The following is a 284523-nucleotide window of genomic DNA, read 5'->3' on the forward strand; positions in this document are numbered from 1 at the left end:
TACAAGCCAATGCTGAGGGGATAAAGGCTAGGATTGGTTCTGAGAGGGTGCGGAGGTTAGGATTGGTTCTAAGAGGGCGCGGAGGTTGTTTGAAAAGGGGCGGGAGTTGCTCTGGCAACGGGGAGTGTCCGGGCAAGATAAGGGGGTGGGGAAAAGGCGGTTCCCTCCGGCAAGCCTCCCCTAACGGTGGTGTTTTGGGTGAGGAAATGGGGCCTGCTTCCGGCCTCACTTTCCCAGGCCTGGGGGGCTGTGGAGGGCGCTGTCGCCCGTGCCCACCACCCTCCCCAGGGGCTGATCAGGTCCCCCAGCCCAGGCCCGCCAAGTCGAAGCACGTAATCAGTATCCCGCAGTACTGTGGCCATTTGAAAATGTCTTGTTCTCCCAGCTACATCATGAGCTCCTTCAGAGTTGAAATGGATTCGCCTACACTGCAAAGAAGGCTGAGCAGTAGGCACTTTCCAGAGGGGTCCTGGGGCTTGGTTTTCTCTCTTTGTTAACGGAGTAATCTGTGCCCTCCTAGTTAGTAAGACAGGAGGGAGAGATCACCAGTTGGGTTTCCTGAAGCCCAGGCTGGGGGCTGGGTTTTGTTTTTGTTCTTGTCGGATGCTAAAGATTGGGACTTTGGTTTCAAGGGCACGAGGTCTTCCCCAGGGTGCAGGACTTCCGGAACTAAAACCGGGAGAGCTCTGGGAAAACCGGGGCAAAATGGCCACCCTTCCCAGTGAAAGGCTCCGGGGAGGGGAGAGAAGCCTTAAACGGGGTGGGAGTGGGGTGGGGTGGGATGAAGAGGGGGGAGCAGGAAGCCCAAGGTGGCTGGGGATGAAGGGGGCATCCCCCCGAGAAGCCCAGCTCTCCTCTGGGGTGAGTTACATTTTCCTGCCCACCCCACCCTTCCCTGCTTTGAACCATTCCTCAGAACCCAGTTTCCAGCTCTGGTCTCCCACTTCCATGACTGTTCTCCCCGTGGTTTCTTTAAAATGCAAAACTCGCAGGGAATCCAAGACCCAGGTGTGGGGCTGAGCTGTCCCCATGTTCTAGATGCCTAAACCAGCAGCCTGCTTCCTACAAACGAAAGCATGTCCCCCAAATCCCAGCTGTTCCGGTTGGCTGATGCTGTCATTATGCAAAATACCGGAAATGCATTGGCCTCTGTAACGGGGGTCTATTAGGTTACAAATTTACAGTTCTGAGGCCACAAAAGTGCACAAACTAAGGCATCAACACAAAGATACCTTCCCTGAAGAAAGGCCGATGGCATCCAGAACACCTCTGTCAGCTGGCAAGGCACATGGCTGGTGTCTGCTGGTCCCGGGCATTTCAAAATGGTGCTCTCCAAAATGTCTCTGGGTCTTTTTTAGCTTTGCTGGGGCAAACACTGAGACTCCTCTCTCAGCTTAGCATCTCCAAACGTCTTTCTGTCCATATCTCCGAGCATCACCTTTCAACGGCTATCTCCAAAAGTCTCTCTCAGCTGTTCTTGGGGTGTATGGTCCTTTCTTAGCTTCTCCGGACAAACTCTGGGCTAGCATCTCAAAGCACCAGCAAGTGTCTCTACAGACATCTCTCTCAGCTGCTCTCTGTGTGAGCTCCCTTTAAAGGACCCCAGTAAACTAATCAAGACCCACCCTGAATGGGCGGGGTCAAATCTCCATGCAAACATTCAATCAAGAGGTTCCTCCCTAATCAACAGGCCAATCAGTCTGCCCCCACAAGATTGCATTAAAGAATTTGGCTTATCTGGGGGACATAATATATCCAAACTGGCACCCCAACTGAGGTCGAAACTGGCTGAGATGGTCCCTTCCTTTCCCGGTCTTTTAACTGCTCTCCGGGCATCGGGCTGCTGGAAGAGCTTGTAGCTGGTGGTGACAAGAAGGGGACGTCCTGATGGGTGGGGCAGGGCTGTTTTGCTAGTTTCAAGGGCTGGGGTTGTGTTAATTTCCTGGAGATGCCCTAACAAGCTTCCTCAAACTGGGGTGGGGTGGGGTGGGGGGGCTGCTCTCACAGTTCCAGGCCCAGGAGCTGTCGGCAGGGCCACGCTCCGTCCTCAGGCTCTGGGAGAGAACTTTCTCTGCCTCTTCCGGCTCTTGGTATTTGCTGGCCATCCCTTGCCCCTCACCCGGTAAAACTAAGAGACTTGCCCCTTCTTGAGGGAAGTGTCCTCTGCTCCATGACCCCTCCCCTGGGCGTCTCAGCCCCCAGTGCTCACAGCTAGTGTACGGGCTCAGGGCTAGGGACGAAAGGTCTCAAGCAGGAGCCATCTACACCCAGGCCAGGAGGCCCAGCCCTGGGTCCAGCCTGGGGGTGCAGGGGTTCAGGCTGCAGCAATGCTTTGGGGGACCCAGAGCCCCCGGATTAGAAGGTTCTAAGGAGGCTCCCTTTGGCCAGCCCTGCCTGGACAGGCGACAGGACCTTCCTCTTGGAATGAGGAGCTTGGGGACAGCAAAACCAGAAATGAGACTGGACTCTGAAGGAAGGAAAGGTGGGTGAGAGGAGCACAGGCGTGGAGGGGGCGGCATAAAGATGGAAGCCCGTGGGGGGCTCACTGGTCTCCTCCAGGGCTGGGTGTGCTCCCATCCCCAGACAGCCCGGGCTGACCCCAGAGCCCTTCCTCAGAGGTGGGGGACGGTCACTGGCTGGGGTCTGGCCGACAGCACTCCCTTGTGCTGATGGGGTTTCTGCGTGGACCTCCTGGATCTTTGTCTCCGACATGCTCAGTGGGCTTGCCTCTCCCTCCGAGGGCAGGGACCCCCGTGGGCCACTCCCACCCAGCCTTCACTGGAAAACCTGGGGGGAAATGAGGTACTTGGGGAGGGGAGGCCCCAGCCCTCAGCACGGGACATGCTGCCCTCACATGGGGACATGCTCAGTGGTGTCCGGAGCATCACAGGCAGACCTCCGGGCGGTCAGGGGCTCCCCAGTTGATGAAGGGGCAGAAGGAGGCTCAGAGAGGGCAGGTGACCAGCCCAGAGCCACACAGCTGGGAGGGAGGGGGCTGCCCTGCGGGCCTCGCTCCACACTCTGGCCGCTTTGCCCCACGGGGTCACTCCCAGACCCACCAGTTGTGATTCCCCCATCCTCAGAGAAAGGGAGGGGTCTGTGCGTCCCGAGTGACAGACAGGGAAACTGAGACCCACGGGGGAACTAGATCTCACGGAGGTCACAGGGAGCGTGTGATCCAAGGCAGGTGTGGAATCAGGGCTCTGAAGGCCCCCAGCTGGGCCCCCTCTGCCCCGGGACCCCAGCTGCCCCCATGGCCCTGAACTCACTGTCCAGTTTGGGGACAGCAAAACCAGAAATGAGACTGGACTCTGAAGGAAGGAAAGGTGAGTGAGAGGAGCACAGGCGTGGAGGGGGCGGCATAAAGATGGAAGCCCGTGGGGGGCTCACTGGTCTCCTCCAGGGCTGGGTGTGCTCCCATCCCCAGACAGCCCGGGCTGACATGTCACACAGCACGGTCAGGGGCCGGCAGCCGGGCAGGTAGATGGTGTGCCAGCCACTCGGGGGTGGCCGCTGGTCAGCAGCTGCCGAGATGGCTGCCCCCACGTCCCCTGCCTCCCCTGGAGGACCAGCCGGGAGTGAGCCATCCTGCCTCCAGGGGCCAGGAGGGCCAGCCGGGAGTGAGCCATCCTGCCTCCAGGGGCCAGTTCCGTGCTCTCCCCTGGGTGCTGGTCGGTGTGGCAGACGGGGCTGGGATGGGCACAGAGTCCCGGGTCCCCATTCCTGCTTCCCAGGGAGGCTGCTGACCCCTCGGAGCGCCTGACCCTTGGCTGCTAGGTGGGGTTAACAACTGCGCCAACCTCGTGGTCCCCACAAGTGAGATGTTTAGTTCAGCTCCTGACACTGACAGGTGCAACACGTTCCAGGCCCTTCCACGGCACCCTGCACACAGCCCCTGGACCCTGCTCCCTACGGACAAGGAGCCTGAGGCCTGGGGGGTTTACAGGCCTGCCCTGGGGGCCACAGTGAGGGGAGGGCGAGCAGAGGCAGAAGATGGTGCGGTGGGCTCTCTTCCCCTGTTAGGCTGCCTCGCCTGGGGGCCTCTGCCTTTATCCGCAAATGATGATAATTACAGGATCTGCTAAGGACAGGGCTGGGGCTCGGCACACAGGGAGGGGGCAATGAAGCAGCACCCCACTTTACAGGGCTGGGGGGCTGCCCTCCCTCAGGCCCCCATTTTCCATTCCTCACTGGATTTCATTCCTTTCTTTTAGACAGTCACTCTCCTGGGTCAGCTCAGAGGCACCAACAGGAGGCCCGAGATGATCTCCAAGGCCACCCCCTTCCACCACGCCCCATGGGGCTCCCCCAGAAAACCCTGCCCATGGAGGGAGCCCCCCACTCCCAGGGAAGAGGTGCCTGCCCAGCCCCGCCTCCATTTGTCCAGCTACGGCCAGACAACCCCATGAGACCCACATGAGCAGGATGGGAGGGGTTGCTGAAGAAGTTTTCCCAAATAGTGTTCCCTGACTTGTCCAAATTCCCAGATTTCTTAGGGTCAGTGTGGGTCATGGGCCACGGGCATGCATCTTACACGGTGACCCTTTACCAAGGTTCCTAGCCAGCATTCTCCAGAGAAACAGAAACAATAGGATATGGATATGGGTAAGCATATAAGGATATAAATTAAGAGATTTATCATAGAGAATGCCTCACCTGACCATGGGGCTGGTGCGGGTTGCTGGTGCTGAGTTCCGACTTGGCGGGCCGGGGCCAGGGGACCTGGCCAGCCCCTGGGGAGGGTAGTGGGCACGGGCAGTATTACCCTCCACAGCCCCCCGGGCCTGAGAAAGTGGAGCCGGCCACAGGCCCCATCTCCCTCACCCAAAATACAACCGTTAAGGGAAGCTTGCCAGAGAAAACCGCCCCCCGCCCCCCTTATCTTGCCCGCACACTCCCCGTTGCCAGAGCAACTCCCGCCCTTTTCAAATGACCTCCGCGCCCTCTCAGAACCAATCCTAGCCTTTATCCCCTCAGCATTGCCATGTAAGGACCCCACACCCCTACACCAACCCCGCCCTCTGTACCACCCTATATAACTTGTGCTCACCCCTGAATAAACGCTTTGGTTCTACTACCCTGAAAAGAGAGTGTCTCACGTCCCTCTCTCGCCGCCCTCCACACCTTGCACGCCTCCGCTGGGGACTCGGCCAAGTCCCCCGCCTCGCCCTCGCCTCCGGGAAGAGCCCCCGCCGCCGGTACCCCTCAAGCAACGCCGACCGCAGAGGGTTCCGTGGGTGCCCGCCCCTAGCTGCGACCGCAGGCTGGCAAGTTCAAACTTCTGGGGCAGATAGACTGCAAGCTGGAAACTCTGACAAAGGTGAGGCTGATGGCGTGCTTTGTCTAAATTCCCCAAGAGAAGCTGGATCTCTGGAAATTCCAACAAGAACCAGTGCTGAAGTTGAGGAGAAGTTCTTCTGAGCTCTGGAACCCTCCATTCTGGCTTTGAAGACCTCCAACTGATCGGATGAGGAAATGCCCCACATTGCTGGGGACAATCTCCTTTGTTGATTGTAGATGCAATTAACTGCTCATAGATGCAAATCACATCCACGAAATGCCTTCACAGTAACCAGCAACCCAGGGGTTGACCAAACAACTGGACACCATTACCTAGCTGAGTTGACACATGAAATTAACCATCCCACCATGCAATGGGTGGAATTTGGATGCTTTCTGTAGCAGTCAGGAAACTGCTTCTGTGGGATCTAGCATGACTGCGAGAGTTGGGGGGTAGAGAGGAATGCTCTTCTCTGGTCTGCAAGTTTCCTGCAACAGTGTGTGGAGTTTCAGTTTCTGATCCCAATGGCACCCCAAAGGGAGAGAAGTGGGAGATGAAGGTGTGATCTGGGGACGTAGGAGCCAGGTGCCAGTCCAGTGTCAGGAGGTATTTAAAATATTTGCAGTATTCAAGAGAATTTGGTTTGGTGCAAAGGTGTGAAACTCTGGATTTTAGAGCAGTGCCTTTCTACCTGTGGGGAGATGAGCACACACCACGCAGGAAGGGCCTGGGGTTCAGCAGTTTATCCTCATCTCTTGTGACAGAGCTAACCCAGAAGCCAGCTCTCACCTTAGATTGAACCAGGTAAGACAGAAGCAGCACCTCTAGGTCCCCAGCCCCAGCCCCAGGAGATGCAGGTGGCAGGTCTGTGTCCCCCAACCCCTCCCTCCAGCAGCCTCTATCCAAATGTGGGAGTGCTTCTGTTCTTAGAAACATCAATGGAAGGATTTTAATTGTGACCCCAAACCTGGCAAAACTGTTGAGAATCCAAACTGCATCTAATATCATTTCAATGTCCATAGAGCATGTGATCCTGAGAGTAAATGGTATTTAGGGTTACAGGGAAAATACAGTTACATTTCTTGAGAAACAAGTGAATGGAGATCTGGTGAAGGGATGGACGCGAAACCTGGGGACAAGGCTTGGTGGTGCCTTCTTGCAGCCATGACTCCCAGACAGAGGAGCGGGCTGCTCGGAGCCCACAGTCATGCCCGCAGCGTCCTGCCCAAAACCCCTGGGCGTTGGGGACCCTGTTACTAAATGCTTGCTTTTTAGCGGTAAGTACCTTTCAAAGCAAGGATGACTTGGAAATAAATCTGAAGGGTGTAAAAACTCAAAGACACTGTATTAATATTTCAGTGTTTAGAAATCTGAGAAAAATATGGTATTTCAAGTCTTTGCAATATTAAAGAGAATCTGGCCTATTGGAGTGACAGCAGCATAAATCCAATGGAGAATGGGCAATGGAGTAATTGATTTCAATTAGTGATTTTATGTGAAACAACTTGCTGAGTTGTTATAAACAATCAGAACTTTTAAGTGACCTCTGAGCTTATCACATTGTGAATTCAAATGTCTAAATCTCTAATAATTAGTTCACACTTGGAAGATTTTTTTAAAGTTGAGCAATTAAAGTACCAAGGAAGACTCTGAGTACGTTAAATTTATAAATGCAATTAAAATGTTCAACAGTATTTAATTAACTAAGTTAGGGAAGAACCAGAATTATTCACAGGTCCTTTATAGATAGTTATTAAATTTTGCTAGATTTCAAGATACAATCATAAGATTTATGGGCCCAACTTTTTAAATTAAGGCATTAATTTTATAGCATTTTCTTTAATAAACAGAAATAATTAAATTTGGATTAATTTTGAAAAACAAAGGGAGAGCCAAAGAGCCTTTAATGCCCCCAGAAAGATAAAAGCAAAAACAAAGCAAGGCCTGGCATTAGCTCACGTGTGTGCAGGGAAGCTTCCAGCTGCTGTGCCTTTGGGGCTGTCCCTAAACCCACCCCCTCGGGTGGACGAGAGGCTCAGAGGAGGACAGGCTCGTTTGGGGCACAGCGGGTTGTGGCGGAGCTGGGGCTCCACCTCGGCTCTGGGGGTCCCCACCTCCACCCCTCTGTCCCCCTCAACCCAAGCCACTCCCGCCCCAGAGCTCAGATCTCCAGCCTCTAGGTGGTGGCCTGAGGAGCGGGTGCCAAGCTCTGTGCTAGGACTGGTGACGCCCTGCAGGAGAAAGTGGACCAGGCCTGCTCTGTGGTGGGGTTGACAGCCAGTGTGGACTTGACAGCCAGTGTGGATGTAAATGCCTGACAGCAACGGCTCAAAGGTGAGGAGGACAGTGAGCTTAGGGTTCTGCCCTGGGGCTCCCCTGTGAAGAGATGAGATGTCCCAGAAGGAGAAGGGTGGGCAGTTAGAGATGTTTACTAAAACTCCTAAATAACAGCTTTAAACAGATTCAAGTCATACAAAATATAACCGACCACAAGGAATTGACTAGAAATCAAGAAAAGATAGATCTCGAGAAACTCCAAAAACCATCTCTCCCCCAAATATTTGCATACTAAATAACTGTCTTCTAAATGACACACAGGACACAGAGGAAACCAAAAGGGATATTAGAAAGAATTTTGAAGTGCATGAAAACGAAAACACAAATCGGAATTTGTGGGGTGCCCCTAAAGTAGTACATAGGCATAAAACTATAGCACTAAATGTCTGTATTAGTATAAAAGAAAAATCTCAAATCAGTGACCTCAGCTTCCACCTTAAGAAACAGAGGAAAAAAGAAAAAGAAAATTAAACCCAAATTAAGGGAAAAAAAAAAGGAATAATAATGAAAGAAGCAGAAATCAATGAAATAGAAATAAAAAAAATAATACAGAAAACCAAGAAGACCAAAACCTGGTTCTTGGAAAAGATCAATAAAATCAATAAACCTTTAGCCAGATTGACACAAAGGGGAGGGGGGAGAGGGAGAATGAATATTAACAGATATTAAGAGTAATGTAAAGGGATCTTGTGAATTGTGAACAACCTTTTGCCTATAAATCCAATAACATAGATTAAATGGACAATTCCCTTGAACTTCCAAATTCACTCAAGAAATAGACAACCTGAAAAACCCTATGTGTATACAAGAAATAGAAATTGTAGTTAAAACTTTCCCACAAAGAAAACTCCAGGCTCAGATGGCTTCAATGTTGAAGTCCATTGAGCATTTAAGGAAAAAGTACCACCATTCATCCTAAGCACTTTCAGAAAATAAAAAAGGTGGTACTTCTTCCCAATTTGTTTCATGAGGAGAGCATCTCTCAGACACAAAAGTAGCCAAAAATCATTATGAAAGGAAAAGAAAACAAAACTACAAGCCAATATCACTCAAGATGACCCAAATAATTGGAGAGATATACCTTGTTCAGGAGCCAGAAGATGCAATATTGAGATTCTAGTTCTCCACAGATTGAGCTACAGATGCCACACAATTAAAATCAAATCCTAGCAGGCTTAATAGTCAATGGGGCAAAGAAGAAATCACTAGGAAAATTTGGAAATATCTTGAAGAAAGTGAAATTAAGAACATGACATAACAAAACTGATGGGATGCAGCAAAGGCAGTGCTGAGAGTGAAATTTATAGCTCTAAAAGCTTACATTAAGAAAGAAGAAAGAGCTCAAATCAGAGATCTAGGAAAATTTGGAAATATCTTGAAGAAAGTGAAATTAAGAACATGACATAACAAAACTGATGGGATGCAGCAAAGGCAGTGCTGAGAGTGAAATTTATAGCTCTAAAAGCTTACATTAATGAAGAAAGAGCTCAAATCAGAGATCTAGCCTCACAACTAGAGGGTCTTGAACAAGAAGAGCAAATGAAGGAAATAACAAGGATTAGAGCAAAGATAGATGAAATGGGGAACAATAAAACAATAGACAGAATCAATGCAACCAAAAGTTGTTTTTTTGAAAAGATCAGTAAAATTGGCAAACCTTTAGCTAGACTGACAAAGAAAAATAAAGAGGGAACAAAAATAACTAAAATCAGAAATGAAAAGGGGGTGCATTACCACTGACCCCAGCTTCACTGGTGAATTTTACCAAACCTTCCAGGAAGAATGCACACCAATTCTGTTCAAATTCTTCCAAACAGTTGAAGAGAAGGGAAGACCCCTTAATTCATTCTATGAGGCCAACATCACCCTCATACCAAAGCCAGATAGAGATAACACAAGAATAGAAAAACTACAGACCAATACCCTTATGAATACCAATGCAAAAATCCTCACAAAATACTAGCAAACTGAATCCAACAGTGCATTAAAAGAATTATACACCATGTTCCAGTGGGATTTATCCCAGATTTGCAACGGTGGCTCAGGATAAGAAAATCGATCCATGTTATATACCACCTTGATACAATGAAGGATAAAAGCCACATGAACATCCCAGTTGATACAGAAAGGCCTTTGACAAAACCCAGCACCCTTTCTTGATAAAAACACCTAGAAGCTAGGAATAGAAGGAAACTTCCTCAACATGATGAAGGGCACCCATGTAAAACCCCTGAGATCTGGAACAAGACAAAGATGCCCACTGTCACAACTGTTAATAGACATTGTACTGAAAGTTCTAGGCAGAGCAATTCAGCAAGAAAAAGAAATAAAAGGTATCCATATTGGTAAGGAAGAATAAAACCATCCCTATTTGCAGATGATGTGATCTTATATCTAGAAAATTCTGAAAAATCCACAACAAATCTACAGAGATAATAAATTCAGCAAAGTGGTGGGGAACAAGATCAGCCTGAAAAATCAGTAGTGTTTCTACAGACTAGAAATGAACAATCTGAAGAGGAAATTAAAAAAAGAGTTTCAATTGGCAGAGCAAACTAAACAAATCATATACGCAGGAATAAACTTAACCAAGGATGTAAAGGATTTATACAGGGAAAACTACAAAACATTGCGAAAAGAAATCAAAGGAGACCTAAATAAATCAAAGGACATTCCATGCTCATGGATTGGAAGACTAAATACTGTTAAAATGTCAGTTCTACCCAGAGCAATGTACAGATTCAAGCAATCCCAATCAAAATTTCAACAGCCTTTTTTTTTTTTTGTAGAAATAGAAAAGCCAATCATCAAATTTACATGGAAGGGCAAGGGGCCCCAAATAGCCAAAACTCACTTGTAAAAGAAAAATGAAGTTGGAGGACTCAGTTCCCAATTTTAAAATTTATTACAAAACTAAAATGGTCAAAATAACATGGTACTGACACAAGAGTAGCTATTTAGATCAATGGAATTGAATTGAGAGTTCAGAATACACCCTCACATCCATGGTCAGTTGATTTTAGACAGGGATATCAAGAGTTCCTGTGCCAGCTAAGTCCCAACACCCAGAGGCAACAGCCTCTTCAAGAACGTCAACCAGATGTGTCCCCTTTTCCCGTAATGTCAACACCCCTTTTCAACATGAACAGGTTAGGGTGGTCACTGCCTAGACATCCCTGAAGATCGGGAAAGTGATTAAATTAAGGAAGGGATAGAAGCAGATAAAATGGAATTTAACAAGGGATTATGAATACTGAATCTCTATATGATTTTCTTTTCCTTAGTTGCTAGGGTATTGGAATAGCAAGAAGGAAAGAACTGACATGGTGGAACTGTAACCCATAGCATTCTTTGAAATTTGCTCTATAACTACCTGTTAAATTGTAATTTGAAAGTTATCTCCTTATTGTATACAGTGTATATATAACTATTTTTGGAAATTTCCTGTATAACTCCTTGTTAAATCATACTTTGAAAGCTATTACCTTTATGCATATATGTTGTATTTCACAATAAGGAAATAACTGAAACTGTGGAACCCATAACATTCTTTGAAATTTGCTCTGTAACGACTTGTTAAATTGCACTTGGAAAGTTATTACTTCTATGTATATATGTTATATTCCACAATTAAAAATACGGTAAAAAAAAGAATTAAGGAGGACCTCTACCTCATATCACATACAAAAAATTAACTCAAAATGGATCAAAGACCTAAATATAAGAACCAGGACTATAAAGCTTCTAGAAGAAAGCCTAAGGAAGCTGCAGTTTGCTAAAGCTGCCAAAATGCAATATACCAGAAATGGATTGGCTCTTTCAACGTGGATTTCTCAGGTTGCAAATTTACAGTTCTGAGGCCATGAAAAATGTCCAAATTAAGGCATCGAGAGGAAGATACCTTCTCTGAGGAAAGGCCAATGGCATCCGGGGTTCCTCTGTCACCTGGGAAGGCATGTGACCTTTTCTCCCAGTATTAGCTTCTGGATTCAGTTGCTTTCTCCAACTGTCTCAGCTCCTATGGGTCCTTGCTTGCATCTTCTGGAAGTAAACTCTGGATTACATATCTTAGTTTCTCTCTCTTAGCTTCTCTGAGCTCTCTCTTTCCATGAGCTCTCTTAAAGGACTCCAGTAAAAGATCAAGACCTACCTTGACTTGGGTGGGTCACATGTCCATAGAAACAACCTAATCAAAAAGTCTCACCCATTACAGGTCAGCCCCCACAAGATTGGATTAAGAGAACATGGTTTTATTGGGGTACTGCGGGTGACTGAGCTTGTACCTCGACTTACCAGGCCTGGGCCAGGGGACCTGATATCACCCCCTGGAGAGGGTAGTGGGTACGGGCGTTTAGTGCCCTCTGCAGCCCCCCCGAGCCTGGGAAGCGAGGTCGAGGCAGCTCCCTTTTCCTCACCCAAAATGCCACTGGCAGGGGAGGCTTGCCGGAGGGAACCGCCTTTCTCCCAACCGCCCTTACCCCATTTCCTTATCTTGCCCGCACACTCCCCTGTGCCAAGGCAACTCCTGCCACCGCCAGCGCGCATGCACCGTGGCCAGAACCACTCCCGCCCGCTGCAACGGCTCCTGCGTCCTCTCAGAACCAATCCTAGCCCCTCTCCCTTCAGTATTGCCATTTAAGGCTACTTCACCTCCTTTCCAGTCCTGCCCTTCTTACCAGCCTATATAACCTGTGATCACCCCTGAATAAAGCCTCTTTGGCGCATACTCCTACTGAATGAAGAGTGTCTTGTCCTTATCGCCGCCCTCCACACCTTGTACGCCTCCCGCCGAGGACCTGGCCAAGTCCTCCGCCTCGCCCTCGCCTCCGGGAAAGAGCCCCCACCGCCGGTACCCTTTAAGCAGCCCCGAGAGCTTAGGGCTCAGCTACCGGCCGCCACTCCCCCCCAGAAGCAGTAACCGCGGCCGCAACTGGTGCCCCGTGTGAGGGACGTCTCCACACAACAGTTCGGCAGGTCGCCCGCTCGCCCGGACGCCTCTCCAGCTTCCCGTTTCCTCGCCTGCAAGGTAAGGGCCGCCTCTCCTTCGCCGCTTCCGGAGCCGTGTGAGGTTCACCGCTCCGAAGCCGCTCCTCCCTCCCCCCACGCTCTCTTCGTCCTCTTGTATGCGCACTTCTATGACCCCCGTTCCTCCTAACGCTCTCCCTCTTCCCCTCCATTACTTTGCCGTGGTTCTTTGTGTCTTTGTCTCCGCATTTGGCGCCGTGTGCCTCTTTGCAACCGCCCCCCCCCGACTGCTCCCGTTGCCAAAGGGCACTGCTTTCCGCTCTCGCCGTCTCCTTCGGCCTCGCGGCCACGGTCTATCTCATTCTCTCTGCTCGGTAAACAACTCCCCCTCCTCTCCCCTCAGCTATGGGTAATCGTCTATCTACATGCCAGGCACCTCAAGTTCGTGCTCTAGCGGGTCTCCTAGACACGCATCGCTGTAAAGTGTCTGTCCGGCAGCTGCAGGTATACTGGGACCTCCTGCTGCCCTTTAACCCATGGCTCACCACTTGCCATCTTTGGGACCCTGTTATTTATGATCGTCTTATTGATCGAGTCACCAACGCCATGGAACATGAGAGCAAGCGCTTCCCTCCCGGCTTGCTCCCCACCTTGATAACCATCCGCTCCTGCCTTCAAGGCTCCCTCCCCCCTGATCGAGGCCCCGTTAAATCCAAGGAGGCCCTATCAACCCAGCCAACAGATTCAGATAGCGATACTAATTCAAATCATGACTCGGACACGGAGTCCTTAGTCGAGCAGATTAACAACGCGCTCGAGGTAACTCCCAAAAAGCAAAATAACACTGCGCCACGCCAAGATGGCGAACTTCCTCCTTCTTCTTCCATTGAGGGGAGGAAGTGCTCCGGCGATGACGTCAGCCCTAAGCTGGGCCGGAAACCGCATACGCTTTACCCCGCCCTTCCACAGGGCGGAGCTAGTCCACCATCTTGTGCCTTGGACCCCGCCCTTTCACAGGGCGGGGCTGATCCACCATCTTGTGTCTTAGCCACGCCCACCGCGCCGCCGTCTTGCGACGCTTGGGGCCTCCCACTCCCGCCTCCCCCTCCGGCGAGCTCCCCCTCAGAGCCGCTACCGGCAGCTGCCGCCGCTCCTCCCACCCTGCCGACTAACAACCCCTGGCTGCCTTCTACACCTCAAGGCAACCCTTGGGTCAACGCTCCCCCTACCCCCACTCCCGCGCCAAGCCCTCTGCAAGCGCGTCCTCCTTTCTCTCGTGCTTTTCGCTGCTTTCCTCTTAACCTTGCCCCCACCCCACAGAAACCGTATGACTGGTATCCCATTGACTCAGATACTATCAAGCAGCTTCGCAGGGCCGTCAAGGAGGACGGGTTAGGTAGCCCATACGCTTCCCAAATACTGCAGGATCTCGGCATGGACTATTGCATCCCCCAAGACTGGGCCTCGCTTGCCCGTTCCATTCTTAACCCCGGTCAGTTTGTTGACTGGCGTGCTCACTTCCAGGCGGAAGCAGCTAAGCAAAGTGAGCAAGACGCAGCCATTGGAGTCTATCATCCCCCCGAAGCCTATCTAGGCACGGGAGCGTTTCTAAATGCGTCTGCTTATATTAATGCACCTGCCACCTTTTGGCCTATCCTTTGGGGAATCGCCTTACGAGCATTTGCCAACTGCTCTGCCTGTCGGCCTAATAAATTCACCAAGCTCTTCCAGGAGCCGAGTAAGCCTTTCGCCACCTTTGTCTCCAGAGTCGAAGAAACCTGCGCTCGAAAGGTAAGTGATCCCCAGGCCCAATATTACATGTGCCCATCCTCAAATCCTGGAAAATCGTACTGTAATTCCCCCAACGAGTACTACTGTGCATACTGGGGGTGTGAAACATTAGCCACTAATTGGAAGCCTCCTGTTCCTAATCATTACCTTACCTTAAAATGGACCCCTACAGGGTGCAAACTCCCTACAGTTAACTGGCTCGGCCAAGAAAGTGAGGGATCCTGCACACATCTTAATCTTACAGTGCAGCTCCCCACTAATCCCTCCTGGTTACTCGGTCAAACTTGGGGCTTCAGAATCTATGAAAAAGAAGTCGACCCAGGATCACTTATTCTCATAAAAAAAGAGGCTGCAAACCAACCAGGCCAAAATACTGCATTAAAAACACCCTCTGGCATCGGTCCCAACCAAGTCATTAACCCCCTTTTTCCACAGCTCTCCAGCCGCACCTCAGATGCAAACAACGCATCGCCTACCCCACCACCCCAACCTTTTCTACCCCCCTCTCATTACTCCTCTCCCCTATTCAGCCTTATCCAAGCAACCTTCACCTCACTAAATGTCTCCTACCCCAATCTTACCTCCTCTTGTTGGCTTTGCCTCTCCACCTCTTCCTCACTGTACGAGCCCGTTGCCTCCAACCTCTCCTTTTCAGAAAGCACAGAAGACAGCCCCTCGGAATGCAATTGGAATACCTCTGCCGTCCCCCTGACCTTTCATTCAGTCTCCTATACGGGAAAGTGCGTCCGCCCTCGCTCCAGTAACTCTCCCGACCTCACTGCCTGTGCTAGCTACTCATCTCCCAGCAGCTCGGCAAAATTTCTCATTCCTCATAACTCCTCCCAATGGCTCTGCTCCTCTACAGGACTTACCCCCTGTCTCAGCACGAATATCATCAGTGAATATAAAGAAACTTGCCTCCTAATTGTCCTTATCCCTAGGGTCTTATACCACAGCGAAGAAGACTTCTTCCTCCGTCTGGAAAGAACTGCAGCTCCTGCCCTTCTGCAAAAGCGAGAGCCCATCACCGCCCTCACAATTGCCTCCCCCCTAGGTCTTGCAGGCGCTGGCACCGGAATCGCTGCACTAGCCAGTCAAGGCTCCGCCCTAACTCACCTCAGGGCGGCTGTTGACGAGGACATTCGTCACTTACAAAACGCTATTTACCATCTAAAAAATTCTGTCAATTCCCTCTCTGAGGTAGTGCTCCAAAACCGCCGAGGTCTTGACCTTCTCCTCCTCAAAGAAGGAGGCCTCTGCGCCGCCCTAGGAGAAGAGTGCTGTGTATATGCCAATTCCACAGGTCTCGTCGAGGACAGCCTGAAAAGGGTCCGAGAGGGACTGGAAAAGCGTAAAAGAGATCGTGAAGCCACCAGTTATTGGTCCAGTTTTTTCACTCCCATCCTCCCATACATCCTTCCTTTTCTTGGCCCCCTATTAATAATTATTCTAGCTCTCATCTTAGGACCCTGCCTCATCCGCAAAATTGTCCAGCTTGTAAGGAAACAAACGGATGCCATTTTTTCCTCGTTCGTGCAAATCCAGTATCAGCGACTCGCCACCTCTGACGCCCCCCACTCCAAGATGACAGCCAACCCTCTGCGACCTCAACGCCACCAGTCAACCCGCCGACCGCAAGGCCCTTCTCAATCACCTGAACATCGCTCTCGCCTCGAGTTCCAGCTTCTCTGAACCCCTGAACTTTAAACCCCTCACCTTCGCCCAGCCCGCTGCAGCGAAGCCGTTGTCGAGCGCCCGGGCACCACACCAACACTGAGCTCCAGCCTCGCTGAGCCACCGTCAACCCCTTTTTCTCTTCCCTGACCTCCCCCTTCCCTCACCCTTAGCGGGCCTCTCCGGTAAAGCCTCTTCCTCTAATTAGAAAAGAAAGGGGAATTGCGGGTGACTGAGCTTGTACCTCGACTTACCAGGCCTGGGCCAGGGGACCTGATATCACCCCCTGGGGAGGGTAGTGGGTACGGGCGTTTAGTGCCCTCTGCAGCCCCCCCGAGCCTGGGAAGCGAGGTCGAGGCAGCTCCCTTTTCCTCACCCAAAATGCCACTGGCAGGGGAGGCTTGCCGGAGGGAACCGCCTTTCTCCCAACCGCCCTTACCCCATTTCCTTATCTTGCCCGCACACTCCCCTGTGCCAAGGCAACTCCTGCCACCGCCAGCGCGCATGCACCGTGGCCAGAACCACTCCCGCCCGCTGCAACGGCTCCTGCGTCCTCTCAGAACCAATCCTAGCCCCTCTCCCTTCAGTATTGCCATTTAAGGCTACTTCACCTCCTTTCCAGCCCTGCCCTTCTTACCAGCCTATATAACCTGTAATCACCCCTGAATAAAGCCTCTTTGGCGCATACTCCTACTGGATGAAGAGTGTCTTGTCCTTATCGCCGCCCTCCACACCTTGTACGCCTCCCGCCGAGGACCTGGCCAAGTCCTCCGCCTCGCCCTCGCCTCCGGGAAAGAGCCCCCGCCGCCGGTACCCTTTAAGCAGCCCCGAGAGCTGAGGGCTCAGCTACCGGCCGCCACTCCCCCCCAGAAGCAGTAACCGCGGCCGCAGGGTACATCATAGATTCAAACCAGCACAGAAGCATCTGCAGGACCTTGTATTAGGCAATGGTTTCTTAGGTTTTACACCAAAAACATGAACAATGAAAGAAAAAATAGAAAACTGAGACTTAATTAAAATTAAAAACTGTTGTGCACCACACGACTTCCTCATGAAAGTAAACAGACAACTTTACAGAATGGGAGAAAATATTTGGAAACCACGTATTTGATAAAGGTTTAATATCCAGAATACATAAGAAACCCTGCAACTCAACAACTAAAAGCAAACAACCCAATTGAAAAATGGACAAAAGACTTGAATAGACATTTCTCCAGAGAAGATATACAAATGGCCAATTAGCACATGAAAAGATGATCAGCATCATTAGCCATTAGGGAAATGCAAATTAAAACCACAATGAGATACTATTTCACACCCACTAGAATGGTACTAACAAAAAAAAAAAGAAAAGAAAAGAAAAGAAAAAAATAACAAGTGAAGATGTGGAGAAATAACACTGGTTCATTTTTGGTGGGATTGTAAAGTGGTGCAGCCGCTGTGGAAGAGAATTTGGCAGTTTCTCAGAAAGTTTAGAATCGAATTACCATATGACCCAGCAATCCCATTTCTAAGTATATACCTGTGCTGCTTTGGATGTATTATGTCCCCCAATCACCATGTTCTTTGATGCAGTCTCGTGAGGGCAGACGTATTAGTGTTGATTAGGTTGGAATCCTTTGATCGAGTGTTTCCATGGAGATGTGACTCAATCAACTGTGGGCAAGAACTTTGGTTGGATAATTTCCATGGAGGTGTTACCCCACCCATTCAGGGTGAGTCTTAATGAAATCACTAGAGCCCTATAAAAGTGTTTGCAGGCAGAAGGAGGTGCTGCAGCCAAAAGAGACACTTTGTAGAATGCACAGGAGCTGGGAGTGGAGCTGGAACACAACCTGGTATGAGCAGACATCAGCCACGTGCCTTCCCATCTAACAGAGGTTTTCCGGACACCAACGGGCATCCTTTAGCTAAGGTATCCTATTGTTGACGCCTTAGTTTGGACACTTTTATGGCCTTAAGACTGTAACTCTGTAACCAAATAAACCCCCTTTATAAAAGCCAATCCATTTCTGGTATTTTGCATAGCAGCAGCATTAGCAAACCAGAACAATACCCAAACGAATTGAAAGCAAGGACTCAATTAAATATTTTCAAATACATCAAATATCAGCAGATATTTGTCCACCACTATCCACAGTGGCATTATTCATAAAGATGGAATCAACCCAAGTGTCCATCCACAGATGAATGGAGAAGCACGCAATGGAATATTATTGATCGCAAAAAGGAATGAAGTTCTGATACATGCAACAACATGGATGAACCCTGAAGACACCATATTGAGTGAAATAAGCCAGACACAAAAGGACAAATATTGCATGGTTTCTCTTATATGAAATACTTAGAATAAGCAAATTCATAGACAGAAAGCAGAAGAGTGGCTATTAGGGGTGGGGGGAAGAAGGAATGGGGTGCTATTGCTTAAAGGCTATGAGTTTCTGTTTGAGATTTTGAAAATGTTCTGGAAACAGATAGTGGTAAAAATTACATAGTGCTGTAGATGTACCTAATTTCACAGAAATGTTTACTTAAAAGTGGTTAAAATAATTTTTATATTATGTTTATTTTACTATAATAAAAAAGTTAAAGAAAGACAAGTGTAAAAAATAAAATTAAAAACAAGCAATAGTTCTAACACTGGACCGCTGGGATTCTGATGTATGTGGATGTCATATAAATGGCAAGTATTTTACAAAGAAGAAGGGGGGAAATGAAGGTATACTGATGCACCACTGATATATTTTACTGAATGAACTCACCATGAACTTGAAGAGGACTGTGAAAAGTAAAGATGTAGATTGTGATCCCTAGAAAAGCTAATGAGAAAATAACTCAAGTGTGTACTTAAAAAAGTCAACAGAAGAATAAAAATGATATGCTGAAAATGTTTTATAAAATTGAAAAGCTTATCCTAATGTATGGAGCAAAATGCAAAAGCCCTAGAATAGCCAAAATAATTTGCAAAGGAAGAAGAAAGTTGAGGATTTATACCATCCAATTTCAAAACTTATTTAAAGCTATTGTGTGCTATCAGTATAGGGAGAGAAATATACATCGATAGAACAGTATAGAAATTTTGATATAAATCATCATACTCATGACCAGTTGATTTTCAACAAAAGTGCCAAAGCAGATTATTGTGCAAAGAATGTTCTATCCAACAACTGGGTATTAGGAAAATTGGAAAGTGGACACAAGTGAATGTAGAGCTGCCCTCACTATACACAAAAATTAACTCAAGATGGTTCCTGTTGGGTCTAAAGGTATGAAATGAAACTATAAAACAAATAGAAGAAAGCATAAGAGAAAATTTTTGTGACTTGAGTTAAGCAAAAATTTCTTAGATATGATGGCAAGACTATAAAACAAAAGAAAAGGTAAGATTGGACTATATCAAAATTTATAAATTCTGCTCTTCAATAAACACTGGCAAGGAAATGAAAAGATAAGCCACAGGCTGGGAGAAAATGCTGCAAATCATGTCTGCAAATGTCCTGTTTCCAGAATATCTGAAGCACTCGTAAAACTCGATAATAAGACAGACCAGTTTTTAAAAAAATGGACCAAAGATTTGAATGCACATTTCTTAAAAGATAAGTAGAGAGCAAGCACAAGAAAAGGTGTCGACTTTGTTAGTCGCTGGGGAAATGCACACGAGTACCACATGGCAGCATCAGTTCACACCCAGTTCTCCGGCTATAATCAGAAGTTAAGAGAATAGCATGTATTACCAGTGAAACTAGAACCCTCAACCATGGTGTATGGGAATGTAAAATGGTACTGACACTTAAAAGACATTTTGGCAGATTCTTAAACTGTTAAAATACACTTATTTACCAAGCAAACCCACTCCCATGTATCTGCCCGTGGGAAATGAAAATGCACGCCCACAACATAACTGCATGCAGATATTTGTATAGTGTCATTTGCACAGCCCCAAACCAAATGTCCATCCACTGCCAAATGGGTAATTAATCCCATTCAACCACGCAAAGCAATAAATCATTGATATATTCTGCAACATGGATGGACTCGAGAAACGTGCTACGTGAGAGAAGGCAGACTACCTTTTGCAAGTTTCCATTTACATGAAATTTCCAGAAAAGAACAGTCTGTAACAGACAGCAAGCAGAACAGGGCAGGCCTCAGGCAGGGGTGAGAGTGAAGGAAAACAGGCGTTTGCTTGCTGATCCCTGACTTAGGACCTCAGAAACTTCCTTGGCCAAAAGCACCCTCTGATTCCCACTGCCCACCCGGGTCGTGAAGGAAAAACCAGCAGACGGGGAGACCGGAAGCCCCGGAGCCCCGCTGAACTTGACCAGTGATTAAAGAAACGCAAATGAAAATGAGATCCCGTCTGTGCCTGCCAAGTGAGCAAATATCTTTATTGATAATATGTACTGCTGGCAAGGGTCTAGCAAAAGAGTGACCCCCCCAATTGCTGGTGGGGGTAAGAGGCTGGAATTGGGGGATCAGCACAAAGCTCTGAGGGTCGCTGCAGACGGGGAATGGGGTGGACGCTCCACCTGAGGCCTGAGGATTTTGACCAACATCCCCGTATTTCCAGTGGGTGTGGAACGGTGCTAATGGGGAGAGCTGGCGCTGCCCCGGGCCTCCGCTAGGTGGGCCGCAGCTTCATCTCTGACATCTTGTAGCTGTAGTTGTGGCCTTTCCCCGAATACCAGTTGATACCATTTGCAGAACTCCCGTGGGAGCCCCCCAGGTAGCGACCGTTCAGGTTGGACCAGTGGCAGCTCTTGTACCACCAGGCGCCTGTGTACGACTCAGCACAGTTTGAAGAAGATTCGTCGTTGTCCTGGTCCTTAGTGGAGAACTTGGTGTTGTTGTGAACAGACAGAGAATCACCTGTGGAGGAGGAACCGGCCGATTCACACACAGGGCTAGCACAGTCCTCCGGCCAGGGCGGCCGCGTCCAGGTGGATGTGCCGTGCACTGCACAAGCCAAGGGGCACCGTTCGCATGACACGGTGGCCTTGGCCTCCCCTAGACTGGCTCCCACTTGCTTCCCTAAAATTCTAGCTGCCTGTCGGGTCAGGGCTCCATGTAGCGCAACCTGGGAATTCAGATCCTACAGAAACACGCAATTCAGCATCCCTGCCAATTTTCCATCCATGAGGGTAGTAAATAGTAATAGCACGATCGGGCTTTTCACATGGATCACATAATGTGCATGATTGCAATTAGATGGAGGCAGCGTTATCTTAATTTTACCTATGAAGAAACGGCTGCTCGAGAGGCAAAGAAGAGGCAGAGGTGGGCATCTGAGCTGGTTCCCTCCAGCCCCAGCCCCACCCAGGCCCGGGCTGGGGGCACAGACACCCACCTGCGCTGCCATCCACGAAGGTGCCCAGCACCAGCTTGTACTTCTCCTCCTCGCTCTCCACCTTGAACGAGGTCCACTTGGCGAAGTGCCGGGTGTCCTGGAAGTCCACGAGGTCCACGCGGAGCTCGCTGGTGCCTGTGGGAGGAAGAGTTACGGGCCCACTGAGGGCTCCTTCTGCCCCAGGCGTGGGAGGGGGGGGGCTGGCTGGGCGATGGGGGTAGGATGTTGGGGCCCCTTCCTCGTTCACGGAGCTGCTCCTTCGTTATCTAAGTGCAGCGGGAAGTCTATTTCCTTCTGGTCCCTCTGCCGCCCCTGAAGTTCCCCTGCTTGTGTTGACTTCATGGACGTTTTGAAATGTATATCCTCCTGCACGGGTTGTGAAGACACTAACAGCCCAAGTGAGAAGCTGCCCTGTGGTGTCCTTCATCTGGAACCATCTGCGTGGACTAGATGGGGTGGCGGGAATTGGGAAGGGGGGGCTGGGGAGGGGGCAGAGGGCCCATGAAGCTGACCCCCTGGGGCTGGTGAGCCAGACGGAGAGGACTGTCCCCAGCCCAGGATCACCCCACTTTCCCTGCTTGGGGTGGACCTCGGAGGGGCAGGTGAGGGGTGGGGGGCATGGGGTATGGGCAGGAGTAGGGGCAGGGTTTTCTCTGGTCCTGAGATCCCCCCGAGACAAGGAGAAATTGGGGGAGCAAAAGTGGGGTTCAGACAAAGCTCCAGCAGCCTCTTTGTCTCTTCCTACTCTAGGATTTGGAGGCGCCAGTGGCTTTACCCCCCTAATCCCATGCTCCCCAATGCTGAGCACCATCCCAGGGATCCCCAGTTTCAAGGTTCTCTCTTGTCAGGGTCTAAGTGCCTGAGGGTCAAGGGGCTGTGGGGCTTGTGTTCTGACGGCCCAGGCAGGGGGTTTCAGGGCAGGGGCTCAGGGCCTGAGAGCTCACGGCCAGCGGCCTCGGCTCACCCTGGGCGGTCAGGGCATGGAGGTTGTCGTTGCCCAGCCAGAACTCTCCCAGCTGACTGCCAAAGCCCTGCTTGTACGCGGCCCAGTCCTGGTAGAAGTCCACGGAGCCGTCGATCCTTCGCTGGAAAACCTGGGGGGACGCAAGGGGCTTGGGGAGGGGAGACCCCGGCCTTCAGCACGGGATGTGCCGCCCTCATGTGGAGACCCACTCGGTAGTGCCCAGAGCATCACAGGCAGACCTCTGGACGGTCAGGGGCTCCCCAGTTTATGAAGGGGCAGAAGGAGGCTCAGAGAGGGCAGGCGACCAGCCCAGAGCCACACAGCTGGGAGGGAGGGAGCTGTCCTCGCGGGCCTCACTCCACACTCTGGCTGCTTTGCCCCACGGGGTCACCCCCAGACCGAGCAGTTGTGATTCCCCCATCCTCAGAGAAAGGGAGGGGTCTGTGCATCCCGAGTGACAGACGGGGAAACTGAGACCCACGGGGGAAAGAGAGCTCACGGAGGTCACAGGGAGCGTGTGATCCGAGGCAGGTGTGGAATCAGGGCTCTGAAGACCCCCAGGTGGGCCCCTCTACCCCGGGACCCCAGCCGCCCCCACGGCCCTGAACTCACGGTCCACCCCCCGCCGTCGGTGTGCATGTCACACAGCACGGTCAGGGGCCGGCAGTCGGACAGGTAGATGGTGTGCCAGCCGCTCAGGGAGTGGCCCCTGGTCAGCAGCTCCTTGCAGTTGCGGGGGCCTGGGGACAGAACCCCAGAAAAGGATGTGGACAGGGAGCCTGGGCAGGGCAGGGGCCGGGGAGGAGGAGCAGGGGTGCAGCGTCGGCACAGCGGGGAGAGCTCTGAGGCCTGGGACAGAGACGGGGCCCCCCAGGGGACCCCAGCTGTGCATGGGAGTGGGCTGGGCTTGAGCACCCCCACCTTCCAGAGCCGCTGCCTCCTCGCCTCCCCAGCACCTGGCCTCCAGGGTCCCTGGCACTTCTAAAGGCCACTCTAGTGTCCACCCAAGGTCTGTCCTGTATCTTTGGCTGACAGTTGGAGGAAGAATTTGGGGTGGCCCGTGTACCCCTGAATTGCAGGGCAGTGTGCCAGCCACTGGGCTCCAGGCCGGGGGCCCTGGGGTGTGCAGGGGAGACCAAGGGGTGACACTCACCCGTGTCGCAGCTCTCAGGCTTCCATGATTCTCCTGATGTTGGGGACAGAAGGAAAACCCTCATTACAAGTTGGGAACCTGAGCCTTTGTCCCTCACATGGAGTACAGGCTGGAGATCTGGAGCTGGGAGGAAACTAGTCCCCCCTCCAGAAAAGCTGGCACCGGCCTCGGGGCTTCCTGGGATCCCAGGCGAGGCAGAGCTCCTGGGGCACTGCTGATGGGGACATTTCGAGGGACATTGGCTCTAGAATCCCTCTAAGCCCTGAAGTCTCCCGAAGAGCTTGCTGCTGTGTCTGAACAGGGTAACGAGGCAGGGAGATTCTGGGTTTGGGCACCCCACGGGTATCCTATCCATTTGGACCCAGTGTGTGGCTCGGTCTCGGAGTTTTGCAGGTGCAGACATTGTTCTCTAGTGACACTAAAGCCAACTCCTAGCAGGGTGAGGACAAAGATGAGCAACTCAGGTGAGTGCATTTTCTACTGCACATTTCTCTAGTTTTTCCAGATACCCTACAAGGAAATATTACAGAAGCGTGCTATTATCAAGCGGAGGATTTGCGCCTCTTCTGTGGGTGTGCTTGTGGGTGACCCCTGCCCCCTCTGGCTGACCCTGACTCCAGTGATGGCCATGGGGTCACAGCCAGGAGGGGACAGGACAGGTGGGCAGGGCTGGGACAGGCCTGGGGGTGAGCAGGGGGTCCCGCCCACCTGCCCAGACCACACCCACGGGCTGGCTGGGATCCGAGAACCCTCATCCAGACCCTGGTGGCTGAGGGGCCCCAGGGAAGGGGGCAGCTCTCACCTCTTTCTCCAGGCACCCCCTTCTCTCCTCGGTCACCTAGAGAAAGAACGGGGAGAAGGTGGCTCCTGACTCAGGCCCGTCCCTCCCAAACCTGCCCGCGGCTGAGCAGGGGCTCCGGGAGGAGGCAGGTGAGTAGGGTGCAGACACCCAGGCTCTGGGGGCCCGGGGCTTACCTTTGAGTCCGGGAGGTCCTGCCAGCCCAGGAAAACCAGGGTAGCCTCGGTCTCCTGCAAACACACATGTAGCGACAATCCCAGACCCATCACTCAAATCCTGGGCCCAGGGGGTGCCAGTCCGGCTCTCCCTCTTCTGCCCCCACATACGCCCTCTGCTTCCGTGAGATCCTGGCCTCCTGGACGCCATGAGCTCGGCAGGAGATCTGCCGCCTCCTAGCCCAGTGATCTCTTACCATGGCTCTACCCGGACCCAGGCCCTGCCGTTACATGCCCCACGGTCTGCTTAGGCAACAGGATCTAGAACAGGGTGCACGATCTCAGGGACCTCATCCTCAGTCCCCGCAAGGGCAGGGAGCCTCTCCGTGCAGGGGTCCTGGGAGAGGAGGAGCCAGCGCTGAGCCGTCCTGAGTCCCTGGCTCCCCAGAGTCAGGGGGCAACTATGCAGCCCACCACGCAGGTCTGACTCACAGGGGGGCCCCCCAAACTGGCATTAGGAAATACACAGGGACAGATGGCTGTCCAGCTCCTGGGGTCCATCCCAGGCCTGCAGTGGAGACAGGTGGCTCAGGGTTGGGAGAGGCAGCCCCCCACTCTGGGGAGGTGGCAGGGACATCCACTCATTCTGCCCGTCCCTGGGCGGCTGGGGCACAGGGCATGGGGCCTGGCCTGGCCTGGGGCAGCCCAACCCCACCCTCTGGTAGAAATCATCCAAGGATTTTCGGATCCTGACTCACTTCTGCTCCTCCCAGGGAAAGAGCTTCCTCCCCAGTGTCCCCCAAGAAGGGCACAGGGGGCAGAAAGTCCCCTCTGGGGTCCACAATGGTGAGTGGGGCACACCCAGCGCCCCCAGTGTCCCTGAGCCGATCCCTCTTAGAATGTGTGATTCATAACTTGCGGAAGTTGCTGGCCTCTTTGACCCTCAGTTTCCTCTTCTGAGGAAGGCAGAGGGGCAAGCTGTAGCCCCAGTTTTCAGGTGAGAACACAGAGGTCCTTAGCTCTTAGGAGTCTTGCCGGGAGCCGTGGAGACCTGGGAGAGAGCCAGGTCCAGCACCCAGTCTCCCAGGCACCCACCCCGAATGTGAGTGAGCTCGGGGAGCAGCTGAGGGACCAGCTCCCTCCGGAGGCATTCCAGAAGTCGGCTGCCGAGCCTGGCTCCAGGGGCCAAGGCCAAAGCCAAGTGGAGAACCACAGTCAGGCAGTGCCCAACGCAGGATCTGCCTGCAGGAGAGCGAGACCCAGCGCCCCCTGGACCCCGCGCTGCCCACCCCCGGCCTCCCGCAGAGCACGTACCTTTGTCTCCACTGGCCCCTGCCTCTCCCTTGGGTCCTGGGGCCCCCGGCAGCCCCGGGCAGCCACGGAGAATGGAGAGCTTGTCGGAGCCCTCCAGGCCCAGCAGCTTCACCTCTGCAGAGAAACCCAGAGGGGCCGGTCAGGGGAAGCTGTCGTCCATCAGGGACCAGAATAGCTTCAGGTGCTTCCCACCTTGGCTCGACTCACCTGGGCAGGTGTCAGCTGCCAGGGCCTTGATGCACAGGAAGGCAAGGAGCAGGCTGGCGGGTCCCATGGTGGGGTGGCTCCTTGGGCTCCGTCTGCTCCGAGCTTTCCTGCAGAGGAAGCACCTCACTTTTATAGGGCTGCAGAACCTGCCACAACCTCTGGCTCTGTTTCCCATTTCCCATGGGGACAGCCACTTCCTCCCCTCTGGCTTAGTGCCACAAATGGAGGCGGGGATAGTCTCAGAACGTGTTTTTTCCGCAGCCCCACCATGCTTCCTAATTAATTGGCTTCAGTTTCCCTTCAGCAGGGACATTGTCTTCTGGCTAAGGCACCTCTGCGGGGACAGGCCTGCCCTCTGGGTCTTTAGGGAAAGGCCAGGCCCATTCTCTCAGTGAGGCTACTGGGTCCAGATAGCACCGGAGGCCTCGTTGGGATGGGGAGTTTGCAGAACCCAGTCACTGACATCACACCCGCTTCTCACGGTGTCATTCAGTTGCATGTCATCCACTGGGGGTCTATAGAAGTTTAGAAACTTCCCCTGGGGCTCGAGAAGCTTACAGGGGGTGGTGAGAGAAGAGCAATGTTCTATTGGCAACAAGTTCTCTCAGCTTTCATTTATCTGAAAGTATCATTATTTCACCTTCATTTTTGAATTATGTTTTTGCCAGATAGGAATTCTAGTTTAAGAAGTGTTTGTCTCTCAACACTTCTAAAATTTTCTTTCTTGCTTTCTGCCTCTAGTGTCTGTGATGAGAAGTCATCAGCCATTCTTATTTTTCACCCTTTCATTTCACTGGCCACTTTAAGATTTTTCCATTACCTTTGGTCTTTAGTGGTTGATCATTATACTCCTTGGTATGGTTTTCTTTGAACTAGCCTGCATGGGTTTCACCGAGGTTCTTGGATATGGAGGTTAATCAAAATTTTAAAATTTTGGCTAATATTTCCTCAACTGCTTTTATGCTCCACTCTCTCTCTTTCCCCTTGGGTTCCAATTGCACTCTCCGGTCTGTTTCATACCTTCTCACCAGTGACTGAGGCTCTGTTCACCTTTCTACACACATTTTTATTTTATTTCTATAGTCCACTTTGGTTAATATCTCTCAACCTGCCCTCAAATACACTAATCCATTATTTGCATTGTTCGTCTAATGAGATCTTGGTTTCAGGTACTAATTATTAATTATAATTAATTAATTATTTTTAATATTTCCATTTGGTTCATTTTTAGAATGTCCATATCTGTTTTGAGACTTTCCATTTCTTTTTTAATTTTTACAAACTCCCTCCTCCCTCTTCTCAGATCCACTGGTAACCTGTAATCTACTTTGTATCTCCGGGTATTTGCTATTTCTAGCCATCTCTTAAAGTGATGCCATATGCTATCTGTCCTTTGCGTATTTCACTGAGCTTAACATTTCCAGGTTTCGTCCATGTCACAGCATGTCTCATAACTTCATTCTTTCTTATGGCTGAATAATATTCCATTATGTATATGAACAATATTTTGTTTATCCATTCATCTGTTGATGGATACTTGGGTTATTTCCACCTTTTGGCTATTGTGAATATGCCGCTATAAACATTGGGGTACAAGTATCTGTTTAAGACCTCGCTTTCATTATCTTTGCGTGTATACCTAGACGTCAAATTTCCGGGTCAAACTGTAATTCTTTATTTGACTATTGTGTTCTATGGTGCCTGAACCATTTTATATTCCCACCAACAACGCACTAGTGTTCTGATCGCTCTAGATCCTCTCCAATACTTGCTATTTTCCTTTTCTTAAATAATAGCCATCCTTGTGGGTGTGAAGTAGTATCTCATGGTCTTGATTCACATTTCCCTAATGGCCGATGCTGTTGAATACCCTTTCATATGGTTCTTTTGTCTCTATTCTTTGGAGAAATATCTGTTCAAGACCTTTGGCCATTTTAAAATTGTTTTGTTCTTGTCTTTTTGTTGTTGCATTGTGAAAATTCTTTATATATTCTGGATATTAAGCCCTTATCTGATATATGGTTTGCAACTATTTTCTCCCCTTCTATGGGTTATCTTTTCTCTTTTTTGATAATTTCCCTTGATGCAAATGTATTACATTTATCTAGTGTTTCTTTTGTTGTTTGTGACTTTGAAATCGTATCTAAGAATTCATTGCCAAATCTCAGGTCATGTAGCTTTTCCCCTATGTTATCTTCCAAGACTTTTTTTAGTTTTAGCTCTTATATTTAGGTTCTTGATCTATATTAAGTTGATTTTTTGTATAGGGTGTGAGAAAGGGGTCTAGCTTCATTCTTTTGCATGTGAAGATCCAGCATTCTAAACACCATTTGTTAAAGAGACTATTCTTTCCCCACTGTGTGTGTTTAACCCCTTGTTGAACATCAATTGACCATAGATGTGTGGGTTTATAACTGGGCTTTCAATTATTTTCCATTAGTCTATTTGTCTATCTTTATACCAGTACCATAGTGTCTTGATTACTGTACCTTGTAGTATCATTTGAAATTGTAAGTATATGTTGGCTCTTCAGGAACCCTTGCAGTTCCATATGAATTTGAGGATGAGTTTTTCTACATCTCCAAAAAAGGCTACTGGGATTTTGGTAGGGATTGCATTGAATTTGCTATTGCTTTGGGTAATCCATGAAAACGGAATGCTTTGCCATTTATTTAGGTCTTCTTTAATTTCATTCAGCAGTGTTTTATAGTTTTCAGTGCACAAGTCTTTATATGCTTGTTTAAATGTATTCCTGGCTATTTTATTTTTTAGACACTGTTATAAATGGAATTGTTTCCTTAATTTCCTCTTTGGATAGTTCTTTGCTACTGTATAGGAACCCAATTGATTTTTGCATGTTGATTTTGTACCCTGACAATTTGCTCCAATAGTTTTCTTGTGGATTCTTTTGATTTTCTATATAAAGTTCATGCTTGTGCAAATAGAGATAGTTTTACTTCTCCCTTTCCAATCTGGATACTTTTTATTTCTTTTTCATGCCTAATTGCTCTGGCTAGATCTTCTAGTTTAATATATAATAGCAGTGGTTAAAGCACGCCATCCTTGTCTTGTTCCTGATCTTAGGGGGAAAACTATCAGTCTCTCACCATTGAGTTGATGTTAGCTGTGGATTTTTCATAAACGGTCTTTATCATGTTGAGAAAGTTCCATTAAATTCCTACTTTTCTGAATTTTTTTTGTCAAGAAAGGATGCTGGATTTTGTCTAATATCTTTTCTATGTCTATTGAGATAATCATATTTCTGTTTACATAGTATATTGCATTGGTTGATTTTTGTAGGTTGAACCACCTTTACATTCCCACTTGGTCATAGTGTATAATCTTTTTAATATGCTGTTGGATACAGCTTACTAGTATTTTGTTAAGGAGTTTTGCATCTCTACTCATAATGGAAATTATTCTGTATTTTCTTTTCTTGTAATGTCTTTACTGGGTTTTGGTATTCATGTAATTAGGAAGTGTTCTCTTCTCTTGAATTATTTCTAAGCATTTGAGAAGGATTGGTGTTAATTCTTCTTTAAATGTTTGGTAGAATTCAGCAGTGAAGCCATCCAACCCTGGACTTCTCTTTGGCGTGATGTTTTAGATTATTGATTCAGTCCTTTGTACCTGTTATAGGCTGGTTGAGGTTTTCTATTTCTTCATGAGTCAATTTAGGCAATTTGTGCATTTCTAGGAATTTTTTCATTTCATCTAGATTATCTAATTTGTTGGCATATAATTTTTCATAATATTCTCTTATAATCCTTTTTGTTTATGTTAAGTCAGTAGTGGTATCACATTTTTTATCTAATTTTATTTACTTGTGCTTATTCTTTTTCCTTTGTCATCTAACTAAAGGCTTGCCAATTTTGTTGTTTGTTTGCCCCCAGTGGGCCAACTCTTTGTTTTGTTTTTTCTCTTCATTGTTTTTCTATTCTGTATTTGATTTCTCTCCCCTCTAATCTTAATTATTTCCTTTCCTCTGCTAACTTTGGGTTTAATTTGCTCTTCTTTTTCTAGTTCCTCGAGATGTGTAGTTAGGCTATTAATTTGAGACCTTTCTTCTTTTTTAATACAGGCATCCAAAGCTGTAAGTTTCCCTCTGAGCAATGCCTGCATTGCGTCCCATAAATTTTGGTAGGTTGTGTATTTGTTTTCATTTGTCTCTGGGTATTTTCTAATTTCTATTTTCTTCTTTAACCCATTGGTTTTTTTGAGAGTGTTTACAATTGTCACATAATTGTAAAGTTTCCCATTTTCCTTGCTATTGATTCCCAGCTTCCCATCCCACTGTTACCAGAAAAGTTACTTTGTATGTTTTCAATATTTTTAAATTTGCGATAACGTGGCCTTTTGCCATAACATGTGGTCTCTCCTGGAGAATGATACATGTGAACTAGAGAATGTATATTCTTCTGTTTTGGGGTGAAGGGTTCTACATATGTCTATTAGATCTAATTGGTTTATATTGTTGTTCAGGTCCCCTATTTCCTAGTTGATCTTCTATCTAGATGTTCCCTCGAGAACTGAAAGCGGTGTACTGAAATCTCCAGCTCTTATTTTAGAACTATTTTTCTCTCACTTCTGTCATGTTTACCTCACATATTTTGGCCCCTTGTTGTTAAATCCATATATGCTTGTAATTGTTACATTTCCTTATTGAATTGACTCTTTTATCAATGTGTAACGTCCTTCTTTATCTCTTGTTACAGTTTTTTGACTTAAAGTCTATTTTGTCTGATATTAATATAGCTACTCTGGCTCTCTTTTGGTTTCTATTTGAATGAAATATTTTTTTTCCACCCTTTCACTTATAAACTATTGTAGCTACTGATCTAAGATGGGTCACTTGTAAACAGCATATCGTTGGGTCATGTTTCTTTGTCCATTCTGCCAATCTCTGCCTTTCAATTGGATAGTTTATCACATTTAGATTTAAAGTAATATCAGATAAGGTAAGATTTCCTTCCACCATTTGGATAATTGCTTTTTGTAAATTTTATGCATTTTTTTTGTCCCTCCAACCTTCCACTGCTAACTTCCTCTTTGTTTAGATGATCTTCTATAAATTAGCCATTTTGAATCACTTCTTGCCTTTTCCATGCATATTTTGATATTTTCTTTATTGTTACCATGGAAATGACATTTAATATCCTAAATTGGTTACAATTTCCTTTGCGTTGATTCCAGTTTGACTTCAATAGCTGATACATGCTCTGTTCCTATATCCCTCTCCACTCTCCCTCCCTTTTATGTGGTCTTATCACAAATTACAACTCCCTGCATTGTTTTCTCAGCGTCAAAGTCTTATGCTTGCTGTTTATGCATTTGAGTTGTAAGTCATATAAATTAAAAACATTAAAAATGAAAAATGCCATAGTACTGGTGTGAGAAACAAGCAGTATTCCTAAAAAGGAATAAATGCTCACCCGACTGTGGAGAAGAAAAGAATTTATTCACGATCTTGCAAGAACGGGCACACAACCAAAATGTGGGGGTTGGTGCCCAGAAAAATAGACCCAGCAGTATTTATTCCCTATGCCTAACCGCAAGTCCCTCCCCTGTTTCTCCATTGGCTGGATACTTCAGAGGTTACATTCTATTCGACAAGCCTAACTAGCCCGCCCAAATTTGAAACATGCAGCCCGCCCAAATTGGAAACATTTGAAAAACAGTCTCCTGTGCAAACTTGGAAAGTTTGAAACAAGTCTCCACCCCTCTTTCCTTTGTTCATGAGCTGCAGAGCCAGTCTGAGCTAGTTTGGTAACAACTTATGAAGCAGTTTAAGGAAACTCTACCCCGAGTCTCCACCTTGCAAGGACAGTAGATGGTGGGCGGATAAGCAGGGGGACTGACTGTGGATAGTGGGCGGATAAGCAGGGGGACTGACTGCGGATTACAGTTTGTCTTTTTAACCTTTTGCCAATTCCTTAACTGCCCCCACCCTGTGTGAAAGCTAAACTTAATCTAATTCTCACACTGGCATCTATATTTACCCATACTGTTACCCACACTGGAGATCTTTATTCCTTTATGCAGCCTTGAGTTACTGTTAAAATTTCTATTTCTTTACCCATTTTATCTTTACTTTTATGTACCTCAACATATGTATACTAATTATTTTAATTTATTTGAAAATTAAAATATCCAAGGCGCATGCTCATTTGTTTAGATGCCTTTATTTCTCTGATTTTAGGCCATACTTTCCTTCTTCTTTGCAGGTCTAGCAAATTTTAATTCTATACTGATTATAGGCCATGCTCCTTTACACCTGCTGGACCACCGAAGTAGCCTTCAGGAGCCCAGGGAAGGCTGGTGTGGGCTTGAATGCTCAATGTTCACCTCCACTGGGAGCAACCAAGAGCGCGGCCGTGCCTCCTCCACTCCCACATCCCCTGGGCTTCACCCTGGCCTGAGTCGGGTGGGATCAAAGCACATGATGGTGCCCTGCCGAGGCTGCTTGGGTTCAGCTGGAAATGGGGCTCTTTTTAGCCCGCCATGGTGACCACCTTTCCCCACTTTCCAGAGCATGTGACACTCCATTCTCCAGGCTTCAAAAAGGCCTCTTCTTCTGAGCATTCAGAGCAGTCCTTCAGCAGACAGACAGACATCACAAAGGTGTGCCTGAGGAATTCAAAGCCTCCTCCTCACATCTTCCCCAGCTTTGGTCCTCTGTCGAAGGCGAGCGTACACCTCTTCCAGGCAGCCCACCTGGCCTGCCCCGGCCCACCCTCAGCCGCAGCTTTGGAGCCACGGTCTCAGCACTGACTTGCCCATCTCTGCGTGGGTCCCTGGAGTCTTCATGGGATCTCGGTCTCTGGATTACCCAAGTCACTGGGGGAAGCAGCCAGGTCCTTCTTTCCCTGTTCCTGCTCGGAAGCCCACAGGGGCCGCACGTCCAGCTGTCGCTCGCCAAGCAGGGATTGGTCAGTGATTCCTGCCAGGGACATGGCACCCCGCGTTGTCCTGAATTCACTTAGCCACACACATGAGTCCACCGATGCGGCTGGAGCTGGAACACGGCACGGCCACGTGATGTGCTTGTGGAGGCCGGGCACAAAGGGCTCCCCATGCCTGGGCCCACCTGACCCCACAGCCTGGGGTGGCACCAACTGTCTGCTTTACAGACGGGAAAACCAGGCAGTGCACGGCTCGCTCCTGACCTGTGTGCACACCTGCGGGGTTAGGAAATGCACCCGAGGCCTCATGGTCACCGAGGAGCTGATACGCCCTCCAAATGCTACGGCAGCAGGCCTAAGATGGCGCTGGGGTCCTGCAGCGAACCAGCTGGTGTGAAAAAGAGGGGCTCCTGTCTTGTTGGCAGATCGTCTCCCTTGCTCGCTTCGGTGAAGTTGCTGCGTGGGGTGGCCCGGGTGACACGGTAGTGAGGGCAGCCTCCACCGGAGAGAGCCTGAACCCTGCCCTCAACCCCAGAAGTAGATCCTTCCCAGACGAGTCCCCGGAGAAGACCCCTGGCCGACATATGGGTTTCTGCTTCATGAGAGACCCCGAAGCAGAGGACTTGGCTGAGCTGTGTCCAGCTCCCTGACCCACAGAAACTGTGAGATAATGCACGGATATTGTTCAGGAGCAACTTGTTTTGCAGTAATAAATATTAATACAAACACTAAGAAATAGTGTTCTTATTTAGCCCATCTCCTATAATTAGGAAGATTCTTTTAAATGGTCCTAACTTATAAAGAGCTCTCAGTCTAGTGGTTTCTCATTCTAAAGTAAATTTGAGAATGTCCCTGTGCTGGTTTGTATATATTATGTCCCCCAGAAAAAGCCATATTCTTTGGTGCAATCTTGTGGGGGCAGACTGATTATGTTGAATAGGGTGGAACCTGTTCATATCTCCATGGAGGTGTGGCCACGTTCATTCAGCAGGGGCCTTGATTAATTCACTAGAGTCTTATATAAGCTCAGACAGAAGGAGCTCACAGCCAGCTGGAGCTGACAGACATTTTGAAGACGGCCGTTGGAAGCTGATGCAGACATTTTGGAGAACACCATTTTGAAATGCAACCTGGGAGCAAGCAGTCACCAGCCATGTGACTTCCCAGCTAACAGTTTTTTGGATGCCAGTGGCCTTTCTCTAGTGAAGGTACCCTTTGTTGATGGGCATTTTATGGCCTTAAGACTGTAACTGTGTGACCAAGTAAACCCCCTTATAAAAGCCTATCCATTTCTGGTATTTTGCATAACAGGCAGCATTAGCAAACTAGAACTGTCCCCAAGGGTAGCAAGACTCCTGCACTGTTGAACACATCCTTTCCCAACATTTGCGTGGAAATTGGACTTCTCCCAAATTCATGTGATAGCCTTTTGTTAATTTGGAACAGCAAAAAATCCCAGGATGTTTTGTGTCACACACATGATTTCTGCAGAAGTGTTTACTTCTTGGAGATTACTGGAAAATGATATTTTCCTGGACTTGACACAAAAGCAGGCCCTGATGTCAAAAGCGGCTACAGGGTCATCACAACCCACCTTATGTGGGGCAAAGGCAGCTCTGCAAGTGCTGTGCGGCGTGGGCCGGGTGACCAAGGAGGAGAAGGATGGAGCCCCAGTTCCTGTTGGCACCTGCCAACCCCTTTCCCCGCAGAGCCGGGCCGAGGGGTGGGTCCTTCTAGGCAAATGGGTCCCCAGAGACCTGGCCACACTGGGGTCTCTGGCCGTCCCCCAGAGCCTGTTGGTCCAGGGCCAGTCCATTGACGGAGCAGCCTCACCACGCACCTGTGGGCAGGTGTGCTGGGTGTCCGGGGGCTGCCAGGGTGCTGGGACACATGGGGAAGACGGTCCCTGGAGACTTAGGGCAATCCTGCTGACTCACCCCCCTGCCCCGTTGCTCGGGGGGAACCGGGACGGAAGTCCACCACTGGTGCCACCATCCTTGTGTGAGACTGAGATTAAGTTTAGCTTTCACACAGGACAGGTGTGCCTGGGGGGATGGGGCAGTTCAGGAATTGGCAGAAGGTAAAAAAGATAAACTGTAATCCACAGTCAGTCCCCTTGTTTATCTGCCCACTATCCACGGTCAGTCCCCCTGTTTATCCGCCCACTATACACAGTCGGTCCTCCTGTTTATCCGCCCACTATACACAGTTGGTCCCCCTGTTTATCCGCCCACTATCTACTATCCTTGCAGGGTGGAGCCTCGGAATAGAGGTTCCCAAAATAGCCTCATAACTTTTTACCAAACTAGCCCAGACTGGCTCTAAAGAGGCCTGGGCATACCCATTATAGTCAGGGGTGGGGATTTGTTCCAACAGTTCCTAATGTTGCAAATTTGCATGGGAAACATATTTCAAATGTTTCCAATTTGGGCGGGCTGCATGTTTCAAATTTGCACCGGCTAGTTAGGCTTGTGGAATAGAATGTAACCTCTGGAGTATCAGCCACTGGAGAAACAGGGGAGGGACTTGTGGTTAGGCGTAGGGAATAAATACTGCTGGGTCTATTGTTCTGGGCACCAAGTCGCCACATTTTGGTTGGGCGCCCGTTCTTGCAAGACCGTGAATAAATTCTTTTCTTCTGCATAATCGGGTGAGCGTTTATTCCTTTTAGGGATAGTGCTTGTTTCTCACACTTGGGGCCCACAGTGCGGCCGTGTGGCCTGTGCCCTGCAGCTCTTCCGGTCTTGGATTCTGCTTCTCCCATGCTGAGTGTTTCCGTGCTGCCATCCCTGAGGACCTGTCACTTCCAGGGAGTCATGTCCTGTTCATCTGAGGCAGCTGCCCTCCCCTTTGGGTTTGACTCTTGGATTTTCCTCTCTTCTGTCAAGATTTTCTTTGTTTGTGCTACTGTTTGGATCAAGGTGGACAGTCCCCTTTTTACTTTGCTGAAAATGTTTTATTAGAAATACTGAAATCATATTGCAAGATCCAAATACAATATAAGTGTGATATATATTATTTATGTGTGTATAGAATATATATAACATTATGCACACATACATACGTGTGACTTTGTCCAGCGTGACCTCTGACCTCTACTTGGCAGTTCGTGGCATTTGATTTCTTGGCTGCTCTTGGCTCAGCCTCGCTTTGTGCTCTGAGGGTGATGGGGGCAGCGGGCCCATCTGGGGTGGGTGGGACAGGCATGGCTGCTGTTGCCTCTGTGTATCTGAGGAGCCGCCCAGCAGGCCAGGGGTCCAGGGGGTCCCAAGTGTGGCCATCGTGGAATCTTGGGGGCCAGCGGGAGGCCTTAAGCAAGCAGGCTGGGCCATCCCCACCCCCCCACCCCAGGTCGTCTGGTGGAGGTGCTCTGGGTGTGGACACAGAATCAGTACTTTCAGGAGGCGCCACGGCCGAGTCTCATGGGCAGCCAGGTCAGGAATCCCTGGTGCTCAGACTCAGCCGCGTCACGAGCAGACATTCCCAAAGGCCCCAGTGGCAGCAACGCTGTTCCAGCACCACATGCAAATGCTCTCGGGGCAAAGCCGAGACCCGCCATCCCCTCACTTTCCAGCCCTAGGACTGGACTGTCCCCTCCTACAACCCCAGGGGTGGCATTCGGTGGGACGCTGTGGGTCTCCTTGGGCAGTGTGTTGATTAGGAGATGAGGTGTCTCCCCCCAGTCAGGCTGGGACCCCCAAAAGAGGCAGCACAGGCTCCAGCTTCAGGGAAGCTCCAGATTCAGCAAACCACCACCCCACCCACAGCCCTGCCTTTGCGGAGCCTTCCTTCTCGTCCCTCTTCCCCTTCTCCACCTCCCACCCCCAAAATGCAGGTGTAATCCTGCCTTCTGGGGTAGCTGACGTGACATGGGTGCTTTCTTTCCCTAGGAAAGCCCCAGGTGGCCTTTGTCAAGCATACCCAGCCCAGCTTAGGCCCGCTCTGGATGGGGGACCAGGTCCGTGCCCCACGGTCACGAGTCCCAGGTTTACAGACAGGCAGGTGGGGACTGGATGCTGGGGGAGCCTGAGCCCGGGTGCCTGACACAGCTATCCTCGTGCCATCCCTTTCCCACCACAGCTGTGCCTCTCTACACACGTGTGCACATGCACGTGTGCCTGTGGGGAGCTGTAGGGGCTCCTCCCAACAGCTCTCATCCTCTTGCTTCTTACACCCTTTTCCAGCACCTTCTGTCCACTTCACCATCAAAACACCCCAGATTTGACCCGTGCCCACCGTGGCCCCTGCCGCCATCTCCTCTGGTCTGGACGAGGGCCGGCCCTGCTCGCTGCCCTCCCCGCTCCCCCTTTCCCTCCCACTTGAGCAATTGTCAGTCAGGTAGGGTCGCGGCTGCTCCAACCTCGCTGCCCCCTTCACAGACAGAAGCCGATGTCCCAGCCACGGTCCTGGGCTGCTGCGGCCCCCTCCTGCTTCCCTCACTGCTGGGCACAGCCCTGCCCCCGAGCTGGCGCCCCGCTGTCCCCTCTGCCTTTGGGGGGCAGCAGGTCCATCTTTTATTTCCTGCAGGTCTCCCCGCAACAGGCACCTTCTTTGGGGTCCTGGTCTCCACACCCAAATATCAACAACCCCCCACACGTACCACACACACACATGCACACAGGTGTGCACACGCAAAAGCCACACACTCACATGTGTGTGCACAGATGCACTCGTGTTTTACTTCCCCCACCCAGCTGCACACTTCACCTCGGCCTCACCCCTCCCGACAGCCCTTAAACCTCGTGTGAGCCCCACTCAATGGGGGCCTCTCCAGACGCTCCCCAGTGCCTGGCGCAGCGGTCAGCAGATTGGTGTTGGACGATGAATGGGTGCAGGGCTGGGGCTGGAGCTCCTTGGGGATGGGGTGGGGGGCGGTCAGGGCAGGGAAGACAGACTGGGGAATATACCCTCCTTGTGCTGGTTTGAAGCTATTATGGACACCACAAGAGCCAAGATCTTTCAACCCAATCTTGTTGGGTGGGACTTTTTGATTGAGTGTTTCCATGGAGATGTGACTCACCCAACCTTGGGTGAGATCTTTGATTAGATTATTTTCATGGAGGTGGGTCTTGATTAGTTCACTGGAGTCCTTAAGAGAGCTTAAGAGCTGACACAGACACTGATGCTTAAAGACACTTGGAGATGCAGACAGAAGGATGTTTGAAGATGCTAAGAGATGAAGTCCAGAGTTTGCCTCAGAAAAGCTAAGAGAGGACCCCCAGATGCTTAGAGAGAAATGCCCTGGGAGAACAAGCAAGGATGCACAGGAGCTGAGGGAGAGAAGCTAAGAGAGACAGAAGCCCAGAGACATTTTGGAGAAAGCCATTTTGAAACCAGAACCCGGGAGCAAAGGACCAGCAGACGCCAGCTACATGCCTTCCCAGCTGACAGAGGTGTTCCGGACGCCATCAGCCTTTCTTCAGTGACAGTGTCCTCTTGTTAATGCCTCAGTTTGGACACTTTTCTGGCCTCAGAACTGTACATTTGTGATCTAATAAATCCCCTTTATAAAAGCCAATCCATTTCTGGTACTTTGCGTAACGGCAGCTCGAGCAAACCAGAACAACCCCCAGGAATCCCTCCCCAGGGGAAGCATCTCAGAGCTGACACCCCTCACTGTCCTCCATCTTTTCTCCACCCCCAACCTCTCTCCCGGCCCCCTGAGAAGAGTGGGGACTCTACCCTCGAGATGGGTGTTGGACCAGCTCTTCCAGGCCTGGCCATCCCTTGGCCACCAGCCTGCCAGGGGCTGAGAGATCTGTGGCTTCCAGCCCTTTAGGCCCAGCCAGGCAGGTGGCCCAAGGGAGACAAGTGCCCCACACGCCGTCTGCATTGGGGTGGAGGCAGCTGCTCTATGCAGTTGGGAGGGGGCTCAGCTCTTAGGGGCTGAAGGCCCTGACAGACATGGAGACAGGGGAGGGGGGACTGTCACTGGGACCCAGGAGCCCCTGGTTTACAGGGACAGAGCCCCTGCACCCACCCCAAGCTGCCGTGCATTTAACGCCCCTCTTTGTTCCCAGTCTCTCGGCCACTCCCAGGATGTGCCTGGAAGACAAGGCACTCACCAAGGGTTATCTGACCAAAGGACAGAGTAAGGGGACGGCAGTGGTGTCGCTCCCAGTGCAGTGAGCCTGGGCCAATTCCAGCCCGAGACAGTGACCAATGGCCTGATTTCTCTCTGCTGGGACAGATGTTTCCCTCATCCAGCAAGGACTAGAGCCCCCTGAGGGTGCAAAAGCCAGGACCCAGCCCCGGGAGGGGCGTCCACTCAGAATCCCACCTGAGGCCACCCGGGCGCCCCGAGCCGTGGATGCCTTACTGTGCAGCCGAGCCCGGGCCCCTCCTTGAAGGCTGTCTTGTCTCTGCGCACTTCTCTAGAAGGCCCCGTGGGGGGTGACAAGGTGATGGGGAGCCCCGTGTTCAGACTAGGAAGGCTATGCAGAGAAGTGAGGGGGGCTCCATCTGGCCCCACCCCTCAGGACTCTACCCAGAGGCCCCCCAGCCCCGGCCTCTGCTCTCAGTCGTGTCCCCCGTCCCTGAGCCTCGGGTCCTTTCCAGCCCTGGAGGACAGGCTCTGTGTACCTGCCTCCCGGAGCCTCCCACGGACCAAATGAGGAGGGCACGGGAGGCGGCTTTGTAACCGCAGGGCACTGGGCAGAGGGGAGGGCTCACCCTGGAACTGGAGGGTGGGGGTCACCTTGCCCCTGGGAGCTCCCTGCAGACAGGGTCGTCAGTGTGTCCAGTCCGGCCCAGCCTTTCTTGACCTGTCCTGGAGCGAGACCTGGGAGCAGGGGCCTGCCGGGTGGGGGGCTTCTCACCTGGGTGGGGGCGCTGGTCATGACTGAATGTGAGCCAAAGATGCCCCTCTAGCCCTCCAGGTGCCCGCCTCCCCTGACGCTGCCCCGACTGCATAACCCACCAGGACTGCTGCTAAAAATTGTTAAATTTGTCACTAGGAACTACTTGGCCCAGGTGGGCGGCCAGGTAGAGAGGTGACCCCTAAGGATGTGTGCGAGCCTGGCCCCAGGAATGGGCTTCTGCCTCTGCCCGTCTGTTTCACTGCCTTCTGGGCCCCTCCTGCCCACACCACGGGGCCTGCGTTGGGAGGGCAGCCCTTGGCTTCAGCCCGCACTGCCCGCCATGGGTTCCAGGGCCGCCGGTTCTGGGGAGTCCCTGGCTGCCACCGGCTCAAAAGACTGGGCGGGTGGCTCCTTCTGCAGGCTCGTCCCCACCAGGTTCAGTGCCAGGCACCCCACTGCCCTCTGTGCCTCTCCCTCTCCTGGGTTTACTGCAGCCACCTTCCAACCTGCCCGGAGTCGATGCCACCCCCTTGGCATCAACTCCCAAGGTGTCCTGTCCAATTCTCAGGATGCACCGGGCGCTAACTCAAGGCATTTGGACGTGCCCGTCACACCTTTGAATTGACCTCAGTGTAAGGCAGAGCTTTAACTGGCCCCTGCCCCTCACAGCAGCCTCGATTTTCTCTCATGTGCTGATACTGAGCGGTCCCTGCAGAGACTCTCCCGGCGGCTCTCTCGCAGCCTCCATCCTCCCAGGCCTTCCCAGCTCCCACGCCGGCCTGGGCAAGGCTGCTGGCTTCCAGTTTGTTGTAAAGTAGCGTCCACTCTCGGGTACCAACTCTCTCTAATTCAGGGTAATCTAGGTGGGGCCCTCAAGCCTGAGCCCGCGTCCCAGCCCCCTGGAGGCCTTGTCATAGCAAGGGGCCCCTCCCTCAAAGGGCCTAAGTCACCGGGTCCTGGAGTGGAGCCTGGAATTTGCATTTCTAACAAGGTGAGGCTGCTGCCCCTGCCCCCGGAGACCCCACTTGGAGAACCACTGGTCTAAGTTATGCTGCAGTCACCAACCGCCCCACATACAAGTGGCTTCAAACAAGAAGGTGTTTCTCGCTCGTGCTGCACGGTCAGCGCAGGCTGGCAGGGGTCCCTCCCGCAGCGGCGATGGGCGCCCCGTGGAATGTGGCTGGCTGGTACCTGAGAGGCAGCCACTCCTGCAGCCTGGAGAGAGCCCCGTGGGCCCTGCCAGCCGCCCTGCTTGGCTCCTGGAAGCCGGAGCTGGAGGGCTTTGGGGGACAGCACGCCCCGGGGTCCTGGCTGCCCAGAGTGAGAGGTGAGGCTGCAGGCGCAAAGCCGGGAGTTGGTTTAACTCACCCGGGGAAGCCACATGGGCTGGTGCTGGCCTCGCTCTCACACCATCCCAAGGGACTAGCTGCACCATGGCCAGGCCCATCTTTTTTCTCCGCAAGGAAAGGGCCTTTGAGGGTGACCATGGGCTTTCCTTCCCCCCTTCTGCTGTACCCAGTGTGTGAGCGTCCGGCATGCTGGGACTCTGCTCACACATTGGTTTAGCGCAGAGGAAGGGCCTGGCCACACCCAAGAAGGTATCGCAATCACGTTTGTTTAAGGTGGAAACAATAAACTTGATTTATTAAAAAAAACTATGACAGTCATTCCTTTGTTACACAGGTTTAAAATATTTTAAAATACCCTTTCTTCCCCCCCTGGGCAGTTACAGTTAAAATCAATGACATGTGTACTGGGTTTTTAGGAAATGCACAAAGTGTCATTCGGCATTCTATTTTAAAGGGCCTGATATCCTAGAATCTTTATCATAGGTTTCTGTTTATTGTTTTTGTTTTTATTTTTTCAACATTTGTCCAGTTTTATATATTAGGAGAAAAAAATAAAATTCCACCAAAAGAATTTCTGCAAATATAAGAAGTAATTTTATTGCAATACACTGTAGCTAAGGCAGTCTGGGGAGAACGGGACAAGTTTTGAACTTCAAAACAAATTACAACGACTTCGACGGGGCCGACAGGGGGAGCAGATGACAGAGTAAAGACCAGTGAGGCGTGGCGGAAACTGTAACCAAATCACATGACCTAGACCGGCTCCTCGGGCGCCGCGCGGCCGCCACGGCTCTCCTTCCCAGGAGATGGACACACACGGGGCTGGACACGGCCGGTGTTCTGCGCTCGAAGGAATCTCAGACTTTTCTTTGGCAAGTGCAAGACTTGCTTCGTTCAGACCTTCAGGGAAGGGTGGCGATGGTTCACTCCCGGGGGGCCCAGCGGTGGTTTCTGAAGCCGGGACCGCCGTCTGAGGAGGGCGCGGTGGGCAGAGGACAGCACCAAAGTGGCGCAGGCCCGACGTGCTTTCCCAGCTCGGAAGGAGGTGACTTTTCACAGTGAGGGAGCGCGTTTCCTCGCAGGCCCCCGGGGTCCTCCGGCCCTCGGAAGGCGCCCCCCGCCCAGGGACCGAGGAGAAGGCAGCTGTGCCGGGCACTGAGCTCCAGGGCTGCTGGAACCCGAGCCCTGGGACATTTGCAGATGGAAATCCAAATTGTTTAGGTGGGCAGGAAGAGCTCCCGGCAGCCCCGGGAGGCTCGGAGTTGGTTGCACACGTCTGTCTGCCGGGGCTGCGTTGACGGCAGCCCAGCTGAGACCACCCAGGGGACAGCTCGACAGTCTCAATTCAGTTCTTGGAACAAACGAAAAATTAGCACCACAAACACTCGGCAACGGAGCACAATCTGCTTGCACACCAGACACAACCCAGGAAGTCTGCTCACTTGGCGTGTGTGCCCTTGAGCCGAGGCGGCACCACCCCGTACCCCATGATCGGGGGCAGCCAGATCCCCGAGCACCACCTGGCCGGTGGCTCCCGCACACCGCGACGGGGAAGGGGCCGTGCACCCATCTCAGCGACCTTGGCAAAAACTCAGGGTGGAGGCAAAGGCCACCAGGATGGAATGGGCTGGGAGAATGAGGAAGGCCAGGTTTCCCCAGTGCGGCCTTCGAGAGGTCTTACAACAGATAGCACCACGAGAGGAGTGTAAAAAGAAGCACCAATTTTCATTGAATTATCATCTATAGAAATGTGGTTTCCCTGCCCCGGGCATCCTCCCATCAGCCTCTGCAGGAAGAAAGGTGGGAAAAGGAAGCAATTAAAATTAATTTAAGCCTGCATTTTCATCTAAGTGTGGGGAGGAAAGGCAAAGTATAAATTTGGTGGGGATTTTTTTTTCTCCCCATTAAAAAAAAAAAAAAAAAATTCCAGAGCAAATCAAAACTTGTCCGAGAAGGCTCGCAGGCAGCTGCTTTTTCAACGGCAGCCTGAATCTTGCTGCCCCGGGGTGGGGTGGGGAGGTAGGGGGTGTTTCCAAATTATTGCACGTTCTTGATCAGGGTGGGGGTGGGGTCCCCGTCTCTGAAGGGAACCGGACTGCGGTGCCGAACGCACACCTTCCACCATGCGCCCCGGGAGCCTGGGACTGAAAGTCAAGGACACTGAACATTTACAACACTACAATACAAATATTTACTTAAAACTCACGAAAACATAAGCACCTGTGACCCCTCAGGAAGGCACATGTGGGGTGACATTTGGCTCCACATGGATCGCGTGGAGGGCTGTTAAAAACGGAGGCTCTGGCTGCGGCGGGATGACCTTTGCAAGGCCCGCCTGGAACGCTCTTTGAAGGTCAGGGGAAACACATATCTTCAAGTTGAATTAAAAGAGCAAGGATGTCCAAATACTGCAGCCTCCCCTGCGAGCGGTCCCCGAGGGCAGCGGGTCGAGCTCGGCGGTAGGGAGCACGGCCTGTGGCATGCGGGGCGGCCGGGCCCGAGGAGGTGGCACGGGGGCTCCCTGAGCGCGGCCCCCCGAGGCTGGGATGCGTCTAGGTCATGTGATTTGGCTCCGGTCGGGGGACACGGCTCTCTCCCGTTGCTCTCCCGCGTTTGGGGTCCGGGCCGGGGGCGCCGGGCGCAGCTGAAGTCGGGCGAGAGGGGCGGGAACCTTCACGGTCGGGGTTGGGATGTGCACGCCGCTCGCGAGCGCGGCCTGAGGTTACGCGTTGCTCACCGGCCGCTCCGTTGCCTCTAGCCCATGAAGCAGGCCGGCCCCACTTCAAACCCAAATTTTTGTGACGCTTCACCGAAGTCATTGAACATGATGTCCACGATGGGCACCTGCTCCACTTTGGGGGTGTCGATCTCGAGGACGGTCTTCTGATAGCCTTTCTTGGTCTAGGGGTGAGAGGGGGGAGAGATGGACGCTGGTGAGGGCAGTGGGCTCTGGGGTCGGCCGGTCACCAAAGGGGTCGTGTCCTGCTTTCATGCACCTGGGTTTCTGCCCACAGTGTGACCTCTGGAGTGGCCAGGGGTTTGGGAGGAGGGGCTGAGGGGCACTGGGGCCCGGCTCCCTTCCCTCCCATCTCCTCTGGCTTGACCACGGTGGGGTCTGGCTACAGAATGAGCAGGGCCTGGTACAGAAAGAAAATATGGGGCCCCTCGTTCAAACACCACGGAGAATTACAAGGGCATCTGACCAAGAGCGAGTCCCTTCTGGGGACCCCTGCTCAGCCAAACACCCTGCCCTTGGCATCCACCCGTAGCCTGGAACCCACCCAGGGGTAAGAGGACGCCACATTCACACGCAGGAAGTAGAGGGAACCTGCAAAACCACCCGGTCCAGGGACAACTGGGTAAACTGAGGCACAGAGAGAGACAGTGCCAACAGAGCGAGATGGTCAGGGCCGACCCTCCCAAGAGCATCTGTTCAATCCCCACAGACACCCCACGTCACCCTTGGCACAAGCCCCAGGTATGGAGCAGGAACTCGGCCGAGCCCTCCCCTCTGTCTGCTAGGCCACGACCCCAAGAACGGAGGGAGTGAAGGTGAAAGTGAGTGCTGGTCTGGAACGGCCCCCAGACCCACTCAGAGCATCCAGGACACCTGTCAGTGAGGCCAATTCGACCCTGCCTTAACCGTCAACATCCCTTAAGACGAAGGCCCCTCACCCACTGCCCACCTGTCCCAAGTGGCAGCTCACTGCAGCCTCTGAAGGACACCAGAGCTGGACCTCCTGCGGGCTCTGCCCCGGGCAGGTCTCCCCCCACACCCAGCTCAGCCCACTGCAGAAGCTGCCCAAGGGGAAAGCACAGAGGGGCCAGCCAGGGGACCCCTGCAGGGACAGTGTCACCTGGAGAAGCAGCCCAGCAGAGAGGGGTCACCAGCCCAGACCCCAGGACCAGAGCCCCCGACATCCAGCCCTGACCAGTGACGGGGCCGTGGGACAACGGCTCAACCACTCGGGGCCCCACCCCCCACACTCAGGACAGGGTGGATGGCGGGGTGTCCCTCTGGGAGGGAGGGCTGTGTGGACTCCCCGAGACAGCCTCATCGGGCCCCTGGAACCGTGCACAGCAGGGAGAAGACTCATGGGTGTGACCTGTCGGGAAGACACCTGCACTCTGGGGAAGCTGCTAGCAAGAGGTCCCAGGAGGCCAGTCCCCCGGTCCTTGCCCCCAGGTGGCCCCCGCACCATCCTGGACTCTGTCTGCGTGGCCGGTGGGAATTGGCAGACACCGGGCCGCGGCACTTCCGAGCTGAGGTTATAAAAGGCCCCGCTGCTTCGTTCTGGGCTCGCCTGGATCATGCACCCTGACCCCGTCGGGGGCAGCCCCAGGGAGAGGCCCACGTGGCGGGGGAACGGAGCTGCCCTCCAGCAGACCCCACCCCCCAGCAAACTCACAGGCAGCCCCGGGCCAGAACCACCCGGCTGGACGCTCCCGGGCTCCTGACCCTCAGGGACCGAGTGAGGGAAGAAGGGCTTGTGGTTTTGAGCTGCTTCGTTTTGAGGGGGTTTGTTACACAGCAATACAAAACCAATACACTCAGTCTTCTCAACTGTCCGCTGGGCAGACCAGCTTCCTAGAGGTGAGAATGGAACGAAACCTTATCTGCCAAGCACTCGTGGCCCTGCCACTTGGTGCACCTGGAGAGCAAGGCCTGAGGGGCTGGCTGAGGTCTCATAAGGGTTTCCTGACTTCCCCTCTGCATTCCCACTCACCTCCTACACCTCGGCCCCAGCCTTGATAAGAAACACTCCCCCCCTCACTGGGGTGGGGTCAGGATGCAGACACGTTAAAGCTGGAATCTGGACTTCAGGGCCAATGTGGATTCTCGAGGGCGTGCGTTAACACTGCACAGCTCTGACTCGTCCCAGGGCTTTCGATCTGATCGGTCTGGGGTGCGGTTCAGAATCTGCATTTTTACTGGGCTCTTCGGACAATTCTGATAGGTGTGGCTCGCTGGCCATCCTGGGTCCCTTTGGGAGGGTGGCCAAGGGGGGCTGGGACTCCCAGCCCATGGCACCATGGACGCCAGTGGCCCCAGGCTGTGTAGACTCTCAGGGGACACCAACACCTGTGGCTGACCTGGCCAAGCAAACGCCAGTGCCTGGGGCCTCAGGTCCACCTAATGGGGTGCCACTCTCTATTTCCATCACACCCCTGGGGCTGCTGGGCAGGCAGGGGTGGGCAGTGGGGTGGGCAGTGGGGACTGGACCACGTCCCTGGAGCCTGGGGGCCCCAGGCCTTGTGACCCTTGGGACAGACAACCCCCTTGCCCGTCCCTCACCCAGGCCAGTGAGGAGGGCCCCGGGAATGCTCTGCCCTTCAACTCAGTCTCTCTTGGCCTCAGCCCTCTCACCTGGCCCGACCTACAGTCCAGCAGGGCATCACCTGCGAGGGGCCGACCAGGCCTTGATGGGCCGCTGGAAGGCAAGGCCATCCTGGAAGCCCTGGGAGCTGGGCTACAGGCAGCCTGAAGCCCACCCCAGCCAGAGAGCCGAGCGGCACGGCCCCTTCCTCCACCCCCTGGAGGGCAGGCCGGCAGGCTTCCTGGAGGCAGCATCTCTCTCCTTCCCCACCCAGGGGAGGGACCGTGCTGGCAGGTGACCACATCTGGACTCACATACAGGGTCCCGCCGCCCGAATTATCAGAGCACCTGGAGAGGGGCGCATTTAAAGCCAAGCAAGCCCGCCTGCTGCTCCCCGCCCCTGCCCCCGCCCTTCCACAGGCATAAATCACCATCACTGGGAGTAAAGGCCCCCTGGGCGCACACAAAGCTGCACCGACAACAGGATTTACGGGGCGTGGACTCGCGGGCCCTCCTGCCAGGTTATTTGTGCCTCTCCACAGGGCTGTGGCCGCACATCCAAATGTCACCTGCGATTTCTTTGGCCGTTATCTCGACCTGAATCAAGCCAGGCTCTGGGGGCCGAGGCCTCTACAGGGGCCCCATGATGGAATGGAGGGACGTGACTTTTCAAAAACCACGGCTCAACTTTCCAGGGGCTCACGGTGGGCAGAGAGCATGTGGCTCCCTCAGATGCCCCCGCTCCCCATCCCCGTGCTATGGCGAGAACTGGGGGGTCCCGTCCACCAGAGTCCCCTTTCCAGCTGCCCACGGAGAAGGTTGTGCCCCTCAGCTGGGCTCGTCTCCCCACCTTTCCGAGGAGAGCATCTCTTCTTTCTGGAAGAAAAATGCTCGGGGAAAGGAGCTGCCGCCTCTTAGTGCCCTGCTTGGCTGTTCCAGTGACTGTGTCTGGAGATGCCCGAGGGGTCGTCACACTCAGAAACAACTGCTACAGGATGAGCCGAGAGACAGAAGCACTCGGTTCTCTCTCCAGCAGCCTTGCGGAAAGGGAGGGAACCAGACCATGCGATTTTCTCCTAGAGGAGGGCGTGGCTTGGGATGCGACTGCATTTGGATGTCAGCTACGGGGTCCTGGGTCCCTGGGTCATGGCACCTGTTTGTGAGCCGCGTCGGCTCCTTTGACTACATGGTAGAGACTGGGGAGCAGGTGGCAGGTGAAGTTGCTCACATTTCTTCAGACCTTTGACTGTTTTTGTTTCAAAGAGCGATGCCCCACCGGGGGCAAAAATTTTCAGCTGTCACATCTGGGCAAGGGGTGACACTGGCATCTGGTGAGTAGAGACCACAGGTGCTGCAGAACATCTTACAATGCCCAACACGGCCCCATGGCATGGAATTATGCAGCCCCAAATGCCAACAGAGCCGAGGACGGAAAACCCTGGTATAGACCCAGGTTTCCTCTGCATGGCTTAGAGCAGCACTAAGAAGGATGGGTGGGAACTACAGGCAAGAAGATTTTAGCTCAGTTAGTGGAAGACCTTCCTAACACTGGGACAGCAACCATGACCTGGGCTGCCTTGGAGGTAGTGAGCTCCCTGTCAGTGGAGGCAATCGAGCTGCAGCTATCTCAGGAAGGCGCTGTGGTGGGAAGAATGCTGGAGTATGATTTGGGAGACTCAGCTCCAGCTCACCATGCCCTAAAGGACTGTAGGCAAGTCCTGGTACCCTGTAGGTTTCGGGTCCCACCTCTGTAGAGTGAAGAGCCACCTCAGCGGTTCTGGCCCGGAAGTGGGGGTGGAGGCTGGAGATGCTGAATGCCCTGAAGTGCCTGACTGTCCTGCACAAACCTCAGGCTGCCCTGCCCCAGGTGCTGACAGCACCTCCACTTCAGCAGGAGAAACTGGGCAAGGGGTAGGAGGATTCTTTGTGGAATTAAGGAGGATTCGAGCTGGGACTCCCATTCTGGGATGCAGGCAGAACCAGGAAGCTTCCTTGCTGGAACCTTCTCGAACCTTCCAGTTTTGCTGTTGGAATGAGAGGGTTGGGTGCTTCTAGAGGAAGAGGAGTGTGGGAAAAACTGGATCTTCCCAGGGAGTTCTCGGGGTGGTGAGGGGTCCGTGGGCCCTTCCGTGATCAGTGCTCCTTCCTCTCTTCCAGAAAACCAGTCTGCTTCCTTCTACCAGATGACACGCCCCGGGTCAAGTCGAGGGTTCCCCTTTTTGCCCTGGCAGCCAGGAAGCTCACAGCCAAACTCCAGGCTCTGTGCCCAGGCCCCCTGCTCCTTGCTTTCTCCTTCACTGCTTTACGCCTGGGCACCCACACTATCTAAAACAGGAACGGGGACTGTGGATTCAGCTGGGGCTTTTGGGGCATTGAGCACAGCTCCTAGCTCTTTTTATGTCTAATTTAATGTGCTTCTTGAACAACCCTGTGATGAAGTTGACTTGCCAGGGGGAGGCAGAGATGGGGTATTTGCACTCTCTGCAGAGCAGGAGAAGAGAGTGGGTCAGACGGGTGAGGTCCCCTCAGGTTCATGGAGACCCTTCCCCAGAGAAAACGATCCCTTTGCTAGTAAATGGGACATGCTCCCATGCATTCCACGGTTGGATTGGAAAGAACGACCTCAGCCAACCCCAGAGGGCAGCAACAGGGAGGAGAGGCCCCGGCGGACGCTCTTGCCCCCTTGCCACGTGCTTGCCCTTTAACCCTCGAAGTGGGACACGATGTACTTTTTGTTGGGGCTCTAGAGGGAATCTGGGCCTGCCCGGGCCGAGTCTGCACTCAGTCCTAAGCCGCCTGCCGCTGTCCCCACCTGTGACGCCATCCCATAAGCCCTGGGCCTGGACCCCACGGCCCCGGAACCCCTCGGCGGACGCCAGGGGAGAGCCCTCAGTTTCCAAGCCCACCTCTGCAAGACGGAGAGGACCGTCGGCGGGGAAAGTGGACGCAGCCACAGCAGGCAGGGAGGACACAGCCCGCAGCCGGGATGGGCGAGCGCTCACTCCGTGCACTCGGGGTGGCCCGGAGCTCATAGACGCCTTTCCTGGGCCTCAGGCCATGCTGTGCTGCGCTTCTGACAAAGTCACCATCTCTGTTCCGATAGTTGGGTGTCAGCCACAAGAGGCCTGGACTGGGGTCTCTGACTCAGGGTCACTCGATGGATATGTGACCCTGAAATCCATGGGAGGGGGAGGACACGGCGAGGAAGAGCCTGGCTGAGCTTCGAGAGGCCCACCACGGGGCCCCCAGCCACAGCGCACCCGAGGAAGGCACCACGCAGAGCCCCCGAACCTGGGGGTGGGGCAGACGGAAGGTGGTGCCAGGGTCAACGTGAAGGGGACACATGAGCCCGTCCCAGGCAGGAGCTGGCCTGGGGGATTTGACAGCACCACTTGCGCCCTCGCAGAAGAGAGTGGGGTCTGACATCGGGTGCCACAGCGAGGCCCACAGTCCAAGCCTCCCAGCCAGCCCTACCCACAGCTGCTCAAAAGGCCATAGGGGGGACCCTGGGCCCTGCTGCACAGCTGCATCCTCAACACCTCCCGGGGCCGTGCAGACGGAGCCCCTCAGTGTGGTCCCGGGCAGCAGAACCCTGGCAGGGGACTCGAGCCTCACTCTGGTAGACACAGACCTGCAGGCTGGGGTTCGAACGCCAAGTCCAGCTCAGACTTGCTGAGTGGCCTTGAGCAAGCCTGTCCCTCTCTGGGCCTCTCCCTGCTCACAGCGGAGGTGGGGAGGGTGGGAAATGACCCGTGAGCAAGACCTAACGTGGGCCTGGGGCTCTCCTGAGAGCTGACTGGCAGCCACTGTGCCCCAGCGCTAACAGTCTACGAAGCGTTCCTCAAAGCCTTCCGGACGCTCCCTGAGAACACCTAAGGACAGGGACTCTGAGCTCCAAACTGGACTAGCAACCCATGGGTCTTCGGTTCTACGCTCCATGACACACCGAGGGAGGGGGCAAGGGACCCAGGCCCCCGGCTTCTCACGTCAGGCCTCAGATCTCCTTTCCCAGCCTGTGGCATGGACGGCTGCTTCTGGAAGCTCGGCCAGGCTTGGGGGTTCCAGGCCTTTGGCAGTGGCCGGGCTACTTGGGTTAGGCACACCCTGGGACCAGCCAGCCGGCAGGGCCCTCGTCATCCCCCCAGCTCGTCGTAGCCCAGGAACGGGCATGCAGCAGGCGCCTAATAAAGTGTGGTGGGTGAATGACAGAACCGAGGGGGGCACTGACGAGTGGCCCCGCCCCCCGCCTGGGGCCCACGGACACTCACAGCACAGCCGTCCACCAGGGCGCGGATGTAGGGGTTGTTGTCGTAGGACATTTCCTCGTCGTTGGAGCCCAGGAAGCGGATGGCCTTGTCGTAGCTGCCCGTGGCGGCGTCCTGCCAGGCCACCGACTGGTAGCAGTTGTAGGTGACGTTCTGATGGGCAGAGGCGCTCAGCAGCCGCAGGAAGGTCATCTGGACCACGCCCACCGGGTTGGCATCGGCGTCCACGTAGGAGAGCTGCAGGGCGGGGACAGGAGGGTGGGGGCTCAGCTTGGCACGGAGGACGGGGGACACGCCGTGCCAACAGCATCCCCTGCCCGCATCGCCCTGGGCTGCACAAGGATGAGCCATCCCCGAGCTCCTCTGGAGCATGAGCCCCACCAAGGCCCTGCCTGGAAACGCTCTGCCCTGGTTCCCAGAGGCCAGTGCCACCAGCTGTGGCAGCTCTTAGGAACCATCTCCTGCAGGGACTAGAACGACCCACCCATTCCCCTGCGCCTGGCTGGCTCCCACTCATCCTCCCCAGGCCTCGGCTGCTGGGTCACCTCTTCCAGGAAGCCCATCTTGACCCCTAGCCCCACCAGAGTTAGGTGCTCCTGCACCAGAGGCCCTGCCCCACGGGTGCTGCGACCCTTTGCCTTGTTTGTGCATCTGTCTCCCCTTCAAGATTCTAAGCCCCCAAAGGGCAGGCAGGGTGCCTCTCTGTGGGCTACAGGGCCCCCAGCTCCTGCTGCTGTCCCTGGAGAAGTGCTGCCCACTCCCAAAGATGCAGGCTGGGGTCTCCTGGAGTAGGGGCCTGCCTAAGGCTGCCCCTGACCTCTCCCCTTGGCTCCCTCCGCCCCCTCCTGCTGGGCTGCACTTCCTTCTGCCCCTCGGGCAGCTCAGAGCTCTCCCTTTGGCCTCGGCCTTTCTGCAGCCTGCAGCGTGGCCCACCCTGCTGGGAGGCGCCAACCCCTGCTCGTTCTTTGGGTCACAGCCCAGGAGAGCCCCATATAGGAGACCCAGTCCTGAGAGCCAGCTTGGGCCCCCTTTCTGCCCCCAGCTCTCCCCGAGTGCCCTGCACCAGTTCTGGCCTCCCTGCGGTGTCGAAGGTGCCCGCGGCCTGGCGTGTGGCCTTCCACGGCCTACCCCAGCCCTGCTCCTTCACTGTATATTGGTAAATGCCAAGCCACCTGCCAGGCACCAAAATGTACCAGGCCCTGCAGACCGGGGGCAGAAGGCTTCAGGGGGTGGCGCAAGGGCTGGGGCAACCAGGGTGCACTCCAGGAGGACAGGGGTGGGGCTCAAAGCCACCCCACGGTGAGACTGCATCTGGCACGGCCAATCAGAAAAGGCCTTTGCCCTCCTTTTCCTGCAGAAGTGGGGTCCTGGGGGGTGGCAGAGGGGGCGCCCCACCTGCCTGGTGTGGCCCACTGCTGGGCGGGGGCAGCACGGGCACCCAGGCCTGATGACGTGTGCTCAGGACGGGACATTAGAGGAGGCCGATGTACCAGTTACCCAGCAAGTTCAAGGTGGAAAGCTGCATATTTAAAACCCTTCAGCTCCACCAGGTGCCAGGGCCGGGACAGGGAGCCCAGACAAATGAATTTCAATTTCTGCATCTCTTTTGCAAATGCAAGCTTTCTGCAAAGGTTGACAGGGGCTGGGATGTGGATGGTTCCTCAGTTCCCTAGAAGCCCCTATCTGTGGGAAAGGCCACGCTGCTCACAGACAAGAGCTCCGTGGCATCCGGAAATAAACCAGATGGATGTCTGTCAGGGCCTGGCATGGCAGGTCCCATCCCTCACCAGCTGCCCCCACCACCCTTGATCTGCTGCTGACCCTGCACCCGCCCCACCCCGAAACAACGGCCCCATGCAGAGAGGACTCAAACCAGCATTGGCTCGAGAGGACGTCGGGGTGGACATGTCTTACGACCCACTTTTTCTAGACAATCAGTGAGCCTGGGGATCCTGCTCGGCCCCACCCAGGCAGTGAGGACACACTGTGGCCCCAAAGCTTTCCGGCAAACTCCACGCCCCTGGACGCAGCAACGGCAAACCTCACGGGTGGACCCTGAGGAGGAAAACTGAGTACTGACCGCAAGTCCAGGTGCCGCCAGGAGCTCCTTCGGAGAGGAAAGGTGACCGACTCACAAAGGCCACATGCCCGGGGGAGGCCAGCAGGGTGCCCCACACAGAAGGACCTGAGCCCTGAGCACTGACCGGGCCCGGCTGGGCCCCCTGAATCCCGGAGGGAGCCCCTGCTCTCCCGGTGGGCACCCTCCTCACAGGCTGGCTGGGCAGCCCGGCCCAGGTAGAGCATCTGTGTCTCTGAGAAGAGGACATGGCTCACCTCTTCTACCACCAAGGCTGTTCCGAGAGCTAGAAGCCACGCGGCGGTGAGTTCCCAAAGACAAGCCGGTGTTTTCCCCAGACCAGCCCTGCACCTCCACCCTTTGCCAAGTGTTGGCCAAAATGGGCCGAAAGGAGGTGGGCTCGTGGAACCACTAGCTGAAATGGGTGTCAGAGCTGTCCACTCAGAGCGAGGCTCTGGAGGGTGGCTGGCGCTCCCTGGGGACGGAGAGTGTCATGTGCAGGGAGGCAGCAGGACCCAGCACAGACGGCAGCCATGAAGACTGCCCAGTGGCCCCGGCTCCCCCGGCAGGGGCCGCGTCACCCCCTTGGCTGCTCCTTCCCCAGCTGGTCCCCTGTGCCCACCCAGCTCGGGCCTCCCCAGTCTCTGAGTGTGCATCCACATCAGGTCCTTCTGTGTGTGCCGGAAGAGAGCACAGAAGAGGTGGAGAGGAGGAAAACCAGAGGAGGAGGAGGACACGTGCTCCCGCGAGTCACGGCAAGGAGGGAGAACAGAAAACCTCCAAAACCGTGGCCCGGGTGGGCCAGGCCTGAGGAGGGCTGGAGAGGAGCTGATGGGACTTGGAAGTCCACGACAACAAGGGCAGGAGAGGTTAATAATTAGCACCGAAGGGCTTCAAGCTTGAGGGCGAGGGCCGTCAGGGGTGCGGACAGCCCACAGGCTGGCGGCAAGCTGCTGCTATTTGAAATCTTGGGGGAAACCTGGGCAGTCTCGGGCATGTGACCCCCGAGCCCAGGCAGGGGGGCAGGCAGTCGGGACTGGGGTTGGGGTGAGGATGGGCGGCTGATGGTGAGCTCACGTCATGGACCCACCAGCCGCTCCTGGGTGAGCAAGAAGCTTCTTGCAGGGCCATCGGCAGGGGGGGGGACACCCAGGTCTGAGAAGGAGTGGGGAGGGCGCCTGGGCTCTGAGGGGCCCACTCTGGGCACTTGGACCTTTACATGGCTGGGAGGAGATGCGGAACCTCGTGCGTCATTCTAGAAAGGGTCCAACTCAAACTCCTGAGGTGCCCGAGGGATGTGCTCTGGGGCCCGGAAGCAGCCACTGGCCTCACACAGATAAACCCACCAGCTCTCAGTCTCCGGACTGGCCAGAAAAGAGCACTCTAGGTTCTTTGGGGGGATGCTGATTTCTTTTCTTTGTCAATTTTGGATTATCAAAGCCCCACTCTCCTGCGAGTGAAAACATGGCCTGGCGCAGCCGGGTGGGTGGCGAGTGGGAACTCTGAAAGGGATCCCTTCCCGAGGAGGGGGGCAGGAGCAGCACGGAGGAGGTGGGCGCAGATGCTGTCGGCCCTGGAACGGGCTCCGTGAGCTTTAAGTGGTCCAGGACCCGCCCACTGGGACTTGGCAAAATGAAGCCCTCCCACGCCGGGTGTCTTGGATTTCAGTTTCCAGGTGGAGGCCGGCTGGCACGGCGCCCACTCCCAGCTGCGGCCTGGGCTCCCCAAATGCCAAGCGTGTGTCCCAGATCCAAAAGGGAAACCACCCGCCTCCTCCCAGGCTGAAATTAACTCGAGGGGGCAGCAGGGACGGGGAGGGAAGGCCTCGGCGCCCGTCCTGAGCCCCGCTGTCACGTGGCGTGAAGGGTCGGCTGGCCGGGCAGGAGCAGGTGCAGTGCACGGCGGCGGGCGCCATGCAGAGCTGTGAGCCAGGCCGTGCCGCAAGCAGGCAGCACCGGGTGGCCGGGCCGGCGGCCACTTACCAGGGAGCCCCGCTTGTACTGACTATACCAGGTGGAGGGCTGCTCTTTGGGCCAGCGGGCCATTTTACTCTGTAAGATACGAGACGGGGCGGGTTTAAAGCCACAACCGCCACGGAGAGAGAGGCCACCTTACCAGTTTACCACGCTTGAACTCACTGAACCAGGAACCCGGGTTTTCTTTGGGCCAAGAAGTGATTCTGGCCTAAACGTCGAGCGGGCAGGTGGAGAGGGAGAGAAACAGAAAAAATGAAAGGGTTAATTCCCCGCCTCCGCCAATGGCGCTCCCGCGTCCTGCGTCCACTCGGCCTCCGCCATTGCCCACGTGCCTGCCGGAAGATTCCTTCGGCCGTCGCCACCACCGCCCGCGGGAACCTGGGCCTCTGGGCCGAGGCCGTGATGACGACAGCGGGGGTGACAGCAGCTAGTATGGCCCAGGTGCCCGAGCGGGGTCTCCTCCTGCGTTTTATCAATTTTTGGTACCCAGCGTCCGATACAGTGCTCGGCACATGGCACGTTCTCAAAAAATGCTTGCTGGTTCCCGAATGGGCATGTGAGTGGGTTCCCACTGACAGGATGATGGTGACAATGACAATGACAACTGGCATTTACAGATGGGCCCCGGGACGTGCCGTGTTCCAAGTCTGATCATCACAGCCTTGGGGACTGGGTGGGCAGGAACCCACTGGGGCCACTGGACTGCTGTGGCATGGCCGTTTTGCAGGGAGCAATTTTGGGGGACGGAGGACCTGTGGCCAGGTGGGTCCCCAGCAAACTACCAAGCCGGCCTCTGGTTGACAGGACAGCTGAGCACAGTCACCGCTTCACCAGGGAAGAGGCACCTGCACCGTCAATGGCAGAGGCCTTCCCACTTGGGACTTGGTCTCTGCAAAGGCTGAGGCAGCAGGCGCCCGGGACAGGCCTCAATAAATGCTGTGGAACGGGACGGATGGGCGGCCCCTTCCCAGGAGGGAATGGACCTTCCTCAGGAGAAGGGACCACCTGCCAGGCTGCACAGGTGCACACACCTGGCGCCAACTGCGAGCCCCGGGGCCAGGCTCCCCTCTGTCCATGGGGACCCTGCTTGGGACCCAACCCCAAGAGGGCTAGGAAAGGGGGGCCCACTAGGTAATGGGGTGTCTAGTCTGCTTCCTGCCCTATTCAGAAGTCCCAGAGCTCTTGCACTTCGCTTCCAAATCTGCAAGCTGTCAAAAGCTGTGCTCAGGCGGCCGAGGGGTGCAGACGAGCCCACTTTCACCCCCAGCCGCGGCTGCCCATGGCCACTTCCTCGCCAGTCCCCAGAGTGGAGAGCGCAGGGAGCAGGGCCTCTCAGCAACCCCGAGCCTGCAGGGCCAGGGGCTCGGCCAGCCACCCCCAGGAAAGCCCTGTGCCCCCAGGAACACTGCCATGCCGCCCTCCAGCAGAGAGGCCATCTGCAGAAGACAGACAGCGAGGAAAGGGCTGCGACAGAATCTCTGTCTAAACGAGTCTCATTCAGGGCCGCCGGCCAGATTGAAAGGATTGCCGGGATGGAGAGGCCCTTCTATTCTAGTTTTCTTTTTTCTTCGCAGTAAGTGTGTTTCTATGGATGCAGGTGATCAAAGACTAAGGATTTCAGATTGGCGGAGGGCATGAAACAGGGGCCCCCTGGTCTTCCCAGTGTCCCAGCTCTGCTTGCGGGGGACGGACCCTCGGATCCCCGGGGGCTGGAGCTTCCCCCACTGGAGTGTGATTTAGGGGCACTGGGTGGGTGGCCCAAGGAGGGCTGAATGGCTCTGCCCGAGGCACAAACTGTTTCCTGGTGCTGAAGCCACTGGAGAGGCTGCTGAGGAATGTTCTGGCAGGTCCTGAACCTGCCTGGCAAATGCCAGGAAGCAACAGCCTTCATCTGGGGGCCTGTGACAGGACTGGCTGCTGAGAGGGCCGTTCCAGCTCAGGGGAGTCGGGGGACAGCAGTCAGGGACCTGGGGTTCAGGCGTCTCCAGGAGACCCCATTGTCCTCGCAGGCCCTGGGCCCACAGCTCCTTCCACTCCCTCTGCATTTTGATTCAAGAGCTGAATAAATTCTGGGCTTCTGAACCTTTATGGGCTGAGTTTTCAAGCCTTGTCTCCTCTGAGGCAAGCTCTGCTACCGAGGTACGGATGAGGAAGGTAGTGCCTGGAAGGACAGCGGCTGCTGAGGCCACGGTGGGGGCTCCCGGGCCCCTGAACCCGCTCCTCGAGGGAACCTGGGGAAACCCTCCCATTCCCTGGAATTCACTGGTGTCCGGATGCTTAGGAGTGAAAAGCTGCTCTCAGCCTGGAACGCTCTATCCTGTGAGAGACTGGGGGCTGGGCCAGGGCTCGGGGACCCTCCCAGGTCAGGCTGCTGGGCCCAGTGGGACGAGCCGGGGCCTGTCCACGGTGCCCATCTCTGCGTTCTGCACGGGATGGCCAGCCCCGCAAGGCCCGATCAGGCGGCTCTGGATTCAATGGAAGCACACACAGGGTCCCTGCTGGGGGGCGGGGGGGCGCCCCAGCCAGGCCGGCTGCCCCCTCCCCCCGTCACACGCCAGACGTGCTGGGATAATGGAGATGAGTTTCACACTCGCCCACCACACACACTCATGCACGCCTACATGACATGCGTGTACATGCACGCTTATCCGCACACACCCTCCCACACCCCACAGCCATCCCACACAGCCAGCGTCTCACCTGACCACACACCTCCAGCCCCACACGTGCACAAAAACTTCCACCACGGAAGCGAGGCCTTTGAAAAGCCACAGACATGACTATCAAAGTGACATTCTGCAAAATCTCACTGACACAGAATCTACTAGCAAAACCCTTTACTAAACAGACTTGAAAACAGTACACTGAACTCAGAGGAGGCAGCAGCAAAATCCCAAAGAAATAAACTGACGCTAGGACTTCAGGCAAAATGGCCTCCTCCAGAAGATGTCATTGGGGATCCCTTTATGCTCGCCCCCACTTTCTAAAATGGCCTCAGGTCACACGAGCTACTGAGTCATTTTAGAAAGATTTTACTGACTGACGGTTTAAATCGAAACACTTCAGGGGCAGCGTGTGGGAAACACAGTCCTGAGACGGCCTCCCCTAGCCTCTCACTCAACCCACATTACTGTCAAAAATGTCCCCTTTTAACCTCATATGGTCTCCCTCGGGAAGACGACCTCAATTAGGAAACTGACTCGTTCTGATTTTCACTCTTAAAGCCTCTGAGGCCTCGGCCTGGACCCAGGCGAGCCGGGAACTTACCCCCTCGGACTTCTTGTCGGGGAAGACACACGTGGAGCCACCGGCCGTGAAGTTGCAGTAGACTTTGAAGGAGTCCCCGGAGCAGCCCTGGTTGGGATCCACCCAGTATTCGCCTGGATTTCCAAGACGGGGGGAAGGAGATGATTCATGGGGCTGACCTCTGGAAGGTTCCAGATGCCCAGGCTGCTCTCACACAGCAGTCAGAACGGGCCGCCAGCTCCCTCTCTAAGCCCACTCGGCAGGTGAACTCACTGCCCTCCCTGCTACGTGGGACCCGACTCCCAGGGGTGTGAATCTCCCTGGCAATGCAGGATATGACTCCCGGGGATGAATCTGGACCCGGCATTGTGGGATTGAGAACATCTTCTTGACCAAAAGGGGGATGCAAAAGGAAACAAAATAAAGCTTCAGCGGCTGAGAGATTCCAAATGGACTTGAGAGGTCACTCTGGCGGGCATTCCTATACACTATATAGATAACCCTTGTTAGGTTTTAGTGTATTGGAATAGCTAGAAGGAAATACCTGAAACTGTTGAACTGTAGCCCAGTAGCCTTGACTCTTGAAGATGACACCTATGTAGCTTACACTGAGTGACCGTGCGATTGTGAAAACCCTGTGGCTCACACTCCCTCTATCTAGTATATGGACAGATAGCAAAATGTGGACAAAAATTAAACGAAAAATAGGGTGGGATGGGGGAATGGTATATTTTAGGTGTTCTTTTTTACTTTAATTTTTATTCTTCACTTTATTTTTTTGGAGCAATGAAAATGTTTAGAAATTGAGTGTGACGATGAATGGACAACTATATAATGGTACTGTGAATGACTGTATGTACACTGTGGATGATTGCAGGGTTTGTGAATATAGCGCAATAAAACTGAATTTTAAAAAATGTGTGGCCAGCTCACGCTGCCATCAGGGGCCTCTCTGTCTATCGCATCCTGTTTTTCCTGCCAGGCCCACAAATGCACGTGAACAATGCGCTCTCCGAGAACACAGCGGGTGTGTGAAGCACATCACACATGTTCCGATGAACACAGAGGTGCTGTCCATGTGATGGGTGGACAGAAATGCAGAGAACGTTTTGGCATAAACTCTGACACTCACAGATGTACGATCAGAGTCTCCTGGAATCGCGGCCAGCCTAAAATCTTGCAGGAGAATTAAGAAACTTTCATACTTCCCAGAGGGGAGGCAAGAAGCCAAAACGATGTTATTTTTCACTAGGTAGGCAGTGCTTGGTGTCATGGACGTAAGAATAAGAACGGTTTGTGTTTTTATGACATTCTGGAGCTTGAAGCTTGCTTTCCGGAGTACTCACCTAACATTAGTAACAACACCTGTGACGACAGCCACAGCAGCTAACACTTACTTTAAGCATGTTTGTGCCAGGCTGTGCCGGTTTGTATATATTATGTCCCCCAGAAAAAGCCATATTCTTTGATGCAATCTTGTGTGGCAGACATATAAGAGTTGATTAGGTTGGAATTTTTGATTGAGTGTTCCCATGGAGATACGACTCAATCAGCTGGGTGAGTTCTTGATTGGATAATCTCCATGGAGGTGTTACCCCTCCCGTTCAGAGTGTGTCTTAATTGAACTGGGACCATATAAAACAGCTGACAAACAGAAGGAACTCAGAGCTGCAGCAGAGACAAACATTTTGAAGACGGCTGTTGAAAGCAGACTTGCTCTGGAGAAGCTAAGAGAGGACAAACGCCCCAAGAGCAACATTTTAGAGAAAGCCATTTTGAAATGCAGCCTGGAGGAAGCAGACACAAGCCACGTGCCTTCCCAGCTAACACAGGTTTTCCGGACACCATTGGCCATCCTCCAGTGAAGGTACCCGATTGCTGATGCCTTACCTTGGACACTTTTATGGCCTTAAGACTGTAACTTTGTAACCAAATAAATCCCCTTTATAAAAGCCAGTCCATTCCTGGTATTTTGCATAACAGCAGCGTTAGCAAACTGGAACACAGGCCAAAGGTGCTTTCTGCATTGTCTTGTTAAACTCTGTTCTCTAAGAAGGAGATCATTTTACTCCCACCTTGTTTATCAGGGACAAGCAGCTGAGGGCAAAGCCGGTCGCCCAGCTGGAAGTGGCTAAGCAGACTTGGGTGCAGATCGGCCCCACCTCAAAGCCTTCCTCTCACTACCTTGATGACCCCCAGAGATTAAGAAGGGGGAGAGCTTTATGCACCCCCAGTCCCCAGACGGGGACCCCCCACATCCCTCCCACCACAGCCCGCTGCCCGGCCTGGGCCCTCGGGGGCAGCCCCGCCCGCCCCTACCGTCCGGGAAGTCGGGGTGGCAGAGCTGCAGGTCCTTGCAGGTGCGGGCGGGGTTCTGCTGCGTGCCCAGGGGCCGCTTCATCTGCTCAATCTCCAGTTTGAGCGAGTTGAGCGAGCCAAAGATCTCCTCCATGCCATCAGCGTAGTCCACGTAGTTCTCGCCGTTCCCATCGTCAAGCAGCTGGCTGGCGTCGATGTTCCGCCGCGTTCTGGAAGCCTGGATCGGCAGGGGCTGGATGACCTCGCCCGGGGGGCCCTGGAGGGTCGGGGAGAGGGGAGCGGTGGGTGGGGGGAGACGAGGGCGGCCCCGAGGCCCAGGGACAGCGAGGGCTGCACCTGCAGGGGCCCCCTGGGCTCCGTCTGTTTCAGCGCCACTTTCCTCCCTGCTTGCTGTCTCTGGAACGTGCCGCGCCTGCCGTCCCTGCTGCCAAGTTCTGCCCACACTGAGAGCCCCCCTCCTCCTACCCGCGACCCCTGTGGCCTCGAGGCGCCGTGCCCCGACACCGGCCTGGCCCTCCTGCCCACCAGGACCTTGCCCTCCGGAGCCAGCCGCCAGCGGCACCCCCCTCATGCACGTCCCATCTGCAGTGGGATGGAAAGCTGGGCCTCGGGGCTGGGGCCGGGCCTCCTCCCTCGTGCCTCCCGCAGCCCAGGGCTGAGCACACGCCGGCCCGTTCTCGCCGGGCAGGGAGCCCCCACCACACAGGGGCTGTGTCAGGGCCATCAGGGAGGGCTCCGGGAGGGGGCCGGACCCCAGCCCAGCGTGCCACCCCTCTCCTGAGTCATCAGAGGCTACTTACAGGTGGGCCGGGGGGTCCCGGGTGGCCTGCCTCCCCCTTCGGGCCGGTTGGACCCTGAGGAGGGAAAGGAGAAGGAGCTCCTGGTTATGAGGCCAGACAACGTCACAGGCACCTTCAGCCCCAGGACTGCGTCCGGAAGCCTCCGTGGAGGGGACGACACTCACACCGTGACGAGGACAGGGTGGGACATGCCGGGAGGAGGGTGCTGTGGCTCCTGTTCCCACCCCCAGCCCCTTCCCAAGGCCTGAATGCCTCGGTCTGAGGACAAGCCCAGGGGGAACGTGCTCAGGGACAGTTCTGAAAGTGGGAACACCTGCGAGAGCTCAGGCCACTGTGCATGAGGCTGGACAGTTTCCGCGGCAGCCCGCATGGCCACCCCACCCTCCCTGGCGGCCCCTCCGAGGCAGCGTGGGGGCAGATCCAGGGGTGTGCCACTTACCGAGGAGCCCTTAGCACCTTTGGGACCGGGAGGGCCCTGCAGAGCGAAGCAGAGGGTGAGTGGGTGGATGGGCCCTGCCTGCCCCCTCGGTTCTGCTCGGGCCAGTCTGCTCCCAGCCCCTCCTCACGCCCGGCCCTCCACCCCAGGAACCTGGGCCCACACCTGCCTCATGGGGGCAGGGCGAGGAGGCCCGCGGACAGGTGCTGCTCACCCCACAGGCAGGCAGGGGCTCCCAGCTGCCCCAGGTCACCCTCCCTGGTGGCCCCTCCGAGGGCTCACGAGCCCGAAAGCTGCTGATTTAGGGAGAGCAGGGGGTGCCTGGCTGCAGAAGGCTCTGCCCAAATGTGCTCTCCAGCCCTGTCCCACAGCACACGGCAGGGACAGCCACCAACTGGCTCGAGGCCACCTTGGGCCCTGGCCCCAGTGGGGCACAGAGGTTGACGGGTCCAGGGAAGGAGGGACCCTAGATGTGAGGAGGTTTCTGCAGTCCCGGGTCCCACAGCACTATGGAGGCAGGGGGGCCCCAGGCGGGGATGCCTCGAAGAGGGTCTCCCCAGCTCCTTGTGTCTGGGCTGGGAGCTGCCACTAGTCCTCTCACCTTCCCCCACGGATGGCCACGTCTCCTAAGACGTCTAGAGATACAGCCTTTCCCTGCCTGTCTGCCCCCCGCAACCTGTGCCCAGGAACCCCACTTCCTTGCGTTCATCATTTAAAAGCCTGATTTGGGGTTAATTAGCAAGTGGACCCTGGGGACCCCAGTCTTGAGGTCACCACGGGGTCCCCAGGCCCGGTGCCTCTCAGGGCTGTCCTGCCACCCTCCGGCCATCCCCAGAGGCCAACACCCAGGCCCAGCCCTGCCTCCTGCCTCCCCCAGAACACCCCCAGATACACACCGGCAAGCCAGGGGGCCCTGGGGGGCCGATCGGGCCGGAGGGACCAGTGATACCCTGCAAAGGAGCAGAAAGGGGGCAGAAGATGAATGCGAGGAATCAGTGGAGCCTCTCGCTCGCCCTCCCGGCCCCTTCCTGGTGGCTCTTCCTAAGTCCCAGCTGTTCTCCCATCGGGCCTCCCTGCTGTCCCGGCCGGGCTGGAGGGACCCCCCAGCGTCTCCAGGACCCGGAGGCCCCACTGAGGACAGCAGTGCTGGGAAACAGAGGGGCTCTTGCCCCACCATCTGTCCCCATCCACAGCCCACCGGGCTGCCTCACCCTGTCCCCTGTTCAAGGTACCAGTCCCTGCACCGCGAGCCCCTGGGGGACTGGGGGGGCACCGGGGTTCCCCTAGTGTTTAAGCTGTGAGCAGCGGCAGTGGGAGGCTGAGAGCCACGTTTCACTCTGAGAGCAACTGCCTTCTCCTTTACCCCGATCGTGCAGGAGCTGGGCTGTCTGATCATTTTAAGAATCCCACAAATTCTCAAGACCACATCGTAACCCTGACCGTGCTCCCCATCGGCCATACTGCCGAGACCACCCCGGGGTGGGGACAAGTGCAGGGATGGAGGAGGCAGAGGGGCGCTTGCTTCCGGCACAGAAGACCCGGGACATCTCCGATTCTCTCGGCTGCAGGATGCCCTGCGCTGGGTTCCTCTCACCTGGGAGTGCTCCCTGGCCTGGGGACACCAGGCAGCAGGAGGGGTCCAGGCCATGGGAGAACGATCTCCTCTTTTGGCATCACCCCCCAACCTGCATGGGACCCAACGTGGGGGGTGCCTTCGTCCCCAGCCTGCCCCCCACCCTGCGGCTCTCGTCCTCTCCCCTCTGGCTCAGCCCACGTGTGGGAGCCCAGGGCTCCCTCCGGTTTTGCAGGAACCATCCCGGCCTGCTCGGGAAGTGGTAGCTCCCAAGACGGGGATGTGCAGACGTGGCCCTCCACCGTGGGGTGGACAGAGGAGCGTGCGCAGCCACCGTCCCCTCTCTGCTTCTGGGTGGACCTCAGCCCCTCCCTGGCCACAGAATCCTCCTCAGCCCCACGCCCTCCTAGCACCACCAAGGGGATTGCGGCTACAGACAGGGGAGACGGCTCTGACTCGGGCGTCCTGGCTGCAAGTCCAATGCCCAGCAGTGCTGGCAGGGAAGTCGGGGCAAGGTGAAGGGACACCTGGGCCAAGTGGGAGCAAGGACGCGAGCGGCCAACCCGCCCTGCCCCACACCTCCAGCCAGCACGGCTGAGATGCACCGGTGGCCTCCTGGGCAATCTACCGGGTCGGGGGGCTCGCGTGGTGGTGGGAGACGGGGTGAAGTAATCCTGACAGGGGACACCCCGCTCTGCAACCCTGTGGCACGGAGGACTGAGCTCCCACCGGCACGCGGAAGGTGCTCTGCCCCAGCTCCCCATCTGCCAAGTCACATGGCTGGTATCCATGGATACCACGGGCATCCTTCCGGGCTCTGAGGTGCCCGGCGCCTCTGGGAGTGAGAGCTCAGGGCTCCAGGGCTCTTCCTTCCATCCCGCAAGGGGCTTCTGGGGGACACCACCTCACGCACCTGCTCTCCCTTGGGGCCCGACGAGCCCTGTGGGCCGGGCAGTCCGCGGTCACCCTTTTCACCCTGCTCGCCGGGCGGCCCGATGAGTCCAATCAAGCCGGGGTGGCCCTGTTGGGGACAAAGGCACGGAGGGGCGTCTGTCAGGGGAACGGCCTGTGTCCAGCCACAGGGGTCGGTGGAGACAAGGGGCACAGCCGCGCCCCTGGAAAGCACGGGGCCACAGTTGACATCTCACGAAAGGGAAGCTCACTCCTGGCCCGGCCGGGTGACGGAGACTTTATCGTCCGTCCCCCTTGGGTAAAAAGTGGCCCTAAAGGAGCAGATGGGGGGGAACAGAGACCACAACGATAAAAGCAGCTTTTCCAGAGTGATAATTTTGACGTTTATCTTTTAACGTACATGCACTTCCCAATTTTTCTGTGGTAAACACGTGAGCTCTGTCATAGGAACAAACACTTCATCTCCTGGCAGGGAATCATAAACACGACCATTATTTTTTATGGGCTGTAAAAAGAAAAATCCTCTACATGTGCTTATATGTGTTCATTTGCTTTATATGAGCCCGTGGAAAGTGCCGGAAGGATTCCTCCATCTGTCATCGCTTTGGGGATTCGGGGTGGGTGGTGGTAATGAACGTTGCATGAGAAAAGAGAGAGCCGCTCCTTGCCTTCTTTCTACAATGGTTTGGCGTGTATGTTTTACGTGTGTAAATAAATCAAAGTAGAAAGACATCACCATCGATTAAAAAATAAAACAAAAGGTCGCTGCACTGCTGCCCAGCTCCGCCTGCCCTTCCTCCAGGCAGCAGCTGAGGCCCGGGGCCCAGGGCGGGCATCCATCCCCGGCACCCTACCCACCCGTCCGCCGGAACCTCTGCCCCTCGAAGGGCCCTGCCCTCTTCCCACGTTGCTCAGGGACCCTCACGGCCGGGTGGGGTCCCCAAAGCAGCACTGCGAGCATTTGCTTCCATTTCAATGTCTGCCGGGGAGCTCCTTGCTCCCTGCAGCAGGCCCTCAAGGATGCAGGGCGGCGGGCGCTCTCTCGAGGTTGACCCCGAGCACGAGAGGCGCACCTGGAAAACCCCCCGCTTACCTTTTCACCTTTGGGACCAGAATCTCCTTTGAGGCCGGGGAGTCCTGGGGGACCCTGTGGGAGAATGTGGGGTTCAGGCTCCTCACCCCTGGGATTTCGGCAGCCGAGCCGCCCCTCCCCTGCTGCCCCGAGGCTGCGCGCCACTCACCATGGGGCCGGGGGGACCGTCCGGGCCGGGGGCTCCTGGCAGACCCTGTTCACCCTGAAACACAGCCGGCCCCGCGTGAGCCCTGAGGCCCGTCCCACCCCCGAGGCCCTCCGCGTGGCAGCCCCTCCGCCCGCGGCCCTCCTTCCTCCGCTCACCACGGGGCCGGGGATCCCGCGCAGGCCGTCGGGCCCAGGCTTCCCGGGGGCCCCCTGGGGGCCGATGGGGCCAGTCTTCCCAGGAGGGCCTTCCAAGCCGGCTTCTCCCTGCCGGGTGGTGAGGAAGGACAGGTGGGGTCCAGGGGCTGGCACCGCTGCTCAGAAGCCCAGGGAGACCCCTCAGAGAGCTGGGGCGGCCGAGGATCCCCACCCCTCGAGGCCACTGCCGCAGCTGGGCCCAACAGCTTATGGCCTCAGCCACCAGCTCTGCAGTGGCCCGTGGCACAATTTGGCCGTCACAGGGGACAGGGCAGTCACAGTGGACAGGGCTCAGGGTGGTCAGCAGGGACACAGTGGTCACAGCAAACGGGGGACGGGTGGTCAGAGCGGATGGGGGATGGGGCAGTCGCAGAAGACATGGGGGACAGAGTCAGATGGACACAGAAGCAGAGTGAACACAGGGGACGGGGTGGTCAGCGGTCCCAGTGAATGGGGGACGGGCGGTCAGAGTGGACACCAGGGACAGGGCGGTGAGGGTGAGACATAGTGGTCTCAGCTGCCATTGGGAACATGCCCATCACAGCGGACGGAGCTTCTGTGTGGTGTCAGCACTGTGGCCTGAGCAGGTGAGGGGCTGGAGGATGTCCATGGCCATCTTGTTACTCGCACGGGGTCTCCAGGAGGGAGCTTATGGTCCCACCAGGACCCGCTGCCCCCACCCCAGGAGGGCTCCATGTGGGCCCTGGGTGCCAGGCTCCGTGTGATGCAGGCAGTGGCCCCTTCCCCCTCAGCCCCATGAGCCTGGCGCTGGGACCCCCTCCCTTCTGGGGCGAGAGGCTGCGGTGCAGCCACCCAAGCACCAGCCCGAGCTCCCCCAGCCGTCTGCGGCCAACCCGGGTCCTGTGGACTCCAGGGCCCACGGAGCTGCCCCCTCAGGACAAAGGGACCTGACATCGGGAAGCAGGACGTGGTGCCCCGGGGCCCACCAGGGTTCACGCCTGATGCCCCTGCCCTCTGCCAGGCCTCCCCCTGCCCTCCTCCCCGCTCTCTTCCGGGGCGTCTGCCCTGGGCCCCCCGCCCTCTTATCGCTGCACACACTTCCCCTCCCGCCCCACCCAGCGTCCCGCCTGCACCTCCCACCTGCAAGGTCTCGACACTGTCCTGGCCTGGCCCCAAAACACGTTACCTTGGCTCCTTTCTCTCCCTGTCGGCCCTCAGGGCCTGCGGGACCAGGGGGGCCCTGGAACAAACAAGAGAGGGGCACGTGGAGGGGCACGCAGGGCACAGGCCCGGGAGCCAGGCGCTCGGCGTGTGGAGAGAGACGGGGGTGGGGTGGGGGCAGCGGGGCGAGCCCTGGCCCCCGGCCAACAGGCACGCAGGCCCCAGAGGACCCCAACAGCCCCCTTCTGGATAAGGCGTCCGTCTGGTCAACCCGGGAGCCCAATCTCCCTGGCTCCACAGCCGGTTTATGTGGCAGCAGCCGATGGCTGGGTCGTTCCGTGTGCAAAGAAACGCGTTTCAGATCAGCTCTGACTTTGCAGGGAGCTCTGACGTGCGGGAAAAGGAGCTGTGCAGGTTTGGGGGTGTTTTTCTCCCCAGCGGATACTGCTGAGGGCATCAGCCGTTGGCTACTGTCAGGGATGCCGGAGCCTGAGATGCCAGAATTAGAGAGGGCGGCGGGAAGCTGAGCAAGGAGGCTCCAGGCAGGAGCAGGTGCCTCATCCGAGCTGCCCAGAGCACTCAGGGTGGGCAGAGGGTGGTGGGGGCACAGACAGGACGGCGAGTTTATTTACCCTTTTTCCCGGAGGCCCAGAGGGCCCCGGCTCTCCAGTGGGGCCCGGGGATCCCTGCAGAGAGAGAACGGGGGGCAGTTAGGAGTTGGGGTCGTGAGGGGAAGACAGGCAGGCCCAACGAGGCGCAGTCACCTTCTGACTGATTTTCCCCTTGCCCAGCCCCGCCCGGAGGTGCCCCTGCCTTCTCGTGGAGCTGGCACGGAAAGCCACTGGGAATTCTCTACCATGGCCGACTCCGCGGCATTTTGGAGAAACTTCCCCATCTGCCGAGTGTGGACTGGCTGGCGGGAGTTCCCAGCATCCCCTTCCTCCAGAGAGGATCCAGTGGTCCAGCAGGACCCAGGCCAGGAAGTGGGGGAGCAGGAGCCTGTCTCCAGGGAATCTGCCCCACAGCCTGTGTCCTCCACCCTTTCTTTGCATTGCTGCTCACGGAGTCAGCGACTTAAGCTTTTGCAAGTGGGTGCATCATTGCCCGACAGCAGTTTGCCAAGACAGGCGGGTGCCAGGGTGAGGAGGGCAGCGGGGGGTTGCTGGGCATGTCTGAGCGAGTCCTAGCCACACTCGAAGCGGTGCTTAAAAACTCAGTGGCATAAGCCACGTGTCCCGACGAATCGGCATCTCGCTTGGGGTGGAAGGGGGATGAGCCCCGTCTAGCCAGGCCCTGGCCCTCAGGGCAGAGACACAGGTGAGCCCCAGAGGTTCTGGCTGGGTCTGGGGCTGGGCCCGGAGTCCCTGGAGCAGTACCGGGAACTACTGGTGGGACCTGCATGCACAGTTCTCCTTTTGTGCAGAGGGGCTCCAGCTTCCAAGCGACCCTCAGAGGGAGCCCACAACCCGTCACAGTTAAGAATCAATGTCGTGAGGCAACGGGTTTGGGGGTTCTGCTCTGAAATGAGCGAAGCAGGCTGCAAAGCCCCAGGAGCACACAGGGGATGGGCCTCCTCGGGTTGGAAACCCGAGGGTGCAGCCGAGATGGACTCACCGTCTGCCCAGGTTCGCCGTCATCACCTTTGTCACCGGGCGGGCCATCCTGACCCTGTGGGGACAAACACAGGTCACCAGCTGCCTCCTGGGCAGCACCCTGAGCTCACCCACTGACACCCAATGCACCCGCAGTCCCTTCCAGAACATCCACGTCCCTCCCAGCGCTGGGCACACAGTTTGCTCAGATACGGAAAAAGCATTTTGTTCACTGACGCATCAAAATGTGGACACCTCTCAAGAGAGGGCTGTGCCTCAAGGGGGAGCACCGTGAGGCTCATCGCAAAGAAACAACCAGAAAGACAAAAAGAATGGGGCTGGCAGAGGCAGGGGAACGGCTGGGGTGGGCGTCCGGGGATCTCGCCGCCTTGGACACCTACCGCAGGGCCGGGCTCTCCGGGGGGACCAGGATCTCCAGGAAAACCGACGGGGCCCTGGCAGGACAGACAGACACACAAGGTCATCAGCCAGTGATCTGGACCGCAAGCCACCAGCCTGTCGCTGCACCCAGACAAACTTCCTGCCACCCTCCAGCTGCTAGAACGTTCTCCCAATCATCTACGGTGCACTGCACCGCCTGGCAACCCCTTCAACGAGTGTGACTTGTCTGAGCCCCATAATAAGCCACGAGCTGGCGAGGTGGGGGCTGGCAGTTTCCTTTCCAGAGTCACATGGGGTCAGGCTCCCCGCCCACCATCCATGCCTGGGGGCCTTTCAACGGCTAGAACCTGCTGCTCAGAAGCCCCCGGAAGGCCCAGCCTGGAGCCCCAGGGCAGCACATCTCGGACAGCTGCCCAGACTGCAGAGAGGAGACGTCCTCCCCAGGCGGCAGCCCAGAGCTTTCTCCAGTCTTTCAAACCTCTGGACTTTGGAGAGTTATCCCAGGACACACACTGCTCGTGAAGCTTTTCCCCAGGCAGAGGAAGCCACTGATGGACGGGGATGACCGAGAAGGCAGGCCCCCCGCCCCCAGACTCGGGGACCCCCGAGCATCCAAGGGCCACTCACCGGGCTGCCTTTGGGGCCGTCATCTCCAGGAGGGCCTTTGGGTCCAGGGGGTCCGGCAGCACCAGAGGGGCCTGACTCACCCTTCTCTCCCCTCTCTCCTTTGGGTCCCTGTGGGGGAAGGCGAGTCCCCATGTTCTCTGGAACCCGCACGGCAGATCCCCCGAGCAGGCCGGTTCCCATCACATCTCACCCGGCCCATCAGCCTGTGGCCGGCGGGCACTCACCTGGGGCCTGGTGCCCTCAGTGCCACGCGGCCGGCCCAGGAGTCCCACTGCCCTCTTACGGCCAGGACTCGGCTCCTTACAGGAGGGGCCAACTCCTGAATTCCACGGTGGGCAGCGCGGACCCAAGGGGCTGGGGGACCTGGGCCCACCCCCATGTCTGGTGGTTCTTGGGAAGACGGAACAGCTAGACCCCCCAGGACCTGAGACCACCCAGAAACCCTCCCTCAGGATGGCCTCGGAATGAGAGCTCATCCGACAAACAAGCGTTCCTTCCCATCTCCCAGCAGGTGGATGCAGACTTGAAACTCGGCGCTGTCGCTGTATCAGGATGGCAAACAGAAAAGCAATTCTCTGCCATCGGGAATGACCTGCTGCTATTCACAGCAGAAAAATCTAAAAATTCACATGGCTCCTGGGGGTCCCCACCGTCAGTGGGATGAGAAGTCCTGACCCCAGGCTGCTGCCCCAGCCACTGGCTCCAGTTGGAGTCCGGCCTCAGGGGTGCAGATGGTGACAACGACTCCCTCACGTGTGTGACAGCAGACGGCGAGCGGCCATCAGGCACCGGTCCTGGTGCAGAGTGCCCTCTGACCACGCCACATCTGAACAAGCGCGTGTGCACACACACACGAGCTCACTCCCTCCATCACACTCTTGCACTTTTCACAGGGATTCCACGAAGGGCCAGAGCCGCCCCTGCCCCGGGGCCCACTCACTCACCAGAGGACCCCCCTCTCCCGGAAGGCCAGGTTCGCCGGCTTCCCCAGGCTCGCCCTAAGGAGCAAAGACAACACGGGAGAGATGGGGATAGAATCTTCCGGGAAACGAAGCCACACAGAGGAGGCCAGGACGGGGCGCAGAGAGGGGACACTGCCGAGCATGAATAACTTCATTCATTCATTCGTGTCTGCAATGGTCTCATCAGGAAAATGAGCACTGAGGGAAGATTTCCTTCAGGGGAGCGGCCTACAGTAGGAAAGAAACCTCTGGAAACAGCGTACAGAGAATGCCAGGGACTAGAGACACATCCATTCCCCGCCCCAGGTTAGCCAAAGGAAATAATTTAAGTGCTTTTCACGTCTCAGGAACTCACGAGCTGCGCAGCGGGGTCAGGTTCAGCAGCATTCCACCCACCACGCACACACCAGCACACGCCCGCACATGCCAGCACACGCCCGCACACGCCCGCACACGCCTGCACACGCCAGCACACGCCTGCACACAGGCCCTTCCTGCTACTTTAGTCATCCCAAAGGCCCAGAGCTAGGAGAAGCCGAGAACGTGTGTGGAATGGAGAGGGTGTGTGCAGCAGCTGCAGCACTTCCAGGAGAGATTCTCTCTCTCAGAGCTGTGTCTCGGAGAAGGAGGCAGGGTCTCTGCTGAGGGATGTACCATTTGGAAATTCTGCAAAAGGCTGTCACGGATAAACCTGCCAGGGCCCCCAGTTCCACTGCACGAGTCTTTTTCCCTAAATTTCAAAACAACCCTGAAGTCCCCGAGTACATCTCTGCAAACACGCCTCGACACACACGCCCCCCCCAGCCCCCCAACGCGGCCTCGGCTGGGGCGCCCTAACCGGCTACGAGCTTCACCTTCTCGCCCACGGCGCCAGGATTTCCGATGCCTCCCGGGGGGCCTTGGGGCCCGTCAGCACCTGGGGCTCCGGAGGGTCCTCGGGGGCCAGGGGGACCGGGAGGGCCCTAGGAAAGGGGGGAGACACTGAGCACGGGCCATGCTGGCATGCCCCCCAAAACACCAGCATGCCCCCCAAAACATGTCAGCCAGGCCAGCATGCCCCAAAACACTCACCATTTGGCCGACATCTCCCGTCTCGCCCTTCTCCCCAGGAGGCCCCGGCAAGCCCTGGGGGGAGAGGAATTGGGTCAGAACCGCTGCAGGCAGGCCGGGCCGGCCAGTCAAACCCATGCCCCCCTCTCCCTGTTTCCGCCAGCCTCACATGGAACCCCCAAAAGCTGCCAGAATGCACCTGCAGGTGAGCAGCTGAACGTGAAGACGTCCCTGACCCAGACTCTCAGAACATGGCCCAAAGAAGTAACGAGAGAAGCAGGAAAGACACACAGGGACCGGCGCTTACTGCCTGCTCCATACCACAGTGAACCCTAATGAGCCAGCAGCAGGGCAGAGGCTGAGTAACTCTCTCAGGAAAACGCTGGAATGTCAGGGTCACAATTAAAAGTCAGGCTTTCAAGAGTAAATAAAAAGCCATGTGTTCCAAGAATATCGAACGATCTCTAACCAAACCCACGGCGCACTATGCAATGGGGAAAGCTGGCACAGAGCCTTCTGTACATACAGCAGGATTCAGATTTTGCAAAAGCCAAATAAAACCACGTAAATGCATATGTATAGGTTTGTATGTACATGGGAAAGGCCCGGAGAAGAAAAGTGCCCAAATGTTCTAGCTGGTTGTTTCTAAGTGGCCCAGTTAGCAGTGATTTTTCTTTCCTTTCTTACAGTTTTTTAATACTTTCCCAATCTTGTACAGTGAGTGTGGAAATAAATGTCACTGATTAAAAGAAGCAAATATGGCATATGCAGAGTCATCGGGATTTGCAGCACCTCCAATTTGGGGCCCTCCGCCCCCACTCTAGCAGGCCCATCCTTAAAAAGACAGGCAGGTTCCAAAATGAGCCGAGAGATCACTCTGGTGGGCACTCTTACGCACACTTTAGACAACCTTTTTTAGGTGCTAAAGAATTGGGGTAGCTGGTGGTGGATACCTGAAACTATTAAACTACAACCCAGAACCCATGAATCTCGAAGACAGTTGTATAAAAATGTAGCTTATGAGGGGTGACAGTGGGATTGGGAATGCCATAAGGACCAAACTCCACTTTGTCTTGTTTATGGATCGATGTCTAGAAAAGTAGGGGAAGCAAACAAACAGACAAAGGTACCTAGTGTTCTTTTTTACTTCAATTGCTCTTTTTCACTCTAATTATTATTCTTGTTATTTTTGTGTGTGTGCTAATGAAGGTGTCAGGGATTGATTTAGGTGATGAATGTACAACTATGTAATGGTACTGTAAACAATCGAAAGTACAATTTGTTTTGTATGACTGCGTGGTATGTGAATATATCTCAATAAAATGAAGATTAAAAAAAAAAAAAAAAAAAAAAAAAAAAAAAAGACAGGCAGGGGGGGCAGGGGTGCAGCAATGAGGCAGGCCCCCTAGGAGGTGGACACTGGCCACTCGGAAAACTGGGCAGTTACCTGCAGCCCCACCGGCCCAGGGGGCCCGGGAAAACCTCTTGGACCTTCGTCACCCTTCTGCCCGAAAAGGCCCTGCTGGCCTCGAGGACCGGGCTCGCCGTCAGCCCCCTGCAGGGAGAGAGTTGAGCCGCGGGTGAGGACGTGTGCTCCGGGAAACAGCAGCGGGGGTCGGGGGCGGGTCTCTCTGGGTCAGGAAGTCGGGGTACTCACGGCAGGGCCTGGCTGTCCGATGGGGCCTTGAGGACCCGTGGGCCCGGGGGGACCCTGTGGGGAAGAAGACAGAGACGTGCGGTTGCTTCCGGAAATACAGCGAGGCCGGGGAGGGGGGCAGGGCAGGTCCGAGCAGGGGCTGGTCAGCCGGGGGCCGCTGTGCTAGGGTTTGGGTTCAGCCCCCACACATGACAGCATCCATCGGACACACAGATGCACTAGCAGAACAGGTACCAGAAGTCTGTGAGGCTCCCCGTTCGACCCGCGTGTTGTTTCAGGGGATGTGGCAGCTGCCACCAATGTGCCCACTAGAGCCTCTGTACATCCTCCAAGCTCCCACCATTCCCTGGTGGGGTGTCACTGTCCCCCTTCCAAAAAGGAGGGTCCAGAGGCTCCAAGGCTTCAGAGTTGGGTCCAAACTCCAAAGCCCACTTGCCTGGTGCTGTGACACCCTGTGTGCCACCCTCGAGAACATCCCCCTGTTGGGAAGAGGCCACACAGAGGGAGGGGCACAAGGACAGGGTGGAGCTCACTCTTCTCCCAGAGCCTGACCAGGGCGGGAGGGGACAGCTCCGGTGGCTGGCCCTGCTGGACCATAAGCACCGGCTAGAATAAGAGCGGTGGGTGCAAGGGGTCACCGGGCAGCAGCCAAGCAGACATTTCACAGCCGGGGGGAAGGAGCTGGTGGCCAAGTGGGCACTGGCAGGGACAGATCCCCAAATGAGGGACAGTTAACAGTCATCAGGGGCCTGGTGCTGCCCTGTCAGGATGGTCTTCTATGCTCAGCATCGGAGGACACCGAGCACGTCTGTACAACCGAAAAGCTCTGGGACATAAATGTTCACGTTGCTTTATTTCCCGTAAATGTTTTCTGCTCGCTTTTTCACTCCAGGAGCTTCTCTCACATACACGCACACGCAGACATGGATATAGACATGGGGTGTTTTAACAGGAGAGAAAAGCCGATCAGCCGTGTCCTCTGCATGTCAGCAATGCTCACACATCACTCTGAGCTGTGACTTCTTCCGAGGGCACCCCCAGACCTGACGGCCATCCCCACTCACCTGAGGAGTGCCTTACCTGTTCGCCCTTGTCCCCCTTACTCCCCTTCTGTCCTGGCTCTCCGATCTCTCCCTAGGGGAAGACAGCGGGGGGTCCCCTTAGACAGCCTGATAACCATTTGGACAACCATTGGTCATCGGCTCCTCATGGGTAATTTTTCTTGGAGATCAGGAATCATTCCCTCGCCAGGTGCCTCCGTAACTTTGCCAAGAAGAAACGCTCTCATATATTAATTTGACTTTCTTTTTAATACAAGGGCTGAAAGGGACAATGTCTCGATCTTATGCTATGCAGAATTTTCATAGACTTAAATGTGGGAAAAACCCATACTGAAAACGTTTCCTATTTTTCAAACTGGAGTGCACGCATGGCAGCGTAATAGCCGGCAACGCAGCCACTGCGTTTCCAAAGAGATTATTACAACAAGCTCCAGGCTTGACGGGCACAGGGCCTCCCTCCACCTGACTGAGCAGGTGTCCCCCAGGCAGAGGGGACAGCCCGAGAGAGTCTCACCAGAGAGTTCTCGTAAACGGAAAGTCAAACCAAGGGGCTGAATTTCACCGTCTTCACTAGATGAAGTATAAAACATGGAGCAAAACCTCACTCAGCCGGACTCCATGGGGTCAGAGTCTGGAACAACTTGGGGTGGGGGGAAGGGAGTGTTTTCCTTCGTTTCGGCCACTGAGGCAAATGTCTTGGGCAACCTCAAGATGACACTCGGGAAACCGGTCTCTAAGTTCCGTCCGGTGTGTTAGAGGTCTCATTTATCACCCTAAAGCTGGGCTGCAGGGTGGGCCCGGGCGCCTGTGTCGGCTGAGCCCCTGCACCCGTCTCCTTCTCTGCGCTCGCCTTACCTTGTCGCCATCTTCTCCAGGGGGGCCCACGGGACCAGCCGGGCCGGGGAGCCCCACGGGACCCTGGAGACCATCCCGGCCGGCTGGGCCTTGCGGACCTTTCTCACCCTACAGGGGACAAAGACGCCGGGTCAAACACAGCTCCATCCTTTGAACATCCCGCCGCCAGCTCATCGCCCCAGAGAGGCGCCCGCAGAAAGGAAGTGGGGGAGTTGGGGGAGGCACAGCCCCCACAGTGGTGAGGCATCTTAGACAGGGACACCGAGGGCTGACCTACAGCCAGGCCCCGGGCCACACACCTCCCAAGCATTATTGCATTTATCTGCATTCACTCCGTGAAGCGCTCCCCTCTGACAGAGGGAGAAAGCAAGGCACAATGGGTGAGCAGGAAGCCAGGATCCAAACCCAGCCCCAAATCCCTGAGTCTGTGGGCAGAGCCATCACGGAGCACTGAGGCCAGTGAAGGGAGGGTCTGAGTGCTCCAGCCTCAGCCAACAGCTCCCTTAGTCCTCCAGTTCTCTGCAAATGCATCACACACAGGCACACATGTGCATGTTCACACACATTCTCACACACATGGATGCACACACTCACAGCTGCCCAGTCACATGCACACAAGCACACGTATGCACACAAACACATGCACACTTGATGTACACACAAGCACACACAGTTACACACACTCTCTTTCCTTTCCCCGTAACTTTGATCCATTTTCCTCATAATTGCTCCTTCACTTTGCTCAGTTTTGCAGCCACCCTCTCACTCCTGAAAGCAGCTTGGGTTTCCTCATGGGAGTCAGGAATCCCTCGCTTCCAACAGTTCCAGAGGGAGGGGGTGGGCGTGCTGGGGAGGGGGGAATGGAAGAGAAAACAGGCAACGGGGTCTGGGTCTAAAAGTGGTCTGTGCACGTCCCCCAGGGGAGGAAGACGCGGTCTGGGTTCCTACCATGTCCTCCCCTTTCCTTCCTGCACGAGGCTCTCTACCCTCGGACCTTCCGACTGACATGACTTCCTGCCCTCGTTCAGCCCGTGGAGATGCCAAGGCTGAGTCCGGGGCCTGGTGGAGCTGCCCTGTCCCACAGTCCTGTCTGGTCCAGGGTTCTGGGAGATGCCTGGCGTCCCCTTGACCTTTTCTCCTCTGGAGCCATTCAGGGGCGTGGCAGGCGTTTAACTGGATAGTGCAACTCTTGCTAGGCTTCTGCTTCAATATTTACTTTCTTGCAACCATGAACCAAACCGCTTCCAGCAGATTCTGTGTATGCTTTCTATGCACAGGTGGCTTGACAGGTAGCCGTTTTCTAGGACATAATTCAGCAGGATCAAAGTCCTGGGTGCCTCACTGGACAAGAATAGATGCCGTCAAAATTGCCTTCTCATCTCCCTGATACCACACTGAATGTCTCTCAATAGCACAGGTGTCCCCGAAGTGGTTCCGGTGGGGAGTTCTCGCCTGAGGAAAGCAACCAGGCCGTTCTTTCTCCCACAAACCGCCGAGAGCAAGTGCACGCGGAGAACAGTACCTCCCTGACACACATCCACCTGCACACGCATCCTAACACCATCGGAGACGTTCACGTTGGTGCCAATCCCCCTGGGATGCAGATCCCCTCCTGACATTCTGAATTCAGAAGGGAAAGCTCAGCTCAGGTCTGTCCCCACGGCTGTTTAATGCAGGGACAGGCAGAGGCTGCAACATGCTGTAGGGTGAAATCAAGTGTGGGCTGGGAGGAACCACTTCAGGATAGTAAACGGTGTTTTCTGTGTTATTCAGGGAAAGAAGCTTGGAAGAGGGGCTGGCATCCTGCTTCCCAGGAAGTGTTGAAGGCAGATGGGGGGGTCCATGCACCTCCTCCATGGAGGCCAGTTTCCAGCAGGTTTAAGACTCGCTCCTCCCACACCTGGAGATTTCACAATGTCTGCAAAATCTGGGGCTCACCGAGAGACCGGGACATCATGGGGTGCAGGAGGAAGTCTCTCTTCTTTCTATGGTACATCCCTCCCAGCCCTTCCCAGCTTGGTCACTGTTTTCCACACCTGCCCAAGAGGGGAGCACCCTGTTCCAAACACGCACCTCTCTCACAGAGACAAGCCAGGGGCCTGGGAGACATCAACCTGGCAAGTGCCGGGTTTGCCCACACGCATGGCGACACCTGGCCCCTGGGGCTGGGACTGGGCCAAGGCCACCAAGGACCGAGGGCTTGCAGCACCCCGTCTGCACCTGCTTCAATCCGCAGACTCACAGAAAGAACGTGGCAAATGCTGGGGAACCTCCCCTTTCCCCTTGCACCCCAGTCCTGAAGCCTTGGAACAGATACACTTTCCTCAAACGATGACCCCAATCTTTAAAGCCCTCCCTGCCTCTCCCCATGACCCACCCCTGCACCTGGGGGAACACTGCAGCCAGAGACCTGGCTTCAGAAGGGGAGGGGGCTCCCGCCTGGCACCCCAGAATCCGAGACGGTACTTACGGGGGCGCCTTTCTCTCCAGCAGGCCCTGGAGGCCCCTGGGGCCCGGGTCGCCCCGGAATTCCGATGGGCCCTGCAGCTCCAGCTGGACCTCGCTCCCCTGGAGACCCCTGGGTGGGGACAAGAAAATGGTTTGTCTCAAAGGCTCACAAATGGGATGGGTTCCTAAGGCACCCCTGGATCGGGCCACTCGCCTGCTCACTCTGGAGCCCGCATGGGCTCCCTGGGACCCTGTGTAGCAGCCACACATCCTGTAGCCCAGCATTTGGGGCTCTGCCATCTGTACCCCATCCCGTAATTCCAAGCACATGCCTGCCACTCCTGGGTGTGTGAGAACCCGTTTTCCTTCCTCGCCTGCCTTCCATGACCCCTTTGCCTTCCAGGAGCCCGGCACCTGCCAGCAGAGTGCTCACCCCACCCCGCCCCTCCTCGCTGCCGTGTTTCGGGGAGGCCCCGGCCCAGAGGCAGGAGGGTTTGCCTGGGCCTCACACTGCTTGCTGGGTCCCAGGTTGCCCCGCTGGCCCTCCGCCCCTTTGTTGGACTGTGGGGGTCTCTACTTCCATCCGACACCCCTGTCACCATCTCTCCCAAAGGCCCTGTGACCTGTTGGGGGAGTGTGGGGTTTTGGGGGGCAGGGTGCACACGCCATCGTGCATCTGAGTGGGGGCCAGTGGCCATTCTGAAGGCGCAGAGAGGAGGAAAGCAGACCTCACATTTCTATCAAGAGTCGACAAGAGCAGGGTGCGTGGGCTGTGGCCTGAGGGACAGCGCCACCTCACGTGGCTCCCAGCCACTCGACGGCCTGGGGACACCGACTCTTCAGCCCTCGCATCGGTGAATCGATACGTCAACAGGAGCCTTGAGCTCCCAGACGGCTGCAAGAATCCCCCAGCCACCAGCTCTGGGCAGAGGCCCCCACGTGTGCCCCCACCCCCGAATCCGCTGGGCTTCCTGCCATCCCCGCTTCCTCGTACAAGATGCCCCTGGGCTCTCCGTCGTCCCGGCTGCCATCTGGACCCACCCTCTACATCCTTCTCAGACCCTGTCCTCCCCTCCGGGTCTTTCACCGACGCACGATGGGACAGGGCAGCCCTGCACCAGCTCCTGGCCCACAGGGATGCCTCATCTTACCCACGGAGCAGGCTGGGGGGCAAGGATGGGGTAAGAGGCTCTGTGCCGAGTCGGCACCACTCACCGCGGGTCCTGGCGGGCCGGGGGGGCCCTCGCTGCCTTTCAGTCCAAGAGCTCCCTGCAAGGCAACGAGGAAGCTGTCACGGGCACCGCGGGGAGGGCCCACCCCAGGCCCCTGCCCTGGCTGACCGCTCGCCCCACCCGGTCCTCACTCACCACTGGGCCGGGAAGCCCTCGATCCCCGGGGAAGCCACGTAATCCCGGAGGGCCATCTTTCCCAGGGATGCCAGCAGGGCCTGGGTCACCCTGAAAACAGAGCCACTGGTGAGCCTTCCCCAGAGTCAGAGACCGCAGACCTATCTCGCCGAGCCGGAGAGGAAACGGCCCTTGGACCAGGGCCGCCAGGAGCCAGGATGGGGCTTTTGGTTCAAGAGCCACCCGGCTGGGGCTGGATCAGGGCCTGCATTTTGGAATCTTGACAGGACCCACTGAAGGCTCCACACACTCGAGTCCAGGCTCACTCCCGGGAGACATGTCCCTCACCAGCTGGCTGTGCACGTGCAGCCGCGGAGCGGACCCCACGGGGCTCCAGGGACCACCTCCTCCCCACAGGTCCTTGGGAACCACCGAGGGCTGAATGGGAGCTGAGGGTCAGGTGGCAGCAGAATTGCCCAAGCTGAGCTTCCCAGCCCAATGCCTACCTTTTTTTAATGTATTTGAGGCTCCTTCTAAGACTTTGCTTAGAAAAAGGAATTTTTGGTTAAAAACAAACTGTCAGAAGCATTGCCCTAACGGGTCTCACAGCTCAGGATGCTTATTTCAAGTGTGAAACCAAACTGTCTGAAAGAATGAGCCACTGTAGGTCTTACAGCTTCCCTGCCTGCATTAAAGTACTGACATTTTCTGGAATTTTCTTTGGCATCCAGCGTGAGACCAGAGGGTTCTATCTGAGTCAGCAGGTCAAATGCCCGTGACCTCCTCATGATAAAGAATAACTCTGAGTCTTTTTTCATCCTTTGTCCAAGGGGACACACACACACACTTTTGGAGGGTATTGGAGCACCACGGAGCACAGCAGGGGGAAGGGGGATGTGTAACATAAAAGGCTGTGTAGCCTATATTTTCCCATGTCCCTTGCTAAAAAAGGAAGGGCTGCTTACTTTCATGCTAATACATAGGAAGTCATGACTGCCCAACTTGGGGTGCCCAGACTGGAGAGGAGGAGGCTTCCTGAGGTGCATAAAGGAGGCACATTTAGAGCAGGCACCAAAAAGTAGGCTTTTTTAAAAAATAATTTATTTTTTAATGTCTTCTGGTGCGGAATTTTTAAAATTCACTTCCTGCTGAATTCCTTCTACACCTAATGAATGGAAGGATGGCTTGTCCATCTCAGGGGCAGCAGCTGGAGAAGAGCTCAACTCAGCCCCGGAGAAGAGGGGCCGTGGCCCGTTTTGAACCCTGGATACCTGTACTGTCCCCACCCCTGCAGCAGGTCAGCTCAAGCCCTCTTCAAACCAAGCAGAAGTGGAGTCGAATCTACATTTTTTGGAGTGAATGGGCACCAGGAGCATTTGTTTGAGAAATTACCCATTTTCAGAAAATAGCAAGAAGTAAAACAGAGCCTAAGTGTGAAACGATTCCTCAGGAAAAATCTGCCTCAATGAGGAGGATCTGAGCAACTCACCTTCGTCCCTTCTTTTCCTGTCAGGCCCGGGAGCCCCTGCTCGCCAGGGGGACCCGGTGGCCCGGGGTGGCCGCGCTCGCCCATCGGGCCAGTTTCCCCTGTGGGACCCTATGGGAAAGAAAGTCAGTCGCAGGACAAACCCCCAAGGGACATGCAAGCGAGCAAACCTTCTAAAGCTGAGATCAGCCCTGGCTGCAGAGGCCAAGCCTGTTCCACGACACCCAAGCCTCCAATTTCCCTTGCACATCTTCTCCTTCCAGCAAAAATCCGGAAAGGAAAAAGAAAGCCAAGTGGCTCAATCCTGGTGACCAGCCCCACCGACTGATAGAGCAGATGTTGCGACCAGCCCCAGCGCCTGACCCCCTGCTGTGGCCCGGCCTCCATCCTTGCCCCATGCAGGGATCTTTAGCGGGGCAGGGCAAGGCGCATACATCTCGTGGACACAATCGGAAAGTGGTGTGGTGAAGTATCGCCGAATCAGCCAAAAGAAAGGCTGCTGGTGTGGAGAAAGGGCTTAGTTTGGTCAGTTCTGTGGCCGTGGTGGCCAACATCTTATTTGCTGCTACATCAGGTCGCACTAGGTGTGACGCTTCTGCGATACCCGTACACCTGCCTCCCGCTCTGCTGCTCTGAGCCATCAGTGTGGCTCTGAGACACCCCTTCCTGTTGACCTGCCAGCGGCCAGAGTAGGAGGCCTGGGGGCCCTGACAAGACTGAGGGGAAGAGAATTAGGCTGCTGCTGCCACCAATGAGAAGGAAAGAGGGACACAGCTGGCCTCCACGCAGGGCAGAAGCCAAACTCCTGGGCCCGGCCCTGGACTAGCCCCAGCTGCCTGCGAGCCTGGAGCCGCCATCTTTGTTCTACCACTGGTCCCCGTGCAACATGCAACAGCTTGTGGCTTCCTTCCTCTCAGCAGGTTTCCCACAGAACAGAGGCCAGTCCTCTAGGGAAGGCAGGCACCGTATGTGACTTGGGATTCTCTAATAGCACGGGAGACCCGCACCCCGAGCTGGGATCCTCTCTGATGTGTGGTTGGGTGATCCCAGATCACCCACGAAACCCAGGACACTGGATCTCACCTGAGGGCCGACCACACCTGGGGGGCCTGGAGGGCCAGTCTTGCCTTGGAAACCCTGTGAAGAGACGGGGACCAGGTGAGACGGCCACTGCAGCCCACACCCCCACCGCCAGCACCACCGCCATCCTTAGGAGCCTTGCACCCCAGCAAGTGCGAAGGGCCTATTTGTCTCGTCTTATTTCCACATTAACTTCATGAAGGTCAAGAAGAAAGACAAGCTAGTTGCACTGCCTGCTTTCCCACTGCCACGTTTTTGTGCTCAGAAATATGTTTTAAATCCTGTTCATCTTTATCATGGATTGAGTGCAGTTTCTCAGCTGCTGGAAACCAGGCTCAGGAACCGCCTCGGTGCAGTTTCTCATCAGTAGCTTGTGGGGATTTTCCTGCTTTTCTCCCGCGATGCCTGTGCCGCAAGGCTGGTGACAGCACACGTGTGCTCCTCCACGTTTATTTAAATTACAGGGCGAGGAATCGCTGCTTTCATAATCCAGCAGCTCAAAAGTATTATTAACTCAAGTCGGCAAAAATACCTCATTTTTGCTCTGCAGGCTCATGCATATGTGACAATCTGGCTTAACTTTGGATAATTTTGCCACGTTTTCTGTACTCTCCTTTGAAGAGGAGTGTGAAGGTAAGGAGACACAAGGTCAGTTTCTGGGCATGGAGCACAGATCACGGCATGAGCTGCCGAGATGCCACCTGCACTCACGGCATTGGCTGCGAGGTGCAGCTGCCACTCACCCTGGGGCTGTTAGCAGGGGACTCAGAGTCTAGGAGGGGAATTTCTTGCTTTAAGACCACAGCTAGAATTGGAGGATGAGCTGAGCCCGACTGCCAGCATGCAAGCATGAAGATCTCACACCAGATACTGGACCCCGTAAACCCACAGCAGATTCAGCCTCTGCAAATTTTAGGAGTCGTCTCCTCTCTCGGCCCAGCTGAGTCGCAAGCAATGGGCTAAACCGGTCATCTGGAAACAGTGTTCTCTGCAAGCAGCGTGTACAGGGTCAGGGACAAGGGGCAGTGGATGGGCACGGGCTGCTCTCACTCAGCGGACAGCGCAGAAGTGCCCCAGGAGAGGCAGGAGCCTAAGTTAGGTTCTGCTAATGTCACCACTAACAAACAGGGACAAAGATCTCCCCATATGGGGCTCTGCGTCGGGGACCACCCAGGATTGTCGGGGATGGAATCTGTCTTTAGCCCTTTGCTGAGAAATTGCCTTTTGGCTCACATTCAGGAGAAATAATGATTGCTTGTATTTTCATCTTCAAAAGAAAGCACAAAGTCAACACTCCAGGCAACAGCTTCCCCATGAACGGGTCTCAAGTGGCCTGGGAAGGAGACGCTATGTCCCAGGTGGGGCTCAGGAAGGGGCGTCCAGCAGAATCCCCGCAGCACCTGCTCTAAGACAGCAGGGAGTGAGGGGCTGGGTGGAAGGTAGCTGGAAAGTGCTCATATTTCTCCCCGAACAAAGACAAGCAGCCGAATTATTTTACCAGCCGCTTTCCATAAGTCAGAGGAAAAAAAAAGTGCACAATATGCAGAACCTGCTATCTTGTCTCCTTGGAAAGGCGTTAAGAGAAAAATATGCAAAGCTCAGAAGTGTTTACATTTTTCTCTATAAACAAAGGAGCAAAGTAATCTCCATTTGCCAGACACCATGCAGCCAAACATCACAGAAAAATGATTAAAACGGTGTATTGCCACGAACCAAAGTGACACAAAAAGGATTTTTTTAAAGTAGGCACCAAGAATATATTAAGCCTGGCATTTAAAAACCTGTCTCCTGAGGGTCCCTGCGTTTACCTTGAGAGTCTTTCAAAGACTCAACACACCTCAAGGAACTGGATAAGGAACTGGACAAGGTGGGCACACAGAAAAGGGGTGCGTCCCCACTGTTTGGAGCCAAAGATCTCAGGTGTGCCCGCACCTCCCGGGGCATGCCTCTGTGAACGTGGTGTGAAGCTAGACCAAATCCCGGATGAATCGGATAAATGTATTTTCCCCAACTGGAAAATGCTGGCATCTCTAAAGTTTAGAAGACGTGGCTGAAATATACATTTCTAAAGGTCAGGGCAAGGTTGGTCATGAACATTGATTCTAAAGACACCAACCATGAGCAAAGCTGAGCACCAAAGAGAGGCCAAATTCCCACATGATGATCACCTGTCTCCTTTACTCTAAAAGGCGATGTTGAGGTCCCCACCATCACCCACAGCCACAACCACCTGGAGAAACATGGTGGGGGGTTGGTGAAAGGCCTAGCTCCCTCTTTCTTGAAATTTTTCAACCAGGAGTGGCTGAAGGACATAGCTGAACATGTAGAACCTTTCCAGCTACTTTTACAATCAAAATACACGTCGTTCAAGCTAGGTTGCACTCTTAAATATTCTGGAGGAAAAATTAAAAAACAAGGCTGGAGAGAAAAGGTCACAGTATGTTGGTGACATTTTGTTTTGAGTCTTGATGAGTTTGAACATGACTTTGACCAAACTAGCTAAGAGCTGCAGGCTGTTCTCGCACGCCAGGCCTGACCCCAACTCAACAGAGAACGGCCTGGTCCTCTGGAGCCTTCGCCAGGAGGAGTCTCCTGGTCTGTGCCAGCCGGGCAGTGGGAGAAGCGGTGGGGAGACGCAGGCCAGCTCCCCAGCCCACTCCAGGCACTCACAGTCTCGCCTCTCTGTCCAGGGTGTCCTGGGAGCCCATCCTTGCCTGGGGGACCCTGAAGAAAGGAGACATGTTTCATTCAGTTCCGAGAAGGACACACCTTCAGGACCTAATGCCACCTAGGCAACAGGGTTTACCGTTTCACGTCAAAGGCCGCCCCCACGGGGCTCCACGCTGGAGCTAAAACTCAGTGCCACCTCGGAGCCCCCCCACCTGCAGGGCATGGCCCCACCTCCACGGGGCAGGTCTCCTTTAGCCCCGCCTCCTCTCTGCACCATCTCCTTCAGCCCCTCCCCTCCCCTTCAGCCCCACCCCCTCTCCATCTCCTTTAGCCCCACCTACCTGTTTCCTTTAGCCCCATCCTCCTCACCATCTCCATTAGCCCCTCCCCTCCCCTTCAGCCCCACCCCCTCTCCATCTCCTTTAGCTCCACCCATGTTTCCTTTAGCCCCACCCTCCTCACCATCTCTATTAGCCCCTCCCCTCCCCTTCAGCCCCACCCACATTTCCTTTAGCCTCACCCTCCTCACCATGTCCATTAGCCCCTCCCTCCACTTCAGCCCCACCCTCCTCACCATCTCTATTAACCCCTTCCCTCCCCTTTAGCCCGGCCTCTACATCTTTAGCCCCACCCACATGTTTCTTTCAGCCCCACCCTCCTCACCATCTCCATTAGCCCCGCCCCTCCCCATTAGTCCCACCCCTCTCCATCTCCTTTAGCTCCGCCCCTCCCTGCACCATCTCCTTCAGCCCTCAGAGGTACACTGTGTTGTCTTCCTCCTCTCCCAGGAGGAAACTCAAAGGCAGATAATTAATTCAACTCCCCAAGATCCAGCCAGGAGGCTGCACAGTGAGGATCTGAACCCAAATCTGCCTAATTCAGATGTCAAACTCCTTCCCATTTTGCCCCACTAGGCGACACCCATGGTTAGGCAGCTTTTCTTTTTGGCGGGGTAGTAGGAGAAACAGCCATATATCAGACCCTCCTAGGAAATCATGACAGTCAAAATGACAAAGGGACCATGCTTCCCCAAGGGGGCCCTCCCCACCGCAGGGCGCCGCCCCCCGGCACCCTCAGCCCAGGCTGTGTCCCTCCTCCGCGACCACCCAGAACGCCGCGCTGAGCCCCCTTCCTCCCACGGCCCATGGAGCTCCCAGAAAGACAAGTCTCGGAAAAACTGAGATCACAGGAGCCGAACCAACCGGCAAGAAAAAACGACTTACAGGGGGGCCTTTGGGTCCAGGGAATCCCGTGGGTCCTTGAGGTCCGTTGGGTCCCTGGGAACAGAGCAGGGCCAGGTTGACGAGGGGGTCCTCTCCCAGCCGCTGCCCACTGCTGAGGACGCGGAGGCACTGGCCCTCGGGTGCGGGCCCTGCTCTTCCTGCTCCCACAGGCCTGTATCCACCGGGTTCCACTCCCCCCTCCCAGGGAGGCCAAGGAGGCCGGGTCACAGTCCCCGGGGACGAGGACCCAGCTTCCTATCGTTACAGCCTCCTCCAGAGCCCTGAGGGCAAGAGGTCCTCCCAGAGCAGAGGACGACTGGCCCTTCCTTTGGATCTTTAGGCAACCACTTTCTCTTCAGCACGGCCAAAGCCACAGCCCCGCCTCCCCAGCCCACCCCGGGAGACCCTGACATCAGGGGGCCCTCTGCTTGAGACGCTCACCCGTTCACCTGGAGGGCCGGCCGGGCCATCACCTCCAGAGTTGCCCTTGGGAGAAAGAGAGAAAAGATCATGCCAGTGACTTTCTGATAAAAAGACTGGCCCACGACAGCGTCAAAATTTCAGTGTGGAACTCCCAGGGCTGTAAATCTCCCTGGCAATGCAGAATATGACTCCCAGGGATGAATGTGGACCCGACATCATGGGACTGAGAGTATCTTCTTGACCAAAAGGGCGATGCAAAATGAGATGAAATAGTTTCAGTGGCTGAGAGATTTCAAACGGAGTCCAGAGGTCACTCTGGTGGACATTCTTATGCACTATATAGATAACACAGCTTAGGTTTCAATGTATTGGAATAGCTAGAAGTAAATACCTGAAACTACCAAACTCCAACCCAGCAGTCTGGACTCCTAAAGATGATTATATAATAATGTAGATTACAAGGAGTGACAGTGTGATTGTGAAGACCTTGCGGATCACACCCCCTTTATCTAGTGTATGGATGAGTAGAAAAATGGGGATAAAAACTAAAGGACAAATGGGGTGGGATGGGGGGGATCATTTGGGTGTTCTTTTTCCACTTTTATTTTTTATTCTTGTTCTGGTTCTTTCTGATGTAAGGAAAATGTTCAGAGATAGATTGTGGTGATGAACACATAACTATGTTATCATACTGTGGACAGTGGATTGTATACCATGGATGATTGTATGGTGTGTGAATGTATTTCAATAAAACTGAATTTAATTAAAAAAAAAAAGAAAAAAAAAAAAAGATGCTGGGCAGGATACTTGGGATGGTTAATGATATTTATCAACTTGGTTGGTGCAAACACTGTCCTAGGTGTTACTGTGGTGGTATTTTGTAGAAGTGATTAGCATCTAAATCAGCTGATTTTTAAGTAGAGGCGATTTACCCTAAGCAATGTGGGTGGGCTTCATTTGATCAGTTGTAGACTTAACAAGCAAACAAACAAACAAACAAAAAACCTGATGGCTCCAAAATATGCTATCTACCCCTCTCTGAGATCTTTGAGATTCCACTCTACTGGCCTTCCCTATGGATTTCAGTCTCAAGGCTTCAACATTAATACTTTACTGGAATTTTCAGGCTTCCTGCCTGCCCTATAAATTTTAGACTTGTGAGTGCCTACAATCATGTGAGCAAATTCCTTAAATTAAATCTCTTAACAGGACATACATACTTCAGAATGGTTTTGTTTCTCTGTAGAACCCTGACTAATATAGCACTTTTTCTACAGAAGACATTATAAACAGAGTTATTTAAATTTGAAAGGAATCTGAAATTCTGATGGATGGTAGTAATACATCAGCATTCATTTTTTGATTTTGATGATTGAATTGTGGTTATGTAAGAGCGTCTGGTAAACTCGTATTAATTATTCAAGATATTCTTGAAGTTCTTTCAGCTTTTCTCTCAGTGAAAGATTGTTTCAAATTAAGAAGTTGTAAAAATTAGAAGGTTTTATATCAATATTGGATATGCATACTCCATATCTATGGTAGACCAATCTAAAAATATAAGCTTCAAGACATATTACTAGAAATATACATTAGATCAAGCATGGAAGTTGGAAGCAAATTCTTACCTTGGGGTAAACTGAAATTTGTCTATGTGAACTGTAGTTTCATGGAAAATAATTGTTAAGTTTATCCAATCAGATGAAAAACCACAGTGAGCTTATTCTATGGTATAACAACACAGCTCTTATTTCTTTCTACCTCTAAAGATAACAAAATGTAAAAAGCATATAAAAAAATAAGTACATGTGGAGGCATTTTTGAAGCAAGTTACCGGATATGTTAACACTAAAGACTCTTTAGAAATAAATAACGATCATTTGTATGTGACCAAAAAAAAAAAAAAAAAATTTCAGCGTGGAACCCCACACGCGTGCAGCTTCCGGAGATTGCCCTGATTCTCGGTCAGGGGCAGAGAGCACTGATCAGTGGCCCCCAAAGAGTGCCCGCCTCCTCCGTCTTCCCATGGCAATCTGACAATGAACTGAGGGCAACAGGGTGAGGCACTTCTGGGAGCAGAGCCTCCCAGTGCAGGATAAATGTGGCCCTCTGGCCAGGAAATACATCACAAACTCACGAGAAGACAGAACGTGGGCATCTGTTGTAACGCCCGCCCTGACCCGAGACAACGGCTGTTCCGTAAAGCTATGGGTTCTCGGTGGGTGAGCTGATGGGGGGAAGCCCGATGCCACCGGGAACATTCTGCTTGGCTGAGAGGACGGGCCCATCCTCTCCCTCAGCCAAGCAGAAGGTCCTTCCCGTGAGCGGGAATGTAGTTAGAATTACATCCAGGCAGACCCAGAGAGCCCCGCTGGCCGAGGTTTGTGCTTCTGGATTCGCCATCCGCGGCCTCGGCTTCCACATTCTCAAAAGGAAGTGTGTGTGTGAGGCGGGCTCGGGTTCTCACCCGTGACAGAAGGAACATCCTTGAGGTGCTGTCTGACAGAGATCTCTGCAGCTCTCAAACCCCTTTCCAAAAAAGAAATAAGGCCTCCCCACCAGAACGGGGCGACTTCCTGGGCATGAGGGGGATTTTCCCAAAGCTCGGCAAGGCCTGGCCTCCCAGGGCCACGGAGGGGCCTCCCCATACCACTGTCCTGGATGGAGCCACGTCCGAAAGCGACACCCTCAGCTACTCGAGGAGGGGAGGGGCTGCTTCTCAAACACCCCAACAACTCCCTTCTTTTTTTTTCTTAAGGGTAAAAGACCGTGGGGTCACCCCAGGTGCTCGGTGTCTCGGTCTCACTGCAGCTCTGACTCGGTGATGCCCCCCTTCGCGCCAGCCGCCACAGAGGGGTCCGGAAACCTACCTTGGGACCCGGCTTCCCAGTGATGCCCCGTGGGCCTCTTTCACCCCGCGGGCCCTGGGCAGACAAGACAGAAGGAAGGTCAGCCTCGAAGTCTCCAGACCCATGGAGACCACCTCCCCCGCCCACGGGGCCAGGTGCTTCAAACACCGTTTCTGCGATATGGCCCTCGGGCCCGAAGTTCAGTTACCGTGGGGCCTCGCTGCCCTCGTGGTCCGGGCTTTCCAGGCGTCCCCTAGAAGCAGAGAAGAGGGGGTCGGTCAGTCACTCCCGAAACGCAGGTTCTGGCCTGGCTGGCACCGTCTCCTGGGCTGACGGGGGGCTGCCTCCTCCCACCGCCCATTGCCTTACCGAGGTTTAAGGCAGGTTCATCAGAAAATTCACTGCACCCTCAATACACAGAGCTTAGGGTTCCTGCACAAGTGCTGCTGAAATCCAATCTTCTCCTGCCAGCTGACGGAGTGTGGTTTACTATCATCTGGTTTTCTTTCTTCAAAGCCGCTACACCCCCACCCCACCATCCCTCTCTCTTCTCAGCACGGGGGCAATCATTATTGTAAGGATGAGAAGAAAGTGAACCCTTTCATACATAATTTATTTGTGCTGCAGTTAAGCATATTAGCCATTAAATTTTCAACATCCTCTGCGGACAAGTGAGCTTGCAATTTAATATATGTCGTATATCCAAGAGTCATTTCCTTCTCTTCTAATAGAATTTAGACTTCCTTTTCTCCTTTTCTGTTGTTGTTGGTTTGCATTTTCCAAACCACAGGAAAAAAACTGCAATACATTTTTGTTTTTCTGAAGCAAAGACATAACAGCTGGAAAATACAGTTTTCCTACCGCACGTGGAGGCAACGAGCTGAATGTGGGTCCCGTACCTCCAAACCTTCTCGATCCGTTTTCCTGGATTTTGTTCCAGTTTCCAATGATAAAGCGCAAGATAGAGTCACATTGTTTGAGGGCACCATGATAAGCTTCCTCTCACCACCATTCATTCATTTGCTGCCAGATCCAAAACTGCTTCTAGCAGCTCCCATTTTAAAGAGAATTTAATAAAACCATTTATAATGATGAGCTGATTGGGGTGTTTTTTAGTAATGCCCTCTGCTTCCAGTTCTTTAACTATATGGCAGGAGCCTTTAGCTTCGAATAAATATTTGCATACGTAAATTAATGGACCATCTGCTTCACCCGGGTCAAGACTGCAGGTGCGGACTGGCCACAGCTTTGGGTGTGAAACCACAACCCCCCACCAAACAAGTTCCACCCGTGGCACCCGAGTGCTCACCGTGCAGCACGGACGCCTTTTGGTGATAAAGGAACCAGGCACAGCTCCAAGGCCTTGGAGGGAAGCAAAGTAAGAGTCTCGGCCACAGAGGAGGCCTCCTGTGGGTCAGTTTTCTTGATCAAGTAACTGAAACCAAGGAGTTTTGGGGTGACTGAGGCTTTTGAACAGAATGTTCCCCCCAATCCGAAGTCTGTGACCTTGAAGAACTGCGAGTGAGCACCTTGCCCTCCTGTCAAGGCAGAGGCACCCTCAGAAATGGCCTTGCCGATTCTCTCTGCTCCGGCCGAGAAGCCAAATGCACAGGTAGGAGAAGCCTCCAGATTCCTGGCAGCTGTTTCAGGGTTAGCCCTTCCCAACCCAGGATCCCCCGAGGCCTGGCCCTGGCCCAGGGCACAGCCACTGACATCCAGCCCTTGGCTCCTGACTGTGTCTCCTCCTTCGGCCAGAGCCAGCCTTCTGCAGGACTTTGAGGAAAACTGCTCACCTTCGTCTGCTTTCCAGGTCTAACCAGCAGGTGACAGTTCCCAGAACCAAGCTACCACCTGCGAGCTAGCATCAGCAGTGTTACGGGGTGAACTGTGTTTCCCCAAAAGTCACGTTCAAACCCTGGTCCTGTGAACGAGATCCCATCTGGAAACAGGGTCTCTGTAGGTACACCCGTCAAGATGGGGCCAAACTGGATCCGGGTGTGTCCACGTCTATGGAACTGGGGGCCCTACACGAGGGGGGACACACACCCAGCCAGCCAGAGGGCCAACAGCCATGAGACAGCACAGAGGTTCAGTTATGCAAAAGCCCAGCAATGCCACGGGCTGCCGGCCACCACCCGGAACCCAACAGGGTTCAGAGTTCAGGGGTCAGAGGAGTGCAGCCCTGCTGACACCTCGATTCAGACTCTGGTCTCCAGAATCAGGAGACAAGAAATTCCTGTTGATCTGAGTGGCCCAGTTAGGGAGGTGGAGACAGTCACATCATCGGTTAAACCTATCATCCCAGCATCCAGAAGCATCCATCTGGCCAGAGTATCCAAAAAGAGACCTCTCTGGAGGAGCCCAAACCCCCAGCTGGCTCTCCGTCCACCTCCCCCTGCCTCTTCCACCCGTCCCCCAGGCTGGGACCAGAGCTACTTTTGAAACTCACCCCCATCACTGCCTGGCCCAAACCCCACTGTGGACCCACTGCCTGGGATGGAGAACTGACCCTGACGTGGTGACAGGCCTCGGCCGTGCTCTGCCGCCCGGTTGCTTCCTGAGCATTCGCTGTTTAAATGAACAGACGGCCTCAAAGCTGAACCCCAGTTACTGCGACTCACACAGCCAGGAAGCAGAACGAGGACACCCCACGGCAACAGAACTTGGGGGGCCACTTTGGTTCACTGCGGGTTCAGAACTGAATGTGCAATTCCGGGTGCAAGAGGGTATGGCCCTCAGCAAGGGGCAGCCTGGCCCAGCCCGACTCAAAGGACCCAGAGGTACCCACTTTCTTTGTGGTTCCCCAAACTTGGTGTAGAACAATAACACTGTCAAGAAAATCGCCCCCGTGTTTTAAATCACTTTCTGCAGCAGTGACTCAACAGAAGGTTTATGCGGGTGAGAACGACACCCGGTTTCCTAAACAGGAGACTGTGAGTAATTCTCACGGGGGAAGACGAAGACAGCCGGGGGCTCCATCTCCCGACGTGTTAACCCACAGCAGCGTGAGCGCAGAAGAAAGTGGATGCCCTCGCGTTCTCACCCAAAGTCCGTGTTGGGACTTGCACCACAAGCACAAAGCAACCGTGGATGCAATTTCCTTGAACCAGCCCAGACGTCCTCCTGCCCTGACTAGAAGAGCGGCTGAGATGAGCTTGATGGGTAGTTTGGGGCACCAGGCACCTGTGAGGGGCCTTGAAAAGTCTCGGCTGGGCCCGAGCTTGTGATTCACCTCCAGCCTTTGTCCATCGCTCTGAAGAAGGTGCCACGGGGACCTGGACACGCAAGTCACTCGGTGCAGACCAGGAGGCCTGGCTGGGCAGCGTCTCTCTCCATCCCCTCCATCTTCAACCCCTAGCCCCGTGGGGCCCCCCTGGGGTCAGTCGAGCAGGAGCAACTGGACACGTGCGTTCGGCACTGGCCGTGGGCGTGAAACTTCTGTTTCTTCTTGTCATTCTCTTATCCCTTCTCTGTTGTTCCCTCCAAAAGTCAATAATTTCCATCTGATGATGACTTTTTACATGTGGTCAAAGCCTCACCCAAGAGACAAGACTTCACCGTGCTTCAGAGGATCAGCTTTCAATCCCGTGCACTCAACCACAAAACACCAAGCTGGGACCCCATCGCCACAGCCACCCTGCTTTTGGTTCCCCCTGCTTATGGCTTGTCTCAACACAGTGGTCTCCTCGCTCAGACATTTCCCAACACCCCTCTCCTCCCTCAGAGCAGAAGCAAGGGTCCCCAGGGGGGCCACATGGTGGTCAGGATCTGGCCTGTTACCTCTGCCCCTTGCCTCCCAGGCCACCCTGCAGTGCCCACAGCCTCACCCCCAGCCCCCTCAGCTCTCTGCCACCTCGTCCCTGTGGCCATCCCTGGGCACGCTTCCTCCCCACCCTGAGGCCCCTCCTCTGCTCCTGCTTTCCTTTTCATCACAGCATAAACCACTGGCTGATACACTGTCAGTTTGACTTCTTGATCTGCTCACCGTCCCTGCTTCTAGAAGGTGAGCTCCACCTGGCTTGGAGGAGCAGAGTAGATCCATAAATGGTTTGTTTCCACATGAATGAATGAATGTATGAATGAATGCAGTGATATGATTCAGCGAACAACCCCATAACTCAGTTTGAAAAGGGTCGTGTGAGACAGCAGGGGTCAGCATTGTCGTGGGGTCACTGGAAACCGTCAGGGCACGATGTGGGATGGTCAGACGTGTCGGGAGAAAAGCCCCTCTGGATTGCTCAGAGTCCCAGGAACGCCAACCAAAGGGCACTGTGAGGACATTTGTCACCAGCCTTGGGCCAGCAGCTCCAGAGAGCTCTGCAGGGATCTGGAGACCCAAAGCCCTCTCCTTCCCTCCCTGCGGGCTGCGTTTACCCCCCGGGAGAGTGAAGGTGCAACAGACACTTCCTCCCCTCCCCGGGGCAGATGGGCAGATGTGCTGCAAGCTTAGAGCCTCCTGATTTCAGGGTTCCTCTCCCCGCATGTGCAGGCAGCACCCACCCCCCTCCCACCGCTGTGTGGGGAAAGGGACATAGGGGAGCCGGCGCCAGCTGGGGGCAGTGTCCTCGGTCTCTGCACTGGGCACTGTGGGGGTCCCTCGACACACGCAGGCAGGTCACCCCAGACCCTGCCCCATTATAGACAGTGCTGTGGTCCTTTCTTCCTGGGGTTCCCAGGGCCTCGGAGGTGGGGAGGCTGAGGCGCTGCAAGGGGCAGACGGTCAGGGGCACGGAGAGGCGAGCAGGCTCCGGCTGCTCCAGAGGCTCCCGACAGGAGAGACTGGGACCCTGTCCGGGAAAGGGTTCTGTGGTCCAGCCAGCAGCCACATGCTGAGTGTGGGTCCCCTGTGCTCTCCGGGACAGCCCCACCGCAGGCCGCTGTGAGAGGTTCTGCAGTCCCCAGCCCAGAGGGGCGGCGGGTCTTTGTCACCCTAGAATTTCTGAAGCCCCCACGGCCCTGTACTGCTTTGCACCAATGGACCCCATGAATATTCATGAAAACAACCTTTCTCTGAAAGACAGGAAACAGGCTGCCTCTGGAAGGAAGAACTTTCTAGCATTGGAATATATGTGAGCATATGCATATGTATACACATATACCAAAGCTAGAGCATCTGGGTGGACCGGACAGGCCAAATACCTTAAAACCCAAGGTGACAAGGAAAATCACGCTTCATTAGAATTTTCTAGAGATCTGCATGTCTCTAGAACAGGGCTCCGGGGGGTCGTTCATCCGAGCCACGTCCCCTGAGCGGGGCAGGACCCTGGAGAGCCCCATCCCACGAGAGCCAGCTGCTTGAGGGTCCAGGACACACACCTGGAAGGTGGTGGGCGGCTCATCTGGGCTGGTTCCTGGGCTGGACAGAGAACGCGGTTTCCAGCCAAGCTTGGCTGCACGGCCAGCACCACCCCCGGCCGTAGCCAGCGCAGTGAGCCAAGTGGAGGTGGAGGGGAATGGCATTAGTTTTGCTTTGCACAGAGGCCGCCACTCGGTTTGGGGCCGCAGCACATCCGGGACCTCTGGGCTTCACTGATGAGACCCTACAGAGGGCTGCCAGGCTGACGCCGGGGTCTCCAAACAGGAGGGACAGCCGGGACCCTCCCTTACTCTGCAGATGGCTCCCTTTTCCCTCTGCGGCCCCTGCCCTCCTCGGCACTGATGCTGTCGAGATGCGTGCAGCACGGGGGCCGGGTTTCCAGCTTGTGACTTTGGCACCAGACATTCATTTACAGAGCCATGGGCTGGCTGGACATCTTCCTCCTGCTTTCCTCAGTGCACAGAGACTCTGTGTAATAACATCAGCACGGCACAGCCCCTGGGCCCATAGGGGGCTGAGGACAGGAGCTGAGCAGGTGCAGGCTGGAGTCCGTCGGAGCACGTACAAGAGCCGGGCTTCCCGAGGACTGGGGTCCCTGGGGCACCCACAGACCAGCCTCTCTGTCCCCTCACGCTGGGGCCAACGTGACCCTCTCCACCGTATTTTCCCAAGGGCACTGTCACACGATCTCATGAATGAGAGCCCAGGGCGGCCCCCTGGGCCAGGAGGGATGCGAGAAGGTGGGGGAAGAGCCCAGCTCTCCCCGCCAGCACCGGAGAAACCAGTGCATCGCGCCTTGCTTGCAGGAAGCTCGGTTTTCCCTTCTCGGCAAGCTTCTCTCCTGCTGCCCCTTCCCGTCTCATCCCTCCCAGCCTGGCACGTGGGGCTCAGTGTGAAAGGCCAGGGGCTAGAGGTCAGCCGCTCTGTGAGTAGTTTGGGTGGCAAAGTGGGTGAGAAACAAACAGGCCCTCACCTTGAGAGCCTGCACCCTAAATCCCAAGGCAGCAGAACCGCCCCACACAGACCCGGCTGCCCTTACCCTGCCGCCCTTCTCTCCATTGGCACCGGGAAATCCAGGAAATCCAATAGAGCCCTGAAAGAGAGTTAATTCAGAAAGGAGCATGAGGGCTGGGCCAGAAGGACTAGTTACGCTGCAGGTGCCAACTGGAGGAAGGTGGTGTTATGGTTAATGCTTCCGACACGGACTCCAACCAGCTGCTCACTCACCCCTCCACCCAACCACCCACCCACACATCCTGCACTTTTCCACCCAACCACTCATCCAACCATCCATCCATCCCTCCATCCATCTACCCATCCATCCACCCATCCATCCCTCGATTCATCCATCTACCCATCCATCCATCCATCCATCCCTCCATCCATCCATCTACCCATCCATCCACCCATCCATCCCTCCATCCATCCATCTACCCATCCATCCACCCATCCATCCCTCAATTCATCCATCTACCCATCCATCCACCCATCCATCCCTCAATTCATCCATCTACCCATCCATCCATCCATCCCTCCATCCATCCATCTACCCATCCATCCATCCATCCATCCCTCCATCCATCCATCTACCCATCCATCCCTCAATTCATCCATCCATCCATCCATCCCTCCATCCATCCATCTACCCATCCATCCACCCATCCATCCCTCCATCCATCCATCTACCCATCCATCCACCCATCCATCCCTCAATTCATCCATCTACCCATCCAACCATCCATCCATCCCTCCATCCATCCATCTACCCATCCATCCATCCATCCCTCCATCCATCCACCCACACATCTCCCACTTTTCCACCCAACCACCCATCCACCCTTCCATCCATCCACCCACCCAAACATCCCCCACTTTTCCACCCATCCACCCACCCATCCATCCACCCATCCATCTACTCATCCATCCTTCAGGCCATCAATCCATCCATCCCTCCATCCATCCACCCACCTACAAATCTCCTACTTTGCCACTCAACCACCCATCCAACCATCCATTCATCCATCCATCCATGCACCCACACAACTACCTGCCCACTTACCCACCACTCATCCATCCATACAACCATTCACCTATCCATCCATCCACACACCCATCCACACATCTACCTACTCATTCTTCTGCCCAGTCATCAGCTCACCCACCCTTGCATCCATCCATCCATCCATTCATCCACACAACCAACACCCACCCATCCATCCATCCATCCACCCATCCATCTCTCCATCCATCCACCCATCCACACACCCATCCATCCATCCATCTATCCCTCCATCCAACCATTCACCCACCCACTCATCCATCCACTCACCCACTGGCCCATCCAACAAATATTTTCTGAGCATCTTATAAACTCCAAATTAGAATACCCAAACTGTGTTGAGCAGGCTTCCCCCTCACCCTTGCTCTCCACCCTCCTCTCCCACACACCTGTCTGTATAACACGAGTACTGTGGAAGAAAAGAAACACAGGCCCTGAGGATCTGGCAGGAGAAGAGTATGTGTGTCACATTTGTGACATTTTGTTTCCTGTTTCTTGGGGCCGTGTTTTGTTATCTTCCCAGGATGCCAGGAAGTAAAGCACAGCCCCTTGCAAAGTCAGCAACAGATGCAAATCACTGCATCTCCTCTAGCGGCTACTTAATTCTAGCTTTCTACAAGGTGCACACAGACCGAAGATGAACTTGAGGACTTCCACTGGGCAAATAACCAGACACCTGCTGTGTGTGAGAAGGAGGAGCCTGGGAAGCTCCCTGCACGTGCTCACATCGCCCCACCTGCCCCCCAGTCTCGGCTGTCTTCTGTCCTCAGGCCTAACAGGAGCGTGTCCTGAAGTCCGTGAAAAGTTTACAAAGTCCCAGGTCCTGCCTTTCCCATGGGGCTGAGCTTGCTGAATCCACTCAGATGCCAATCAAGCCATCCAGGCAGGAGACGGTGATGTGGACACCTGGGGCACCGGTGGTACTGGAGCCAGGCTCGGCACTTAGCCACCGTCCAAGGGACGTGCTTGCAGGAGAAACCCTTGCCTCTGCCTTTCCAAAAAACTGACCGAACTACGTTTCTTTGGACCCCCTCATCTCTCCCAAATTTCTTCTCTGCCCTCCTCTGATCTGCTCCGTGGGCGTGGATCGAAAGAGGGAAAATACGCCTATCCACGCCCTGTTCACCCGCCATCTGGCTGGCGAGGCGGGGGCCAGTGGCTACGTCAGTGATGCCGTTCGGTCGCCACAAAAGGGCTGTTGTACAGCGGGTGCCTCTCCTGCAGGCTGGGCAGGTGTCCCACACTGGGCAGGGTACAGTGTGGCTGTTCCCATATTTCCTTAGCCAGAACGGAAGTACCCGGAGGTACACTACAGGTACACAGGGATGGGCACAGACACAAAGCTAGAAGGAGAGACCCCGTCTTGTTAATTACGTCTCCAGGGCAGGGAATCGAGAAATGTGGGACTTAAGAAGAAAGCAACATTTTTAGTGACTTCCGGAGCCTTAAGGAGCCATCTGACTTTAAAGCAGGACCTGACCTCATGCAGGAAAGGTTTCTGTCTTTCATTTCTTGAGTCCTGAGCGTGGGCAAACCTGTGGGGAGAGCCACTGAGAGGCCGGCAGGCCCCGGGGAGCCCAGGTGCCCTCGCTGCCTGCAGCACCCTTCTCTGAAAGACTCAACCGGCCATCCCAGAGCTGCCTTCTGATGCACTAAACTAGTGCCAGGGGCTGTGAATGAAGGACTCGTGAGCCGCAGTGACTGCTGTTCTGGAGGGCGGGCGGGGATGCGTGGAACACCCAACAGCACCTGCCTTGGAGCCTAACACGCTGCAACTCACCTTCGGTCCTTGTCTTCCCGGGTAGCCTGGCAATCCGGGGACTCCAAGTTTGCCCTGGGGGAAAACAAGAGCCGTGTTCCACGGAGAGCTCAGGGGCCCTTCTCGATCCACTTTCTCGGAGCAGAGAGAAAGCCACGAGCTGCGGTGGGGAGTGCAGGGGCTGCAGTTTCCAAAGGCCGCGGTCACCCTGGGAAAGCCCCTGCCTGCCCTCCCGGGCAGGGCCTGTGCACACTCACGAGTAACTGGGCACCCGATCACCCACACACCAAGCTGAACGCAAAGGGCCCACGAGGAGAAGGCAATGCCTTTTCTGAAGCAAAGTGGTCGAAGGCCAACACGCCCAATAGAGTATTCTCGATCTAGGGGATAAGAGTTCTAGCCCTGCGGCAAGACGAGAGGGAAGTTTGGGCCACTTCTGGTGCCCTGCCTGTGCCAGGCCTGGGGTAAGCACATGGAGATGGAGCCCGGGGGCCGCCAGGCCGGGCAACCCCCTGCAGCTGGGAACGACAGGCATGAGGATAGCTGCGGACTGAGGGCTCGACGTCTCGGGCCACCGTTCACGTCGACCCACGGCACCTCCGCAGCCACTGGAGAGTGCACTGTCATCACCCCCAGCACAGGTTGGAAACTTGACAAGAACGGGGTCGCCCGCATGAGAAATGATGCATGGGTGATGTGGCTCCCAAGGGCAAGCTCCTGGCAACCTGGGGAAGGGGCTCCTCCCAGGGCAAGAAAAGCCTCGACCCACTGGGTGGGGCAGCCAGAGTCCACGGGTGGAGCAGGAGAGCCCGGCCTCGTGCCGGAATGACACATCCAGCTCAGGACAGCCTTGGCCGGGCCGCCACACAGCCCGCCCCCGAGGCCGTGCGGAGGGATCCGCTGAGGCTTTACGGGGCTCAGCTCCCTCTCGGGGGTGGTCTGGCTTCCCGCACTCCAGAATCACTCACCTTCTCCCCAGGTGGGCCCAGTGGCCCAGGGTCGCCGTTCGGGCCCCCGCGACCCTTAGGGCCCTCGGGGCCGTCTTCTCCTCTGGGGCCAGGTGGTCCAATCTCCCCCTGCAGGCCAGAAAAGAGGAGGTAACCTCCAGCCCCCACCGCCGGACTCCCACCATCGTTCTGGAGCACGGGCCCGGATCCCGGGCGTCCGTCCCAGGAGCGACTTGGCAGCACGGCAGGCTCCACTTTGTTCGAGCAGAGGAAGCCCCCGTCGTGTCACGACAATGGAGACGGGTGTGCGGGCGATTAGAGGGCCCTCCGCACGGACGCTGGCCTGCTGTTTTCTCAAGGCCACACACTCCTGCCTCCCTGTTACCTTCTCTCCATCAAGGGCCTCTTGGCTAAAATAACTTTGGTGAACACAATAGCTCTCAAATGCTACTTCCCAGAATAGAGCAGAACAACCATGCATCCGGGGAGCTGCTTTCCTTTTCTGAAACCCTGGTAGGGACTGACGTGGATCACGGTTCCTAAATTGGGCAGTTATCCGGGCATAACTGGCCCATGGGAGGCCCTTGGATGTCAACAAAGAGATGTAAGGGGCTTAAGTATTGCCTCGTCCAACTCCCCCAAATTACAGATGCAGGGGCCTCAGCCCAGATGAGGAAGAGGGATGTGCAAGGCTATGGGCAGTGCCACGGCCGAGCCTCTTGGCGCCCATGTTGGTGCTCTCTGCTTGCCGCTGGATGGGCCCTCCGCTGACGATGCTTCTGAGTGCAGCCGCAGAGCAGCCGTGCAGCCCCACTCCCAAAATGGGCACGGTGCGGATAAAGAAAAGGCCAATGACTTCCTTGTTCCTGAGCTCCGAGTTCTCTGTGGGTCGGGTTCTCTGTCCCTAAGCAGCAAAATAATCCTCCACATCCGGGAACCGGGCTACACTCTCTGGAGAACTCCAGATTGATGACACCAGTTCCCTGGGCTCAGGAAGTGTCCTGGCTGCTCGGTCCCCGCCTCGCCCAGGTCTGATGGGAGCTCTGCTGATGCAGGCTGGCTGAAGTCCGGGGTTCTTCTGTGCAGTCTTTTTCAAAACTAAACCCTCATAACTTGGAGCCCAAATATGTGCATTGAGTTGCCAGAGAGGGGGGATAAAAGTGACTTCCTCAGGTCGAGCTGAGAGGCCCCCTTAGATGTGGGGTTGAGGATCCGTCCCCCATGGAGAAAGTTTGAGCGTGGCTGTCTTTTGCAGCATCATAACTGGGACGTCATCGGTGTGAAATGAGACGCAGGCTGTGAGTGCCGTTCGCCTGTCCGGCTGGGTGGAAGCACCGAGTGCGGAGTGCACTCTCCTCCCAGCAGCTGCGAAAAAGCCCCAGCAGACCCCGCTTTGCAGGACAGTTCCGGCAGCCGGTGACAACCTGCCTCGGCCGACAGACATCCATCCAGGTGTGTGCACGCAACTGCCCCACGCCCGGCCGCCAGGACCCACACGCGCCTCGTTTTCTTTCAGCTGGTTCCTATGCCCTCTGGAGTTGTTACGGGAGCTCCACAGCACGCAGCCTGTGGCAACGGGGCCACCCTGCACTTCACGCAGGGCCCACTAACCGGAAAATTCCCTCAGCGTCTTGTGCATCAGCCTCTCCTTGTTTCTATGAAAGCACAGCCAGTGGCTTTCTGCTGGGTGCCTGCCATGTCAGCCGGCCCTGCCTCTCCCAGCACCGACGGGCTTTCCGGAGCGGAGATAAATTATTCACCAAAAAACAAGCCGGGTAGTTGCAGTTTCTCATGAGAGCCCAGCGTGAGACCACAGAGCACAGGGACTGTTTGGGGTCCTAGGAAGATCTGAGGAGACGTTTCGGGGACCAAGACGTTCTAAGGGCCCAGCAGAGGCCCCCAGACCCTCGTCCAGGGGCTGGGGTGGCTGCAGCACCCCTGGTTAGACTACGTCATCTGCAGCCTCTTCCTCTCTCTTCCCAGGCCCCCCTTCTCCATATTCTTGAGTCAAATGAACTGCTGTGCAATGCAGGGGTTCAGCCAGGTAAAAGTCCCCCCAACCCACCATGTGGGGAGAGGAAGCAGGGCAGGGGAGCTGTCCGGACCCCAGAGGGCTGGCACCAGGGGGCGGCCGCCCAGCCCCAAGGGGGAAACATCTCTGTCCCCCACCCCAGGAGCCTCTGCCCAGGTGTCGCCCCGTCTGAGAAGCTGCCCTGGGGCCCAGGCTGCCCCCACCCTGGCACAGACCTGCAGGGCTGGGCACCCCGCTTTTCCCCAGCCCTGACTCCCAAACACCCAACACTCACCCGGTCTCCCTTGATGCCCATGTCCCCCTTGAATCCGGGAAAGCCGTCTTCACCCTGGTAACGGACGAGAGACGGCCTCAGTGTAGAAGGGACCCGCCTCCAGGCCTCCGCCAACCACTGTCTTATTGGACACCCCAGGCCGCGACACAAACACGCAGCCGCCGACTGGGAGGGTGCCCGGTGGCCCGTCCCTGGAGGCCGACCCTCGCCTTCAGGGACACGGCGTCTTGCAGTCCCGGCTGGGTGTGCCCCTTCCCTGGGGGCCTGCAGCCCGGGCCTCTGCCGGGCACAGGAGCGGTCACTCGACACCTGCTTCTCCAAGCAGCTCTGCTCGCCCACTCACCCCTGAGTCCCAGTAACAGCGGGATGGGTACAAATTTGAGGAGGGGGAGCTGGGTGAAAAATGCCCCCCCAAAGGACACTGAACTGCCACTGCCGGCATCACTGAACTCTGAGAAAGGAAGGGTCACTGGCCAGGACCTGTTTTGGAAACCAGCGATTCTGCCGGAGCCACCGCACTGAGGTTGAGCTTAACGGTTTTAGCCACACATGCGTGTTTCCCAGGGAGCCCAGATAGGGGTGCTGTCTGTGAATTTGGGGGACTTACATGGCAGTCTGCTGCCTACTCAAGCCCCAGCCTGGTCCCAGTGGGCATGGCCTCAGGGCACCGTTCCTGAGTCCGGGGCAGGTGGACGGGGCTGCCCAGAAGCTGCCCCACGTGGGGGCTACAGGTTTTGCCTGTTCTAGAGCTTCCAAAGCACTGGTGCTGTTAGCTCCTCCTTCCTCAGGGGCAGCCCACGGAGCCCAGGGTGGGAAGGATGCCACAGCACGATGCCAAGGCACGCAGCTTTGGGGTCGGGCCCTTCTGACACAGCGGGGGCACTCGATGCAGCGCCTGGATGCAGGCCAACAGATCCCACAGGAAAGGACCCCGAGTCACGTCCTCCAGGGACGCCAAGCGGAGCCCCGGCCTGGGCGCCCTCCAGCAAGAGCAGGTGGCAGCTATGCCCACGCCAGCCTGCACGCCCCTGAATCGCTGGGGAATGGTGCGGCCTGTCCTTCACAGGGATTTGAAGGGCCTCATGGAAAACATCTCTCAAAATGGCTCCATTCAAACGGCAGGGAAGACAAGCAATGGAACGGGTAATGCAGCTGAGCCAGGAGCGAGCCTGGAGCCCGGCTCTGGGCTTCCTTCCACCAGAGCGGAACGAGAGACGGGGCCGGCCACACAGTTGAAGCTGCTCAGGGGGTCACGGCTTCTGGGGGCATCGGATTTCTGCCTCTGAATTTTAGCTTCTTATAACCGGAATGTTCCAGGTAGCTCCCGACCCGCATCCCCTGGCCTTGCCAAATACACAGTTCCCTGAACCATCGCCATGTACTAACGAACGTGGAAAGCCACACCACCGGGCGGCCGTGCATGATGCCACCGGAGTGCTGGAGCGTGGCACCCTCTGCCCTTGGAGCCACAGGGCCATGAGCGGGCGCCTCTCCCCGCTCCGATAGCTGCACGTGTGTGAGTTCTGCAGCATGAAGCCTACCTAGGGTGGAGAATCGAATGCTAAATGATAGCAGCATGAGCTGGCCCACGGGGCGCCTGCCTAGAGGGCCGTGCAGGTGTGTGGCGGAAGCTTCCGGCTGCCTGAGCAGGTGCGCGAGGGCTGCACTGCGTCGGAAGCCAGGGCCCTCACCCCATCCAGGGAATGCCCAGCCCCAGGCCCGCTCAGACCCCGCGCTTCCCCAGCCCATCCTCCTCCGCTTGTTTCCGTCCTGTCGCAAACACTCTCGCGTGGAGTGGGCCTCACCCTGCAGAAGCAGCCCCCAAGCAGCCCAGTTTCTTGAAGACCCGTCGTCAAAGGAGCCCCACGGCTGGGCCCAGCTGTGGGCTGGCCCGAGGCTGCCCCGCTGACCGGAACGGACACTCACCTTCTCGCCCTTTGTGCCCTTCAAACCGCGGATGCCATCGGCCCCCTAGAGAGACAGGGAAGGGAGAAGCAAGCAGTTACAAATCCAGGCCCCCGGAGCTGACAAGGAAGAGGCCTAAGCCCCACGATCCAGGAAAAGGGACAGCTGAGCCCCCTCCCTTCCCCAACAAAGTCCGCTCCCTTCACTGACCCCCAGATCTGCCCTCCCAAGGCCCCGGGCCCACCCTCAGCACACTCCTCCTGGGTGGTCCTCCCCCACTCCCCCCCACCCATGTCCTGCACCCTCTAGAAGCCTTCCATCTCCGAGCAGTTCCAGGGCACGGGCTGTGGGACTGGGTCACACCCTGGCCTCCCCCAGAGCTCCAGGCAATGTCCCCGCCTTCTGTGTGCCTCAGTTTCCTCATCTGGAAACTTGCTGGAGCTAGCAACGGCCCATTCCTTGTTACAACTGGTGGAGGGGGACGTCTGGAAAGCCCTTGGGACAGTGTCCGGCACACAGCAGGTGCTCGAAAAATGGCAGCTAGGCACCGTCTGACTATCTTAATTTTTTTTTGGTGGTTTAAAGCTGTACGTACCCCAGAAAAGCATGTTCTTAAAGCTAATCCATTCCTGTGGGTGTGAACCCATTGTAAGTCGGGTCTTTTGGTGAGTAGCACCTTAAGTTAAGATGTGATCCATCTCATTCAGGAGTCCTTTATAAGAGGATGAAATTAAGAGAAAGAGAGAGAGAGAAAACCACAGAAATAGAGGAGGCCAGTGGAGCCGGAGGCTGGAAGCAATGAAACCCAGAAGAGAAGGAGAGACCAGCAGACACCGCCCTGTGCCCGGCCACATGGCCAAGGAGCCGAGGGTCGCCAGAAGCTGGTCATCAGGGAGAAAGCATCGCCTGATGGTGCTAGATTTGGACATTTTCATGGCCTCAGAACTGTAAGCTTGCAAACTAATAAATTCCCATTGCTAAAAGCCAAGCCATTTCTGGCATATTGCATTTCACAGTTTTAGCAAACTAAAACATTTTTGTTAGTAATAACGCTAAATAATGTATTATTATTGCTAATAGCACTGATTCTTAATAACAGGTATCACCACGGTGTTCGATTCAGGGCCTATCACTACATGTCCCTGCTCAGCAATGGGCACTTGAAGGCAGGGGCTATGCCGGCTTCCCCCCGACAGGCTCCCTGCGCCGAGCTCCCCCCGGGGGATGCAGGTGGGGCTGTGCAATGGCGTTTAAGCGGCTGCATGCTGGCTGTCATGCCCTGCGCCTCCCCTCCAAGTGAGCAGTTGGGGAGGGCAGGTGGGCAGGGGGAGGAAACGAGGGCAGAGGAGGGGGAATGAGGACGGGGGAGGGCAGAGGGGAGGGCGTGTGGCCAGCGGAGGGTGCCCAGGTTCGCTGAACCCCCGCTCACAGGGGGCTCCTGCATGGGGGGATGGCGAGGCTGGGCTGCACCTCTCCCGCCGCTGTGTCCAGCGCTGCCCTGTCGGTGTCCAGGCCGTTACCTCCCAGGGACACCCACCACTCCTGGATTCCCGGCACGGGCCTCGGAGTGGGGGCCTGGGGGCAGCAGGGGCACAGGTGGGCACGAGGACCCTGGGCAGCAAGGCCTGGAATTTGGCCTGGCCTTAAACACCCATGCAGCAGCCACTGGGGCCACCCGTCTCCTGAATCCTCCAGGGATACAGATATGGCTAGAAACGGCGCAGATGAGGGGCCCGACTTCCCCAGCCGCCCTCTCAGGCTGGCCGCCAACCGAGCCGACGATGCACGTCCGACAACGTACGTGGAACCAAAAGGGATGGAGTCTGGCCCGGCCTCTGATGCACAGTTGGAGCTTAAAGGACCCGTGGCCAGGAGACTCTGTGAGGTGAGAAGGGCCTGGCTAAGCAGCCCAGCTCCCCTCCTCCGTGCCCCACTGGACACCTCTGAGGGCACAGAGAACACGGGTGGCTGCTTCGGCCGACACAGGCTGGGCCCAGGCCCCAGCCACTCCCCACTGGAGCACGGTTCAGAACCCACAATGCAGGGACTACACAAAGGAGGCGTTTTCCGGAGTCTAGGCCCTTTCCTTTTTTAGGGTGCTTTTGTGTCTCCTCAATAACTGTCCACTCTAGATCCCACTTGTTACCTCTGACGCTCCTAGAGAGTGGGAAACGGGAGTCACCGGAGACGGCCGGCCGGGATTTAAGCTCCTAAACGACGGCTGGTCTTAAACAGAAGAGGTGGGCTGGGTGGAGCACCCACTCCCCTCTGTGACTCCAGGGAGACACAGGGTGGGGGGAAGGGGAGCGTTCCTTCTCGGCAGCCTTGAACCTGCCATCAGGGTCCCCGGTGCCAGCTCTCCTCCTTCCGCTGAGGGGGCCTGGGCCCCCCGAGCCCCCTGCCACCCAGGCCTGAAGCGAGGGTCCCCCAGAGGACACAGGAACAGGACCGAAAGAGCACAGCAGCCCCCAAACAGAGCAGGGCTTCTCAGTCGCCGCTTGTTGCCCTTTGGGCCTGGAAAATTCCCTGTTGGGTGGGGTGGGGCCTCGGGGTGCGTTGTAGGGTGTCACGCAGAATCCCTGGTTCCTGCCCACCGATGCCAGCAGCGCCACCCAGTCACGGTGTCTCTGGACATTGTCAAATGTCACCCGTGGGGAGGGGGCGCCGAATCATCCCCAGGTGAGAACCACCAGGCTGCAGCATTTATTAAGCCCCTGGAGTGGCCAGGACTTGGGGCCCGAGCAGAGGGGGAACGTGGGGAAACAGCAGGCTGGCGAGGGACACAGGCTGGCCTCCCAGGAAGTTCATTTTTGGGCTCTTCTGCCGGCCTCCTCAGAGCTGGGGGCCACGAGAGGGTGGATTTGATTTTGCTGATGGTCAAATCCAAACAGATGACACTGGTCCCACCCCTACCACTACTCCCACCTGGGGCCTGCAGCGGTGCTGGAAGTGACCCTCAAGGCTCAAATGCACAGGAGCTGGAGAATCTCTCTCCACTGAATATGCTTTTAAATCTTGGTCTTCCTTCCACCCTCTGCTTCCAAGTCTAACTGGAGCCGCTGTGTCAGGAATGCATTTTAATCACATAGATGAGGTAAGTGCATTCCTCATAAACATGTGAGAGCAAACACCTTTCTGGTTCTCAGAAGTGCCTTGTGCAATCAGCCATGGACGGCAGCTGGGAGGCTGCAGAGCCTGTTGCTAAGCCATGAGAATTCGTAAAATAAACACGCATGGAGCTCCCATAATCAGCATTTCTGCTAAAGTATTACCCTGCTAAAACTTGCTAGGCGGCTGGTGAAAGTGTATGTTGGGGAGAAACCCCACCCACCCCTCCCGGGTCCAGGAAGCCTCCCGTTAGGGGCTCTCGCACCCAGGAGGCCCAGGTTCCTGGGGAAGGACGGTCGGGGCCCCTCGGGGCTGAGGATGGCGGCTCCACCAGCAACACCTAAGTCTGGGTTCGAGCCCTGCCTGCCCCATTGGTTTTAGGAAAATTTGGGGCAAGTCCCCAAACATTCCGGTCTCGGGTCTTCAGCACCACACCCAACCCAGGCTGGCAGCACGCTGGATGCAGCCAAGTGCAAACCCCCCGAGACCGCAAAGGTGGGGGAGGCGCCTCGATGTCTATCCACCTCCTTCAAGCCAAGCTGTAATTCCTTAAATCAGGTTAAAATCACAGTGGACGGGAAACCTGGAGCTCAAAGGCACTGCCGAGCCATGTCGCTGTTCTTGGAGAAGGAAGTGCACGTTCCCACGTGCCTTCCTGACCGCACAACCCCTACACACGCGTGTGCAAGCACTTCCTGAGAGCAGCCACCTCCAGGCTGACGGCCCAGCTCGCAGCAAATGCAGCGAGCGCTGAGGAAACATGCGAGCCCGGGTTTTCGGGTACTGCACTGAGCTCTGCGCCCCGCCGAACAGGGTTCCGGGAGCCTTTAAAATGGCAACAACACGACTGTGAGTAAACGGACACCTTCCCGGAACAGCATCTGTTAACTCCGGTCTGCCCAGAGGCCCTCCATGGGCACAGGCTCGTTTTCTCTCTGAACGTGGAAACGGCCCAGGAGAAACGCTTCCAAGCCTCCCTGGGACGAGCTCCCTGCGCCTCGCTGTGCCCGCTCCCCGCAGCCCGCGTGAGACCTGGTAGATGGCAGGAGGCCGGGCCAACGGTGGGTGAGAGCCGCCTGCGGCTAGAGGGGTGCCCTGTGTCCTCGCAGAAGCCATCCTCGAGCTGCCCGCCCCGTCCGCCCCAGCGGGAGACACCCCTCGGGGCCCTGCCTGGCCGCCCCCTGCCCTGCTCAGCCCCCGTCCCGGACCCGACCCCGCGCACACGGGGAGACGGCCAGGCGGCCCAGCTGGGACCGGAGGGAGGTTCTACCCCTGCAACCAGCCACGCCATGTCCCGCGACCCTGGCGACCTCCCGGAAGACCTGGTGCTGCCACAGGGTCTTTCTCACCTTGACTCCTCGGGGACCCGGGTAGCCGATCGGACCCTGGGGGCCAGGAGGACCCTAAAACCAAAGAGGAGAGGCCGTTAGCGCCGCTTCAGTGGGCAGGGCAGCTCTGCCGGCTCCCCGGCTGGGTTTTTCCTGTAAGCAGAGCAGACACCCAGGTCAGACCCTCAGGAGGGGCTCCCCAAGGAGGCAGGGCCAGGCCTGCAGACCTGGACACGCTGGACGCGAAAGGAGGAGGCGGCGGGTGCAGGAGCCGATGCAGACCATGAGGGAGACGGCTGAGGTCACTCGCAACCTCGGGTCCACTCCAGCACTGCAGGCCTCCCGGGGGTGGGGGTGTAAGAGGGTGAAGGGGGGCTCTGGGTGCGGTGAAAGGGCTGCACGGCTCCAGCCTGGGATCTCGGGTGGGACAGAGAGCTTCTGGCTGGGAGAAGGGGACGAGGGCCGGTGCATCTGGGGAAGGGGTGGCCTTAGATGGCCAAAGGGCCTTGCTATCATCTGGAGCCCGCTGGACCCTGCCGCCCCACTGTCCATCCCCGGTCCAGGAGCCCTGGGTGGTGAACGGCCCCCTCTCAGCACCCTTTCCTCGTAGCCTGTGAATCAGCGCCAATCAGCTCCTTGTGTCCGGACCTGTTTGGCCGTTCCCTGCAAGAGGCACACTGTGTGCCATGAAGGGGCCCAGCTGGAGCTCGGGGGACCCCGGGGAGTGAACGGACGCCTTCGTTCAAGGTGAAACACCTGCTCTCGGGATGGCTGCCTGGCACCATGGGCTCCAGACCCGAGCAGCCGGCTGGCACAGGGCTCTGAACCCCAAAGCCCCGGGTGGCCCCGAGTGCTGCCCACGTCTGACAGCCTGGGAATGCTGGTCCCGGCGCAGATGCTCCAGGCTCCATACAACATGGCCACAGGCAGCACCGGCACCGCGGGCCTCTCCTGCAGAGTGGGAGCTGCTCATCCGAGCCCCCCCAAATGGCTTGGGCGGGCTGCCTGGGTCGGGGGCCAGAGAGGACACTAAGACCCCACCAGGACCTCCAGGTGGCACAGGACGGTCTCCCGTGCCCTCCCCTCCCGAGCCCGCCTGCCACGCGGCAACCTACTCTCCTTACAGAGCGCGGATGCCACCCCCTCCCTCGTTTCCTCTGTCCCATAGATGGGGACAGGGCCTAGCACTGTGTCTAGGGGTGTCGGAAAACCCCAGGTTTATCCTCCTCGCTGTGTCTGCTGCCTGCGGAGGGGAGAGGGTGGGCCCAGAAGGCAGGCAGGTGTGGGGAGGTGTGAGGGCCAGGCCCACCCTCTCCCCTGGCAGGAATTAAGTGGGGGCCTCGCTCCTGCTTCTGGAAGGTGCATCGTCTGAGCAGCCCGGCCTTAGTTCACAGCCCGAGACGATGGGATGCCCGTCCCGGAGCAGGTGACCAGCGGGCACCGGGGTCCCTGAAGGAAGCAGCTGAGGGACAGAGGGTTTAAGGGCACTCCCTGCAGCGTCCCCCACACTGCCGTCTCTCCTTCCCTCCTGTCCTTCCACAGGGTGTGGAAAGTCAGGGCGGAGAGAAGGCTGTGGTCCCACAGAGAGGAGATGCCTTGCCGGGCTCACGGTGCTGGGGACGGAGGTTCTCCCTGGTTCGGGGGTGACCGCCCTCACCCTCCTTTGTACCAGTGTCTCCCTGCACCCCACCCCTTCCCGGGCCCAGCAACTCCACCGGCCCTTTCCCCTCTGGCCCAGAAACTGCACGCTCATCCAGTTTGTGGCCGAGATCAGGCTGACCGCCAGGACACTGCAGAACACTGATGACACCAAACTGGCCACGCACAAAAGAGCCAGGTGGTGGGGGCACTGCGGACGGCACAGGCCCAGGGAGCGTGCAGGTGGGGGCGGGGCCTCTGCGCACCAGGTGAGCAGGGCCCTGCCGGCCCCCCGGGCTGGGTGCCCTGAACGGAGGCCCGGGGAAGGGCCGAGGCTGTCCTCAGCTCATCTGGCCTGTCCCTTCCAACTCAGGGAGTCCCAGACCAGAAGGAGCCAGAGCCCAGAGCCACTCTGCAGGAAATGCCGGGGGGCTGCGGGAGCCCGAGGACCCACCTGGCCTCCTTTCTCTCCCGGAGGGCCTTCTTTGCCGGGGTGCCCCTGTCACAGAAGAGAAGGTTCTCGTTAGCTAGGCGCCATGTCAGAAAGCAGCCCTCCCACACGCTTCCCCCCTCAGGGGCATCCTGCAGATGGGATCGTAGCAACCGACATCCCAACTCGCCCAGGAGTGGGAGAGCGCGGGACCCCACCACAGCCGGGTGCCATCTGTAAAATGGGAACAGCTCCCATGGCCCTGCCCAGCTGGGACCAAGTCCCCCCCCGGCCTCTAGTGCAGGCTCTGCAGGCAGAAAGCAGGCCTGAGCCCCACACAGCCTCACTCCAGACCACCTGCAAGCTGCCCCCTGAAGAACAAGTCCTGGGCTAACAGTCCTGGGCCGTCTGCAAACCGCAGACTCTCCGATGGTCAGGGGAGAACCGGGCAGAAGGACCGGGCCAGGGCGCAGGTGAGTCAGTCACTCAGCTGAGGGGTCCCAGCCCATGCAGGTGTCAGGGCAGGTGCCTCAAACTATGTCCCCGCGGGGGCTCCACCGGCCCTGCAGATGCAGAGGGGAGCTGAGAGGCAGCTGCACCCTGGAAGCTGGGGCCCAGCTGAAATGGTCCCCTCGGTCACTGCCCCATCCACCTGCACCAGACTGAGCTCAGAATGCGACTTCCCTGACTTCCCAACCCAGGCCGGGCGCTAGGCTCTAAGACCTGAGTTCAAGATCAGGGAGCCAGAAGTCAACGAAGCACAGTTCCACGCCACAAGCTCCAGGAAGAAGGCGCTGTGAGGTGCGGTGAGGGTGCTGGCAGGGCAGGGTCTGGAGGCCCCGGTTCTCCCCATGGTAACACCCTGCCCTGCTGTGTGACCTTGGATAAGGCACCCACCCTCTCTGGGCCTCCACAGCCTCATGTGTAAAATGAGGGGTCTGGACACTCTTGCAGCCTGGGAGACCCACAAGTCCTAAAGATCCGGGACACTACTTCTAGACCACGCAGTGTTACGGAGACCCAAGTCTCAGCTCCTTGAACAAATGATCTGTATGCTGGGTTTGAGGCCTCTGCAAGACCGAAATTGGGGCTCACAGCGCCAGTGCCTCAGGTCTGGCAAAGTGGCGCAGCTGGCCGCCAACAGTGCCAGGAGGAGGCGGCCCGCTTCGGGGTGACCAGGATGGGAGCGGGGCCTGCTACCACTTCTGCCACCCCGTGGTGCTTGGGGGACTTTAGGGCCACATCCATCAACCACAGGCATCCTTCTGTGGAGGGTGGGGAGTGGGGACATGGGGTGGCCCGTGGGTGGTCAAGCCCCAGGGTCCAGAGTGACACACCCAGGGGCAGACCCCACATCGGGGCCCCTCGGGAAAGCGAGCGGCCTCTCCACACGTCCATTTCCTCGCTTATGGGTGGAGATAATAATACACCTGCGGCTGAGCTGCTAAAGGGATTAAAGAGACTGTCTATAAAGCACCCAGCACACCAGCCACTGCCAGCAATTTCCATTACCATCACTGCTAGGTGAACTGAGTCCATGTGGCTAGAGGACAAAGGTTTTCAGGTGTATTTCTAGAACAAGGGTGATTGTGTATGTGTGTGTATGTGCGCCTGTGTGTCAGCTGGGGGGACAGGTATAAAAGACAAAACCCACTTATTAAAAATTTTTAAACAGAAACAGACTGAAAGGGGGGAAACCAAGATGCTCAGAGTGAGCGAGGCTGCGGGATGGAAGGCTGAGTGGTTTTCCTTTCTTTCCACTCGTTTGCATTTTCCAATATTGCATAATGTGTGTTACTTTTGTAATAATGGGAAAATAATAAAACTTAAATTTTTTGTATTTGATCTTTTTCTGATTAAAAAAGTAATATATGTTCATTGTAGACAATTAGGCAAGTGGAAAAGAAAATTAAAATCCTTCCTAACCTCACCACCCAGAGGCAAGCGGTGCTAAGAGTGTGAGTTAGTCCTTCCTAGCGACTTTCTTGCAATAAAGGATTGGCATCAGGTGATATTTTTTTAATTTCATATTATATTGTGGGCATCTTCTCCTACCACTGAATAGTCACTGAAATTTGAATTTTGCCAGCTCCGTACCGTTCCGCTGGATCCTAATTCACTGACCCACGTCCCTCGGTGGATAATCGAGGATGGTTTAACAGTGCATTAAGTACCGGGGCTTTTTTGAAACAGCCCACACTCCTTGATGAGTTTTAAATCTATCTTTCTTTCTGTAACCAAAACCAAAACAAACTAAAACAAGAAAGAAAGAAAAAAGGAAGAAAAACAAACACAAACTCTCTCTGTGAGGTTTATCGACCTTAAAGGTTGTAATGGAGAATGTTTCTAAATCCATTTTTTTTTCCAAATTCGCACAGGACGACTGGGTCGTATCTTTAGGGCCATCGTGTTCGTCTTTCCCCCTCACCTCCTGCCTAAGCGCCTTCAGTTTTCAGGAGCTCGCACAGCCACAGCTAACAGGATCAGCCATAATTTTGTATTTTAAACCTTAAATAAACGTTGGTTGCAAAAAGAGGAATTTCGAGTCTCGAGGGGCAGCCTCCACGCGCAGGGGGCAGGTGGTGATTTTAAAGGCTTCTCTGTCCCCGCAGGAGCCGGGGAGGCTGGCGGCCCTTCAGGGACCCTAACTCCACGGAGGCTCTACGTGGGGAGGGGCTGCGGGCCAGCGGGCACCCCTGGGCGCCTTCAACATTAAATGAGTGGGAATAAAATGACTGCCAGGCTGTGGCCAATCCCGGAGCGTGGCTCGCCTTTGGGGACATCTCAGAACATTGATCACTTAGCATCCCACCTCCCACAGGGCGGTTCACCCCGAGGACCCGCCAGCTGCTGATTCCCATAAAGAAGTGGCAACTTGTGTGTTCATCAACATCTGAAAGACTTGCCACGAAAATGGAAATCAGTTGCATGTAAAACAGCCACCAATTAGTTGTCAACGTATTTAACATTCTTATTTAGTTTTCCAGGGAGCTATTAGAACAATGAAATACACTATCTTAAACAATTAATTCAGCTAATCTTGTTTTCTGAAAGAGGTTCTCTATTCAGCATCCATTAAATCTTCTAAAAAAATAGAAAATAAAAAATTCCCGGCAGCAACCTACACACAGAATGTGAGTGCGGACGTTTTCCCTCCCCCTCCCCTCTCCCATCCTCCCTCCCTCACTCTCTCCCTCTCTCCCTCTCTCTCCCTCTCTCTCCCTCCCTCTCTCCCTCTCTCTCCCTCCCTCTCTCTCTCTCTCTCTCTCTCTCTCTCTCTCTCTCTCTCTCTCTCCCTCTCTCTCCTGCACAGGGCTTGGCCGCAGATTGGATTTGCTGCTAACGCGCTAATTTGGCTGCACAGCTGCTGCTCACACACTGCAAAGGCATTTGCTAATCACTCTCAGTTCTCAGCATCCCAACAGTAAACACCCCTTCCCTTCCCTCCCAACCTGGGGACACAGGCCGTCCCCTGGGGCCCAGCAGACCCCCTGTTTGTAGTTAAAAAATGCAAGACCTGGCTCCAGTAATTAACCAGCACACACCAAGAAACACTGACCCTTGGACTGAAACATGTTATGAAAAGCGTGTCCAAAATCCAACAGTTGCTGAGCAATCTGATGCGTGCAAAGACGTCTTCACTGGCAAAGTCGGGAGAGTAAGGGGAGGGGGGCACCCATTGCTGTCCCCACGCGAGGGAGGTGGCCGCTTGGCTCTGCAGCCGTCCCTGGGAGCAAACTGAGTGCGGGGACGGGCGAGGCGGGCAGGGGTACTCACCGGGGGTCCGTCGGCACCAGGCATCCCGGGGAGCCCTGGCTTCCCCAGAGGACCCTAGGACGAACGAGAGATTCATCAGGGTCACCCGGGGTCCTCCCTTCCAGCCTCTCCCCAGGCGTGGCCAGCCCGACTGCCCCGAGGCCACTTTGCAGCACTTCCGCCCAGGCCTGCGCCCCAGCTGTCTGCAGCGCCCTCAGGATCTTCCCACAAGGGGGGTGCGATTTGCTCCCCTCCCTCCCACCCGGGGCCCCCCTCTGCCCCTTGTCGGAATCTCATCTGCATTTTCCTCATGTCCTCCCAGACCAAGGCCCCCGGGGTCTGTCCTAAGCCCCTCCGGGCGCCTGGCAGAGCCCATGAGCCGTGGCCTTGAACAGAAGGGGCCCCTGCGGGAGGCAGGACCCCCCAAGCCCCAGCTCTCAGAGGGGGTCCCGGAACAGCAGAGACCATCTCCCAGGAGCTCCCCTGAAACACTCCCCAGGACATTCTTCGGCTAGGGCCTGGCAATCTGTTTTTAACCAACTCTCCAGAGGATTCTGATCTGCTGAGAACCAGCCCCTTAGAAGTTGTGTCCCTGGCCCCTGCCAAGGTGCTTTGCATGAACGACCAGTGCCTGGGGCGAAACCTCCAGCTCCAGAAGGCTGGGGCTCAGTGGTGTTGAGGGACCAGGCAGGTGCTGAACACAGATTTAGGGTTGCAAAACAAAAGGAGAAAAAACACCAGAATCAAAGAAAACACTCAGTTAAATTAGAATTTCAGATAAACATCCAGTGGTTCAAATGGAACTGGGTGTTCTGCTTGTTTTTTTTTTTTTTTTGGCTAAATCTGGCAACCCTATACATATCCAGTGAATGAACGAATGAGCGAATGAATGAATTTTTGAGTACACAATGTAAAGATCCAAATAGGCTCCTCCACCTCTTAGCTTGGGGAGCCATCTGGACAGGGGCTCCTCAGGTGGGGGTGACAGAGCCCCTCGCGGCTGGACATGGAGGGGGGCAGGATGAAAGACCCCTGGTGGGCAGCCCCTCTGCCCTGGCACAGGCCACCTACCTTCTCTCCTGGAGGCCCGATGGCGCCCTGGGGGCCTGGAAGACCCTGTGAGGGGAGAGAGGGGCAGGCAGCTCAGGGTGCTGACTCCCCAGAACCCGCTCCCCGTCCTCCTCTGACGCTCCCTCATCCCCACAGATTACTGGGGCATGAGCCGCAAGCGCCCTGGGGGCAGAGCTCCCTGGGGCTCCCCTCCAGGCCTGGGGCCAGAGCGGCAGGGTGCCCATGGGCCTCCTCCCCCAGGCTCACTTACCTGGGCACCGGGACTGCCCTGCTGCCCTGGGGGGCCGGGTTCGCCTTGGGGACCCTACAGGAAGTCAAAGCAAAGGCATGTGGGCGGCTCCGGAGGGCTTGGGGGTCTTGTTCTTTCTCCCCCATCCCGACCTCTCACTCGCTTATCTGCTCGACACTGCCCAAAGCAAGCACCAGGGCACGGCGCTCAGGAGCCCGAAACAGGAGATGACAGTGGGGACCAGCCGGGAGCAGAACTCGGGCTCGGGTCCCCCAAGGCCCCTGACGTCCACGTGGATATAATGAGCACCAGTATGGCTCTTGCAAATACACCCCAGGCCTCCATCCATGAAGGCACGTGTGAAGGATGAAAGGAACTCTCCAGAGAATATTTTAATTGGTGAAACTTCCCAAGGGAGCCTGTCATGCCGAAGTCTCCCAGGCACCCATAAAGTAGACGTGGGCGTCCCCAAGACCCGTTTCCTGTACATCGCCAGTGTTGCACAGAGAGGACACGACTTCCCTCCGCGCTTGCCCGGGGCCATCTGTGGATCGAGCAAATGCTGGGCTCGAGGCCTGCAGCGTGGGTGGCTGTCCCCTGGAAGGGTGTACCCCAGCGGCGGGGGCAAGGGGGCTGGCATCTGCGTCCCCCTTCACTCGCCCCCAAGCCTGGGTGGGCTGTGCCATACCATGGGGCCCAAGACTTACCACATTTCCTTTCGGGCCCGTTTGTCCATCCATACCCGTCACACCCTGGATGAGATTTTAAAAAGAAAAAAAAAAAGGCTGAATGCAGAAGAATTAACAGCACTCAAAAGGAAAATCTCACTCAGCGTGGCTCTGACCCCAGCCCAAAATGTATCAGATGATAGCACACCCTTTGGAAGGGGCAAGGCTGAATCCTAAATCCCACCCTGAGGACCCATTTATCAGCCCACGGAAACCCTCGGTTATGGATAAACAGCTCCATGGCCCCAAACATCATCTGGGGGCTGAGTCCCATGAAAGGAGGGTCAGAGCAGCTGGGAGAGGCCCTGGGAGAGAGCAGGGCAGAGCCCAGCCGGACCCAACAACTTCTGTCTCCAACCAGACCTTTCCCAGAAACTGCTGGAAATTCTTCCAAGCAGGGAGGAAACACATCCTGAGTTACCACATGTTGTGTGCTGGGAAAGGACACAGCCGACGACGCAAAAGGGGAAAAAGTGGTCAAGCCAGCTGGAGCCATTTCTTTGCTTAGCACTTAAGAGGTCTGCAAACACCTCCTGTTTGCACAGGAAGACTTGTGCAGGCGTCAGCTCAGAAGATGTGCCTGAAGGCCCAAATGGACCACCAGCAGAGGCCCAGTCTCCGGGGCCTTGATGGGAGGAGACATGCAGAGATCCCAGGACTTACGGGAGGCCCAGGAGGCCCTGGGGGCCCCTTCGGTCCAAGTAGCCCACGCGGCCCCTGTGGGAGGAAAGAGGGATGAAGATTCCAAGTCAGCGGGAGCCTTGTCCTGCCTCCCCTCTCTGCAAGCAAACCCTGCAGTCCCTCAGCCCCTGCTGGTGACTCAGGCCCCAGGTCTCCCAGGGTGCACAGCCGACACCCCTCGCTGTCCTGCTTCATCTCCTGGGCCCAGCCCACCTCTCCACCAGGATGCCAGGGACCAGGAGGGACCTGGGCAGGGGTCTAGAGGCATCCTCGGGGAAAGGAGCCTTTCAAGTCGGCAGACTCCCTTTCCTCTTTGCTCAGGGCTGCTGAGCAAGAGCGTCCTCCCAGAGCCAAGCCACACAATTAGATTCTGCTGCGTGGGGCGCTTTTGTCCGGCTGCTCGTTACCGGCTCTCTCTCAGTCCCTCTCTGTGAGGGTATTTCTGGTATCGGAGAGGCCGGGGCTGCAGGGAAGAGTGGGCCAGCTGAGAGGAGGCCTTGACATCCAAGCACATTCAGACAGAGGAAGGCAGAAGGAAGCTCAGATCTTTTCTGGGGTGGCCACGATGGACATGAGCTCTGTTACCCCTGCCTGGGTGCAGCCCCAGGCTCCAGTGTCGTCCAGGATGGGTTTCGAGAGAGAAGGTGAGACAGCAGAGCCGTCACCTGCCTTGGGAAGGAGGGTCCCCCACCTTGCTCACACCCACGCTGCCAGCCCTGCATTTACCACCTTTCACCGAGACAACTGGGTTTCAAGTGCCTTAATTTTAATAGAACCTTTTCAGATTCAGTAGAAGAAAAATCTTTCCCACATGTATTGTCACTTAAACGTTTCCTTCATTATTTTAATGTCTAATGGTATAAATGGTTTTTAGAAGTTAATAACCCAGGAGGTATTGCGCAGACATACGTTAGAGACAGAGCTGGGGTGATGCCTTCTCTCCATGGCAATCAGACATCTAGGGTATAATTTAGCCCCAAATGAATCTGGAAATGTCGACCCCAGCTCTCCGCTATGCAGGGCTGGCAGTACTTCTCATCAGGTACCATTGCCAAAAACTTACTGCCTTGCTGACATTGGTAACCAGAGAGAGAAATTTTAACGGCAACAGTATGTGAAAAGTAATTAATTTCCCTTTTATTGCTGAGAAATTTTGCTTCAGCCTTGAAAATAACTCAGCCTAAGGGATAGGGTTCTTCGACGTCCAAATGAGCGGCAAGTCTGCAGGGCTCCACCTCTGGCTGTGTGGCCAGTGCAACCGAACCTGCCCGAGTCAGCCCCTTCAGCTGAGCCTGAAGCCCCTGCGTGACTGCAGCCCGGACTCACCACAGTGCACCTGGAACCCCCGCAATGCACCTGGACACCCCCTAGGATGCACCTGGACAACATCCCCCAAATTGTAAGTGGACATCCCCACAGTGCACCTGGGCACCATCACAATTCACCTGGACACCCCCCATGGTGCACACAGGCAACCCCCATAATGCACACAGACACCCCCCCTCCGCCATGATGCACCTGGACACACCCCACGGTGCAACTAGACACTCAACACAATTAACCTGGACACACCATTTGATGCACTGGACTCGCCCACCCAAAGCACCCGGACACCCCCATGCTGCACCCAGACACTGCAGCAGTGTACCTGGCACCCCCATAATGCACATGGACACCCCCCATGGTGCACGTGGACACCACCCATAATGCACGTGGACAAACCCCCATGGTGCATGTGGACACCCTCCCATGGTGCATCTGGACAACCCCCATGGTGCACTGGACACCCCCATGATGTACATGGACAGCATCCATGGTGCACCTGGACAACCCCATGAAGCACTTGGGCACCCCCCATAATGCATGTGGACAAACCCTATGGTACATGTGGACAATCCCCACGATGCAACTGGATACCCATAGCGATGTATGTGAACAACCCCCATGATGCATCTGGACAACTCCCATGATGCACCTGGACAACCCCCATGATGCACCTGGACACCCATCATGATGCATGTGAACAACCCCCATGATGCATATGGACAACCCCCATGGTACACCTGGACACCTCCATGATGCACTGGGGACCCCCAATAATGCATGTGGACAAACCCCATGAGCATGTGGACAACCCCCATGATGCACCTGGACAGCCCCCATGATGCACCTGGACAGCTCCCACGGGCCTATCTCTGTTCTTGAGGCTGTGCCATAACTGTAATCTATCCCAAGTTGATCTAGAGCATGCTCCCGAGCAAGCCCCTTCTGGGGGCTGTGGCCCTACCGAGGAAAGCCTCAGCTGGCCAGTGGACTTACCGGCTCCCCAGGCAGCCCCCTGGGCCCGACTTCTCCATCATCACCCTGCATGGGAGAAAAGAGGCAGGACTTCAGGGCCAGGCTGGACAGATGGGGCACCCTCCGAGACTACTGTTCCTGTGATGACATGAGTGCAGCCAACAGAGGAGAAGGGACCCAGGCTGAGGTTGCATCAGCACAGTCCAGATTCACTGTACTCATCTGGCCAGAAAAGCCCGAATATCTTCACTCCTAGGACCCCACTAGCTGCGTGGATGCTGCAGGTGAACAGTGAGCCCAGGGCTCGGAGGCACCTAGCTCAGGAGCTCACAAACCACAGGTACAGGGAAGGAAAAGCAGGGCAAAAATAATGTAATTTAAAGCATTTGGTTGCCTTGGTAAACTGCAGACCTGGGGTGGGCAGGAGATGGGGGTCTACCCCCAGGGAGACAAACATCTCTGCAAGGGTCCTAAGCACAGCTGGACCAGAGCAAACCAAGGTGAGCCTCCTCCTTCCGGCTCTGCAGGTACGTGGCTCCACGGGAGGTCCCGGCGCAGGACGGGCAACCTAGCTCCTCTCGGCTGAGGCACTGTTCTGGCCTCCTCCTTTCCCCACACACTCACACAGACATACCTGCCTGTGTACATGCTCACACATGCACTCACACTTGTGTGCACACACACATATATGCAAACAGGCACACACTCATGCCTGTATGTGTACACGCTCACACATGCACATGCTCACTTGTGTGCATGCATCCACACACATTCACAGGTACACAACCACACAGGCATGCGTACACACTCATCTGCACATGCTCACACACATGCTGCATGCTAACACACGTGTGCATATGTACTCCTGTGTGTGCACACATACATGTTTACACTCACATGTGCGCACACACATGGCTGCTCACATGTGGGTACATACACACATGTGCATACACACTCACATATGCACGTTCACACTCATACACTAACACACACTTCCTCTGATTCTAGAAGCAGAGAATTTGGAGGTACATCTAGAAAACCCCCTCTCTCCCTCCTCAGCTTACAGGTGGCAGTGCTGAGGCCCAGGCGGCTGGCCGGGACAGAAACGCTGTGAGAGCCTGGCCTCCCAGTGCCCTGCAGATCCTCCATCTCAACCCTTTTCCCTAAAATACCCCTCAACACCCCCAAAATTGTCTGAGTCATGAGGGAGGGCAGGGGTGGGGCTGAAAATCCTCAGCAACACGCCTTCTGGGCACAGCGTGTGCTCAGTGAAAAGATGTTCGGCTTTAACCTCCAGCACGCGCAAGCGGCACTTCCGTGCGCTCCAGCGTGAGCGGCCAGCCTCCGGCAGATGTGGGCGACAGCTCCACTCCCGCCTCGCTCTTTCCAGACCGTCACACGTCACAGGTAATTTGCCCCTCTCCACCTCCAGAGCCAGCGACAGTCACACTGTCCTCCCACCGCCTTCCTCTGCCCCCAGGCCCTGGAGCACCGTCACTCCGGCTCGCCGCCTCCATCCGACCTCAATTGGGTGAGGTCTGCAGCAACGCACGCTCATTAACCGCTCTGAAATCTTCCCCTCGGCAGGACCCGGGGCCCCTGTCTCCCACAGTTACATGTGTCCTTTCCAAGACCCGTGACAGCCACTGCTGAATTTGGCCCGCTAGCAGCAAGGAGAACGTAAATGCTGTTCGTTTGCAGTTTGCTTTCATCTCCAAGTTCTGCGCAGCCCGGCTCTCTGCATCGATGGCTGTGCTCGCTGAGAATCACCTGTCCCTCTTCCCAGCCCCCCGCAGCTCCCAGGCGTGGAGGTGAGGCACCCCATCACACAGCCACTTGGCATTTCATCTTCAATTTTCCTGCCCAAACTCACTGAGGGACGGGGCAGGCCTACGTAGCCAGGGATAGAACGGGCTACGTACCCTTTCTCCGTCATCTCCTGGAGGTCCTGGCGGGCCGGAGGGACCAGGATCGCCCTAGAAAGTCAAGGTCAGTGTTAGCCACCCCAAATCATACTCACACACCCCATTTAGCCTTTCTCTGATTCTGAAACTGAAAACTATAACTCCTCTAAAGATGTTTCTGGCTTTGGACAGGGTCCCTTTGGAGACCGTGTACCCTGGGGTGTCCTGGTGGTGGCCTCCTATCTGATGGAACATGGACATCCTATAGGCAGGGGATGTGCAGGGCTGGGCGTCCGGCAGGGCTGGGCAGGGGAGCACTGCGAGGTGGACACCCTGAGGACGTAGAGGCGGCGCCTCGGCTGCACGCTCCCTGAGCTCCCCACGTGAAGCAGGGGCGTATCGCAGCCTTCAGGCAGAGCTCCCACCTGGGCTGACCCCCATGAGGGTCAGGGCCACGTCCCCTCACGACCCCAGCAGCTTCAAGGCCCTGCAGGCAGGGGATGACCAACACACAGGAGCCGACTCGGCCGAGCTCGAGCAGTTAATGCATGGATTTTGGAGAATCTACACAGAGCTTCGGCTAAATTGCAACATCCCTTTTCTCAATGTATCATGAAACATAGCATATAACCCTCATGGACAGCATTGGTAAACCCATGTGTGTGTGCACACACTCAGGCCTGTATGTCCACAATACACCAATACATAAACGGTAAGTTGTCCACATCAAAGACTACGGATGAGGAGGCGACATCTGATGAGCTGCAAGGAGGTGCCGCACTGACCCCACTTTAGATGGGGTGATGGGTCACACGGGCCGCGAGGTGCGGCAAACGGGGGCTGCCCTGAGGAGCCGTCCTGGCGGAACGCCGGGGCACAGCAGAGCTCGCTCTTGGAAGCAGCCCAGGAACTCGTCCTCAGAACGCCACGGTGACTAAAGGCAGCCCTGTCTCCCATCCGACCCGAGCTGGGTAGACCCGGCCTGGCCCTCCACCACATCCAGAGAAGGGGCCCTGAGTTACTCTTGGGTGTTTCCCACACTCCGAGCCCACCCACCAAGGGGCTGGTCCAACATGGCGCCAGGGGCCCCTTTTTGCTGCGCAACTCAAGGGGTCTTCCCGGGATGGATTTCCAGCAGTTTTAAGGAGGAGACGGCCTCCCCTTTGGGGCTGCCTCCCGGAGCTGCCTGCTCCCCAGCCTCTGTCCCTAAAGGCACCTGGTTCACCCCAACCTCCCGTGATCACCATTTTAACTGCAGCCTTCAAAATGTCATCTGGACTTCCTCAAGATTGGCAAGAAATCCATAAAACAGACACCCACTCTCCAAAAGGAAGGGGTCGTTCCTCTCTCTTCTTGTGCCCCGCAGGTGAGAGGGCCCCCTGGCTCCTTCGTTTCCACCCCCTCCTCCCATGAGGTCCGTTTTAGCGACCACTCTGGACTCGAGGGGACCCACCCCCACCCCCGTTCCAAGGTTCTAAGGTTCTGGAAGGCCTGTCCATGAAATATCGCTACTGCGCCACATCCTTCCAGACCTTCGTTCCGGTAACTCCGGAGGGAGACACTTACCCTGTGGCCCTTCTCGCCCGGCAAGCCAGCCAAGCCATCGAAACCGCGGTCACCCTGCAAGGGGGACAAAGGACCAGTTCAGAGGCCACCTGCACACACGGACATGGCACTGCCACCCTCTGCAGGCCATACTGCACGTGGCACCTGTGTGCCTGGGGGCCTCGGGAACCCTGCAGCCCAGACCACGGCCCCCACCACTCATTTCACCGCTGTCACCTGTAATCCCAGCCCCTCCTTCCCCGGACTCCAGCACAGGCAGGCAGAGGGAGGGGTGGCTTTTGTCACAGAGCCACAGGTACGTCAGGGAATAAGACCCCACGTGGGCTCGCTGGCTTCTCCCCATCGGAGGCCAGTGTCACGCGCACAGTGCCACACCCATTTGGCAAATGGACCGCGGGCATCCTGGCCCCTCCTTCTGCCACCCCAGGAGCTCAGCTGCAAACGGTGTGCAGCAAAGCCAAGGGGAAGCTATTTTAGGCTTCTGTTACTTTGTCGGTGAAAAAGGCCCATGACTCTATTGAAGCAGATTCAAGGATTCCAGAGAACTTTCTTCTCCTTCCTCTATCGCCCCATGTCACGAAGACCAGAGCCGCTCATTAGCTGGGGCTCCTAGGGAACTGTTGGGGTTTATCCACGCCAGTTACTAGACAGCCTGTCACAGTGGACGGCTGGCGTCTCGTCGTGCCCCATCCTCCACGGCCCTCTCCAACAGCTGCTGCTGTCCCCATGGTGGCCCCTCAGTGGAGAGGGTCCCTGTCCCTCTACTCCTGGCAGGGCCTTGGACAAAGGCTTCCAGGAGCTAAGAAGGACAGACCAAGCATGGAGGAGAAGTTTCCCACCAAACTTGAGGGCAGAGGGACCGACACAGGGAACCAGAGCAGCTGGGGGGCAACGAGGTCTGATTTTGTTCACACCCAAACGTGAGCTCCGGCACTCACCCATCAACGCGTATTCACTCCCTACCACGCCCCGAAACCCAGACACTCCAGAGCTGGACAAGAAGACCCCAACCCCACGGCTCTCCTTGCGAGTTGCCTGGCAACATTAAGGCCAGGGCATCCCCACGTCAGTCTCTGGTTGTGTGCAAGTGACTTTTCAGCTGCACACACACAGATGGCTTTCAATAGTTGGGATTCCATTCCCCCACGCTTGCCACCCATTTGCAAAAAGCAGACTTCATCCTTAAGAAAACCACCTGTGACTCTCATGTTTGGTCATGAACGTGACCTGTCCAATGCCTGGCTTCAGCTCACTTCCAGAGTGACACACGTGGACGCAAATTGCCCCAGCCCCGAGGTTCTACCCCCAGGTGGGCGCAAGCATTGCAGCCCCTCCCGGTCATCCTAACCGTGATAGTGACCACGGGACCCGGCTCCCAGGGTGGGGAGGGACAGTCCTACCTTGGGGCCAGTTTGCCCGGGCATTCCTCTTGCACCATCACTCCCAGCTCGTCCCTGCAACGGAAGAAGAATTGTCAGTGCAAATAAGTAGCCGGTCCACCAAGACTTCCACGTGGTGGTGGGGAGCGACACCGAAGACGTGCCCGCCGTGGGCCACGGCCCCGTGGTCTGACGTGTCCAGGGGACCTGGATCTGGGAGCCCAGAGGCTGCTCGATGACTCACACCAGAGGAATTTGAACACGGGGCCTTGCCTGCCTGAGCTGCCAGATGGAGATAATGCCACCTGCCCTGCCTGTGAGTCTGAGAAGATAATATGATTCGACAGGTGAGACTATGCTGGCAGAAAAAGCGGTTGAGGAGCCACGGCCACCTGGAGGACCGTGAGTTCATGACCGTGAGATGAGGCTGCTGGCATGCCACCGCAGCATGTTTCCTTCTGCAGAGTGGGGAGCCCCAGGGGAAGAGGAAGCAAGTATTTAGTCAGTCTCTCTGCCTAAGGGAGACATTGAGGCCCAGAAGGGAGATGCGTCTCACTGAGACCACGCAGCCACTTGGGGGCAGGAGGCAGGCTCTGCTCTGCAAGGTCCCCTCACCGCCTGTGGTCCCTCCCATGGCTATTACTTCCAGCTGTGGAAACAGCCGAGGACAACCCGTGGTCTCCATCCAACCGACTTTGAGGCTGAAGGACAGGCCTGGACCTTCCAGGATCCACCACGAAGGCCTCACCCAGGTGGGGCGACCACTTGGCCAGTCTTCATTAGATTCAGCCAGAGCTTGACACACTAACGAGGAACAGCAGCCAAACGCATCTGAGACCAGATCAAAGAGGGGCCGGCCGAGCACAAGGCTCCGCTGTGCGCTTCTCTCCTTTCTGTTCCCACCTGCCCACGTCTGGGCCCTCTGGCACGCGCTGTCGAACGAGGCCCATCAACCCACGCTCACCGCCGAGCAGAAAGCACATCGGACAAGGAGAGCGTTTGGTCTCTCAAAGTACAACAAAGACAGTGAAAGGCAGCCCCACACAACAGCAGGGAAGAAAGAGGAGATGGTCAAAATGGAGAACAGGGATGTGGTCTGGGCTTGCTCTGGTTGAAGTTTAACGAGGAGCCGCTGAGGATGAAAAGTACTTTCAGAAAAGATGTGTGCACCGCACAGCTCTGGAGGGCCAGTCAGGGAGCCCCTCTGCTCAAAGACCTGACAATCCTCAGAAATCAAGGGGACTTCATCCCCCAAAATGTCATGATGTCTTAGCATGAACTAGCCCTGCAGAATTGGAAGCTAGCTTCTACAGCCCTGTCGGGATTCGCTTCTTGTAGGCAGCTCTAGCAGAGAACTACAGAGACTGCTCCGATGGCTCCATGGGCTGGCCGCCCAACTAGGACCCTCGCACCGGCTGCCCAGCTCCGGGCCGCGCACCTGCCACCATCGTCTCTCTGTGAACCTCCGGTATGCACGCACAACTCCTTAAAACGCATGCAAACTCACAACCTTGATGCAACCTCACTCTATAACTGATCACATCACCAGCCACTGCTCTTAGCGTTACCTCTTCTCTCCGTGGTTTTTACCTTCTGGGTCCTCAACAGATAAAACAGATTATTTCTAATGAAAGCTGATAAGACGTGTTTTCAGTGACACACAAGAAAACCTTCATGAACTGAAACTTGTTTCAGGATCTGATCTCTGATATGTCTCCCAGTCATCTACCCAAAAACCGCAGGAATTCCGAGTTGGGGTCCCTTTTAGAATCTTCTAGCCCACCTCTCCACCTCATGCCTGGATCCCCACCCCCACCCCCCGCAGATCCTGGAATGATCTTTAAATCTAACTCTCCGAGATGGGAGGATCTGTAACCAGAAGGGAATTACTTGTTTTGTCTATTCTGAAACTAAAGCAGGAAGAGATAGCTTAGACTGGCAAAAGGCCTTCTGAAGGCTTGTTTGTACCTAAACAAATACAACACGGCCACGTTTTCTTTTCATTCACTGGAAACATTCACAAGTTGAAAAAGGTCCCTGTTTAGAGCCCGCTGTGGTTACCCAGGACTTCCCTGCTTGCTTGGGTGGTGGTGACTATTTTATAAGCGCACGGTGTATTGCAGTGGCCACGGTCACACGGAAACAAATGCATTCCATCCGCTGGAAGCTCATTCCAAACCCAAAATCCTGGGTGGTCAGGAAAACCCTGAGCAGCTGCCTGGCCGCTGCCCCCAAGTGAGGCCGCCCCAGAGAAACAAGCCGACCGATGAGTTGTCTTCTCAACTTGCTCCCAGGGGGCCTGGGAAATTGCTTTAAATTAAAAATGTGTATTAAACTAACTTAACCCGCTGAGGTCAGAGACCTTGGAGACAGGCGTGCTGCGCTGTGGGACTGCAGGTGGCCTTGGGTCGGACGTGCCCCTCGTGCAGGGGGGAGGCCCAGGCTTTCGGCAGGGGCCCGGCCTGTACGGGGCTGCCAGACGGCTGGCGTGGAGAGTGGCTTCACTCGTTGCCCCCCTCCTCCCGCACACACGCCCACAAGCCGGGGACACTCACCCTCCTTCCAGGCTTTCCCGTGGGGCCAGGCGGGCCCTGCACACCTCGGGGACCCTGCCAGGAATCAGAGGAGAAAGGTCAGTGGGGTGTCCGTCTCTTTCAGAGGAAAAAGCCAAGCCTGCCCTTTGCCGGTCCCCATGGCCGAGGCTCACGGTCCCAGTGTCCAGCAGCGGCCGGGGACCCAGGGCCGAGGAGAGCTGGAAACAGAAGCGTAGGCCAGCTTCTCCCTGCTGCAGCAGGACTACTTCTGACCCAAGTCCAGCGTCACCTAGAGCCACAGCGGTTTTCACTCATTTCCTTAAAGAAGCGCAGCCAAAAGGGCCTGGCTGTCCCAGGATCAGCACCCCAAGGCCGCGGCGTGGGCGCCCACCTACCTGAGGTCCCAAGTCTCCAGGCTCGCCCTTCAAACCGCCGCTCCCAGGAGGGCCCTGCGGAAACACGTCCTGGATTAACGTTCGCTCAGGTGACAGGGGCCGGGAGGTGACAGGGACGGCGCAGGGCAGGACACGGTTGGGAGCTGCCACTCTGCCTGCAAGGACCGGCCTTCCTGGCCTGAGCACACCCAGAGGGAAGGACGGAGACTTCCCAGAGGGCACATGCAGCAACGCTGGATCTCTTTCTGATCAGGACCTAAACTCCAAATGGCGATGCTCGCAGGAGCCGTTCGCAGAAGCCAAGCAGCTCACGGCTGCCTCTCTCCGGGGTGAACATGGCCATGACCCATTACAGCCTCGTGTGTGTCCTGTGGGCCCATTTCAAGGGAAGATCCCCCAGAAGATGGGGGGCCTGGGGCAGGACTGAGCAGAGAACTGCGGCCAACGGTGAAGTCTGCTCCCTCCTGGTCCACGAGGGCGAGCAGCCGGGGGGGCCACCGCACCACTTAAATCCATCTCCCTGCACGTTGCGAGGGCACCTCCACTCCCAGTGACCCCGTAAGCCTAGATGGGGCACAGGCCACACCCATCTCGTGCAGTAAGGAGCCCAGGTGAGAGCAAAGGATTCAAGCAAAGGCAGGGGGACGCTTCTGTGGAGGGCTGAGAAGATGGGACCCCAGATTTAGGTCCCGCGTTGACGCCCTCTTCATCTTTGGGAAACACGAGGACTGGGACCCTGGGAGTCTTGGGGCATGAAGCGAGACAGTAGCCAGCGCATGCATGGCTGGCGCTGCCCTGTGGGACCGGAACCTTCCTTCTCGCACCTCCCCAGCTCCCTGGGCCACACCCTCCCCCGCTGAGGGGTCAGCGATGCTCAATATTGGCTGTTGACAGCATAAAGTGCCTTCCCCCCCGGGGTGAGCTCGCCCCCGCCGCCTCTCCTCTCTCGGCCCTGGACGCCCCTGTGATCCCACGGCACAGGTGCCCACCCAGGCAGGGAAGCCGCCACCCCCAGAGAGACCGAAGACGGGGCCTGTTCCGGCTGCCCACCCACGGCCCAGGGCCACCTGTGTTCACACAGCCGCTCCACAGCCCACTGCTCTCCACGGGGGACGCAGATGTGCCAACAACTTACCATGGGGCCGGGCCGCCCCGTCAGACCCATCGGGCCGGCCGGTCCCCTCAGCGCCAACTGCAAGAGGAAAGGACACGAGCTGAGAAACGGCCCTCGGCAGCCGTGCCCGGGTTTGTGAGCCACGGCCAGGAGGGAAGGGGCCGGCCGTTAGGGAGAGGCCGGGAGCGCCGGGACTCCAGACACCCACCAGCTGTGCTGGGGCTGCCGGCAACAAGCACGTGTGAGAGGAGAAGGCAGAAGTGGAGCCCATGACAGTGCCAGGTACCCCCTTTGGAGACGGGCCCTCCATCCACGTGGGAGCTTGGCGCCTCTAGCCAGTCCTCCCTCCTTTCTCCCCAAGTTTCACCCACATGGGGACAGGGCGCTGCTCTCAGGCCGTCACCCCTGGGGCTGAGCTGGGGTGCAGAGAGCGCGAGCTCCCACTGAATGATAAAATGGTTTCTTTCCCATGGAAGGTGCTTCAAGCACTCACTGCAACTGGGGAGGTATTTGGGGGAGTAGCGGAGCCTTCTAGGGGACACGGGGCCCATGGAAGAGGCAGCTGCCCACGGAGCAGCCCCAACACCTGCCAGGGCGGCCAGGCTGCAGGGAGCACGTCCCACCCTGCTCAGCCTTCCTCCTCCCAGCCCACCTGGGCCCACCCAGGGGACACCTCCCACCGGCCAATGCACGGGTTCAACCGACTGAACTACAGAACCGCCTGCTTCAAATGTGCAGCTTCCTCTCCCCCAGGCAATGCCATTTTAATTTTGAAAGATTTTTGCGCTATCAAATACTCTTATGAGCACCTCTCCCACTTGGCTTCAATTAAAACCCACCGGCCAGAAGGCCACCCCGGCAGGCCCAAGCCAACAAATGCCATCGCGGGCAGCGGGCCCTGTCGGGCACCAGCTTGCCTCATCTGGGCAATTTGCTACATGGCAACAACTCGCTACTCAAACTGTCTGTGGTCACCCATGCACTCGGATCATTTACATCCACCGCGGGCTGCGAGCCACAGAAACGTCACGCAGACATGAGCTTCTCTGGCGTCTTCTTTCTCCATCACCAGAAGCTGGCAGAGGGCCCAGCGTGGAGAAGGTTGGCAAAGAACAGGAGGTGGGCCTGTGGGGTCCGCTGGGGCTGGTGGGGCCCAGAGGACCCCTCGAGGTTCTCGCTGATGCTTCATGTGGGAACTTGGGACCCCTGAGAAACCTGCCCATGCGTGCCCAGTCTCCTGACCTCCAGGACACACAGCACACTCCCCGGGGTGAGACGAGCCACCTGTGCTCCATGCTGGGCTCTGAGCTGCACCCCCTACTCACTCCGTGACCCCCGCCCGCCCCGGGGCCCGGACCCACTCACCCGGGCCTGCTGCAGAATGGCCTGGGCTTGCGACTCCTGGGCCGAGACCATAGGGCCTTTGGAGCCAGCATCGCCACCCCCTCCGAACCGGAACTGTGGGTGTAAGACATGGGGTCACCAAGGGAGCACCAATGTGGGCACCAGTGCCGGCAGACCCCGTGGGGGACAGCGGAGCCGGCCGTGCAGGGTCTGGTTCGGTCGCTTCTAGCCCCCTCCCTGCAAACGCCACCCCTCTCTGCCAGCTCAAGGCTGCCCCACACACCTGCCAACCTCAGCCCTGGGGACACAGAGGGACATCCCCCTCCCCTGCATCCAGGAAGCCCTTCCTGCTAACCCCAGCACCCCACCCTGAGGCTCCGCTGTCCCCAGTTACCAGGAGGCAGAGGAAAGGCCCAGTGATAATGACTGAGTTCAGAGGCTGGGACAAGCTCCCCTAGCTCCACCCCAGGCAGCACGGGGTCACGGGAAAGCACGGACATCCCGCAGAAGGCCAGGCTGCCCTTCCCTTCACCCTCGGCAATGTCCCACAGAGCATGAGACCTCGAGCCAGAGGTGCCGAGCTGGTGGCAGCCCCGGGTCAGCCTGGCTCGCCTGTTTCTAGAACTGCTTACTAAGAGCAGGGGCCGTCTGAGGGCAGCCTGAGTCCAGCCCAGTGTAAAATAAAGCCCGGGGCTGCCATGGAGTAACACGTCTCTCCAGTGACCCCAGGGAAAAGCCCGAGAGCCAAATGCCTGCCCCATCGCCTTCAAGTCACTCAAGAGGGTGCAGCTCTAGGTGAACCACAAAGAGGTCTGGGAAGTGCCACTCCCCAGCGTGGCCCTGTGAGCGAAGCATGGTCCACTCGGGGTCTTGGGGGCAGGGAGTGGGCAGGAGTGGAGGGTGAGGGGCTCACTGGACAGGCAGCTCCGGGCCCCTTGGCCCTCCTCCCGTGCTCACTGCTGCCTGCGGAGCTCCCCCTGCCTGGCACCTTCACCACCCCAAACAGTTGTCCTCAAGGGCCTCTCTCTGGGGCCACGGTGCCTGCTCTTTGGGGACAGCACTGCCTCTGTTAAACAGGAACAAACGGGGTCACCTGCCCTTCCCTCCAGTCTTGCTTCAGCACCCCCAGAACCCCACTGCTGAGCAGACCCAGTGCCCACAGCAGCCAAGGGCACCGAGGCCAACACCTGCTGGACCCAGAGGAGCCTCCAGCTGCACCGTACACCAGGGGCCCCCGGGAGCGAGAGGACAGGGCGGGCAGAAGCAGTCCTCACGCTCCACACACACTGGCCTTCGCCTTGACACGTGGCTTAGGCTGAAATACCATTGCTGGTGCAGAAGAGGATCACAGACACAGAAAGTTCTGGAACAAAGCCCCCATGTGGCTGGATAGGGGGCCAGATGGCCACTGAGGGAGCTGCCACCTCTGCCTGTTGGTTCTGACACCTGCCAACGTCCACCAGCTGGTACTTTAGGGTCCTGGCCCTGCCTACATCACATGGTGTGTAGAAACGCCAGCCCGTGCTGAAGAGCCCATTCTCTGTGCTTCCCAATCACAGGGGCCCCGGGCGTAGCGTGAGCCAAGTCCAAGAGATGAGGCCCAGAGCGTGAGGCACGTTTCTGCTCAACAAGCCAGCACCATGGACCGCCCTGTCAGAAGGCTGAGCACTCCCCATCTTCTGCAGTAAGTGCACCCCCACCCCCGGACCACAGTGCACCCTTCCTCCTCTCCCTGGACCCAGGAAACATCTCTCTGAAGCAAGTCGGCCCCGGCTGGGGTTGGTCTGGGGCTGAGGAGAGATGGAGCCAAAGAGCCAGGGACCTGCTCTCCAGGGACCCACCTGCCCAGCCGCCCACCCTCCCCAAACACAGATACTCACTGGTAACATGAGCATGGTCCCAGGGGGGCCGGGCAGGCCATCTGCTCCAGGGAGGCCCGGGCGTCCAGGGGGGCCCTGTGGACGAAGAAGGCGAAGAGTGTCCCATCAGAGGGGTCTGTGCTGGAGGAGAGCGAAGGCCAGAAGACGCGGCCACCAGATATGAGCCCACATCCTGGGCACACAGAGAGCCAGGCCAGCTCCCATGGCAGGGAATCTTCCAGAGACCTTGCCCCAAGACGGAAGGGCACGCTGGGGCTGCAGAGCAGGGAAGGCTGTAGGGTGTGCAGACGGAAGGCTGGCCGAAGCGTCCATTTGCTCAGACACGCAGAACAACAGAGGACCCCGTGCGGGGACACAAACTCAGCTCAAGCTGCTTCAAGAACCCGTCTGCACGACACCGCCAGCTGTGCCTCCAGAGCTCCAGCTCATCGAGTCACCAACGCACACGGACGTCGGCGGGACCAGGGCCACCGATGAACATCAGGCCTTTCAGGACCACGTGGCCATAAAGCCAGTAAGAAGGTTTATTTTCCAAAAAACGTTCTAGCACTCAGCTTTTTTGCAAATTCAGGCAGCCTCCCAACTGGCTTGAGGTAGACGGATGAGGTTTTGCAGATAGAAACTCACCTCCCTTCTTCCCACTGGCCATGCTCCCCCAGCTGACGGGTGTGGGTGGGGACGAGGACAGTAACACCAGGTCGCGACGCGCCCAGCATGGAAACCCGAGGCGGATGTCCAGTTCCCAGCCGGGAAGGCCAAGGACCTGGAAGGCTCTTCTGGACCGTCCAGAAGGTGGGGGCGCGTCCGGGCCTGAGCTGGAACGTGACTCCCATGTCTTTTGTTTTGTAATTTTTTTTTATTAAGGAGTAATCCATGTTCTTATAAAACACTCTATAACACAGATTTCTATAAAGCGAAAAAGTGAAAACCCCTCTCTCCTCCCCAGAAGTAACCAGGGCTCAATTCTGTATAAGCAAAGAAAGAGCTGGACGCTCATACACCGACCCCCTAATAGGTAGCAGGCTGGTTCCCCCACGGGGGCGTGTGGCTGGGGAGGCGGATTCCTTCTGTTTCAACAGGCTCGTCCTGCACACAGGATCCTGCCATCTCCTTTCTCTCTTCACAGCAAACCCCGGACCCCTGGGTGCAGTTCCTCCCCAATCCTGGTAAAAGCTGTAGCTTCCCACGCAGGATGGGCTCGTCCGCCACTCAGCCTGCCTCTGCTGGCCCTCGGGTGCTCCCCAGTGGCGGCTGGCCCAGTCCCCAGGCACGCTTCTCTCAGGGAGGCCCCTAGGAGCGGACGCTGGGTCAAAGTCTGGCAGCTTTTTATTGCCAAAGGAGACTGCCAATCACCCTCGCTGGCCATTCTGGGACAAACATTCAGAAGACTAAAATCCTGTTTAAAAAACGAAAAATCCAAACATGCTTTGCCCCCCAGGTTTCCCCTTGGAAATCCAAGGCCGACAGCTGTTCACAGCCAGGCCTCCTGCCTCAGAGTTGGTCCCGGACCAAACCCACAGTTTAAAACTGGGGGTGCCCGTGTCTCCCAAGGAAGAGTGTGTGTGCACGTGCCTGCGCTCCTTTTCACACGGCCTGCTGCGTGGACAAGGGCACTACGGCCCCTGTGGTGGATTTTCAAAGACCCTCGCGTCTTAGCCTTCCTCCCCCCTGCTCTAAGCCGTGCTGCTGAATGCTCAACTTCAGGGGCTGTGACAGCACTGCGCTCTCAGGGCGGAAGGCTTTGCACAACTCAAACAATCCCCAAGCGTGAGATCTCAAGTATGGCCTGCAAGAGACCATTGTGGAGAATAAAGGAAATCATGCCTCCTCGTCACTCATGAACCTTCTGCTCGCCTCAGAACTGCAGATAGAAGGTGGGGTCCTGCTCCCCAAGAACCCTCCAAACTAGAGCCTGCATGCCCAAAGTTTACAAACGGGATCGCGAGCCCTACGTAGCCACTAACCTGAGCCTGTGGTCACGATCGCTCGCAAAAGCTGGCAGCAAACCTGGGCCAAAGCACCATGGTTTATCAACGTGAGGACTGTCCCTGAGCGGGAAGGTGAGGCCACAGCTCAAAGCCACCTTCCCGTGTTTCACACACTTCACGCTGTCTGTGTGGCCAGTGCCAACCGTGGTGCCACACCAACCTCACCGGGTTCCATCGCGGGGTAAAAGGGAAACAAAGACTGTCTCCCAGCCTGGCCTCGCAGGAGAACACACTCTTTTCTGCACAGCTGGATCAGCTGGCCCCAAATCTAGGCTCATACCGGGTCAAGGTTCTTTTTAAAGCACTAGCTTAAAAGGCTCTCTGTGTTATACCTGTACCAGGTAAAAATACAGCCCTCCAAGTCCAAATGAAGAAATCACTGCTTTTCAACAGTGGGTCTTTCCCGGGGACGTGGAGGGCCTCCCTTGCACAGCCGTGAGGGTCAGAGGGTCAGATCCCTGCCTTGGGGTCATCCGCCATGGCCACAGGTGCCACACTAAGGCCGAGCTGGAGGGCGCTCAGCCCAGTGTTGGGGAAATGGGGGGTGGGGGGGGTCCCTGCCATTTTGGCGCCAGGATTTAGGCCCAGCACTGACCGGGAGCCTGAGTGTTTGCTCCCAATCACAACTGCAGGGGCAGTGGGGGTAGGGGGGCTTTGAAGACCAGGAGCCTTCACGTGGAGAGGTTTTGGCTTTTGCTCAGACCAGAAACATGAGAGAGGGGCGCAGTCAATCCCTGGGGATCCTCAAAATGTGTGAGATCTTTTCCCTTGTAGGTTCAGCCCCTGGGGTAAGAACAGCTTAGAAATGGCACAGGGGTCAGGGGCTATGCCTGTGGCCAGGCCCAGGACCCTGGAGTGACACTGGTGACGCTGCCCCAGGACCCCCTTCCCACACCACTAACCTCGGACCCTGGGAGCAGGCAGGGAGAGCCCCAAGGGCACTGGAAGGGGGAGAGAATTTGAGGGGCTGCCATCACTTGCCTGAGCCCCTCTCTACTTTCAGCCTGTGTCCCCTCTCAGGAGGAGAATCCCCCAAGTTTGCTTCTGAGCATGGAAAGGGTCCTTCTGACCCCCAGGAGACTCAAGGGGAACACTCAGGAGGCTCCAACTCATGCCGCCATGACTCAGAGAGGAAAGGCTGGGTCCACCCAGGCACCGGCTCCACCGCAACCAGGGGAGGGGGTCCCCACCTTCTAGAAGGTTTCCCTGCCACTGCAGACAACAGCCAGGCCATGGCAACACCTGGCTGGGCAGAAGGCCAGGTGCAAAGTCCCTGAAAGGGGCTGAAGGGCAGTCCCCGGAGAGAAAAGCCCGTGCCCCAGAACCTGCAAAGGTGGCCTCGGTGGCAAGAAGAAGTGAAGGCCCCGAGAGGAGAGCCCCCCGGGTTACCTGGGTGGGCCTCAGCCCAACAGCAGGGGTCCCTCACAGAGACGGAGGAGAAGGCTGTGACGGCCGCGTGATGCAGCCTGAGCCCAGGAAGCCGGGAACTCCTGGAGCCATCATAAGCAGCGATGGGCAGAGGGTCCTCCCCTAGAGCCACCAGAGAGAGGGCAGCCCTGCCACCACCCCAACTTCAGACCCCAGGACCCCAGGACGATGAGAGAATAAATATCCATGGTTGTCTGATACAAACTAATTATAATATGAAAAGTCATAGACATAAAATATGGAATATAGACTACCAGGATGTAGAATGCAGCTACAGAATGGGGAGCAGTTGCTGAACATGGGCAGAATGGTTAACAGGGGTGAACTTGAACATGGAAATGGACCGAGGTGACAGCAGCACGCGACTGTGAGAATAACGAACGGTGCTGAATGGTGAGTGAGTGTGGTGGGAAGGGAAAGTTTAGACTCACATGTGTCAGCAGAAGGAAAGCTGGAGGTTAAAACATGGGAACGTATGACACAGTGACTCTTGTGGTGGACAATGTCCGTGATTAACTGTATAAATACAAAAAACTTCTTTCATCAACTAGAGCAAATGTAAGACACTATTGCAAGGAGTTAATAGAGAGATAAACGGAAAAATGTACCTGTTGCAAACTGAACTAGAATTAATAGTACTATTTCAATACCCTTTCATCAATAATAACAAATGTACTATACCCATAGTGTGAGTCAATAATGGGGGGGGACAAAGGGTATGAGAGGGTTTGGGTTTTCTTGTTTATTTTTATTTCTTTTCTGGAGTAATGAAAATGTTCTAAAATTGATCCTGGGGGTGTTTGCACAACTATGTGACGACACTGTGAGCCAGTGATTGTACACTTCAGATGGTTTATGTGGTGTGTGAATATGTCTCAATAAAACTGCATTACAAAAAAAAAAAGAGGCAGAATCAAAATATAAACATCTGTGGTTTTAAGCCTCCCAGTTCAAGGTAGCTGGTTACAGCAGCCCTGGGGTGTTTAAGACAACATCCAGCCAGCCAGCCCCCAGCTGGTATCTGCCAGGGAACCACCCTGAGCCAGACACCCTTCCAGGGCCCAAGGCCAGCCCTCAGCAAAGACGGGCCACCAGGAACCCAGGACAGAGGGCCTCTCCGGGCAGGTGCCAGGTGTGCCCGGCGGCCCTGCCTGGGCAGGAAAAGGTGCCCTGACAGCGGCTCACTCGGCCACTTTTCCTTCCCAACAGCAGGTGCCAGCAACCAGGTCTGACGGCACAGATGTGAGCAGGACCCTAACCTGTCATTTCACCAGCTGGTCCTTTCCATGAGAGCTCCTACAGATGTTCTCTCTCCCTCCCCCCTCTCCATAAACCGGGCCTGGTTTTCTTTTTTATACTATAATTTATACATGTGAATGAGAATCCCATTCAGCAAATAGTCCCCCCTGGGAGAAATGCATTAACCTCAGCGAGGCACCCCGGCCGCAGGCCTTCCCGACAGCCTTCGGGGCTTGGATGATTCCCACCGAGAGCCTCCAGGGGACCGAACCTCGGGGCTCGAGGTCAGCATGACTGGAAACCCCAGAAGTCATGCAAGACCAGGCGCTGAAAGCAGGGGCTCACACACCCAGGGCCACCCCTCACCCCGACACCAAGGCTGGTTTAAAATCAGAAAATATGTGCGTGTGCAAGCCTCCCTGTGCCACTTTGCCAGGCCGCCCTGAACACTTAGGAGCACACAGAGGGGCTGTGCCCACACGCCCTGTCCCCAGGAGCCTGAGAGGCAGAAAAACCAGCAGCTCCGGCCTTGCCCGCCTGGCTAAGCCCCACGCAGCTGCTCAAAGGCGCTCACAGGCTTTTCTCTAAGCCGATTCCTTCCGGGCCACGAGGCAGCAGTGCCCCCACCATGGACCCCTCCTCTCTGATAGCGTCTGTCCTTCCCCGGGTCCTGGGGGTCAACCCGGACTGGCCAGGAGGGAAGTGGTGACTCAGTGAGGGGCTGTGCCAAGGCTGGGTCTGGGGACAGCGCAGTCTCTACAGAGCATGCTTTCCAGTATCTCAGGGCACACTTACAAACCCCCATGGACTAAAAGTGGGGGTGTGGAGTCCTGGCCAGACGGGAGACCGAGCCGGGGGGAGCCGGGCGCTGTCGTTACTGCCAGGCTGCACCTGCACAGCGTGGACAGTGACCATGGGGCCTCCGTTCGACTCCCTCCCTACAAGAATTAAATACGAGGGGGCAGAGACACCCCTATGCCAAGCACCTGCGAAGCCTGGGGGGCGGGGCTTCCATTCTCGCCTGAAGGGTCTCGGAAGGGAGCTTGTGCCCTGCACCCTGAGGCCCCCCGAGTGCGACCCTGCCATCAGGGAGGCAGAGCAGAGGCCTCGATCCAGCCAATCGCAGCCCCAAGAAAACCAACTCTTGCTTTAACCAAAAACAATGAACACCCCACATGTGGAAAACCAGGGCAGAATCTCTCTCGAGGGTAACAGATGGCAGAGGCCGGGACAGCGCCTGGCACTCCTGGAAGGCAATTAGAAGGTAAAGTCGCTGACTTCTTCCTAGTGAGAACCTGCAAGTACCCAGTGGCTGCTGCGTTTCCTGCACATCCCGGCCACAGCACCTGCAGCCCCAGCGCCATCAAACCCACTGCCCGGAAGCAGGTGCGCCGGGGGCCCGAGGCTTCACAGAGAGGAGCCAGGGCACGGGGGACTAGCCTTCAGGGGCCTCTGATCACCTCCCCCCCACCCCGGTTTCCACCCCCTTGTATTTCACCCACAAACGTATTTCACCCACAAACATTTCTGAGCAGCAGCTCTGGATGGGGTGAAAACCTGGAGCAGCAGAGCCAGTCCCCGCCTTCCAGGAGCTTCCAGCAAGGCCAGGGCAGGTCGCATCAGCCAGCAGCCCCGGAGCGCCAGGAAGGCAGGGGGCTTGACCTTTAACCTCTAGGACCCCTACCCCTCCCCGCACCTGGTGAAGAGCAGGGCTCTGCTTGAGCAAACGCCGCTCGGCGTCCCACATGCCACGACCCGGCCCTGCCATCTCTGATCAGGAAAGTGGCCAAATGCCTCTAGATTTTAGCTCCAGTGAAGTCTGTCGACAATGCCCCTGGAAGCCCCGAAGGGCCGGGCTTTACCTTCTAATTGACTCCCAGGAGTGCCAGGTGCCGAGCACAGGTGCCAGCCCTTGTGAAACTACTGCCCGGGTGGGACTGGGCAGCTCCCTAGGGGCACCCGGCTCTCTCGCCTTTGGTTTTCTTCTGAGCCTCAAGGTAAGACTTGGGTGCCCACCTCCCCCCACGCCTTAGCACCAGGAGATCTGGGCTCGACCCAGGCTCTGCTCCTGCCTCCCCACGTGGCCTTCACCAAGCCGCGGCTCAGCTCTGGGCCTGCCCATCTGTGTAGCAGGGACACCGGACAGGTGACAGCTCAGGCCCGGGCTTCCCACGGGCCAGACCCTGTGGTCTCTTCCTCGTTCCACTCCCGCAAGTCCCCACACTCCCCTTCTTCCCAGCTGCGCCTGGGCCCATCTTCTCTGTGGTCCTCAAACCCTCAGGCCTGTCTTGCTCTGGGGCAGCATCAGGGTTGGGAAGGGGCCGGAGCCATTGCCCCCCTTGTACAGACACAGGACCAGAGCAAGCAGGCAGGGGCTGGTGCAGGGAGGGGACACATGGAGGGAAGCCAGGGACTCCCACTAGGAGGGGACAGGTGGCCCGGACAGGGGCAGGGCTGGTGCAGCCCAGGGTGGGATAGAAAAGGCAGGGGACCTGCCCGGATCAGCCAGTGCCAAGCCCTGTTTAAGGACGGGCAAGTGGGGCTTGACAGGGCATCCCGCAGGTGGGCGGCTGTGCAGGGTTCTGCTCCGCAGCCAGTGCTCTCTGATAGCTAATTAGGGGGCACGGAGGCCAGTGAGACCCGGGCGTGGGGCGGACACTGAGCCACGAGCACAGGCAACTCCCCGGACGAGGCTGGAGCTGGGCCCAGAGGGGAGGGCAGCACTCGCAGAACCAGCTTGCTCCCCATTAGGGAGGGCCCCGGGGCAAGGCCCTCAGGCTTCCCCCATCCCCAGAGGATGGCAGGTCTAGGAAGAGGGGGTTCTCTGCTGACCTCTCCCCTGGCCCCTGCACTCACGGACCCTGAGTCGGGTTCAGCCCAGAGATAGGGACCACCCCTGGGGACCCCAGTGGGGAGAAAGATCCCCCGGTTCACAGCCCTTCACAGCCCTGGTGCCAGAACACTGCCCAGGAAACGTCTGTGTGGTGGATGGATGGACAGAAGACGGACAACTGAGCACCAGCAAAGTTGACAGATGTCAAGTGATAGCTGGAGCCCTGGACCTGGCCCTGTCCTGTAGCTAAGAGAGAAAATGCTGCCCCTTCAGCTTTTGTTGACATATGGACCTGGCCATGCTCCTGGGCTCATCTGACGCCTGCTCTGGGGTGGGGGACTTGGCTGTCCCCCCTTCTGACACACGCCTGAAGGGAAAGGGTCTCCAGAGAGAGCTGAGGTAGGGACTGCAGCCCCATCCCCTGCTGAATTCAAGTCATGGGGGCCCCAGGTGGGCCGGGAGCTGCAGGCCTGGTCCTCTACATGGCTACCTTTCTGGAATTTTGGCCATGGGGCAGAGGCAGGTCATGGCACACTGCCGAGCCCGAGAGGCAAGGGAAAGTGGGCTGTGAAGAGGCCATCCAAGCCCCCCGCCTCCCACCACCTCCCCTGCCACACAAGGGGGCCCCCAAAGCCCTTCGCCATTGAGAAGCAACATGGTGGAGGGTGTCACGTCGTGGCCCAGGCTGACCAGGACAAACAGAGGTCACCCAGCCTTCAAGGACAGCGAGACCCCTCCTCACCCACATCCTGTTTGGCTGAAAGGCCCAGCCCGGCTCTCCCTCCTCTGGCCTTCCATAGAAGGCTGGGGCTGCTTCTGCCTCCCTCCGCGACCCGCTTGCCCTGCTTCTTCCATGAGAACTTGCCTCTCAGGGAGGCCAGGAACCCTGAGGGCTGAGGCCATGACTTGCTCTCCAGGAACTCTGCCTGCCTCCCCGGGCCACAGGTACCCCTCACCGCCTGCGCCCGAACTCCAGACCACCGCCGGACAGACACCAAACCCAACCCCCAGGCCGTCGCCCGGCAGGTCGATGTGACACTGAAGGGCACCTTTCCTCGTGACTGGAGCCTCTGTGCCCACCCAGCCACCCTCACCCTTCGGGGCCCACGCGGTGTGCTGGGAGGGGGCATAAACGGCCACTGGGATGCACACACACTCCTTGTCCCTCCCACCCACAATTTAGCCACCAAGTTACTGGCTCTGAATCCACTGCACCCAGGTCCACATTCATCAGAGCAGCCGGAAGAACGGAAGCAGGCAAAGGCAGCCCCCGCCGGCAGGACGAGACCCCTGAGGCTGCGGGGCCGCGGTGCCCTGGGCTCGGGATGAATGTGTGCCCGTTGGTGCCGCCTCGCCTCATCCAGCACACCTGGGGACCCAGTGTCCCCCGCGCCCACCCAAGGCTGTCCAGCGAGGAGGGGAGGGGACGAGTGGGGACCGAGGCCCGGACGGACGCCCTGCCACATGGCTGGACGTGAAGACACGTGGAAAGCACTCGCCACTTTTGGCCAGCTGTTCCTGCTGTCGTGGTTTGTGACACTGACACTGGGCCAGGGGGCCGCTGCCGAGCCTGCCCTGTCCTCGGTGGAGTCGCGGCCCAGCGGCCTCTGACCACCCGGCCGGCACATCCTTCCAGGTCCCGTCTGCCCCACAGGGCACCGAGCAGAGCTCCACAAGCCCCCGCGGCAGGGATGGGCACCCTGAGGGGCTGAGCCAGATGCAATGGGGCACAAGGGCAGGTCCACATCCCAGAAGAGCAGTCCCAGAGCAGAAGGACACACAGCACAGAGAACACACTGACATACCCGAGAGTGAGGACACACGGACATGTTCAGCAAAGAGAACACAGACACACTCAGTAGGGAGGACACATGGACATACCCAGCAGACAACACAGGGATACACCTAGCATGGAGGACACACAGACAAGCCCAGCAGGGAGGACACACAGACACACCCCCGGCACCTGGGTCTCGGGGAGCTGAGACATGCCTTACCCTCTCTCCGGGGTCCCCGGCTTGGCCAGTGGGACCCATGGTCCCTGGAGGTCCTGGAAGACCCTGGAGATGAAGACAGAATCAGGACGGAGCTGGAGCTGCAGGCGCCATGCGCCATCCCGCCGCCGCCAGCGAGACAAGGGTCGAGGCCCGGGAAGCGCTGGGTGCAACCCCCTGCTCCACACCAGGAGCTGTCAGGGCTGCCACCCAGCCCCCCGGGAGCGGCACTGCCCACCCCAAGTTCTGGGGAAATGAAACCCGGTACTCACGGCAGGGCCTTCGGGGCCGGGCGGTCCCTCCAAGAGCATGCCCTGAAAGAGGAAGACGGACACCCTGAGCCAGGAGCAGGGCCGGGCTGCCTGCCTCCCGGTGGGGCCCTGTCCCCCTCCAGCCCCGGCCCACCCGCCCACCTCCCAGCGGGGCCCTGTCCTTCTCCAGCCCCGGCCCACCCACTTCCCCCCTGGGGCCCTGGGGCCCAGGCAGCGCAGGGCATCCGGGATCAGAGGCCCAGAGTCACGGCAGCCCCACTGCCCCTCAGCAGTCAGGGAAGGGTCTGGAAGGGAGATACCAGGGGCCACGATGGCCGCCCTCCTGGCATGTCCAGGCACGAGGACGAGCCCCACCAGTGCACCAGGATTCCCTCAGGAGCAGTTTCAAGAAAAGCACTTTAAGCACCAGGAGGAGAGAAAGGGCACCCAGACCCCCAGGCCCCTTCTCTAGGCCCCTGACAGCCGAGGGTGGACGCCCAGAGAGGCCGCTGGGTGAGGGTGACCGTGGCCCAGGGAGGGGCTGCCCCCGGGATCCAGGGAGGAACGGGAAGCAGCTCCTGGGCCGAGGCCCCTGCTGGGCTCCTGCCCCCGGCCTGGGGTGCTGCCTGGACGGGCCGCACGGGGTCTTCCAGTCTAGCCTCCCCTGCCAGGGAAGCGCCTCTCCCACATGCACCGGCCCGAGGCGGGGAGAAGTCCTAGCGAGGTGACCTGGGGTGCCCACCACACCTGCCTCCGTCCTCCCCAGCCCGCCTCTGGCCCTCGCCTCCCCAGGCCTCCAGACCCCGTCCTCACTGTGCCCCCAAATGGGGACAGTCCCGCCAGCGGTATCTGGCTGGGTGAGCCCCAGAGAAAGGCAGTGTGGGCACGGATGGGAGGTGCGGGCTCTGGCTCCCTCCGTTCCCGGAGCCCCCTCCCACCCTGGGCTCTTTTCCCATCGGCCCTGTCCTGGCGATACCAGGCTCACACAGCCCTGCAGCTCTCGTCTGGGCCCAGCACCCACTCCAGGGCCTTCCAGGGAAAGAAACGGTCTCCCCATGTGCCAGTTTGGATGTATTATGTCCCCCAAAATGCCATCATCTGTGATACAATTTTGTGGGACAGACGTATTAGTGTTGATTAGACTGGAATCCTTTGATTGGATAATTTCCATAGAGACATTACTCCGCCCATTCAGGGTGGGTGTTAATTGGATAACTGGAGTCACATAAAGGAATTCACAGACAGAAGAAACAGAGCAGCTGTGAGTGACTACTGAAGAGGATCTGCAGCTACGACAGAACAAAACGCCCCAAGAGCAACATTTTGGAGAACGCCATTTTGAAACACAACCTGGGAGCAAGCAGACGCCAGCCACGTGCCTTCCCAGCTAACAGAGGTTTTCCGGACACCATTGGCCATCCTCCAGTGAAGGTACCCAATTGCTGATGCCTTACCTTGGACACTTTATGGCCTTAAGACTGTAACTGTGCAACCAAATAAACCCCCTTTATAAAAACCAGCCCATTTCTGGTGTTCTGCACTCCGGCAGCATTAGCAAACCAGAACACCAGCCCCTGAGAAAACAACTGCGGAGGCTTCCGGAGGGCCCTGGGACCGTGCTCTTGTCTGGCCCCACTAGGCAGGCTCTGTCTCCATCCTCCACTGATTGGCCACAGGCCTGTGCAGTAGAATAAAAATGAGATGCAACAAGACCCTTCTCCCCTGTCATCCTCATGACTGCTGGGACAGCGAGAGGGTGGGGAGCTGCCCCCGGGCCTCCCACACACCCGGAGCAAAGAAAGACACCAACGCGCTCCCTGGGGATGCCACGCCACAGGCCAAAGTCTGCTGGTCAGCAGTGTGGCTCCTGGTGTGAGTCTCGGCTGGCTTCTCGGAGCGAGGGCCCCGGCCCAGCCAGGGACATGGTGGCCGCCAGCAAGGCGTGGGGCCGAGGGGGGTCAACACCCCAGCCAAGGGCTTCAGAGTCCCCCGACAGAGCCAGGGCTCGCCCAGTGGCTGCAGAGATGCATGCTCTGTTTATACAACATACATGCAGAGAAATATCTGTGCATGCGATGTGCAAAGAGAGTTCATCCAAACGGCTTCCCGAATCCCCACTTTCCTGTTTGCTTTTCTGACACAGGCAGCTGCAAACGCTCAGGAATCGAGCTGGATTAAATGAGAACCACTGGCCATCACAGGGTCCACGGGACTGCAGCCGTTCTTCCCAAACACACAGCGTTCTCAGGGAGTCGGGGCGATGCTGGGCTGGGGTCTCACGGGACGGCCACCACGGAACATTCCGGGTTGGCTCAGGAGGGAAGCTGGACACAGCTGGTGAGCGAGGTGGGGGGCGGCATTCACATCCCGGGCACAGCCGCCGCCCGGCCCCTGCCCCCGACAAGCGCCTCCACCGGCTTCCATCCCGGGTACTTAACTGAGGGCCGCAGCCCGCGCGAGGTGTGCCGGCCCCGCTCTCCCCCACGAGCACTGCCAGCCGCGAAGTTCACCCGGGCGGGCGAGAGGAGCGACAAGCCAAGTGTCTCGAACGTCGCTGAACTTAAGGCAGCTCTTTGTGGAGGCCCATCCGCCACACACCACAGAGACAAGGATCTGGAATCGCAGTGGTTGGCTGCAGGGTTCCGGTGGGCGGGGGACAGGTGACGTCAGCCACCAAATCCAGGGGCGCACTGGTCCCCGAGGATTCTCCCTGCACCTGTCAGGCTGGTGAACCTGCCTCCTCCGGCTCAGCAGGTCCCTGCCCTTCTAAGGTGCCCCTAAGGTTGCCGACAAATGACAATGGGCTCTGCATCAGTGGGGAAGGGGCCCCCGGGTCCCCAGTGCACTCTCAGGACGTGGCCGTCTGTTCACGCAAAGCGAAGACTTTGGGGACATCTGGCACCGCTCCAGGTTGAGGGAGTCCAACTGTTTCCACGATCTGTCCAGGGGGCCTGGTGGAGGCCCCACAGACACTCTGAGCGGCCGGGGGCTGGGAGGGTGTGCACGGGCCAGAGGGGGAAGCCCCCGATGACACCCAGACGGCTCCTTCGTTCTCCAGGGAAGATGAAGTCGATATTCCGGAGACATGATGTTTTTGTTGGGCCACCTCGATTAACTTGGCCCTCCGTCTCACCCACCAGCACTGCCCCCGTCCCCGGTGCCCACTGCCCTCAGATGCCACATCTGTGTGGAAACCAGCCATCGCCCGGCGGTGTGAGAAAACGTGCCGTGTCCCAGCCGGCAGGAGGGACACCCAGCCCCAGGCCCCCACGGCCTCAGTGCCTGCCCTGGCCTCGGGCCCCACTGTCCTCCCCGAAGCGATGGAGACACCAAGAAAGGAACCCCATGTCAAGAGCACGTCCACCCAGGGTCTGGAACACTCTGTCACCTGGGGAGCAGCGGCACTAAGTCCTAACAGCCCAGCGTGATGGCACAGGATAGCCGCAGAGAGGCAGTGTCTGGTTTTGTCCTCGCCGCCGCCACAGGAACACGGCCATCAGCTGCGTTCTTCCAGGACAGGCTTGCCTGAGTGCGGCCGTGTGGGAGCCTTCCCTGGGGTCCCCCCTTTCCCTGCGATTTGCCCAGCTTTGTGACTTACACATGGACAGGCCTTTCCCTTTGCACCCCTTTCACCTGGGCCCCCCAAAACCACAGCTCCCATCAAGCTCTGTCTTCTTTGGGGAGAGGGCTCTCAGTCGGAGAAAAGGTGCTCTCTCTGCCTGGTGGTGCCGGCCAGCGAGGGCCCCATCCTGGGAACACGACCGAGTGCAGAGTGTAGGACCATCAAGAGGGGGTGCTAGCAGGGCAGCACTGAGAGCTTGGACCCAGCTTCAGCCACAGGGCTGGGGAGATGACGCCAGGCTCAGGGCGCCTGGCAGCGCGGGCCGTGCAGGCAGAGCACGAAGAGAACCTACAGCCTTTCCGGGTGCCCGGGACGGCATCCTCAGGCCAGGAAATGGGCCAGCCAACCCGGTGGGCTCTGCTGAGCCTCTGCCCTGGCACGTTCCACCCCAGGCCCCCTGGGGGGCCTGCTAGGAACCATGATGCCTGCCCCGGGCACAGAGGTCCCGGCCTTCTGAGAACAAACAGACGAGGAGGGAGACCCTCCACACAGGACCTTCCCCGTCCCTCTGAGGGCACAGAGGGGCACCCTCCAGCCCCGGAACCACGAGGCCAGAGGGCCCCTGGGAGCCCGAGTTGTACCCTGGGGTCAGCCATCAGGGACCAAGCCTGGCCTCCTTCCCGGCCGGCCGCGGCTGCAAGGACGCTCGGGGAAGCTGGCCCCTGCCCTCTGGAGCTGGGAAGACGTGGTGGGTGGACTTTGGTGCTGGTTCCTCCCACTCCCCACCGTCCACAGTGGGTCCCAGCCCAGCTGACCTGGGTGACCCCACGCCCCCTCACCCAGGCAGCTGCAAGGCCAGGGGTGGACACCAGTGCTGCCGACCAGGTACGGGCCAGGAGGGCAGACGACCCTCCGCACAGGGTCCCACCCCCGACACCCAGACCACGGGCGCCCATGCCACCCCACTGCACCTGGGCCTAGAGACGTGGCGTTTTTTCTAACACACCCACCATCCTGTGACCTGACATAGCTGAGCTTTACTCAGCTGTGATGCCAGCAGTGTGCTGTTTCGTCTCACGCCCTTGACAGGCTTTCATAAACGTTTTCCACATTTCAACGTTTTCCCCAAATTTGCTCCACATGGCTACCGGACAGGCAGAAGAGCCAACCGCCCCCTCCTGCTGCAGGACGGCTCGGTGTTTCCAGAGCTCAGTGCTAAACTGGTCATTCACGTATGCAAATCCTCTTTGACCCTCCTCACAGGGACTCTACCTCCTGGAAAGTTCTGCTGTCCTTGGGCGAGGTAAAATCCACAGGGAAATGCACGCATCTTAAATGCACACTGCACAGCATTCCGATGAACACGTGTCCCTTGTACCCTTCAGGCTATTTCCACCCCCCGAGGGGCTTTTAAAACGTCTCAGAAATGAGTTGTGTGTGCAATTCATGAGGTTATGGGGTCTGTCACGGCGGCCCAGGGAGTGGAGGTGCAGGGACCCCCAGATCAGGCCCCGCGACCCACCACGGCCTCCGAACAACCAGCCCCCCCAGGGTCGGAGAGGAGACGGGCAAGGGTCCTTACTGGTTCGACGATGGCTGGTTCTCCCTTCTGACCCTTCTCGCCCCGTGGCCCTCCAACCTGGGTTCGTCCGTGGCAGACGGAGGGAGAACGGGAGAAAAAGAAAAGAGAAAGTACAGGTTACACACCATCCACGTTGCTTAGAAAAGCTAGGGGGCTCGGAACGCAGGGAGGTCAGGCCTGGGTCACTCCAGTCTCCACGGAATGAACGGAAAGTCTGGGAGGCCCACGCCGGGGTGAGGGTGACCGTGGCAGCATCATACTCACAGCCCAAGCACCTGAGGCCCCTTAAACTATCAGGTTTGCCAGCACAGAGATGCGACCCCCACGATGCCCCCGAGCCAGGAGGGCGGCCCCTCACCCCTTCATAGATGGTGTCCTGGTTCGCCGGCATCCCCGGTCCCACCTCGGACGGCGAGGCGGTGGCATCGAAGTAGGGGTCGTAGTAGTTGTCGTCGAGGTTCCGGAGGGTCTCTTCAGTGAACTCCCCTTCGAAGTCATCCTTCCCATCCTCTGGATTCGGGGCTGGCTGAGGAGGGGGAGGAGGGCACGGTGGGGGTCACCTGGGAGCCAGGCCACGCCGCGTCCCCCGAGCACATCTGGCCAACAACACCAAGGGGTGAGGACAGAGGCAGCTGCCCTCCTGGGGCTCATGCCCGGCAACCCCAGGGCTTCGAGGACGGGGCCCCCCAAGCTGCAGAGCTCCTGCGGCCTGCGCAGCCCGGTCCAGCCGGATGGGAGACACGGGGGCCCCGGCAGCCTCTTTGCACATCTTCTCCCTCCCACGATGGGGAAATCGTCACCCCGGACTTGCCCCAGCCCCAAGGCCAGCTAGGAAAGAGCTTGACAACACTGAGCAAAAGGCAGCAGGTCCGTGTCCAGACTGCAAGCAACAGAGGCTCTTGGCAGCATCTGGAACAAGCCGAGCAAAGGGCTTGGGGACGAGGGGGCCGCCAGGGACACCCAAGAGTGAGAAGCAGAGCAAGGAGATGAGCTCAGGCGTCCCGGCCACCAGCCTGGGCCTGCTCCCCTTTCCCCTGGGACCAAAGCCCCCCTGGAAGGACGGAAATTACGTCGGAGGAGTTGGAGGTGAGGACGGTGCTGGTGGGAACTTCGGCCCCCGCCCCGGGGTCGGTGGGCTGGTCGGGGTTCTCCACGCCCTCCCCGTAGCCGATGTCCTCGTAGGGGGCCTGCGTGTAGTAGTCCTCGCTGGGCAGGTAATCGTAGTCGCCGAGGCCGGGGTCGAGCTCCTTGCCGGGCCCCTCGCTGGCCTCAGGCACAGTCGGGGCTTGCGTGGGGGGCAGGGTCGGCTCCTGGGGTCGGGGCAGAGGGAGGAGGGTTGAGAGGGCGGCCGGCGGGGTGGGCTCCCAGGCCCTGTGCGCCCCTGTGTCCGGTTCAAACCTCTCAGTGGCCTGAGCACACGCGGGAAAACGTCGAGCTGCCCACTGACCACCCAGACAGACGGACGGGGTCAGTGGGAAGGAGGCAGCCAGGCTGGGGCGCGTCCCCCAGCAGGGCCCCTGTGCCCCCTCGCAGGCCACGGCCCGGCCTGCTGCAGGGCCTCAGCCACAGCCCCGTAAAAAGACCGTCGGCCACAGGGTTGGGTGCGTGTCCCTGGAAGGGTACACACTCGCACACACACATGCTCATTCACACACACTCAAACACACCCACACACCCACAAAATTCCCATCCACACTACAGGCACATATGCAAATACACAGTACAGTCACTGCACACTCAGCCCCATGCTCCACACCCCCCTACTCACACACGTTCACACTCAGTAACACACCTGTGCAGAAGCACATGCACATAGTCCTCTCACTCATGCATGCACACACTGCTACACCTGCACACACAGGCACACAGCCAAGCTCACGTGCACACTCACACACACACACTCACAAATCTCACAGATTATACACACACATTCAAAAACACAATAGGCTCATTGCACACTCAGTCACATACTGAAAACGTTCTCCCACTCATACACACACTCTCACATACATAGTCAAACACACACGTATACACACCCACATACATGCAGACATGTACACAACCACACACCCAAGCACACATGCACACACAAACACACTTGCATGCATAAAACTCACAGACCATGCACACACACTCACCCGCTCACCGACACACACGCTCCGTGCTACAGCAACATGACAGCTGCCTGCAGGCCGCAGCCACGGCCCCACACAACCACCGCTGCACCCGCTCGTGACACGCTCGCTGCATCGGGGGCTGGCCAGGCCGCACCCTCCAGGGCCTCTGCCCCAGGGTCCAGGGGAGGAGACGGCACAGCAGGGAGGAGCGGACCTCAGGGATAAAGGCTCCGACTGCACCGTCACCCCACAGTGGGGCCATTAAGCTCCCACTTGCTCTACAACTGCATTTTCACCTGCGGAAACCAAGGCCCGAAAGGGTCATGGGGCTGCTAAGGGGCAGGACCGAGAGCAGGTCCACACCCCATGAGGGGCCACACTGGCAGAGGGCCACGGGCCACAGCACCAAGGGGTCACAGCAGCAGGAGTCATGGTGTCAGGGGCACACCGTCGGGTCATGCCAGCAGAGGTCATGGGTCACACCGTCAGGGGTCATGCCGGCAGAGGTCATGGGTCACACTGTCAGGGGTTGCACCATCAGGTGTCGCACCATCAGAGGTCATGGGTCACACCATCAGGGGTCATGCTCGCAGAGGTCATGGGTCACACCATCAGGGGTCATGCTGGCAGAGGTCATGGGTCACACCATCGGGGGTCATGCCGGCAGAGGTCATGGGTCACACTGTCAGGGGTCGCACCATCAGGTGTTGCACCGTCAGAGGTCATGGGTCACACCGTCAGGGGTCATGCCGGCAGAGGTCATGGGTCACACTGTCAGGGGTTGCACCATCAGGTGTCGCACCATCAGAGGTCATGGGTCACACCGTTAGGGGTCATGCTCGCAGAGGTCATGGGTCACACCGTCAGGGGTCATGCTGGCAGAGGTCATGGGTCACACCATCGGGGGTCATGCCGGCAGAGGTCATGGGTCACACTGTCAGGGGTCGCACCATCAGGTGTTGCACCGTCAGAGGTCATGGGTCACACCGTCAGGGGTCATGCCGGCAGAGGTCATGGGTCACACCGTCAGGGGTCATGCTGGCAGAGGTCATGGGTCACACCATCGGGGGTCATGCCGGCAGAGGTCATGGGTCACACTGTCAGGGGTCGCACCATCAGGTGTTGCACCGTCAGAGGTCATGGGTCACACCGTCAGGGGTCATGCCGGCAGAGGTCATGGGTCACACCGTCAGGGGTCATGCTCGCAGAGGTCATGGGTCACACTGTCAGGGGTCATGCTGGCAGAGGTCATGGGTCACACCATCGGGGGTCATGCCGGCAGAGGTCATGGGTCACACTGTCAGGGGTCGCACCATCAGGTGTTGCACCGGCAGAGGTCATGGGTCACACTGTCAGGGGTCACGCATCAGGGTCATGTAGGCAGAGGTCATGAAGTCACAGCATCATGGTGGGAGCTCCCAGCCCAACACTCGTAAAAGCACGCTGCCTGAGCGGCCATCGGCCAGCTCACTTCCCTGGCAGAGCCTCCACTGACCACCTTCGCCAAACAACCACGTCTGCACCCACCAGCCCAGCTTCTTGCGCTCTGGTCCCTGCCGCTGCCCCGACCCCCACGCACAGGAACCCACCCTGCCCTCCCCGGGGTCGGCCCTGACCTCAGGGATCTCCGTGGTTTCTCTAGCAGCTTCCACTGGCTTCGGGGTGGGGGTGGGCCCTTTGTCCTGGCCATCGGGGTCTTCGTAGTAGGGGTATTCGTAGTAATAGGGCTCTCCTTCGCCCTCTCCTATCGGGTACTGCAAGGACACGCGGCCACGAGTCAGGAGAGAGATCCCGTACAGGCGCACTCGCCCCACCTCTTCACCGCTGGGTCCAGCCCAGCAGGAGTGGACACTGCCGCAGAGCGCCCAGCTCCAGGCACGAGCCCGCCCATCGGGCCCAGGGGCTCCTCCTTCTCTCCCTCATGAGAAGCCTGAGGAAGAAATGGGGGACCCCAGGTCCCCTCGAGCAGAAGCCAATGCGAGCTGAGTCCTGTAAGTTCCAGACATTCTGACCCTTTAGAACCCAAGGGCCAGGACAGCCAACCGAACGCTGGGCTCTGCGGGGTGACACGGCGGTCAGTGGGGGCCTCCCCAACCTTCAGCCCCAAATTACGAAGCCCGGGGACCCCACAGGGAGGGACTGCAGGATGTCAGAGCAGAAGGCCTCAGCCTGAGAGCCATTTCTATAGCAGGAGCTGGGGGCTGGGAGGCCAGGAGGGCTCGGCTGCAAGAAGGCAGCTGGGGACCCCATCCTCGCCCCGCCTCGGGGTCTGGGCCCCAGGCCCCCAACCCAGCAGCTTCAGGAGGGTCTGCTATTCTGTCCTGACTGGAAGTGAAAGAGAGAGGCCCAGAGGAGAAATAAGTGGCAAGAGTTAGCACCATTGCAAAGAAACAAGATTCAGATTTGAACGGGTGGCAGGCAGGCGTCATTGGGAAGTGGTGGGAAAAACTGCAAATAAATTAAATGTGGGCGCTGCCAGAAGTGGGGAGCCTGGACGAGAATCCCAACCCACGGACCGTGGCAGGTCACAGGGAGGAGGACTGAGGCTCCAGGCATGGCCTGGAAAGTTCTCAGGACACGGCTGCTCTTAGAGAGCGGCCGCCACTGTGGGGTGTCAAGGAGCGGACCATCTCACAGTGAGCCTCCTCTGGGATGTGGGGGCCACAGGGAGCAAATCTGACATTTCTCCTCAAAAATATCCTGCCCAGCTCATAAGCCAGAGAGTAAGGATGACACTGGCTTTATTCTTTGAGGAACCTTTTGGAAAGGTTAGAGAGCCTCTTGTGACTCAACCACTTTGGGAAGCAAAGAATTGTTTGGTAAGGGTGACTCGGACACCCCACAATTCACCTCCTGTGTCAGTTCATATCCCTGCCCGGTGGACTTATTTAAAACGGGGGCCCAGGGCTGGCCCGCCCCTCCCCCGCCTGGCCCACCCTTCCTCCCCACCTGGCCTGCCCCACCCCCAAGGACGCCCACCCACGGCCCCACCAGGCCCCCACCAGAAATGACTCACATATTCGTCGAGGTTGGGGTCCTGAGACTGGGGCTTGTCGGGAACTGCCGTGTCGCAGTCAGGGCTGTAATGCTCGCAGTAGTCGTAAGCCGCCCGGTGGTCTGAGACGAAGAGCAGCTGCTGGATGTCACCCTGAGAAAGGACAGAAGCCCATGAACAAGCAGGCCCAGCAGGGGCTCGTGTGGGGACCCAGGAGACACAGTCTGGCAACACCAAGGCAGAGAGCAGCCCAGGCCAAACCGTGAGGGGGGCTCGTCTCAGCACCTGGCTTCCCCCCCAGGAGCTGCCACCACTGAGAACCACTCGAGGCAGCCTGAGCTGCCCATCTACCCACACGTGAAACTATCTACCCACCCAGCCACCCACCCATCCATTCACCCATCCATCCATCCATCCATCCATCCATCCATCCATCCATCCACCCATCCATCCACCCACCCAGCCATCAAACCACCCATCAAACCACCCACCCACCCATCCATGCATTTACGTACCCATGCATCCATCCACCCATCCACCCATCCATCCATCCATCCACCCATCCATCCACCTACCCAGCCATCAAACCACCCATCAAACCACCCACCCACCCACCCACCCATGCATTTACGTACCCATGCATCCATCCACCCATCCATCCATCCATCCATCCAACCATCCCACCCATCCATCCACCCATCCATCCACCCATCCATCCACCTACCCAGCCATCAAACCACCCATCCATGCATTTACGTACCCATGCATCCATCCATCCATCCACTCATCAAACATCTGTTGAGCACCTGCCAGCTGCCAGGCCCAGAGCTCAGAACTTTTGTCTACTGTGAGTGAGGGATGAAGCCTGTTAACTCATCCACCCTAAATTCTGAGTCTTAGAGGCATGCTGCCTCCTCCCCACTCCCGAAGGATTTTATTTTTAAAGAGATTGCAATGCTTCACTCCTCAAAAAGTTGAGCAAAGAATTATCATATGATCCGGAAATTCCACTGCCAGGTATCTACCCAGAAGAACTGAAAGCAGAGACTCAGACAGACACTTGGCTACGCATGTCCATGGCAGCTTTCTTTCCGGAGGCCCAAGGTGGAAACAACCCAAACACCCAACGGTCGAACAGATAAACTAAGTGTGCTCTACCCAGCCAAGGGGACATCACTCAGACGTGAGAAGGAATGACGTGTGATGCCCGCTACAGCGCGGATGCCAACAACATGGCGCTTTGGGGAAGGGGCCGGGTGCGAAAGGCACCCGCTGGAGGGTTCCATTTATAGGAAACAGGCAAATGCACAGAGAAGGAAGGCAGTTGATGGTTGTCCAGGGCGTAGGGTGGGGGGGTCACTGCTGAGTGGGGACGGTGTTTCCTTTGGGGGTGAAGGAAAGTTCTGGAACCTGACCGAGGTGGTGGTGGCACAGCACTGTGGTGAACTAAACGCCACTGAGCTGTCGGCTTTAAAATGGTTCATTTTATGTTTTGGGAATTTCACCTCCTTTAAAAGGAGAGAGAGACGATGCTTACATCACCTAAAGGGGTCCCCAGGGGCAGGATTTGGGGTGCCCGAGATTTCCCCGCCCCTCAAGATGTCCCCAGTGTTACATTAAGGACGGCTCTGGGGGGCTTTGGGGCCTCCAAGCACCTGCAAATCGGTGCCCGTGGGACAGCATCCTTCAGGGTCCTTCTCAGTGTGGCACCCCAGGGTGGAGGGGAGCAGAGCGGCTCACAGTGTGCCCCTTGCCTGCAGCCCGATGGTGAGGGTGGGCAGTGAGGAGGGGGTGGCTCTTAGCAACCGAAAAGCCTTTCCCTGGGAGCTGACAAGGAGCCCGGCTACCACAGGCCCACCCCGAGGCGGGGCCCCACTAACAGGCTCCAGCCCGTAAACACCTGACCTGGCCTCGCGCCTGGTCATCTTCCCATCGAGAAAAGCCCTCCACGGGGCGCAGTGGTGGGTTCAGATCACGCTCTCTTTGGGACACCAGGTTCCACAGAGCCTCACCAGGACCCGTCCCTTCTGCCCCATCGTCCGTGTTGGGTAAAAGGGTCGGGAGAAAAGAGGAAGGGGGTTTGCTCAGGCCCAGCCAGGCTCTCCCTGCATGGACAGGTGAGTTTGTGTCCTGGAACTGAACCAAAGCAGTTCCTTCCACGGGAGAGAAGGCTCTGGATGTGCAACCGGGAGAGCCCACCGAGTGAGCGGCTCTGGCCTGAGAAAGGGCCCAGGAGCCCCGGACAAGGGTGCTCTAGGGCCTCACACACAGCACGGGTCGAGCTCTTGAGCAAGAGCGAGGCCAGCACGGCGTGACGTGGCAAGGAAGGGGAGGCAGTGGGGCCGCACATGGTGCAGAACCTTCCATCACCGTGGGCACCTCTGAGGGAGGGGGGAGGGTGGGACGCTCCCCATCCCAGGACAGCTCCAGGCCACCAGATCGGCTCCTGTGGGGAGGTTGAAGCTGTACGGACCCCAGAAAAGGGTGTGCTTAAAGTTAATCCATTCCTGTGAGTATGGACCCATTGTAAAGAGGATCTTTTGGTGAGCAGGATCTTAAAATGTGACTCGCCTCATTCAGAGTGGGTCTTCACCCCCTTACTGGAGTCCTTTATAAGAGAATGAAATCCAAGCCCCGGAAGCAAGAAGCTGGAAGCAATGAAATCCAGAAGAGAAGGGAGAGCCCAGCAGACGCCGCCCTCCTGGCCATGTGGCAGAGGAGCCCAGGATCGCTGGCAGCCAGTCGTCAGGGAGAAAGCATCGCCTGATGATGCTTTAATTTGGACACTTCTCAGCATCAAAACTGTAAGTTTGTAAGCTAATAAATCCCCACTGTTAAAACCCAACCCATTTTATGGCACCTGCTTTTGGCAGGTTAGGAAACCAACACAGGTACCCAACAGGGTGGCCCACCAGCATCCCCCAACATCAAGGGGGCCACAGAATATTTTGGGAGTTCTAGAACATATTTGCATCCAACAGGCTCCTGTAAGCTGAACTGATCTGCACGACCAGAGAAGGGGCCTCTGACTGTTACCTGGGGCCCCAGACCCCGGGCATTTGCCCCTTGCAAGGTGGCACCCCCAAAATCCTACACAGACCCTCTACAGATCCCCATCAGCCAAACTGGGTCTCCAGCCCACCCCGGCTGACAGCTGACCCTCTCGGTGCCCCGTGTGCACTGCTCCTGGAGGCTGAAGGCTCGGCTGCATCAGAGAGGAAAAGGGCGTTTATTCCATTTAACGCCATAACAGAACGATGAAAGGACTGCCGGCAGGAAGACGGGGCCCAGAAATGCTACCTGGCAAAGACAAAGAGGGCCTTCGCCAGCACCCCCCAGGCCGAGCCGACCTCTGGGCCCCTGACGGACGAGCGCCAGCTGAACGACAGAGCGATGTCTTCTCACCGGGGAGGACTAAGGTCTACGGTGATTCCCACACGTCGGCACTGGGCAGCCCCACGCTGCCTCTGAGTCAAGCTCATCATCCCCGTCCCACAGCCAAGGGCTTGACCACCGCCCTGGCCCAAACACCACACACCCACCGGGCTCCGGGCGGGCGCAGGGGCCATTGGAGGATCTGCCCACCTGTGGGGATGACACCTGGACAGTGATGCCAGGGCACGGGCAGCACAGAACCGTACAGAATGGCACTCTCTGGCCAGAGCCACTGCACACGTGCATCACTTTCCCGGAATGCATTATGGGTGATCGTACAGAACGGGCCCCGAGTCCACCGTGACACCCTCATCCAGGCCGCCAGGGGCCGGGGGCTGGACACAGGCTGCGTCCGGAGGCCAGCACATTCTTCAGGGTCCACCCTGACCTTCACTGCACCCTGGGGCCAGGGGCACCACCCTGGCAACGCTGAGGCTGCTCGCCAGGCACCTGGCACCCTAACAGCAGCCTCACCCCCTCCGGGAGGAAGGGACCCTCGACACAGGGCAGACCCTGGCGAATGACCCCGAGGACCACGGGGCTGGGGTGACAGGGGTCAGGGGTCCGTCTGACTGGGTTACTGACAGCCTGGGTGAGAACGGAGCTTTCAAATGGGGAGCAAGGGGAGGGACCCAACGGGGGGCCATGGGGCCAGGGCCAAGGGCTCAGGGGTCTCCCCAGGACACGGCTCCCAGCACCCAGGAGGGGCAGGGGAGGTGGGAAGGTCTCCTTGATCACTCATTCACTCATTCACTCATTCATGTCACAGCGATTTCTGGGCACCTACTAAGCACCACCCACAGTGTCCAGGCAGGGGGTGTGGCTGGACCCAGAGCTGCTGCCGGAAGGGCCCGCGCTGTCCCACACTCTGAGCACACACCGGACGTGCCATGAGCCCACCGAGGCACCCGCCACGCGGGTGTGTGCCCATCTGGCTGCCCCTTCTGGACAGAGCCCTGGGCTGCCCGGCTCCTGTGCCCACCCTGCCGGGGTCGGGCAAAGGGCGGGCCCCACTCCTGGAGGGCAGTGCTGTGATCGGAGCTGGAGCCCTGGGGCGGGCGAGCTTGGCGCAGGGAGCCAGGACCACCTGGGACTCTCCGAACCCCAGGCCACGCAAGGGAGCCGAGCCTGCCTGCCTCTCGTTGGGCACGGGGTCCCAGCCCCTCTCCGTGCCAGGCCTCAGGCGGCACCTGGAAGGCAGACAGGGTCTCAGGGAGGGGCGGATGTGGGTTCCCCACATGCGGTGAGGCTGGAGGGGCACAGAACCCCAAGTCGCTACACTGGGCCCACCGTGGCCCCCGGTGTCTGAGTAGTAGGGGGCCCTGTGGTCTGGGGTTCCGTGACTCCCTCAGCACCCAACGGCCCTCAAGAACTCGAAACCCCACCAGGGTGGGCACAACTCGGCGACACACGGGGACAGGGTCAGCGGGCAGAAGGGGCTTGCGGTCAGTTCGCCCACCCCTACCTGACCCCCGAGGCACAGATCCAAATACGAGGCCCCTCAACTTGGTCTGCAAACCCCGAATGATGAAACGACGAGCTGGATGCTCAGAGCCCCCCCAGGCCCCGAGCAGGCCCTTCTCACCTGGACAGCCGGTCACCTCATTAGACCAACAGGGAGACAGACCTCGAGAAGTCACAGCCCCAATCACAGGCCACAGCGGGTCAGCCCAACGTGGTCCCCGACCGTCCAGCTAAGCCACCGCCGTGTCCTTCTGTCCCCTTACATCAGCAGGAAAACCCCCTCCTGGGAAACAGAAACGCACGCCCTTTCCCCACGCGTGTCTCCTGGGGGTCACACACGGGCACCGCCACCCACGCTCGCTGCCGGGTCTCCTGACCTGGAGGCTGAGGACAGACGGGAACCCACCCTCCCTGCAGGGCCAGGACGGGCATCAAGAGGCAGCTCAGGGCGGCCATGGGAGCCGAGCAGAAGGCAGCAGCCCCAGCCTGCTCAGCCACCCGTACCCCCACAGCCCCCCAGCACCAGCTCCCCCAGGAGCACTGGGTCCTGCTCCCCTATCCCCGCTGCCCTCCTTCCCCTCCTTCCCTGCGCAGCCCCCGCCTGCCGTGGTCTCTTTTGGGCGTCAGAGGCTCCTGCCCTGGCTTCAAACTCTGGGGCAGATGAGAGCTGCACGGCCCGACAGCAGCAGTGACTCAAAACCACACCTGATTCAAATTACACCCAATTCAAATACCACATTTTCTCCTTTCAAATGGCGGCGTGTCGTCTGGACGCACACACTCCAAACACATTTCACGGAGGAAGGGGGGTCGCTGGCACTCGGGGCACCCCTTGACATAACTAGCACGCTGTGTTACAGTTGTCTGCTGAAGGGCCTGCTCCCTGCAAAATGCCCAGCTCCCGGGGCGGGGGTGTCTCCAGCAGGTTCTCCGCACCTCCCAAGTGCCCCCCGAGGTTCCACAAGGTGGCCTGTGCGGCCTCGGGGCGAGTGGGCACAGCTCACGCCCTCACACCCAGATGACCAACAACTGACAGGAGGGTTCCCGCTGACCTCGGGCGCTGGGTCCTCCGGCCACCCCAGCGGCACCCCCAATTGCAGCAGAGAGTGGCCGTGGCCTCGGGTCAAGGGCAGAGCGCATGGTGGACCCTGCTGGCACGACAGCCCCTCCCTTCCCTTTAAATGCCTGCCCTCCGCTGCGAATACCTCAAAAACCATTTCACACTAGAAAATGGGCCATTTGTTCTATGGATGCACCAGGCAGAGGGGCAGTGGTGAAGGGGAAACTGAGGCACAGGTGGACAGCTCTTGCACAGAGGCCTGCGGAAGCGGAATTGGCTCTAGGCCCCAACCTGCATCCAGGGCTCCGTCACTGCACCTGCTACTCCTGCTCACATGGGGGCCACGCACGCAGGGGCACCCACAGAGGCTGCCACCAAGAAGGGGGTGTCTGGGGGACGCCAGGAGGACACGCAAGAGCACAGCATGGCCTCTGCCCGCAAGCTCCAAGATGGCACAGAGACTTCCCCGGCTGCCCAGCTCCTCCACAGCCAGCCCCTGGGCCTGGGGGTGACTGGGGGGCAGGGCAGGGGCTGCAGCGGGGGGCCCGTCGACAGGCGCAGCGGATGCACATGGAGGGGCCCCACCTGCGCCCTCCACGACCCAGCGCTGGGCCTTCTGAGCTGTGACCCTTCCTGGGGCACACTGAGGATACCCCAAAAATGTCTCAGCCCCAGCCACCCCCTTGAATGGGTGGCCCTGTCCCCAGAAGCCTATGAGCAGCCTGGCCTGGACCCTGAAAGAGCCCAACGCCCCAGGCACAAGCAGGGCACACAGGTGTGAGTCTGTGCACATGCACGTGTGAGCATGATTTGTGTGTGCGAGTATGTACATGTCTGTATATGTGTGCACGTTTGCACGTGTGCATGAGTGTGCATGTCTGTGCATGTGTGCACACGTGTGCGTGTGTGTGTGACAGAGAGGGGAGGGAAGGGATAACTGGGGAGGGTGCACCCAAGGAGCCCCGTCCGAGGACACGCGGGAGCAGTGAGGGGGGCTGTCGCCCTGGCCAGCCAGGGAGCCCCAGGGGTTCTGGGGTCACAAGAGGGAAGCGGTGAGCCTGGGTGCTGGGGGGCCGGGGGAACCCGACAGGAGCAGGCCCGGAGGGCTCGCAAGGCTGACCCGCCCGCTGCCCAGGCTCCGTCCACACACCTGCCCACCTCGGGAGGGGCGAGGTCAGGGACACATGTTTAAACCACCCCGGTGCCCCCTCAAAACCCAGCACCGCCCCGTCCCCAGCCCCGAGTTCCACTCCCTGCCTTGCCTTCCCTCTGCTGCACGTCACGGCACCTCAGGGTGGCTGTGTCCTGGGAGCTCCCTGCATCTGGCTGCAGCACCCAGCACCTCTGGGTGCCCCTGCTACCCCGGGCTCTGGGAACCACAGGACGCTGGAGCAGGGGACCCGAGGCCTGCCCCGGCAGGGCTTCCCCTTGGGGACCCCCAGGAGGGAAGGCCTCGCCCTCCCACACCCTCGCACCTCCGCTGTTAGCTATTCCTACGTGGGGGCTCCGCCGAGGAGGCGGTTTAAGGATTTGAAGCCCCTGGCGTAGCACCAGTGCCCGGCTTTCAGGGAAGACCCCGAGGGCAGCGGAGGAAGGCGAGTCACCCAATGCCCCAGACGCCTCCGCCCACATCGGGGCAGCCGACCAGGAGGCGAAGGGGACAGTGCCGGGCCCACCTGAAGAGGCCCCCAGGGCCCAGGTAGCCTCTCCTGCTCTCACTCCCCTTCCCTCCACCCTGCAGCCCCGGATCCGGGAGGCCACATGACTCAAGGCCCAGAGGAAGGCCTGCTCCTCCGCGAAGCCCTCCCTGGTTTCCCCACTCATGGCCCTGACCCAGCAGGTACCCTTCCGTGTGCTCTTGACCTCAGGCTGCTCTGTGTCTAGCCCGAGGCACCCACAGCTTCTCCCACGAGCACGAAGGCTTTGCAAAGGGACCAGGCTGCCCAGTAGGGTCGAAGGCATAAGAGAATGTTCTTAAGGTTTCCAGGACTCTGGGGAGGGCTGGGCAGTGGGGGAGGCTGGCAAAGTCGCCTGCAGCGTCGCTGTCCCTTCCGACACATCCCACCTGGGTGGGCTCCCGGGCAAAGGTGAGGAGGGGCAGCCCGCCCGGCCCCCAGGCTGCAGGGGACACCCCCTTCCCAGCCCAGCATGGCGACACGTGGCCACACATCAGCTTCCTTTGTATGAACCGTCAGCGCCCCTGCAACCCTCGGAACAGTCCTGGGGGTTCCTAACCTCGACCCCACCTGCAGATCGCATGGCGCCTCGTTCACAGCGACTTCTTTCATCTCTTTCTGGGGCTAATAGTCCCAGGCGCTCACACATAAGCACCCCCCGCGCCGTCCAGGGCACCCCCTAGGGCTCCTGGCCCCTTTCAGCTCAAGGCCACGGCGTCGTGTCATGCACAAACCTCCACTTCTAGCTCCCAGTTCCCACCCACAGATCCTACGTGTAAGGGCGGGTACGAGCCACAGCCTCCTGGTGAATCCAGCCTGCGCCTCATTCCATGACCGACCCCCAGGCCGAGCCCATCATCTGGCAACTTCACTTGAAATGCCAAGCCCCAGGCCCCCCGGGCTGTCCCAAACCACCTGCCCAGAGAGGCAGGTGCTGGCTATCCCAGCCCCTCCCTCCCGCCACACAGGCCACAGGCCCGGGCAGCCATCAGCGGTCAGTCTCCTCTCCGAGGACAGGCCGGGTGGCCACCACTCAATCGGCCACTCGACACGGCAGAGCGTATGTCATCCTTGGGGCTCGCAGCTCTTGCTGAGGGGAACAGATCTGCCCTTGCCAATAACGAGACTTTGTCCGGGCTGCGTTTCTGTTGTGAACTGGGAACACTGCAAAATTTTCACTGAAGAGCCGAGGAGTGTCCTTCGGGACCAGGGGACGGTGCAAATGTCGCCGCTGGAGCTCCCAGCCTTGGGTTTCTTTTTCTCTAACCACGTGCCTGGTTCTCCATTTCCTCTCCCCTGCCGCTGAATCCTGCGTTCTCATTTCAGTGTAGTCCCCGGGCCCCTGGGCCAAGCCAGTCACACCTGCCCCGCTCCCCGCACCCTCCTCGTCCAATGCAAACAGGCCCGGGGGCCGCCGGCTGGCACTCTGCTAGGCCTGTGGGTTCCATGGGCCAATTTAAGCCGGCGCACCCCAGGCGTGTAAACGGAGAGAGACAAATCACTCGAGAACAAGCCCTTCTTGTTCGAGGCTGCAGGAGAGGTAGTTGGCAAGAATGCTGCCCAGGGAGCTAAAACAAGAGGCAGACCTCAACTTCCACACCCCACACCCCCACTGCCGTCTGTCTCTCCTTCCCCGGAGCCAGCAGGTGGACAGGGTTGCCCACAGCCCTGGCAGGGCCTGGCAGCCTGCAGGGGCTCAGCCCCGGGGCTCCCCAGCTGGGGGCGGCGGTGACTGGGGGTGGGGGTGCATAAGGCTCTGCACAAAGCACCAGAGATTCAGAAAGGTCCGGGGCCATCTCCACCCAGCGCCGCAGAGCGTTCACCTCGCAGAGGAGACCCGGCGGATCTCCACGATGGACAGGAAGGGCACGGAAGTCAGGACACGGCCACGAGCCATGGCCTGGATGGGCCCGCGGTCCCGGGGGCTCTGCAGGGACGAGGCCCCCGATCTCCCTTCCCAGGCTCCCCTGGGCCCAAATTGAGTCATTTAGCATCTGAACGCTTGCTTTGGTAGTTTTCATCCATGTGTCACACAGATGGAAAACTAAAGCTCCCCACGCTGCAGGGGGTGAAATTATTTTTTTTGTGCTTTTCAGAGTTTCTTGCGTAGTCTGAGAAGGAGGTTAATGATATCAATGCAATGTGAAAGAAACAGGCCCGTGTGTGGTACCCACTGCCCGCCCTCGTCCCCCTGGCTCCTCCGCACCCCGTGGCAAGGACCTGCCCCCCAAACACTCCAGGGCTGCCTGAGTCCCAGGCAAATGCTCACCCATGGCCCTTGACCAGGTGCAGCTTCCGGAACACCTGGGGTGGGTTTGCTGACAAGTGTGCTGTGGTGCGAGGCTGGGAAGTGCCCCACTTGTGTCCCTGCTGCAGGGACAGTGTCGGTGGGGAAGGAGACAGGCACGGCCCAGCCCCATCCAGACGGTGCTGCTGGTGCAGTGACTAAAGAGCCAACCCGGCCAATGAGGAGAGGGGCAGTGCGTGGCCTCGCTCCAGACTGAGGACAGGGCAGGGCCATCCTCATGATGGGGGACAGATGGACGTGCCCACCTCCTCAGAAAGCTCCCTGGGCACACCGTGGACCCCGCAGCCCTTCTGCACTGGTGTCACAGCCCTGGATAGTTCACTGTGGACGTTTGGACAGCCACCAGCTTCCAGCCACAGTGGCAAAGCCCACACTCCAGATTGGTCAGCACTTGAGTCAAAACTGGCTCCCTCTTTCCTTCCATCTGGACATGCAGGAGCAACCCACCTGCCCCGTATCGATTGCGGAGCACAGGGGCATCGTGACCACGGGGGCACGCGCTTTTTGACGGACAAAAGCAGCCCAGGCCCCGGGCACAGGCTCACCAAGGAAGCAGGTCGGGGGGAGGTGTCAACCACAAGGCACTGGATCCTGTCCTAGCAGCCGTGACATCAGCAGCCCATGAATCAAACTCTCTAGGACCCTGCCTGCTCAATTGTAAAGTAAGGACAGTGAGATGCACCTCACAGACATGTCCTGAGAGCTAAACGTGATGACATGTGCAGAACATTTAGCAGTGTGCCTGGCACACCGTGAGGGCCAAGTAACTGCAACCACCACCACCACCATCACCATCACCTCCACCAACAAATCCACCCCCACCATCACTATCATCATCACCATCATCTCCACCCACACATCCACCACCACCATCACCACCATCACCACCACCACCACCATCACTTCCACTGACACACCTATCACCACCATCACCATCAATACCATCACCTCCACCATCACCATCACTGTCTCCACTGACTCATCTACCACCACCACCATCACCTCCACCATCACCATCTCCACCAACACATCCACCACCACCACCATCACCACCAGTGACACATCCATCACCACCATCACAACCATCACCACCATTATCTCCACCAACAAATTCATCCCCACCATTGCCATCATCTCCACCATCACCTCCACCGACACATCCACCATCACCATCAACATCCATCACCTCTACTGCACATCTATCACCACCATCACCACCATCATCTCTACCAACACATCCACCATCACTGTTATCACCGTCATCACCAATACCTCCACTGACACATCACCACCAACATCATCACCTCCACCATCACCATCACTATCTCCACTGACTCATTTACCACCACCGTCACTATCACCTCCACCATCACCACCATCCTCTCCACCAACACATCCACCACCACCATCACCGACACATCCATCACCACCATCACAACCATCACCACCATGTCCACCAACAAATTCACCCCCACCATTGCCGCCATTACCACCATCACCTCCACTGACACATCCACCATCACCATCATCACCGTCACCACCATCACCTCTACTGCACATCTATCACCACCATCACCTCCACCATCACCATCTCCACCGACTCATCTACCACCACCATCACTATCACCTCCACCATCACCACCATCTCTACCAACACATCCACCACCACCATCACCACCATCATGTCCACTGACACATCCACTACCACCATTATCACCATCACCTCCACTGCACATCCACCACCACCATCACCCACCACCACCATCACCTCCACTGACACATCTATCACCACCATCACCACCAACACTATCACCTCCACCATCACCATCACTATCTCCACTGACTCATCTACCACCACGATCACCACCGCTGACACATCCATCACCATCATCACAACCATCACTACCATCATCTCCACCGAAATATCCACCACCACCACCACCATCATCACCACCATCATCTCCACCGACACATCCACCAACATCATCACCAAGATCATGGCTGGGTCCCTAGCCCAGTCACCTCTACTCCAAACTCTTAATCCTGAGCATGAGAGATAGGGTCAGATGACATGGCTAACTCGTGGGAAAAGCCTACACATTCCAGTTCTGCAAAAGTAGCTGCCAACACACAGCCTCCTAGAAGGCATTTAATTGGAAAGAAAGCAGCATAGACCCGGACGTAACTAAATCTGACATGAGGAGTTCTAGGCTCTGATGAGGGTCAGAGTGACCTCAGCACACGAGAGTCCTGGCTGCTATGGACCAAGGCCTTGTAGGTCCCCGGTGAGCTGGACAGATGGCCCGGGGTGGCCTGGCCCCAGCATGCAAGGAAAGCCCAGCAGAGAATGCAGAGAAAATGTTCAAATAAAGGGTGCAAGTGAGAACCGCCCCAGAACCTGGGGAGAGAGGGAGCCAGGAGGACGGGTCTCCTTGAGCCGTGCACATGCAAGAGCTGCAGAGAAGGGGGGCAGACGCCAGGAATCCACGGCGGGGGGCACATGAGACGTGGTGGCAAGGTCAGAAGGTCAGGGTAGCCAGGGCAGAGGGCTGGCTTCCTCAGGAGATGAAGGGGTAGTTTGAGCATGATAGCGATGGGGACAGGCCTCATGGAAGGCTGATACCCAAGCCCTGAGGCCCCATCACCCCTGACCCGAAAATCGGGGTGTCGGCCAGGGGTGTGTCCAGACCTGGGCTCCGAGTGCATTCTGCCCTTTCCTGCTGGAGGCCCCGAGGCCCCCGTCCACAGCACAGGGCCACCAGGGTGCGCGTCCCTCAGGCTGTTTAAAGAACCACCCACAGGAAAAGCGGCCTCGGTGCAGATGGCGCCACCTGATGATGCCTGGGGAAGCAGCAGACTGACCTGCTGGGATTCGCCTCTTCCCAACAGAAGGGAGCGAGCCCCACCCAGGGGCAGAGTCACAGCCCGTGACCCCAGGGGGGTGCAGGCCGCGCGGAGCAGCCCCGGGAGACGCCTGCCCCCGGCTGCCCAGAGCCCGGCCAGTCAGACGCGGGGAAGTGGGTCTGCACCGGCTTTTTCGTGTTCTCAGTCAGCAAGATGCGGAGGAAACGCCACATCCTCCCAGGGCTGTCCCGCCAGCATGTGGGTGACACTCCCCACCCTGGCACGTGCTCACAGGTGCGAGCCCGGACGTCCAGACATCCACCTGCCCCGACACCCAGGTCTGCTCCAGGTGTGCGGGAGAGCCAGGGGCAGGGTGCGTTCTCCCTGCAGCCTCCACACTCAGCCTGGAGCCGGCCTGGCCTGCAAGGTCACCAGAGCACGGGGGCCCCTGGGTGAACCTGCGCCCGCTGAGCCGACTCTTTGTAGGAAATTAAAGGGCTCCCAGGGGACGCAGGCCCAGGAGGTGGCTGACACCCAGGCCAGCAGCTCCAGGGCCTCCCTGCCCACTCCCGCCGTGGTTCACCTTTCAGACAGGGTCTCGGGCCCCTCACGAGGGCAGCGGACATCGCCACACGAGTGGTAAGTTGAGGGCCAGGCCTGGATTGACCAGAGCTCCCAGTAGTCAAGAACGGGAACAAGGCGGCACAGAGACCTGTCATCTTAGCACCTGGGCACCCAGCCCGACTGGGATACAACCCCTGGTGAGGACACCCACATGACATCCTGCTGTCTCCTCACTGTCCCTCTGCAAGCTTCAGGGTGCCATCCTCTGCCGCGTGCCTCTGCTGGATTGGAACCCGAGACAGAAGTGCACCTCCTCCAAAACCACCTGTGCATTTGCCTCACTTGCCAGTCGGCCGCTCGTCCAAGCCAGAGATGCCACATGCAGCCTCTGCCAAGCCAGAGGACTGGGCCCTTTCTGGCATTTTCTGCCCACTACTATGCCCAGCCGTGGCCCCTGCCCTCCCCAACTCAGCCCACTGGGATGTGCAGCAGGGAAGCCTGGATTCAAGCTCCCCCTCCCACAGCCTGACACTGTGCCCATAACTTAGCCTCTAGAAGCTTCCGCTTCCCATCTATAAATCAGGATACAGGCTCTAATGGTGCCCTCCCCTCGGCTCTGGGGACTCGATCTGGACTGCAGCACAGCCACACGGGCTGGGCAGGGGCATGGCCAGCGCTGGGTGCAGCCTGCACAGCTCTGTCAGCTCACCTGGCACAGCGGCTGCTTTGTTCCCAGGAAACATGACCGTCAGGACATCCGAGACAGGGAGGCCTCCAGACCTCGGCCGAGAGCCCTGCTTGGGTGCGTGTGCATGAGCAAGAGGACAGCGGTGTCGGGACTGGCCCAGGCCATGTGTCGCCTTCCAGTGGTGGAATTAAACGTGCTGGCTGGCATTCCCGGCAGAGTGGCGGTTCCAGCTGGGCTGCCTCTAGCACCTGCTGCCAGGGCACTCAGGGCACCGATGCAGCCAGCATCGGCAGCGGGAAACGCACCCCAGGGCCCGGGGAGGGAGCGCTGGACAACAGGCACCACGAATGAGGGGGGCAGAGGCGCTGGGGGCCAGGTGGGTTTTCCTCCCAACTCCCAGGGCCCCACATCCCACCCGTCTCGTGTCTCACAGATGCCCCCCTGGACCCAGAAGGTGAAGTCAGAATTGGCCTGGCCAGCCCTGTGCCTGCCAGCTCTGCAAATTCCTTCCTTTCAGCCCCCGGCCAAGGCAGGGGAAGTCTTCAGGACACTGCGGTCAGTCAGGTTGACAAGGCCGATGGAAGCCGAAGGAAACAGAGTCAACAAAAAAGCAAAAGAGGTGCGTGTCTCAGATCTCGCAAAATGAGGCTCCTTCCCTGTCCCTGATTCCTCTCAGAGGAAGAAACGTTCTCCAGCCTGGAGGCCCCCAAACACCACGGGACGCACGACAGCCTCGGCGTGGGCATGGTTTTGCAGGTCGCGAGTCCCTGGCATGCATTGTCTCATCTCCAAGCTGCTTTGGATTTGCCCTCTCTTCCCTGTGGCCGCTCTCCCCGCTCTCCGGCCCTGCCCTGGCTGCCCCGTTTCTTGTTTGTGGTCCCTCGGACCCTGACTGGACTGAGACCCCTCAGTTTTGCCTTCTTCGTTGCTGTATCCCCCACATCCAGCACAGGAGGCTATGGACAAGGAGTTAAGCAGACAGCTCCTGGGGGGCCTGGAGGCTCCCAGAGGCTGAGCCCGGGAAGGAAGGTACAGACTAGGCCCGGGGGCCTCTGCCTCCCAGCCCAGCTCCCACCCCCGGAGACCTGGACACGGGGCGGCCGTCCCCTCCCCGCCGCGGGGCACGGCCAGGAAAGTGCTCGGCAGCACGGGCCCCACTCCTGCCCCAGGAAAGCCGAACTCCAGGAAAGAACATGTCGGTGGAAAAGTCAGGACGCTGGAAAAAGGCAGTCAGGGATTAGCTCAGCCACCCCGTTTTTTCAAATGGTTAAAATGAGAGCAGATGGACAGAGGACGGGGACTCGGGTTGGAGCCATCACTCCTCCCACCCAGCACCCGGGACTCTGCAGAGAAGCTCAAGTTGAAGGTTGTTTGGTCTTGTTGCCCCTTGAAACACGCAACAGCTTAGAAGCGTACTTGGCTCCCGGCCCAGAACTTGCTGGATCCTCCCACCCTCTGGGGGGGTCTCCGCCTCCCCCACGTCCCTCCTCCTGTCCCCAGCTCCACCGCCCGCCCCCAAAGCAGAGGCCCAGCCTCAGTCCCCCATCCCGGAACGCCCGGCCGTGGGGGGGATGTGCACGGGGTCTTCCCTCGCAGGCATTTCACGTCTGCACGGGGGGCAGAAGCTGGGACTGAGCAGAGGCTCACAGGCTGAGGTCACCTGGAAGGCTCTATCTGGAAAGTTCTAGAACTTCCCAAACCCCAAGGGCCAGAGGGCTCCAATCTCCTTATGGCCCACACAGCCACCCAGGCCAGGGAAGATCAGGCTGCCCTTTTGAGGACCTGCCCCCGTGACCTTGGGGCAGGTAGACAGGGAGAGGCACAGCGCCTACCGTCATGGGCGCTGGTTCTCTGCCCACCGCTCCAGGAGGGAAGGAGCAGAGCAGAAGGATGCAGCTGAAGCCTCCCACACACCTGGGTCTACTCCCGCCTTGCAGCAATCCTGCTGGGTGACCTCGGGCCAGTTACTCGGCCTCTCTGGTGCCGTCATCCTAAGCTGTGACGTTGCAATGCCATTCTGCTCCTCCCGATTGACCACGCAGCATGCAGCAGGCACTTCCTCCCAGGCCAGACCCCAGTGGCCTCCCCAACCCGCCTCTCCCAGCCATGGCAGACAGCCCACCCCCACTCCTCAAGACATTTGTATACACATTTCTGAAAACACAAAGCCACAAAGCCTGAATGGCTCCTTCCCCACTGAGCTTTGGAAGAAAGCAAGATATTTCCCTGCACTGGCTGGCACATACCCTCTTTGCAGCCCCTGCCCCTGGGGGCACACAGCCAGCACCCCCCTTTGGGTGCCAGAGCTCACGTGTTCCAAGACAGGACAAAAGATGCAAGAAAACCGCCGCCCACAGCACCCCAGGCAGCCTCAGCACGCTCCACCTGAGAACGTGCTGGACACAACAAGGAGCCTGGCCGAGTCCCCTGTCAGCAGGATAGACAGATGGATGGCAAAGCAATGCCTGGGCAGAGCCAGTCCGAGCTCCCACCAGCTCCCACCACCCCACCCTGTGGGACAGGACCCAGCTGGGCGTCGCCTGTCTGTTCGGGAACCAGGATGGCCACATGGGACCCCGGACCAGGGGAGAGGGGGAGGGCTCCCCCGGCCCTGTGACCCCTTTCCTTTGGGTTTCTCGGCAGAAAATGAGGGTGCTGACACTGCCACGTGCTCCCTCCTCCCCAGCGTCAGGGTGTCTTCTTTCTAACACCCGGGGGCTTTGCAGAGAGAGCTCAAGTTTATGGGCTGTTTGGCCTCGTTGCCCCTTGAAGTGTGCAACAGCTTAAATGCAGACTTGGCTCCTGTGTGACAAGAGCCGGGGTGAGCAAGGAGCCCAAATGGAGAGCCGTGCCTGTCACAGCCACCTGCGACATCCCCGGCATCGTCTGCCACGGTGGCTTGAGGTGGCCTCCAGCTGGTGGCCTCAGGGGCCCTCAGAGGTGCCGCACCCAGGCCTGATCAGGAGGGCTGCCCGTGTAGTGGGAGCCGCAGACCCCCTCCCACACTCAGCTCCCCTCCTCCCCCAGCGGGCCCCACCCCGTTCCCACGTGCAGGTGGTGTCCTTGACTTGTCCTTTGTGTCCACGTCGGACCACCTGGGCCGCGTCCTACCTTCCCCCTGGCTCGCACCTGGGATTACTATGAGAACAGGAAGCATCTAGAACACGCTGGTGTCGAAGGAGGCAGCTCTTCACGTCACCTGTGCCACAGCTCAGAGGTGGTCCGCTTTACAGGTGGAGGAGTCGAGGCATAGAAACGCTAGAGCAACTGGCCCGAGGCCCCAAATCCAGCTCACAAGGAGCTGAGCGCTCAGCCCGGGGGGGCCGGCACCCCTTTCTCACAGTGAAGCTACCTGTCCCCAATACACTTTGCAGAAGAGGGAGACTCCCAGAACTTCATTCTCACATGCTAAGGGTCCACCACAGGCCTTATTTGACAGCCTCCTGCCCCCCAAGAGACATCGCCCCGCTAGACAGAAGCAGCATAAGCACAAGGAAGGTCTCCTGCTGGGGAGAAGCCCCCTTGGAAGCGGACAACTGTTGGGTCGAGGGCGGATGTGAAGCCGGAGCACACCGCGTCCAGCGTGGAGGGGCCCCGGTCACCGCAGAGATGCACCGACCCAGGGACCCACCTCAGAGCGAGGCCACATGGTGGGAAACTGTCAGGAGTCGTCTGCACCCAAGCACGGCCGAGTGTGTGAGGCATTCCGGAGGGCCCACGGCGGCTTTGGGGAATTCCCTTTGAGGAAATGCCCCCTATCTCTGTCCCTGGGGATCCCAGGGATGAAATCTGAGTGCTGGGCCACCCTCAGAGATGGTCTAGCCTAGTGGGTTTCAAACATGCTTCAGCCACGGAGCCCAGAGTTCGAACGGAATCTTCTGCAAGGCCTAATAACATGAAAGAAAAGGAAACCCAGCAGCGGGTCTGGGCCAGAGGGAGTGTGTTCCACAACACTTTCCAGAAATACAGATTCCAGGGCCCGCGGCAGGCCTGGGGTCCCTGCACCTTAGGATGCAGGGCCTGGGCATCTGAATTTTTAAACATTCCCAGGTGATTCCGATGCCCTCCATACGGGGCACCTGGGTATCAGCAATCAACAGCGGAGGTTCTCAAACTGCCTTTTTTGGCAGTGGAAGGGTGCCTTCCAGCTCCAGCTCAAGCTGAACCCCAATATATCAAGGCGAGAAAGCAGGGCTCTGGAGGTTGAAATGCAGCTCCCTGGGGCCCACATTGCTCAGCCTCCCACTCCCCAATCTCTACAGCATTTCCCGGGAGAGAGAGGCTCCAAGCCAGACCCCATTTGAACACTGCTGAGTTAGAATCCGTCTCAACTAAGCCAACACACGCCTTCCTGAAGCTTCCACCTTCTACACCCTCCCAGCAGGCAGCTGCCCCCTCCCCTTGGATACCGGAAGGCGTCTGGCCTGCACGCTTCTACGAGGCTCCCCAAGGCCCCCCGTCCTCCCCACGCTCATCACTGGAGACACGAGGGGCAGGCTTTGGCTGAACTGTCACAGCCCTCCTCACGTGGCCTGCAGAGGCCACCGGGTCTGGCACCTCCACTGCCACGGGCCCTGCACACCCCTCCTGACGGCAGCAGTGGCTTCTGACAAACCGGCACCACAGCCACATCCGAACACCAGCACGTCCTCGAGGTCGGGGACGGACCTTCAGGGCAGACTCTGCAAACGGGAGCGACCCCTCGCAGGGCACCGGGGACGCACGTCCCCTCCCACTCACCTCAAACACTTCCTCGTCCAGAATCCTGGTGCCGAACACAATGATGCCGTTGACGTCGACGACGGGGTGGCTGCTGCGGTCCAGGAACTTGGTGATCTTCTTTTTGCAATCCAGGACCAAGGTGATGTTTTTCTTGTGGATGCTGAGAGCAATTCTGTGCCACCTGCAAAGACAACAGTCCGGGCAGGTGAAGGGGCAGCTGGTGTCTCCGAATGCCAACACAAGTGACTTCTGCCCCAAATTACTCAAGACGCCAGAGAGAATTCCCGTTTCCTACAGAGACACGGGGGGCACTGTGGCTGACGGCTCAGCCTCCAGACTCAGCAAGCACGGGCTCACGCCCCAGCCATGCTACGTGTCATCGTGGCGGCCGCTCAACCCCTGTAAACCTCCAATTTCTCATCACCGAAATGGGGACAAGTGTCCGAACCCAGTCGGCTAATGGGGAGGCTCAGCAAGAGCGCATGTGGGCTCGCAGGCTCTGACGTCTGCTGCGGGCTCGCCGATGGCGGCTGCCACAGCCGTCGTGGAAGAAGGGAGGAGGCTGCCCATTCTGACACTGGCAAGGCAGTGCCATCCCCACACGTCATCTGGACCCCCAAGGACAGGCGGAGTTCCCATGTGAAAGGCCTTGTACGAGACCCTTAATTAACGAGGAACATAAGGACGGAGTCTGGAAGGCTCCAAGAGCATCACACTTGACCTCAGGAGTGCTAGCCACGGAAGCGGCGGCGTTCACAGTGCCTGTGTTTGGGGACAGCCCAGAAGAGAATTCTGGCAAGCCTCGCCTTTATTTTTTTTATCATTCACATGACACTGACATGCCTATATCCTTAAGAGATGGCTCAAATCCCTTCTGGAACAGGTTGGGTAAAACTAGACAACCTCCTACATCCCTTCTGATACCACAGATCAATATTCAATACACTTGACTACGTTTTACAGAGGAGAGCTGGAGGCCCAGGGAGAAGGGGCTCCCCGAGGCCACAGAGGATGAGGTGAGACGGGAACCCAGCCTCAGGACTCCCAGCCCAGTGCTCTCTGCCTGGTGCTGCTCCCGGGGCTCCTCAGTGCCACTGGCTGCGTGACTTGCCATCGTGACCCACCTCCAGCCAGCGGACCCGCGGCGCCCTGCTCCGTCCCTCGGGTGCGAGGGGGACTGGGCTGCAGACGGTACCCACTTACTTGCCGTCCGACAGGTTGATGCCCCTGAAGAGGGGGTAGTCTTCGGGGCCGGGTTTCCCCGTGTGGTCCTCGTAGAGGAAGACGGGGGAGCGGCCCAGTTCCAGGCCAATCTGCTGTATGCCCTGCTCATTGTAGATGGAGACCAGGAAGGCCTGGCTGCCCTTCTTGGCTTTCACAGTGGTGAGGATGGAGAAGTCCTCGGGAAACGCGGACGCTGGAACAGAGGACAGAGAGAGGAAGGCCGTCAGGAAGCCTCTGGCCAGGCCCAGTGCACGGCTCTGCAGAAAGCAGCCCCAGGACTTGGCAGCGTTGGCATCGCTGTAGATGTGCCCTTGATCAAACTGTCCCTGCAGCCCTTCCCTACCACCACGAGTCCGCGCCTGCTCCTTCAAGGCTCAACCCAAGTGCAAAGCCCTCTAGGAAACCCAATGGGTCCTTCCAACTGGGGACCCTCAACGCCCTCTTTTCAGCTCCTCTCCTCAATTCACCTGTGTATAAATCCCAATTAGAACCTTCTGGAATGTGACTATGCTGTTTTTGAAGAACCTTTGTATCCTCCATAGCATCTAAAGCTGTGCCCAGCAGAGTGTATCTCATTCAAAATCCACTGAAGGGAAAAAGAAGGAAGGAGGGGGGAGGGGAAAGGGGGAGAGGAAAGGGGGGAAGGGGAAGGGGGAGGGGGAAAGGAGGGCTGGCAACAGGCAGGGGCCTTTCCAGAACTGCATTTTGTGACATTTCCTTATCCACATGCAGAAAAGGAAGAAAAAGGAGAAGGAAACCAAAAGACTGCAAAGCAAAATCAAAAATCAAAAAACAAATCCACGTATCGATGGGAGGGAACATCTCTTACAGTGCAGGCCGGAAACTTCCTGAAGTCCTCAGCAGCCAGCCCCAGGCCGGCCCTGCCCATGCACCCGCGCCTGCACCAGGCTGCTCTGGACATCCCAACGTGTCCGCCCTTCGTCCTCAGGAGTGACCAGAAGGCTGTACCCCTCCTCTGTATCGATCCTTGTGCGGAACTCAGCCACTCTCTCACATGTGCAATTTGCAATTCTGCTAAGAGCTGGGGGCTGATGGAGAACGTGCAGCTGATCGATGCGCAGCTGAGTCAGCAGAAATGCTCAGCCCAAGTCAGTGTGCTTCTCAGAACCAGCCACGTGGAGTGGCGTCCCCGAGTGGTGTCAGTAAGAATATACTGACTGAAAGTAAGGGGCCCAGGACTGCCACCCAGCCGCCGTGGGCAAATGCCAGGGGCTGCAGCCCTGGCTCGTGGGCACAAGGAGGAAAACCATCCCTTATCGGATCCTCCCCTGCATTAGATTGCAACAAGGTCGACCAGATGGACACGGAGAGCTGCCATCAGCAGGCACGGAGGATGCGGTCCGTGAGTGCCCCCTGCCGATGGAGCCGCGGCACAGCCGCTCCTACCCACAGCAGGGAGTGCTGCAGGGTGCCATGCTGGGGCAAGGGGACGTCACAGACCACTAGACGGATGGCGTCCTATGACAGCCAACGGGGTGGGGGAGACGACCGCCTGCGCAGCCCTCCCACCCTTGGTAGGAAGCAGCAAGGGGAGAGGTCTCGAGGGTCGAGAGAGGAGCGGGACTGGGGCTGCTTCCGGACACAAACCAATCAGCCGCAAAGGCTGGCATGGGGAGCTGCAGGCGCTGAGGCTGTGGCAGGGGCAGGCTGGGGAACCCATCCCGTGGGGTCCCAAATCCCGCCCGAAGCGTTCTGATCAGGAAAGCCGGAGGCTCCCAGCCGAGGGGTCACCCAGCAGGGTGTGTGGGTCTGTCTGCCGTGCACTATGCCACGGCCCTGGCTCTCCCCCCAAGGGACTGGGCCTCAGAGGGACCTGGCTCAAAGCCCACCGCTGGGGGCAGCTCTGACGGCGGGTGACGGCAGCCAGTGCAGCCATCTCCATCCACGAGGGAGCGACTCGGGCTGCCCTTCCACTAGGGACGGGGGCCATTTGGGAACAGATTTGTTGACGTCGCCATTTGCACACAGCCATCAGCTCCACACTATCCCGTCCAAGGTGGGGACGGGGAGGCAGAGACCATGGCCTCAGTGGACACCCCTATGGCCTACCTACAGGAGGACGCTCCAGCCAGCAAGGCCAGCAGCTCAGGGTGGTCCCAGCTGGCCCCTGCGAGAGAGCGGGCACCAACGGGCTGGGGAGGGGTCCCTGACCTCGAGCGTCTCCGTGGCCACTGTCCACGCCGGGCGGACTGGGGGCTGTGGTCTGAGCGCCTCACTGGCTCCCACTCGCAGGGCCACCGGCCGCCTGTCCCACCCAGGACAACTCTCGCCACCTCCAGTCATCCCGACGTGACAGCCCGCGTGGGACAGCTCACCTTCACCTCTTGCCAGCAGCTCGTTAAAAGGCTGTTTCTCAATTTTTAAGATCTCTATGGTAACAAATTTTCTCAGCTCAGATAACCTAAAAGGATAAATTATGCTTAACATTAATCTAGCTCCTGGCAAAATAACAATGGATTTATTGTCACTTTAGAGACGGTCCGTTCTTGTCACTGGCATGAAGAGGGCACACACTAAATAATCGGCTGTCTGGGCAGTCTGGGGACATGGCTGCCGAACACTTCACATTTTATCTCTCAGAGAGAAGTCACAACTGCGGGGGCGGGGGGGCTTGGCGAGAGGCCCAGTAACTTCCTTACGTTATTTTCTTTTTACTTCGGCTCAGGCCCAAAGGCCCTGGAGCACTTTAAGTATACAGTAGGAGTTTAATAAATGCATTTGCGGTCAGATTGAATCACACTAAGTCAAGGAAACAGGTCCTGGGCAGGAGGCTCAATCATTCGATTTGTTCTTGTGACCAACTGTGACACGTCCCTGCTGCATCCCAGGCACTCTCCGGGCAGCCTCAGAGACAGCGGGGAAGGGGCAGCCATGGGGGGCTCCTCCTGGAGCCCGGGACCCTGCTGAGGCGGAAAAGCCTGGGCACAGAAGAAGGTGCTGGCAAAGGGGTGGGGAGCAGGAAGGGAGGGTACAGACAAGCAGGTTAGCAGAGGGAGGACAGGATGGGCAGGGACCCCAATTCATGGCATAGGAACACAGGAGGAAGCTGGGGTACGGACCCAGAGAAGTGAAGACTCAGGGTGGGCCTGGAGTTCCCCAGCTTCCAGTGTCCTAGGAGACGACCCGGGGGGGGGGGGGGTTGCCGTGCCTGGTAGTCTTCCAAGGGGTCAGTGAGGGTGCCAGAGGGGGTCCCAGGCCACCTACACGTCCTCCAATCTGAGCCTGGAGTTGGACTTGCACCCCCAGGAGCTTTGGGGCAGCACGGGGACCCCAGGAAGCACCTGTCTCTCTGTGTTCAACGGCTGCTTCTGGGGTCTCAGGCGAGTCTCACCTGAACGTGACGTCCCCCCTGCAGGCGGAGGGGTGCTGAATCCCCCAGGCGAGCCAATCCCAGCCCTCCCCAGGCCATTCACCACCCCCAACATCGCAGCTTGGGCTTCTGCTTTGGCCCCGCACCCCGCTTTGACCCTGCCAGCCCCCATGTATCAACACCCCCCACTAAACAGCCATCCGGGGAAAAGCTGCAGCCTCAAGTCCAGATCCCCAGGCAGACTGAGCTCAGAACCCAGATTACTGGGGTCTCAGCAGACTAGAACAATCTCAGGCCTGAATGCAGCAGAGAACACGCACTGCTTAGCTGCAGCTCCTCAGGGGACGAGAGGGGATCCCAGTGCCGAATCCCCAGGTAGGGATGCTGATGTGCCCGTCAAGAGAAGGCTGGGATTTCTGTCTCTCTGCTCATGGCCGTACCCCCAGTGCCCAGGCGGCATGTGCTTCTCAACACGGCTGCTGAATAAATGAAGGTGTGAGGCCGCGGGGGTGGAGGGTGGACGTGAGCTCGGGTCTGGCCTGGCCTGGGAGGAAGGAGACCACGTCCCGGCCAAGGCCCCTGAGTATCTGCTCGGCGTAGGCCACCGGGCACTCAGCAGGGACCCAGAGCCCCCCGGCCTGAGAACAGAGGGGCGGCATCTCCAGGAACTCTCCAGGAGGCCCCTCAGAAAAGGAGCCACCAGGACGGGGCTTCCCTGCAAGCTCAAGAAACCTTCTCAGGCACCTCTGCCCAATGCACGTCACCGCACCCCGGGAAACGGGCAGGTCACCTCTGCCCGCTCCCCCTGTCCGAATGAACCGAGCGAGATGGCTGCTGCCTGCCCAGCTTCGTCCTACAGGAACAGCCCCGGGCACGTCGTGTGGTTCTAGCTGCACGGGCTGAACACGCTTCTCACGAAAACCTGAAATGGACCTCCGAAGCCCACCACTGCAAGGGGTCCCAAGGTCATCAGGGGCAAAAGGCGGGAGAGACGACAAGCTCACTTGGAGTTTTACAAGAGAGAAAGGAACAGAGAAGCCACATCATTCTGACAGCTCTGAGGCCCGTAAAATCAATTGCTATCGATGTAGGAAACGTCCTTTCAATAGTTTTTCCTGACTCAACACTTTGGGACCGCAGAGGGACCCCATAGAAGTGCCTACTTCAATGGCTCCAATGCTACCTCCGGTCTTCCTTGTCATTACTGAGGCAGCCGTTATCGATGGAGCTGTGCTCCTGGACCGAGCTTGTGGCTATCAGGAGACCCTGGAAAAGCAGAGCAACTGTTGGACTGTCTCATCACGTTACTAATTTGAGAGTTTGGGAAGAAATAAACCACTGCTTAAAAAAAGTGCTGTATCTTACTATCCAGGAGTTCATACTAGATTTCCCAACAATTAGTCCCCATCCCCGAGATCCTACAGTGGTTCTCGCCTCAAGAAACTTCAAGGGGGCAGAGGGTGTAAGGACACAAATTCCAGGAAATCTGCTGTGCCACTAACACTGAAGTTCCAGGAAATCTGCTGTGCCACTAACACTGAAGTGGGCGATGGGCAAGATTGGATTAATCGTCAACTGACTGATGAAAGATCACCTCCAATATGAAGTTTGAGTGCGACAACATCATGCACATGTTGCTCAGAGAATGTTCTAGAATAAGGTCAGAGTCCAGGTGGTCTCGGATAGTTGGCCCTCTCAGGCTTTTGCCTCCCAAAAGCCAATTTCTCTAGATCAGGAATTCTCAACCTGGAAACACGGGGCAGAAAAGCAGGCAAACTCTGAGCCAGCACGCAAATGAGCACTCATGCGTGATTCTAGAAGCTGCGTCTTCCAAAAAGGAAACACACTGCTGATGCACAGGAAGATGCAATCCCGTAGTTGGGAGCTGAGGGCAGGTGGGAGCACCAGGGAACCAGGACGGTGACATTCCCAGGCAGGGTGTCTGCAGCACCCCCAGCAAGGTGCCACGCAAAGGCTCTAAGAGACCCCAATCCACGAAGGGGCCTGGGTTGCCTCACCCCGCTTCCGCAGAGCTACGAGGCAGGGACGGAGGGCCCCTGAGTTAGCGTGTCCATCCCAAACAGCATTCTGGAAAAAACTGACACCGTCTCTCTCTCAGATTCCTAAACGTCACACTGGATTTAAAAGAAGGCTGAGGAAACAGTGGGTCAGGCACATGATTATGAGCGAAAGGGTCAGAGGAAGCAAAACACAGGCAGAAAAAGTGTCCTGCAGGGACCCAGTGGGGACGTGGGACTGACAGACACGCAACTGGTCCAAAGGCTGCCCCGTGTCTGTGTTCAATGTTGGAGTCACATGCTGGTCACCAAAAGATGGTGCACGGGCTTCTTCTAATAAAGAAACTTCCCTGCCCAAGGACCCCTAGTCCCTTCTTATCTGAATCAGGAAGAGGAGCTCACTCCAAGCCAAGCCACGAGCCCCCGAGGAAGGGAGACCGGCCATCGATTGCTGGCTTATTTATCTTATTTACACACGTCCAGATAAGCCCAGAGAGTGTAATTGCCTCGGGGAGGGCGGGGTGACAGGGACAACTCGACTGCTGCATCTTAGCAGCGGGCATTGCGTCCCGCCTGCTCTGGGTGTGTAATTAAAAGCAGACATCCAGTGCCTGGCAATCGATTCTCATTAAAAGCCTCTCGCCCCCCTGCAGGGAGCCATAATGTCTGACTCATGTGCTCTCTCTATCATCGGCCTCAGCTAGACGTCTGTCTGGAAGTGCTCCGTCTCCCACATCCCTGACGTCTCTCTGAGCCACGTCACCCGTAAACCACCCATATCGTTTTTGCATTTGGGATCCTGGCTGCCCACCTGAGCTGGGGATGCACCTGCCCGCAGAAGCCACGGGGACAGGTGAGCCCCACATGCCCACATTTGGGGGTGTGCCATGATGGCTGCTGGGAACTGAGTTTGCAGGGTGCTGAGAGCCAATGGGGCTCACAAGAAGGGCTGCCCAGAAAGCCAGGTGTGACTCTCCCACCACCCGGGCGTCCAGCCCTGCTACCCGATGGGGGTGGCAGAGTGGAAACGTGTGCCCCTCCCCACCCCAGGAGGTGACCTGCATCTCTTACCAGGGTATAGCTGCTTGGTGGGCGCACTGAGCTGAGCATCTTTCGTGACCCTGTAGGCAACATCGGGTCCCGTGGAGGAACGCCGTGTTGTGCAGAAACCTGTCGTCTTTGTTATTCCATCAGGCAAACTGGGAAAATCTAGAACCTTCAGGAGATCTGCTGGCTGAGCTGAAATGAGAAATGGGAGGGGTGGGATTAGACACAGAGGAAAGGAGACGCCTGCAGCCCAGGCTCGACCTTCTCGGGGTGACCCCGGAGAGTATAGAAGAGCCAGGAACCCACCCCCCACCACCAAGCCCACCACCACAAGTGTCCGACCCTCAGAAGATGCTGAGGACACAGGGTCATCATACGGCAGAGAAATCCAAATGGAAAGCCCAGCTGCAGCCCACAGTGAGCATCCATGGAACAACCCCCGCTCGCAGCACCTTGGCCTGCTCCCACCGCTGCCCTCTGGCACTCACGCCACCCTTTCTCTCTGAAGCTTCAGCCACTACCCAAGGAGGCCTCCCGGCTCTGCAGTCCGCGGCCTCCCCACCACCCTTCTCACTAGTCACATAAGGGAAAGATGCCCCATAATGGGTCTTAAAAGGCTTAAAATCCCCCTGCGACAGGAACATCTTCACAAAGGGCTGTCTTACGAACTGGGTGTGCTGACAGAAGAGAGAGAAAGGGTTGAAGACGTGTGTGATGCACGCTAAGCAATATCTGGGGCATTTGCACATCCTTAGTCACTGCTAAGGAGAACAAAAGGGAAGCCATCGGCATATTTTATCCCAGGATGGAGTTTAATCATTAGCCCATTAAAATGTAATTTTCCCTTGTTTGTTTACAGCAAATACCCAGTTTCCGTTCCCCACCACCAAGGACCAGGAAGGAGGACCCCACACCCCCTGGAAAGCCCCTGACCCTCCGTCAGGGCTTGGCCCCCAGGGGCTCCTCAGAGGACAGAGGAGACACTGATGCTGACCTCAGGCCCGGGGTTTACCGGAGAGCTCCACAGTTCCCCCAAAACACAAAAGATGGCTTCTGCCCACCAACGGCCCCTCATCACATCCTGAAGGCCCCGGACCTCCAGGCTGTGTTGACCACAAGGTTTGGGACCCACAGGCTGCCCCCAAACTAGTCAGTTTCATGTGGAAAGTTCAGCTCACGCTGCTACAAACAAGTGGCCCCCGGGAGGCCAGCCAGAGAAAATAAACCCGAACTCCACATCTGAGAGAGAGAACAACCTGCTGCTAGGCCCCAGACTGCGGGTTTGGGAACCCAGCCGCCAGCATCTGCCTGCCCACCTGGCTGTGGGTGGGACTGGCCACGCCCAGCCGCGGGAGCAAGGGCACCTGAGCCCCACCTGGCCAGTCAGAGTACACCTCCACCTCCCAGGTGACTGGTTCAGAAATGAGACGTGACCAGGTCAGGCCAATGAAACTCCAGCCTGGGTCCTTTGGGGAAGGAGGCATCCTCAGGCAGGGTGGACATGGACCTGGAGCTCCAGTGGGGCTCGTGTCTCTGAGTGAGGTCGACACAGAGAGAGAGTCCAGGATGGAGAGAGACAGACTCTGGCCACATTGAGCACCTGGATCAAGCTGTGCCTGAAGCAGATAGTCCACAGGAGTAGCAAGTTCACCTTTATGCTGTGCCACTTTCGGTCAGACTTCAGACACTCGCTACTAACCAAGTTAGCGCCCTGGCTGCAGCAGCAGGGTTAACACGGGCTTACCCCTCGGCTCGTTGGCCCTGAGGAAATACCAAGTTTACCGAGCATCTTCCTCCCCAGGTAGATGTCGTTACGTGCCCAGGACTCACTCAAGAGGAAAACCCCACTTTTTTGACAAGGGTGGAAGTGGAAGCAAAAGGACCGCCAAAGCTGGTTTCCCTTTGGCCGGTGCCTGGGGGATCCCGCAGCCAGCCCGCAGCCAGCTGCCCACCTGGGGTGGGGAGCCCAGGCAGCTGGGGCCAGGCTTGAACGACACCTGGCGGGGAGGGAAATCTGGGTGGCTTGTGCCCCACAAAACACGACCCCCACACCACAGTTCTTGGGGTCCAGAGTTTCCTGCTTCAGCAGTGTCATTCCTACAAGTCGGCTTTGCTGCGGGCCTGCTGTCAGTTTAATCAAAGACCGGAAACATAGTGGGGGGGGCCTCACTTCCACATGAAACGGAAACCACTGCAGAGGGCAGCAGACAGGGGCAGCCTGGGGGACTGTCCCCACTGCTGGGGGCCTGCCTCCACCCGCTTATCGAGCTGCTGCCTCGTGTGGTCACTTCAGCCTTCCTGGGGGGCTCTCGGCTCCCACCCAGGTCAGTTCCTCCCGCATCTGTGGCACTTTGAAAGCACTCAGCTCCAGAAACATGCCCCCCAGCCCCCCAGGAAGCCCTCGCTGGACGCTCATCTCCCTGACGTCAGAAGCAATGTCAGCGCAGGTGTCTGAGGAGGCCGGGGTGGCGGAGCCCAGGGCTGGACACAGCCAGCCACTGCTCACCTGCCAGAAGGACCGAGCATCGAGCTCTGGCTCAGCCCCGAGATTCAGTTCCAGGACTGGCGGTGGCCAGGGGAAGGGATCAGGGAGCACGGCTGGGTTTCCTGGATGCACATCGGAACAAGCCTGCGGTGCTCTCCCAGACTCCCGGGCTGGTGAGGCTGTTTTCTCAATTGCTAACGGGGAGAGCTATTTTCCAGGCGCCTTTGGGGACAGGTTTATAGGCTTCTATTGCAAAAAGTGGAAAGGCCACCGGACCTTTCCCAGGCCCAGTGCCACCTGCTCTCCAGCCTGGACTTCCCGTGCCAATGCTAGAAAACTATTTTAGCCTTTTAAATAGGTGTGGAAGGGCCCGGAGGCGTCTGCCAGCACAGGATCGTGTCAGGTTTCTTCCTGCCGACACTGGAGTCTGCCACTTTTACAGTAATTTCTAGAGAATTTGGGGCATTGGTTCCTCTATCCAGATGCAAACTCCACCTGGAAACAGCTCTGGCTTTGGGGACAGACGGATGTGGGTTTGGAACCCAGGGTCACCACCTCCTAAGGAGAAGAAGCTGGCACTTCCCTGCACTCCTCGGGGCAGCACGAGAAGCCGGGAGAGACGGACAGGAAAGCACAGAGCACTCCACGTTTGTCCTCGTCCTCCCTGATGGCTGAGCAGAGACGACACTCACCGCTGGCTCCCTTTGCACACATGTGGGTCCCCCTCGCTCGGTGAAGACAGGAACGACAGACGGTGTGGCCTCTGCACCAGCAAGGGTGTCCATTTAAAGTAACGGCCAAGTGGGCTGTGCCCGTCAGTCCCCGAAAACTGGCATGGTGGAGGCGCCAGGGAACAAGGGCTCTGCCCACGTGACCAGGCCCAGCCGTGACAGCTGCCGTGAGGGGACTAAAGACGACCCAGAGAGCAGCCACCTCCCGCCCACCCTCCTTCCAACGCGGGATCTTGCTCCACAGCGTGGACAGCGGAGGACTGCACTGCCCAGATCCGTTTGTGGGAAGGTTCCGCATGCAAATTAGACAGAGTGTCTCAGGAAATCTGGAATGGGAAGGGAGGTGGCGTGGCCTTCCTGCACGGCCCATGCGGGCACGCGGCTTGTGGAGGCGGCAGGGGCCGCTCCCGGCCCCAGGCCTGCAGACTGGCCTCACGGAGGGGGACCTGGTGGCTTTGAAGCAGCAACCCGAGATGGGGATGGCCGCACCACTGAGCCACTGTGACCTCAGAAGTGGCAGCAGAGTGGGGGAACCTCGTGACCACCAACCCGCCAGCCCTTCCACGGACACGGTGAACACCTCATTCCTTGCATTACATCCCCAGCCACGACACAGCTCGCTCTCTGTTTTGCACACTGAGCCTGCCTGATACGAGAAGTCGCCCATACATGACCCAAGGGGGCAAGTCCCAGCGCAAGGCCACTCCGATTGCAGTCTGCACACGACAGGGAGCCTTCGCCTCATCTCCCGTGAGTCAGATCCCAAGTACAGCCTTACCGCGAGCTCTTCTGCTTAAAGACACCCCAGGAAGGGCCTGGCCACCTCCCGCTGTAGGCCAGAGTTAGGAAAGCTGGACACCGCCTCCTTCCCACCTTCACTATCAGCAGAAATACTGTCGTTAAAGCACCAGCGTCCTCAAGGCCCGTGTTACAGCAGATGCAAGCAGGTGCTACGTTTGCAGACACCTAAAGGAGCAGGGCACGGGAGAGGTCAGCTTTAAGGAAGAAAGGCGGTGACTGAGGAAGAATTTGGAGACGTGTGGTTGGGTTCTGGGTGCCACGAGCACAAAACGCAGCATGAAGACCTTAAAGAGAAATACAAGTGTGACAGTGGAGGTTACACAGAGAAGGGTAGGATGGATGGATGGATGGATGGATGGATGGATGGATGGACAGAGACGATGTGTGGCTGGATGGATGATGGATGATGATGGATGGATGTTTGGCTGGACACATGGATGGAAAAATGGGTGGGTGGACAATGGATGGATGGGTGGATGGGTGAGTGGGTAGGTGGGTAGGGGGTGGATGATGGATGGATGGTTGGATGGATGGGTAGCAATGGATGAATGATGAATGAATAGGTAGATGGATGGAAGGACGATGAGCAGATGGATGGATGAGAGGTGGGTGGACGGATGGATGAGCAAGAGGAGGTGAACGGCTCAAATCAGGAAGTAGAGGCACCAGAGGCAGAATTTACAGTTGACATCTAAGTAGTCAAATTCTCAAAAGCCAAGGGCAAGGTCTCAACTCTCCACGCAAGGGTGACCGTGCCCCCCCCCAAAAGGTGTTTCCACAGTCACCTGTTGGAGTCAATGCCCTATGCCCAGAATTGCTGAGCTCCGTATCCCACCCGGACCCACCCACCTCCTCAGCTCCCAGCCCACAGGTCACCAGCTCCTGAAGAATCCACCCAGAAGCTGGGACAAGGGGGGCTCCGGGGTGTTCACACGTGCACACAGCACCTATGAGCCCAGGTGGAGTGAGACAGCTGCTAGTAACAGGAATTTAAACAGGTTCTGTAAGTAAGCTGGCACCAGAGGCAAGAAAGGGGAGGGCAGTGGCCAGGGCACCTGCCTGCCAGGCTTTAGGGTGGGCCAGGGCTCAGCAGCCCCTCACTTTGGATCGGAACCCTCGGGGGGGTAACACTTCCCAGTCACGATGCAAATGCTATAGAATTCGGCCTGCTCTCAGCACGGGCAGGAGGGAGGGCACGAACGAAGCCTGAGGCCACCGACTCGAGCTACGAAGGATGTGGCGTCAGCATGGCATCTGGAAGCTTCCAGCCCAGTACTGCTGCCGCCATCCTGCCAGCCCCGGGGAATGGAAACGCTCAGGGGGGCCCCGTGCCAAGTGCTGACTTCAGCACCTCCTCCTTCTGCCCCCTCCCTTCCAGCACATGGTGCCATGGAGCGAGGAGAAGGAGGCCGCAGAAGAGAACAGAGGGACTGAGGGCCGGAAAGGAGAGGTGGCCTGCTGGAGACGGGACGCCGAAATGAGCACGGGTGGGACTCGGCCTCCCTGTTTGCCCAGAGCCCAGCCAGCGTGGAGCCAGCGTGCAGCAGGGGCAGCAGGGGCTCAGCCACGTTTGTTGAATGACTGAGTGACCCCACAGCTTTACCTCTGACCGACAGCGGGGATACTCGCAGCCTAGTGCTTCTGTGAATAAAAATCGACGCTGTTCACCTTGGAAAAGCGGCACAGCCTTGGAAAGTGGCACAGTTTTCAGGAAAGCACTGGGCTTAACTCCCACAGCCACGCCATGACACACAAGCAGAGCTGATGCTGCCATCTCCGTCTGCCGGGCACAGAAAGTAATGGCCACGCCTCCTGCAAGAGGCACTGCCAGGGCTTGCACCCCGGGCCCTGACTCTCCAGACACTTTCTTTTTCCCTAAACAAGCCATGCATATTTTTAAATGCTCGCCAATCGGGGAAGACTGCCTGGGAGGTCCCAGATGATATGGTGGGTTATTTCCCTTCGTGGCCCGAAGTGCGAATTAGGAAATTGTGATTGATCAGAACCCGTTTCTTGCCAGCAAATGGCAGCAGGCCTGGGGATTTCACTGGTCACTGGTGACCAGAGTCCCAACAGGGAGGGCTGACCCCTTCCTCAGTCCCACCCCAGCCCTGGGAGGCTCCTCCACTTCATCACCACTGGGAGGGCTGCTCGCAGAGGCTGGTTCACCTACCTGCCAAGTCTCCAGGGTTCTGGGCCCTCCTTCCTCCAGATGAGGACAGATGGGAAGGATGGCTAGGGTGGGGGTCACAGCCTCACCCACACCTTATTAGAGGGTTCAGATGTGCCGACCCGCTCCCAGGCCCGTCCCCGCCCCGTGCTCCCTGCACAGCCCCCGTCGGCACCGTCCTCCCTGCTAAAGGACGGCCATGGCTTTCTTGGAACACATTCACCAAATGTTCAAGAGGCTGCACTCTGGCAGCACGGCCGGGGTGGGTCACGGCTCACAGCCCCAGTCCCCAGCACACCCAGGGGCTGCTCCCCTCGACGGAGACTTGGCACCTCGTTGGGATCCCCAGGCCACGCAGGCGAGAGAGGAAGGCCGTGCTGCTTCCCGCCAGAACTCCAGGCCCATCTTCCCGAGGTCACAGCCCCCAGCGGGCAGCGCCCAGGCCTGCAGACAGGGGCCAGGGCCTGCAAACCTCTCGGCTGCTGGGGCAGAGACAGCGAGACGAACGCGATACAGTGAGCCGGTCGGGGTGTGTGTGGGCAAGAAAGAGACAGACAGAGATGGAGAGAGGGAGGAATTTTTTGCACACTCCAAAATCAACATCATTATCTTCCACAGAAAATTTAAGAGCTCTCTAAATAACCACCAAGGGCTGCGCTGATTTGGAACTGCCAGGACAGAGCTGTTTAATTTTAGTGCCAGAAGGGGTCGTAAATAGCATTGAGGAGAACAGCTTTTATTCCAAGAGAGAACGTGAGATCCAGAAGAGGGAGTGATGACCCCAAGATCGCTGGACTGAGCCACGCTCCGCTTCGAACCCAGGGCCCTGAGGTCCCTGAGCGGGGTAGAGGGGGGGGCCCAGAGGACAGCTCCCCCAGGCCGCAGGACAAGCCCCAGGTTGAAAAGCAAACAGAAGCTGCTCCGCAGGCCGCACTAGAAATTCCTCTTCAGTGACTAAACTATGGGAACAAAGCAACGGGGCAGGGGGTGGAAAACACACTGAGCTGCTCTCCGGGAAGTGGCCTTGCTCCGATGGCCATCCTCGGGACTGCGGACAGCCTCCCGTCCCCCCACCCCGCACCCACCCCAAAATGACTGGTGGGGCAGAAACCTGAGCCCTGGTACCTCTGAACTCAGCCCCATCTCCAGGCTCACCGCCACATGGGGAAAACGAGGTTCCTTGCGTCCCCCCTGTGCTATTTGAATCCATTATGTCCCCCATAAAAGTCTATTCTTTTAATCCAGTCTCGTGGGGACAGGCCTATTGTGGGCGGGATCTTTTGATTAGGCTGTTTCCATGGAGACATGACCCCGCCCATTCAAGGTGGGCCTTAATTAGTTCACTGGAGTCCTTAAGAGAGCTCAGGGAGGGAGAGAGGGCTCAGAGTCGACACAGATGCAGGCAGAAGGACATTTGGAGATGCTAAGCTAAGAGAGAAGCTGAGAGAGACATTCTGGAGAGCAGCTAAGATATTCAATTCAGAGTTTGCCCCAGGAGAAGCAAGGAGGATCCACAGGAGCCAAGGAAAGCTAAGAGAGACAGAAGCCCAGAGACGTTTTGGAGAAAGCCATTTTGAAACCAGAACCCAGGAGCAAAGGACCAGCAGATGCCAGCCACATGCCTTCCCAGCTGACAGAGGTGTTCTGGACACCATCAACCTTTCTTCAGTGAAGGTATCCTCTTGTTGATGCCTTAGTTTGGACACTTCTGTGGCCTGAGAACTGTAAATTTGTAGCCTAACAAATCCCCTTCATAAAAGTCAATCCATTTCTGGAAGTTTGCAATCCGGCGGCTTTGGCAAACAGAATCTCTCCCTAACATGCCGCCATCATCCCACCCACTTCCCACTCTTTGGGGGCTTCATCCACCAACAACCTCCAACTCCGCCATCTGACATCCGAAGCCCACCCCACGCCCACTCCCTCTGCCCCCCGTCGATGTCCTAGGAGGCCCCAGCTCTTCCAGGCTGGTCTGTCTGCTCACCAGTACCAAGATATTACCCAGCTCCATAACGGTCTAGGAGAACAGCGCCCCCTGGGGTTGTGCGGCACAGTCTGTGTGGCCTTCTGCCACCCCTGTTCCCCCAAACCCATGGATCCCCACTTGGCTGTCTCCACCTCTGACCCCCACTCAGGCACAGCAGGCAGCACTGGCTTTGTAGCTGCACAAGGCTGGGTTCGCCCCGGCTCTGCCTTCCAAGGTCAAATGTGCCACCCCAGCCAGCAGGTGGGAAACTCAAAGCACCCCCACGTTCCTCCTGGTGTCCCCACAATCTGCACTGGGAAGCAGTCACGGCAGGGGCTGTCCCGTGATAACTGCCCTCTCCCTGCTCCCTTTTCCCAAGTCCACCAAGTCCTTTTTTCCCTGCAGACGCCAATTTCCTCTGCGGGCAGCACTTCTCTTTGCTCTGGAGAAGTCAGAGGCCACCGTGGGCAGTTCCGCCACCCAGCAACCTGGCAGGAAATGGCAACCCGTCCCTGTGTGCAGGGGTGAACACCAGTTAACGGTGATGCCAGCCAAGGTCCAAACAAGCTCCTAGGGACAGTGGGAGGAGAGCAGGTGGAGGGGGTGGGTCCCTGCGGACACAGGCAGCTCGAGGCCCTGGGGAGCATCAGCTGATACCCCCACCCGAAGCGTCTCAGGCACATACGGGGCTGGAGACAGGTGCCAGGGGCCGGTCGGAGGGCTGGGCACCTGCTGTGCACCTACCTGCCCCGGGATCTGTGCCTGACGACCTCACTTCCCTTGTTCATCAAGGTGGGAGGACAGAGTGGGCACCTGCACTTTGCGGGAGAGGAACCTGGGCTGGGAAAGGCCAGGTGAATTGCCCAAGGTCCCACTGAGATTCCAACAGTTGTCTGGCTGGCTCCAAAGTCTTTGCTCTTTCCTCTACAGCATGAAGCGGAGGAGATACTGGCATTGCCCCTAATCCCCTACCAGACAAACTGCAGCTGCCACTCCTTCACCCTACAGGCACGGCTGCAGGAACACACCGGCGCCATGATGCAGGGGCAAACTGGACGCCAGACATGGGGCCACTTACTCTTCCTGAGACGCCAATGGCCTACAACATCCAAGCTGCAGGGGCTATGGAACATCTCACAACCCCAGCAAACAGAAGAATAACTGGGCAGAAGGTGGCTCTCTTGTCTTACACACTACAACATCCAACCGCTCTTCTGAGCATCAACCAAGAGACACAGTCCTCTTGCTTCTACAAAGTGCAACACTGGATGCTCAGTAAATGCTCTTGGAATGAATGACCCAAAGAAGTCATTCCACATATGGACACATAGATGCATGCAAGAAATGAACAGAAGAAAGGAGAAAAGGATGAATGCGGGACACTGTTATCGAGTTCTGACTTGGCGGGCCTGGGCCAGGGGAACTGATCGGCCCCTAGGAAAGGTAGTGGGGCACGGGTGGTTGCGCCCTCCACGGCCCCCCGGGCCTGAGAAAGTGGAGCCGAATGCAGGCCCCATTTCCTCACCCCAAAGTAAAAACCATTGGGGAGGGCTTGCCGGAGAAAACCGCCCCCTTTACCTTGCCCACCCACTCCCCGTTACCGGAGCAACTCCCGCCCCTTTTCAATCAACCTCCGCGCCCTCTCAGAACCAATCCAAGCCTTTAACCCTTACAGCTACCCCGCCCTCTAAATGCCCGATATAAGCTTGTACTCTCCCCTAATAAACTCTCTTGGTTTCATCACCCTAAAAGAACCGTGTCCCGCCTGTTCCTTTTTCGCCGCCCTCCATACTTGCACGCCTCCCGCCGGGGACCTGGCCAAGTCCCCCGCCTCGCCTTCGCCTCCGGGAAAGAGCCCCCGCCGCCGGTACCCTCGGAGCAATCCTGGGAGCCTAGGATTTAGCAACCGGCCGCCACCCTCCCCCAGACGAATCAACTGCGACCGCAACTGGCGCCCAACGTGGGGCCCCTGGAATTAAAAGTCCTCTCTACGCAGCGGTCCAGTAAAACCACCCGCTCGCCCGGACGCCTCTCCAGCTCCCCTTCTCCTCGCCTGCAAAGTAAGGGCCGCCTCTCCCTCGCCGCCCGCGGAGCTGCCTCTCCCTCGCCGCTCCACGTCTGGGGCCGCCTCTCCCACGCCGCTCGGCGCCCGGGCCGCTCTTCCTTTCCCGCATTAACCTAACTCTTGCCCCCGACTACCTTTCGTCTTCTCTTCCTATATCCCCCCCATTCCTCCTAACACTCTTCCTCCAGTAGCTTTCCCTCTTCCCCTCCATTACTTTGCTGTGGTCCTCTGTGTCTTTGTTTCTTTGTTTAGCGCGGTGTGCCTCTTTGCAACCGCCCCCCCCAAACTGCTCTCGCTACTAGAGGCTCCTGCCTTCTATTCTCGCCGTCTCCTTCGTCCTCACGGCCACGGTTTACCTCATTTTATTTACTCAATAATCAACTCCCCTTCTTTTGTCTTTCTTTTTTTAACTATTTAAAATATATAGTGTGACATATATAAAAATTAAACTTTTGCTTATTCATTCAAGCTACTATTACTATACATACTATCTTATAAATTAGTTTTGGATTAAAAACCAGCTAAAATATTGTGAAATAAGATATGTTTCATTGGTGGGGAAGTGAATATGAAAATGATACAGTTCAATATCTTAGTTTAATGGCTAAGAAGAAATACAGTTTATCAATGGTATATTAATTTTTTCTTACACTAATTTTATCCCTTCAAATTAAATTAGTAACCCATTTATAGTTATGGAAAAAGTACCCTTGGTACTTAACTAACTAGCTTTTCCTAACTGATTTGGATTAAAAACAAAAACTGCTACATCAGAAACATGTTGACATAATCAAAGGAAACAGCTGTTTACAAAAAAGAAGTCATTATAAATAAGTGAATGGAATTCAAATGTAAAGCTATCTTTTGTTTCTCACAGCTAATATCATTCTATCAATATTCGGACTTAACGGAAAATAAAACTCAAACCTCAGTATATCTGTTAAGATCCAATAATAGTTATGTCCACATCAGGAAAGAATAAATAGCAAATTTACAAGTCAGGGTTTTGTTTCTAACTCTACTGTGACAAAAAAAAAAAAAAAAAAAAAATCATTCTTTAGCATAAAAAGGCTCCCTGCTGTCTTTATTATAAATATAAACACAGGAAAGGTTATTTGAGCTGGAGTCCCTACTATGAATTAATTGTAAAGATGTGTGAAATCAACATATATTCACTTACTGATAGGTATTGCCTTAACCAAAAGCTGGCAATCTTTAATTACACAAAGAAATGCTTATTTCTGACATGTATAAACAGAATTTTAATGGACAGGTTTTATAATTTTCCTTCTTCACTCACACATTGGCCAACATTGGCCAGCAATAGATCTCTGCAGTAGCATAAGAACTATTCAAATAATGATAACATGCATATATCCAAGTAACCTGTTCTAAATTCCAAAGCAAAGCAAAAAAAAAAAACAAACATTAGAAAGACTGTCTACTTATCTCTCTCATTAATCTTCTATTAATGTGCCTACTCTCAAATCTCAGAAAAATATTTCATAATTACCAAAATTAACAAAATAATTAGATGATCTGTAGATTTTAAAAAATGACTGATACCATCAATCATACTGCAATTCCCCCTATGAGCACTACTGTACATACTGGGGGTGTGAAACATTAGCCACTAATTGGAAGCCTCCTGTTCCTAATCATTACCTTACCTTAAAGTGGGCCCCTACAGGGTGCAAACTCCCTACAGTTAACTGGCTCGGCCAAGAAAGCGAGGGATCCTGCACACATCTTAATCTTACAGTGCAGCTCCCCACTGATCCTTCCTGGTTACTCGGTCAAACTTGGGGCTTCAGAATCTATGAGAAAGGAGCCGACCGAGGATCACTTATTCTAATAAAAAAGGAGGCTGTAAGCCAACCATGCCAAAATACTGCTTTAAAAACACCCTCTGGCATAGGTCCCAACCAAGTCCTTAACCCCCTTTTTCCACAGCCCTCCAGCCGCACCTCAGCTCCAACCAGCCGCACCTCAGCTACAAGCAGCGCATCACCAACCCCACCACCCCAACCTTTTCTACCCCCCTCTCATTACTCTTCTCCCCTCCTCGGCCTTATCCAAGCGGCCTTCACCTCAGTGAATTCCTCCAACCCCAATCTTACCTCCTCCTGTCGGCTTTGCCTCTCCACCTCTTCCTCCCTGTATGAGCCAGTTGCCTCCAACCTCTCCTTTTCAGAAAATACAGAGGACAGCCCCTCGAAATGCAATTGGAATACCTCTGCCGTCCCCCTAACCTTTCATTCAGTCTCCTTTACAGGAAAGTGCATCCACCCTCGCTCAAGTAACTCTCCCAACCTCACAGCTTGTGCCGACTACTCATCTCCCAGCAGCTCTGCAAAATTTCTTATTCCTCTTAACTCCTCCCAATGGCTCTGCTCCTCTACAGGGCTTACCCCCTGCCTTAACGTGCAAACCCTCAATACAACTAATGAAACTTGCCTCCTAATTGTCCTCATTCCTAGGGTCCTATACCACAGCGAGGAAGACTTCTTCCTCCGCCTGGAAACAACTGCAGCTTCTGCCCCACTGCAAAAGCGAGAGCCCATCACCGTCCTCACGATTGCCTCCCTCCTAGGTCTTGCAGGCGCTGGCACCGGAATCGCTGCATTAGCCAGTCAAGGCTCCGCCCTAACTCACCTCCGTGCAGCTGTTGACGAGGACATTCGTCACCTACAAGACGCTATTTCCCATCTTAAAAATTCTGTCAATTCCCTCTCTGAGGTCGTGCTCCAAAACCGCCGAGGTCTCGACCTTCTCCTCCTCAAAGAAGGAGGCCTTTGCGCCGCCCTAGGAGAAGAGTGCTGTGTATATGCCAATTCCACAGGTCTCGCCGAAGACAGCCTAAAGAAGGTCCGAGAGGGACTGGAACAACGCAAAAGAGACCGTGAAGCCACCAACTATTGGTCCCACATCTTTACCCCCCTCCTCCCATACCTCCTCCCTCTCATCGGCCCCCTACTAATGATTATTCTAGCTCTCACCCTAGGGCCCTGCATTATCCGCAGAATTGTCCAGCTTGCTAAGAACCAAGCCAATGCTGTCTTTTCATCATTTGTGCAAGTCCAGTATCAACAACTTGCCTCCACTGAAGAAGCTGACCCTCCGCAGCGTCGCCACCCTCGTCCATCCCGCAAGCAGCGAGGCCCCTCTCGAACGCCCGGGCGCCACACCAACGTCAAGCTCCAGCCTCTCTAACTACCATCTACCCCTATCCCTTCCCCCACCTCCCCTTTCCCTCATCCCTTGGCGGATCTCTCCGGTAAGCTTCTTCCTCTAATTAGAAAAGAAGGGGGAAATGCGGGACACTGTTATCGAGTTCTGACTTGGCGGGCCTGGGCCAGGGGAACTGATCGGCCCCTAGGAAAGGTAGTGGGGCACGGGTGGTTGCGCCCTCCACGGCCCCCCGGGCCTGAGAAAGTGGAGCCGAATGCAGGCCCCATTTCCTCACCCCAAAGTAAAAACCATTGGGGAGGGCTTGCCGGAGAAAACCGCCCCCTTTACCTTGCCCACCCACTCCCCGTTACCGGAGCAACTCCCGCCCCTTTTCAATCAACCTCCGCGCCCTCTCAGAACCAATCCAAGCCTTTAACCCTTACAGCTACCCCGCCCTCTAAATGCCCGATATAAGCTTGTACTCTCCCCTAATAAACTCTCTTGGTTTCATCACCCTAAAAGAACCGTGTCCCGCCTGTTCCTTTCTCGCCGCCCTCCATACTTGCACGCCTCCCGCCGGGGACCTGGCCAAGTCCCCCGCCTCGCCTTCGCCTCCGGGAAAGAGCCCCCGCCGCCGGTACCCTCGGAGCAATCCTGGGAGCCTAGGATTTAGCAACCGGCGGCCACCCTCCCCCAGACGAATCAACTGCGACCGCAGATGAATGGATGGAAGGAGGGATTAATGGATGGATGAATGGATGGGTGGATAGATGAATGATGGATGGATGGATAGATGGATGGACACGTGGATAGATGGATAGACAGGTGGATGGATGGATGGGTGGATGGGTAGATGGATGGACAGATGGATGGAAGGTTGGATGTATGAACAGATGGACAGACAGATGGATGAGTGGGTGGATGGGAGGAATGAAGGGAGGGAGGGAGGGAGACAGAATGATAGATCATTAACGGAGGAGAGAAGAAAGAAACACTGGATGAATTATTTCATGGATGCCTGGATGGATGGATGGACTCTGATACAAAAATGAACAGGTGAGTGAATGCTATCATCGTAAAAATTTAGTAGATAAACTAATTTCTCAAAGATTGGGGTGCCAACCGTTCCGTCCCTGGGTGGCCTCGCTCTTCCTTCCAAATAGAGGGAGAAGTTGTGTGCGTTGCCGTATGTCTTACCCCCATAGCAAGCAACCCCCTAAGCAGAAGCAGAACTACACTCTGGGGTTAGCCCCTTTGAGGAAGGCCTGCCTGATTGGCCAGCATGACCGAGGGCTGGGTGACTAGTGTCCACAGGCCGTGTCCCAACTCCCAGGCCTGGGGGCTGGACAGGGCTGTGGAGCACCTTGCTTTCCTCTCGTGCCCAGGCCGATGGCTTCCCTTCTTTCCTGGCCAGAAAGCGAAGAGTTCTGAGAAGCTCTGACAGATGGTGTCCCTGGTGGGAGAGCTTATGGGAACATTTCAGCTCGGGGTGGGGGTGGGGGCCACCCTACCTACTAACATGGTATCACCGTGGGAAGGGGCAGCAGGGAATTCTCCCCGTGCCCCCATTCGGCAGCGGAACAGGTCCAAACATTACTTTCCAGGCTGTGGCCGCCATCTTCCATCCCTCATCGAGGCTGACCTAAAGGTTCAGAAACCTGGCACCCCCACATCCCTTTCCGTGCTGTGGCCAATGCCAGCCAGGTACCCTCCACGAGACACGTGTACCTGCCTCCACCCCTCGCCTGAAGGCACCCACAGTCTGCAGGCAAGGCCCAACACCTCCAGATGAAAAGATAACCCTCAACGCACACCCGTTGTTACTTCAAAAGAAGTCAGATTCGACAGAGGGCTGGGATCGCATGGGCAGGGGCGTGTGGGAAGGATCCTGGGAGAGGGGGACTCGGGCCAGGCCTGAAAGGATAGAACAGGAAGACGCGGATGCCAGGCTGGACTGACAGGAGCCGCAATGGGTTCTCTCGAGTCACCAAGGCACACTCTGAGCCCACGGAGTCACCCACCCAGCAGGAGAAGCTCATGCTGGAGCGTGGGGACAACCCCAGGCCAGGGCAGAGCCAGGCCATGCAGAAGAAGCCCGGGCTCCACTGTCCTGACAGCCAAGCATGCTAAGCCCACCTGGAGAATGGGAGGAGGTGCCCCAGCCAAGAGAGGCCGTCCACCCGGCTTCTCACTGCGTCTGCTCGCTGCCTCCCTGCCTCTGCTGGTCACCGCTGCTCTCCTCCCTGCTTTTCTGGATCTCTCGTAGCCTGTCGTTCTCAAAGGATAGCGACCAGAGCCTCATGACGGACAACCTGCCTGCAGCCAACCGCCAAAGATGGCGAGCACCGGAGGAGGGTGGCTGGGCCCTATGCACCCTGCGCTGCCAGCAGCCGCTTACGAACAGAGTCGGCAAGCTGGACGGGGGCCACTGATTAATCTTAGCTACCTCAGAGGTAACTGCTCTTCTTGTTCTGGAGAAAAAGGGTTGGGGGGCCAAGAGTAGCAGCCAAGTTCCCCCCAGGGCTGGGACTGGTGCTGTCCCCACAGGCAGGCTCCACGGTGCACCCACCTGCGTGCTTCCAGAGGGACCCAGGGGGGTGGGACAGCTGCCAGGGTTACGATGGGAGAGGGGCCCTGGAGGGCAGTGCCTGGGTCTTGGATCTCTGCCCCCAGCGCCTGGCCCGGGCCCAACCCACAGCAAGGGCTCGTGAGGAGCAGGGGGCAGGGACGGGCCAGAGAGGACTCTGGCTTCAAGTCAGACTCCTCCTGGGCCAGCTGACCTCACAGGGCTTCTTGCAGAGGACAGGGGCACCAATGACCAGCCCACCCAGGCTTCCACGGGGAGCGTCATTTGGTCACATGCATGCATTCATTCATGCATTCATTCTCTCCTTCATTCAACGTTTATCAGCACCTACTGTGCATTACACACACTAGGAAGGTCCACGCATTTCCAGTTTATCCCTCATGTCATTCCAGAGCCAGAGGAAACCCTGGTTGGACGGATGGGGCATCTCCAGCCTCCTTGTCCCCATGGAGGTACCTGAGCTTTCCACAAATGTAGGTGGAGTCTTCAGGGCTCAGAGCCAAGGAAAAGGCATTTTCTTCATTATGTTGCTGCTTGTGGAACCAGGCAGTAGGATACACCCCACAGCCAACAGCAGTTCCTCCACTCAGAGCCTCAGTTTCCCTGCTGCCAAGGGGGTAACAGCAGGATTCACTTCACTGGGGAAGCCAAGAAGGGCAGCTGAGGTTAACCTCGCTAGTCATGGAGTTATCGTGGCTAGTCAAGGGGGGTCCGAAAGACACCATTTCATCTGCTCAAGGAGAACTAGAAGCACAGACATAAATTGTGATGGGCCTCTGCTTCCGGGTCATTCCAGAGTCCCCAGCACAGCCCAGCACCGGATCAGCAGGAGACGCTCTGGGGACCTCCATGTCCACGGGCCGTGAGCCCCTGGAGAGACGGGGCAGGTCTCATCCGCCATGGGAGAAGTGTGCAAAGCCCAGAGGAGATGCTCAGAAAAGTGAGTGAACATACAAACAAAAGAACCAACAACAGAAATATGTTCTGTGGGTCCAAGATAAATTCCAGTGGGAGAGAGAGTCTTTTGGGAAGACAAGTTTGCAGCATCTCAAGTAGAGTGTGCACATACACAATCTGGCAGGCGGAATCCTCTAGAAATGCCAGTTTGTGTGCAAGGCCATCCAAGGCAGTATCATTTACAAGAGCAAAACCCTGTAAACGAGCTAAATGCCCTCGATCGGGAACAATAGCTGTTATCAATGGAATAAGCTGCGGAGGCTGGGAAAGATGGAGTTGAGCTAGGTGGCCTGATGTTGAAGACGGCCAAGACATATCACTGAGTGAAACCAAATCAACAGAAAATGCATAAAGCATAGCCCCTTGTACGTTAAAATAAACAAAAGACGTTATTATACCGTAAACACATAACACAGATGCAGAAACAGAAGAGTCCATGTTTCTGCCAATCAGAGCTATGGAAAATGATATCTCACTCCATTTCTTTAGCATTTTAATTTCTCTAGGCAATCTTTGGCAGTTTTCACTGTAGAGATATCACACAATTTTTGTTAAATACATCCCTATTTCATGATTTTATGCTCTTGTAACGGTTTTGCAAATCTCAATTTCCAAGTGCCTGTTGCTACTATCTAGAAATATAATTGATATTTGCATACTGACTTTATATCCTGTGACCGTGCTAAACTTATTAGTTGCAGAACCTTTTTGTAAATTCCTTAGAATGTACCACATACATAATCATATGCTATGCAGATAAAGACAGTTTTACTTCTTCCTTTTTCTTGCCTTATTACACAGGCTAGGACCTCCAGGGCAGGGATAAATGGAAACCACGAGGCAGACGTCTTGCCTTGTTCTTGATCTTCTGGGAAATGATTCATTCACCACCAGGTGTGCTGGCAGCCACGGTAATTTTACCATAAAAGGGTAAAGTTCCCTTTTACTCCTAGTTTACTGAGATTTGCTCATCAGATTTTAAGTTCAAAACTGTTATAAATCAACATATAATCCCAATTTTATAAACACAGACATAGAACAAATACTGGAAAATAAATACATCAAAATGTTCACTTAGTAATTTATTTAGCAGCACTTAATAGAAGCTGACATAATAATCATTATGATAGTTTAAACAAATAAGGGATTATGGTTGGTTTTCTTTTCTTTCTTTTAATATTTCTATGCTGTTGATGAATTGATTTTATAATAAAAAAAATTAACAGAATTACAAATGCCTGTGGCTGTCCAGCAGGAAAAGACATTATACGATTAAACAACCATCCTCTTTCCGTGTTTGCCTAACCCTGCTAGGCAGACAGAGTTCTGTTGGTGTTTGTCTTGCTGAAGGGCAATCTTTAGCCGGCCTTGATAAAGCAAAACCCGTTTGTGTTTCCGCAGGAATGTGGCATCTCACGGGCATCTGAGGACTGCAGTGACCCCCCCCGAGCCCTCAGTGAGGCCAGGGCCCAGCTCACCCTCACCCTTGCAGACTGAGCTGTGGACAAGAGGCAAATTTCTCTGTGGCCACCTTGTTCTCCCCCCAGCACTGGCTGTGGCTGCAATTCACCTTTAAATCCACAGTAGAAAAGACAGCTTTTGAAACAGAAAGACATTGACCCCGGGGGATGGTTTTGACACATTAAACGTTTCAAAGCAAACAATCTGAGAGATGGAGTTAAAAGGAATAAACTTGCTGTTACAGAATCAAAGCCTCCGTCTGTCCAATCAACCCCTTCACACCCCACCCTCCGAAACGTGGGGTTCCTCCTTCCGAGTCAGAGAACCACTTTTAGAACACAAGCCACGAACGGATCCTAACCAAATTCTGTCGGTTCCATGTATTCGGTCCTGAAATTATTTTGTTCAGTTATGCGATTCAAGTAGAAGAATGTTGCATCGGGTCAGTGTGACCTTTGGGGGAATATTTTACATGACTTCCCCCACGGCCAGAAGGCATTTTTCAATTACGAGAGCTATGCAAGTTTGCAAAACTCTCTACACTATGACTCAACGCCGGCTACGTGGACACCGAGTGAAGGCGTAACTGTCCGACGACGGTGGGAAGCAGCCCGAAGGACGCAGGACAAACTGGTGGCAGGACTCGGAACAAATTCCAACGTCATGGCTCATGAGTCTACACCGCAAATCCCCGCTGACCTCCCGGGACCCCACACTCGGTGGGCTAGCTTCGTCTTCAGAGCCCAGGGTGGGGCAGTCACAGGCTCTGGGGTTTCACATCGGCAGGCTCCGAACCCTCAGCCAGCCTCTTGGGAGTGGGTGAAAAACAAGGGTGGGTGGATGGCATGAAACGGGGCCCATTTTTACTGCTGGAAAATTCATCCACAAGAACTTATCCTACTGCCCCCAGACTACTCAGGCAGACAGCTCCAGCCAAAGGTACAGGGGCCCTTCCCTTACGACCCCACCTCCATCCCCAGAGCAGGCCACCCTCTCACCCACCGACCTCTGTAGCACCCCCAGGCCCTGACCCCCATCCCCACCCTCACTCACTGCTCCTGCCATGGAGACCCTTCTACATGACCACCCGGGTGGGGAGCAGACCCTGGAACCAGCAGGACCCGATGTCATTGTCTGCTCCTTTGGATCCGACAAGGGACCCAGCAAATACCCCGACTGCCAGAGAAAGGGCGGGCCGGGCAGGGATGGGAATCAGCATCGATGGAATGCCCATCTAGAACATGCCCTATGTTTCCACATGGAAGGAGGGATGCACTGCTCTGCATCCACAGGAGTTACTGTCGTGATTAACAATTCAACTCCCCATGACCACCTGCGCGGTGGGAATGACACGGGGAAACTGGACCCCTGCAGTCCTAAGCCTGAGGCCCTGGAACACAGCACAGGCCCAGGAAATGACCAAATCAGCTCGCAGGCGTTAAGTGACAGCTCCCTGATGCCTCCTGCAGAGCAGAAAGGGGGACGTAACGGGCGTACAGTGGGGTAGCAAGTGCCAGTTCTGTAGCACGGGCTCCACCTGGTTTCAACACCTGAGAAGGCTGCCAGGTAGGTCATGCCATGCTTGCCCACTATCGGTTGGAAGGCAATTCTGCAAGATACAAAGGGCTTAAAAATGTTCCTGTGATTTGACTCAGTGAGTCATCGTCTAGGAATCTTCCCTAAGGAAGTCATCAGAGAGGCAAAAAGGATTTATCAGAAAGATGTCCATCCAAGTGTTATTTAGAACAGAAAACAACTGGAAAGAGCCCAGATCCAACATGAGAGGAAAGAGGTAAATGATAACACCCGCATCCAGTGGAACGTCAGGTCACCAGTGCAGAATTTACAGTTTACAGTGACCTTGGGAAGTGTCTGGGACTCACGGACGAACACGACTCCTTCTACACATGAGCTCAACCACATAAAGGAAAAAAAAAAACGTGAAGGAAATGGAAAAGAAAAAAAAGCATTTAGCTATTTTCCAAATTTTCTATAACGAGCATGCTCTACTTTTGTAGTCAAGGAAAGCTACCAAAGGTATTTGGAAAATTAATAAAATCTCTGAATCTACAACCAAATATCCTACAGCATGTGGACCTTCCTATTTCCAGTCCCACAGATGGAGTTTATCCCCCATTTTACTGCCAAGTGCAACGCTTGCCTTGCTTCTCCCCAGCCGTCCAAAGCCTGGCTCTGCGGAAAGCCCCAGTTTTACTCCCACTTCCCCAGCTACTCCTGTGGTGCCCTTCTCTCGTGGTTCCTAAGCAGTCAGCCCCTCATTATTTTTCTGATTTTACTGCCTACTGCTGTTGCAATCAGATTTATCTTATCGCCTCAGTTCAAGCCAACAAATATACTTGGAGAAGCCAGTTGTGCCAGGAACTGATGCTAAGCATGGCGGAAACTGAAGTGAGTCAGCCTTTGCTTGCCCTCAGGGGTTCTAGTCAACACCCTAATGCAAAGCAATAATAAAACTGGTGTGGCAGCGGGGGCAACCTAGTGCTATGAAGAAGAAAGGATGGATGGGTAGGTGGACGGCTGGATGAATGAGTAGAAGGATGATGGGGAGATGGACGGATGAGTGTATAGATGGATGAGGATGGATGATCAGTAGGTCATGATGGATAAATGATAAATGGATGGGTGGATGGGTGACTGAGTGGATGAATGGATGAGTATGTCGATTGGAGGACTGATGGATGGATGGATGGATGGATAGATGGATAGTAGTTAAGTAGATGAATGGATGGATGAATGGATAGTGGATAGGTATACAATGGTTGGGTGGGTGGGTGGATAAGTAGATGGATGATGGGTAGATGGACAGATGAGTGTATAGATGAATAAAGGATGGATGGATGAGTATGTTGTTGGATAGAGGATGGAAGAATGGATGGAGAGACAGATGAATGGATGGATAGCGGATGGGTCGATGGGTAGATGGGTGGGCAGGTGGATAAGTAGATGGATGATGATGTGCCAGTTTGCATATATTATGCCCCACAGGAAAAGCCACATTCTTTAATGCAATTTTGTAGGGGCAGACATATTAATGTTGATTAAGTTGGAACCTTTGGATTAGGTTGTTTCCATGGAGATGTGACCCACCCAACTGTAGGTGATAACTCTGATTAGATAATTTCCATGGAGGTGTGGCCCCGCCCATTCAGTGTGGGCCTTGATTAGTTCACTGGAGCACTATAAAAGCTCAGACAGAAGAGGCTCACTGCTAGCTGCAGCTGGAGACACATTTTGAAGACGGCCATTGGACGCTGACACTGACATTTTGGAGAATGCCATTTAGAAACACAACCTGGGAGCAAGTGGATGCCAGCCACGTGCCTTCCCAGCTAACAGAGGTTTTCCGGACGCCATTGGCCATCCTCCAGTGAAGGTACCCAATTGCTGATGTCTTACCTTGGACACTTTATGGCCCTAAGACTGTAACTGTGTAATCAAATAAACCCCCTTTATAAAAGCCAATCCATTTCTGGTATTTTGCAAAATAGCAGCATTAGCAAACTAGAACAGATGGTTAGATGGATGGATGAGAGTATGGATAGATGAAGGATGGATGGATCCGTAAGTGGGTGGTGGATAGATGGATAAATGGATGAGTGGATGAATGGATGGGTAAATGAACAGATGAGTATGTTGGATGAAGGACAGATGGAAAGATGGATGGATGGATGGATGGATGATAGATGGACGGTCAGTGGATAGGTGGATGAGTAGATGGGTGGGTGGATGGGTAGATGGTTGGATGAGTGTATGGATTGATGAAGAATGGATGGATGAGTATGTTGTTGGATGGAGGATGGATGGATGGATGGAGAAAGGGGTGAATTGATGGACAGTGGATAGGTGGATGGGTAGATGGGTGAGTGGGCAGATGAGATAGATTGTTGAATGGATGACTGTGGAGTATGGAGGACGGATGAACAAATGGAAAGACAGATGGATGGATGAATTGATGGTGTGGATGACAGGTGGATAAATGGGTGAGTGGACACATGGATGAATGCACGGGTGGATGTAGATGGCAATACTCCTCTGCCAATTTAAACTGAACTAAAGGCACCTGTGCCAGTTTGAATGTATTATGTCCCCCCAAATGCCATTATCTTTGATGTAATCTTGTGTGGGCAGACGTTATCAGTTTTGATTAGATTTCCTTGAGTGTTTCTTTGGAGATGCGCTCCACCCAGCTGTGGGTGATGACTCTGATTGGATATTTCCATGGAGGCGTGGCCCCACCCATTTAGAGTGGGCCTTGATCAGTGGAGTCATATAAATGAGCTGACAAACAGAAGGAACTCAGTGCAGTTGAGAGTGACATTTTGAAGAGGAGCTACAGCCAAGAGGGACACTTTGAAGAAAGCACAGGAGCTGCAGATGAGAGACAGTTTGAAAACAGCCGTTGAAAGCAGACTCTTGCTCTGGAGAAGCTGAGAGAGGACAAATATCCCAAGTGCAACTAAGAATGACATTTTTGAGGAACTGCAGCCTAGAGAGGAACGTCCTGGGAGAAAACCATTTTGAAACCATAACTTTGGAGCAGACACCAGCCACGTACCTTCCCAGCTAACAGAGGTTTTCTGGACCCCATTGGCCATCCTTCAGTGAAGGTACCCGATTGCTGATATGTTACCTTGGACACTTTATGGCCTTAAGACTGTAACCGTGTAAGCAAATGAACCCCCTTTTATAAAAGCCAGTCCATTTCTGGTGTTTTGCATTCTGACAGCATTAGCAAACGAGAATAGCACCCAAGCCTCTTGCCCCTCTGGCTCTCCCGCCACCTCCACTCACACTATGCTCCAGCCACTCCACACCCCTCACTGAAAGGCCAAGGTGAGGCTGCAGAAAGACCTTAGAGCACTCTGTTCCTCTGCAGGAGTCCTCCTGTCTCCTGCTCCCCCTCCTGGTGTACCCTTACTCACCGTCCAGACCGCAGCTTAGACAGTGCTTCCTCCGTGAGACTCCTTAACCCCCCAGAGGGACCAGTGGCCCTCCTCCATGCTTACTCTTAGAGTATTAGATTGAACCACGTGAAATGGATACTATTTGACCATTTTTGGCCCACAAAACAGCAATTTCACATGGTTCACATGTGCCTGTGATTGTCCAATCCCACCAGGCTGTAGGATTGAAAGGCAGGGGCCCCATCCACCCTTTTGTTTCCAGCATCGGGCACCATGAGTGACCAAACGTGCTGGTTCCATCCATCCCTGCCTGATACATAAATGGATGGATGGATGGATGGATGAACTGATGGACGATGGATGGAGCGCAACTCCTTCCCCCACCTCCTCACAGCTATATTCTCCTCTGGTAGGAAGAAAAGTGGCAAACGTTTAGGGGGAAAATTACTGTTCCAGTAGGGAACTTCTGGAAAGGAGGCACAAAGGGCCCCAGGGAAGGAGCAGGGGCTTCAGCCTCTTCTCTAGGACAGAAGAACTTCTGTGGCCCTGAGTCCTCCACCCCACAGCCCCTTCCCCTGGCGCCAGGCAGTCACCACCTCCTCCTCCCCTGGCTGTCAATATCCAGGGTCGCCCAGGTGAGGGAACCTCAAAGCACTGTGTCTGGCCTGGCTTTTCGGGAGGTGAGCTGTCCCCGAGCGGAGACTCAGCTGGCAGGGCAGGCTGAGAAGGTCACCTGTCACTGCAGACTGTGCAAAGGGACGAGCCTCGTGACAGCAGGTGGCTCTGCTGCTGGAAATAAAGACGAGGCCGGCCCCGCTGGAGCCAGCAGCAAGGACGAAGCCAGCAGCCTCGGAAAGACAGCCATGGAGACGGTGCAGGGTCATGGGTGACACGGAGTCCAGGAAGCCGGAGGGTGCTCCAGGGCCACAACCAACACCACCCATCAACGGCGAGTACCAGCACGGCCACCTGAGGCTTTCCCACTGGAAGAAGCATCCTGTCCACGGCCCACCTTCAGCCCTTCCCTCTGACTCCCTGGGGAAGGTCCCAGCACAGAGCTCCTGTTCCCAAAAATCCCCAGAGGACATCTCCGAATCCCCAGGGCCGGCAGAGGACATCGGCAGGATGGGCTGTGCCCAGGAGCCACTCAAGGCATGGGTGCTGCTGACCGTGCAGAAAACACAGAGCGTGTGCGTCCATCACTCCGCTGGGCACAAAACGATGGACAGGGTCTGAGGCCGTCACACGCACCAGGCCAGCTCCCAGACCCCAGGCCTCGGCGGGGCAACCTCCTCCACCCCTCAGCTGCGGGCTCCTCCGGTACAAGGTGAACAGGAGTGCCCGCAGAGCATGGCACCGAACCTCCATTTTCTACCCACCACCGCATGGCCACCTGGAGACACGGCTGCTGCCCTCGAGGCGTCCCAGGGCACTTTGCGAAGAAAGTCAACACATACATCATGAAAGGAGAATACAGTGAATTTAAGAAAGGCTTGGACTCTCACCCCATTGCACAGATGAGGAAGCTGAGTCCAAGGGAGACTACAGAGATGACCCCACACACCCCCAGGGTCAACAGGCTGGCCACACCCCACCCTCCAGGTATCCCGGATGAGGGGAGCCCCCTCCTAGAGAAAGGACAACTCACCTCTCCCCACTGCAGGAGGAGCAGGAGAAGCAAAGGGCCTGGACCCTGACGAGCCTGTGGCGATCTACGGGGGCAGTGTGCAGAGGGCGCTGGGCTGGGACCAGGCTAGACCTATGTGCCCCCAAGGACAAGACCCCCAAGTCCCACCAAGGGCCCCCACGGCACCAAAGCCCAGAGCTGCCCGGGAGGGGATTCTGCCCTGATGGACACCCCCAATTGACCGGAGGCCCGAATCCACTCCCCAGGGCAGCGGGTCATGAGCCCAGCAGCACAACCTGGGAGCCCCAGGAGCCCACTCTGGGCCCAGACACCTGGTTCCGGTTTCCCCGCCCCCACATTGCTCTGGGACTTGAGGTGAGGTGTGTACTGGCCTCAGTTTCCCCACCTGCAAAATGAGTGGGTAAGGGTTGCCAAGGACAATTTCAGTTCTGAAAACGTGCGTGTTCCCGTTTTCAAAAGGCTTTGTACGTCACCAAATGACACATGCACGATCCATCCAGTCTTCTGTCTTGTTTTGTTTTTATCGAGGCCCACCAAGGTTTTAACTGACGGGGCCATTCCAGCCAAAAGCAGCTGCCTGCCAGCAGGGAGGGCTTCCAGGCCCAGACAAGCACCACCCTCCTACCCCCACTTCCTTCTGTCTCTGTCCGCTGTCACCTGCATGCCTTTCTACCTCCCATCCACTCACCTGTGTGCACAAGGCTGGTACATGTGAGAATGAGATTAAGTTTAGCTTTCACGCAGGACAGGTGTGCCTGGCAGGGTGGGGCAGTTCAGGGATGGGCAGAAGGTTAAAAAGACAAACTGTAGTCCATGGTCGGTCCCCCTGTTTATCCACCCACTATCCTTGCAAGGTGGAGACTCAGGGATAGAGGTTCCTAAAATAGCTTCATAGCTTGTTACCAAACTAGCCCTGACTGGCTCTGCAATTAAAGAACAAAGGAAAGAGGCCTGGGCATAACCATTAAAGTCAGGGGTGGAGACTTGTTCCAACCGTGTCAAATGTTTCAAATTCCCAGGGGAAACTTATTGCAAATGTTTCCAATCTGCACAGGCTGCATGTTTCAAATTTGCATGGGCTAGTTAGGCTTGTCCAATAGAATGTAACCTCTGGAGTATCTGCCAATGGAGAAACGGGAGGGACTTGCGGTTAGGCATAGGGAATAAATACTGCTGGGTCTGTTGTTCTGGGCACCAACACCCCACATTTTGGTTGCACGCCCATTCTTGCAAGATTGTGAATAAATTCTTTTCTTCTCCACAATCGGGTGAGCGTTTATTCCTTTTTAGGAGTAGTGCTTGTTTCTCACAGTACACAGTTCAAAAGATGCAAGAGAGAACTGCATCCCCATGTACCCCACTACCCGCTCTAGAGGCAATTACCAGCCCCATTTTTCATGCATCCTGCCACACAACTCATGCTTGTGCAAGCCTAGATTAGTGTGTCTTTCTTTTACTAGAGATGGACTTGTACTCTGAGGACCCTACGTCATGTGGCTTTTCTTTTCTTAATATATCTTGGGGATCAATCCATTTCAGTATGTATAAGGCCTCCTCCTCCTTTTACCTGCTGTATCGTAGTCCATTCTACAGATGCTCCAAAATTTATCCACAAGGCTCCCTCTTCACGGACACCTGGTCACCTCAGTCCATGCTCCCAGAGGGTGCTGCACGGTGCCCTGGACGTGGGCCTCTGCACACACGTGAGTGAACCCCAGGTCAAAGAATGTCCTGGTAGATCCTGCAGTGGAAACACCCCCCATGACCTCTCGCCAACAGTGACTATCCTAAAGGCTTGTCCTTTGCCTACCTGGCCAGGTGAGAAACGCTGTCCCCAGGGCTTTCACCTCATTCCCTCCCTGGGTGATTCTGCATCTTCGCCCAGGTTTAAAAGTTATCTTTATTTTTTTTTTCCTGAAAACCATTCATGTCCTTTGTCCCTTTTTTTGTTTGGTTGCTGGCCTTTCTCACTGAACTTGCAGGAGTCTGTGCTCATTAAAAGCAGATCAGCCGCTTTGCTGCATATATTTTGCAGATGCTTTTCTTACAGTGAGTAGTTGATTTTAGTGTTTTGTTTTCACCAAACAGAAAATCTTGACTTTTATGGAGTCAAATGTTTTATTACTCCTGGGGTTTGGGTCATGCTTAAAAGGGCCTTCTCATCCCGAGATTATAAAACCCGGGCTCCCATGTTTTCTTCTGGTGGTTTTATAGTTTCGTTTTTGAAGTTGAAATCCTTGGTCCATCTGCAATGCAGTCTGGTGCAAGGGCGAGGCGGGGTCCGACAGCGTTTTCCCAGATGGCGTCTTCGTTGTTGCAGCCCCATTTGGTGACTACTCCATCCTCTCCCAGCTGACGCAAAACACTGCCTTTATCAAACCCTAAATTCCTACGGGTGTCATGTTTTAAAAGCCAGGGAGCAACTGCTAGGCACCCACCCCCAGCCAGCTGTCCCCCTGGAGGGGCTCTGCTGCTCCCCCAGCCTCCCCCAGCCGATTGCACCCCCTCGCAGGGCTCCCCTTCCAAGTCCAGGTGCAGCCCAAGGGGTGCTCTAAAGTGGTAGAAGCAGCTCAAGTAATACCAGCCATGAGTATATTTTGGTCAGTGCAAGATTACTTACAATGCTGAAACATCAAAAAACCCCAAATATCTAAAAATAGAGGACACTTTAAATCAATTAGGAATCTACCCATAAGATTTTTACAAGAGGTCCTGAACGCTGCAGGCATGCCTCCAGGGCAACCAGGAAGCTAGAGGAGCCAGCCTCGGCCTCAGTGCTCCCCCGGGGGCCTTGAGCCCTGGGACGCCCAGGGATTTCCAGCTCTGCCTCCGGCCAGTCTCCCTCCCTTCCTTTTCCTCTGTACTCAGACCCAGCGCGGTCTGCTTTTGGAGATTATGGACAATTTTTCCTTTTTGTGTTTTGCAAAAGTCACAATGAAAATGTAACCATTTTCATTAAAAGCAACTATTAAGAAGGAAGAGGAGGAGAAGGCAGAAATGCCGAGGCGAGAGGCTCTGCACCCCCAGACCGTGGCCACCCCGAAGGGCTCACAACCCCCAGCATCCCAGCCTGGGAGCCGCCTCCTCAGCCCAGTGGCTCCCGTCCTCTGAGGTCTGCACCCTGTTCCCTCGGACGCAGGGGGGCACAGGGCCTACCCCCACTCCAGGCACCCATGCGCTGCTCCGTGCATCACCCCCGGTTCTGACCCGCAGCCTCCCACTGGAGAGGTTCAAGAGTCCTGGGGCAGCTAGCACGGTGCCCCCAGCTGGGTGTCGGGAAGGCTCTGGGAGAACCGCACCTGCTAGGCTGGCCACGGCCCGCCTGGGAATGTGAGCTTCGGAGCTTGCTCGGGCATCGGGAAAGCACGTGTGGAAAGAAAGGAGGTGGCGAAGCTGGGAGAGAAACCAGCAGAGTCATCAGAGAAAAGTGTGCCGAGCACTAAACCTGACATATCCTGGAGCCGCTGGCTTGGGGACAACGGGGATGCCACGGCCATTCTGGGGTGCAATTCTGCAGGGCTGCTTATCCTCTGGAGAAATCAGATCAGGAAACATTTTAATAAGTGGCTGGAAAGAGAGCAGGCTGCCCCTCTTCTGAGGACTTTTTTTTTCTTTTGGCCAAGATATTGAGCAGTTTGTGGAGAAATGCCTCCAGCCCTCTGCTTGCATCTGAGCTTCAATTCGGCACAGGGAGGGCTGCATGGTAGAAAGCAAGAGGCAGGCACGGAAGGGTTAAATTGCAAACTCTGGAAAAGCGGGGAGGGTGGCCCTGGGTGTGAAATGGCCAGGGTCGAAGGGCAGAAAGTGGGCACCTGGGCTGGTTTGGATCTATTATGTTGCCCAGAAAAGGCATGTTCTTTAAAGCAATCTTGTGGGGGCAGATTTATTAAGCTTTATTAGGGTGTGACCTTTTGGTTGAATGTTTCCATGGAGATGTGACCCACTCAACTGTGGGTGAGAACTCTGATTAGACTACTTCCATGGAAGTGTGGCCCGGCCCATTCAGGGTGGGTCTTAATTAGATCACTGGAGTCCTTTAAAGACAGCTCACACAGAGAGCAGAGAAGACAAATCACCCCAAGCTGAGAGAGACATTTTGCAGAGAAGCTAAGAGGCAAAACAGATGCTGATGCTTGAAGACGCTTGGAGATTCAGACAGAGTGTAGAGACGCTAAGCTAACAGATGAAGCCCAGAGTTTGCCCTGAGAAGCTAAGAGAGGACTGCCAGATGCTCAGAGAGAAATGCCCTGGGAGAACAAGCAAGGATGCACAGGAGCTGAGGGAGAGAAACTGAGACAGAAGTCCAGCGACATTTTGGAGGAAGCCATTTTGAAACACAACACAGAGCAAAGGACAAGCAGATGCCAGCCACAGGCCTTCTCAGCTGACAGAGGTGTTCTAGACACCATCGGCCTCTCTTCAGTGAAGGTATCCTCTTGTTGATGCCTTAGTTTGGACACGTCTACAGCTTTAGAACTATAAATTTGTAACCTAATAAATACCCTTTATAAGAGCCAATCTATTTCTGGTATTCTGCATAATGGCAGCTTTAGCAAACTGGAGCAGCACCCTTGGGACATCTGGGCCAACCCCACCACCCGCTCGGAAGTCTCGGAGAACAGAAGCAGCACAAGGGAAGGGCTCAGAAATGAGGAAGCAGTTGGACGAAGAGTGGGCAGAAACTGCCAGTATTTATAGTATTCCCAAAGTATGGCTGAAAGCATGAAGGGTTTCTGGAAATTATTTGTAAGAGAAGATGATTGATCCTAGAATCTAAAGGGCCTGGGAAGGTTCATCTAGAAGGATTACAGCTAAGAAGCAGCAGGATGACAGCCAGGGATATTATCAAGAAGATGGAGTTTGGGTGGGTGGGATACTGCAAAGAGGAAGGCATTGGGGTTGCCAAAACCCCCACTCATATCGCAGTGTGCTCCGATTAGCTGTCATGTGCGCAAACCCTCGTAGAAGGAGAGCAACTCTGACCTCACAGGGTTGTCAAATGAACCAACAAGTCAGAGACAATCATCACATCGGTCTCAGCCATTGCCCGTGGGACTGGGGTCTCCAGGATGACGGTGTCATGCCTGCTTATGTACGTGTCTGCACACACACACACACCCTGCCTCAACTGGTGATTGGCCTGGGGGTTCCTGGAAAGATCTGGAATGGTTAGAATTGCTCCATGAATTCGCCGGGTCCATATGAATGGCAGACATGGGAAAAGCCAGTGGCGCCGAGCCCACAGATTCCGATCCAGCAAGCATCGATGGGCAGGCTCCCTGAGTGGGCACCAAGGGAAGGCATTCCTCCACACCTCCCGACCAAATTCCCCGAGGGATGCTGGGCAGATCGTCCACTTCCTCCTTCCTCCAGCAGGGTCAAGGTGTGACCAGCAGGGACCACCCTCCCGGCATCCTCCATCCTCCCTGGAGAAGCCAGCCTCGTGGGTCGGGCTCCCCAGGGCTCCTGCCGTGTGCCCACCCTGCTGTGGAAAGCCAGCTCAGAACACAGCAGCAGTTGGGGCCAGGCAACAGCCTCACAAATGGCAGAGCCCTCTCAGGTGTAACAGACCCGTTTTGAGGAGACCTCCATTGCACCTCGTTTGACTCTCACCACGAAGCTGCGAGGTGGACACCATCCGCTGCATTTCACATGTGAAGAAACCAAAGCATAGCATGAAGATGACTTCCCTGTGGTCTCCCCGTGGGAGTTTTGTCACAGCAGCGACTCAAGGCAAAGCCTGGCTTTCCATACTGTCTAGTGGAGCTGAGTTGCACTACCGCCCCAGACCTCTAGGGGGACCACACTCGCATATTTGGTCTCTGGCCAGACCCAAGACTTAAGTTTGCAGCGTGGGGACCTCACAATGAACCAGGGTCTTGCTTTCCCACGGTTTACTGTGGATTCTGCCTGCCCAGTACCCTCCAAAATAGGACCCAGACCACATATGCAGGACAAGCCCACTCCCTTGTTTAAAACACACTGAAATTTTCTTAAGTTTACCCCTGGCATCTAATAGCATTAGTAGGGGGTTAGGGTGGGTGGGCTACCCAGGTAGTGAAATTTCTGAGAAATTTGGCAATTCCCTAGAACGCACGGATTCATTTTAAGAGAAAACCAAGAGTAAAACTCTTTGGGGCTTGATGCTTGGCAAGCTGAGGACTCTCATTGGCTTCTCAGACACATGACTGGCCTTTTGCAAGTAAGATAAGGGTGAGTTCAGAAATCAAGCCCCGGGGCTCTGCTTCTGGGGTGGGGGTGGGAGGGATTTTTCTCTCCTGATGGTTTAAACACGTGGCTCTGCACAGTCCAGCTTCCCTGACCCAGAAGAGGTGATGGCTCCACTCTACGAGCTTAACTCTTGTAGCATCTGCGGGGTGCCCTCCCCAAACCCAGCCCTGGAGGGGGGCTGCCTAACGCACTCCCTGCCCTTATCTTTTACAACGTCTGGCTCTTGACTCGCTGGCGGAGGTTCCGCGTGTCTCTTTTCTCTGCTCGTCGGCTGACACTAAACAGGCAGCACCTACCTGGCTAGAATCCTCTCCTATCACTCTCGCTTCCCACTAAAATGGAAAACATGACTCAGAGCAGGGCCGCTGGCCCCAAAGCAAACACCCTATCTGTGGCTGAACGCAGGTCTCCAGATCTAATCCCAGAGTTCATCTGCGACAGTCTCAGGAGAACCCTGTGGAGCCCAGGGCTCAGAGCGGGCTTGTAGAGGGGCTGCCAAATGCCAAGAACCAAAAGGCAGGGCCGCCCTGGAACCCAGGCGCTGGCACGCACCACCCACTGGGGCCAGAGAGACAGACGGGAGGAGGGAAGGAGCAGGGACGGAGGGCCGCATCACCCACCTCCTCCTCTTCCCTCCGAGCCCCACTGCCAGGGTGAAGACCCTGCAGAAAAAGAGAAAAGGTGGCCCTGCCTCCGGGGGGACCGAAACCCCAGCTGGCTGTGACGCTGCCTGCTCTCTGGAAACCCGGCTGTGAGCACCGGGGGTGTTCCCAAGGGGCTGGACAAAACCCAACTGCCATAAATCACAGACACTGTTGTAAAGGCTCCAGCTCCACTGCTTCCTAGCTTAGGTTTCGGTGGCCTCTGCTTTCTCACCTGTCAAATGGGGGTGACACCTCTCACCTTGGAAAGATGCAGGAAGAATAAAATAATGTGTGAAAGCTCTTCAGATAAGGTTAAAAGGGGAGGGGAGAGGAAAGAAAGGGAAGAGAACCAGGTTACTGTCCTCTGCACCTCCAGAGAAAACCCTGAGGCGACTACTCATGGCACGTGTCCCTTCCTCTTTAATCCATTTCAGTTATTGGCCTTGGGGAGCCCCCGGACCCCGAGCCGCCTCGGAGCCCAGCTGCCCCCCACCCCCCGGGCCGAGACTGTCCCCTCCGCCAGGCTGCCTGCCACTTCTCTGGGCTCTCAGGGGTGCAGACCTGGCCAGGGGGCAGGAGGGCTACCGGCTCCCACCTACAACCCCCCATATGCCTCCCGGCCCCGCTGACCCATCTCTTGGGCAGAAGCCCCTCCCGAGCGCCTGTGACTCCCGCCCGTCCAGGCAGCTGTTTGTAATCGAAGGGGACGTGGCCCCGGGAAAGGGCAGAGCGAGCGCATCCACATTTGGGGGAAAGGCCCGGAGCTGCAGGGCATGTGAGGACAGGCTGATCCCTGGAGCCCAAAAGCCCAAGTCAGGCCCAGCTTGCATGGCCTCCATCTCACTCCTCCTCCCCCCATGGAAGGTTCCAGACAGCGGCTCTGACGAGACGAGGGAGGGCGTGAAAGGGAAGGAAAGAGGAGTGAAAGGGAAGAAAGCCGGGCTATCTCCTGGGCTGCTTCCGTTTTGTCACTGGCGAGCAAGGAAGCTTCGAGAAGTTCCCAGGCTCCATTTGTCTTGTCCTGGCTTCCTGGCTAGAAGCTCGGCTTTGCCCTCTGGGAGCCACTGTCCCCCCAGGCACTGTCCACCTGAAAGGGGGTGAGCCTCCTGCTGCTGGAGGCGCTGGCAGGTGCCAATTCTGGAAGGACCGAGGATGAGGAGACTTCCACGTCCAAGGAAAGCCTCCGAGGTTGGAGAACTGCTCCCGGAGGTGGCGATTCAAGGCCCGGTGACTCCAGCCCCCTCGGTGGCGGTCGTCTCCCCGGCCACCCCTCACTGGGCACAAAGCCACGCCAGGTCCAGGGCCGTGGGATCGGGACCCCTCCTCATCAGCCCGTGCCTCAGTTTCCTACCTGCACAGTGTCCCCAAGGCTAGTGGCTGGGTCACAGCTGTCCTGAGAGCCCCGGCAAGGACCCCAAGGCCTCCTCTGGGAGACTGGGCCCGCTCCAGGGGGAAGGACTGGATCTCCCACACCGCAGAAGGCTCCACAGCCCCCCATTTACCTGCGAAACGCACCTCGCCCCACGTGGGGCCCCCACTTTCACACCCAGCACAAGACAGGTGCCCACTGCGGGTCTCGTCACACAGAAGTGAGACCCCTGAGAGGGAGAAACCCCCCTGGAGATGCACAAACTAAAATCGCTGGGCGATATCGTGGCTACATTTTGCAAAAGGGCCCTTATCTTTTAGAGACACGGGCTAAAGTGACTACAAGTGGAATGATGTGATGTCAGGGGTGTGCTGTGAAATAATCAAAGTAATCGGGCGCTGGGGAGGGAGTGGGGACACTGGGTAGAAGGAGGACGGACGGCTGACCCCCAGCAGGTTGAAATTCCTAACAGTGACGATGATAAAACCCTCCAGGCCACACCTGAGATAAACACCTTCTGACACTCTGCCCCCACCTCCCACAGTTTCCCTGCTCCCAAAAACACACCTCTGCAGCCTTTGCAGAATGAAGAAGGCTCCCAGCAGCACCCGGGAACGCGTTGGAAACACAATTCCCAGGGCCCCGCGCCAGGCTTCCGGGGGCAGGAACTCTGGGGACAGCCCTGGCCACGGCCCTAATAAGCCGGCCAGAGATTCCAGCACACGGTGGAGTGAGGATCACCGGTCTCCACAAGGAGAAAGCCAGGTCACTCCGGAAAAAGGCCCTCTGGGGAGCTACATAATGGGTCATTCTAGGGCCAGAGGGGTGAGGGGACCCCAAAATCTTCTCCCTTCTTCCTCAGCCCTAAAATCCACACCGTTGGCATCGGGAGCCAGGTTGCTCTCTGCTGTGGGGGCAGGGCTGTCCGGTGCTCGGCCAGGTGCCCAACAGCATCCCCGGTCTCTACCTACCAGGTGCCTGGAGCACCTGCCCGACCCGCTAGCCATGAAACGAAAGGTCTCCAGATGCGGGCAGATGTCCGCTGGGGCAAACTGCCTGGGCAGGCAGAAGGATCCTGAGAACACTGGCCTGGGGGGGCAGCTGCAGAGGTCCCCACCCAGCGGGGCAACCCCACAGGCTCTGCACAGCTCCCCGGCTGGCCCAACCCCTCCTGAAGGTCGTCACCACCGCTCCAGCCAAGGACACTTCACACGGCCGAGATGTCACTGCCGACCAGGCACAGTGACACCATCAACCTAAACGGCCTCAACAACCAGTCCCTGGAGAGCAATCAACTATTAAAATCATGACCTTGTCAAAGGGCTCAATGTCACTCGACCACCCACTGAAAAATGGTGAAAATGACCTGTATTACGTATATTTCACCACCATATACACCACAAATTTAAAAAGAAAAACCCTGTTCCCTGCCTTTGCATCCAGGAACATGCTTCAGCCAGGCTTTCCTAGGGTGGACAATTTCAGGTCTAGAAAATCTGGGAGTCCCCAGTGTCATGCTCTCCTTATTTATGTAAAACACATGGGGGGCACGGACCCAGGTGGCTGTCTGCTTAGCTCCTTTCTCCAAGAAAAAAAAAAAAAGAAAAGAAATGGCCCAGAAAGAGGAAGCTGGAACTACCGTGCAGCATTTCAGATTGTCTTCACGGAAAAAGCAAAAGCAGAAACTAACAGTCGAGACAAATCACAGTACAGTAATTTCAAACACAGATGGAGTCCTGGAAAGATCACGGAAACCCAAGGAAACATCTCCCAGAAAAGGGCCCCTGCAAATGCTGCTTCAGCATTCCCAGGCCAGTCTGACCTCGCCGGGCAAAGGAGACCCCCAAGGTGAGCCCCTCCCTGGAGTGCCATGTCCATCTCACACACTAACAGCCACCCTCTCATCATGCGGGGCTCTTGGGCATGGGTGCCCCCTTGGCTGACGGCTGGGCCGCTGTCCTCCAAAGAAAGAGGCCTTGATGCTTCTCAAGATGGAACTACACAGAAAAGACAAGCCCGCTGGGCCCTCTAGTGCACTTCCTTATGCGTCAAAAACACGGAAGGAAGAAAGCAAGGCTGGAGGCTGCCACGGTCCTCCCCATCATTTGGGGTCACAGATCTCATTCTGAAGCTCAGTGACCCTGGCCTCCGTGGGGACTGTCCCAGAGCAAACAAAAGCCACTGCAAACGCTCACGCCCCTACCTCACCTGGGTTTGCCAACGGGTTCGAGGCAGTTTGCGCTGGCGTATTAGACTATAATGAACACCTCACTCCCTGTGAAAAGGCATGTGCTCAGCTTGCCCACTGCACCAGGAGCTCCAGCAGGCCAGGTTCGCTCACCTGTCGCTCACCTGCGCCCCCTCCATGCCGGGCCCGAGTCTGACTTGAGTTGGAAGCCCACCAATGCTGGCCACCAAAACCACTGTCACCGGGATTTCTTTGCACACTGGTCTCTCCACACTCCCTCGCATGCCCTTGTTAGGAAAGGATGTGCCCTAAAGCCAGGCTCCCTGTCCTGTGAGCTCCCCCTTTGGTTAGCTGCAGACAGAGCGGACGACAACCCCTTCCTGTCCTCCACTTAGGTTAAAACGCTCGCTCTTCTTTCTCCTCGTGGCATCACGATCTGTCCAAAGGCAAGGGCCAGAGATCTTTCGTTTAAACCTCTCCCGCTCCACACACAGTCCATACACAAGCTGTGACACCATCTCAGGGTGTGAGATTCCAAACTGCCAAGGTGCTGGCAGGAAAGGAAGAGACAGAAGGACAATTTTCCCTGAAAGAACACACGGCTAGGGAGTGTCCATTTCACGGACAAAGACGTCGCAGCGAGTGGGCAGGGCACCCACGCCCGAGCGCCACATAATTAAATTTTGAGAAAAGTGGGTCAGACTGTGGTTCCACTTCTTAGGCCTGAGTCACCGAGGGTGGTGTCATTCGCTGCTCACGTGGGGTGAGTGCTTGCGTTGGGAACATCCCAGGAAAACTTACTGCTGGAGTCGAGGCTGATGAGACCAGGGTCCCAGACGATTGGACATCGATGACCCAAAGTGACCCCCTCGCCCACACCGGGCACTGCACCTGAGTCCGTGCATTCTGTAGCCTTTTCTCCAGTGGCACCGGAAACAGCTGAGCCCCTCTCTGGAATGGAGCCTTCAGAGACCCGGCCCCTGCCCCAATCGTCTCCCCCGACTGTGGTCATGCCACGAGGAGTGGGGATGTGGACAGGTCTTGACACGTCTCTACACCCCAACTCCTTCTTGTAAAGGGGGGGTGGCATGCAGAGGTGAGGGTGAGGTGGGCTGAACATAACCTGCCACGTGAGGGCCTCAGAACCTCAGGGAGTAGCAAGTGCTAAACTCACGGATGGACCATGTAATCGCCTCTCACTTAGCCGACCCTGTGCGGGAGGCACCACGGAGACGGTTATCGGGGAGAGAGGGAGTAACTCAGAGCACGGCGCCCCAGCCCAGGACCACGGCCCGTCAGGGCGACAACAGCTGGCTCTGTGCTTCAGATGCGTGATGCATTGAACCCATGCAAAAAACGTCTGATGGTTACAGCCACAGTCCCAGGTGACAGAGGGGGAAACTGAGGCACGGGGGGTGGTAAATGCACAGCTGGTAAGAGGTGCCAGGATTTGAACCCAGGCTGCCTAGCCCTTAAACATCACACCATGCTCCGGTCCTTGGGCCAGGTCCCCTGGGCAGCTGCAGAGGCCGCCTCTGGGGAAGGCCAACACACTCTACCATCAGGACTTCAAGAGATCCGAGAGCCAGGCCACAAATTTTAAAATTAGCATTTGGCCAAGTGATGACATCAGATGAGTCCATTATAAAGGAAAATATAAATTCAGGGGAAGCAGAAGTTACAATACAGCATCGCCCTCCTGTGAGTAAAAAAAGATTCATCAAATTACCCGACCCAGCTGGCACCTGCGTGCCCTGGGGCAGAGCCCGGGCTCCCGAGGATCTGAGGCCACGTCCGACTCTTCCTCTGCCACCCAGCAGGGGACGGGCGTGGAAAGGAGGGAAAAGCTGCTCTGCCACGAGCTCCTCAAGCACCCCAGGCCCTGCCTGCAGAGGCACCTTGGGAGATCCGTGTAAATCCATGCACACGCATCATGGATGTGCGTGCACACTCACACACACATACACCTACAGATGCAGACACACAGACGCATCACACACATTGTTACAGAAACACACACATCCCATGCACACTCATGCACACATACCCCAACAGAGACACACGGATGCATTACACACACTGATAGAAACATGCACACATCCCATGCACACTCATGCACACATACACACCCACAGACACACAAAGATACATAGGCATGTCACACGCACTGACACACAAACACACATGTATCACATGCACACTCATACACTCTCACCTACCAACAAGCACACGACAGATACATACAAAAACACGCACACAGCACATGCACACTCACACAACACACGCCCTCACAAGCACACACACAGATACATCAAATGCACAGACACCTAAGCACACAAAAACACGTGCACTCATCACGTGCACACTCATACACATCTCATGCACATGTCCCAACACAAGCACACAAACATGCACACACTCGTACACAACCTCGAACTGACCTGTAAGGCATTTCCACACGTGGCCTCTGGGACCCAGGCCAAGACCCCAGAGGCAACTTGGGAAAATGAACCCGCCATGCAGAGGGGAACCGAGGCTGAGGAAGAGGAGGGTGCAGCCAGTTCTGGGGGCCTCTGGGGCCTGCCCCCACCCCGCCGTGCCTCCTCAGACAAGATCCACGACCCCCGGCGTAGGGCCACCAGTACCAGCACATCACTAGACAGAGGAAGAGCCTTCTGCTCTTGGATGTCAACAATGCACACGCACACCCTATGTGCACAGCCCAGCACTGGGCGCTCTCCTCCGTGTAACTGGCTCAAGAAAAAAATCACAGAAATTCGGGGCACTTTCCTTCCTCTGGAATGCTGACAGTTAAAGAGAATTGCAGTAACACTGTGCTTTTGGCTTTTGCAAAATAACCATTCAAAACAGCAGCTGTGACTGCGTCCGCCATTTATTGGGGGTTCACGGCATGTCAGGCATTCAGAGCCAGCCACGTGCCTTGCCTCAAGGCAAGTAGCACGATGCTCCCCATTTTCTGGAGCGGGAAACTGAGGCACAGTGACCTGCCCAGTCACACCAAACTTCCACCTTGAGCACCTCTGGGAGGCAAGAAGCTCAGTCAACATGGGACCCCCCAAGTGTCCACACAGCCCCCAGAATCTGACAGTCTGATTGCCAAGGAAGGTCCAACCCCATGCAGGTCCCTTCCTCTCCCCCTTCCACTGCCTGTCACCCAGAACAAGTACCCAAAACCATTACCAGAGGACCCCACATCCTAAGCCAGTGCTGTCCATGTCTGTCAACCACTTGCAGGGTTGTGTGCAGGCTACAGGGCCCCCCCCCAGGCTGCAGACCCCCCCAGACTGCAGACTGCAGCCCCACCCCTGCCCCTCCCAGAAGGTACAGGCTGTGCCAGGCCCCTAGGCTGCAGGCCCCCGCCTCCTGTCTGGCTCTGGATGGGTCAAGAAGACTGGGGGATGGGCTGGAGTGTGTAAAGGAGCCCAAGGGAGAGCAAGGGGCAGAGAAAGGGTTAGAGAAGCTCATCCTCCACCCCACCCACCCCCCAACAGGGAGCAAGAAAGCACCCTTGGCCGAGCTTCAGGGCCCCTTCCCTGGCAGGGCCTGCAGGGGCAAAAGTGAAGCTGGGGGCACCGCCAACCAAGTTAGGGAGGGGCTTTCCAGCCAAGGGGGCAGAGTTCAAAGGTTCTGCCAAGAAGGAAGGAGATTAAAGCCAGAGGTGGGTGAGGGCACCGCTGGCAATGGTGTGGGCCATTTCTGTAATCAAGGAAGGGGCAGAGAAGCGAGAAATGCCAGGTTTACTGTCACCTCCTCCAGGAAGCTTCCCTGGCTTGCCCCAGTGGTGTTAACCCTCCCAGATTGTCTTAAAGGACACTTGGCATCTTCCCTGCAGGCTCCGTAGTAGATGAACAGTGTCCACGTCTGCCCCACCCCGCCCCCCAGCAGAGGGTGAGCTCTGGGTTGAGGGGCCCCTCCTTCACCTCTGCCTTCCTAGGATTTTCCAGGTCAGGGGTTACAGGTGCTCCCCCAAAGGTGTGAAGCAGCTGGTTAAAGGAAGAGGGGCCTGGGAGAAGGCCACTTCCCTCTGGAAGGCACAGCTGGAAGGAGGAGGAAGGGGAGGAGGGGGAGGAGGGAGGAGGGAAGGGAGGAGGGAAGGAAGAGGGAGGGAGGAGAGGGGGGAAGAAGGAGGAACCAAAGGGAGGGGGCAGGGACTTAAACCTGGGCTAGCCAAATGGACCCTCCCTCCCTCCGCCTCCCTCCCTGGGACGGCCACTCCAGGGCTGGCCCTGGGCCTCGGCCAGGGAGGGCCCATAAACCACTGTGAAATGAGAAGGGAAAACTCAAACGCCCTGCCAGGCAGCGGGGAGAAGCCCCCCGCTCAAGGCCCAGGAAGAAGAGTCAGGCAGAGCCAGTGGGGTCTCTGTTCCCCATTCCTCGGCCTCCCCGCCAGCCCCCTGCCCGGCAGGCCTGTGTGAGGGTCCCAGGTGAGGGTCCCATGAGACTGTGTTGGGGCCACAGCACTTGGCACAGGGGTTGGCCAGAGCCAGCAGGGGAATGACAACAGTTACCATGTGCCGCTGTCTCCAACGACTGTCCCCAAAGCCCTGTGGCTGGGGAGGCACCAACCCTGGACCCTGCACCGGCGTCCAGGGTCCCACCTGGAGCCCAGGGAGGAGGCTGGGCCCGGGGGAGGCCGGTGGACAGCTAGAAGGCAGGGGCAGGGGCGGGCTGGCCGGTGTATCAGCTGCTCGGGCAAGGGCGTGGCCGGGCCAAGACTCCAGAAATATCTGCAGGGTGGGGTGCAGGGGCCGCCTCTGGCCAGCACCCCAGGAGGAGCCCTGAGCAGTCATCACAGCTGGGCCTCGGAGCTCCCTCACCGGGGAGGGGCCCTGCCGGCCACTGCTGAGGGGTTGCAGGCCCCTCTGGCCACTGAATCCTGGAGCAGACGGAGAGAGAGGGCTTCCTTTGGGAATGAACTTGGCTTCTGGCCTCCTCCCACTGGCTGTTCTTTTATTGGGGGGGGGGAGTGGGGAGGCTGGAAGGATGTCTTTCCAGCCAACTTCATTGAGTCAGAGGAAATTTAACCATTTGATATTTGTCGGGTCCCACAAAACTTGGCCGGCTCTTCCCACAAATTATTGCAAAAAGCAGCCACATGACTGGCGCCAACCAATGACATGACGAGGAGATGACCTCAATTTCCAAATATTGGGGTCAAGTTTCATTTCACAGACCCCCTCTCTTCCCGGGTACAAGGTTAAAGGGCCCCAAATGCAATCTTACTTTTCATTCCTTCACACAATTGGCCAAGGAGAAGGTAGGAAAAAAAGAGCCCTGTTCAGAGAGAAAACTCAGCAAACATTGGGCAAATTCGAAGATGGAGAAAAGAAAAGACCCTTGCTGGTCACTCCTGCCACCCCTGCCACCCCGAGGAGCCCCCACTCAGCCTCACTCCGAGGATGTCTCCAAGCAGGGACCCACCCTGGGACGGAGAGAGTGTTTATGAAACCCACCCAGAAAAGCAGCCTCTTCCTGTGCTTCTAAAAGTCTGGTTTGACAAAAGCAACATGTCCAGCCCCTCAGCCAAGACCCAGGCAGCTGCCCCAAGCCACCCCTGCACGTCTGCATGTCTGCTTCCAGGGTGCCGCGCCTAAAAGCTGGCTCGGAAGGGAAACTGGAGAGGGGAGAGGACAGGACTGAAGTGGGGGGGTGTGAGCGGGAGGCAGCCGAAGCCCACCGGCCAGTACTCGGCCACCGCCAGCCCCCAAAGGACTCCATCCTGAGCTCCTGGGGCTGTGCCCGTCGGACCAGCGAGATAGGGCCTAGAGGGAGTCCCTGGGTGACAGCAGGGTCCCTGACCACATCCACACCCACCCTGCCCACCACTGCTGGTCGTGCCCAACGCCTCCAACAGACCCCTGGAGAAACAGAAAGCAAATCTGTCTGGGGTCACAGACGAGTCAGTGGCAGCCCAGGGAGAAGAACCTCAGGTCCCCACAGCCCAGCCCGGCTTCTGTGCCCTCTCTGGGGGACCCCAGGCAGCCCCCACATCCTGACCCCTGCTGGCCCTCTTTAGCCCATCAGGCACTAACTGGAAGGGAAGGGCATCTCATTCGCAAGAGGGACATGGAAAATGATTCTTCCCAAATGTCTTCAAATTACAGATGTGCAAGGAGAGAAGTGGGGGGCCATGAACCCGTCCCCTCTCACTGGGGGGCGGCCGGCTGGTCCAGCTGCCAAGGGAGCCCACCGCCCCATACTTCTGCCCACCACTTTCTGTGCCTTGGACAACCTGCTCTGGGCCCTCCTGGCCCTGCCTGTCCATGGGGTGGGTCCCGTCCCACAGCTAACCCAGGAGGGTGATGCTTTCTCGCAGGAACCCTTGTCGGGGGGATTTGGAACTGCCAAGATCCAGGCAGGGCCAGGGTCAGTCCCGAGGCCACCGAGACCTCCCCCAGAAGCAGGGCTCCTTGTAAGGGGGGGCCCTGGCACAAGGAGTCCCACAAGTGTGCACCAGGATCACCCAGCTTTGCCCCAGGAATGCCATCTCTGGGAGGGAAACCCCCAAGGAACCGTCAGGGGGATGTCAGGATGTTTGGGGGTGGGATGGGGAGCCCTCTGGGGGGGGGGGCCCACTGCCATGAAACACTTAGATGGCCAGAAAGGCCAGAACCTGAGGGAGAGCGGGGAGCCAGCCCAGCACCCAGCTGCGGAGGGGGAGGGCGCAAGGAGGGGTGCCCAGGGCTGGGGGCCCTACCTCTGCCGGTCCCCCCAGCGCCCCAGGGAGTCCCGGCCGGAACTGACGGGCTGCGACTCTAGGGGGCGTCCCTCCCCAGTTTTCAGGAGAGGAAGTTCACCCGTGGGGCTGCGGAGGCCGAGCAGGGCGCCCGGGATGTGCCGCGGAGAACACAGAGGTTTCGGGACAAAAGTTTGCCCGCCTCGCTGACGACTCCTTCGGCGGGTCCGACCCGCAGCCCTTCCCCCGGCTCGCGCGAAAGCCCCACGGGCCGGCCGGCTGGGGAGGGGGCGGCGGCGCGACCGCGGGGGCTGTGCCGGCGGATCTCCCGCTCCCGCGCCCCCGACAAACGGCCTTCGGAGCCTTGGCCCGGTGCATTCCAGAAGCCCAGGGGGGGAGCTGGCCGGCGCGGCCGAGGCGCAGGCTCCCGGGGATGACAGCCGCGCCCGGGCCGCGGGCCCCGGCTCCCGCCGCCCCGCCCCGCACCGCCCCCAGCGCCCCAGGGCGCCCTTACCTGCGCGGCTCGGAGGCGGCGCCCACAGCAGCAGCAGCAGCAGCAGCACCGGCGGCGGGGGCAGCAGCGGGGCGCCGGGGCGCAGCGGGCTGCGCGCTTTCCAGCGGGTGTGGACGTCCATGCCGGCGGGACGCGGGTCGGCGCGCACGGGGACGCGGGGGGGACGCACGGGGGGCGCGGGGCACGGCCCGGGCAGCGGACTCAGCGGCGACCGCACAACTCTAGGAGGTCATGGGGAGCTCGTCGCCGGCTCTCTCCTTTGTGGCGGGGGCTACTCGGGAAGGGGTCTGTGGGCGCCCTCGCCCCCGCGCGGGGAGAGCTCGACCTTGGCCCGCGGGGCGGCCGGGACCCCCGATCGGCTCGCCTGCCCTCGCCCCCTCCTCCTCCTCCTCCAGCTCCTCCGGGCCGCGGCCGCCGCCTGCTCCTCGCCGCCGCCGCCCCGCGACCCGCTCCTCGTGGGCGCCGCGCTCGAGTGAGGTCCTGCACCAGCCGCGGGGACGAGGAGTGCGGAGCTGGCCGGGGCGCCGTGCACTTTTTCCCCCTTTTTCCTCCCTCCCTCTCTCCTGGAAGGCACCCCGAGCGGCTGTCGATCCCCGGCGCCCGCAGCAAATCAGAGCCCGGCTCTGGGCGCGGCGAGGCCGGCCCCCGCCTCCCACTGGGCGCCGCGGGGCGAGGGGGTGGGGAAGGCGGGCGAGGCGCGGCGAGGAAGGGGCTGGCCCGGGGGCGGGAGCGGACGTGGGGCGGGTGCGACGCCCGTGTTCTTTCTCCCTGCGCGCGGGCGGGCGAGGGGGGCGGTCGCGGAGCTTGGCGGCCCACTCGGACCCCGCTCTCCGCCTTCCCCCCCAGGTGCCCACAGCTGGCCGAGCTCCAGGAACCAGTGTGGAGCGCCCCCAAACTTTGATAAATTAGGATTTAAAAAAAAAAAACGAATTCCGAATCACCCTGCCTAAGTTTTTCTTGAACACGGAGGAGTTGGAGCCGCTGGCCTGGGTGGGGACTGAACTTTGAGTGCGGCCAGATCGCGGCGCCCAAGACTGTGGGGACAGACCTACCCGCTAAGGCCAGATGGCCTGGGGTCCCGGTTATGCTCTGACTTTCCGGGAAGGCCCTGAAGGTGCTTGGAGTTAGCACGTCTGAGTATGGAATCCAGCTGGCAAGGTTTGGGCCCCCAGCATTCAACTCCCGGGTGCCTCCCCTTTACCAAAAGGATGCCTGGGAAGAGGCTGCCCCTGGTGAGGAGGCTGTGAGGAATGCCCTAAGCTGTGCCCTGGGGCAAGACTGGCAGGCCCTGCTTTCTTCCACCTTCAAGCCCTAAGGGCTGTCCCTGGGAGCTCGGAGAGTGCCCGTTCTGGTTGGGTAGGTGGGAGCGTGACCTCCCAGAGCTGCCCTTCCACCGGCCACCGAAGCTGAGACGCTCATCCCTTCCCAGGGCTGCCCGGCTTGTTCATAAAAACACACAGAATCAAAGTGAGGGAGGATGGCTTTTCAAACTTAAGTCATCCTTAGCCCCTTTGAGCAAACAATCCAGCCAGGGCTGGGACTCCCGCTTACTCCCGTCTCCAGTTACATCTCCGAATGGCGTGTAATTCCCCAAATGCACTTTAATTCCCACCATTCTGGCCATGGAGGTGGGGGGCGGGAAGGCGGGCAGCCCTCCCTCTCCTCACCCCAACCCCCACCCCAGGCTCCAGGTTAGGGTTCTCCTGGTGCTGGGTCACAAGTGCTGTTTTGATGATTGGGCTTTATCTGTGTTAGCTCACGCCCCTGGCAAAAAACCTCTTCTAGGATCACAGAAAAGGAAAGATGGGGCTCCCCAGATGCACACGGAGGGGGTTGAGGTGCGTTAAGTAAAACAAATGCAATTTCTGGGTTTCTTTATATTTCTCTGTTATTTGAATTGTTTTACAATAAGTACAAATCACATATGTGATCAGGAAAAAAGCACGTGTGCATATGTGTACACGTGTTATGTCTGTGTGTATGTGTGTGTACCTGTGTGTGCAGGTTCAGCTGGAGTCACTGGCCCCTCAGCAATCCAGTCATCTAGAGCTGCTGCTCTGCCACGCTTCCTCCCACCTTAGTGCCAGAGAAACGTCACCTGACTGCCCGTGAGCCCCCTCCCCAGTCCCTCTTAGCCCCTGGAGTGTGTGGCCTCCCCACACCTGCCCCCTTCACTGTCCCCCAACCCCCTCAGCCAGAGAGCCAGCGTCTTCACTGGGTCCTCTCCCCGTGCAACCCAGACTTGGGGTGCTGACAGCTTAGTGACCTGGGTATCAGGAGCTGGACGTGACTTTCCAGCCCCAGCTTTGGGAACGGCGTCCTCTTCCACAAAGACAATGTGGAGCTCCTGACATCACCTGGGTACACCTGTGCAGTCAGCCAGCCCTTGGGATGCCTGCAGCTTGCAGCCAGCAAGACGCACCAGTCCCGCCACCCCATGCTGGTCTGAAATTCAGTGTAGTCACCCCCACATCTCGGTGGGGCAGGGCTGCTTGTTTCCTCGTCTTCGTCTGTGGGTCCCAGTTTCTCTGTGTGTGTACTTCCTGCTATGACACTCGGTGGCAGAAGGGACTACCCATGATCCGTGCTCTGTGCCACCCCATCCGACTGCAAATGCCACCGCCCATCACTGTATATCTCCTGTCTCACTGTGTCTCCAACTGCCTGACTTCTCCTTCCATTGCTGTATGTTTCTTCTGATTTTTTTAAGCTGCAAAGAATTATGGTCCTCAAAAGAGCATCCATGACAAACATCAAGAGTTGCCCCTCTCATGGAGGTGACATCTCATCGCTCATCCTAAAGGGTCACACCAGCCTCCCAGTGTCATTGCCCAGCTGAAAAGTGATGGTTCATTTCAGGTCGGAGCCCTTGAGGAGCTGCCAGGCTCTTTCTCTCCTTCCCTCCCTCAGAGGCAAGCACTTGCAGGCCCATGGTAGAAGTAGAGGGACCCAGTTGGCCCATCTTCCAGGGGCACCTGGAGGACAAGTGTCCATCTGCCCTCAGAGACCCATGCAATGGCAGCCCCAGGAGGGATGCATGAGCTGCAGCTCTGCACAGCGGCTGGAACTGCCCACCACTCCTGCCCATGCCAGCAGGGGGTGAGTTCCTGCAGCTCCCCAAGGAGGGTGCACCAACCTGCACCCCACACGTGTGGCTGCATCTGCATCCTGCAGATGGTTCCCGGGAATGGGGCTGCCCCAGAGTCACAGTCTTCTACCAGGATCCCAGCGGCACCAGCCACCAGCTGTGTGACCTTAGGCAAGAAAGCACTCATCTCAGAGCCTCAGTTTTGTTATCTGTGAAATGGAGAGGAGGAAGCTGCCCTCTTGGGATCTCTGTGCAGCTCAGACGAGAAGGCAGGTGAGGGAGGTCTGCCTGCTTTGGGTGCCGGGAGACGTGAGCCCCTTCCCTCCCTGCACCCTGGAGCCGGGTGTCCGTCCTTCCTCAGTGCCCTCCAAGCCTCGGCCACTCCCTGCAGGGCTTCACCCCCTTTCCATGCAGGGCTTCACCCCTTTTCCGTGCATCACCTCATTCAATCCCAGCCACAGCCCTATGAGACAGGAGAGGTGAGGTAGAAGGTGAAGCTACTTGCTCAAGGTCAAAGAGCAAATGTCCAGAGCACAGACTTGAGGCCAGACCTTCCGGAAGCACCAGGCCACCTCCTGTCTGCGAGGGAGAGGGGACATCACACCATTTCCACTGCTGACAGAGTGTGTCCTGCTTCAACCCAGGGGCTCCCACCTCCACCCCACACTGCCCACTGGCCTGGCGTCTGACCCATTGGGCTTGGCCACTGCCGCCTATGGCTGTGCCTTCACAGCACCTCAGGGCCCCCTCCAAACTGGGAGTGGGGACCCTCTCAGTCCCAGTGCAAACTCCAAGTAATTACTTAAGAAAATCTGCCACTTCCATGGCCTAAGAAAAAAACATGTCCTTAATCACACTGTTTTCAAAGCATTCTTCAAACAGTGTCACCAAAATGGGGGAGGACTGGGATTGGGGGCGGTGGGCCGGCCACCGGTCTCCTCCAGGCAACCCCACACCCTGAGCCATATGGAAAAATCCAGGGATTGGGGTGCTCTGTCTTCTGGAACAATAGGGGCTTTTGCCCACCCACAGCATTCCCACACCCTTGCATTCTGACACCCCTGGGAGGCCCCTCGCCATCCTGGGTGCAGTCTGGGGGTCCTCAGATGCAGCTGGCTGTGGGCATCCCCAGCCTGGCCTCTTGCCCAGCTCTGCCACCAGGTCCACTCCTTCACAAATGCAGACAAGCCCCCACTCTGTGAGACCCCCACAGTGCAAGGGTAGGGGGCAGCATGCAGAGGTGCCCGACACAAAGCTGGAGACACAGCCTCTCCCTGGAGCCCCGAGCCCAGCCCTGGGTCTTCTCTCCCTTCCTCCCATCTGAACCGGTCACTCTTACTCTTGGTGAAAGAGGCCCCCCTGCCCTGACCCAGATGCTGGGGGTTTGCGGGCGGGTAAGTCACTGCCATCGAGCAGGGTGGAGGAAGGCCTCGAAAGCCTCTTCCAGTGCCCGGTGGCCCTCAGTACTCCTTGGCATGTGGCCGCATGGCTCCAGCCTCTTCTTTCCGTGACTTTCCCTCCGTGAGTCTCTCCTAAGGACGCTCATCGCTGGATTCCGGGCTCACCTGGGTGATTCAGGATGACCTCATCCCAAACTCCTTATTGCGTCTGCAAAGACCCTTGTGCTGGTTTGGAGCTGTTATGTCCCCCGGAAAAGCCATGTTTTTAAAATCTACTCTGGTGGGGGCAGACCTATTGTGGTTGGGATCTTTTGATTAGATTATTTCCATAGAGATGTGACCCACCCATTCAGGGTGGGTCTTAATTAGTTTAGTGGTGTCCTCTATGAGAGGATAAAAGGCAGAGACATTTTGAAGAGAGCTCAGAGCTGTTTAGAGAGAAAACATCCAGAGACATTTTGGAGACAGCCATTGAAACCAGAACCAGGAGAGAAGCTAAGAGATGAAATCCCAAGTTTGCCCAAGAGAAGCTGAGAGAGGACCCCCAGATGCTTAGAGGGAAACTCCTTGCGAGAAACAAACAAGGATGCACAGGAGCTGAGAGAGAGAATCTAAGACAGAAGCTAACCCTGGAGGGGCCCAGCAGACTCCAGCCACGTGCCTTCCTGTGTGACAGGCGAACCCCAGGGGCCATCGGCCTTTCTTCAGAGAAGGTATCGTCTTGTTGATGCCTTAATCGGGACATTTTCAAGGCCTTAGAACTGTAAATTTGTGAACTAATAAACCCCCGTTGTAAAAGCCGGTCCATTTCTGGTATTTTGCATTCTGGCAGTTTTAGCAAACCGTGACAACTCTATGTCCAAATAAGGAAATAAGGCCCCACTAACAGGTATCAGGAGTAGGGCATGGACAGATCTTTGGGGGGCACCATTCAGTCCACTGGAACCCTGGGTGCAGTAAAACAGCTCCCACCCCCACCCCGCACATGGTATCGTCACGTGCTCCCCACCCCACCGAGGCTGAGAAGACACCGAGGCCCGGAGCCACCAGGGTTTGGAGTAAGGGGTGCAGTGTACCCCACAAGCCCGCTGGCTTTCCTGCACCCTGAGCCGGAGTGTGTCCCCCCCAGCAAGGCCTGAGCCAGGAAGAAGAGAAGGGAGCTGGCCTCACCCTGCACGTGAGGGCACCCTGCCCGGTGTGCCAAATGCGTCTGCAGACTGTTATTTTTTCCAGTAGCCTCTGGTTTTATTTGTTTTCATTTTTAGTGTCAAACTAATATTTCTAATAGAAATATCTCCCAGATTAGATTTTCTTCCATAAGAGGAAGTAAAAAGGAATATAGAAATCAACACAAGTCTCTCAAGCTGGAGTCCAACCCAGAGACTAAATTCATTTGTTCTTGGAGTCTTTGACCATGTCCCGAGCTGAGCCAGGCAATGAGGTGCAGAACCTAATGCATCCCACCTTCTCACACCAACACTTGCCCAGAGACACAGACGCCGTCCCCATGTTGCAGGTAAGCTTTCCAGCTCACAGCATTTGGAAATGGGCCCGAGGCTGCCACGTTCCCAAGCGGAGGCTCCAGGATCCCGTTCCAAGCTTGTCGATCCCAGGATGCATGTACTTTCCACTCCACCTTCCAGAAAGAAACTGTATTGACCAGATCAGCAGCTGGCAGTCAGGGCCTGTTTTAGTTTGTGCATTGGGGGCGGAGAGCAATGGAAATTCTCCCCTGATTGATTTTATTCTCAATGAAGGGAGAATCTGGATATTCACCTGGCAGGGGCGGGGGGGGTGGTGGTGAGGGGGAGATGTTGGAGGGTGTCAGTTTGCTAACGCTGCCTCTTTGCAAAACACCAGAGATGGATTGGCTTTTGTAAAGGAGGTTTATTTGGTTACATAGTTACAATCTTAAGGCCATAAAGTGTCCAAGGTAAGACATCAACAATTGGGGACCTTCACTGGAGGATGGCCAATGGTGTCCGGAAAACCTCTATTAGCTGGGAAGGCACATGGCTGGCGTCTGCTCCAAAGTTCTGGTTTCAAAATGGCTTTCTCCCAGGATGTTCCTCTCTAGGCTGTAGCTGCTCAAAAATGCCACTCTTAGTTGCTCTTGGGACGTTTATCTGCTCTTAACTTCTCTAGAGCAAAAGTCTGCTTTCAAAGGCCGTCTCCAAAATGTCTCTGTAAGCTGCAGCTCCTCTCTCAGCTCCTGTGCATTCTTCAAAGTGTCCCTCTTGGCTGTAGCAAGCTCACTCCTGTCTGAGCTTATATAATGCTCTAGTAAGCTAATCAAGGCCCACAATGAATGGGTGGGGCCACACCTCCATGGAAACTATCCAATCAGAGTCATCACTACAGTTGGGTGGGGCGCATCTCCATGGAAACACTCAAAGAATTACAATCTAATCAACACCAATAACATCTGCCCACACAAGATTGCATCAGAGAACATGGTGTTTTGCGGGACATAATACATCCAAACCGGCACATCCCACACCCTGTACCCCAAAATGACATGATCTTTCCATACACAAAATACATTCAGCCCATTACAATATCACAAAAACTTAAATCATTTCAGTAACAATAAGTAAGTACAAGATCCCATCAGAATCAGTTACAGGCCTGTTCTGTCCTAAGGCATAATTCCCCTCTAGCTGTGGACCTGTGAAACTTAGAAGAAGTGATGTGCTGCCAATATACAAAGGAGGGACAGTCACAGGATAAACATTCCCATTGCCATGAGGAGAAACTGAAAGGAAAACAGGGTTCACAGGACCAAAACGGTTCCTAAAACCCACAAGGCAAACTTCATTGGATTTCAAAGTCTGAGAGTCATTTAGAGAATAATGTTTTATCCTTGGGGCTTGAGAAAGCAGGAGTCTAACCCTTCCTAAGGGCCTTTGCGGCAACCCTTTCGTCTCCAAATGCTGGGGTGAGTGCTCCAACATATCCACACATTGGGGAGACCACCTTCTTGGCCCCACCCTCCTCAAGTATCAGGACAGCACCTGGATTCCCTTCCATCTCTGGGGCACATGCTCAACCCCTTCAGAACAGTGTGGTGGTGGCCAGGCTCTCCCCAATCCCCTGGGAATGTGCTCCACCCTCTTTGGGGCCTGGGGTGGCAGAACATTTCCTGAGCATCGAGATGGAAGGCCCACCCTTGACCTCCGGGGCAAACTCACCCTTTCCATGAGTATGGGCCGCTCCACTCTCCCAGCCTGAGACCTCTTGATTCCAGACCTCAACCTCCATGGCTCTGTCTTTGAAGAAGTTTTTCCTTCAATTTGTTCCTCATCTGTCTCCTCCAGTCCAGACCGGCAGTGGCTCCATCTATAAAGATTTCACAAAAGTCTATTGGCTTCGCATGAAGTACACAGGGGTCAAAGCCATCAGACAATAGGACTTTCCACAAATCCTTTCTGGATAACTCCATCTCCAATCATGACTTGTACTGGAATGGCAGTCAGGTTCCATGTTTGGTTAAATCCTCACATTGGGCTGTAGCTTCTGGATTCTACCCCCTGGAAGCTTGGAATTTTCCAAACCATCAGTTTCTGGTTTCTTTGAACTGAAGAGCTCAATTCTAAGTTTATCTCTCTCTGCTCACATTTTACTGTAAACTGCAAGAAAAAGACATGCTATATCCACAACTTTTAGTTTCAAAATCTCATCAGCCAAGTGTCCCAGCTTGTTGCTTTCAAATTCTTCCTTCCATCCAACGCTAGGACTCAATTTTGCCAAATTCTCTGTCACTTTAAAACAAGGATCACCTTTCTTCCAGTTTGGAACAACATGTTCATCATTTCTGCTCAAGGCCTCATCAGAAGTATCTTTAGAGTCCATATTTCCACAGTCTCCTCAAAGCAATTTAGGCCTTTTCTGTCAAGCTCATCACAATTCTTCCAGAATCTTCCCCTTATCCATTTAAAAAGCCATTCCAACATGTTTGGTATTTGCAAACTCAGCAGCGCCCCACTTCTGGTACCAAAATTTGTTCCAGTTTGCTAATGATGCCTTTTCGCAAAACCACAGAAATGGATTGTCTTTTATAAAGGGGGTTTATTTGGTTACAAACACAGTCTTAAGGCCATGAAATGTCCAAGGTTAAAGCATCAGCAATTGGGTACCTTCGCTGGAGGATGGCCAATGGCGTCCAGAAAACCTCTGTTAGCTGGGAAGTCACATGGCTGGTGTCTGCTCCAAAGTTCTGGTTTCAAAATGGCTTTCTCCCAGGATGTTCCTCTCTAGGCTGTAGCTGCTCAAAAATGCCACTCTTAGTTGCTCTTGGGACGTTTATCTGCTCTTAACTTCTCTAGAGCAAAAGTCTGCTTTCAAAGGCCGTCTCCAAAATGTCTCTGTAAGCTGCAGCTCCTCTCTCAGCTCCTGTGCATTCTTCAAAGTGTCCCTCTTGGCTGTAGCAAGCTCGCTCCTTCTGTCTGAGCTTATATAGTGCTCTAGTAAACTAATCAAGGCCCACAATGAATGGGTGGGGCCACACCTCCATGGAAACTATCCAATCAGAGTCATCACTACAGTTGGGTGGGGCGCATCTCCATGGAAACACTCAAAGAATTACAATCTAATCAACACCAGTAACATCTGCCCACACAAGATTGCATCAAAGAACATGGCATTTTAGTGGACATAATACAATCAAACTGGCACAGATGGTGAGAGAAGAAAAGGTATGACATGGTGTTTGGATTTGCTAAAGTTGCCGGAATGCAATATACTAGAAATGGGCATCTTTTACAATGGGGATTTATTAACTTAACAATTTACGGTTCTTGGGCCATGAAAATGTCCAACTCAAGGCATCAACTGGATGATACCTGGACCCTGAAGAAAGGCTGCTGGCATCCGGAACACCTCTGTCACATGGGAAGGCACATGGCAGCATCTGCTGGTGTTTTTAAAAGCTCCTAGTTTCACTGCTTTCAGCTTCTGGGTCCAATGGCCTCTCCTCTTTCAGCTTCTGTGGGTCCTCTCTTCACTTCTCTGGGGCTTTTCTCTGTGAGCTTCTCTTAATTTCATCTCTCAGCTTCCACATGTGTTTTATCCTCTTATAAAGGACTCCAGTGAGAGGATTAAGACCCACCCTGGATGGGGTGGGTCACATCTTAACTGTCACATCTCAGCTAATCTAAAGGTCCCACCCACAATAGGTCTACACCCACAGGGATGGATTAAAAGAGCATGGCCTCTTCCGGGGTACATGACAGCTCCAAACCAGCACACATGGTCTTCCAGGAGAGTCGTGCAGGCTGGGGCCTGGTGGCATGGCCACCGGGCCACATGTAGGGTCCACCTGTCCAATGACCATCAGTTAAGGCGAAGCCTGTCGTGTGGCTGTGTGTCCCCCAGCCTCATACGGCCACCTGGGTTAGTGCCGAGGGGACTCGGGGTGGAATTTAATCAGGGTGAGGTTGAAATGAGTGTGAGAATGTCCCCATCTTGGAGTGAGAGGTGTTTGAAGAGTGACAGCAGACGTCTTCAATGCTCCAACGGTGGGTGAGTTGCAGTCCTGTTCCAGGTGGAATTCATCCCCATGAAACAGCTCTGAGAAGCAATGCTTTGCCCAAAGTTTTGTGCAAATTCCTATGAAGAGAAGCTTCCGATACCCCATGAATACGTGTGTGGTGGGTTCAGGGCTCATCCCCTCAAAGGCACGTCCATGTCTGCCTCCCTAGAACCTGGGAACAGGACCTTATTTGGGAAAGGTGTCTTTGCAGATTAAATGAAGTGAAGAAAGTGGAGATGAGTCCCCCCTGGAGTACCTGGCTGGGCCCCAAATCCAATGACAAGTGTCTTTATAAGAGACAGAAAAGGAGAAGATGAACCATTGAAGACAGAGGTAGAGTGGAATGATGTGACCACAAGCCAAGGAATGCTGTGGGGCCACCAGAAGCTGAGGGAGACGGGGGGATCTGCCCCTAGAGCTTCTGGCTGACCTAGAGCTCTGCTGACCCAATGATGTCGGGCTCCTGGCTGCCAGAACTGTAAGATAAATTTTGGTTCTTTTATGCCACCCCATTGGTGGTTATTTGCTCCAACAGCCACAGGAAATCATACACCGTGCAAGGCTGGTTTCCCTATTTCCCCACCTAGGGAACCCAAAGCTCAAAGATGTGAGAGAGCAGCTGTGAGGAAGTGGTGGAGCAGGGTCCCCCTGCCTGCCACCACCCCAGCTCTCTCCCTCCCCAGGCCCTTTGCACCCATAGCTGCAGCCACCTGCTTTGCAAACCTGAGTGGCTGGCCCAGGCTCTGGCCCCGTGAGATGACAGTCCATCGGCAGTACCTCAGGCCCACCAGCTTGCCTGGGCTCAGGAAGGGCCAGCTGTGCAGCCCAAGCTTGCCAGAGCTTGCCATGGCCACCCTGCTCGGCATTCACAGCCTACCTGTCTGCTTGGGAAAATCTAAGCCCCATGCCAAGAAAAGTGAAGCAGAATGTGGGTTGATGTTAATGAGACCCTGAGCTTGGGCATCTCCAGGCAGCTCTCCCCGCCCCAGGGAGACCCTCCGCTCACCAGGGCACCCAGCCACCCTTTCCAGTTAGGAATTCTCCCCCTTTGAAGCCTCTGGGCCAATGCCAGTTTAGAACCCAGGGATCCAGCTCCTTGCCAGAGAATAAAAGCAACTCGTGGACGGCAAATACTAGTGGAGATTTGGTTCTCTTTATTTTTGTCAACAAGGAGATTTGTTTTAATGGGAACCAGCAGATCCATGGTTGCAGATTTTCCACTCCTGTGGGTCTCAAAGGCAGTGGGCCTGGCTTCCCACCCAGGAGGACAGCTGGGGAACTTTTGGACAGGAAAGATGGGGGTAGGGAGGAGGGGTGGAGGAGAAAGGGCATCCCAGGGAGAAGGCAGAGCCGATTCCTTCTCTCTCCTGGCCATTCGCCCCTCCCCACGGGCCACCCCCTGTCTCGCCCGCCTCTGCCATGCTGTGCCACCATCCCCACTGCCAAGCCTCTCTGGGCACTGACCCCAGGGGGAGACTCGTTTCCCTGACCTGCAAACAGCAGAAGTGCTTCCTGTGAGCTGATCACAACCATAGGCAAGCTCCTTGGCCTCTCCAGGCCTCGGTTTCCTCATCTGTAAAATGGGGAGCTTGTCAGGTTGTGTGAGGATTTAACAAGACATGTCACATCCTTACAACAGTGCCTGGTGTGCAGAAAGTGTCCGATTGGGTTTGCTAATACGGATGGGGAAGGGCCACCAGGGAGGCTCCTTGTTGGGGGTTCGTTTCTGAACTGCCAGCCTGCAAAGCTCAGACACTCAGAGCTCTCACAAGTCCAGAACGGGGAGCCCCTTGCCCCCATGCCAGGGCCCAGACCACTCTGCACTGCCTGCCTCCTTTAGCCCTGCAGATCTTGGAAGCTCTAATCTTGACCCTGACTCATTGCTCCACCTGAGGTCTACCCACTTGCCTGAGATCTGCCCACTTGCCGGATGTTAGGAGGGGTCCAGGGTGGGGGGAGGCTGGAGCCAGCTGGTACCAGCTTGCAGCAGCCAACTCTTCACAACTCCTCCCAGCTCCACGCTACATGACATCACGTTGGTAACTCAAAATCGGCCACAGTGGGAGGATTTACACCATGGAGATTAGCAAAGGCTATCAGTCAAGACTTTTTGCCCCCAAAGAGCTAGACATTTACCCAAAGCCCGTTAATTTAACAGCTGCGGGATACTGATCACGTGCTTCGACTTGGCGGGCCTGGGCTGGGGGACCTGATCAGCCCCTGGGGAGGGTGGTGGGCACGGGCGACAGCGCCCTCCACTGCCCCCCAGGCCTGGGAAAGTGGAGCCGGAGGCAGGCCCCATTTCCTCACCCAAAATACCACCGTAGGGGAGGCTTGCCGGAGGGAACCGCCTTTTCCCCACCCCCTTATCTTGCCCCTGACACTCCCCATTGCCAGAGCAACTCCCCCACCGTCAGTGCGCATGCGCAGTTACCAGAACAACTCCCACCCCTTGTCTATCAACCTCCGCACCCTCTCCGAACCAATCCAAGCCTTCGACCTCTACAGCTACCCCGCCCCCTAAGCGCCCAATATAAGCTGGTGCTCTCCCCTAATAAAGCTCTCTCTCTCTTGGTTTCATCATCCCTCAAAGTACCGTGTCCTGCCTGTTCCTTCTCGCCGCCCTCCACACCTTGCACGCCCCCCTGCCGGGGACCTGGCCAAATCCCCCGCCTCGCCTTCGCCTCCGGGAAAGAGCCCCCGCCGCCGGTACCTTCAGAGCAAGCCTGGGAGCCTAGGATTTAGCTACCGGCCGCCACCCCCCCCCCCCAGTCGAGTCAACTGCGACCGCAACTGGCGCCCGAACAGGGACCCCTGCAATTAGACGTCCTCTCCACGCAGCGGTCCAGTGACGCCACTCGCTCGCCCGGACGCCTCTCCAGCTCTCCTTCTCCTCGCCTGCAAGGTAAGGGCCGCCTCTCCCTCGCCGCTCCCGGAGCCGCCTCTCCCTCGCCGCTCCGCGTCAGGGGCCGCCTCTCCCTCGCCGCTCTGGAGCCGCTCCTCCCTTCCCCACTACCCATTCTTCCGTCTGCCTCTCGTCCTTCTCTTCCTATGACCCCCATTCCTCCTAACGCTCTCCCTCTTTCCCTCCATTACTTTGCTGTAGTCCTTTGTGTGTTTCTTTCTTTGTTTGGCGCCGTGTACCTCTTTGCAACTGCCCCCCCCAGACTGCTCCAAAATGGCGAACTTCCTCCTTCTTCTACTGAGGGGAGGAAGTGCTCTAGTGATGACGTCAGCCCTAAGCCAGGCCGAAAACCGCGTGCGCTTTACCCTGCCCTTTCAGAGGGCGGAGTTAGTCCGCCATCTTATGCCTTAGACCCCGCCCTTTCACAGGGCGGAGCTAGTCCACCATCTTATGCCTTAGACCCCGCCCTTTCACAGGGCGGAGCTAGTCCGCCATCTTACGCCTTAGGCCCCGCCCTTTCACAGGGCGGAGTTAGTCCGCCATCTTATGCCTTCGACCCCGCCCTTTCACAGGGCAGAGCTAGTCCGCCATCTTGTGTCTTAGCCACGCCCACCACGCCGCCATCTTGCGACGCTTGGGGCCTCCCACTTCCACCTCCCCCTTCGACAAGCTCCCCCTCGGAGCCGCTACCAGCAGTTACCGCTGCTCCTCCCACCCTGCCAACTGACAACCCCTGGCTGCCTTCTACACCTCAAGGCAACCCTTAGGACAGCGCTGCCCCTACCCCCACTCCCGTGCCAGGCCCTCTGCTTTGGGTGCACCCTGCTAAGAGCCGGCTTAGGAAAATTTGCCCCGTAGTGCGGCTCTGGATCAGCCTAGCTTCAGATCTAGTCACCCTGGCAGTTCATGTATTTGGAGAGCCGCCAGAAAAAATTGTTTGGCCCCTGGACGCAGGCCAAACCCACCTGCTTATACGTGATAACCTGGACATGCAAATTCTCTTAGAAGGATTTCAGGGGGAATTCAGCTGTCATTATCCTAGCCATCGGCTGTTACAGGGACTCGCCAAGCTTCCCTTCCGCAGCCCCTTCCATCCTTTCCCCTCCTCTGCACCCATCCCGGGTGCCACTACTGTCTTCACTGACGCCTCCAAAACCTGTTTTGCCTTCCTCTCTTATTCCCAGGACCACCCGGAACCCCGCCTATTCAGTTATGTCAACCTTCATTCAGTCCAAGTGGGGGAAATTCTGGCGGTGTCATACGCGCTAAACGCCCACTGTAACCACCCAGTAAACATTTTCACATACAGCCTCTACACGTATCAGGTCTGCCGAGTCCTCGCATTTTCCACCTTTTTCCCCGGGAACTCGGCCATCGATAAAGCACTTTCTGACCTCAGAAGCATCTTAGAGCATAGACAGGATCCTTGGTTCGTTAGCCACATTCGTAGTCACTCAGGCCTTCCGGGGCCCCTGGCTAATGGCAATAGTATAGTAGATCAAGCGGTCTCAGCTCAGAATACCCAAGCTATGCTAACCCACACGGCAGCCCCTCCGGGGGACGCTGTTAACCAGGCCAAGTTATTGCATTCCAGGTTTCACTTTTCGGCTACGTCGTTACATCATCTATGTGGCCTCCCCCTAAATACCTGTAAACATCTTGTCCGCAATTGCGCAACTTGTGCGCCCTTTGCGCCGCTTGGCCCCCTGCAACCTCAGGGAGTCAACCCACGAGGCCTAAAACCCAATTCTAGATGGCAAATGGATGTAACTCACGTTCCGTCCTTTGGGCGCCTCAAGTATGTGCATGTAATGATTGACACCTTCTCGGCCATGTGTTATGCAGTCCCCCTTGCCGGGGAAACGGCCAAACACTGTATCAAGGCCCTAAGACAGGGAATTCTCTTCATGGGAGTCCCCTGGGACCTAAAAACGGACAATGGGCCTGCCTATCGCAGTGCCTCCTTTGCGGCCTTTCTTCAGTTATATAACATCACCCATCATTTCGGCATCCCCTATAATCCTCAGGGGCAAGCCATTGTGGAAGCAGTCCATCGCCGCTTAAAAACACAAATTGAAAAAGAGAGGGCAATGCTCCCCCAGGCAACTCCAGGGGACCTTATCATAGCAGCCCTCATTCACCTTAATCTACTCACATTCAATAAAGAAGGGCTTTCGCCCCTACATAAACATTGGGGGCCCTCGTATAGGCCCACCCAGGCCCCGATGGTTTACTGGAAGGACCCAGAGACTAATGCCTGGAAGGGTCCCTCCCCACTCCTCGCCCAGGGGCGCGGGTTTGCTTGTGTTTTCCCAGATGATGCAGCACAACCAATCTGAATCCTAGGAAGGGCAATCCGGCCCGCCACCAGCAACCACGCGTCTAACGAGACGAGAACGCCGTCGTCTCCGCAACCTGGTGCACCAGATGACAACAGTACACCTGGGCCTGGACCCCAGTCCGAGTGAACCCCCTTTTTCCACAGCTCTCCAGCCGCACCTCAGCTCCAACCAGCCGCACCTCAGCTGCAAACAACGCATCGCCAACCCCACCACCCCAACCTTTTCTGCCCCCCTCTCGTTACTCCTCTCCCCTCCTCGACCTTATCCAAGCAGCCTTCACCTCAGTGAATTCCTCCAACCCCAATCTTACCTCTTCTTGTTGGCTTTGCCTCTCCACTTCCTCCCCCCTGTATGAGCCAGTTGCCTCCAACCTCTCTTTTTCAGAAAACACAGAGGACAGCCCCTTGGAATGCAATTGGAATACCTCTGCCGTCCCCCTAACCTTTCATTCAGTCTCCTTTACAGGAAAGTGCATCCGTCCTCGCTCAAGCAACTCTCCCAGCCTCACAGCTTGTGCCAACTACTCATCTCCCAGCAGCTCTGCCAAATTTCTTATTCCTCACAACTCCTCCCAATGGCTCTGCTCCTCTACAGGACTCACCCCCTGCCTTAACGTGCAGACCCTCAATACAACTAATGAAACTTGCCTCCTAATTGTCCTCATCCCTAGGGTCTTATACCACAGCGAGGAAGACTTCTTCCTCCGCCTGGAAAGAACTGCAGATCCCGCCCTTATGCAAAAGCGAGAGCCCATCACCGCCCTCACAATTGCCTCCCTCCTAGGTCTTGCAGGCGCTGGCACCGGAATCGCTGCATTAGCCAGTCAAAGCTCCGCCCTAACTCACCTCCGGGCGGCGGTTGACGAGGATATTCGTCACCTACAGAACGCTATTTCCCATCTTAAAAATTCTGTCAACTCCCTCTCTGAGGTAGTGCTCCAAAACCGCCGAGGTCTCGACCTTCTCCTCCTCAAAGAAGGAGGCCTCTGCGCCGCCCTAGGAGAAGAGTGCTGTGTATATGCCAATTCCACAGGTCTCGCCGAGGACAGCCTAAAGAAGGTCCGAGAGGGACTGGAACAACGTAGAAGAGACCGTGAAGCCACCAGTTATTGGTCCCACATCTTTACCCCCCTCCTCCCATACCTCCTCCCTCTCCTCGGCCCCCTACTAATGATCATTCTAGCTCTCACTTTAGGACCCTGTATTATCCGTAGAATTGTTCAACTTGTAAGGAAACAAACAGATGCTATTTTTTCCTCGTTCGTGCAAATCCAGTACCCGCGACTCACCACCTCTAACGCTCCCTATTCCGAAATAACAACCAACCCTCCGCAACCTCACCGCCACCGGTCAACCCGCCGACCGCGAGGCCCTTCTCGATCGCCTGGACATCACACCAACCTCGAGCTCCAGTTTATCTGAACCTCCAACTTTAAACCTCCCATCCTCGTCCATCCCGCAAGCAACAAGGCTCCTGTCGAGCACCCGGGTGCCACACCAACGCTGAGCTCCAGCCTTGCTGAGCTACCGTCAACCCTTTTTCCCCTCCCCAACCTTCCCCTTCCCTCATCCTTTGGCGGACCTCTCCGGTAAGCTTCTTCCTTTAATTAGAAAAAAGGGGGAAATGCGGGATACTGATCACGTGCTTCGACTTGGCGGGCCTGGGCTGGGGGACCTGATCAGCCCCTGGGGAGGGTGGTGGGCACGGGCGACAGCGCCCTCCACTGCCCCCCAGGCCTGGGAAAGTGGAGCCGGAGGCAGGCCCCATTTCCTCACCCAAAATACCACCGTAGGGGAGGCTTGCCGGAGGGAACCGCCTTTTCCCCACCCCCTTATCTTGCCCCTGACACTCCCCATTGCCAGAGCAACTCCCCCACCGTCAGTGCGCATGCGCAGTTACCAGAACAACTCCCACCCCTTGTCTATCAACCTCCGCACCCTCTCCGAACCAATCCAAGCCTTCGACCTCTACAGCTACCCCGCCCCCTAAGCGCCCAATATAAGCTGGTGCTCTCCCCTAATAAAGCTCTCTCTCTCTTGGTTTCATCATCCCTCAAAGTACCGTGTCCTGCCTGTTCCTTCTCGCCGCCCTCCACACCTTGCACGCCCCCCCGCCGGGGACCTGGCCAAATCCCCCGCCTCGCCTTCGCCTCCGGGAAAGAGCCCCCGCCGCCGGTACCTTCAGAGCAAGCCTGGGAGCCTAGGATTTAGCTACCGGCCGCCACCCCCCCCCCCAGTCGAGTCAACTGCGACCGCAAACAGCACCCCACTGTTTTCACCCTGGGCCTGCACCTGGCCTTGGTGTTTCTTTCTGGAGGCCAGATGGCGGCCAGCAGGCTTCCCTGAAATCCTTCAGTGATGGGTCAGCTCCTCGGGGAGGACGGGGAGCAGGATCTTCCTCTTACCTATTTTTTAAAGCCTGCATTTCCCGCCAGGCAGTCATCTGCTTTCCCAAGAAGCTTTCCTAAACAGCTGTCTGCAGATATTTGAAGAACTGTCATGTGGGAAAGGAATTTTTCCACATGGGCCCAGAAAAGAGAAGCAGCACCCCCGGGTAGACATTTTGTGAAGCAGTTGTACCTTTGAGCCCAAAGGCTCTTCCCAAGCCTCAGCAGGTTGTGGCTGTCTCGGGGCCCCTCAAAACTGTGAGAATGAGATTAAGTTCAGCTTTCACACAGGATAGGTGTGCCTTGCAGGGTGGGGCAGTTAAGGAATTGGCAAAAGGTTAAAAAGACAAACTGTAATCCACAGTCAGTCCCCCTGCTTATCCACCCACTATCTACTATCCTTGCAAGGTGGAGACTCGGGGTAGAGGTTCCCAAAATAGCCTCATAACTTGCTACCAAACTAGCCCAGACTGGCTCTAAAGAGGCCTGGGCATAATCATTATAGTCAGGGGTGGAGATTTGTTCCAAGGGTTCCTAATGTTGCAAATTTGAGCAGGAACGTATTTCAACTGTTTCCAATTTGGGCGGGCTGCATGTTTCAAATTTGCCCGGGCTAGTTAGGCTTGTCGAATAGAATGTAACCTCTGGAGTATCCAGCCAATGGAGAAACAGGGGAGGGACTTGCAGTTAGGTGTAGGGAATAAATACTGCTGGGTCTATTGTTCTGCATGCCAACCCCCACATTTGGTTGGGCACCCGTTCTTGCAAAACCGTAAATAAATTCTTTTCTTCTCCACAATCGGGTGAGAGTTTGTTCCTTTTTAGGAATAGTGCTTGTTTCTCACAAAACTCAGCTCAATGTCAGAACTCGGAGACCCTTCACTGTGAACGGAGCCCCTCCTTGTGCAGCTGCCGACTGCACCCATCTCCTCCTGGGTTTCTCACTCTCCAAGCATGCAGGACACATCGCCCTGCAGCGAGAATTCAATGCGCCGTCACCAAAAGGCATCAAATCATAGAACTTCAGGGCTGGATGGGCAGAGGTGAGCTGTTTCACATGTGAACTCCATCCTGTCAATTCTCAGGAAGCACCGAGAAGGAAGGCTTCCTCCCAGCTCCCTAACTGAGGCTCCCTGCAAAAGCCCAGCTCTCCAAGCGGGCGGCACTGTCTCCAGCCCCCAGCGGGTCCGGGGCTGCGTTTGCAAACAGCCAAACTATTGGCATCCATTCAAACCAGCAGCTTGACATCCTGGATATAAAACATGCTGTTTGTTTTGTTTTGTTTTGTTTACTTCTTATGTGAGTTAAAACAATTAAGGATTGATTTAAAACCTGATTGGTTAACAGTTTGGGGGAAGCAGCTATTGTATTTGCCTGAAAATCCGTCTTCAGTTCCTTTCAACAACAAGGTAGGTATTAGCCAAAGAATGTAAATATGTCCTTGGAGCCACACGTTGTTTAGAGTTTCTTCGATGCTCGCAGACACACCCTTTCTTTTGTACTTCATAAGAAACTTACGAGGAGGATCAGGAGGGCCCGTGGAAGCCAAGGTGAGCCCCTAATCAAAGCCCATGTTTGCAGCAAAGCCAGGGTGAGTGCCAGGCTCCCAGCCACCGGCCCAGTGTTTTGTCCCGCGTAGATGCCTACTTTCCAAATTCAAAGACACCGACTATCAGACAAATAAGAGATCCTGAGAATGGAGTGCCTGGTCCCTGCAGGACATAGTGGTAGGCACATGATACCCCAAAACGTATTTGATTCCTGCCACAATTTTTGGACATGGATGCCCCTATCTCGGCTTCCAAGATGAAACGCTGACGCTTGGAGAGGGCAGGGAATCACCTAAGCTGCAGTTTGAACCGAGTCTTCCCAGCCCCTGTCCGTGCTTTTCCTTTCAACCATCACACTCCAGCAGGGCACCAAGGAGGTCACACGACCTCATTCAAGGCGGCTCGAGTCTGGGTCCAGGGAAAGCAGGATGTTTGTTAAGAAGGAAAGTGTAGGCTTGTGTTCAAATGTACAAGTTGGTGTGAATGTGAAAGGCTGCTTGGTCCGTTTGAGAAAGTGTGAGCTGCAGAGGGATCTGTGGGATCGGTTCTTGCCCTCCCCCCCCCCCCCACCATGGGGCTAACCTACTTCTCCTTACCTTCTTTGGGATGAGACGTGCTGCTCTGGGAAAGCTGTGGCCCTGTCTACTGTGAGTCAGTGAGTCAGCCGATGAGCAATTGTGCCGGCTGGGGGGTGTCTGGAGCGAGGGAGACAGCTCCCCACCTCTAGGGACAGAGACTGTTTCCAATGACTGGTGCATGGGCAGTTGACAGACAGACGTCACCCCACAGCTCACTGGGGAACCAGCTGGCGAGTCAGGCGCATGGAGCCATGCAGATCCTGAGATGGGTGGACGCTGACCCGGCGAGGCCGGCTGGGAGCACAGTAGGACCCGGAACAGAGTCACGGCAAGTCGCATTTGAGCAGAATGCCAGAGGCCAGGCCTCTGGTGAGAGCAAACTTGCAGGATGCAGGCCTTTCTCAAGCCATGTGGTGGCTTCAGTAGGGCAGGCTTCCGGAATGTCGACTGTCCCTTTGTGCATGGATGCTAAGGGAGGTAGACCAGATGGTCGATGAGTTTTGAGGGCCCCCCCCCCCTCTTTTTCTTATAGGTTTGAAAATGGTTTTTTTTTTTTTCTTTTAAATTCTGAAGAAAGAATCTCTCTGACAGAATTGAAGATCCAGACATAAAATAGAGCTGACTACTTTCTTCCTATATTATAGCGGTCTGCTAAAATTGTCCTGGAGACAGTCTCTGGCATTGAAATTCTGGCCAATTGTGTGACCTTGAGTACTGACCCAGCCTTCCTAGCACCAGGGTCCTCTTCAGTCAGTGCCAGTGGGGACAAAACAGGTCCAATCACAGCGAGCTACCCCAGTGCCAGGCCAAGAGCAAGGCTCGGCTGCTCTCCTTTTTAATAGTTTAGCTTTGTCTAAGAGGTAAAATTTATTCCAGACCCTTCTCTAATGGTGCCTGAGACTTGGGCTTGACCAGTGCAGGGTTTTGTGACTACCCATCCAGTATGGCAGGCACTAGCCACGCATGTCTATTTAAGTAGCAATTGAAGGTTCGTTAAAATTAAAAATGATTTAAAATTCAGCTCCCACAAGCTCCACCTCAAGGGCTCAGTGGCTGCATGTGCTGATGTCTACCAGTTGGACAGGGCAGACGTAGAGCGTTCCCATCGTCACATGGGGTTCTGCTGGGCGGTGCTTGTCTGTGACCCAAGAAGACCCAGTCGGCTGGGACATCTGCTAAAATGCAGCTCCCTGGTCCCAGCCCTGGAGACTCTGCCTCAGAGGATCCCAGATCCTGGGGCCCAGGGCCTGCTTGCATAAGAAGCTGCCTGATGAAGGACACTGAACTAACAGGCACATGTTTTACAGATGAGGAAACTGAGGCCCAGCCAAGACCCTATAACAAGTTGCCCACTTAGAGGGTTTTTGCCCCTGGACTGCGCTCACTCCCATCACCAGTTGAGTGGTCCTGGTTGGGCCCAGAAGGCCCCATCTATTTTCCATCTGTAATTCCAAAGCCCCAGTATTTGCCAGGTGGAAGGGGGCACACACTCCTGGCTCCTTTGACCTCCCTGAATTACAGTTTGCTGAACTCTGGGACCCTGACATGCTAGAACCCGTTATGTCATTGTTAAACCCAGTGGCTTAGAAACACAGAACTGTCACAGAGCCCAGGACCGAGCCCAGTCCACCAAAAAATATCCTCGGCCCTCCAGAAAGTTTTAATAGAAATGACTTTCACATGGAAAGAGAACTGGCGAGGGACCCAAAACTGGTTTCTTGAAAATGAATCATGCACAGTTGGCTCCAGCCAAGCCCTTCGTCTCTACATAACTGATGCTTGTTTCTGTCCATTCAGAGTTTGCAAAGTCTCCTCTGGACCCATCAGAATTCTGGAAAATTCATCAGTGGGACCCAGAAGAGGGCTCTGAATGCCTTCCCGTCTGTCAGCCGTGTGGCTGCTACCGCCGCTCTCCAGCCCTGCCCTGCCCTCCGAGTCTGGCCGGCCGTAGCCAAGGAACTTTCCCTAATTAACTCAAGCCCACAGCGGTCTCCCCTCCAGCGCCAGCCCCTTTCACACAGCCGTGTGCTTATTCCATATGATCTCAGATTGCTCCGTGTTTCCATTCAGTCATAGGGTGTCTGAAGTGCACCAGCCCTGGGCCAGCTCCGACGCTGAGCACTGGAGCCGCAGAGTGGAACCAGGCTAGCCCGTGCCTTTGCAGAGCTGCGTTTGGTAGCAATGACACGTGTCAACATGTCACTGCAATATATGGTGAGAAGCCCTGGTTTAGAAGTGCTTACAAGATGGGGTGTGAGCCCAGAGGAGGCTGAGACCAATTCTCTGGGAAGAAATAGGGAGGGAGGGAAAGAGGGTGGAAGGGAGGGAGGCTTTACAGAGGAGGAAAGGCCTGTGTTGAATCTTAGAGGGTGAATAGGGATTCAAATTATAAGCAAAGTCAAGGATCTTCCCCGCTACAGGGTGCACAGTGAGCCCAGGGGCATCCAGGGCCCCGCGGGGCGGCGGCTGCTTCCACGCAGGCCGGGTCTGGCCGGAAGGTTCACATACAGGCTGGACTCGTGTCTCCTCAGCCTCAGCACTTTGACCCTTTGCACTGGATAATCTGTTGTCATGGAGTGAGTTAGGGGCTGAATTGTGTCCCCCAAAAAGACACGCTGCTGTCCTGAGCCCTGGGCCCATGAGTGTGGGCTCGTTTGGAAACAGGATGTTTAGAGACATGAGGAGTTAGGAGGAGGCCACACTGGAGCCAGTGGTGGAGAAGGTGGAGGTGGGGGCGCAACTCCGAGCTGGGGAGCGCCAAGGGGTCCCAGCCACCAGCAGGAGCTGGGAGAGGCAGGGAGACCCTCCCCTCAGGTCTCAAGGGGACCACAGTCCTGAGTTCAGCTTTCTGTTGTCTCAAGCCCCCCATTCGGTGGGACTCACCCAGAACCCTAAGACGGGGCTGTCCTGGGCACTACAGGGTGTTGGCAGAACCCCCTCTACCCATTCAATGCCAGTAGCAGCCTCTTTCCACGCTGTGACAAGAAAAATGTCCCCAGACACTGCCAAATGTCCCCTGAGGGGAGGGGTAGACTCGCCCCTGGTTGGGAATCCCCTCTCGAGCCCCACAGGGCCCAGGGACCACCAGGCTGGCACCCACGGACTTTGGGGTCTCCGTGGCTGGACTTCCTGACAGGCCCCCACCCCCCGAGGCTGGACACACAAGGGGCCTGCCCGGACCCCAAGTCTTTTCTCGGCTGAACAAGCATCTCAGAGGCTCTGACATCTGAGACTTTTGATCTAGAACATTTCAGACCCTCAGTCTAGGCTTGTTGGAAACTTTTCTTAAAGGACCAGATAGTAAATATTTTCGGCTTTGCAGGCCATACAACCTCTGTCACAACCAGTCCCCTCTGCCCTCTTGGCTTGAAAACAGCGTGGATACTAAGTAGATGAATGGGCATGGCTGTGTTCCAATAAAACTTCATTTAGCGACACCAAAATTTGAGCTTTAAATATTTTTTTAGATGCTATGAGATATTCTTCTTTTCAACCATTTAAACATGGAAAAAACATTCTCAGCTCGTGGGCTGTATGAAACCAGGAGGTAGGCTGGGTTTGGCCTCTGGACCGTAATTTTCTCCCCCCTCGTTGAGCCCAAGCCCTTCCTTTTACCAGCAAGACCTCAGGATGTCCACAGCCGTGGACCAGAACGTGGCACCCCTGGGGCAGCTGTTCCCGCACGCCTGAGCCCGCTACTGGGGCCTGCCCGCCCCCAGCCCCCAGGCCACAGGCCCCGATCCCAGGAGGAAGTTTTGGCCTAGTCTGTCTCCATCCTGGGACACAGTTGAAGCTGGAGAGAGCCTTCCCTGCCTGCCTGGCATTCTGGCCTGGGGCAGAAAGGGATTGCCATTTGCAGGAAAAAGCTGAATCCATGAGAAAAGCTCATCTCAAACATGACAGCAGCAGCAGAAAAAGCCCACGGGCAGGTGGCTCATCACAGCCTGGCCTGACGGGAGGAGAGTGTGTTCCACCAGAGCCCCCAGTCAGCTGCACCCTTCTGCCTCCCCGCAAGACACTGCCCTGAGACCCCCTCACCCAAAAAGTGATTCTACCCTCGGGGCCAGGCCTCCCTATTTATAGCTCTGTCTGTAGCTTGACAAGATGGCAATTCCACTCCTGTCCAGAAATCTCTCCTTCCAAACCCATACTTGTAGGTCAGTGGAGAGAGAGAGCCAAGAACCAAAATTGCTGGGCTTTGCATCTGGGGTTGCTGAGGTGGAGATGCAATTAGGGTCTCGGGCAGGCAGCTGCCTGGAGCTCCATCCGAGGGCAGGACACGTAGGCTGTGGGCGAGGGTGAGGCCTGGGCAAGGGTGGGCAGCAGGGCAGGGCCAGCTTGGGAGAGGACCGGAAGGCTGCCCTCGAAGAGCTCAGCTGGTCAAAACCTGGGCTGCTCCAAGGAGTTGAGTCCAGACAAAGTGTCCAGACTGTGTTCCAGCCGCGTGTCCGGCCCCTGCGGGGAGAAGGGGTTGTGCGGACAGGCACACGGCCCCCACCACCCTGGGCAATCTGTGACGGGGCCTGAGAGAGGTCAACCTGTCTGTCCATCGGCCATGTTAATTGAGGGCCCACCCTGCCTCCATGCAGCCACAGACCCCCGCCCAGTTGCTCCAAGGAGTCGGCCGGGCACCCAAAGTGCTGGGCTCACAGAGACGCGTGCTGCCCTGGAGAGCATGGAGACACGACGGGAACCCAGTGAGGGGGGCCAGCTCACCCTGACCTGGAAGTCAGCCCTCTGCCGCCCAGCCACTGGTTTCCAGGGAACTGGGCACATCAGACCATGGCTCTGGATCCTATTTCCCTTGGCTACAAAAGGGGGATTGGACCGGGTGGTCCTGGGTGTCCAATGCAGTATCTCTAGCTAACCCCGTCAAAAGTGGTTCCTTGGGGAAGCCAGGGCGGGGCAGAGAGTCCGTCTTTCTGGGTGACGTGCTCCCTCCATCCCACCCCAGAAGCAGGCCCAGCCAGGTGGGCCCTCACCTGGGCAGGCCCCCTGCAGCTCCGCCCTCCGATGCTGCCACCTCCACCCTGGGTCCTGGCCCACTGCTTTGGGACTGAGCAGCCGTGACAAGGAATCACAGGTGGCGGGGGGCTCATGCGAGCCACCTCCCCTCTCTCTGTGGTGCCCACCCTTAGAGGAGGAAGCCTGTGCATGCCACCCTGGCACCCACATCCTCTCTGATCCTGACCCAGTCTGTCCCAGACCCTCACTCCCTCCCTTTCTGCCAAGACTGTCACAGCCCCTGGGAATTCCCAGTGATGTGCCCCATCTGGCCAGGGAGACCCAGAGGACATCCATACTTAGGCTCCAAGATGTCGGAGAGGCCAGAGACGCATCCGCTGGGGACCCCTGTGAGAGCAAGCACCTCGGGCTCAGGCAGGTTGGGGTTCAAGCCCCGAGACCGACAGGAACCCATGGAAAGAATGGAATGGCCAGTCTGCAGGGTGGAGCACTGAGCAAAACAAAAGCTGCAGTGCTTTGCTCTCCCCCGGCCTGGGAGGAAATGAGGGCATGGGGAGGGCGGCACCCTGTCACCCCCACTCATGGGCACTGAATAGTGTCCCCCACAAAAGACAAGCTCAGGTCCCAATCCCTGGTCCTGGGGGTGTGAGCCCCTCTGAAAATAGGACGCTGGAAGACACTATTGCTAAGTGAGGCCGAGCTACATGGGGGCGGCCCTAACCCAACACGATCATACCCTTAAGGCAGAGGAAACAGGACACGGAGGAGCAGCCCAAGGGGCAGATGGCCCTGCGGTGGGAGTTCACTACCCCCAGATCACGGCTGACTTTGGGGAAAGCATGGTGTGCCAGTTTGGATGCATTATGTCCCCCAAAATGCCATGTTCTTTGATGTAATCTTGTGATGTAATCTTGTGGGGGCAGATGTGTTAGTGTTGATTGGACTGGAATCCTTTGAATGTTTCCATGGAGATGTGACTCAATCAGCTGTGGGCAAGACCTTTGATTGGATAATTTCCATGGAGGTGTTACCCCACCCATTCAGGGTGGGTGTTAATTAGATCACTGGAGTCATATAAAGGAGTTCACAGACAGAAGCAACAGAGCGGCTAAGAGTGACATTTTGGAGAGGAGCTGCGACTTACAGAGACATTGAAGGCAGGCATTGAAAGCTGACACTGACATTTTGGAGAACACCATTTAGAAACACAACCTGGGAGCAAGCAGACACCAGCCACGTGCCTTCCCAGCTAACAGAGGTTTTCCAGATGACAGCGGCCTTTCTCCAGTGAAGGTACGCTATTGTTGATGCCTTACCTTGGACACTTTATGGCCTTAAGACTGTAACTTTGTAACCAAATAAACCCCCTTTATAAAAGCCAATCCACTTCTGGTGTTTTGTAAAACGGCAGCCTTAGCAAACCGGAACACATGGTCTTGTCGACACTTGGACCTCAAGCCTCCAAAACGTGGGCCAATAAATTGCTGTTGTTGAGCCTCCAGGTGCATGGCGCTTGCCCGGCGGCCCTGGCAGACTGACACGGGCTCTCTACATCCTCCACGTTGATCTTTTGCATGTGTTTTCATCCCCACACCCTTCTCTAGGAACTTGGGCCCTCTTTCCGGGACCCAGAACCCGTCTCCCAAGCCCCTGTTGACCACCCTTCCCTCTTCAGCACAACCAGGACCCTCTGCAGCAGCAAAGGCCCAGAGTTGTCTCACCTGCCCTGAGCTGCCACTCAGAAGGTGCGGGAGGAGGCTTGGTTCTGGTGGGCGTTCACGTGGCCCCTGCGTCTACCCCAGGTCACCAGGGAGGGCCAGCAGCCTAGGCACACCCCGAGAGTTCCGAGCAAAGGAAGCGAAGGAGCCTTAGGACAGACAAATGCCGATGAACTTTAGGAAATGGAAATCAAATCCTTTCTCTGGCAAGAGAAGCAAGAGAATTGCCGAATGAAGCCAAGGAGGGATCCGGCCCGGGCCCATGAGGGCTCCGGAGCAGATGGTTTCAGCATCAGCGCGAGGGGCCAGCGCCTGGCGTCCCCATTCGAGGAAACCCACATGTGCAGGACGGCAGGAAGCTCATAAAAACGACTGGGTTGCAAGTTGGCAAGTGGGACAGGAAACAGCTTGCGTGCGAGAGGGCTGTGCGGACAGCCTGACCTGCAGCTCAGCCCTCGCAGGGTACCCCGTCTGGGCTGTCCCCAGGGGTGGGGAAGAGTGACTGGACAGCAGGCCGTGATGGACCTGGGATCCAGGGGTGAGGATGGGGGCAGGACTCCACGCTGGGGGCAGCAGGTGCTGGGCATCTGTCCAAGGGGTTGCATGAGAAGGAGCACTGCTGTACCTAATAGGGGCTTTGTATCCAGGGCACGCAATGCCAGCTCACAGGCCCCAAACAGGGGCGCTAAGTCTCCAGGGACAAAGAGGGGCTGAGGCCAGGTGACCCTGGGCTGGCTGACTCGGCTCCTCCACGGCCCTCTCCGTCTTCCCACCTGCTGTCCTCTGCAGCCCCCGGAGCCAGGACCTGCAGGCCAGTGTCCCAAGCTGACAGGACCGGGCCTTTCCATGGGTTGTTTTCAGGACCACCCCTGAAGCCCCCACGCCAGCCGAGCACCCCACACCAGCCATGGCAAGAAGGATGGGAATTGAAGTCAGATTGGGCCCCTCACCAGAGCCAGGGGGCGGGTCACTGTGGGTGCAGCAGCCAGGCACCCCCTGTTCCAGGCCCAGTCGCCGTGGAGGGACCAGCTGTCTGTGGACTCCAAGGGACCCACCCAGACCAGTGGACCTTGGTTCCCCAAGCTGGTGCCGGGCACCGCTCACCTGCCACCTCCCTTCCCTGTCGGTGCCACGCGGAGGACGCTGCTGGAGCCACTCAGTGCCCACACTGGCCGCCTGGAAGAAGGCATAGATAATATTCTATGGGGACGTTTTGACCAAGAGGAGCAGGTACTGGGGGATCAGCTGGGTCCTCTTTCTATCCCCAGAGTGACCATCCTAAGACCCGGGGGAGGCTTTCCAGAGCCCACTCGTGAGGGGCTCACCTCACCCTGGGCCCTCGGGGCTCTGTGGGGCAGCACCCTGCACAGAATCATCTCTCGTGGGCCTTTGCCGCAGGCCTGCCTCCCGGAGAACCCAGGTGCAAGTGGCTGGCTTCCGTGAGCACACGGGTGGCCTGGAAAAGGGTGAGCTCCGAGGAAAATCAGCCAACAGAAAAGAGAAATTTGGATTGGCAGCTATCCGTATCTGCTAAAGTGATGTAGTTTGAAAAGCTTGGAATCCAGAAACGGGGAAGAAAATGAAGCAGGGGAAAGAATGTGTCTGAGCAATACCTTAAGGAAAGAAAAGAAAAGAGCTCCAGGCCAGGCCAGGTTTAGAACATGCTCTAGGATTATTTTTTAGAATTCTATTACAGAATGCTAGAATCATTTGTTCCGAAGCTACGTAAGTGGTCCCCGGCCACTGAAGGAGTGAAAGTTTTCCAATTCATTTTATTAACTACATAATCCTTATGTCAAAATCCATTAAGAGAATGAAAAGACAATCCCGAGCCTGAGAAATATTTGCAAAACATCTGCAAAATATCTGACAGCATTTGCAAAATACCTGATAAAGAAGTTGCATACAAAATATACAAAGAATTCTTAAAACTCAGCAATTAAAAAAAAGGCAACCCAATTTTAAAATGGGCAAAAGAACTGAACAGACACCTCACCAAAAAAGATACAGAGATGGGAAATAAGCATATGAAAAAATGGTCAACACCATATGTCATTAGGGAATTACAAATTAAAGGAACTATAAGGTACCACTACACACATGTTAGGATGGCTAAGACAAAACAAAGCAAAACTGACAACACCAAATGCTGATGAGGCCGTGGAGCCCCTGGAATGCTAATTTGTTGCTGGTGAAAATGCAAAATGGTGCAGCAGCTTTGGAAGACAGTTTGACAGCTTCTTACAAAGCTAAAGATAGAATTACCATAGGATCCAGCTATCACTCTCCTGGGTATCTACCCAAGTGAGTTGAAATTGTATGTCTACACTGAAGCCTGCACATGAATGTTTATGGTGGCTTTGTCCAAAATTGACAAAAATCAGAAGCAACTGGGATGTCCTTTGGTGGATAGATAAACTGGTCCATCCATGCAATGGAATATTCAGCAGTTAAAAGGAATGAGCTGTCGAGCCACAAAAGGACATGGAGGAAACTTAAATGCACGTTGCTGGGGGAAAGAAGTCAGTTGGCAGAGGCAACAAACTGGATTCCAGCTAGATGACATCCTGGAAAAGGTGAAATGAGAGAGAGAGTGAAAATGCCTGTGCCTGCCCAGGGTTCAGGGAGGGAGGGCAGTACAAACAGGTGGAGCCAGGGGATTTGAGGACGGCAGAGCCCTGCTGTAGGACACTGTGATGACAGATGCAATGCGTGATGCCTTCCTCAGAACCCTCAGGGCTGTACAACACAGAGCAGGAAACTTAACGATGGAAACTATGGATTTTAGCAAATAACAATGTATCAATATTGGTCCATTTATTGTAAGAAACGTGTCACACTTATGCAAATGTTAAAAATAGGGGACGCTGTTTGCAAGGGAAGGGCGTTGTGCCAGTCCGGATGTACTATGTCCCCCCAAAATGCCATGTTCTTTAATGCAGTCCTGTGGGGCTAGATGTAATAGTATTGATTAGGTTGGAATCTTTGGATTAGGTTGTTTCCACGGAGATGTGACCCACCCGATTGTGGGTGAACCATTTGATTAAATTATTTCCATGGAAATATGGACCGAGTGGGCCATGATTTAATCACCAGAGTCCTATAAAAGAGCTAACACACAAAGGACCTCAGAGCAGCCAAGAGAGACATTTTGAAGATGGCCATTGAAAACAGACTTTTGCAACCCCAGAGTCTGCCTGGGAGAAACTAAGAGAACACCCCCAGATGCCTAGAAAGAAACGTCCTGGGAGAAGGTCATTTTGAAATGCAACCTGGGAGCAAGCAGACGCCAGCCACGTGCCTTCCCAGCTGACAGAGGTTTTCCGGATGCCATAGGCCTTACTTTGGTGAAGGTATACTCATGTTGATGCCTTCATTTGGACATTTTCATGGTCTTCAGACTGTAAATTTGTAACCAAATAAACTCCCTTTATAAAATCTGATCCGTTTCTGGTATATTGCATAATGGCAGCATTAGCAAACTGGAATAGGGGTGTATGAAACACTTTGTACTAGCTGTTCAATCTTTCTGTAAATCTAAAAGTGTTCTAAAAAATAAAATGTATGAATCAGGGGAAAGAAGCAGAGCAAAACACACCGAAAAAGTAGTAGTATTAAAAAGTCCAACAAATCCAAAATAAAACTTAACACCTGAGGGCTTCTCCAGGCCGAACACTGGTTTAAGCACCTTACTGTATAGTTATTATCCCCATTTTATGTAGGGGAAACTGAGGCACAGAAAAGCTCAATTACATGCCTGAGTTTACACAAGCCAGTAACTGGCAAAATCAGGGTGCGGTCCTGGAGTCTCCCCCAGAGCCTGTGACCTTAATTTCTACAAAGTTCCACCTCATGAACACTGCAGCCTTCCCTCACTTATAATTTAGATGGAAAAATCCTGAAGACAGAGTGTAGGGAATCAAATCCGCAGCCTGCTTATTGAATAACGCCCAGAACCAGGAATGTGATGGGATTGGTTTTCATCCCTATAAATTTTTTTAAAGTTTTAATTAAATATTTGATAATAAAGAACATTTTCTAGATAATTGTAAATTACAACAAAAAGCTACAACAAGCAAACATTACTGGGTGGCCTTTCCAAGGCCCGCCCTTCTCTCCCTCTGATGAGAGCATGTTCTTGAATTCTTTATTATGCTGGTGGGTTCTGGATTTTTTTTTTGCCACACCTGTTTATATCTCTATATCCTTAGATTTGAATGCCTTTTAAATTTATATGAATGGAATCTTACTGGGTATTTCTCTTCTGCCATGTTTTGCTCAACATTTTATTTCTGACAGTCGTCTGTTTTGTGACCGCAGCCTGAGCCACTTACCTTCACTGTGGTGCCGTGTTCCATTACTGGAATATACTAGAATCTGAGTGTCCACTATGCTCCTTGTGGACACGGGGAGGTATCTTGTCACTGCAAACAGTCCTGGCGTGAAGCAAATCGGCAAGCCTTTTCCTTGGCACGCGCCCGACAGTGGCTTCAGCGTATACCTGACAATGCCGAGCTGTTCTCCAAAGCAGTCGAGCCAATTTCACCCCAGGCAGCAAGCATGAGAACTCTGGTTGCTCCACATCCTTGCCAGTACGTGATATTTTTAAGTTAGAAAATTTTACTAATATCGTTTATGTGGGAAATAACATTTTGGATTTTTGTTTATGTTTCCTTGATTGCTAATAAGGGTTGAATGCCTTTTGACACATTTATTGACCATTCAGTTTTCCTGTTTTGTGAAGCGCTTTTGACTATTTTTCTATATATTTTTGTATTTTTATTGATCTATAGAAGCTCTTTATAAATTCTGGGCACTAATACTTTTTGGGGGCTACATGAGTTGCAAATATCATTTTCTAGTTTGAGACTTTTCATGTCACTTTTTTTGTGTTCTGTTGAATGAATGCAAGTCCTTAATTTGAATGCAAAGTCATAAACATATTGTCATAAACTATCTTCTAAGAGTTATACAATCACGTCTTTTATTTTAGATAGTTAATCAACCTGTAACCAATTTTTATGAATAGCTGTGAGGTGGGGGGAGGTCCAATTTGTTTTGTTTGTATGAACCACCAATCACCTTTGAATAATTCATTTAAAAATTCCTTATTGCTTCTCTCCTTTGCAATGCTGTCTCCATCATAAATCCACTATTCAAACACACACGGGTCTGTTTTTGTGAGATCTCTACTCCATTCTTTTGGCCATTTTGTATATTCCTCCAACATTACCACACTTAATTACTTTAGTTTTATAATAATTCTTGATAGCTGGAATATCAGATTCTCCCACACTGTTTTTCAGGAGAGTCTTTATCTTTGATTCTTTGATCTTCTATGTAATATTCAAATATGCAACTTTTCAAGTTGTGCTCGCATGTGTGCGCGCGCACGCGCACACACACACACACACACACTTGAGAGTTGTTTGGGGATTGCATTGGCCAATAGATGAATTTGGGAAGAACTGGCATCATATGAGAGTCTATTATTCCCAACATGGTATCTCCCCATTTATTTAGATTTTCTTTAAAGACTTAAAATTTTCTCCACAGATCTTGCTCATTTTTTGTTAGATCTATTTCTAAGTTTTTTATATTTTATGTGTTATTGTTAATCATAACTTTTTAACAGCATTTTATTAAAGTATGACTAAATAAGTTTAAAATGCACAAACCTGAGCATGTGTCAGTGAATTTGACACGTTTGCACCCTCCCACCCACCACCTGTTCAAATCTGCAAAGGGCAGATTGTGCTGTGTCCACCCAATGTCCACCCCCAGGGGTGACCACTATTCTGAGTTTGATTACCATAGATTAGTATTTGCCTCTTCTTGAAATTCAAATAAATGGACTCAGTATGCAGTCTTTTGTGCCTGACTTCTTTTGCTCAGCCAAAGTGTTTGCAATTCACCCATGTTGCTGTATATATCAGTAATTATTCCTTTTATTACTGAAAAGTATCTCAGTGTATAGATATACCCCAATTTGTTTCTCCTTTCTCCTTTGAGGAATACTTGTGCTGTTTCCAGTTTGGGACTATTATGAATAAAACTTCCATAAGCCTTTGTTGTGCATGCTTTTTTTTTTTTTTTTGGATGTTTGCATTTCTTTTGGGTAGTTACCTAGGAGTAACTGCTGGGTCTTTTTAAGTTTAGCCATTCTGGTGGGTGTATATTTGAGTCTCATTAAGGTTACAATATGCCTTTCCCTGGTAGTTATGATGTTGGGCAGCTTTCCATCTGCTTATTGACCATTCAGGTATCTTTTATTATGAAATTGTGCTACATCTTTTTTCCATTTTTAAAATTGGGCCCTTAGCTCCTGTACACAGTATTTGAGTGAAGTACACCAGAAATAAAGGCAAACACTTTAATGCCTCACCAATATGGACTAACTACAATGTGTAAACTCAGAATTGAATCTTAGAACATAGCCTAACGTGGACATAATTATTGTAATAGTCCCTAGATTGTAAGCTCTTACAGCAGTTAACTCTTTCCCTGAATTGTAAGGCCTATCTCTAAACTTTGAGATGCTGATCCCCTAGCGTATAAACTGATTGGTCTCTGGAACAATGCATATCTCTGAGACACCTGAAACTCAGAGCTAGAGCTCGGCAGATATGAATGTCAGTATTAGTGCATACAGCCACTGTTCAAAGAAAGAAAAAAAAAGCTGAAAAAGAGCCCAGACTTCAATTAGTGATATGAATGAAGCAGGTCTGGTTAAGACCAGGGCAAGCCAGGCCAAAGGGTGAAGGTTGAAACTGACTGTGTTTTAAAACTTCAACTTCCATATGAGACCAAGGGAAGAGATATTTATTTGGTACAGGATCTAAATTTTCTAAATGGTACAACTCTACAGTCGATTTGTTCAAACACCACAATTGCATGGAACTTTGAATAGGAAGTGAGATACGGTAGGTTAGTATAGGCTGGAGTGAAATAGTGACACATCCCTGAGTAATTTGGGCAGATGATAAAAAACATATTTACAGCCTCCCCCTCCCCAGCCCCGAGGATCTGGGGGAAGGTGTGGATGTGTTGGACATCCTCACCTGGACTGGTGTTGATGTTGTCACAAACATTGGGACTGGCTGTTTGATGTGCTGAGCCCTCGAGCATGGGACTTGCCCTTATGAAGCTCATTACCACAAAGGAGAGTCTAAAGTTGTATGTAATGGTGCCTAAGAGTCTCCCCCTGAGTACCTCTTTGTTGCTCAGACGTGGCCCTCTCTCTCTCTAACTGAGCCATCTCGACAGGTGAACTCGCTGCCCTCCCCTCTACGTGGGACCCGACTCCCAGGGGTGTAAATCTCCCTGGCAACGCAGATTATGACTCCCGGGGATGAATGTGGACCCGGCATCATGGGGCTGAGAGTATCTTCTTGACCCAAGGGGGATGCAAAATGAGACGAAATAGTTTCAGTGGCTGAGAGATTCCAAATGGAGTCAAGAGGTCACTCTGGTGGACATTCTTATGCACTATATAGATAACACCTCGTAGGCTTTAATGTATTGGAATAGCTAGAAGTAAATACCTGAAACTACCAACCTCCAACCCAGCAGTCTGGACTCCTGAAGACAATTATATAATAATGTAGATTACAAGGGGTGACAGTGTGATTGTGAAGACCTTGTGGATCACACCCCCTTTATCTAGTGTATGGATGAGTAGAAAAATGGGGATAAAAACTAAAGGACAAATGGGGTGGGATGGGGGAATGATTTGGGTGTTCTTTTTTCACTTTTATTTTTTATTCTTGTTCTGGTTCTTTCTGATGTAAGGAAAATGTTCAGAGATAGATTGTGGTGATGAACACATAACTATGTTATCATACTGTGGACAGCGGATTGTATACCATGGATGATTGTATGGTGTGTGAAAGTATTTCAATAAAACTGAACTTAATAAAAAAAAAAAATTGGGCCCTTAGTCTTTTTAGTAATGAGTTGTAGGAGTTCTTTAGATATTTTGGTCCAAATTCTTTGCGGATATATGTTGCAGGTATTTTTCTCTTAATGTCAATGTTTTTTACACTTTCTTATTTTTTTGTAAATCCCATACACCAATTACTACTTTTATGGTTAGTGTCCTTTGCATCTCATTTAAGCAACTTTTGCCTACTCTGAAGTCATAAAGATATTCCGCAAAATTACTTTTATTTTTGTACATGTTTTTCAAACAAACACATCCTGTTCCTTCCCTATCACATCCCCCTGCCCCCAGTAACCTCTAATCTGCTTTCTGTCGCTGCAAATGCTCTATTCTTAGTCATCTCTTACAAGTGATATCATGCAGTTTTTTATCTTATGTGCCTTGCTTATTTCACTGGGCATGTTTCAAGGTTCTTCCATGTTGTAGTATGTCTCATAACTTCATTTTTTTCTTATCACTGACTAACATTCCATTGTGTATATGTAGCACCTTGTCTGTGCATTCGTTTGTTTATGGACATGGGATCATTTACAGCCCTTGGCTATTGTGAATAAAGCTGCTGTGCACACTGGTGCACAGACCCCTGGCTGGGACCCTGTTTTCACTCTTTCTGAGCATAGACCTAGAAGTGGGATTGTGGGTAAAAACAAAATACTTGACAACAATAGCACAAAGGGCATGGGGTGGGTAAATGGAACTAAACTGCTGTGAAGTTCTTGCAATTTTGGGGGAAATTACTCCAGAAAAGATTTTTTGTTATTAAATCTTTCTATCTGATATTTTCTATGTCATTTTTTCATCAGTGTGTACTTAGACTATTAACTTTCATACTTCTACTCTTAACCTCTCTGTGTTTGTTTATACTAGATAAATCACTTTTAAACAGATTATAATCAGATTTTTTAAATATGGTTTAGAAATTTTTATCTTTTAATGGAGTTTATAGTCCATTTACATTCATTTTAGGCATGGATGCAAGGATTTATGTCTATCACTTATATTGTACTATTAATAATCTTGCCTCTTGTTTTTCATCTCTGTTCTTCTTCCTTTGGATTGATTGAATTGTTTTTCTCATTCCAATTTTTACCTTTGCAAGTCTGAAAGTTATGCACTTGGTTTCTCCTATTCGAGTGGTCACCTTAGAAGAATTACAAAATATGCACTGAACTTATCAAAATTCAAAGTCAATCAATATATTTGCCCTTCTTCCAAAACAAGGAAAGTTTAAAACACTTTAAGTCCAACCTTATCCCCGACTTTTATTTTATTGCAATTTTTAAGAATCTATAAGGCTTTTTGTTTTTTTCACACAATGGGTCATTATATTTGCTCACATATTTACCACTGTCTTTGGTCACCATTTCTTCTTGCATCTCAACTATGCCACCCAAGATTATTTTCATTCTGCCTGACATATATCCTTGAGAATTTTAAGGAAGAGTTGTTGGTTGGAACACATTTTTATTTGTCTAAAAATGTTTAATTTTGCCATTATTATTGAAAGATATTTCCTTTGGGTACAGCCATTCTAGGTAGGAAACTGTTTTCTTCCAAGCAAGTAAAGATAAGTTTCCATTTTCTTCCATCTTCCAATGTTGATGTTGAGTAGTCAGGTGTTGGTCTAATTGCCATTCCTTTGCTGGAAAATTGACTTTTCTCTCTGGCTGCTTTTAGGATCTCTTCATCTCTGGGTGCTGCAGTTCATTCCTGTGTCACTAGACATAGGGTGATTTTTATTTGTTCTACACTGGATTTTATAGGCTTCATGAATATGAAAATTAGGGTAGTTTATCACTTCTTGCAAATTCTTATAATTAGTTCATCAGCTTACTTCTCCTCCATCTCATTAGATATGTTAAACCTTATCACTATATTTCCATAATTCTTTATCTATCTTTTGTATCTTCTGCTCTTTTTCTCTCTCTGAGAGTAATTTCTACAGTTCTATCTCCCAGTTCATTGATTCTCTCTTTAGTTGTGCCTAATCTGTGGTTAAACCCATCTGTTAAATTCATAATTTCAGTTTTAATGTTCTTCATTTTTGGCTTTTATCTTTTGTTCTTTTTCAAGCCTGCTTGGTCATTTTAAACACTCTTTTGCTCTTTACTCATATTTATTTTTATTTCTTTAAACATATTACGCGTACTTATATCCTTGTCTAATACTTCCAGTGTTTGAAGCCTGTGGATCTGATTCTTCCAATTGCTATTCTCTTGGTTTTCTTTTCAGTCTTGTGAATGGGGCCATTTCCCTATATTATTATTTTGTCTGTGTACTCAATGTTCTTGAAGTGGGTTTACTTTGGAGACTTCATTGAGGCCTGATTTGAAGGTGAGTTTCTCCAGAGAGGATTTATACTCATTTAGTCAAGCACCTCAAGGTGCTACCAACCCATGAGCACTCTAAACTAAATTTTTGGGTTAGAGCTTTTTGAACCATCAAGTAGCAAGAGTTGTAGCATAACATAAAATTTAAAAATTATTTAAACTTCTATTAGTAAAAGAACACGATGAATAAAAATAAAAAGCAAAAGGGAAACTGGTAGCAATATGTGGAAGCTGCATGAGAGGCAAAGATTTGTATTCCTTGCCTTTAAAGAATTGGTATGAATCAATAAACCAAAGATTAAAAAGGACATAAGTAGGAAATCTGTATAAAAAGATTCAACAAACTTTGGAAATACATGTTCAATTCACTAATAATCAAGGAAATGCACATTAAAAAGAGTATAGCTTCCAAACTCACCATGATTTTTTAAATTATAATCCTCAGTGTTGGTGAGGTTGGGTGACTGGATTCCTCATGTCCTGACGGGGAAAGCAGGAATTGAACTGTGACCTCTGGAGGGCATTTTGGCACATGTATCAAGAGCTATAAAAATTTCCAACACATTGATCAAGCAACCCCCCTTGTAGAATTGTATCTCAAGGATAAATCAAGCCAAAGTAAGGGTGTTATAATATAATTGTTACCAGTGAAATAGAAACCACCATGAAATCAGCATCCGATAATAGAAACTGGTTAAATGTATTATGGTGTACCCAAAGACGGGGAGGGAGTGGCGGGGGGAGAGGGAGAGGGAGATTGAGCCAGAGAATGAAACAGATTGAGGGTGAATGGATGGAATTTGAGTTCCAAGACAAACCTAGTCCAAATTCTAGCTCTTAGAAATAGCTAAGCCCTTTGGCAATTGATCTAACCTTTTTCTATGACATGGTGTCTTTGGTGAAATAGGTATTGAGGAGCCCTGCTTCAGAGGGCTGCCACAAGGCCCAAGTGACATGCTGGCGTTTGGAAGGCTCTGCGGCTGAGCAGATGATGTGCAATTGTGCTTCCTAATTGCAAAGCAGAGTCCCTTTGGCTCAGTGTGTGCCCAGAATGGTGTCAAGGTGAAAGGAGCCTTTCCAGGAACCAGGACCTGGAGGGAAACCAGGGAGAGAGAAGACAGGGCTGCATCTCCACCGAGAAGTTTACCCTGGCTCCTCTTTTCTCTCTCCCTTCCTTCCTCCTCTCTTCCTCCCACCCTCCCTTCCTTCCTTCCTTCCTCCTTCCTTCCTGTTTTTCTTTCTTTCTTTTCCTTCCCTCCTCCTTTCCTCCCTCCCTCCCTCCCTCCCTCCCTTCCTTCCTCTTTCTTTCTCTTTCATTTGTTCATTCATCTAAACATCCCTCTCCAGACCACACTAGGGATATTAAAAGTGAACATGGCTCAGCGTCTAACCTCAAGGAATTGAGCTTGGTGGCAGCACCTTTGCCCGCCATGGCCTCTGCTCACACCCACCGAGGTGAGCCCAGGGCTCCTCAGCCTCACACATGGCAGCACCCAGCCGTGCTGCCCTCGCACAGGGACGCCGTCCCCAGCACGCCCCTCCTGGGGAAGACCCTGCTGCCCCCTCCCCGGGCCTCTCCGTGTGCAGAGCAGAGAGCGGGGCCCGAGGTGGCCACGGGAAGGCTGCCTTGGGGCTGCCCCGACCTGTCCCCCCGCAGCCTCTCTCTCACGCTCTTGGGCAGGGGCGACGCACCCCCACAATCGTCCTGCAAACCAGATAAAGGTGCAGGAGGAAGATGGCATGTTCCAGCAGCTACCTAGACAAGGTGTCGTGTCTCAGCCCCCACGCCCACCCCGGCCGGAGCAGGGAGCTGAGCCCGCACAGGGGCCGCGGCGTCCGGGAGACATGGCGACGGCCTGGGGAGCCCAGGGCAAGGCCGAGCCGCCTCATCCTCATTCAGAGCCCACGTTTGCTTCCTTTAGGAAGGAAAAGGGCAGTAATGGAAGAAGAGACATTCCGAGGTCTCTGTCAGTAAATGGCGACATTAGGGACTGTGCATTGCCCTGTGGTTTCAGATAATTACCAGGCTTGTCAAATAAAGTCAGTCTGAGCGAGTTTGAAAGGAGCTGGATTCGGGCTCTCATGACATCCTCCCAGAAAAGGGCCCGCTCACCCCGGAGGAATGCGGGGCTGCTTTCCACGTGGCCCTCCCGGCCGGCCCGGGGTAGGGGCTGCAGGGGCGCCGGGCGCCCAGACGATGCCTCAGCGCTGCGCGGCCAGAAACCAGCTACACCCGCTTGCTGGTCGCGTGAGTCACGCTCAGGGTGTGGAGAAAGTTGCAGAATCAAAGCAGAGCGAGGGGGAGGCCTCCCCGGGACCTGGTGACGGGTCTGCCGAGCGCCTGCTGCTGATGGGGCTGGGGGGCTCTCTTTGGGCCCCCCGAGGTTCGCCACATTCTTCCCGATCTGGGGCACCTGGGCAGGGGTGGGGGTGGGGGTGTCGAGCTCAGGACAGGACTTGTCACAAGCCAACGTTCCCAAAATCTCAAGCCCCTGGTTTTATGGTTCTTTAAGGAGCCTGAAACTATTTCTAGGGGTGCCCCCAAATTTCCAGAATAAGCTGTCCCTCCAGCAAGCATCCCACAGCCCTGCAGTGTATCATAAAGCAAAACGCTGAGAACGCTGGGGTGAGACACGGAGAGGGGAGACGGAGGGAATCCTTTTCAGAGCCCGAGGGTGGCCCAGGGGTCCAGCTCCGGAGTGGGGCAGCTTGACAAACAGAGAAACTGAGGCCCAAACAGGGAAAACGATCTGCTCCCACGGGCCACGGCACAAAGTGTGTTAAACAACACAAGGCACCCGACTGCTCTTACCCTGGAAACTTGCCTTTTAAGGGTTTCCTCCTTAAGGGCCTTCTAAAGATACGCATGCATTTTTTTCAGTTTTATGACTGAATTTGTAAGAATTCACATGGGAGTGATTTGTCACCCCCAGCCCTCTCCTACCAGGACTTCCCCTTGGTGAAAGTCTTTGCATCTTGCATAGCTGGAGTGTGCCCTTGAAGAAGAGTTTTCTAGAAGGATGTGCTGCCTATAGGAGAAGGTCTTCCTTTGCCACCACACTAGGGTAACGACTCTGCTGGGTACGGAATTTCAGGGTCACAACCTTTGCCCTTCAGAGTTCTCTTGGCTGTTGTTCCAGTTGGCACTTTGCGTTACAGAGAAGCCTGGAGACCAGCGTGGTTTCTGCTCCGCTGTAAGGAAACTGGTTTTTAATCTCTTGAAGACAAGAAACATACAAAGGGGCCTTTGGTATTTCCCACAAGCAACGTGCAGCCAGTCAGCCCAGAGCCCCCTTGGCCTCCAGGGGCCTGCAAAGGCCCTGCCCCAGGGCGGGGTCAGTGGCCTGGACTCTGGCTTTGTCCTGCCGCCACCAGGGTTCATGACCCTGATCGCCCCCTTCGCCTGTCCAAGCCGCCCTTCCTTCACCAATAAGACGGTAGCTCCTTCCTGTATCCGTTAGCACAGGCTCGGTTAGGCCGGGAAACAAACAACCCTCAACAACTCAATGGGCTCGAGCCAACAAAGCAGTATTTCTCACTCCTGCTCCGTGAACCTCATGGGTTGAGGGGACATGGGGACCTCCAGGCCCCCTCACTTCCACGGGAGCTGGGACATGAGGACGTCCAGGCCCCCTCACTTCCACGGGAGCTGGACACAGGGACGTCCAGGCCCCTCACTTCCACAGGAGCTGGGAAAGCCCTGATGCTGAGAGCCTGCGCTCTCTGTTCTGGACTCCTGGGCAGAGCTGGGAGTTGTGGCACCCAACTGTGGCTTGGGGACGTGGGGGCGGGGAGCAGTGCAGGAGAGCAGGGGACTGCAGGGACAGCCGGGCCTGGCCGAGCAGAGCAGGGGAGTTCTTTTTTCCAGGTTCACTTCCCAACCGCCCGTCCGAATGTCTCCCTTCTCATCCCCTTTATGGGGTGTGAGTCAGGGTCCGGTGTGGGGCTCGCAGTGGACACCTTCCTACACGCAGCAAACAGGCTCCAACCCTAAGTCCCTAAGTCCCTGGTTCCTTTGGACCTTTAAAGAGCTAACTTGTTTTATCTGGGGCTCCAGACTTAATAAACTCAGGTGGGAGGGTTTGGTTCCCAGGGAAAAGGCCCCTGGCGTGGGGCATGGCAGCCAATCTTTCCTAGGTCGGTCAGGGACTTCAGATGGTCTCCCTTTCCACCTCCTGCTTCCTCCTCGCCCCTCCTCCTCCTCCTTACCTTCTCCTCTCACTCCTTCCCCTCCTCCCTCCTCCTCCTCCCTCCTGCTCCTCCTCCCTCTCTCCCTCTCTCTCCTAATGGACAGGAACAGTGCGATGTGACTTGAAATCCAAGCAGCCATCTGGTGTGACAGTTGAAGAACCCACATGTTTTAGAAAAGACTGCACCTCTTTCTCACGAGAACAGGAAGTTTCATCCCTTGCCCTGAATTAGGTCACTCCAAACCCCAAAATCCACCCGCCACCCCCCCGGAATGGCCGTGGCCGCCCCCCTCCGCTGCCCGTCGGGGCGCAGGCTCCTGGCCCAGGGCAGTGGGTCCTCTGCTGCTTCCCCCAGGGTCTGCCGGTGGGAGACGCATGGAGGGTGATGGGCTTCCTGAGGGGCCGTGACCCCAGCAGAGCTGTCCCTACACTGGGTTGCGCCACAGCCACCCTCCTCCGGGGCCAGCTGGGGCCGGGAGAGCCCATGGGTGTCCCGAGGGGTCAGGGCAGCCCCCGGCTCCCTCACCAGCCACACTGGGTCCCCCACGCGCCGCACCTGGGGCCGTGAGGGGTCTGTGAGGCTGGGGGTCCCTCGTTAGGAGGGGACATGGGGGGCCGGGGGCCGGGGGGAGCACGGGCTGGAGGAACAGATGTTGCTTTTGATCACAGTTTGGTTTCAGTCAGTTTTCAAGGCAGAAAAGTTTGAAGATGGAGGGAGAACAGAAGGAAGGGCACTGCAGCTTTGGCCTGGAGGCACAGAGAAACTGCAGATTTCCTCTCCTCCAGCGTAAAGAGGTGTGTAGACAGAGCCCTTGGAGTTGTGCAGTGCACAGCCTTGCAGCTGTACCCAAGGATCCTCAGCCGGGCAAACACCGGTCACTCTGGGGCCCTGCATTTGGGGTTCTCACCCTGCGGGGGGTGAGTTCGAGTATTACACCTGCGAAGGTGCTGCAGCAAGGCACAGGAGCCCAGGAGCACTGGAGCAGGAGCAGGCCCTGCCACCTGCCGTGGACCTGCACCACCGCCAGGCCCCTTGTCCACTGCCATCCTCACCACAGCCGTCGGGTGGGCTGGCTGCCCTCGTGTTATGGGTGGGCAGGCCTGGGGCTCTGCATCAAAGTCACACGTAGTTTGCCAGAATTCAACTATCCAGCCGTATCTGGCTCCAGCGCTTCTCTGGGCTCTGGCCTCTGGGTTCTGGAGGTTCTGGAACTGCACCAGGACTCCACAGACAGCGCCAGGGAAAACGAGTGCCTGAACGTGCTCCACTGTCGCTGGGCAGCTGCCTGGGGCCCCCGTGCCACCTGCCTCCCCCTTCCCCGAGGATCCGGGCTGGCTCACGGCATGATACCACCCTCCTCCACTGGCTCCCCTGGATCAGTTGGACCAGAGAGGACCAGTGGGGGATACCTATTAAGAGATTGCAAGGGATCGGCTCCCGCGATTGAGGGACATGGCCAGGCCAGTCCGGAATCTGTAGGTCTGGCAGGAAGGGCAGGCTGGGAGTGCGGGGCTGGGCAGCAGCTGCGGAGTCTCCCCTTCTCTTGGGAGCCTCAGCTCTGTGCCTTCTACTGAGTGACTCAGACTCGACTCACACAGGATGATCCCTGGGTTTAAAACTACCAACTACGGACTTCAATCATGTCTCCAGAAGCCTTCCCAGCAGCACCCACCTCACGGTCCAAGCGAATCACTGGGGCTGCAGCTTCTGTAAGCTCCGGCCAGGCAGAGCCAGTTTCCCCCAGGCTCTGGGTGATGGGATGGGTCCAGGGACGGCGAGTGGCCCTACCCAATGTCTCATGGCCAGGGCACAGGCAAAGGCAGTGAACTTGGTCCTGTGCTGTGTGGATGGGGCAGCGTCTCAGTGCAGAGTGAGAGGCTGTGCTCAGGTGCTCACACTTTGATCTCACCCTCTGGGACCCCCACGTCGGGCACCGTCAAGGGGGCCAGGCCGCTCTGCAGGCCTCACATTGGAAGGAGGCTGGAGACAGCAGTGGGTCAGGCAGATCACTCCTGCCCTTGGGAGCTTCCGCTGGACAGTCCTGAATTCACATCGAGTGGAGAGAACATTCTGGATGCCCCGATATGCGGGACGGGAACCCGAAGGGCTGGGGGAGAGGGAAGGCTTCCTGCAAGGGGACGCTGAGGCTAAGTTCCGCGTGGTGACAGACAGTCAAACCTGCTGAAGGTGGAGCGGGAGGGAGGAGGGGCGGAAGGAGCCTCCAGAACCGGAGCAGCCCATGAGGGCAACGCTGTCGGAGCAGGGGGTGGACCAGGCCGCCGAGGGGCCCGGACTTGGCTTCTTGGTGGTACCCTGTGGGGGTGGGGCTCTGAGAACGGGCCTGTTGCCCTCCTCTGGGGTGCACGCCCCGGGGGCAGGTGCCAGCTGGGGCCACCTGCTCACCTCCCCCAGAAGAGGAAATGCCCACTCAGCGCCAGCCCCTCGTCAGGTGGGACGGCCCAGCTCCCCTGAGGCCCTCCTTCCCCAACAGCCGGGCGGCTCCTCATGGCACAGTGCAGGTGACCAGGCTCCCAGGTGCCCCAGCCAGGTATCCACCTGAACCTAAAACCCCGCCTGAAATGATCCCAGGTCCTGCAGGAGCCCCCAGCCCAGCAGGCCAGGTCAGGAAGGGCCTGGAGGGGTCAGGGCATCGGATAAGGTGCCCTGTGCAGGGAGAAGGAGCTCGCCTAGTGGGTGGGGAGAGGCGGGAGGAGGCAGGGGAGGGCGGGGAGGGAGGCCCGCAGAGGGGGGGACAGTCGGGCCATGGACCTTCCCCTGGAGGTAAGGAGGTGAGCGAGCGGGGCAGGGGTGGGGCCAGGGAGGGGGTCCTGCTGGGCCTGGGGAGGCAGGCAGGGTCCTCTATGCCCAGGAGTTCGGACTTCCCGCTGAGGACCATGAGGCGTCCTCCAACTGGCTGCAGGGTAACAAACACAACAAAAGGGATGGCCACGAGGCCAGTTGAGGCTGACATAGACAAGAGCAAAGCCAGGCCCAACGCAGAGTATGACTCCCGGGGATGAATGTGGACCCGGCATCGTGGGACTGAGAGTATCTTCTTGACCAAAAGGGGGATGCAAAATGAGACAAAATAGTTTCAGTGGCTGAGAGATTCCAAATGGAGTCAAGAGGTCACTCTGGTGGACATTCTTATGCACTATATAGATAACACCTCTTAGGCTTTAATGTATTGGAATAGCTAGAAGTAAATACCTGAAACTACCAAACTCCAACCCAGCAGTCTGGACTCCTGAAGACAATTATATAATAATGTAGATTACAAGGGGTGACAGTGTGATTGTGAAGACCGTGTGGATCACACCCCCATTATCTAGTGTATGGATGAGTGGAGGAATGGGGATAAAAACTAAAGGACAAATGGGGTGGGATAGGGGGATGATTTGGGTGTTTTTTTCACTTTTATTTTTTATCTTGTTCTGGTTCTTTCTGATGTAAGGAAAATGTTCAGAGATAGATTGTGGTGATGAAAGCATAACTATGTTATCATACTGTGGACAGTGGATTGTATATCATGGATGATTGTATGGTGTGTAAATGTATTTCAATAAAACTGAATTTAATAAAAAAAAAAAAAAAAAAAAAAAAAAAAAAAAGAGCAAAGCCAGGCCGCAGGATGGAGAAGGATGGAGGGTTTGAGCATCACAAAGGCTGCAGAGGGGGCCGCAGGGCTCCCGGGTCCCATCTGCCCACCCTGCTCCCTGGCCTTTGCCACTGGGTGACTCCTTCTCCTCCAGCTGGGTGATCAGCATCTCCAGGGGGTGTCTTGGGGAAGCAGAGGAAGATGTTAGGGACAGGACTTCATTTGAGGATGGATGTCCCCACAACCTGGCCCTGCTTTGTCCTGTGAGCATGTCCAGGCTCTAGGTGACCCCGTCCCTTCCTGGGAAGCCCCAGGATTCCAGCAGGTGTCGAGGCGGCCCTGGTGGGCTTTCCGCAGTCTAGGAGGGGTTTCCAGAGCAAGACAGGCCCGCTGGCCGGGTCCCTGCCCTGCACGTCTGTCCCAGAGTTGCCCACATGTGGAACCCCGGGGGCTGGACCCCCCTGGGGAAGGCTGAGCCCGGGCCCTAGCCTTGCACAAGAGCGGCCTGAGCCTGGGAACCCAAGGGGGCTGGGCGGGGAGGGGGCGGGGAGGCCAGCGGTGGACGCTTGCGTGGTGAGTCAGAGCAGATGTGGCTCTCTCACGCACAACGTCCACGGAGGCAGGAGACCAGGCAGGCCCTGGACGGGGGCCAGAGCCCGGGCCCCCCCCCTGCGAAGGGGACAGAGAGACCAGGCACAGGCAGAGACCGCACACACGCACTGCCCACGGCCTGGGGCCGGTGTGGATCAGTGAACACCCGAAACGAGGGCAGTTCTGGTTCAGTCTAAGAAGCCCTCTTCCTTCAAACCTGGCGGCCGCCGAGATCAGCCCCCAGGAGCAGTGCCAGCTCGGCGTCTTGCAGGCCTGCTTGGAGGACCAGATATAAACAACCCGCTCTCGAACACGGCTTGTTCGCCCGGCAAAGGGACACAATTAAAGGAGCTGGAAAAGCCAGCCCTGTCGGGCAGCTGGGCCCCTGCAGTCTTCAGGTTCACCGGGCGGCTTTGCGGCCGCCAGCTGCCCAGGCCGGAGAAGGCGCGACGAGAGCGGGCCTCGGGCGTCGGGCACAGCCCCACGGCTCCAGTGACAGCAAACTGCCCACGTAGGTCACGCCGTTTTCCACGTAGAGTAAACGGCTCCGAAATTCTCTTGTGGCTAATTCATTCCAGAAAGCCTCAGACTGAATATCGCTACTGTAAATAGATTTCTTCATTATCCTGGGGCATTTTTTGGCCAAAAGACGAAGTGAAAAAATAGGAAAGAGCTGGTAACTGTCTCGGCTCCCAGCAGGTTTGCCACAGGGGCGGGAGGCTGGAAGGCAGGGCGCTCTGGCTGGCGACGTCATCGAGGCCGAGCGGTTTATTAGAGCAGCTGGAGAAGGGGGAGGCAGAGCCGTGGGAGGGGGCGGCAATTGGGGACCACGGTCTCTTCTGAAGCGTGGGTCATGGCTGCCCACACCCTGGCCCTTGCAAACCCCCGTGGCTTCTGCCAGGCACAGCGCCCGGCTCCCTGCAAATCTCCCTCCCCTGGGTGTGGGATGCCAGTGGCCCTCACGGGCCAGTCCGGGGCCGTCTGATGCTTTCCCGAGTGACCTCCCAGGGCGTGTCCTGGTGGGAGCAGGCACCCAGCTCCCACCTGCACCTCCACTCCCGGGCCCAGGCTGGGAGCCGCCTGCACCCGTTCACTCAGACACCCGGCGGGCTTCACCGATGCCTCGAGTCTTTGCCTCCACGTCCATTGTCTTATTCCATGTTCTCTGCCCTCTCCAAGCCAGAGTCCGGGATGGCCATGCCTCCACTATCCCCCTTGTCACTCCACCCCAAACCCACTCATCCAGGCCCCTGAGAGCCCCCACTCCAGACCTGGCCACTGCCTACCTCCCTCCTCCAGCCCCCACCTTCCTAGCACCCTGGCATGACCCTGAGGGTGATTGTCCCCTTACATTTTGCACCCCGGGCACCTCACTCGCCTCGCCTCAGTCCTGAGCCCCACAAGACTGTTCTGCTGGCTATCCAGGGCCTTTGGGGTCCATCGAAGTGGTGGCTGACCCACCTCCCAGCCCTGCTCTCACCTGCCCCAGCCCTGGCAACCACTTGGGGTTCCTGGAACACACCCAGAGGCTCCCTCTGCTGAAAACAATCCTTCCTGCAGCCCTTCACCCCTCCCCCGGCTCACCCCCACTGCCGCCCAGCCTCAGCTGGCCCCTGCCCCCCCAGCGCGGCCCTGCACATTCCCCTCTCGATGCCTTCTCACTGCGCTTGTCTGTCTCCCCATCGCTCCCCCTACCCCATCCTCTGTCACCCCAAGGGTGGGCAAAGAGCACCCGGGGGCAGAGAGAGGAAGACTCGACACAGGGCTGCACGGGAGCTTGCCCTGGCCCCGGGAAGGTGGGCCTGCAGCCCCGGCCAGTGAGCTCGCTCTCCGGACGCCCGGGAAGCATCTCCAGAGGGAGCCCCAGGGGAGCATTTTGTCAGCATCCTATTGAGCAGGATGGAAAACCGAGGCCAGCAGGAGGGGGTCGTTTGTGACGAGCAATTGATTGGCGAGGGGGCCAGGCTGGGAAGCAGCCCCAAGGGCCCGGGTTTTGGGGGTGTTTGGGGTGTTTTGGGCTCTGCTGCTGGGCCCAGCGGGGATCCAGGACAGTGGGTGATGGTGGCGGCAGCACACAGCAATGCGTGGCATTAGGAAAGGGTGGTTTATGGGAGCTCCTTACTTTATGCGCAACTTCTCTGTAAACCTACAACTTCTCTAATAAATAAAGAAGAGGCAGGAACGGTGGCTGGGGCATTTTAGGTGACGAGAGCTTGCAGGTGCAGGACCCACCAGGCCAAGGGGACAGTGCCGGTTTGAAGCCACCGACTGCTTCCCCCTCAGGTCTGGAGGAATGACTTTACTGAGCACCTATGGTGCACATCTGCTTTACCCCATAGACACCTCACCAAGTCCAACGTCCACGCAGAGACGAGGAACTGGGCCCAGAGGGGCACCATGTGACCGCGCAGCAGGACCCAGGGGCACTGGTGCCCCAATGTTTGCATCTGAGGTCTGTGCTGCTCGGGGGCCACCACGGGCCTCTAAGGGTGATGTTCATGGGCCAGGCTCGCCCAGCAGGCAGGACCCTGAGGACCTCCCACCCACCGTGCCCCCAGCCGACCCTCGAGTGCCAAGGGCCTCCAAGGAGCCAGATGTGCCTCGGGATCTCTGTGGAGGAAGCCGCCGTCAGCTGCCCTGCCTGCTGGTGTGGGACCCTGTAATCTGAGCAAACCACTGGGGAGGTGCCCTCTCTGCTCTGCGAGTGCCCAGGAGCCCACGGTGCAGAGAGACGCCCGCCTTGCTGGCCGCTGCGGGCAGAGGAAGCTGAATTCTTCCTGCTGAATTCTTCCCGCCTGGCTCTAAAATGGGGAAACACTGCGCCATTGTCGCAGGAACTCTGTGAGGCAGATCTGAGCACCATTCCTAGAAGGCAGACAGTGCTAGAAAGTTCTCGCTTAACTGCAGTGTTTCTTCTGATTGCTTGAGGGGGCATGGAATTGAAAAAGGCCACAAAACTTTTATTACTACTAACCTAGGAGGACGTGGGGCTTCTCAGCCATGGCCCCACAGACCCTGCGGCCGGCCGTTCCCTGCGGTGGGGACAGCCCCCTGCCCTGCAGGACATGCAGCAGCTCCCGGCCTCTAACCACCAGACACCAGTAGCAGCCCCACACCCCCAGGTTGTGACAAATGTCCCAGACACGGTCCCATGTCCCCTGGAAGGGGATCACCCTCCCCTACCACTCCTGCCACCCACGCTGTACCATCTTAGACCAGACCCTCACCCTCTCCAGCCTCAGTTTCCTCCCCTGTAAAGTAGGGGTGCTGACTGCAGGGTCTGTAAAGCTCGCCCAGCCTCGCTGTTTCATCAGGGAAAAGTCTCTTATCGGGAAGGGTCTTAGGGACAGTGGGGTGCTCGCCTCCTTCAAGAGGAGTGAAGTGTGTGCTGCTTTCTCATCACCCAGCCCCCAGGCCCCGCTGCCCCCGACACACCCCAGCTCAGGAGCAAAGGGCAAGGCCGTGAAAGTCTGGTCATTGGAGACACACCCCGAAAACTGGTATTTTGCATATGATGCTAATAAAACTAAATTCTTTCCAGAGCATCCACTTTGCAGAGGGCTCAGCACTGACCACCGGAGAAGAACCATCACAGGGTTTGGCTTTGATCAGGTCAGCCCTGCCTGCCGCCGTCGTCCCAGCGGTCACTGGACAGAGCCGTCCAGAGGCGCAGGCCATGCCCCCGCCACCCGTCCACTTTCTCAAGGAACATTGGGGTGTGCTGGGAAGAAGGTGCAAAGACTCTTTATTCTTTTACTTTTAATTTGAAATAATTTCAAACTTACAGGAGAGTTGCCAGAATAATACAAAACAATATGAGAACTCCAAAATCCCCCCCATCCAAACCAAATACCCAGATTTTACCAATTATTAGCATTTTGCCACATTTGTCATATTATTCTCTATATATACATATAGATATATATACACACACACATATTCTTATCTATATTCTGGTGTGTATATATATATGTATATATTCTAAACATTTGAGAGCAGGTTACATACATCAGGCTCCTTGGACACTTGATACTTCATATACCTTTTCTAAGAAGAAGGATATTCACTTATGTAACCACCTAAGTGCAGTTATCAAGTTCAAGAAATAAAACATTGATATAACGCTTACAGCCTATTTTCTAATTTTTTTCAATTGTCCCACTAATGTCCTTTTGAACATTTTTTTTCCTCCATTATCAGATCCAGTCCAGGATCTTGTGGATCATTTAATTGTCATCATCTCTTTACATTCTGTCTCTTTTGAAATTCTGGTAACATATACACAGCATGAAATTTCCCACCCCGACTACTGTCCAGCGTGCAATTCAGCGGCTTTAATCACTCGCAATGTCGTGCTCTGCTCACCACCAGCAGTTGCCAAACTTTCCGTCCCCCACACAGAAAGCTGCATGGCGCACTAATTCACCCTCTCCTGCCACCCCTGCTGACCTGTACTCTACTTTCTGTCGCTGTGCATTTGCGTGTTTTAGTTGTTTCCTGTGAGTGAGATCTTACACTATCTGTCCTTTTGCATCTTGCTTATTTCACACACCAAGATGTCTTCAGGGTTCATCCGTGTTGTCACACGGCTCGGATCTTCCTTCTGTTTTACGGCTGAAGGGTGATCCATCACACGCACGGGCCACATTTTGTCCCCTCCTTTGTTGGTGGACCCTGGGGCTGCTTGTGAGTAATGCAAACATCAGGGTTCTTGCCTCTGAGGAGGACAATGCCAGTGCAGCCCCCTGGCTTCCTGAGCTTGGGTTTCTCATCACAGCCTGGGCAGAGGCACGGCGGATTCACACAACACGTGGGTTTGGTTTCCACGTGTCCCCGGAGCCTGCGCAGTGTCAGGGGTCGCCGTGGCACTCGTGCCATTGCTGGGACCCCTGGCCTTGCTGCTTCATGAGACTCGGCTCACTGTGAACTGGGGTCCTCCCCTCTGGGAGAGGCTCTATTTATCCTCCAGGGCCATCGGCCGCCCCCACCTCACCTCTGCCGTCCTGCAGCTGGATGGGAGGGCTGTGTGCGAGCGGCCCGCGCCCTCCTGGGAGAGCCCCTGACTCACTCACCACGGAGCACAAGCTGAATGCACACCCTCTGTCACCCCCTTAATTGCTCAGATATTTCTGAGCCACAGAGGACAGCTCGTCATTTCAAGATGCTCTGGAGCTGTGAGCCAACTCCCACGTGCAACCAACCCAGGCGTGGTGCTTGTCACAGCGGCCTCGGCAGACTGGGGCCATCCAGGAGACGCAGAGCACCCAGGAGTGGGGTGACACACCAGAGACCCTGGCGCAGGGCCCCAGGGGAGGCCTGTGGGGGAGGGTTGTGACTTCGTGCTCCCCTCGATCCCCGGCCTGTGGTGTGGGACTTGGCAGCTCCTCTCAGGTCCTTTGAGGGTGAGCCAGCCTCCGCCAACAGCAGGCCCCGGAAGGGACCACGTGCCGGCTCCGGGGGCTCCGGCCTCGAGAGGCCTTGCTTGTTCCCTCTTGCTGCCCCTTGCACCTCTGGAAACATGCCCAGGCCATCCTGCTGGAGCAGGGCTGAGTCGCCCCAACTGTCTCAGGTGAGGCTGCCCCGGACACCCCAGGCGCAGGAGGACGCCCAGCCTGCACCAGCAGATCGGACACATGAGCCAGCCCACGGTGGACAGACACATGGCAAGTGCAGCTGGGACCAGGGCTGCCCTGGGACCTGCAGAGCCATGAGTTCAATCAATGTGCGGGGTTTGGAGCCACAGAGTGCTGGACAATTTGCTATGGCACCACCAACCAATGCCGCGTATTCGAGATAGCAGTGGCGGGGGGCAGATGCAGCACCCCCTCCTTCTGGCATCGCAGCTCTAATGACTTGATCTGGACACCCAGCAGCAAAGCCAGGCTCTGCCACACAGCCTTTTTATAGGAACTGCACCAAGGACATGGGCAGCCCACTGCAAATCCAGTCTCGGGACCAGACCCCACTCAGAGAGGCCAGCAGGTTGCTCCTGGGGTCCCCCACCTCTCAACCCCGGGGGCAGCTCCCTTCCCAACCATCTGCTTTCCTTGTAAAGAGCTGGGCTTTGGGCCCAACACCTCCGTGCGTGGGAAGTGGGCTTTTGAAAGCATTTGTGCAAGTTATTTTCACCGGGGCAAACATCCCCGGAATGAGATGACAGCTGACTTCCCATAGGGAACCCCACAAGGAAATTGGGAGAGACTGTGTGACTTGGGTTGGGAAATGATATTCTTAGGCAGGTGTGCTGCTTTGGATGCATTATGTCCCCCAAAACGCCATGTTCTTTGATGCAATCTTGAGGGGGCATACATATTCGTGTTGATTAAGTTGGAACCTATTGATTGAGCGTTTCCATGGAGATGTGACTCAATCAACTGTGAGCAAGAACTTTGGATAATTTCCATGGAGGTGTCACCCTACCTGAATTGAATCACTGGAGTCCTATGAAAGAGTTCGCAGACAGAAGGAGGTGCTGCAGCCTAGGGAGACTCCTTGAAGAACGCGCAGGAGCTGAGAGAGGAGCTGAAACACAACCTGAGATCAGCAGACACTGGCCACGTGCCTTCCCAGCTAACAGAGGTTTTCTGGATGCCAATGGCCTTTCTCCAGTGAAGGTACCAGATTGCTGATGCCTTACCTTGGACACTTAATGGCTTTGAGACCATAACTTTGTAACCAAATAAACCCCCTTTATAAAAGCCAATCCATTTCTGGTGTTTTGCAAAACCGCGGCGTTAGCAAACCGGAACAGCAGGTTAGTGTACCACAGGCAGAGCTGGGGAAGTGGAGTCTCTCTAAACAGGGGGGACCTTCAGAGCCTTGACCCAGCCCCCTGCCAACTCCACTCCCACCCTGCCCTTGCATGTCTCTGGGGACCCCTCTCTGGTTGCAATGGCGCGAGAGGGACAGCCTGCAACTCAGTTCATCTGGCAAAGGCAGCACGCGGCTCTCAAACTGGGGTGCTTGACCTGACCTAGGTCGTGGGCACCTTGGAGAATATAGTTTCCCCAAAAGATGCCAAATGCATAGGCACACACGGAGCACTTCACAAGTGACTCCAAGGGCTCTGCTCCTCTGCAGCTCTGAGATGCTAAGTGCTGCCCCTGGCTCCGCGGCCAGCTTTGGGCCGCAGGGAGACCTTCCCAGACACCAAGGGCCCTGCCCAGTGGTGTGTGGCCCTGCTGCTTGGACCTCCTTGCCCCTCGCTTCTCAGAGGGGCTCCCACATCCAGGGCTGACCATGGCTCCCGGGAGTCACCACGTTAGGTGCTGCCCCTCACCCCATCCCCTGCATCTGAGCCCCAGCCCTCCTAGGCAAGCCCCTTGGGCAAGGCGACCTGCCTCTGCCCCCTCCCTCCAGCCCCCTCCCCAGGGCTCCCACTCTTGTCTTCAGCAGGAAGCTGCTGAGGGGCTGTGCTGGCAAACAGTGCTCAGGGCACTGGGGAGGAAGGGGCTGCCCTGGCCCCTGCCCCACAGCCTTCTTCCCGGAGCCTGGGCATGGCTTTGGCATTCAGGGCAGCCCTGGGCCGTGTGTCACTGGATGGGGCTCCTGCCGGCCTCCACGGCCCCAGAGGAGGCCAGCTCACACACAGACCTGCACAGGATGGGGGTCCCGAGTGGAAATGGGTACCCACGTGGCGGGACAGCCCTGGCAGCCCTGAGCAGGAAGAGCAGTGAGGACTAGTGTGCACCTGCCCACAAGCACCGAGTGATGTGGCCCCAACCACCACCCCCGCCCACCGCTCCAGAGCCCTGAAGGCCGCTGACAGCCCTCCCCGGTGCCCACTCCGCTCCTCACCAAGACAATGCCAGTGCCACCTTCCCTGGGGGATCGTGCATTAAATCATGAAGCTTGTGCAGCTTGCAAACAATGGAAGCCATTGGTGGATATTGGCAACAGGGTCTAGAATGTTCTACTCCTTTGTGCTCTGCTTATGCTGTCTACTTCAAATCAGTTATTAAGTATATTGTCTCCCTGCGGGACATCGAGTTCCAGGAGAGTAGGGGCTGGGCTTTTATTCGTGTTTTCCCGGTGCCTAGAATCGTTGGCCAAGTCTTACTTGCTCTTTTGAATGAATGAATGAAGGAATGAATGAATGAATTGAAGTGATGACCAGAACAGATAACTAGTTCCCCTATAAGACAGGAGCTGGATTACTTAATTCCTGTCTGGCTTCTCCGCTCACTAACAGTTTGCCAGGTCCTGAGCTTTGCTGGCCTATTTGACAACGTACCACCTTCCACGAGATGTCCCTCTGCACGGTTTTGTTGCTGTTGTCACTTGGCATCGAGATGTAACAGAAACACAGAAAAGGGCACACAGCCTAAGCGTGCAGCAGATGAGTTACCGCAAAGCGGACACAGCTGGGTAACCAGCACCGGGATTCAGATAAGGGCCATGAAAAGCTCCAGGAATCCCACCCCCAACCTCCAAATACTGCTCCCCAACCCGCCCTCTCCCCCTCACCCCACAACCTCCAACCTAACCTCTGACTCCACAGATTGCCTGTGTCTGTTTTTGAACTTCCTGTAAATAGGCTCACCCAGCGCATGTTTAGTTTCGTTTTGTTATCTTGGCCTGAAGTTTTACTCTTCTACGTTCTATTTATGAGATTTAACCATATGGGTCCGTGTAGCTATGATTCGTTCATTCTTATGGCTGCACAATATTCTCTTGTGGAATATACCAACTAGTTTATTGATCCATTCTAATGTTGACGGACGCTTGGGTTTTCCCAGTGTGGGACTATTACAAAACGAGGCTATGAGGGATGTTTGTGTACTTATCTTGTGTAGACACACACACACACACACACACATGCATGGGCACACACACACACATTTCCCTTGGGATACGCCAAGGGCTGAGGTTGTCAGGCCACAGAATTTGCACATTTTCCACTTTATTAGATACAGTCAAAGTGCACCAATTTCTTTCCCCACTGCTGGTATGTGGGAGCCCCAGCTGTGCCATATCCTCACCAGCCGCTGGCACTGCCATTTTTAAGGTTAGCCACTTGCCAGGTGGGGCGTAGTATGTAATTGTGGTTTTAAGTTGTGTCTTCCTGATTTCTAATGAGGTTGGGCGTGTTTTCACGTTTATTGGCCACAGGAATACCCTCCTTTCTGAAGCTCCCGGTCAAGCCCCTTGATCATTCTTCTTTGGGGACGGGAGTCTTCTGATAGACTTGCCAGAGTCTCTACACATTCTGGATTCAAGTCCTTTGTCAATGACGTGTGCTGTAAACATCTTCCACTTTGCAATGTGTGTTTTGATTCTCAGTGATTTGTGTTTTTTTTTTTTCCTTTTTAATTTTTATTGGGATTGTTCAGATACCACACAATTATCCAAAGATCCAAAGTGTACAATCATTTGCCCCCGGCACCTTCACATAGCGGTGCATCCATCACCACATTTAATTTTTGTTCAATTTTTAGAAGGTTTTCATTACTCCAGACAAGAAATAAAGTGAAAGATGAAAAAGGAAAAAAAAAAAAGGAAACTCAAATCTTCCCATATCCCTAACCAACCCCCCTCAATTGTTGACTCCTAGTATTGATATAGTACGTTTGTTACTGTTTATGAAAGAATGTTGAAATACTACTAACTGTACTATATAGTTTGTAATAGGTATACAGTTCTTCCCTATATGCCCCTCTATTATTAACTTCTAGTTCTATCGTCATACATTTGTTCTGGTTCATGGAAGGGATTTCTAGTATTTGCACAGTTGATCATGGATATTGCCCACCGTAGGATTCAGTTTTATACATTCCCATCTTTTGACCTCCAACTTTCCTTCTGGTGACATATATGACTCCGAGCTTCCCCTTTCCACCCCATTCACACACCATTCGGCGCTGTTAGTTATTCTCACATCTTGCTACCAACACCCCTGTTCATTTCCAAACATTTGAGTTCATCCTAATTCAACATTCTCCTCACATTAAGCAACCACTCCCCATTCTTAAGCCTCGTCCTATATCTTGGTACCTTATATTTCATGTCTATGAGTTTACATATTATAATTAGTTCCTGTCAGTGAGACCCTGTAATAATTGTCCTTATGTGTCTGGCTTATTTCACTCAGTGTATTGCCCTCAAGGTTTTGTCATCAACCCATTTTTTTTTTTAAGATGGTTTTGTTCACACCCCATACATTCCATCCTAAGTAAACAATCAGTGGTTCTCTGTATGGTCACATATTTATGTGTTCACCACCTTCACCACTATCTATATAAGAGCATCTGCATTTCTTCCACAGGGCAGGAGGGAGAGTCAAAGAAGGTAGAGAGGCAAGAGAAAGAGGGAAAAAAAAATGACAGCTAGGAAGCAGCAAAAGGAAAAATAACCTTAAATCAAAGTAGAGTAAGGAGTCAGACAACACCACCAATGTCAAGTGTCTAACATGCCTCCCCTATCCCCCCCTCTTATCTGCATTTACCTTGTATATCACCTTTGTTACATTAAAGGAAGCATAATACAATGATTCTATTAGTTACAGTCTCTAGTTTATGCTGATTGCATCCCTCCCCTAATGCCTCCCCATTTTTAACACCTTGCAAGGTTGACATTTGCTTGTTCTCCCTCATAAAAGAACGTTTGTACATTTTATCAAAATTGTTGAACACTCTAGATTTCACCAAGTTACACAGTCCCAGTCTTTATCTTTCCTTCTTTCTTCTGGTGTCTCACATGCTCCCAACCTTCCTCTCTCAACCATATTCATAGTTATCTTTGTTCAGTGTACTTACATTGTTGTGCTACCATCTCCCAAAATTGTGTTCCAGACCATGCACTCCTGTCTTCTATCTTTCTGTAGTGCTCCCTTTAGTATTTCCTGTAGGGCAGGTGTCTTGTTCACAAAGTCTCTTATTGTCTGTTTGTCAGAAAATATTTTGAGCTCTCCCTCATACTTGAAGGACAGCTTTGCTGGATATAGGATTCTTGGTTGGTGGTTTTTCTCTTTCAGTATCTTAAACACATCACACCACTTCCTTCTTGCCTCCATGGTTTCTGCTGAGAGATCCGCACATAGTCTTATGAAGCTTCCTTTGTATGTGATGGATTGCTTTTCTCTTGCTGCTTTCAGGATTCTCTCTTTGTCTTTGACATTTGATAATCTGATTATTAAGTGTCTTGGCATAGGCTTATTCATATCTCTTCTGTTTGGAGTATGCTGCGCTTCTTGGATCTGTAATTTTATGTCTTTCATAAGGGATGGGACATTTTCATTGATTATTTCCTCTATATTATTGCTTCTGCCCCTTTTCCCTTCTCTTCTCCTTCTGGGACACCAGTGAGATGTACATTCTTGTACTTTGTTTCATCCTTAAGTTCCCAGAGTCATTGCTCATATTTTTTCATTCTTTTCTCCATCTGCTCCTTTGCATGTAGGCTTTCAGGTGTTTTGTTCTCCAGTTCCTGAGTGTTTTCTTCTGCCTCTTGAGATCTGCTGTTGTATGTTTCCATTGTGCCTTTCATCTCTTGTGTTGTGTCTTTCATTTCCATAGATTCTACTAGCTGTTTTTTTGAACTTTCGAGTTCTGCCTTATGTATGCCCAGTGTTTTCTTTACAGCCTCTATCTCTTTTGTGAAATCTTCTCTAAACTTTTTGAATTGATTGAGTATTAGTTGTTTAAATTCCTGTATCTCAGTTGAAGTGTATGTTTGTTCCTTTGACTGGGTCATAGCTTCATTTTTCTTAGTGTAGGTTGTAGTTTTCTGTTGTCTAGGCATCTGACCTCCTAGGCCACCCCAATCAGATTTTCCCAGATGAGAACAGGCTCAGGTCACAGAAGGAAGAAATGTTCAGTATCCAGTTTCCCTGATGGTTTTTCTTAGAGGATTGATACACCTGTGCTTTTCTGCCCAGCAGATGAACCTGTCAGCCTGTCACCGGCTGGTGCAAGAGGGTGTGGCCCATGGCTCTCCTCCCCCAGGCTTTGGGGTCTGGTTCCGGAAAAGCAGGCAGTAGAGCTGGGCCCCTCCCTTTCCTCTTGGGAAGCTATGCCCCCTCCAGAGAGGTCATCTGCATATCAATAAGTTCTTTGTTTCTCTGACTCTGCTGATCAAAGTGTTTTGATTTTAAAATGTCTGAGGCTTTGTTTACTGCAAAGCACTGCAGGCTGGAAATGACTGAGGTTTTCTCCGCAGAGAGAGAAAGGGAGAGAAAGCTCCCAGATTCACCCATCAGCCAGAGATAGCACCCGATCCTCTGGGCTCCCCATCCTGAGACGGATATGTCCCCCGACTCTCCCAAGGTCAGTTGTCACCAAAAGCCTCTGTCTGCTTGTTGGGGATTCGCTGTCTGTATTGAGCAGTTAATATTAAAACCCCAGTAGGAGCTGGGCTGAGAGAGTGCTGCTCTCTAGCACTGCGAGGCTTCCGTGAGGGAGGGGCTCTCGGCTCTCACCTCTCAGCACGGGTCCGCAGTTTTACTTACAGATTTTATGCTGCGATCTCGAGCATTCCTCCCAATTCAGGTTGGTGGATGATGAGTGGACAGTCACGTTTGTCTCCCCGCACTTATTCCAGGTTATTTACTAGTTTTTTGGTCATTTATGATTTGTTACGGGGGGGACTAACAGTCTTCCACTCCTCTCTATGCCGCCATCTTAGCTCCTCCTCAATGATTTGTTTTGATGAACACAAGTTTTAAATTTCGAGGACCCCAATTTGTGAGTCTTCTGCTTTGTGGGAGTGCTTTCTGTGCCCTGCTTAAGAACATTCATCCATCGCCAAGGTCACAACAATGGTCTACGTTATCTTCCAGTGGACTTATTGTTTTACTTTGCACACTGGGCTCCACAAACCACTGAAACTGATGTTTGGGTATGATATGATTTAGAGTTCAAGCTCCTTTCCCTTTTCCTTTTTCCATATGGATACCTGATTGATCCAATAACATTTACCAAAAAAATGAAAAAGTCCTTTCCCCACCGCTTCTTCAGAACTACCATGTCATGAGTTAAATGATCATATATATAGGTCTATTTCTGTACTCTATTCTGTTTCATCAACCCATTTATCTATTCTTGATCTGGTGTCACACAGTCTTACCTACTATAGCTCTATAATAAGTCTTGGTATAAAGTAGAGTAAATCAATATTTTGTTTCTCTTTCTTCAAGATTGTCTTGGCTATTCTTGGTTCTTTGTATTTCCAAATAAATTTTAGAATTGGCTTACAAAATTCCATAAAAACCTATGCCTGGATTTTTATTTCAAGTCCATTCAAACTTGATCAGTGTGGAAATGAGTTGACATTTTTTTGTATAATTGAGTCTTCCATTAATAAATACGATATATCCTTTCATTCATTTGGGTCTTTAATTTCTAATCAATAATGATTTCTGGGTTCCTTTGAAGACTACTAAGATCTATTCTTAGAAAATTTGTTGTATTTTGATACTATTAAAAATGTCACCTTTGAGATTTTGCATTTTTAAAATGTCTGTAAATAGTATATATAAATACTACAGATATTTTAATCTTGACATTATATTCAGTGATGTTGCCAATTTGTGTATTTATTCTCACAGTTTATCTATACTTTTGACTTTTCTGTGTACACAACCATATAGCCTGTGTATAACGATATCTTTATTCCTTCCTTTCTTATCCTCATGCTCTCTGTTTTTCACTTTTTACCTCTACAACCTCCAGAACAAGGTAGAAACATAGAGTGATATTCCCAATTTCAGGGGGAAGTTTCAGTACTAACCACTGAGTGAGATATTTGCTGCAGGTTTTTGTCATTGCTGTTTTTTTGTTTGGTTTGGTTTTTATAAATCCTCTTTTCAGATTAAGGAAGTCCCCTTCTATTTCTATATGTTTTTTTCTCCTTTATCCTGTTAATGCAGTGAATCTCACTTCCTGATTTTTGATGCTAAATCCTCCTGCACGTGTGTAATACCTCTCCTGGTTTGAGATGTATTATCCTTGTGTTATTTCACCAGATGAAATTTATTAATATTTTGCTTAGAATTTTTACATCTTTGTCCATAAGATGGATTGGGCTTATACTTTTCCTTTCATGTAAGGGCCTTATGAGACTAGCTACCAAAGTTATTTGAGCTTCATAAATGAAGTTGGGGGTCTTCTCTCTTTGCCACTCTCTGGAAGAGTTTATGTAAGATTGCCATTAGCCCTCCAAGAATATTTAGAAGGACTAGCTAATCAAGCCACAGGTCTCAACGTTTTCTTTTTGGAAGGTTTTAAATTAAGGATTCACTTTCTTTACTAGTTATATTAAATTTGGACTCTTCTGTCGTTTCTTGTATCTCTTTTAGTAAGTTGTGTTTTTTTAAGAATTTGTACATTTCATCTAAATTTTCAAATTTATTGACATTAAGTTGTTCATAATATTCCCTCATTTTCTTTTTGAAGTCTATAGGATCTGTAGCGATGCTCCCAATTTGCTTTCTGGTATTGGAAATTTGTGCGCCTTCTCTCCCTCCCTCCCTTCCTCTCTCCCTCCCTCCCTCTCTCTCTCTGTTTTATCTGGATCAATCTAGCCAGAGTTTATCAAGTTTAATAGTCTTTTCAAAGAATCAGTATTTACCTTTGTTGATCCATGCTATAGTAAATATATATTTCATTGATTTCTTCTATTTTTCTTATTATTTTCTTTCTTCTTTTTTTCTTTGGGTGTAATTGAAGATACTTCTCTGGCTTCTTGAAATAGATACTTAAACCTTTGATTTCCAACTTTTTTTTCTTATCTCAAGTATGCATTCTAAGGCTATAAATTTTCCTCTAGTCACACCTTTAGTTGCATCCCAGAATTGTAAATATGTCATGTTATCATTCATATTCAGTTCAAAGTATTTTCAATTTCTATTTTCACTTCTTCTTTTACCAGGGGTTTTTTTTAGAAGTATTTTGGTTAATTTCCAAATATTTCTTTTTATTATTGGTTTCTAGCTGGATTCTATCGCAGTCAAGGAATATATTCTGTGAGTACTTCAAAACTTATGGCCCAGCTTATGGTCAATTTTGGTAAATGATGCAAGTACACCTGAAAAGGATGTGGATTTTGCAGTAGTTGAGTATAGTTCTATATATGTCAATAAAGTCATATTTATTAACTGTGTTTCTCAAAGCATCTATTTCCTCACTGATTTTTTTTTTTTCTGCCTATTGTTCTATATAAGTACAGGGAGGGTTGTGTTCAAATCTTCACTATGGTCATAGATTTGTCTATCTTTCATTTTAGTTTTGTCAATTTTATGCTTTTTGAAGACCTGTTGGTAGGTACAAACAAGCTTAGAATTAGTATATCTTCCTAGTGGGGATTGATCCTTTTATTGCTATGTAATATCTAGCAAAGCTTCTTAAAGTTTACTTCATCTGATTAGTGCAGCTGCAGTAGCTTTCCAGTCGGTAATGTTTGCACAATGTATCTTTTTCAATCCTTTTGCTTTCAACCTTTCCATATCATTATATTTAAGTATATCTCTTATTAGCAACATAGAATTGGGTTTTGTTCTTTTAGCCAGTCTGAAAATGTTTTACTCATATTTGGATTACTTTTCCACATGCATTTAATTATATGCCTATTATTCTATTCTTTCATTTTTCTATACTTTGCTTTGTGGTGCTAGGACTGGGACTCTGCAAACCAGTTTTCCCATTCATCCTGGCTAGGAGGCTTTCTGTCAGGGTCTGTCGACACCCAGGATAGAACGATATTGGAATGCAGCACTTGGGGTGCGGGGGCTTCCTGTTGGTTTCTCCCTGTTCCCTTCAGGGTTACCCCCAGCATCAGCGTTGGCTCTTGCTGCTGGCTGCTTTGTGCAGCCTTGTCACATCCCTGCAGAAGCCCCAGCAGCCAGCCAGCCTCTTCCCATCTGTTACTCCAGACCTGCGGTGGTGCCTGTGAGAATAAAATTAAGTTTAGCTTTCACACAAGGTGATATGGAATAGGGGAAATGGAAATTTAGGTGGAGAAACTCCTGAAATGGCCTCATAACTTGTTACCAAACTAGCTCAAACTGGCTCTGCAGTTAAAGAACAAAGGAAAGAGGCCACGTAAGCACAGAAGTGGTGTCAGTGCCTTATATGGGCATAACAGTTACAGTCAGGGTGGAGACTTGTTTCAAATGTTTCAAATTTGCACCGGCTAGTTAGGCTTGTGGAATAGAATGTAACCTCTGGAGTATCAGCCACTGGAGAAACAGGGGAGGGACTTGCGGTTAGGCGTAGGGAATAAATTCTGCTGGGTCTATTGTTCTGTGTGCCAACCCCCACATTTTGGTTGGGCGCCCGTTCTTGCAAGATCGTGAATAAATTCTTTTCTTCTCCACAATCGGGTGAGGGTTTATTCTGTTTCAGGTACAGCTTTCTTTCCAACAATGCCATCCCCTGCCCTTACCATCTCTGGTTCTCTCATGGATTGTTTTTGCTCTTTCAACCTTCCAGCACCCACGTAACAGTTCCCTGTAATAACATCTCTTTGTTTGGAATAACCAATGTGGGTTCTGTTTTCCTGACCATACCTTTACTGATAAACCATAATTGTTATTTATTGGGCTTTAAATCTCCCTCTTACCATTTTGTTTTCTATCTGCTTGGTCTATTCCAGTTTCTTTTCATTTTCTTGCCTTCTTTTGGTTTTTATTGTTCCATTTTCCCTTAGATAATCAGATGAATTATACATCCTTTTACTATTCTTTCAGTGGTGCCCTAGAGAGTACCACATTCATCCTTGACTTTTTAAAGTGTGATATAGATCAGACCACTGCATGGACAACGCAAGAAACTTACAAAACTTTCACTGGGTAGAGAATTATAGATTAGCAGATATTTCCTTCCAGTGCTTTGAAGTTATCATTGCATCATGTCTGGCTTCCATCATTTCTGTTGCAAAGTAAGCTGTCAGTCTAATGTTTGCTTTTCTTTGAAAAGAATGTCTTTTTCTTGGGCCAGTTATGAATTTTTTCCTTGTCTTAGGATTTCACTAGATTTACTATAATTTTCCAAGGTGCAGTATCCTTTGTATTTTCTGTTTGGGGATATAACACTTCTTGAATCTTTAATTTCTTGTCTTTCTTCAGTTTTGGAAAAAATATCTTCAGATATTGCTTCTGCCTATTCTGAACCTCCTCCTCTTTGGGGACTCCAATTACCTGTGTTGCACGGATTATACAAGTCAATCGTTGTCACCAGAGGACTCTGAGGTGCTTTTCTACAGTTATCATCCCTTTGTTTATCTATGTAGCATGAATATTTTCTTTAGAGCCATCTTCTGATTCATTAATCCTCTCCTCTGTGGGATGCTCTAAGTAAACCCATCCATCAAGTTTTTCGGTGTATTATTTTTCACTACCATGTTTCCATTTAGTTGTTTTTTTAATAGTTTCCAGTGTTCTTCCCAAATTTTCAGTTTCATCTTTTGATTTCTTGAGCACATGAAATATAATTATTTTATATCACGTGTATGAGAACACCATTATCTATTTCCCACAGAAGAGTCTGTCTTTGTAGATGGCACCATGGGGAGGGATTTTACCTGCTTCTGGGGTCGGATGTCAGGGGTATCAACTATGGGCAAATGGTGCTGACCTTTAAGAACTCAGGAGGAAGCTGTGTCATAAACTTTCTCACTCCTGGGGTCCATGGTGCCCTCGTTCCCCCATTCAACACAAGCTTCCTTAGCTCCAGCTCCATGCCTGGCCCTGGGCAGGGGCCATGTGGCACAGACATGAGATGAACACGGTCTCTGCCTCCGGGAGCCCACAGTCTATTGGGGAGGGTCCACGAGGGCAATAGCTCTGCTGGGACACGAGGAGAGCTGGAGCTGCTTCATCCCAGGGCAATGGCACTTGCAGGTATGGCCGCCAACCCCCATGCTCAAGGCAAAAGGCCAGAGGCACTGGAAAGCTGTGCATGTCATAGGGGACAGAGCCCAGAACGAGGTGCCTGCAGTGAGGATGAGGCTGGAGAGGTGGACCTGGCTGGTCACAAAGGCCCTTTCCAGACCATTCCTTCCCTCGAGCAGAAAGGCTATGACCTCATGGGAGCCGGGGGCAGGGGGACAGCTGAAGGTCAGACTTCAGCTCCCACAGCAGGCAGGAGGGGAAGAGAGCCCTTGGGGAGCTCTTGGATCAGCACCTCTCTCAGTAAAATGGAGCTAATAGGGAACTGAGAATGGACGGGTGGGCATTTTGACCACGCTGACATAGGCAGAGGAACACCCACTCAAGCCAGAGCAAACAAATTCAGCATGTCTGGAGCTCTGAGTTTGAGGTGGGGGCCCTAAGAGGCCATGGAAACCGGGACCCCCTGTGTCCTCCATTTTCTCTAGCCGAGCCCAATGTCTCAGTGTTCCCCGTGCACCCCAGCCCCATCTCGCCTCCATCCTTCCCACGCAGGTCGCTCTGCAAAGACCCTCCTCCACCCATTGCTGTCTGTCCCCACCGTTTGTCCTTCTGGTCCCAAACCGGCCAGCCCACCCCTCCCAGCAACTACAGCTACCACATGACCTCAGTGCTGCCCCCGTATCTGTCTCCCCTGGGCCTGGGTCCCCAGGACGTGCCACTCGACCGAGGACGTGCTCTGTGACCCACGTGGATGCCCCGAGCAGAGCCGTCTGTGCGCGTGGGGCTGGTGCCCGGCCAGAGCCCTCCCGGAAGCCACAGCCCTGCACCCTGGGGGGCCGGGGGGTACTTGCTGCCTGGCATTTCAGAGCACACCCCCTTTCCCCCCTCCCGGCCTGGAGCAGCCCCTCGGGGCAGCTGTGTCTAGAATTCCTGCAGCGAGGCCAGGTTGACCATGGCCAGGGCACTAGGGCTGCAGGAGCTGGCGGAGGCCAAGGCAAATGGCGGGGGAAGCGACGCTAAGGGTTTGCTGAACTGAGGACGTGCAGCCCCATAGCAAGGGGGAGCCCCGGAGCCTCCTGCGTTCCCTCCTTTGGTGGGAGGGTCTGCCACGCCAGGGAACCACCCTGGGAGAGGGCGGTCGAGGGGAAGAGAGAGGGATAAAGTGTCTGGGGGCCTGAGGGAGGGGAAGGTGGGCTCCAGGGAACCCCCGGCCTGCAGAGAGCCTGCTGGCCCACAAGCCCAGCACACGCGCCCCAGCACGTCCCCCGCCTGCCGATGAGCCAAGGGCAGGTGCACCGTGCCAGATGGTCAGCGGGGAAGCCGGGGGTGGGGGCTTGCCTAGCAAGCTGGCGGCAAAGGCAGGATGAGTGACCTTCACATACCCCCAAGGACGGGAGTCAGGAAGCCCCCTGCCAAGGGAGAGAGCCTGGGCCTGCAGAGCACCCAGCCTTTTCCTCTTGGAGCCTCCCTGGTGGTCTCTGGCCACCCCCTCCCCAGCCTGGGCTGGGCACCCCCCCCACCCTGCAACACCTCACACCGTGCTGGAGTGGCCAGGATCCCCACTGCCTGTCCGTGAGCCCTTATGACTATCCAGTATCCCCAGTACCCACCGCAGGAACCATCACACCCAATGGGTGCTCACCAGTGCCCCCCAGCACCCGGCCCGGGACCCACACCCAGTAGGGATTCAACATGGTCCACTGTATGAGCAGTAAAGCACCCTTGTGGAAGGCTCTGGGCACGGGGGGACAGGGCTTAGCAGCAGGAGCCCCAGGGCCACAGCTCTGTCTCGGGTCAGCCCACGACCCCGTCCTAGCCCTGCCGCTTTATGCAGCGTCTCTGAGAGGTTGTCTCACGCCCACGAGGGTCCCTGGTCCCGCTCAAGTGAGGGTTCCCAGGGGGCTTGCTCCAGGGCTCATCTCTTCATCTTCCAGCAACTGCCTAAACTCAGACACCCAAACCCTAAAACTGCTGCCAGGGGGCTCAGAGAACCCTGCCAGTTCCACACTGCTCAACGAGCCTCCCGCCAGCACCCACCCCGCCTCATGCCCGGGGGCCACACGGCCGGGCAGCACGGAGGGCCGCGGGCAAGGCGCCTTGGCTCAGGAGCTCCCGCCTGGTGCAGCAGCACGAGGGGTGCGGGAGGAGGGGAGGGGGCTGCTGAAGCGTGGGCGAGGGGCGCACGGCCAGCTTGGGAGCATCCTTCTCGCCGAGCTGTGCTGAGTGTGGCCCACAGGGGCATCCAGAGGAGGGTGCCAGCCAGCAACCGCTCTCCGTGAGTCGCGGGGTGTTCCTTGCTTGTCCATCTCTCCAACCCGCCTCCCCTCTTCATGGACTAGAACGTGGCACCCTGTGGTTCTGACTGTCCCCAGCGCTCCTCCAGGACGGCAGACACACGAGCCAGGCTGCCTGAGGACCCGGGGCTCACCCCCGGGTTAGGGGCGATGGGTCCAGGGCGGCGGCGTGGCTGGGCCTCCCTTTAGTCCTCTTTATCACGAACGCTCTCTCTCTCCCTTACTGATCTCCTTTGGGAAAAGCAGTTTATCCCTTTCAGTGAGGCCTTTATCTGGGGGCTCCCCTGTGTCATGGGGTAAGCAGTTCTCCCCGTTTGTTGTTCACCTTTTAACCTGGGCACGCGACTGCCACCCTCCTCTCCTTTGTATTCAGCCAGTGACGTCTGTCCA

The 284523-nt window shown here is 55.4% G+C and overlaps 2 protein-coding genes across 5 annotated transcripts; both read right to left on the reverse strand.

Annotated features, from left to right (window-relative positions):
* Positions 1-20454: 20454 nt before the first annotated feature.
* On the reverse strand, positions 20455-26076 carry FCN2 (ficolin 2). The gene is made up of 9 exons (XM_037797646.1): positions 25988-26076; positions 25781-25894; positions 24488-24541; positions 24315-24350; positions 23513-23545; positions 22972-23099; positions 22360-22489; positions 21396-21530; positions 20455-20917 (listed from the first exon to the last, which is right to left on the reverse strand). The coding sequence occupies exons 1-9, from the start codon at positions 26052-26054 to the stop codon at positions 20670-20672; spliced, it is 945 nt and encodes a 314-aa protein (XP_037653574.1). The 5' UTR covers positions 26055-26076; the 3' UTR covers positions 20455-20669.
* Positions 26077-41613: 15537 nt separating this feature from the next.
* Positions 41614-219445, reverse strand: COL5A1 (collagen type V alpha 1 chain). 4 transcript variants are annotated; one of them, XM_037851096.1, is made up of 67 exons: positions 218902-219442; positions 176316-176483; positions 169875-170088; positions 168690-168852; positions 149932-150063; positions 148532-148669; positions 145869-146108; positions 145157-145324; positions 144799-144855; positions 139676-139717; positions 139407-139469; positions 129922-129996; positions 128063-128155; positions 126719-126775; positions 125584-125637; positions 125210-125263; positions 122676-122729; positions 121276-121329; positions 119728-119781; positions 117827-117871; positions 115490-115543; positions 114806-114850; positions 114120-114173; positions 113870-113914; positions 112820-112873; positions 109067-109111; positions 106996-107049; positions 102560-102604; positions 100634-100687; positions 98349-98456; positions 97402-97455; positions 94602-94655; positions 88454-88498; positions 88267-88320; positions 85418-85462; positions 84977-85030; positions 83754-83807; positions 81087-81140; positions 80007-80114; positions 78539-78628; positions 78387-78440; positions 77194-77301; positions 74724-74831; positions 73888-73941; positions 72808-72861; positions 72598-72705; positions 71172-71225; positions 70955-71062; positions 70083-70136; positions 69139-69246; positions 68511-68564; positions 68132-68185; positions 67150-67203; positions 66543-66596; positions 65357-65464; positions 65202-65255; positions 65054-65107; positions 63962-64069; positions 62372-62425; positions 61479-61514; positions 61040-61093; positions 60240-60495; positions 57942-58054; positions 54681-54749; positions 52702-52728; positions 50625-50858; positions 41614-43939 (listed from the first exon to the last, which is right to left on the reverse strand). In XM_037851096.1, exons 1-67 carry the CDS (start codon positions 219020-219022, stop codon positions 43793-43795), a joined length of 5556 nt encoding a protein of 1851 aa, XP_037707024.1. In that variant the 5' UTR covers positions 219023-219442; the 3' UTR covers positions 41614-43792. The 4 variants fall into 4 exon arrangements, 3 of the variants coding, with proteins under 3 accessions (XP_037707024.1, XP_037707026.1, XP_037707025.1); XM_037851098.1 differs by lacking the exon at positions 52702-52728 and having other exon boundaries at positions 218902-219441; XM_037851097.1 differs by lacking the exons at positions 52702-52728; positions 54681-54749 and adding an exon at positions 54814-54882 and having other exon boundaries at positions 218902-219441.
* Positions 219446-284523: the final 65078 nt, after the last annotated feature.

This window comes from Choloepus didactylus, chromosome 10 (genome assembly GCF_015220235.1).
Source record: "Choloepus didactylus isolate mChoDid1 chromosome 10, mChoDid1.pri, whole genome shotgun sequence".
Taxonomy (NCBI): domain Eukaryota; kingdom Metazoa; phylum Chordata; class Mammalia; order Pilosa; family Megalonychidae; genus Choloepus; species Choloepus didactylus.

Bases quoted from the DNA above. Each gene is read 5' to 3' on its own strand.
- FCN2 (XM_037797646.1), bottom strand. From the start codon at position 26,054: ATGGGACCCGCCAGCCTGCTCCTTGCCTTCCTGTGCATCAAGGCCCTG. The intron at 24,542-25,780 runs GTACGTGCTCTG...GTGTGTTTGCAG, and splicing joins AGGGGCCAGTGGAGACAAAG to GAGACCGAGGCTACCCTGGT. The intron at 23,100-23,512 runs GTGAGTGTCACC...TTCTGTCCCCAG, and splicing joins GCCTGAGAGCTGCGACACGG to GCCCCCGCAACTGCAAGGAG.
- COL5A1 (XM_037851096.1), bottom strand. From the start codon at position 219,022: ATGGACGTCCACACCCGCTGGAAAGCGCGCAGCCCGCTGCGCCCCGGC. The intron at 121,330-122,675 runs GTAGGACTGTCC...TCCCCCTTGCAG, and splicing joins CCGGGCAAACTGGCCCCAAG to GGTGACCGCGGTTTCGATGG. The intron at 71,063-71,171 runs GTGAGTGTTTTG...CCCCTTTCCTAG, and splicing joins CGGGAGATGTCGGCCAAATG to GGCCCTCCCGGTCCCCCTGG.